Genomic DNA, 288,358 nt, shown 5'->3' on the forward strand with positions numbered 1-288,358 from the left:
CTACAGTGCATGATCGCAAATTAATCAAGGCGCGTAAACCTGTGATTTATCATCACTGGAAGGCAAATAAGAAAGCATTCTCAACAAATAGATGATCATCTTCTCCTGTCGCCCACTAAAAGAAATGGGGAATGAATTCTCGTCTCAGTCGCCAGCTCCTGCCGATTTCAGTTCCCTCTTGGTCACCCAACTAAATCATAGCGACAACAATGGAGCGCTTTCTGGTGATAGTTTGTAACCTCCCCACCGAAATTTAAAAGGAATGACAATACTTAATAGAAATGGGAGCCAAGTGTAACCTCCCTAGCAATTAAATTTAATGACAATAAAAGTGAGAAACGCGATCTGACTCAAATATAAATTTTTCACACAAAAAATTAAAGTCTACTCAGTGATAATGATAATTCAACTAAACCGAAATATCGGTCTTTGGACCTTGTGCAAAAATCAGAATTAAATTCTTACCTTATTGTAACTGCTAGTCAAATTTCTGCTCTTATTCTTGCGCACGGCTTGGAGGAACTGCATTGCAAATAATAATATTCTTTTTTTTTATTATTTAACTGAAAACTGAAACTTTTCTTTAAGGGAAGTGGAACGAAATAGTTACTTCAATTAAATAAAATTTTTATGTAAAATTGCTTTTGAAATCAAAATTATTGTTGGGGGCACTTGTTGAAAATTAATTACAATAAATAAACTTTACATTATCCGATGATTATCTTAAGTAACAGTATACCTCATTCAGCATCTTGACCAGTGTTGCCGACAGACTACATCACACAACCGCACTGGGCTGCTACTACTGACCGTCCGCTCTGCATGACGACCACCAGCGTACCGCTCGCAACTGTACTGCACGACTACTACTCACAGACTGCTCGTAACACTCGCGCGGTCAAGCGCATACTAACCACGATAATAGGCTCTCTGGTCAAAGATTTTAACGTGCCTCACCATCGCTGCTATGTTACATACGTGTTTCATAACCCTCCACTGGGGGGGCAAAAATTTGGCAGCGATGGTGAGTCATTTGGACTTGCCAAGCGCGGCAAAATTTTTCTTTAATTAGTCAACTTGTACAATTTACAGAATATTTAGATACATGAATTAAATGTAGGGCATATGTACCGAGTAAAAAACATTTCAGACAAAGACAAGATATGAGTACAAAACATAGTAGCAAATCAGAAAACTGTATGTACAAATTATTTGACAGAAAACAAAGTGCACAGGCACTGAAAAAATTCTTTAGCATAAACAGAATGGCAAAAAAATCATACACACTGAAGTATTGAACATACAGAATGAGTACAAATCATTTTGAAAAATGAGAAAAATGCACAGGCACTGAAGTTCAGTAGAAAACATATTAACACACAACATAAGTGCACATGCACTGTAGTTCAGAACATATCATCAAAAAAATAAAAATGTATATACAATATAAAAGACAAGAGTGCACATACTGTACTTGAGAACAAATCGAAAAAAAATGTCTTTAGCATTTTCGCAATAAATAAACATAATAGCAAAAAATCATGTCGACCAGTGACATAGGTGTATTCGCACTAGAGTTCAGCAAACCGAAAAAAAAAAAAATGTATAACCCATGAACATAAATAATGTTAGCAAAAAAATGATTTTCACAATTTGACAAGAATTAGGATAGGAAAGGGAAGGATTGCATCATGGTTGTAGCACTTTAGATTGCACACAGCTGTTTTGAAAGTCCATATCTTTCCACAGAAGTACAACACCAAGTGACACAACTTGAAGTTCTTTTTCCATCAGAATTTATCAGTGTAGCCAAAACACTGAACTGTCGTAGTAATGTTCCATGTTTTCATTTTGGCAGTACATTAGGTACACCAAACAGTGGGACCATAATAACGTCTTCATCGCTCACGGTGGTGGACAGCATGTCGTGTCAACACCACGCTCTTACAAGGCACACCAACGTAGAATTAGTGCAAAACCAAATATAGTGCTCCATGATCACTAGGATAAACAGGACAAATGGACATTGCAGTAATTCAGGGTAGTTAGCTCATGAGGTGAAGGACATTAAGTCACATAATATTGACAATTACAGTCTTCATTAGTAGTTTGCGGCATTCATAGCCCAGTTATTGAACATTTCTGTACCAAGTATGCAGTATTACAGAAAAATGTTCATTAATTGTTTTACAAAGAATCAGTAGCCTTCTTCTCCTAATTACAAAGCATTATTAAACAGTCGCATTCTTTTCCAGTTACAAAGCATAATTAAGAATCATTAGCCTTCTTCTAATTACAGTTAATTAATCATTTGTCATTCTAATATAGTAAGAATCATTAGCCTTCTCCTAATTACAAAGCATTATCGTTAATTAATCATTTGTCATTTCAATATAGTAAGAATCATTAGCTTTTTCCTAATTACAAAGCATTATTAAACAATCACATTCTTTTCCAGTTACAAAGCATGGCATCGTCAATTAATCATTTGTCATTTCAATATAGTAAGAATCATTAGCCTTCTCCTAATTACAAAGCATTATGAAACAGTTGCATTCTTTTCCAGTTACAAAGCATAATTAAGAATCATTAGCCTTCTTCTAATTACAAAGTATTCTTAAACAATCACATTCTTTCCCAATTATAAAGTATAGCATAGTTAATTAATTATGTGTCATTCCAATCTAGTAAGAATCATTAGCCTTCTCCTAATTACAAAGCATTATTAAACAGTCGCATTCTTTTCCAGTTACAAAGCATAATTAAGAATCATTAGCCTTCTTCTAATTACAAAGCATTATTAAACAGTCGCATTCTTTTCCAGTTACAAAGTATGGCATAGTTAATTAATTATTTGTCATTCCAATAGTATTAATCATTAGCCTTCTCCTAATTACAAAGCATTATTAAACAATCACATTCTTTCCCAATTATAAAGCATAGCATAATTAATTAATCATTTGTCATTCCAATATAGTAAGAATCATTAGCCTTCTCCTAATTACAAAGCATTATTAAACAGTCGCATTCTTTTCCAGTTACAAAGCATAATTAAGAATCATTAGCCTTCTTCTAATTACAAAGCATTATGAAACAATCGCATTCTTTTCCAGTTACAAAGCATAGCATAATTAATTAATCATTTTCCAGGTGACATATTATTCATTGCTGTTCAGCATTACTCAGAACTTTCTCGAACTGGTATCATTACTTGGGACTGGTAATACATTTTTTTGTTAGCCATGCATTTTGTTGGGATTGATAATTAATTGCTGAGGCATAACACTATTTGCTTTTGACCTATTGCTGCAAATGAGGATAGGTAACGTCATTCGTCATGAGTCAGCTGTAGCAAGGTTATGTAACAAGGCAGTATATGTGATCACATTTATAAATGATAAACACAAATGGGTAAAAAATAAAAATGCAAGTACTAGAACAGGTATAATAGGTAACAGGTTTAGTAAGTATCATGACAAGCATCTCCTGGAAAAAATACAAAATGGATTATTGACCTGAAAGAAGAAACGCACACTATGCTGAAAAGTAGTGAACTTCGAATTAACAGGTAGTGAAATGTGTATAAAAATGTGTTCCATAGCTGTCCTTTCCAAAACTTTCCGTCATCCTACTATGCAATATAACACCTGCTGTCAAAACAAACTGCAACAAATACTTAAATAACTACGTAGCATAAATACATCACTTCAACATTATCATCATCTGTAAAGAAAAAACTTCATTATCCATCACTTCCTTATCCATATTATCATAACTCCATTATTATCATCACCTGTAAAGAAAAACTTCATTATTCATAATACCATATCCTTCATCATTATTCATCAGCATTCATTATCATCTGCAAAAAAATCACTTCATTACTCATTACACAACTATTCCTTATCTCTAGCATATTTCATCACTAAAACTAAGATGTGTAGTTCTGTCTGACAGCCTGCATCAATCACCTTGTATTCTGAAAGAAAAAATTAGTTAAGACTGCTATTCTACGATGAGTATAGTATATTCTTGTTAATGTTTGTTAATCCTGATCCATTTACTCTTCCTCATAAAGTTATCGCATCTTCTTTCGTTTATTCCGTAGGTGAAATTCCCATTTCTGTTGAAAAATGGTTCAAATGGCTCTGAGCACTATGGGACTCAACTGCTGTGGTCATTAGTCCCCTAGAACTTAGAACTAGTTAAACCTAACTAACCTAAGGACATCACAAACATCCATGCCCGAGGCAGGATTCGAACCTGCGACCGTAGCGGTCTTGCGGTTCCAGACTGCAGCGCCTTTAACCGCACGGCCACTTCGGCCGGCCATTTCTGTTGAATTTATTTCTTACACGCATCATTTCTTTCTAAAATTGATGAACAAAGATTAATGTCCTGCATTTAAATCATATACCCACTAGATAATGACTGGTTTATGGTGACATAATTAACCATACAGCATAACATGACAGAAAACGTAATATGTCAAAGACATTGAGAGTGTTCAGATGCAAAAATGTACACAGAATAATACAATGCAGCAGCAAAAAATGTAAAACAGTCACGATGTTGAGATGTCATAAGGCAAAAAAATGTCAAAGTCAACTGGTGTGTTATATCTTAACTATTTCACAGTGCATATAAACAAAACTGGAGTACAATCATATACACAAAAAAAAAAATGGAAAATGTGCACGGTCTGATGTGTAACGACAAGAAAAGCGACCTGCTAACCTTACCTTGCCGGGCACTTGCCAAGAAAAAATACGATAATCATCAGTAATTAGTCATGTGAATATAATTGCATTAGTAAATGGCATCATAGTGTGTTGAATCATACAGTGTCTTCATTCAATAAACGGTTTAATATTTGAGATATGGTGGTTGCCTTTCGATTTTCTGGTTCTCAAAGTTTCGACGTGTACAACATTGGGGTGAGGGATGCTGCGAATCCGATATGGACCTGCGTATAGAAGTTCAAATTTACTGCACTTACCTTTTATTCTGGTGGATAAATAGTGTGTACGTACTAATATTTTCTGTCCAACGTGAAAGTCGCGGCGTCTACAAACCTGTTTTTGCTGTTTTCTCCGGCGCTCTGCGGCACGTTTGATGTTGTTCAGCGCAATGTCAATTATTTCGTGGTGTCTTAGTCAACGACATTTAGGGAAGTTTACCAATTCTTTAATTTTGTTTGGTGGTTCAACGTTTTTCAATATAACAGACGGAGATAGCATAGTGGATTCATTTGGAATGGAATTAACTACATCTTGGAATGAGAGTATGTGTGTATCCCAATCAATATGTCTTTTGTGGCAGTATATTCGGCACAGCTTACCAATTTCTTTCATTAACCGTTCACAAGGGTTCGAAGAAGCGTGGTACTTGGATATATAGATCGGAGAAATGTTTCTGGCTCGTAACACGCGTGTCCATACGCTACTACGAAATTGAGATCCATTGTCAGAAATTACTTTCATCACATGCCCTACATGAAATAGAAAATGTTTTACAAATGCTTTCGAAACAGTTTTAGCAGTAGCTTTGCGTAATGGAGTGAAAGTAACAAATTTTGAAGTGAGCTCAACAGCGACAAAGATGTAGCAAAAACCTCTGTTAGTTCTCGGAATCGGACCAAAAATATCTACTGCGGCCATGTGTCTTAATTTAACAGGTATAATGGGATATAATGGAGGAATATGTGAAGTGGTGTCTGATTTAGCTTTCTGGCAAATTTTACAAGACGCTAAAACTCGTCGTATACGTTTCTCCATATTGGTAAAATAACAGTTCTGTCTCAGTATAAGAAAACATTTTCGTGCTCCGTAATGTGCGTAACTTAAATGAGTGTACCAGATTAGTTTGTTAACCAGTTCGTCAGGAATGCATAATAACCAATTGTTGCTGTCAGGATGAGAGCGGCGAAACAGAATGTCATTGCGCACAGTGTAATGGTTTCTAATCGTAACATTATTCTTATCTTGCCAAAGGTGTTTAATTTCTTTCCACACATTGTCTTTATTTTGCTCCTTTGATATGTCCTGTAATGACGATGAAATAAAGTTTTCAAATGCAATTTGCTGAATGTACATGACACTGAAATTTGTTTTGCAGAAGTTGGTTGCTACGTCTTGCTGATTGTTGCCGAGAGAACGCGATAGTGCGTCTGCTATATCATTTTGTGTGCCGGGAATGTGGACAATCGTAAAATTAAATTCTTGTAAATATAGTTTCCATCTACTTAACCTGTCGTGAGTAAATTTAGCTGAAAGCAAAAATTGTATAGCTCTATGGTCTGTGTAAATGGTGGTATGTCTGCCATAAAGAAAGTGCCTAAATCTCGTAAAAGCCCATACAACACATAATGTTTCCAATTCTGTAACGGAGTAATTTCGTTCAGCAGGTGACTAAATGCGGATTGCAAATGCGATGTTTTTAATTACTATTGAACCATCTTCTTCAATTTCCTGGAAAATGTGTACGCCTAAAGCGGTGTTAGAACTGTCGGTGGCAATGGAAAAATTTCTGGTAAGATCTGGGTGCGATAAAAGTGGAGCATTCAACAAAGCATGTTTCAGGTTCATAAATTCAGAATGTGCTTGCTTATCCCAAGACCAAATACTGTTTTTACCTGTTAATTGACATAATCTGGGTGTGTCTAAGGCAGAGTGATGAATAAATTTACGAAAAAAGTTAATTAAGCCCAAAAAACTGCGTAATTGCTTCTTTGTCGTAGGAACAGTAATGTCACGTAGGGCTTGAAGTTTTTCCGGATCAGGTGCAATGCCTTCTGCTGAAATTACGTGTCCAAGAAATTTTATAGAAGTTTTGCCAAAGTGCGATTTACTAAGATTAACTGTAAGTCCTTGTGCATGAAAAGTTTGTAACAGTTGTTCAAGAATCATATTGTGTTCCGACCAGTTAGCTTCTGCAATAAGAATATCGTCTACGTACGTCGTAATTCTGTCTTTAAGCTCTGTCGGAAGTATCGTGTTCAAACCGCGAATAAAAGCTGCAGAAGAAATAGTTAAGCCGAACGGTAATTTGCGAAATTGATAACAGTCGCCAAAACAAAGAAATGCTGTGTATTTTCTGCAATTCGGATGAAGTTGAATTTGCCAAAATCCCGATTTCAAATCTAGTGTAGAATAAATAGCAGTACCATGAAATTTCTGTAAAAGTTCCTCTAGTGTCTGTGGTCGATCTGTTTCATTAATAATAATGTCATTAATGTGACGTGAATCAAGTACAAGGCGAAGTGACCCATCTTTTTTCTTAACAATATGCAGCGGGTTTATGTACGGACTAACTGCCGGTTCTATAATTCCTTGGTCAAGCATATCCTGCAGTTCTTTTTTAACTTGTTCTCTGTGAATATATGGAATGGGATAATGTTTAGCTTTAAATGTATCGTGCTGTTTTACTTGAAATTCATACATAAAGCCGGACATAGTACCAGGAATGTTGTCAAAAACTGGAGCTTGCTGTAAAAGAATTTTGTGTAATTGCGTTCGTTCGTCGTCTGTATCTGCACTGCTCTCTTTAACCTTATCAGAAATCATCTGTATTACGTCGTAGTCATCTTCGTCTGGAATGTTGCAGCTGTGTACGTACGTATCCGTGAACAATGTGGGATTACAGTCTATGTTATGTGACGCGGAAATGACCTCTGTGCGATTAATTGTTTGCTCTTCCGCAGATAGTGAGTGCTGAAATTCTATGGCAAATTGTATATTTTCATCCTTTAACATTAAATAAGAATTCTGAAAATCAATAACTGCGTCGTGTTGCACCAGAAAATTCGTACCTAAAATAACGTCTGTTGTCAATAAAGGAACAATTCAAAAATTTGAGTGGAAAGTATGACCTCCAATACAAAATGATAAATGCGTCTGTAATTTAACGTCTACACCTTTACTCGATACTGCTCCTTTCACTTTGGTTTTGCCTAAAGGTAATGTCGGATAAGTATTCTCTTTGTTGCACTCGTTGAAAGTCTCCTCATTTATTACAGATATAGGTGAGCCGGAATCAATTACTGCTGAGAATTTCGATGAACCAATTTTAATTTCGATAGCAGGATGTGAAATAGATTTCTGAACAAATGGTCTTTCCTGCAAGAGAGTGTCTCTGATGTCGTCAAAAGTAATTACATTTTCGTGAACAACATTTTGCGTGTCAAAGGTAGTACTTGTATTATTGGAAGGTGCGTCCTCTGCAGTATCTAGTCAGATTCTATCTGACGTGTTATTATTATTAGGAGGATTCTGTGGCATTTCTACTATTTGAACTGTTCTATTACTTCTTCCAGACGTATTACGCTCTGGATGATACCTACTGTCGGGTTCGTTCATGAGAATAGGTTCTCGTGCATAATTTTGCATTTGGTGTGACCGACTGTTGTTAGATGTACGCTGAAAATTGTTCTCATTATATTTACGTCTGTCGTAATAGTCATTCCTATACGGTGTATTGCGATAGGAATTGAAATACTGTCTTCTTTGTACGTAATTGTTTCCTTGCTGCCGTACGTTACTATTTGTTGGATCTTGAACTATACGTGCACGCGGCGGAACATTAAAGCCTGGTTGACCTTGTGCATTCCATTGTTGGTTAGGTATGCTAACCGGCTGGTTTTGATGTTATTGTTGTGAAACACCTCTATTGTTACTAAAGTGTGATTCCTGTTGCTGAAAATTTTGACGATATTGATAATTAGAATTTTGGCTGTTATTAGAGTTTTGGTAGTTGTCGTTCCTAAAGCGTCTGTTATCTTTCCTATTGAAATTACGTGTCTGATCATAATTGCTGTACTTTTGTTGACCTTGGTTATTATAAGAAAAATTTTTGTTTACAAAAGAATAATCAGATTGTTGTACTTCCAAGAGCTGTAAAAGATCTCTGAATGCTGAAATGTTTTCTTTTTGCTGGCCCGTTAGAAGTGACACTCGTAATGACCGTGGTAATTTAGAGATGCATAATTGTATAAGTGCGGATTCACTGTACGGTTCACTTAGGTACTGGTTTTGTTGCACCATGTGCTCAAAAAATTGCGTGACACTGGGAAAATTTGTGTTCTCGTAATTTGGCAAACTAATTAACTGATCTTTAATTCCGCGCTGTGTCGTCTTCGACCAATACGCTGACAGAAAAGCATTCTGAAATTCCTCTACTGAGTAGCATTGCCTCGCGATCGGTCTCATACGAGTTGCCGGTTCGCCTTCCAAAAAACTGCAAATAAATTCAAGTTTGTGTGTTACAGGCCAAGTCGGTGGAAGAGCAAAGCTAAATTGTTGAATCCAATCCAGTGGGTGAATCTGCGTTCTATCGTTTTTAAAAACTTTAAACTTTCTCACTGACAGAAAATGTTTGTAGTCGAAATTATCATCTCTGTGTGATGGAACATGTTCACGATCGTAAGAGAATCTATTGAACTGTGGTTGATGGGAATCTAAGTCCCGTACTCTCTGTAGATTACCCAAATTATACGCGCTGCGTGTATCTGACAAATGTTCATAAAGTGGCGTCTGTTGTATGTTATTAACTGAAGTGTTTTTCATTTCTGTTACTTCTTGTTGTAAACTTGACAACTTCCTACGTAACGTGTTGTTAGATGAATCGATCTCATTAATTGTCTGCTGTAAATTTTGAAATTCAGGTGTTTGGTTAAATGAAACCGGTGCAGTATCGTCTGATTTATTGTCATTAGTATTTTCGATAACATCAATACGACTGGCCAATGCATCACATTTTTCAGTCAGTATTTTAACCTGATCATCGGTTTTAGAATCAGACGCATTAATCTGTTTTTGCAACTTACGCGTAGTTTCGCTCAGTTTTTTAACATCAGCTTTGATGACATCGCAATCCTGTGTTAGTTCTAATTGTTCGAATCTGTCTGTCACTATTTGAATATTTACTGTGTGTGTATCTGTTTTTGATTTAAGATCAGAAATTTCATCCCGTAATTCCGCGTTCAACTGTTCTATGGCATTAATTTTGTCGGACACTGTAGTAATATTATTGTCTACATACGTCTTCGCTTTCGCGAACATTTTACGTTTGTCTTCTTGTCTTTGTGCAGTGATTGTTTCCATGACTTGTCGTTTTACTTTGTTTTGATCTTGAATAAATTTGCGGAAACGCGTATCACTGTTTTGTATGTGCTGATTAAAGCGCTCGTTTATCTGAGTGTTCTGCTGTTCGAATTTCGCGTCTATCTTTGCGTCCATTGTGCGCGAAAGTTCTACTGTCATTGCTTTAAACTCGTCACGTAATTGTGTAGCTTTTTCAGAGCATTGTTTAGCGACTCCGCTAATTTCGTCTCTGAGTGTTTCTGTTGCGGCTGTTTGCATTTCCCTTAATTCTTGCGCAACAGACTTAATTTCTTCGCTATTTTTTTGTGAACAAGCCTCAATTTCCACGCGCAACTGTTCCTTAGTGTCATGACACTGCGCGGCAACGGCTCTAATTTGTTCACTAAGCTGTCTGGAATTGTCGTCTAATTTTTCATTCTGTTGTCTGACCTGTTCACTAAGTTGTTTGAGATTTTCGTCATTATTGTCAAGTTTCTCATTTAAGTGTTTGTTATCTTCCCTAAGTTGTTTGACCTGTTCATTAAGTTTGTCTTGTTTTTCATCCGACCGTTTTGAAGTGCTGTCTATTTTTTTATTCAACTGTTCGTTCTGTTCATTAAGTTGTTTGAAATTGTGTATCAAAAATGCCATAATTGGATCCGATGTAACATCATCTACTCCATTCTCTGTACTATTTGACGGTGTATTTGCAATTGTCGCGTTTTGTGTGACCATTTGGTCATTCTTTGGTTCACAAAAGGCTTTCCCTGTCAAATGTACACTCTCATTCACTATTTCGGAATTAAATAACTCCGGCGTACTTTGTGTAGCTTGTTCATTTTCATTAAAAATATTTGTCTGTACGTTACTTGAATTTTCTAAATCGGGTGTGTTAAGCTCGGCAGCGCTCATTACTATAGAGCGTCCCGCGTCATCAATTGTCGTCAAATTAGCAGACGAGACAATTGAGTTCGTTTGTTCATCATTAAGGTAAAAGTCATCATTAGTGGTTGGAATGCACCGATTGTTAGTGAACGCAGGATTGTCATCATTATACTGCGTGTCACAATTACTATCGGTCACGCTGTTTAAGTCGGTAGTTTCATTCAAAATACCTCGCGATACACTATTCACAGTCTTTCGCGGCATTTTTGCTAGTCACAAATATTCACAAAACAATAAGCACAATGCAAAAGCAACACACAAATACAATAGAGCAACGAATTGCCGTTGACCTGTAGAAAGAAAGTCACAAGATAATAAAAGCGTTGCGCCAAATCCTAATTATATTTAAGCAAATAAGAGCAGATATCTGACTGTTGTTCAAAAGACTCTCAACGAAATACGATCCTGGCAGGGTCGCCAAGTGTAACCTCCCCACCGAAATTTAAAAGGAATGACAATACTTAATAGAAATGGGAGCCAAGTGTAACCTCCCTAGCAATTAAATTTAATGACAATAAAAGTGAGAAACGCGATCTGACTCAAATATAAATTCTTCACACAAAAAATTAAAGTCTACTCAGTGATAATGATAATTCAACTAAACCGAAATATCGGTCTTTGGCCCTTGTGCAAAAATCAGAATTAAATTCTTACCTCATTGTAACTGCTAGTCAAATTTCTGCTCTTATTCTTGCGCACGGCTTGGAGGAACTGCATTGCAAATAATAATATTCTTTTTTTTTATTATTTAACTGAAAACTGAAACTTTTCTTTAAGGGAAGTGGAACGATATAGTTACTTCAACTAAATAAAGTTTTTATGTAAAATTGCTTTTGAAATCAAAATTATTGTTGGGGGCACTTGTTGAAAATTAATTACAATAAATAAACTTTACATTATCCGATGATTATCTTAAGTAACAGTATACCTCATTCAGCATCTTGACCAGTGTTGCCGACAGACTACATCACACAACCGCACTGGGCTGCTACTACTGACCGTCCGCTCTGCATGACGACCACCAGCGTACCGCTCGCAACTGTACTGCACGACTACTACTCACAGACTGCTCGTAACACTCGCGCGGTCAAGCGCATACTAACCACGATAATAGGCTCTCTGGTCAAAGATTTTAACGTGCCTCACCATCGCTGCTATGTTACATACGTGTTTCAAGTTAAAGGGACATGCTCGTGAAAATGACCAAAAGTTTTAAAAAATTTCTTGGTCTATAGAAAAGAGCATGTCATGCTGATTTCAAAAATGTATAGTTTATGGGCATTATAATTTTCCGTTCATTCTAAAATTGAGGTTGAACTTGATGTTGCACAGGGGCCACTCCCATCTGTCAGTATGAAGTGAGTCAGAATACGTGATGCAGTATTTTTTTCTTCCGTTTTTTTCCGTCGTTAGTTACGGATCGTTAACACAGGTGTATTCTAGAACGCACTGTCTCCCAGAACCGAAGTACAGGCATGTCTAGAAGGCTATAGTTCGAATGTAAACAAAGATCTGAGAATATATGATTTCGGAGTTTCATATGCGTGTGGTTTTGTAGTTATTGTGTGTTGTTTGTTTCTTTGAGTCTGTTTCCTGTGCTACAAATGCCGACAGTAAAGAAAATTAAAACCCAAACGAAGTTTAGTGGCGACCAGTTCCTAACACAACCGAATAATACACATCAGATGCTTCAAAAGTCGCCCGTGGAAACTATGTCTACGGGCAGTGCTTCTAGACGTAAACTTTCGCTTTCTGAATGTAATAAGAACAAGCCTAGTAGTATTGTGAGCAGCAATAACGACGGAAATGTTATTGTGAACCTAAATGTGCTGTGAAGACTTTTGAAGAGTACTGTGAAATGTGATTCTTGCAATTGTGAAGTTAGTATTGATGTTTCTGAGGACATTTCAGCAAGGAAGGGTCTTTCATGTCGGTTGGTGTTTGCTTGTAACTCTTGCAAGATGCACAGTCATACTATGACATCGCCAGTAACTGGTAGTCGACATTACAGTGTAAATATTCAGCTTGCTTATGCAATGCGATGTGTTGGAAGGAGAAGGAGAACTGCCCAGACTTTTTGTGCAGTGATGGATTTGCCTCCACCTCACTGAGGTTTGACAGATAGAATAAATTAATACATAATACTTTATGTGGTGTAAGTGAACATTCAATGAAAAGAGCAGCAGAAGTAGAGAATACAGACATTGTAGCAGCATTTGATGGATCTTGGTAGAAGAGAGGTCATAGTTCTCTGAATGGGATTGTAACTGCCACATTTATTGAAGCTGGTAAGATATTAGATTATGAACGTCTAACAAAGCACGGCCAGGGTTGTACAAGTAAATTTATTGGCACCCATGTTCGTTTTAAGAACTTTGATGGCCCAAGTGGAAACATGGAAACGGAAGGAGTTCTAATCATTTTTAGAAGATCAGAGGTCAGTCATGGTGTGAGGTATGTAGGCTACCGTGGGGATGGAGACTGTAAAGGACACACTTCTGTTGTTAATGACAGACCATATGGGGACACACTGATAGAAAAGATTGAATGTCTTGGGCACGTACAAAAACGACTAGGAGCTCAGCTGAGAAAATTATGTAAAGACTTCAGTGGAAAAAACTGTCAGACGGAAAACACATAGGTGGGCCAGGTCGTCTTACAGAAAGTGAAATTGTTCTTTGACTTAATATTATGGACTAACAATAAGGAGAAATGTAGGAGTTTGGAGAACATGAGACGAGCTGTTTGGGCAACATGGTTTCACAGAGTGTCAACAGATGAAACCCCACAGCATGGTTTGTGCCCAAAAGGGGACGATTCGTGGCGCAAGTACTGGTTGAGAAATGCTACAGGCATACAATATACCCACAAGAATACCTTACCACTTGCTGTAATTGAGGCAGTTAGGCCTATATATAGGGATCAGTAGGAGACGAGGTACTGGCAGAAGTAAAGCTGTGAGGAGGGGGCGTGAGTCGTGCTTGGGTAGCTCAGGTGGTAGAGCACTTGCCTGCGAAAGGCAAAGGTCCCGAGTGCGAGTCTCAGTCCGGCACACAGTTTTAATCTTCCAGGAAGTTTCAATTCATACCTTAGTTCGTGTAATTTTGCCATGGCGACGGCAGACATATGCAGGCGTGCATTGTCTTGATGGAAGATGACTTTCTTCTTTGATAAACCTGGCCTTTTTTGGCGTATCTTTTGTTGCATTTTGTTCAAGAGGTTAGCATAGTATTCTCAAATAATTGTTCGCCCAGTGGGGAGATAATCTACAAACAGAATCCCCTTCACATCCCAGAACACTGATGCCATGACCTTTCCCGCCGAAGGAATTGTCTTTGCTTTTTTTGGTGGCGGAGAATCAGCATGTTTCCACTGCTTTGACTGCTGTTTTGTCTCTGGGGTATAGTAGTGCACCCAAGTTTCATCTGTGGTCACAAACCGGCGCAAATATCTTGTTCGTTTCTCCTAAAACGAGCCAAACATTGTTCCGTTATGTCCATTCTCGTCCTTTTTTGATCCAGCGTTAAGAGTCGCGGCACCTAACTTGCAGATAATTTTTTCATTTCTAATTTTTCAGTTAAAATGTGAAGTAACCTTTCATGTGACATCTGGCAAGCTTGAGCAATTTCACGCACTTTCAATCGACGATCCTCCATGACCATTTTGTGCACTTTTGCAACGATTTCTGGAGTAGTGACACATCTTGGCCGACCACTGCGCGGATCATCATCTAAGCTCTCACGGCCAAATTGAAATTCATTTGTCGACTTAGCAACAGTTGAATATGAAGGAGCAGAGTTCCCCAGTGTATTCTGGAAATCGGCATGAATGTCCTTTGCTTTCATACCTTTCTTTACGAGGTACTTAATCACTACTCGAATCTCGATTTTTACCATCTTCGCAAATGGACTATGCGGGAACAACAACAGAACCACGTCACCGCTACAGCTCTCTTCCAAGAGCACTGACGTGGCACTTGTTTATAGGCAACAGTCCAATGAATATCACGCGAACAACTCGTTGCGCTAGCGCTGACCTCTCGTGGTGATTCCGAGAACTTTTCAAACAACACTCGTATATTATTCTTTGAAATCAAAGTTTTTAAATTCCATAAAAACGTAAATATACATAATCCAAGGAACTTAATAGTAAATATGTTAATTTCATGTAAAACATGATACAAAATCTCATTGCCGTATCTTCAGAATCGTGTATTTGGTGTAGCTTTTAAATAGTGCGTGTTTTTCATAAACGTCCTCACCTTACGGCACAAGTGATACAGGCCGGCTTTTAGTGTGCGAAAGGCGCCACAATTACACGTTCATGACAGTCACAATCAGAAGCGATTTGTATACAGTGCGTATCACAATCCCCCGTGTCGACGGGGAAAGATGTACACAGAAAAGGGGGAGGGGGGGTCAAATGAAAAGTCGCTCGTGTGGAAAAATATCCTCGAAACGGTTCTGCAGTCTAAACTGTTTGGACAGACACGAACACTTGACTGAAACAAACTTAACTGTTAAAAGTAGTACACACAGAATGTAAAATATAAACAACTCCATAAAATGTGTCAGCTGAATCGGTCGAAATCTTTCTGGTAACATTAGAACTGTAGTACAATAATATTTCACAACGTAAAGTATTTTCAGTAGTTTATATGTAAATAAACAACGCCCGTAACTTCCTTCAAAACCCCACACGTCCGTTTCTATAAATTAGTGGACTGAGAGCACCGTAATGCAAAGTACACTACTGGCCATTAAAATTGCTACACCAAGAAGAAATGCAGATGATAAACGGGTATTCATAGGACAAATATATTTTAATAGAACTGACATGTGATTATATTTTCACGCACTTTGGGTGCAGAAATCCTGAGAAATCAGTACCCAGAACAATCACCTCTGGCCGTAATAACGGCCTTGATATGCTTGGGCATTGAGTCAGACAGAGCTTGGATGGAGTGTACAGGTACAGCTGCCCATGCAGCTTCAACACGATACCACAGTTCATCAAGAGTAGTGACTGGCGTATTCTGACGAGCCAGTTGCTCGGACACGATTGACCAAACGTTTTCAATTGGTGAGAGATCTGGAGAATGTGCTGGCCAGGGCAGCAGTGGAACATTTTCTGTATCCAGAAAGGCCCTGTGGCTGAGCGGTTATAGGCACTACAGTCTGGAATCGCGCGACCATTACGGTCGCGGGTTCGAATCCTGCCTCGGGCATGGATGTGTGTGACGTACTTAGGTTAGTTAGGTTTAAGTAGTTCTAAGTTCTAGGGGACTGATGACCTCAGAAGTTAAGTCCCATAGGCTCAGAGCCATTTGAACCATTTTGAACCAGAAAGGCCCGTACAGGACCTGCAACATGCGGTCGTGCGTTATCCTGATGAAATGTAGGAATTCACTGGGATCGATTGAAGGGTAGAGCCACGGGTCATAACACATCTGAAATGTAACGTACACTGTTCAAAATGCCGTCAATGCGAACAAGAGGTGACCGAGACGTGTAGCCAATGGCACCCCATTCCATCACGCCGGGTGATACGCCAGTATGGCGATGACGAATACACGCTTCCAATGTGCGTTCACCGCGTTGTCGCCAAACACGGATGCTACCATCATTATGCTGTAGACAGTATCTGGATTCATCCGAAAAAATGACGTTTAACCATTCGTGCCTCCAGGTTCGTCGTTGAGTACACCATCGCAGGCGCTCCTGTCTGTGATGCTGCGTCAAGGGTAACCGCAGCCATGGTTTCCGAGCTGATAGTCCATGCTGCTGCAAACGGGGTCGAACTGTTCGTGCAGATGGTTGTTGTCTTGCAAACGTCCCCATCTGTTGATTCAGGGATCGAGATGTGGCTGCACGATCCGTTACAGCCATGCGGATAAGATGCCTGTCATCTCGACTGCTAGTGATACGAGGCCGTTGGGATCTAGCACGGCGTTCCGTATTACCTTCCTGAAGCTACAGATTCGACATTCTGCTAACAGTCATTGGATCTCGACCAACGCGAGCAGCAATGTCGCGATACGATAAACCGCAATCGCGATAGGCTACAATCCGACCCTTATCAAAGTCGGAAACGTGATCGTACTCATTTCTGCTCCTTACACGAGGCATCACAACAACGTTTCACCAGGCAAAGACGGTCAACTGCTGTTTGCGTATGAGAAATCGGTTGGAAACTTTCCTCATGTCAGCACGTTGTAGGTGTCACCACCGGCGCTAACCTTGTGTTAATGCTCTGAAAAGCTAATCATTTGCATATCACAGCGTCTTCTTCCTGTCGGTTAAATTTCGCACCCATAGCACGTCATCTTCGTGGTGTAGCAATTTTAATGGCCAGTAGTATAAAATCTTCAGCTGACCAGATACGTCGTCTAAAGCCCGAAAACCTTCAGTGAGACTGTGCTGTTCACTCATACGAATGCAGATTGAAAGCAGTACCCTTGCAGTCGCCGAGCACGTGAAAACAGTCCTTGGCAGGCAGGTCGTCTTTCCTCTCCCCCCTCCACAATACACCTTGCTCGTTAGGAAGCTGGACTGTGGCTTAAACGCGAGCCAGCCGGCACCCGAGCACACTAGCCGCTCTGCGCGAAGTTGCCCGAGGTCACCAGAGCGGCAGCGGCAGCTGAGCACCGCGCACCACCAGTTGCTGCTGTCGACACGTTGCGAGGAGGCGGGCCAAGTGAGTAGTAGTATACAGCTCAGCAGAGGCGCCAAAAATAACTTAACTGGATTAATCAGCCGGTTACTGAGTATTCAAATAACCGGTTATCAATATCAGGTAGTTAGTTCAATAAAAAAAATGTATTCGCAATTGCGAATACGATTAGACTTCAGCTGTACTAATTGTTAGAGACATGAAAATTTGTGCCGAACCGGGACTCGAACCTGGATTTTTCTCATAACGTGTGTGGTCGCCCTAACCACTTCGACTGTTCGAGTGCACCTCCCAGACTGACTCAAATCTCCATGTGTCAGCGTGTGTACACGCCCTGCAGTCGCACGTTTATTGTGATCCCCGCACGTGGAGAAATGTGTTACTTTCGCTGTCCGTCTAGGCATATAATATAATAATACTGTATAATACTAAGCAAGCATGTCTTAAGAAAATTGCATGGTGCACCGTAAAACACAGACTCTGAAAAACAAGTCATTTCGGTAACTGCCAATATCGCGCGCGCATCATTGCCAACACACATACGTCGTATTTCCCTAGTACGCTTCAGTCTCGCTCATTCTTCCCACGAATAATGAATACACTAACCACGTGATGTTCGTGAGCGCCATCTGTTTAACTAACTAATTCGGTGTCGTTCTATCTGGCCATGGATAAATCACAGTGACATTAACGATATTCTTCCGTGGAAGTGACTGATGGAATAACCGATTATTTCCGAGGTTACTGATAATCCGGATAATGGATAATGGAAGTCAATTCCAGATTCATTTGTCGAAGACGCTACAAGGATGCACTTTTACTAACGACGGCGTACTGAGATGATGAAATCCAGAACCAGACAAGTGTGGAAATACTTCACTATTTTAGACGAGTTCGCGTAAACCTTGCGCAGGAATATACGACTCTACCGTCTTATTAGCACTGTTACTTGTGTAGTACTTCACTACGCCAAACAGCAGAAATTAAGCTTCGAATTTTGTCTACATGACACATTGATCAAACTTTAAATAGCGCTTATTAAGAATTTCACTTCTAATATCGCATTCAAATTTTTCGTGGGCTGTACTTTTGAAACTAACTTCGTGAGGCTCTTTACATGAATACACATTACATTAGATCACAAAACCCATCTTGTACGAAACACCGATAACTTGAGAAACATCCTTAACTGAAAAGTTCTGGTAACATAGCTCAAGATCGCTACATGTATGTAGGCTGCAGAACTTGACACTATGGCACAGTTTAGCAGGTATTTCTCCTAGTTACCAATAACCGCATTAACTACTATTTGTTCTGTGACTGCTACACTGATAAATGAACTCATCCGCAATAACTTATACCAACTGTGGAGGTATGCTATTGGAAGATTTGGTAGTACAAACAAGTTATTTTTGTCAGTTATTAATAACACTGTTATAAAAACCGTTACCGAAAAATAAATGCGATAATTGATATCTGGCACTAACTGTTTAGACCATCTCTGCAGTTGAGTCAGCGAAGAAGATCCCTGATAGCTCCCATGGCTGGTAGCTTTTAACCGCCAAGCACAAATTGTTTCAGGCAAAACAGTAGTCACCTATAGAGCTGCGACAATACTGCAGTTTTGCTGTAGTGAATGGTTGAGATAGGCCCGCGAAAAGACCGCGTCTAGACCACTTGTAGCAGGCTCTAATAAAAAATGTAATTAGATTCTAAAAAATGAGTAGTAAAGAGATGTTACTTAATTGCCTAAATGATGGTACATTTCTGTATTTAAATGTGTTGAATTGGAAGTTGTGATACCTATGGATACAGCTCTCCAATACCACCATTTGGTCTCCAATTGCAGCGTAATTAAACAAGCTACCTACATAGTATTTTTTTAATTCAGAACTGTACTCTATTGTTATAATTTTTGTTAATCAGTTATGACGGTACCTTGTATTTCTTAGTTTGTCTAAGAGGAGATGACTTTTGAATTCTTCGTCAGATCCAGCGCAGAAATTTTGTCGCCGTGCAATTATATATACTTTATTTTCCCGTTGCGGAATTCATTTTCTGTAAGGCTCTTCTGGACACAACTTGAAATAATCTCTGATACGCATTTTTCTCTTTCGTAACTCACTTATTATGTCACTTCATGGAAGTTCAAACTTCAGAACAGAGCGCACAATTGTAATTATATATTCACGATCGACAGTACCTTACATCGCCATAGTTCTCCTCTAAAGGCCTCCACACGCGCTACTGCATGCTTCACAATCACGCTTGCGCAAGCGTGCTTGCTCAAGCATGCACAAAGTCTTCGCGCCTCCACACGACTCAAGCACGCATCTACAAGCATCAGTTTGTTTACCACTGAACAGGTTCGTAAACTTCGTCTGCTGCAGCCCCTGATTTGTAAGTGCTGTCACGTTTCATTCTTTCTCGCCTCCAATTCGTTCGTAATATATTTAATTTTTTAATAACAGTATCTTTAGTTGCTGATGCCTCTATTTTTTTGTACTTTGTGAGAAGCACCTCATATGCCGCGTCTCTTTTCAAAATGGCTCTGAGCACTATGGGACTTAACATCTATGGTCATCAGTCCCCTAGAACTTAGAACTACTTAAACCTAACTAACCTAAGGACATCACACAAAACCCAGCCATCACGAGGCAGAGAAAATCCCTGACCCCGTCGGGAATCGAACCCGGGAACCCGGGCGTGGGAAGCGAGAACGCTACCGCACGACCACGAGATGCGGGCTCTTTTCATTTTACCGTGATATTCTTTACTTTTAATATTCCATAAACATGGGTGTCTTTCGTAGCACCTAATAAATTCCTCCAACACCGGTCCTACGTCAGAACGAAGAAGGAAACGACACAAAATTTAAATAAACACGTGCTCTCCACAGTTTGTGTCCGAATGACAGATGTGTACTTGTTCAAGCGTCCCTATTCTAGGCACACGCGAGCAAGCATGGACACGTTTGGAGGCTTGCACAAGCACGCATAATCGAAATTCGGTTAAGCGTCAAGCTGCCTGTGAAAGCCTGATGCTTGCGCTAATTTACCCTAAACACGGTCAAGCAAGCTTGCAGAAGCACGCTTGCGCAAGCGTGATTGTCAAGCATGCAGTAGCATGTGTGCGGGCCTTAACTAGCAGCTACTGACTGCAAGTCCGTGACGTCTGCCTGGGCTCAACAGCCACAACAAGAGCTCAGCTCAGAGATATACCTACCTTATTCAAAGACGGCTTGTAACTCGTTCTTAAACCGTGACAGCACGGTTTTCTCTGGCGTCCTCACGCTCAAGTTGAATGTATCTATATACTATTTCTGATTATTTAGTAGTATTTCAATGAGAAAATAAAATAATTACAGGGAGAATCGCGTAGATAATTTGTCCTTCAGGTCCAGATAATTATTTCTTGGCATTGCGACCTAAAGTCCCACTTCACATTGCCACTATCAGGGACATGTTTCACTTGGTTGTATGTCAGGAACTGCACCTTTCTTCTCTTTCCGATGGTCGATTGGAGAGTTTAGTGTCTATGTCAAGAGACTGAATTTACAACATCAATATCACGCAATAACACGTCAGAGCACTAAAAAGTTCTGCTTGAACCGAAAGACTGTTTATCATTCTAAAAACATTATTCAAGAAATAACAACGATTGGTTATAAAAAAACTCATCTTAAAACAGTTAAGCTCACACGGTTGTTGATAAGCTGTTTCGCTTTTACGAAGATCTCCATACCTGCTTCCATTAAAAAAGAATAAAATGAAAATAACAATTTGTGCTGTTATGTCTAGACTTGAAATGAGAGCGTGCATTACGAAAGTGTGTGTTTGTGTGTGAGTTAGTACCTTTGTCACCCATTCTCACTGAAACTCCAGGACAGATTTGGATGAAATTTACCCTGAATTAACACAAAGGCTATCTTATGATAGGTAGGTCATAACGCGAGAATACCCACACTTTATTCATCCTCTATTTGAGAATGACAGCACATTGTGACTTGCAGCAAACTGCACACAATACAAAGCTTTATAAAACTTTTTCTCTCTGACAACCCCACAAAATGATGAAAGGAAAACAGTTTAGTGCTTACTACATTTTCGCTGTCCACGCGTGAAGAATGACATTTCAATTTGTTACTTCTTTGCTACTAACTGTACTCTAGAGACTTTTTGCAGACAGCATTCACATATACCCCTGAAAGCACCAGCAAAATTATATTGTACGACACGTAGTTCTGGAGATAGGCTGTCTTAAAAACAGAGATGCCTAAAAAACTACCGCACCATGTGTGCCATTTGAATTTATTACTTGTTTGACACCAACTCTATTCGCAACACATTCCGCAGCTAGTATCCACATATGTCACTAAATGTACCTACAGAAACATATTATTTAACGACACATAGTTCAGGAGATATGAGGCCAAATACTGAGATGGGTGGAAAACTGTCGTATTGTGTATGACGATTTAATTTATTCTTCTTTACTACCAGCTCTATTCAGAACACATTTCACAGACAGTAGGCACATTTATATCTTTGTACGACTGGTACTTCACGAGATACGAAGTCACAGACATTGAGTTGCGTGAAAGTGATACTGCAGGGCGAAATTGTTAGTAACACAAGTGAAATACGTGCACTAATACGTGATAAATGTCCAAATGTGTGTGAAATCTTATGGGACTTAACTGCTAAGGTCATCAGCCCCTAAGCTTACACGCTACTTAACCTAAATCATCCTAAGGACAAACACACACACACCCATGCCCGAGGGAGGATTCGAACCTCCACCGGGACCAGCTGCACAGTCCATGATTGCAGCGCCCAAGACTGCTCGGATAATCCCGCGCGGCGAATACGTGATAAACATTAGAAACACTTGAAATGTATTTGACATGTATGTATGCGGGCAAAGCCGCGAGTAAAAGGCTCATTCTAAGCCCCTGGAGGGATTTCAACCAGATTTGGTTCAAAAGACAGACAGTGAGAGGGTAGAGGTGGACAGAGGGAGGGGGCGATGGAAGTGGATAGGGAAAGGGGGCTAGAGGAAGTGGACAGGAAGAGGGGGGGGGGGGGTGAAGGAGGTAGGCAGGGAGGGGGTTGGAGAAGGTGGATAGGGAGAGGCTGGTGGAGGAGATGGGCGAGTGGAAGACTGGAGTAAATACATGGCTGGTAACTTTTTCTTTAGAAGCACCTGCTCAATTGCAGGTAACACAGCAGGATGGAGATAATTCTTTTACATAGAAGTAAGACATCAACCAGTCACCGTTACTAACTATTTAGCAGGAACACATTGCACCATTGCAGGTTACGGTTTACACTTCGCCCAGGTTGTTGGCTCCTTTTCGTTGTGACGGAAGTTTTTCGGGCTGGTGATTCCCTGCAGCAAAAAATGATGTAATTGTAATTGGCCCTAATAACACTGTTTTAACTGGCTGTCAGCTTCATTTTCACAAAATTACCACCCCAAAAAACTTGTGCCACAACAAAAATAGCTAATATCACATGTAAAGTATAAGCTAAACGTGATTTGAAAGTGAAGAGCCATCTGAAGATGCGTTTTTAACGGTGGATTGATGCTGTATTTATTTTTCTGTAAGACTTTCGTTTATAGCACATGAATGAAAGAATCTGTTCTTTATCTACTGACTGACTAGTTTCGGTCTTTGCCCATTTTCGCAAGCCACGTATTTCTGTTTAAGATATCTTTGGTGTGGACAGTTTTTTTTATCATCATACTTAAATGTACCTCATATCTTCATAATCCAGTATGGTGTTCTCTACGTGACAACGATATTTTATATACAACGGAGAATTTGTTGTTACTGGATTTCACTGCGTGGCATGCAGGATTACTTACCATAAATCTTAAGAAAAAAATATACGCATCTACGATATACAACCCAGCGCGAAAGAGAGTGTAATTCAATAAGAACAAATGCTCCGTTATACATTATAAGAGAGTAAAAGCGACGCACCATGAAGGAGTTATTCAAACTGATCACAAATTGATATTCACACAGGTATCGACGGAGAATAGAAAATTGTAAGCTTCGGCGAGCGATGGATGAATGTGTGACACTGCAGCGTAGTTTCACCGCGCAGCTAGTAGGAATAGTAAAAAGGGGACACGTCGATACTAGGGCGTAAAGCCTTTCCGAATTTCGTTCCTTGTGCTCGGACAGTAAATTTATTCAATTTGTTTAATCGTACGGCTAGGGGCGTCCGTCCGGCAGATCGTTCGCCGGGTGCGGGTCTTTCAATCTGATGCCACTTCGGCGACCTGCAGTCGATGAGGATAGTGGGATGAGGACAGCACAACACCCAGTCCCCGGGCGGAAAAAATTCCCCGACCCAGCCGGGAATCGAGCTCGGGCCCAGAGGATTGACAATCCGTCACGATGACCATTCAGCTACCGGGGACGGACATAGACAGTAACTGGGCTTCACAGACAGGTTTGTGAGCAATATACGCAGATATCAGCACTTGAGAAAGGACGTGAGTTGGAGCAAAGAAGCGCGTTGGAGTAATGGGCGAATCGCTCGACATTCGACTAGGAGCAGTGACGCTATTTGACGTCGTTGGCAGGAGTGGGTGAACCATGGGGAACACACTGTCAAGAAGGATGCGGTCGACCTAGAGAGACGAAAGAACGAGAAGACCGGGCAATCGCGATAGAGGCACGCAGCGACCGGATTCATTATTACTGCCGCGCGGGGTGACCGCGCGGTCTTGGGCACCTGGTCACGGTCCGTGCGTCTCCCCCCGTCGGACGTTCAAGTCCTCCCTCAGGCATGGATGTGTGTGTTGTCCATAGCGTAAGTTGGTGTAAGTTAGCTTAAGTAGTGTGTAGGCTTAGGGAACGATGACCTAAGTAGTTTGGCCCCATAAGACCTTACCACAAATTTCCAATTTCATCAGTACTGGCGCTTCAAGAGCTATTACAGTCAGCTCACGGAAAGGGCTGTCAGCTCACGGCACCCCTTGTGCCGACTGCTATCGACCTCTGTACGCCAACGGTGTCGGAAACATTCGGCCTCGAATCTTCTTGATTGGAATAGTCTTCAGTGATGAGTTTCACTTCGAACAGAGCCCCCGTGACGAGTGAAGACGTGTCTGGAGACACCCGGGACAACTGTGGGTCCTGATTGTCTCCCTCTACACGGCCCAACAACCGGGCGTGATGGCTGGGGTACCATTGCATTTCATAGCAGGACCCCTTCGGTTGTGATGCGCAGCACACTCAGAGCACAGCGGTACGTCTACGATATCCTAGGCCTCGTTTTGTTGTCCTCGGGATTTTGATGACATAACGAGCCGATTGGACAGAATTTGACTTGACAATACTCAGGAGGACATCCAATAACAGTGTCAATCAATGGCAAGTCAAATAATAGCGTGCATGAGGGCCAGAGGTGGACCAGTGCGTTGTTGGCTTCCTCAGTTTGTGAAGCTCTGCTGACCGGTGTGGCCAAGCGGTTCTAGGCGCTTCAGTCCGGAACCGAGCTGCAGCTACGGTCTCAGGTTCGAATCCTGCCTCGGGCATGGATGTGTGTGATGTCCATAGGTTAGTTAGGTTTAAGTAGTTCTAAGTCTAGGGGACTGATGACCTCAGATGTTAAGTCCCATAGTGCTCAGAGCCATTTGAACCATTTGTGAAGCTCTTTCTTTCGAATAAGTCATTCAATTTTTCTGAAATTGTAATAATTTTTTTGATTGTACATGTACGTCTCGTTTACCGATTCCCGTCCCATTCGGATAATTCCTTCACGATGCAACGCTTTTTTTCTTTTTTGTCTTAGAGTGTACATAAAATTTGCTTGTCACGTCGATCACTCCATGTTGGATAACGACGATAAGAGATATATTTCAGTGTGATGATATAAATAGAACTCTCCACACCAAACATATACTAAATACAAAAATTGGACTTGTGATAAAAGACAAAGCTCGAAACTCAGTAAATGGACAGCAGTTGTCAAACATTTAAAATCGTCTTTTGTTCAGTACTCCCTAAGTTACTCTCACATCACATAAGACTAATCACCCAGCCCCTTCCCGTTGACCGCCTTAGGTCGCTCACGTCGACGGTTTGTAACAGGTAAAGATAAGGATAACACGGATTTGCTAGTAAGGTTCAAAAAATAGTTCAAATGGCTCTGAGCACTATGGGACTTAACTTCTAAGGTCATCAGTCCCATAGAACTTAGAACTACTTAAACCTAACTAACCTAAGGACATCACACACATCCATACCCGAGGCAGGATTCGAACCTGCGAACGTAGCGGTCGCGCGATTCCAGACTGTACCGCCTTTTTTTTTTAAATCTCATTTTGCTCCATATTGGTCGATGAATTTGTTCGTGGTGGGCGTCCGATGACAGCCGTTCAGGTTCTTTGTTGATCCACTCAGTTTTTTTATTACAGAGGTTAGCTAGCCCTCTGACCGAACACGCTGAGCTACCGTGCCGGCTCAGAACCGCTCGTGCTAGTAAGGTCTCCCGATTTGAATCCTATAATGCAGGGCCGTTCAAGCCAGTGGTTCTTATATCGATTTCGACGCCGCTAAAGTCTCTTATTGAAACTTCATCACGAAATTACTTTCATTGCGGAATTATATCTCTGAATTACAACCACAAGTTGTAACGACACACGCATTAGGAGTGCATCATTAGTGCCAATCCGTGCCATGGCGGTTGTTTTAACTTCATTATTCCGTTATTATCAGTCGCATGGATGATCTAAGGAGCGCGGTAGGAATTCTGGTTTCCACTCCTGAAAGTGGTATTTTATTGCATGAAGGATATCATAGACGGCTGTTAGAATTAAGCTTTCGCTATTTGAGCCAGTGTAGACGGAAAATTATTTACCGTATGGGTACGCAACTTTATAGGAATGATGTTCAGACGGGATTTGCGTTGTTAGTAGTGTTAGTGTCATAACTTACCGTTAGGCGTCGCTACTGGTACGCTGACGTAGGGTTGAAACACAAGCGTCAATGTACGTTCCAGCTGCAGTCAGTAAACATCGGTCTGAAGAGAGCCAGCAGGGGTTTACTCGTAAGGCTGTTTTATCAAATCAACAACAACAGTGCTGCTGCTCTTCCCGAGTATCGATGTATTAAAGACCTGCAGAGAGCTCCTCTTTCCGCAACGCGGTTGAAGAGCATGATTTGGAGGTCTGAATGAACTGGTGATTTGGGAATTTCTCACGAGGGAGACCGACGACCAAGTGCACTACAAATTGTTGGAGAACTTACCCTAGCCATGGCTGAGAATCCTGGAGGCAATGTATGATCTACAAGCCGCACACGAGCCGTGTAACGACAGCTAAAGGTTCGCTGGTCTACCGTTCGGAAAAGTTATGAACTATTGTGGAATGGTATCTCTAGCGCGGTTCGAGGCAGTCGTGGATACTTATGGTCGTCACAATGAGCTGCATTCGTAACCTGTAACGTAAACATGATTTGCAGTTAACCAACATCATCCTGTCGCGTGGATATTAAAATGTGTTTCTTTCAATGGTTTATACGTTATTTCTCTTCCACATGTTCTAACAAATGTTTCCACAGATTTTAATTGTCCTACGATCATTCATTTTCCTTGGAGGCCCACTAAAGTAACGAAAGTTTAACAACCCTGTAAATTGGATCGTTGACTCAGTACGTGACCTTTCAAACACATTTAATCTACAACTTCAAGCTACTAAAATTAAACAAATGTAAAAGATTAATCGTGTCATTAATTTATTGTTCAGTCAATCGTGTTCTGTGTTTTAGAGCGTACGATGTCTTCACATTAAGCGATGAGGCCGCTACTGCTGCAGCGAGAGAAGTATTATGTATTCATCCTCACGTGCAAACAAACAGATTGCGGATCTGCGTCAGTACTAGATGAATCACATCGTAAGAGAATTCACAGACAACGCATATGATTTGTTCATTTCTTGTTGCGCTTCTAGTTCCACTTAGTTTATTGTTGTTGTTGTGGGCTTCAGTCCTGAGACTGGTTTGATGCAGCTCTCCATGCTACTCTATTCTGTGCAAGCTTCTTCATCTCCCAGTACCTACTGCAGCTTACAGCCTTCTGAATCTGCTTAGTGTATTCATCTCTTGGTCTCCCTCTACGACTTTTACCCTCCACGCTGCCCTCCAATACTAAATTGGTGATCCCTCATTGTCTCAGAACATGTCCTACCAACCGATCCCTCCTTCCAGTCAAGTTGTGGCAGAAGCTCCTCTTCTTCCCAATTCTATTCAATACCTCCTCATTAGTTATGTGATCTACCCATGTAATCTTCAGCATTCTTCTGTAGCACCACATTTCGAAAGCTTCTATTCTCTTCTTGTCTAAACTATTTATTGTCCACGTTTCACTTCCATACATGGCTACACTCCATACAAATACTTTCAGAAACGGCTTCCTGACATTTAAATCTATACTAGATGTTAAATTTTTCTTCTTCAGAAACGCTTTCCTTGCCATTGCCAGTCTACTTTTTATATCCTCTCTACTTCGACCATCAGTTATTTTGCTCCCCAAATAGCAAAACTCCTTTACTACTTTAAGTATCTCATTTCCTAATCTAATTCCCTCAGCATCACCCGACTTAATTCGACTACATTCCATTATCCTCGTTTTGCTTTTGCTGATGTTCATCGTATACCCTTCTTTCAAGACACTATCCATTCCGTTCAACTGCTCTTCCAAGTCCTTTGCTGTCTCTGACAGAATTACAATGTCATCGGCGAACCTCAAAGTTTTTATTTGTTCTCCATGGATTTTAATACCTACTCCGAACTTTTCTTTTGTTTCCTTTATTGCTTGCTCAATATACAAATTGAATAACATCGGGGATAGGCTACAGTCCTGTATCACTCCCTTCCCAACCACTGCTTCCCTTTCATACCCCTCGACTCGTATGACTGCCATCTGGTTTCTGTACAAATTGTAAATAGCCTTTCGCTCCCCGTATTTTACCCCTGCCACCTTCAGAATTTGAAAGAGAGTATTCCCTTCAACATTGTCAAACGCTTTCTCTAAATCTACAAATGCTAGAAACGTAGGTTTGCCTTTTTTATTTAATATTTTTAAAATTTAAATTTAAATTTAATTTATTAGCATGTCTATTTTCATTGCAGAGGTCACATGCTCTATAGAAACATGCAGAGTTGCGTGTACGCACACAAAGACATGCGTTTAGTTTTTGTCTGGCAAGGTAACATCAGCGACTTGACGTCATATTTTACGGAGAAAAAAGCACACTAACAAGATATCTGAACAATAAATCGATCCCTAGGGAAAATGTGGGCCATAATTCTGATACTATCTTCCCAGGCCTTCAACATCCCGCCGTTGTGAGGACTCTGGTTGTCACTCCACTCGGGCATTTGGCTGCAGAAGCGGGACGGAGCGACTGATAAATGACTGGTGCGTGCAAAAGTTTAAATTCTGTACTTTCAGACGATCAGAACTACGTAGTAGCAGAATTATGGGGCAAATTTTCCCACGCGATCGATTGTTGGTGCTGATAACTTGTTACTGTGCTGTTTTCCTCCTTGAAATATGGGGTCAAATTGGTGACGTTTCTTTGACAGGCAACATTGTGTCAGATACCAAAGTACAACAGGCTGCTTAAAAAAGCTACATACCACCTGCATATCTGCGAACGTCTTTGGAATTAGGTTCAAGAGGAACGGCGAATAAACGAAAAAAACCCTTGTGAAAACAAAAACGTAACTTTAGAGTAAAATCAAAATCAGAACAACAACCAAACAAAAGGCAGTATTTTATGAGAAAGTGTACACGTGTGAAACAAAATATCCCGCTGGGGAACACTCAGCAACGCGTTGCTCCACCGCTTGTAACACGCTCGAATCCTCATTGGCACGTTGTTGAGGCCTGTTCTGCTCTTTGACGGCGACTCTCCAGTGGTTATGCAACGTTCGAGCAGCCTTCACGCGATGACACATTGCGAGTTTCAAGTAGTCTCAAGTATTCTCAACAGAGCTTATGCCAACGGACGCTGTAGAATTTTATCTGTGCTTGCTGAAGGATGGTGATCGCGAGGTTGACCGTAGAGCTGTCTACGTAGGCCATAGATCCAAACACTTCTAAACGAGATATTCTGAACACCTCAGACCTTTATAAAGAGACAGTACAGACTCTGCTTTTGTAGATCATCTCGCACAAGAAAACTGTGGTGTCACCGCCAGACACCACACTTGCTAGGTGGTAGCCTTTAAATCGGCCGCGGTCCGTTAGTATACGTCGGACCCGCGTGTCGCCACTATCAGTGATTGCAGACCGAGCGCCGCCACACGGCAGGTCTAGTCTAGAGAGACTCCTAGCACTCGTTCCAGTTGTACAGCCAACTTTGCTAGCGATGGTTCATTGTCTACATACGCTCTCATACGCCAGTTTAGCATAGCCTTCAGCTACGTCATTTGCCACGACCTAGCAAGGCGCCATATTCTTCAGGAATGTATTCTGAACAGACAATATTGTGAATCATGTACCGTCAAGAGCGACGTTCATCATTAATGGATTAAAGTTAAATATGAAACTAACTACGTCCGCTTTCTGAATTCTCATTCCTTGTCATGTTCCAGGCCTCACGTCAGTATAGTCCTTCCCTCCTCACGCCAGCCTGCGTGAGCTAAAACGCGGGCATTTCGGCCTCCTCTCGTAACACGGTGTTGGCTCTTCAGCCAACACAACAAAAACCACCACTCAAGCAACACTGATGATGAGACTGATCTTAAGATCATCAGAGAAAGTACTAGTCTCTATCAAATCTTCACAGTAGATGAGAACTATTAATTACTATAAGCAATGATATAAGGAAATAAAGTATTGAATGAAAATACAACACTGTGAAACAGAACACTGGAACACTCAATGATCTATAGACACTTCCCTTCATAAAACATAATAATAGGTGTGTCTCCAGTGGTCACAACAGTAATTCGTAGACTAGGAGGCAGGAGATATATCAGGGTATCATGACACACTAGAGAATATCTATAGACGGTGCTATAATAGACTAATCAAACACATTTACTTATATTTTGAGAAGCAGTCATGTACGGCATAAAAAGCATTTCCAATCTCTGAATAAAGCCTTTCGTCAACTCAATAGCAAACTTATATTCCTAGCTACGCTGGTTCTTGCTGTTGTAACTACTATGTCGTAGGTAGCTGCTGTCCCCTGGAGCTGAGCTGCCGAACTGAGGGGACGATCTGCGCTGACGAACTGACCCCCGAGCGCTGTCGTCGGCGTCCCTTAACGCCAGCGTCGGAGACGGCGCTGGTTTTGTGTAGTCTTCCCAGACAGGGGAGGTGCCGCGCCCCATTTGCGTATACTGTTACACTGGCGCCACCCTTCGGGGTCCAAAGATGCGGATTTTTTGACGGCGAGCGCACGAGTGGTGTCTTTGACAGCACATCAATACCAACAAATACTCAAAAACCTCTCTTTCCTCAATTCCCTCTCTCCCCTCAACAACCCTCTTTCCACCTCTCTCTCTCTCCTTCTCTTTCTTTCTCTCTCCCACATTTCACACACACATACACACAAAGTCACATCTCATTGCATAATGGAAGCTCTCCCACAGCAGAGACACCACAATACTTCTCACGAAACATTCAAAATTTTCGCCACACTAAACGTAAGGCACACGATGAACAAGTGAGCAGCGACAATAACATAGCACGAATATGGAAACGTAACTGTCTGCTCAAATTGTATTCTGTGTAAAATAAGAGTGAAATAAAAGTGAGAGTGAAATTATATTAAAAAGCGGTGCGAAAACAGCAGTAGGAAGAGATGTCCACACTAGCAGTAGGAAGAGATATCCAACAGAGAAGCACAACAGGACAAAAAATGTAAGTACTCTAACACACATAACGACTACCCACGGAAAAGTTCTGGAAAAATAAACACATTTTCTTCATGTCTACTTTGCAAATGACATGCTGTCAGGACGACAAAATAGGGTACAACAACCGAACAGTAATATGCACTTTCACCAGCGATGTAATTTTCAGCGATCGAGACAAACCAAACAAAATTCCCAGGTTATAATTTTTAGGTCTACGGTAGTTAATCATGAAATTAGCATTATACTTTATAGAAATAAAACAGAGCCATAAAAGAAGACACAGAGGTATCGAAACATGTCTCAGTGAATAGAAAGAAATAGTGTTTTGTATAATGCGGTGTTAAAAAAAGGAAAGAAATATTAAACCGCAAACTCGGAAAAATCTCAAAAGGAGCTTCCAAACTGAGCAAGATGATTCTGGATAATAGATTCGATGAGTCTGTCCTGATGCTGCACGGACCTCAGACTACCATCGACAGCGACGAGGGGCACCCACCGTCCACAGACAATACCGGCCCGAAATGTGACTAACCCATCTCCCCGCTAAACCCGTGAGAGTGTATACGTGAGACATGCACTGGTACCTGTGCCGCCTGCACACTCATCTGCGACAATCATCAGGCACCAGACAAATGCCGCACTCGTCAGTGCTGAGACACCAACATCACTGAACCTACAGCCGAAATGTTGAGTATGGGTCTAGTTGATAAGTTAAACTAGTCTACCCCATGCTGCAAAGTCTTCAAATTACCCCTCTTTTGTGATGAAGCCGTTCTACATCCGTTGATGATACCAGCCCAAAACATGACTCAGCCATCTCGGAATTACATTTCGCTGCCGCGTTTCATCTCTCATCCATGATTAGCCGTTGAACTTTGCCTGATATCCTTCACAACGTTGTCAGTTTTCGACCGCATTTTGAGAATCTGTTTGTGATAGAGAGTAACCTGTTCTCAAAACAGTGCTTATTCGCCCCCTGTTAATGCGTAATTAACGTAATCTTATCTTCACGCGAGATATTGAGAGCCATTCTTAGAGTATCTGCCAGTTAACATTGTTGTATTTCTTGACACCATCACGAGCGGTAACCACGTATGTCTACCTGTGTTGTTCTTCCCATCGGCTTGGTATCATCTGTTAATCTAGTCTGATACTGATGCCACAAACTTTAGTTTGTCGGTTTCTTGGTATAAAATGTCCATTGGTAGTCTCTTCCATATACGGTATCTCACATTTCCAAGAGCTGTTTTAAACAGACGCTGCATGAAGGTAATTAATTTACATCGACAAATACCTGGCAGTTATTGACGGACAAAACTATTTTCCGATGAAGCAGTAAACTATTTGTCAAAACTTGCGTTTGTGGCATCACTATTGCACAGTTCCAGGTTTTCGAGCCATTTTCAGTTAGTACGTAATATCATGCTCAAAAGTATCCGAACTCCCAGAATTGCGTTCCGCCTGATTTTCGTACAGCCCATATAAGGTAACTGCCTTGCAGATCCTGTAACCACTTTTCGGTACAGTCGCTTGACTAAACAAAGTAGTTACCACAAGTGACCACTACAGAACAATGTTCTGTGTGGCAATAACGTCTGATGTAAACGAATAACATAACGCTACAAATATCAGGAAGCTTCTTATTAGAGATGAGACAGTTGGTAATGCTTGTAAACTTAAATTTTAACAATAAATGACGTTTCTAACATGTATTACTCTCAGTAGTATTAAAGACAACTAATGCCATTAACCCTACCACACAAATCGTTCCGTAACCCCTACTCAAAACTAATTTCATTTGCGAATAACACATTTTTTTAAAGAATGACGAACAAAAATTCTATGAATGTTCAAAGTATTCTTGCTCTCTAAAAGGTTTTCAAAATAACTATCAACCGTCATTCACTTCGTGAATGGTTTTCTATAGGCAAGTTAATAAACATACCAGTTAGAAAAAAATCAAGGTTAATAGCGTCAAGTGATCGATCATCAACATCAATAACATATCACTTGTAATGTCACTGTATTCACGATGGCACGTGGATCTATGTGGAGTTCAAAAGAACTATCACCCTTTTTATCTAACATTAAATCACATAAAAAATCTAAGTTATTCGTGAGGGACTATGTTCTGGTTAGGGATTAAAACTCTGCACCTGTAAGCAATGCAACTAACCCAAACTACTGGCATGACGGAGACGTAGCACAGGATTGATTTTCATTGCTGACAAGGCATAAAGAGACGTGACATACCTCATTTTTAAATAGTAACAATTAGTAAATGCCGGCCGGTGTGGCCGTGCGGTTCTAAGCGCGTCAGTTTGGAACCGCGTGACCGCTACGGTCGCAGGTTCGAATCCTGCCTCAGGCATGGATGTGTGTGATGTCCTTAGGTTAGTTAGGTTTAAGTAGTTCTAAGTTCTAGGGGACTGATGACCTCAGTAGTTAAGTTCCATAGTGCTCAGAGCCATTTGAACCAATTAGTAAATATGATCCTAAAATTACATGCCGCAATTCTCGGTACTGGGGTAGGACTCCTATCCACCAACTATTGTCCTTCTTAACTAGCCACGAAAGATGTTAAATATGGTTGCACTCACAAGTAACAAATTTGAAATGACATGACGTAAAGTTTTGTGTGGACGGGATTTTAACACAGAACCTAATAGAATTATTAAATGCACAATTAAACGCCAGGAATCGAATTTTCTCACCAGTTGCGAGAAGTTTGAAAGTGACATGACGAAAAAAATGAATAATTTCTGTTTTACCAGGCACCTATCGCCGTTATTTCCTAGCCACGAATGGAAATTAAATATAGGTTTACTTCACCAGTCGCGAGATGGGCGCTTGTTTGAACCAGAAATCACGTGACACAGTACAGTGCTGTCTGGGAATCGAAATTTTGTCTCCGACTACACGTGAAGAGACATTAACTATCGAATTCTTTTTAATCGATATTTCGAACTGGACTGATTGAACCTGAAACGGTGTGAAGAAAAGTTCTGTGTCTCATTGGATGTCGTAATTGCTGACAAGGAATGGAGAGAAGTTAAAAATCAATATTATTTTCCACCAGTAGTTTGGTGTGCTAATGCCAGACCTTGAAAAGACGTGATGAAAACTTTTGTGTCGGACCAGAACTCGAACACACACACACTCAACATAAGCGGTGACGTTGAGGATTTTGAAATCTTGAGCTGTATTGTCACGAAGATATCATTTCCCGCGAATGGGAAGATCAGTGTTCGAATTCCAGTCCAAACCATTACATTCAACATGTCAATCTCAAACACAGGATGAAACAAGTATGCTTCATTAACTAAAGCAAAGTTACTGGGGTAAGAAAGGTTGCATGCGACGGACTTTAGACTTGCCGTCACCTAACTTCTAGTCAGTAGCGAATGGAGATCATGTTTACCGTGAATTTGGAACCAAGGTGAAGTTGTACGTTCTGCACTTTCAGAAAAGAAGTAAATAGGATTTATTTGCACCTATAAAAACCGTCGTCTAAAGTCCGAACGAACCCAGACCACACGTGTATCAACCTAACATCAATCAAACAGACTACCGAAATCCACATGTAGCTAGGTCATGATTTTGTCGTAAAGCAGCTATGGCACACATAATTAGAATTCTTCCACTCAGATGCCCTGGAGTGGATTACAGCCTGTTCCCTGCATGAATCTGCTTGTTCGAATGAATCGCCATTAACCAACTGCCTTGACTATGCAATATGTACACTCGACTTGAGTTTGCAATCACTGACATAAAATCACGTAACGGCCATCTACACAGACCGTAAGATGCGGAAGTACGCACATGAAGTGTTATCTTTCTTTTGAACTACTCTGCTGCGCTCGTTGATCATGGTAAACGTCTTGCATTGCAAAAGGAAAGCTGAGTTACTGAACGTGACTTTATTGTAATTTAATAAACCACACCTCGTCTGCCAGCTAACAGTGTCAGTCCGTTGGAAGTACAGAGCTAATTTACTTCATTTCCTAACCTTCAAGTAATAAAAAAAACTTAAGAAGACTTGTCTGTGAAAGAGCTCGTCCTGATCTGGGCAATTTCTGTTCGAATGGCTTACGACCACCTGACGCTAGGCGGCATCAACCCAGGTGATCGCGACGCTTTGCGCATTGAGCCTATTATACACAGTGAATGTTTATGTACTCACAGTGGCAAACGTAAGATTATTTACTATTGTCGTTTGACTTTCAGTATGAAATACTATCGGTAAACTGAGTGTACGATGCTGTAACAACCACCTTGTAACCAGTGCTCAGGCAGTATCTGACGTGGGGAATACTAAGTGGCGATTTTGTTTGGCGTATTGGAACACAGGTTGATGGCGAGTAACAAGAGGGCTGAAAACTCATAAAGACCTCTGCTGCTTCGGGTCACGTTCAAATTTCGTCGAACGGTTTTGTTCGATCCCTAGTGGTTCCATCCTGTACACCAAAGCAAAAAATCAGATCGCACTTTACTCCAAAGCGGTGCGTTCACGTACAATGGGGATGAAAACCCACGATGCTTATAGAAAACCACAGAATCTTTCGGGGGTGTCTCCGGTGTCAAATGTGTGAAGAACGTCGTCCTGTTGGACATCGAACTGCGCACTTTCGATTTCGACAGCGAAATGTCTGGTAAGCAACGCCCTACGGAAAGGGATGGTTTCATTGACGCCCTTTATGCCACACCTGAATCCTTTTCGTGTCGATGCCGAGCGGCGGTTGTCTTCGAAATATTTTCCTCTACCACCAGTAACGAACCCGCTTGATTTGATCGCTAGGCGTCATGGTTCTCACCTCCATCGCAGAGGCGTCAAAAGGAGTGAAATGTGGGTAAAAGAGGGTGTGAAGGCCCTCAGATCGCGTGACACGCCCACAGTGGCGCCGGACAGAATTGTGATGAGCTCTGGTGCACATGTGACACTACTAACCCACCTCACATCTCATATGTACCTCTGAATCTGGCCTTTTTTTCGCATCACTCTACTTATGCTCGTTACTACTATAACATTTAAGTTTTGTATCTACGTGCTACATGATGTTTCAGGATATCTGCTGATGGAAACGTCCAAAACACATAATACTGAAATAATGAAGTCAGTTTGCATCCAGCCAAAGACTTTTTCCTCAACGACCTATTCAGCATTTTACAGACCGCACATATTTTTCGACATGGTCGCATACCTCCTTCGTGACTTCATGTGAAAGCTATGAAACCTTGCTGTTTGAAGCGTTTCCGAGCCCGAAGGTGACGTCACAGGGCGCCAAGCTTTTACGCCATTCCAGGGTAAGGTGGTAGGCCCCTCTGTCCTAAATGTCAAACATCTGAGTCGTTGAAATTACCGGGTTTCGAAATAGTAGTCAAATCAAATGGTTCAAATGGCTCTGAGCACTATGGGACTTAACCTCTGTGGTCATCAGTCTCCTAGAACTTAGAACTACTTAAACCTAACTAACCTAAGGACATCACACACATCCATGCCCGAAGCAGGATTCGAACCTGCGACCGTAGTGGTCACGCGGTTCCAGACTGAAGCGCCTTTAACCGCACGGCCACACCGGCCGGCCCGAAACAGTAGTCCTGCTCATTGTAAACATATTGATTAGGATTGTCATCCTACATTATACTGCCAGAGAAAATAAAGCTAAGAAATATATAATTAACTTTCCAATTAAATTTAGTTCTTTGCTGGAACTAGAAAAAAAATATCCCCGTTTATATTTATCAACGGCTGTAAGCAGCTAATGGTCTGGATTTCACTGTAATTTCAAAACTGAAGTTAGCGATCCATGAGAACTAGAACCCAATTTGATGAAACGTCTGACGTATACGTACTGCAGGTAGCACAGGATAAGAAACGAAAAGCTATTAGAAGGGAGATAATTCTCGTCATAGTTGGGCAAGGGGCTTACCTATACAATTTTCTACACAGAATTATTCTACAAGATCTGGCAGGCGGCATTCACTTGAAAAATATAGACTTATGATAAGTATTTCCTTTGAGATACAAAATTTGAGGTGTTCCTAGTACATAAAGATACCCACAGAGGTATCAACTGTAAAAGATTAGATTCAAAATCAAGGGGAAGTTGAAAAGTTTCGCATTTACAGCAAAAATGCTTAAACCGTATAGCCTATAATTAATAATCATGGAATATGAGAGTTAAAAAATGTACGAATTTCTTTCAACGATAAGTAATACTGGATTACAGTATATAGGTATAGAGACTAGCACCCATACTTATCACAAAAGCTGTGGTCAATTATATCTGTCGGTCTCTTTTATTCCCAAGCTTCTGGCGACAGTACCTTGTTTTTCATCATAATCGCTGTTCATTGCGAGGGCCTTACGCCTCCTTACGTGGTACCACTCTGCCGGTCGACGTCTGAGCCAACGCTTTGCTGCGTCAGTGACCTCCGCATCATCCACATACTGGTTCACGCAGAGTGCATCCTTCACTGGGCCAAACAGAGGGAAGTCGGAAGGTGCGAGGATCCAGGCTGTAGGGGGTTGATGGGAAAGAACAGTCCAATGCGGTTTGGCGAGCTCTTCTCGGGTGTCCAGACTTGTGTGAGGCCTTGCGTTGTCACGAAGAAGGAGAAGTTTGTATGCATTTTTGTGGCGACGAACACGCTGAATCCGTTTTTCCAGTTTCCTAAGAGCCGACAGGAACTCTGGAGATCGGATGGGTCTGCGCGACCTTGTCGCGATGATGCCAGTCTCCTCACCCAACGACTCACAGTGCTTTTTTCACTGCTAGGTTTCTGTAAACATTCTGCAAGTGCCCATGAATATCTATGATGTTCTGTTTTCCCGCCAAAAGAATAAAATCACACCTTTCTGCCTGGAGCGCACCAACTTCTTGACAATATAGAGGCTGATGAGGGAATATTGCATCATGTCCCTCAACAAATTCCGCATTTTTTTTCGATTGAAACCGGGCGAGAAAAAATGTGTTGCATTATTTATTCGACGACCCTAGCACTTTTTGACGATCATTTCTACGGTACTCTTAATTCTGAAGATAGCCACAGTCATGAACCTTTTCTCCAAAAGCCTTAGCCCCACAGAAGCATCAGTCGTTTCAAAAGACCTTACCTTTTGCCCCATTCCCAAATTCAACCATGCTGTACTTGCTGTAGACTTTCTATCCTTCAACCGCTCCCTACAAAGGAAACACTTTCTCGCCATCAACTCTACCAATCAGACTCAACCTAAGGTCAATGTTGAATCCTGCTTGACTGAGTTCACTCCTTCTTCCAACCGTGATCCATTCCAAAGCCGCCCCCCCTCCCCCCCCCCCCCCACTCACTCCCTGTTAAAATCACCCCCTGATAACTTTCCAGTATTTATTAACCAGGAACAGCAACGAATTGTATTGTAGTCGTTCAGAGGGCATTGTAATGTCCCTTTCTGAAACGTTTATTTTTTGTATCGATAGAAATGTCAACAATTTTGTATGTACATACCTCAGCAATAACATAAGGCGGAGCCTTCAATTTTTTTTTTTAGAGAGCAGCTAGGAGAAGCCTGGCTGTTTGCACTTGTCTTTCTGCATTCATTCGCTACAATGTAAGCATCAAGGTTAGAAGCTGTAAAAGATTTCATAATATTTTAAATTATTTGAGCTATTACTCTGTTGCTTATTTTATTAATCCAAGATATCACACGTTTAAATGAATATTCGTTGTCTTTTGAATTGCATTTTTCAGTATTTCTAGCAAGAAAGACGCAACACTTCGATCTGAACCGACCCGCCATTGGTTGATTTCATTAGTGACTTACACTGTTCATTTTTACGTACTGTGTGGCGGAGCTTGCAGTCACACAGAGAAGAAGTCGAAGTTTTTCAAATCTAACAACAACGTAGAGCGATTACCAAATCGCAATATGCGGAGAACATTTTTTAAAAATTCAGTCGGTCCACATCCTTCGTTGTGCCATTCCCAACAACAGTGTGGGATTACAATCTTCATTCTGGTAAATACTTCCTGAAAAACTTGATTTGGTAGAGATGGAAGTCAGTTCACAACACAGACCTGCATGCTCCAACATGACATTTTTGTAGGTAGTCTCTAAACTTAGTACCTCAGTGAGAGTCATCTCAGTGACAGACCATGAAAAGAGCAATAAAGGATCAGTGCACTGGAAATGATTCTGCAATTAGAGGGACCTGTGAAAAATTCCTGGGAATAACAATACAGGATACATTTCTCTCTTGCAAGCACATTGGCTAAAGCTGTATTTGTAATAAATTCACTCAATAAAAACTGCAATGATGCTGATGTGCAACAATCCATTTATCATGCATTGGTGTCGTGTAATATAAACTATGGAATCAAAGTGTGGGAGCGAAAACACAAGCAAGACGTTACAAGCCTTTACTGTCACAGAAAAAAATTATTGCTATAATTTATGGTGCAAAACCAAGGATTTCGTATCGTGATTTTTTCCTTAAGACTAGGATACTAACCATTACAACAATGTATATTTGTAAATCGATCATAAGGGTATAAAACTCAAAGTGTCAATTCTGACCTGCCCAAACGAGACGGGAAACTAAGATCAGTTTCATCACGTAAGCCATAGAAAACATATAAACCAACCATAAACAGGACAGATGCTGAATATTACACTGCAAAGTTCAATCACATCTCTTCCCACTGCAAAATTTTAAGCCAGAAAAGCTACTGATTACCAGCCGGCAGTAACATTTCATATAGGCTACATATGTGTGCAGTAGAGTTACTTACTGTAACTACTTAACATTCAGTTTGGTTCTCAATCACTTTTAAAATGAATAATCTTGAATGTCTCAGTTGTAAAGGGGAAATGTTTATCCTTTCAAATCGAGTCTATCATATAAAAAGTTAATAAAATAACGATTTCAGAGAAATTAGCTTTGTATCATCCGATGTTGCGTTAATTTAACAACGGGTTCGTTTACAAAATAACTTCCTGCTGCCCGTCGCGATTTGCTCATTATTACTGGGAAATGAGTCCCTTCTTGTAATTTTTTATCGTGTGTGCCATTTATTTGAGATGGTATGTGTGTGAGCTGCTGCATCATTCAGTTGCTTTTACTGTAATATATAAACTGGTTAAATAAATAAATTGGCGGATTACAATGGAATTTGGCATTACCTATCTAAAGAGCTATCACTAATTACAATATTCCATATTTATAGGCCACAGAAAAGATAACAAAAGAATGCGGCACCTCACATGGAAAACATAACTAATAAATATCATAATATACAAAAAAGCACTTAAAAATGAGAATAAAATCCCGGAAACCGACGTAAAAATTACACAGAAAAATGAAATCGCAGTTGGCAGCGTAAAAAAGTTAAACTTAGGTTATTTTTATTGGCTTGCTAACAGAGCACCAAGTTTGATACATGGATAATATGGACACGGAGAAGTCAAGAAGATGGCAACCAACTTCTACCTAACTCGATTCGACCACGAAACTCGACAGCAGTTGACAAGAGTGCTAGGTTAACATGGCCGACTTGTATAAGTCATTTTGACATTACTTCCGGGGATACGGGCGTGTGAGTGAAGCTAGTATTACGCGACACACACAACTCGTGCAAGTCTGGTGTAGATGACTTGCCGTCCGGCGGCAGAGAGGGTGAAGCTGCAGTTTCAGCAGGCGGTTCATCCGCTGGGGAGAAATAGGAACAGTTCTATTCTGCCGTGGATCCAGGCACGTGCAGTAGACGATGTATATGCGTGCATCCGCAGAACGCAACGTTTGGAGACAGCTTTCTGCTTGTTGTTTTCACTTGTGGTCAGCAGAGGAGAAATACGTGAGCTATTGAGGACGTTTCTGGCTATTGAGCGAGATGTTCTACACATTTTTTCAATGAGTACTTTTTTTACAAATACAGTAATAAAACAATTGAAAATGCTGTTTTGTTTGTATTACCGTTAAGAAAACCTGTATATCTAATAATATTTTCTTACCGTCGAAATGGAATGAAACAAAGAAAGTATAAGCACACTTGTCGAGGCATACAGCGAGGAAAGGTGCCGATCGGCCTCTTAACATGAGACTTCTGAAACCGGATTTCGTAAACAGATTTCCCAATACCGCTTGTAGTTGGCCTTGTAAACACTCCGAAATCGGTTCCGGAAATCCGGTTCTAGCTGCTGGTTTTCCACTTCAAAAAATGGTTCACATGGCTCTGAGGACTATGGGATTTAACTTCTGAGGTCATCCGTTCCCTAGAACTTAGAACTACTTAAACCTAACTAACCTAAGGGCATCACACACATCCATGCCCGAGGCAGGATTCGAACCTGCGACCGTAGCAGGCGCGTGATTCCCGACTGAAACGCCTAGAACCGCTCGTCCACTCCGGCCGGCTATTCCACTTCCACAAGCGATTTTTGCTCCCATGTAAATCCACAACTGGTTTTGAAACCTGCGTGCGTTGTCGTGTTGCGTCTAGTTAAAAATATTCGGCTGATATGGACGCAGTGACTTCTTGTGCAGTGAAGGAGAAATAGGAATATTAGACTGAGCGTGAATCTGTCTACCTCTAATGTTTAGCTGAGGAGAAAAGGCGATTGTGCTGGATAAATCAGAAACTGGAACAGCTGCTTTCAGACACCATATTCAACTGGGCTGGAAAATCCGCTTCAAGCCTTAACACGTAAACACAACAGCCAGAAACAGTTTCTGAAATTCGGTTTCCGTCTTTCGGAAGATGTGTCACATGTAAACGTAGTGCTTATGATTCCCTGTGTACGCTTACCATATAGTAAGGTACGTCTACAAATGTTTAATGCTGAGATTATATGGCTCTGAGCACTATGGGACTCAACTGCTGTGGTCATAAGTCCCCTAGAACTTAAAACTACTTAAACCTAACTAACCTAAGGACAGCACACAACACCCAGCCATCACGAGGCAGAGAAAATCCCTGACCCCGCCGGGAATCGAACCCGGGAACCCGAGCGTGGGAAGCGAGAACGCTACCGCACGACCACGAGATGCGGGCTGCTGAGATTATATGTTTTACGTAAATGTGGATTTAGTGTTAGATTAGATATGTCACGTATCACCTTGTGACAGTATCGCATCTGTTTGATTTGATTGCATCTTTTGTATTATTTCAGCATGTGAGGAACGACAGAGCAGGGAGAATAGCCGCAAAGAGTCAGTGCAGCTGTGTCGGCCGCGACCAGTGAGGACCGTAAAAGCCGTTTTGCATCTTTACGGTCGCACTATTGTCAAATAGAGCTTCCGTCATTACTGTGTCACTTGTTCGAACCATGTCATGTACGATCGACAAGTCATATCCATTCCAACAAAGTTCATAAATTCCTGTGGATCTTTGGGCCTCAGTTCCTTCATTACAGTAAACACTTAGTATATGTCCCTGCCTTCTCCCCTCTTTCTCACTCCTGGCATTACGTCGTCGTCCTGCTCTTCTCCCAACGACTGAAGCGGATACTGTCACGGCAAATGCTACTCAGATAACTGCCTCCTCTGTCTCTAAAATGCACTAAAACGTAAACATAGACAATTATTTGCTTGTACCAGCATCTCGTAAAACAATTTGGTCTATGATTCTGTATAATAAAAGCATAATTTCATTATAGCTGCACAAGATAACAATATGTAATTGCTTTACAAACACGAAGCTAAAACTCTCAGAAGTTTCAGTATGAATAAATACCACATTTACAGAAGTATCAAATTTCACACCCCACATTATAACCGACGTAAACAGGTTTGTGGTTCAGAAGATGTACTGTTGAGGCACTGGCGCACACTTAACGTGTTATGTGTGTTGTGTAATAGGGCCAACAGAAAGATACCAGTGCGGACTTGTTCGCCTGGTGCTGGTGCAGACTTGTGTACGATAGGTGTGTGGTGTAAAATCGGCTTAGCGCTACCCGTGGCTAGGTCGTGATCGCTGTTTATCTGACTTGTCACGCAATCATATCTCCTCTCGCCTTGCTGAGAGGTATGGGTCACCTCTTTGTCAATAGAACATTGGCTCAGAATGCACGGTGACTTTAAGGTAATATGTCTGTATGATTATATGAAATCTGTCTCTTATTGTTGTGTGAGGTAACAGATTTCTTATTAACCTGTAAGTTATTAAAGCTGTGTTCTTCGCTACTGATAAGGTTCATTGTTCTATATAGCTCTATTTGGATGTCAGGTAATTCTTGTAATCTTCGAATGCTGTTCTGTTCTTTAGAAAGCACTTCTTTATGCCCTTAGACTCCCTGTTTCCTTCACAGTCGACGCTGTCTACACAGATATCTCTGCCCGTAATTTCGTGAATACCGTGGTCACTTTACTCGGACATGTTTCATTATCTTTAGTACTCTCGTAGTTTATATGTTTTAACCTGAAGGCATTTATACAGACTCTTTGAACCATATCTTTCACACTATTGTAGATACAAATTGTTCATAATGATCTGCGTAGTTAATTTATTTGTACACAGATCGCTTGTTGTTGTTGTCGTTATGCCTGGTTTGATGCAACTCTCCACGCTAATCGTCTTCTGCACGCCTCTTCATCTCTGCATAGCTGCAGTAACTTACACTAAAGTGATAAGTCATGTGATACCTCCTAATATAGTGTCGGACCTTCTTTTGTCCGGCGTAGTGCAGGAGCTCGATGTGGCGTGGACACAATAAGTCGTTGGGAGTCCCCTGCAGAAATATTGAGACATGCTGCCTCCGTAGCCGTTCATAATTGCAAAAGAGTTGCCGGTGCAGTATTTTGTGCACGAACTGTTCTCTCGATTATGCCCCATAAATGTTCGATGGAATTCATGTAGGACCATCTGGGTGGCCAGATCATTTAGCTCGAATTGTCCAAAATGTTCTTCAGACCAATCGCGAACAACTGCGGCCCGATTACATGGTGCATTGTCATCCGTAAAAATTCCATCGTGGTTGGGGAGGTGAAGTCCATGAATGGCTGCAAATGGTTCCCAGGAGCTGGACATAACCGTTTCCAGTTAAAGACCGGTTCAGCTTAACCACCCAGTCCATTCCACGTAAACACAGTCCACACCATTATGGAGCCACCACCAGCTTGGATAGGGCATTGTTGACAGGTACATGGCTTCATGGCGTCTGCCCCACACTCCAACACTGCCATCAGCTCTTAACAACTAAAATCTGGCTCATCTGACCAGGAGACTCGTCTAGGGTCCAACAGATATGACCATGAGTCCAGGAGAAGCGCTGAGGCGATCTCGTGCTGTTAGCAAAGGCACTCGGGTCGGTCGTCTGTTGCCCGCATTAACGCCAAATTTCGCTGCGCTGTTTTAATGGATATCTTCATCGTACTTCCCACATTGATTTCTGCTGTCATTTCACTCAGTGTTGCTTGTCAGTTCTTGGCACTGTGGATCTCAGTATATTGAATTTACCAAGAATACACGAAATAGAATATCTTGCTCGAACTACCATTATGCGTTCAAGCTCTATTAATCCCCCGTCGTGTGGCCATGGTAACGTCGGAAACTTTTGCAGGCAGCAGTAGCCGGCCGACAAACAAGCAGCAACAGGGAAGTAACCGATATTGTTACTTTTACGAGTTCCTAATCGGGAGTGAGTTTTATAATAGCATCTTTCTGCTCTAATAGTTTAGTTTCTTGAGTTTCTGCGTGTTAATGAAATATCTTATAGCCACAGTTCTCGAGTTTTCGTTTGCGTCGGAAAGTAAACTGATTTTGTGACATATTACAAGTTCCTAATCAATGCGAGATGCTTACAACAGTTTCCACAACGAAACTTTGTCTTGAAACTTGACAGAAAACACAAAGAGATTTTGGTCGTATGTGAAGTATGTTAGCGGCAAGAAACAATCAATGCCTTCTCTGCGCAATAGCAATGGAGATACTATCGAAGACAGTGCTGCCAAAGCAGAGTTACGAAACACTGCCTTCCGAAATGCCTTCACAAACGAAAATGAAGTAAGTATTCCAGAATTTGAATCAAGAACAGCTGCCAATATGAGTAACGTAGAAGTAAATACCCTCGGAGTAGTGAAGCAACTTAAATCACTTAATAAAAGCAAATCTTCTGGTCCAGATTGTATACAAATTAGGTTCCTTTCAGAGAATGCTGATGCATTAGCTCCATACAATCATATACAACCATTCGCTCGACGATAGATCCATACCTAAAGACTGGAAATTTTCACAGGTCACACCATTATTCAAGAAAGGTGGTAGGAGTAATCCACTAAATTATAGGCCCATATTATTAACGTCGATATACACCAGGATTTTGGAACAAATATTGTGTTCGAACATTATGAATTACCTCGAAGAAAACCGTCTATTGACACACAGTCAACATGGGTTTAGAAAACATCGTTCTTGTGAAGCACAACTAGCTCTTCATTCGCAAGAAGTGTTGAGTGCTATTGGCAAGGGATTTCAGATCGATTCCGTATATCTGGGTTTCCGGAAGGCTTTTGACGCTGTACCACAGAAGCGCCTTGTAATGAAATTGCGTGCTTGTGGAATATCGTCTCATTTATGTGATTGGATTTGTGATTTCCTGTCAGAGAGGTCACAATTCTTAGTAATTGACGGAAAGTCATCGAGTAAAACAGAAGTGATTTCTGACGTTCCCCAAGGTAGTGTTATAGGCCCTTTGCTGTTCCTTATCTATATAAACGATTTGGGAGACAATCTAAGCAGCCGTCTTAGGTTGTTTGCAGATGACGCTGTGGTTTATCGACTAATAAAGTCATCAGAAAATCAGAACAAACTGCAAAACGACTTAGAAAAGATATCTGAATGGTGCGAAAAGTGGCAGTTGACCCTAAATAACGAAAAGTGTGAGGTCATCCACATGAGTGCTAAAAGGAATCCGTTAAACTTCGGCTACACGATAAATCAGTCAAATCTGAAGGCAATAAATTCAACTAAATACCTAGTATTTACAATTACTAACAACTTTAATTGGAAGGAACATAGAAAATATTATGGGGAAGGCTAACCAAAGACCCCGTTTTATTGTCAGGACACTTAGAAAATTTAACAGCTCTACTAAGGCCTAAACTACCCTTGTCCGTCCTCTTTTAGAATACTGCTGCGCAATGTCGGATCCTTACCAGATTGGATTGACGGAGTACACCGAAAAAGTTCAAAGAAGGGCAGCACGTTTCGTATTATCGCGAAATATGGGAGAGAGTTTCACTGAAATGATACAGGATTTGGGTTCAAATGGTTCAAATGGCTCTGAGCACTATGGGACTTAACATCTGTGGTCATCAGTCCCCTAGAACTTAGAACTACTTTAACCTAACTAACCTAAGGACATCACACACATCCATGCCCGAGGCAGGATTCGAACCTGCGACCGTAGCGGTCACGCGGTTCCAGACTGAAGCGCCTAGAACCGCACGGCCACGCCGGCCGGGCCGGGATGGTTCCTCTGAAAGGGCACGGCCGATTTCCTTCCCCATCCTTCCCTCACCCAAGCTTGCGCTCCGTCTCTAATGACCTCGTTGTCGACGGGACGTTAAACACTAATCTCCTCCTCCTCTTCCACGCCGGCCGGCTCAGGATTTGGGCTGGACATCATTAAAAGAAAGGCGTTTTTCGTTGCGACGGAACCTTCTCACGAAATTCCAATTACTAACTTTCTGCTCCGAATGCGAAAATATTTTGTTGACACCGATCTACATAGCGAGAAACGATCAGAACGATAAAATAAGGGAAATCAGAGCTCGTACGGAAAGATATAGGTGTTCGTTCTTTCCGCGCGCTGTACGAGATTGGAATAATAGAAACTGTGAAGGTGGTTTGATGAAACCTCTACCAGGCACTTAAATGTGATTTGTAGAGTATCCATGTGGATGTAGATGTAGATATGAATCATCTGAGTTCAAACAACTGCTCCGCCAATGCACTGCCCTTGTATACCTCGTGTGCGCGCTGCTACCGCCATGTGTATATGTGCACATCGCAATCCCACGTCTTTTATCACCTCAGCGTACATCCATGTGCGCCTGCGAACGGTAGTCAAGCCTAGATCTCCCTCTACAAATTTTAACCAGCGGCCTTCCTTCCATTAACAAACTGACGATTTCCTGGTGCCTCAGGATTTTTCCTATCAAGTGATCCATTCTATTAGTCAAGCGAAGCCATATTTTTTTCCCTCTCGGTTAGATTCCTCTCTATAGGAGGCCAGAGTTCAGACAAAAATCTCTAGATAGGCATCCTAATACTTAAGTTTATATTCGATATTAGCAAATTTCTCTGTTTCAGTAATGTTTTTGACCCTTATTGGCGCTCTGCATTTCATTTTCTCTCTACTTCGGCCATAGTCACTTACCATGCTATCTAAACAACAAAATTTATCTATTATTTTTACTGTCTTCTTTCCTATTGTGGTTCCCTCAGCAAAACTTGATTTATTTGAGCCATTCCATTACCGTTGTTTTATCTTTGTTCGTGTTCATTTCACTGTCCATTTCGTTCAGCTGCTCTTCCAAGCCTTTTCCATCTCTGACTGTATTATAATATAAACTTCAAACGATAGAGCTCCAATTTTTTCCCCGACCTTTAATCCTAATGTAAATATATCCTTAATTTCCTTCACAGACTCTTCAAGGTACAGACTAGTATTGTAACAAGGCCAGTCCCATTCCAAAATACCGTTATCCATGGTGGCGGCCATGACGTCAGAGTCATTATGAAATGTTTTCATAACACCGTCACCATTCCAAAGCATCGTTAGTCGACAACAACAAGGTCGCACGCAGTGTATCCGGCACGTGTTGCCTCTCTAGTCTTTATTACCGCCACCAGAGTAATCTGTCATCAAGTCAGCTGATGGTTTTGTGGGGTGGTGGAAATGGCTGTATCCAATACGATCCCTTAATTGAGTCACATGTTCGACTTCTACCAATAGGATTCAACTATCCTATGACCTCATTGTAGGACATATATAGTTTAAGTTCTGGGACCTCAGTCTTGGTCACTCAGTCAGCGGGAGACTAAGAAGAACAATCATGAAGCACCAGTCAACCTCCAGTGCAGTCACTCAGAACAGGATCAAACGGAAAAGTAAGTATCATATTTCACATTATTCTATCTCGTTCATTATCCTTATTATTCAATGTTTTCACTTATTCGCTAATATCTAATCATTCATCTTCTTTTTTCAACAGATTCAAGCGCCACCATGCTTAGCTCCGCAGACGCGTCCGAACCTGCATCATCATTAGCTTCGTTAACCATCTCATCCGGACCTACACCAGCGACAGCCGACTCATTTGATCCAGTAGCGACCACGTGGGATCCTGTACCCCACCTAGCTCACATGTTGGAGCAGGACAAGGAGTTGCTGCTCTCCGTCCCACTCAGCAACTTGTGTGATGAAGACGCTCGATCTGCTCACCACACAACGAATTCAACCACTGGTGGTGTTAAAGATCAATTAAATGGTGGTCAGTACTGGATGCCTACATGTAACTCATCACAATCGAACACTCCCGTGATAGTGCAACCACCGAGTTTAGATACTGTAAATAAAAAGAATACGTCTAGTGCGGCTACGCTATTCACCACGACATATAATTTAACCTCCAGTGGTTCCAAACGTGTGAACATTGCTATAGACGTCCATCATGTTTGGGGGATCCAAGCTATAATGGAGATTGAAAATATTTCCAAAAGTGTTAAAGTCCCGATTTCCGAGTTCGACTGGGCCGGGATCTGTCATGCAGGGCGCTACATCAATCAACAAATGACCACCGAATATGATCCAACTCATCCCCCACCAGAAATTCGTCTTGCCGATGTCACACTTTCCATTACTACTGTATATGATGACTGCGCCTTATGCATTAAATCAGGTGTCGACAGCGTCTATCTAAGGCATCCGTCAGTTATCAAATTATTCAACCTAGACTCCTCTATACGGTTTGCTCTCGAGAGACTGAATCGTTGGGTTCCTAGCATAGAGGCAGCATATAGTGATGTTAAAAACTCTCTTCGTGTTAATAATATACATATTGACGATTTTGAGCAGCATCTTCGTTCGCATATGGCCATTAAAACTACAGACATCCAATTGAAATGCGTGTGTCAAAAACCAGAGTACTCAGAGTCACCTATCGGATTGCGTGAGATACGTGCAGAATTTATTGCCAACCAAAGAGAATTATTTGGTATATATTGTACAGGTTCTAAGAAGAAACGTGCAGATTATGATAACACCTCAGAAATAGTACATCCAATGTATGATTTTTAAATAAATAATTTATGTTTAATCTTATCTCCTGTTTCTCTTTTATTTCAGACCACCACTCCTATTATAATCAAATTGATCCAATAATTTTTTAATTCTACTCAAATTATGACCATCTTACTCTTCATACATGTGTTCCTCGTGTAGGCAGTATAGCTCAATCGGTTAATTGATCGAACTATACTGGCTACACACAAATATTATTATTATCCTCTCAGTTATATTTTCTATATATGTCAAGTACTTGTTTGTACATGGCTCATTTACTATCATAGCTGGCTGGGTGAAGCACCCTCACCACAAGGACTTTGTTGTCGGTGACTGGTCATGTGAAGATTCAAGTGAAGAGCAGAAGAAGAAGAAGAACAAGAAAAACGGAATTCTCCTTCCCGATAATATAAGAGCAATTATTGTAGGCCCATCCAACTGCGGCAAGACTAATGTCCTCATGACTCTGCTAACTCATGTACAAGGTGTCCGATTTGAACATGTCTGTCTATTCTCAAACACACTCTTTCAACCCAAGTATCAGCTATTGCATGAGATATTTCGAGGTGTAGATGGCGTTACATACACAACATTCAGTGAAAGCTCTGATATCCCCCCACCTGAAGAAACAAAACCAAACACAGTATTCATATTTGACGATGTTGCAGTAGAAAACCAAGACCAAATTCGCAAATATTTCTCTTTCGGTCGCCATATGGGAGCTGACTTATTTTATCTAAGTCAAACGTATTCCAGAATCCCCAAACAACTTGTTAGGGATAACGCAAATCTCATTATAGCCTTCAAGCAAGACAATCTTAATTTAAGACACATTTACCAAGCACATGTGGGGACGGATATGTCGTTCAATGATTTCTTAAAGATATGTGCAGACTGTTGGAACCATTCACAGTATGGGTTTCTCGTTATTGATAAAACAAGGAAACTGTATGATGGTAGATACAGACGAAACTTTCAAGAATTTTTGCATATATAACAAGGTAATAGACGTTAGCACATCAGTCTACGTCATACCATGGACAAATTCGCGCGTATGTCCACCTCTCAACCTGAGATGATTGGTGTACACAGACAGAACATTCGCTTGTACATGGATGCGAAAATTCAAGCTATGACTCTTAAAGTTGCAAGTATGCGCAGGGAACTAGAGACCTATTACCAAACCCTTCTGAGAATGGTGAATGAGTTAAATGAGCTAGTTAATCAAGTCAGTAAGAAAGTAACCGACTTAACTGAAAAGGTCGATCATATTCAGGGAAAAATAGATGTAGACCTGATTGTTGTCGATAAGGGCGATCGTGATCATACTAAGAAGCTGAAGAAAATGAATGCATATATAAAGCCTCATGTCGCAGAGACGTCTGATTAGTATACGTTGAGATGTCGACGACCAAACAGAAAGTCATTCAAGCCCGTAAAGCAGTCCGAGAGAAATTACGGTTGCCTTAGGTTAGGGTATATTGATCGTCAGCAAACACTAAGAGAGACCTTTAAGCCCGTTACTGAGTCTCTCCGACAGCTCTCACCAAAAACAAAAACGACCCAAAACGACAGTCAAGCCATTGATGAATTCATTATTAGTCACGCACCAGGCCAGATAGATAGAACATTCGGCGTTAGCCCGGGAAGACCATACATGTTGGGCACGCATCCCATAACTGTAACAGAAGACAAAATACAAATAGCTGATAGACAGTTTGACCGAACACCAGGCTTAATGAATCTTATTTTCCTAAGACCAACTAAAAAACCTATAAATTATTCAGTTAGTGATAAGGACACGTACCGTCAAATACTACACATGACTGGTGTACACAAGATCACCAAAAGCCTAACTAACAGGAAGTATAAAACCATTATAACACCAATACTTGAAGACCAAAACAACAACAACTGTGCCAGCTGCGGAGATGGTATTGACATTGGTCTTAATCGAGTCCCTCAGTATATATATTATGACGACCCCAACGAACTAATAGATCGACTACGTCTGCTCATGGCATCAGCTGCTGCAGGTAATACAGCTCATTCGAATGAAGTTATCTCCATAATCTCTGAGCTTCGAGAGAGAGGTATCATCGAATAAGTATGGAGACCGTAGTTCGAGAACTACACAAACCAGCACGCAAAACATACCCGCGCAGGCATGTCATGATTAAAGGGATGGATGACTTGTGGCAAGCTGATCTTGTAGATATGCGACAATATTCACATGAGAATAATGGCTTCAAATACATTTTAATTGTTATTGATACATACTCCAAATTTGCATGGGCAGTACCAGTCAAGACAAAAACCGGACCAAATGTCGCTGATGCTTTTGAACGCTTGCTACAGATAGGAACCAATCGATGCCCGGACAATCTCCAAACCGATCATGGTGGTGAGTTCTACAATAGGTACTTCAAGACAGTGATGCAGCGGTATGGAATACATCACTACTCGACATTCACTCACCTGAAGGCAAGTATCGTAGAGCGCTTGAACAGAACAATAAAAGGCAGAATGTGGATGCGGTTTAACCTTCGTGGCTCATACAAATGGACAGATATCCTCCCAGAAATAATTGCTAAATATAATAGAACCAAACATAGCACAATAAAAATGCGACCAATTGATGTTCGTGATAACACACTCATGGATACGGTATACTTTCACATTAAGATACTGGATCCACGCAAACAGAAATTTAATGTAGGTGATTTGGTGCGTATCTCAAAACACAAGACCGCATTTGAGAAATCATACCTACCGAACTGGTCAACTGAGATATTTACAGTTTCAAATGTGCAGCGAACGAATCCTAGAACTTATTTATTGAAAGACAGTAAAGGTGAAGAAATTGCAGGCTCCTTCTACACTGAGGAGATGCAGAAGAGCTCACAACCAGATCTTTTTCTCGTGGAGAGAGTCATAAGACGACTTGGAAATAAAGCCCTAGTCAAATGGCTTGGTTTTCCTGCTACACAAAACAGTTCGATTGATGCCAGGGATTTGCTATATAATGAACATTCATCGTCCACAACCACCACAGTAGCCTGACATGCGCGATCGAGGGCACATTAGAGGAGGCGGTGGTGTTCTGGACAAACTACCTTTGGAATTACACATCCCGGGGTATAACTACTGCGGACCTGGGACAAAGCTTCAGAAACGCTTGGCGCGAGGTGATAAGGGAGTGAATCTGCTTGACGAAGTGTGCATGGAACACGACATAGCATACGAAGCAAATAAAGATCTACCAAGTCGTCACATTGCAGATAGGATTTTAGCTGATAAAGCTAAGGCGATACGGAAAAGAAAAGATATTGGTATAGGTCAACGCATCGCGGCATTCGCAGTTGATAAAACCATGCGCGGAAAAATCAAGTTAGGATTAGGAGTGATGAATTTCAAGCGCGTTATGAACGCTGCTCGTCGCGCACTAAACATGAAGAACAAGAAGGGTTGTTTGAAGAAATGTATCCTGACAGCGATGTATGCAGCTAAAAACGCAATGAAGGACAAAGAATCACCGACGAGAAGATCCGTTAAAGCACCTCGCATTCTACCAATATCCAAGACATCCGGCGGTTTTATTCCTTTTCTCATCCCAGCCCTCTCCGCGCTCTCAGCGGTAGGTTCGCTCGCCGGTGGGGCTGCAGCTATCGCTCGAACAGTCAAGAATGCGCAAAACTCGCAAACCCAGTTAGAAGAGGCGAGAAGACATAACCGCATGATGGAAGCAGCAGTCATTGGAAAAGGCCTATACTTGAAACCGTACAAGAAGGGTCTTGGTCTATTCATAAATAAAAAAAAGCCCAATAGCGGTCCTACCAGATCGACCACTCACAAATACAGACCTTCTTAAGTTTGTTAGACATAAATTCAAGATACCAAGATTCCGTGGTGTGTTTATGAGGGATACATTACCTAAGACTATGTGGAAAACTGGTGAATGCGGTATTGTGAATTTAGATGTCGGAGGTCCTGGCACCCACTGGGTGGCGTACGTTATGAAAGACGCTGGGGTAGTCTACTATTTCGACTCCTTTCGTGACCTGCAACCACCCGAAGAATTACAGCAATACTTCACTCACAGAAGACATGTGCTATACAATTATCAACGGTATCAGGACTTTAATACATACCTCTGCGGGCATCTTTGCATCATCTTTCTCTTGACGTTCACAAAGAAGAAGAATAAGAACAAGAACTAACGTATATAAGCAGGATGTTTAAACCTTCATTCATCAGTTGACGTTCAGATGCAATGTCGTACACTTTGACGTTGAAAGGACGGTCATCTGTATTGCGTGCAAATTACTTCCCACCAATTGATTTGAGTGCAGGTCAATGGAGTGTTGCATTGATTGGACTGGAGACGTACAACAGCATCCCGAATATCACCAACACTAACAATAAACTGCATCTCGATATTAATGGTGAAAAAGATATTCTTGAAATAGAATCTGGTGCATACGATATTGACGATTTAAACGAACTCTTAAAACAGTCTGGAAAAGGTATTGAACTACGTGCAAACATCAATACACTTAAATCTGAAATAAGGACTCTAAATGCAACGATTGACTTTAGCCAGAAACATTCAATAGGACCCCTGCTTGGATTCACAAAAGGGCAGATTTTGAAGAAAGATCCAACTAAATTTTACAAGTCCAATCAGTCTGTGGATATACTCCCAGTCAGCACAATACGTGTCGAGTGTAACATTGCTACGAATTCCTATCTCAACGATACTCTCATTCACACTATTTACGGATTCTTCCCCTCAGTTGCAGCGGGGTATAAGATTGTTGAGACACCTGCCAATGCAATATACCTTCCAGTGACTGCTCAGACATTGGGCTATTTGGAGCTGCGTATTGTGGATCAGAATAATAAACTTGTCGACTTTCGCGGTGAGGAAATCATTATACGATTACATCTAAAACAAGATGGGCTTGCGATATAAAACAAGTGCACGCAATACACAGCGCGCCACTTCGCTACTGAACAGCAAACTGATAACACCTGTGAACTACGAATTTCTTAAATCAGTTGGTCTCAAACCCTGCAATGACGTCATCACTCAATATAACCAATCCAGTAGAGTATGATGACAGAATTATACGTCAAGAATACTTCTCTCATAAATCTTACGCTTCAACCACGTTTAACAAGAATGATGAAATCAGGATTGTCATACAGCACCAGGACACACTCACTGTTCCGTGCAAGAGTTTCATATATCTCGAAGGGTCATTCAAGAAAACTGATGGCACCGATACAGTGGGGTCAAAGCTGACACGCAACGCATTGGCATTCCTCTTCCAAGAGATTCGCTATGAACTGAATGGTTCTGAGATTGATCGTACATGCAATGTTGGTCTAACATCGACCCTTAAAACATACGTCTCGGCATCACCAGCAGATCTGCACAGTTTAGAAAATGCTGGATGGTTCATAGACGATGCGGAGGGTAGAACACCCCAGGAGTACAAGCGATTTACTGCATGCATACCTCTAAAAATACTTATGGGATATTTTGAGGATATGAGACAGATTATTATGAACGCTAAACAGGAACTTATTCTCGTGCGGAGTGCGACAGACAATAACTCGTACATTCAAGGAGCTCAAGAAGAGAATACGATCACAATCAACAAATTAATATGGAAAATGCCTCACGTCAGTGTATCCGACGAGGAACGATTGAAGCTTTTGAAAGTGTTGAATTCAGGTACATTTCTGTCACTGACCTTCCGCTCATGGGAGATCTTTGAGTATCCAGTGTTACCGACCGCGAGCAGACAAACATGGGCTATTAAGACCTCCAGTCATATCGAGAAACCCAGATTCATTATACTTGCGTTTCAGACTGATAGAAGAGCAAATACATCAAACGATTCCATCGTGTTCGATAACTGCAAGTTAACTAATGCCAAAGTCTACCTCAATTCAGAATTCTACCCATATGACAATCTACATCTGCAATGGAATGAAAATGTATACAGCCTCGCGTATGACATTGTTGCAAGGTTTCGTCCTTCTTACTATGAAATTGCTGAAGGAGAGGGAGGGGGGTGTCTACTGAGTCCTCGTAAGTTCAAAGAGCTTTCACCGATCATTGTAATAGACTGCTGTAAACAGAATGAGATAATTAAGTCTGGACCTATAGACGTTCGAATTGAATTTGAATCATCGACAAATTTCCCAGAACACACCGCTGCATATGCATTAGTCTTACACGACAGAATAATCAATTACTCTCCGCTCACAGGTGTTGTGCAACGAGCTGTATAAATGAAAATATGCTGTCCTGTGCATTGATCATTTGACGATGGCAACTCAGCCTGTGAAGATCATTGCAGATGTTCAAGGATTCCATGATGGAGAGCGAAGACAGTTCGTATTTAAACAAGTTGCTTTTGTGGCCTACACACAAGACGCAGGAATAATTGAAACCTTCTCCACAAATATTCGATCACCAAGACCGTTCACGCAAGTGAAATCTTGTAAAACACGGACCAGTGCATTGTGGTTAACTAATTTTTATCATGGAATTCACTGGGATGATCCCGGCATACCCTATAAAGATGTGGTGATCGCACTTAAATTATTCGATCACAAGGACACCATCGTTTACGTGAAGGGAAAGGACAAAACCTCCTGGATGCGTCAAATATTTAAATTTGCATCTATTCAAGACCTTGAATGGTACGGATGTCCATCCATCCATCGACTGAAGAACGATTACCAAAAAAGTGCTTTTGTATCTGCATATGAGAATGTAAAATTACTTTTCACTTTTATTAGAAATAAATAATAATTTATTAGATTGAGTGTTTTTTCTTTCTATGACATCCAACGTCCCTAGTATTGTAAGTTTATTCTTTTTATATTGTATATGAAGGGAACTGTCCGAGAGAGACACATACCCCGGCCTTTGACGTGGAATGAGCCTACTGTCATAGTTAGGCGCGGATGCGTCAGATGCCGATCTCGCGGCCTCCATCGAAATCGACAGACACGCGCAGCCGCTGACGCTTGGTAGGGGGTTGCACCAGTTGCCGGCCTCGCGGCCGCTGTGGAAAGCGATGCGTCAGATTACGATCTCTAAAGTATCTGTTGACGTAGGACTGTAAGAGATAGCGCTGCAGTGGGCTGTGTGTGTTCGTGACAACTAGCAGAAGTCCGGCACTTGTGATTAAAAGCAGGAAACCTTATAACTTTATGCAGTGCGATGTGGCTGTATGTACGTATTCTGCATACACACATAAATAAATTTATAATATTTTTAATAAAAAGAATAATCATTATTAGGGTATCAAATAATAACAACATTTTTTTAGAAGGAAATAACTGAGTTTATTATTGAATTCAGAATTTAACATTTTTCACATTATATATAAATATGAGTTTACAGATATAAGATTGGTTTTTAACCAAAAATCCGCTAGAACAAGCAATTGCACATATAGAAAGAATTTAATTAGTGGAACTCATACACTTAAAAACTAGTTCTGACTGGGTGGCTAGCGGTAGGTGAAACTTACAAACTAAAATCTAAGCTGTATAATGACTAGAAGTGATGCATATATTACGTGAGAAAATTTTATTATTATTTTTTTTGTTCATACAGAAGTTAATTGGCTAAATTTATAGCCTTTTCATATATATATATATATATATATATATATATATATATATATATATATATATATATATATATATGTATATAAAAATGGTCAGCAATATGTAGATATAAAGACTATTTTATTTATTATGATTTTCTTTGAAAAAATAATGATTATATTTACATACACACACACTTAACAGAAGTTCGCGCTCATTCGCACTATCAGACATGCATGGAAGCACGCAAACTGATACACGCAACAAAACACTCTCATCAACTATTTACACTATGATAAAAGAGCCATACTATTTCCACGCATAGCCCACATTCGTAACATTCACACGCTCATTCCCTCTCTATCACTCAACCAGAGTACACCACCCCTACTTTCGTTTCAAGTAAATAGTGTGAATATGGGAGGGTTCCCACCTCATCCTCACAAATGACTCTTTTATCGTCATGAGGAGACAGTCCGACTTTAGACTGCAGCACAGTGTACACCTCGTGAGCTCGTGATCGAATGCTAGTTTGTTGAACCATGTGTGGATGAGCGCCTTCAACGCTACGACCGTACAGGCACTGCAAATAGTCCTCGACCGTAAGCGCACGAGACGCGATCCGTCCAACACCCTTTGCCCGTCTCAGAGTGCTCCCGTCTACTGTGCGATATGCATACATTTTCGATATCAGTCCCACAAACTCTACAATTGGTAAACCATTCGACTCGTCTTTCATGAGACCGATAACCTTCTTGTTCTGTGGAACAATACCATAAGGATTATTGACCTCATAAGAAGAGGTGTCGAATTCTTTAACATTGCACCTAATTACTTCATATGGATCACAGTTCTTGATCCAGTAGATAAAGCTGTCTGTATCCATATAAAGTAATTTTGGATCTACGAAATGAGGTTTCGCAAACTCATAGTGGAATCGGTACATGTAGAATTTGGAGATATCGAGTGTACACATCCCCAAATAGATGGGTTTCATAAACTCTACTGCAGTCTTCGACATCTCCACAGCAACAAAGTTTTCATTGAAGATGGTGGCACGCTTAAAATTTGGCATGGCTATACATTTTCTCACGCCGTAACGCCCTTCCCATGCGGTTCTAATAACAATATCGCGTTCATTTCTTACATTTTGCATAGTTTTCCCGAAAATGGAATTATTCATTAATTTATAAAAGTCTTTTTCAAAATCATTACTCGCGACCGCCTTCTTTTCGGTATTTAGTTCAAATATACTCCTTCAACCAGGACGATTGCTTGAAGGAGATTGCCCGGGTGATTTTAATGAGCTCCATTCCTAATCTGAGACACTGCTGGAGGTTACGATAATGAATAATATACCTCTGCTTATCCCCAACAGTGGCCATCAGTTTAGGGATGGTGCTTCCTCGTGGAATTTGTTGCTCTGGACATAACGGCAAGTCGCTTGTCTCTCCATGCAAATTATTAGGGTACGCGATGTCTGCCTCAAGCACATACCCTACATCAGAATCGGCCGCAAGACCCATTATCTGTCCACCTAATCCCTTCAATTCGTCTTCAGGCACCCATTGGAACCCGGCAACCGGCAGCGGTTGCTTCATAGCATGCCCATATAAATTGTTAACATCTAAGTACAAAATGTAACGAGAATCAAGGGATGCGTTGTACTCGACACCCATCCGCGGATTATTTGCCCTGGCGTGTCTGTGAACACATTGACAAAGTCCACCGCGGATCCCTCGCTCAAAAAATAGAAGCATTGAAGCATCAGTCAAAAGTTCAATGTTGCAATCCGTTTTTTTGAGCATAGCGTCCCAGGACAACCCAGGTGCCGTGAAATAAAAGGCAGGGTCCAGAGAGTACGTGGTCATACATACACTCCGGAACTTTTCGAAAACATCTGCAAGCAAACGAACGTCCGTGTCCATGTATAACCTTGCATATTCTCCCAAATTGGGGATGTTGAATTCCTGCCAGACATTAACGGCATGCTCATAATCAGTGATAGTTATGGTATCGCCAGTGAGAGTACTGGTAAAAGAAGTTATGTCGGGAAGCCTGGTTTCATTGAGTTTTGCCATACTATCAAGATACTCGTACGGGAAAACTCTTTTCCTCGTCGCAAGTTGAAACTTTTCCTCATCGGTAAATGCAGATCGAGTGATATGCATATCATTCCGAGGTAAAGTCTCAACCAGTTTCTGAAGCGAAGTTTGCATAAATCGTAGAGAGTAAAGAAAGCGGAGCGTAATTTTCGGCGTCGTTCGTTTTGAAAAAGAAATGTACTTTTCAACACTTTCGGGCAGGATATTGACCTGATCATTCTTCATACCGAACTTAGCCAAGTGCTCAACGAGAAAATGAGCGTCATACCCGCTCAGATTATGAAAAAAGACGGGTATGTGTGTAGGTAACTGATACTTCAAGTTGCATGCATTGTGGGCTGCACCACGGAACTTACCCGTAAGATGACAATGGTCTCTACGAGGAGTCTCCGCTTTTCTATCTAAGACCAGCCCGCAAATATGACAATTAACAGCCTTTTCATACAAGTCATCATTTTCCTTTGATTTGGTCATGGGAATATTGATGCTGTAGAGCTTGTGAACTTGCCAAGAAAGTTTTTCAAGCTCTGTGAGAAGCCAAACCGCCGGGTCGTTCCCTACATAAGACTGATAGCTATTGTTGTTGTTGTTGTGGTCTTCAGTCCTGAGACTGGTTTTATGCAGCTCTCCATGCTACTCTATCCTGTGCAAGCTTCTTCATCTCCCAGTACCTACTGACCTACTGCAACCTACATCCTTCTGAATCTGCTTAGAGTATTGATCTCTTGGTCTCCCTCTACGATTTTTACCCTCCACGCTGCCCTCCAATGCTAAATTTGTGATCCCTTGATGCCTCAAAACATGTCCTACCAACCGATCCCTTCTTCTAGTTAAGTTGTGCCACAAACTTCTCTTCTCCCCAATCCTATTCAATACCTCCTCATTAGTTATGTGATCTACCCACCTTATCTTCAGCATTCTTCTGTAGCACCACATTTCGAAAGCTTCTATTCTCTTCTTGTCCAAACTGGTTATCGTCCATGTTTCACTTCCATACATGGCTACACTCCATACAAATACCTTCAGAAACGACTTCCTGACACTTAAATCTATACTCGATGTTAACAAATTTCTCTTCTTCAGAAACGATTTCCTTGCCATTGCCAGTCCACATTTTATATCCTCTCTACTTCGACCATCATCAGTTATTTTACTCCCTAAATAGCAAAACTCCTTTACTACTTTAAGTGTCTCATTTCCTAATCTAATTCCCTCAGCATCCCCCGATTTAATTTGACTACATTCCATTATCTTCGTTTTGCTTTTGTTGATGTTCATCTTATATCCCCCTTTCAAGACGCTGTCCATTCCGTTCAACTGCTCTTCCAAGTCCTTTGCTGTCTCTGACAGAATTACAATGTCATCGGCGAACCTCAAAGTTTTTACTTCTTCTCCATGGATTTTAATACCTACTCCGAATTTTTCTTTTGTTTCTTTTACTGCTTGCTCAATATACAGATTGAATAACATCGGGGAGAGGCTACAACCCTGTCTCACTCCTTTCCCAACCACTGCTTCCCTTTGATGCCCCTCGACTCTTATAACTGCCATCTGGTTTCTGTACAAATTGTAAATAGCCTTTCGCTCCCTGTATTTTACCCCTGCCACCTTCAGAATTTGAAAGAGTGTATTCCAGTTAACGTTGTCAAAAGCTTTCTCTAAGTCTACAAATGCTAGAAACGTAGGTTTGCCTTTTCTTAATCTTTCTTCTAAGATAAGTCGTAAGGTTAGTATTGCCTCACGTGTTCCAATATTTCTACGGAATCCAAACTGATCTTCCCCGAGGTCCACTTCTACCAGTTTTCCAATTCGTCTGTAAAGAATTCGCGTTAGTATTTTGCAGCTGTGACTTATTAAACTGATAGTTCGGTAATTTTCACATCTGTCAACACCTGCTTTCTTTGGGATTGGAATTATTATATTCTTCTTGAAGTCTGTGGGTATTTCGCCTGTCTCATACATCTTGCTCACCAGATGGTAGAGTTTTGTCATGACTGGCTCTCCCAAGGCCATCAGTAGTTCTAATGGAATGTTGTCTACTCCCGGGGCCTTGTTTCGACTCAGGGCTTTCAGTGCTCTGTCAAACTCTTCACGCAGTATCTTATCTCCCATTTCATCTTCATCTACATCCTCTTCCATTTCCATAATATTGTCCTCAAGTACATCGCCCTTATATAAACCCTCTATATACTCCTTCCACCTTTCTGCCTTCCCTTCTTTGCTTAGAACTGGGTTGCCATCTGAGCTCTTGATATTCATACAAGTGGTTCTCTTCTCTCCAAAGGTCTCTTTAATTTTCCTGTAGGCAGTATCTATCTTACCCCTAGTGAGACAAGCCTCTACATCCTTACATTTGTCCTCTAGCCATCCCTGCTTAGCCATTTTGCACTTCCTGTCGATCTCATTTTTGAGACGTTTGTATTCCTTTTTGCCTGCTTCATTTACTGCATTTTTAAATTTTTTCCTTTCATCAATTAAATTCTATATTTCTTCTGTTACCCAAGGATTTCTATTAGCCCTCGTCTTTTTACCTACTTGATCCTCTGCTGCCTTCACTACTTCATCCCTCAGAGCTACCCATTCTTCTTCTACTGTATTTCTTTCCCCCATTCCTGTCAATTGTTCCCTTATGCTTTCCCTGAAACTCTGTACAACCTCTGGTTTAGTCAGTTTATCCAGGTCCCATCTCCTTAAATTCCTGCCTTTTTGCAGTTTCTTCAGTTTCAATCTGCAGTTCATAACCAATATATTGTGGTCAGAATCCACATCTGCCCCTGGAAATGTCTTACAATTTAAAACCTGGTTCCTAAATCTCTGTCTTACCATTATGTAATCTATCTGATACCTTTTAGTATCTCCAGGATTCTTCCAGGTATACAACCTTCTTTCATGATTCTTGAACCAAGTGTTAGCTATGATTAAGTTATGCTCTGTGCAAAATTCTACAAGGCGGCTTCCTCTTTCATTTCTTCCCCCCAATCCATATTCACCTACTATGTTTCCTTCTCTCCCTTTTCCTACTGACGAATTCCTGTCACCCATGACTATTAAATTTTCGTCTCCCTTCACTACCTGAATAATTTCTTTTATCTCGTCGTACATTTCATCAATTTCTTCATCATCTGCAGAGCTAGTTGGCATATAAACTTGTACTACTGTAGTAGGCATGGGCTTTGTGTCTATCTTGGCCACAATAATGCGTTCACTATGCTGTTTGTAGTAGCTAACCCGCACTCCTATTTTTTATTCATTATTAAACCTACTCCTGCATTACCCCTATTTGATTTTGTATTTATAACCCTGTAATCACCTGACCAAAAGTCTTGTTCCTCCTGCCACCGAACTTCACTAATTCCCACTATATCTAACTGCAACCTATCCATTTCCCTTTTTAAATTTTCTAACCTACCTGCCCGATTAAGGGATCTGACATTCCACGCTCCGATCCATAGAATGCCAGTTTTCTTTCTCCTGATAACGACGCCCTCTTGAGTAGTCCCCGCCCGGAGATCCGAATGGGGGACTATTTTACCTCCGGAATATTTTACCCAAGAGGACGCCATCATCATTTAATCATACAGTAAAGCTGCATGCCCTCGGGAAAAATTAGCTATTAAGTTTACAATCATATGCGCATACAACTTGGAACGCAGCCGCATAAGGTACGTGTTTTTGTGTGAAGGTTGTGTGTGAGGCTAAGGGGTTCCCTTCACAACGAGTAATAGGAGCCAGCAAGCATTCAAAATCAGCGTACACAACAAAAGGACAACGCTGCTGGTGGTGAGCATTTTTAAATTTAATGAAGTTATTTTCCTCAGTGGGCATAACAACACGTACCAGGTCCTTGCATGCACAATCTAATAGATGTGTTGCTAATAACTCTTGAGATGAAAAATAATTCAAACACCTTATACAAATATGTTGTTTATGATCATTTTTACTTAACTGGGAGGAAATGAGTCGGGACATGTCTTTGATCCAGACGTAGTGATAATTATCACGTTCGGAGAAGAGCAGCATGTTGACATGCAACTCTCGCTCACCTGCAAATTTTGAGAAATGGAGGGGGCCTACTACTGTATGCTTGTTCTGCTCATCTGACTTGCTTTTCTTCTCCAGGCCATAAACGTGGACCGATATTGCGGTATTCTGAGCCTCAAACTTAGGTATGTCATGGATTCTTAAAGGGAACTCTATTCCGTCAAAGTTATACTGTCTCTTAATATCTTTGACTTTGTAACTGCTGGGACGCTCGGGATGATGTTTGTAATTGTAATTTCTCTCGCAAGCCAGGACTGACCATGCAAAACACGTATTATCATACTTACTTTGAACATTAATGCATGCTTGCTTTTTCTCAATATCTATAGGGAGTTTAATATAACTGGACCCTCCATTCATTGGATCATAGACATGTATATGGATGTCGAGGTGTGGTATACTGCTGAGCGCTTTAGCGGATCCTCGTACTTCCATCTCGGAAAATCGGGCCATAATAGCGCTCAAGGTGGATTCTCGATACCACTCAGCAATCGATGTGCTCCGAGAAATAACGCCATTGTCACCCCATATATAATGCAGAGTAGCCGTCTCCGCGTCACCTTGATGTTTAGGGGGGTGACTCAGTTCACAGCATAACACAGCACTGCATTTAAAGGCGTTAAATTCCGGATCTTCTAAGAGTTTGAGGAGCTCGGTCTCCAAGACGGGGAGGCACGCCTCCAAAAATCTTACAGGATCGCGATACCTCCCGCCTGGATTCTCAATTCTGGTGAAAGAGATTCGCCCCTCAAACGCTCTAGCAACTGCTGAGTATTCTAAGGGAGTCATTACGCCGTTATTCTGATCGAATTCGTTATCGATAGGACGGGGGAGAGAACTACCGCTAGCCATAAGGAAATTACTATTATTACTGTTGCTACAACTAGGAGTCCACCCGATAGATGAATGGGCTGGTGATGGGTGATCGTAATCATCATCATTTGCGGGGAGAGGTATACGTCTCGGAACGCATACCTTGCGTGGGCGGCGGCGGCGAGCTGCTGCTTCTAGAGGAGGAGGGGGTGACAGCCGGTTTGAAGGGCCAGGCTGTGGCGACGGCGGACGGGCTGCGCAGCCAAACGGTTGCGACAGCGCTGGGGGAGGAGCTGGCGCGTGTTCTGCATCCGTCTCCCGCGAAGCCCTTATAGGGGCTACGCAAGGCGCGGCGTGTTTTTGCGGTTCGGTGCGCCCGAGTCCCGCCCCCGCAACCACCGCTCTAGGAACACGGCCTACGCCGTGTAATATACCTGTAAGATAAATAAGGGAAAAATTAAATTAGTGATTTATATTTAAAAGAGCGATAAATAATAACAATAAGAGTAGATAATGGTGGTTATGTGAAGGAATGTTAATGTTCAAAATTATTCACCTTCTCCGCTCTAACTCCATGGTTTGTGCAACTCATTGCCAAAATCAAGTAGATCCTCAAACCACTCAGGTAGGTTGATCTCCTCCTCAAACAGGTCAGGCAGGTTGGTCTCCTCCTCCTCTAAAGACTGAGTGTCCTGTGTGGCGGGCACCGTTTGAACGCTACCGCCGCCTCCTTGAACGTTTTGGGTGGTTGAACCGAATGCTGAATTAGGCGCATCTACAAAGAAAAGACCGGCTTATGAGGACTAAATGTATACAATCAGGAAACGGGTATATATTAGATGAAATTATTTAAGTTTAAGAAGTATGATTGTATTATAAATGTACTTACATTCGAGCTGCGCTTGAGCCCTTTCCATCTCGATCTGATTGTCTAGATCAGCCGTGATTTGCTGGAAGAAATCTAGAAAGATGGAGAAGACTGAATATAATATCGCATATGGAAAGGGAAGTGTGCTTTCAGTTAAGTGATAGAGAAATAAGCGGACCAGCAAATTTAAAAAAAAAAGGAAAGAAATGAAATATTTACAAAGAGCACTGCACAACGAATATAACAGATACACAACACGTGGAAGCTCTATCTTTATAGCGGATACGGTAAATTAATTATAACACATACAACATGTGGAAAGTCATTCTTTACATAGAGATGTCCAAAACGGATATAAGACTTAACACATACACAAACATAGAATCCGTTAAAAGACTTAGTAAACTTTACAGAGAGATATCGAAAACGGGTATAACACGTAAAATACAACACGTGGATGAACAATATTTATAGAGAGCAGTACAAAACAAATGTAACACTTAAAATAAAAGATTCAGACACCCAAGTTAGAGGTAAAAAAAAAGGCGTGGATAAGCAATTTTTATAGAGAGAGAGATTCAAAAGGGTAAAAAACGTAAACCGGAACACACACAGAACAAGTGGAGGAGCGATCTTTATAGAGAGCATTATAAAAGATATGTAGCACTCATACACAGAGTTAAAGGGTGTAGATATCAGAATACTGAAAATGTACTTACCAGGGAATGGAACTTCATCCACATGAGCACGTTTGCTGCTGCTGCTGTCACTGGCAGTTCGTGATCGTTTCATTTTTACACGTTTAATTACGAAGACGTGACAAGTATTGGATGAATGAAGTATACGAGCAGTGTGAGAGTGAGATAGGTCGTGCATTGATTTATATAGGTCCTGCCTAGCGCGTGTATGTATGCGCGGGGTTGCGACATAGAGAGAGATGGCGCTAACTCTCTCTATGTCACAACCCGCTACGGTAATAAAGACTAGAGAGTCAACACGTGCCGGATACACTGCGTGCGACCTTATTGTTGTCGACTAACGATGCTTTGGAATGGTGACGGTGTTATGAAAACATTTCATAATGACTCTGACGTCATGGCCGCCATCATGGATAACGGTATTTTGGAATGGGACTGGCCTTGTTACAATACTCAGACTGAATAACATTTGGTGTAGGCTACAACACTGCCTCACTCCTTTCTCAACTACATTACCCCTTTCACGCCCTTCGACTCTTGTAACTGCAGTGTGGTTTCTATATAAGTTATAGATAATTTTTTGCTTCATATATTTCCCCTTCGGTACCTTCAAAATTACGAAGAGTCTACCGAGTCAGCATCGTTAGAAGCGTTCTCTGAATCTGCAGATACGAGGAGAGTTCAATAAATAATGTCTACAGAGAACTGACAATGAACAAAAGCACGGTGAGTCGGGCGAGGGGGTGTGTCGTCATTGCAACGAGGTCGCGCAAATCTCTCCGGTCTACCGTATGACGGCCTGCCGCACACAAGTGTGACTCTTGCAATGTTGGAATGTGCCACGAAAATGCAAGCGAACTTCTCCTTCTACATGACAACGCAAGGCCTCACACAAGTCTGCGCACCCGAGAGGTACTCAAAAAACTTCACTGGACGGTTCTCCCTCATCCACCCTATAGCCGATCTCGTACCTACCGCCTTCCATCTGTTTGGCCCAATGAAGGATACACTCCGCGGGAAGCAGTACGTGGATAGTGGGGAGGTTATTGATGCAGCGAGACGTTGGCTCCGACGTCGACCAGTAGAGTGGTACCATGAGGGCATAACAGCCTCCACCCCCCCCCCACCCCCCACCCTCCAGTAAGGTGGCGTAAGGCCGGCGCATGGAACGGAGGTGACGTTGAAATTAGGGTTTTGTAGCCAAAAGAGTGGGGGAATAACGTGGTGTTATTGGAATACTGAATTAAACCAATCTGTATTCAGAAAAAAAGTGTTACGCCACTCATTGAACGCCTCTTGTTCTAAAAACGTAGATTAACCTTTCTTCGATAAATCTAAGATAAGTCGCAGGATAAGTATAGCTTTATGTGTTCCTACACTTCTTCCGAGCCCAAACCGTTCTTCCCTCTTGTCGGCTTCTACAAGTTTTTCAATACTTCTGCCAATAACTCGAGTCGGTATTTTGCAGCCACACTTATCGAAGTAACGGCTCGGTAATATTCACACATGTGAGCACCCACCCTGTTTGCAATCGGAATTATTACATTCCTCTTGAATTTTAAGGGCATTGCGCCTGTCTTACATATATGTAGCGCACCGTGTGGAAAACTTTTTTCATGGCTCGCTTTCCCAAGGGTCTCAATATTTCTGACACAATATCGTCTATTCCAGGGGTCTGATTTCAGCTTATGCCTTTCAGCACTATTCACACTAATTGCAGTATCGCATCTCTCATCTCGTCTTCATTTATTCCCACTTTCCTTTCTATAAAATTGTCTGTAAGTTCAGTCCCCTTCTACAGCTTTTGGTATTCATACTTGTGTGTCTCTTTTCTCTAAAGGTCTCTAATAGTCCTATAAGCGAAATCTATGATCCCTTGCCACTCTCGCCCCCCTCTCCCTCCCCCCCCCCCCCAAAAAGTAAGGAAGATTAGAGTTAAATCTCGATGAGATCGAGGCCATTAGATACAGGCACAAGCTCGGACAGGTAAAGGATGGGGGAGGACATCGTCCACGCTCTTTCAAAGGAACCATCACAGCATTTGCCTGGAGCGATTAAGGGGAATCACGGAAAACCGATATCTCGATCGTCGGTCGCGGATTCTAACCGTCTTCTTGCCGAATGCGAATTCAGTGTGCCAACCAGTGTGCCAACTCACTCAGTCTATCATTGCCATAGCCATACGTACTTCTTTAGCTTTGCATATAGCCATTTCAGTTCTGTCATTTTGTACCCCCCATTAATATCGGTTTTTAGGCACCTATATTTACTTTTGCCTGTATTTCCTTTTCTGTTATCAAAGAATATCTAATGAAACTTGCCTTTTGACTACTGGCATCTGTTCTACCTTCACATTTTCATGTCTCAAAGCAATCCAATCACCCTGCATTGTATTCCCTTCTCCTGTTTCAGTTAATCGTAAGTTACTACTCCCTTTGAAACACGTAACAACTTTTTTTCAATAACAAGGTCTTCTTAATTTTCTTTCTTCTTAATTATACGTTCATAACCAATAACTTAGGGTAAGACTACATCCGCACCTGGAAAAGTTTTGTAGTTTGAAATTTGGTTTTTAATCTGTGTTTTACCATTCTATAATCTATTTGCAACCTTCCAATGTCTCTATGCCATTTTCACGTAGACTTACTTCTTTCATGGTTCTTTAACTAAGTATATAATATGATTAAGTTGTGCTCTTTGCAAAATTTTATCAGGCAGCTTCTCCTTTGAGTCCTTTTCCCCACTTCACGTTCTCCCACCAGTTCTGCTTCAATTAAAATTCCATCTCCCATAACTATACGACTCATTTCTTTTTCTCTTAATCCACCCCCCCCCCCCTCCCCCATCTGCGGAGCCAGTACTCCTAAGTTTACCAACTTACACTACTGTGCTGGGCGTTGAGTTTGTACGAGGGCTATCCACAAAGTACATTACGTTTTGGAATTAAAAATAAATAATTTATTGGAAATTTTTTTTATTATATACAGATGAAAGCCACACTTAAATACTACTTTTCTAAATAGTTGCCATTTAAATTAAGGCACTTATCGTAGCGATGGACGAGCTTTGAAATTCCTTCGTCGTAAAATTCGGCCGCCTGCGCCTTCAACCACGTGGTTACCTCTTCTTTTGGGACAGAAAAGTTGTGATTTTTGTGGATTTCCTGGAAAGAGGCACTATAATAAACTCTCAAAGGTATTGCCAAACTCTGCACAACCTCAGAAGAGCAATACAAAACAAGCGCAGGGGGAAGTTGGGTTCAAAGATCTTGCTAATTCACGACAACGCCCGGGCCCACACGGCAAATGCCACTCGTGAAGTTCTCGAATCTTTTAAGTGGGAGTTGTTTCCTCATCCGCCGTACAGTCCCGACCTGGCACCGAGCGACTTCCACTTATTCCCAGCAATGAAGAAGTGGTTGGCTATGCAGCGTTTTGATCACGACGCACAGCTTCAAGAAGAGGTAACCAACGTGGTTGAAGGCGCAGGCAGCCGAATTTTACGACGAAGGAATTTCAAAGCTCGTCCATCGCTACGGTAAGTGCCTTAATTTAAATGGCAACTATGTAGAAAAGTAGTATTTAAGTGTGGCTTTCATCTGCATATAACAAAAAAATTTTCCAATACTTTATTTATTTTTAATTCCAAAACGTAATGTACTTTGTGGATAGCCCTCGTATATAGGATGTTCCCATAAAAGTGTGAAAAAATGTAAAAGGACATGCAGAATGCTCCATGGAACAATCTGAGGTGGGAAGCCTGGGTTCGGAGAAGCCAGCTAAAGGATATATGGAAGTAAGTTTTGCCTACTGCTTTGTCTAGCATTACTGTTTTCCAGCTTATTTACAACTAACATGTGTAAAAATTTATACGTATTGTGCCGTTTATTTACGTGTCATTCTTTGTTTCCTGCAAGGAAACAAAGAAGACGAACCTAAGTACTAGGAAGTCACGATGCAGGTTCTGTTTACTTTACTTGTCTGTAAGGTGGCTTTGTTGTGTCGTATTTACATTGTCCTATGACAGAACGTGTTGTGAATCAACGACAGATCCATTCATTACTCAGAGCTGTTCAGAGATGTACAGTACAGTAATGGAGCAGTACCAGTACAGTTTCGGAGAACTCACTTGTGTATGGGGAAATATGAGGTTGCATTGCTCACGCTGCCGAAAAGTTATAGAGGGAGCGATTTCCTAATAGGAACCATCCCTCACGACGAGTGTATTTCTCACAATCAACGAATGCAGGAGCTGATTCATTGGAAAGGAGAAACGTGGGACCCGGTTTAGAAGAGGAGGTGATGGAATGTGTTACAGCGGACACCACTACAAGTACTCCTCGTATTGAACGTGAACTCCACGAACAACAATTACATCCATATCACCCACAACGAGTTCATGCAATGCTTGTGACTGACTTTGTACCAAGGGTCGCATTGTGTCAGTGACTGCTTCAACAATGGATTGAGTGACCAGAGGGACTTGGCAACATGACGACCACTCGCACCCCCGGTTTTGAAGAGGAGGTGATGGAATGTGTTACAGCGGACCCCACTACACGTACTCGTCGTATTGCACGTGAAATGGATAATGGCGTGTGGCGAGAACTCCATGAACAACAATTACATACATATCACCCACAACAAGTCCATGCAATGCTTGTGACTGAATCTGCACCAAGGATCGCATTGTGTCAGCGATTGCTTCAACAATGGATTGATCGACCAGATTTCCCTTGATAGTGCTGTGTACTGACGAGGCCTCACTTGATCTTGATGGTATTTCAAACAGCAGGAATGGCCATGTGCGGGATGATGAAAACCCTCACGCTATAGTAGAGACATACCATCAAGCACCTTTTCTGTGAATATCTGGGCCTGCACTGTAGGCGACAAACTCATTGGGCCATATCTTCTACGGCCGTCTGAATGGCCACCTGTACTTGAGGTTCGTGCAAAGAGTTCTACTTCAGTTGTTGGAGAACGTACCCTTGGCTTTTCGTGAGAGGATAACTATACAGCATGATGGTGCAGCGCCTCATTTCAGTGTGGATATCCGCAACCATTTCAGTACTGTATTTCCTGGTCTCTGGATTGGAAGGAGAGGTCCTACTCCATGGCCTGCGAGGTCCCCTGACCCGAATCCCCTTGATTATTTCCTATGGGGATATGTAAAGTCATTGACATACCAGATGCCAGTGGATATGGAGATGGAATTAGTTACTAGAGTTGTAGCTGCCTGTGATATTATTCGAAGCAAACCAGGGATATCTCCCAGAGTGCTTCAGACTCTTATTCGCCGATGTCATGCTTGCATTGAGGTTGATGGCCGTCAGTTTCAGCACATTTTGTAAGATACAGTACACATGCTACGTTCATAGTGTCAGTGATGGTATTTGCAGGTAACTGTAACTAATGTAAATAAAAAAGTACACTGTAATATCATTTTATTCCTATTATCTCTTTAAGCTGGCTTCTCCGACCCCAAGTCCCCTCCCTCAAATTATTCTGTGGAGGGTCCTTTATGTTCTGTTAAATTTTTGCACTCTCTTACGGAAACAACCTGTATATCTTGGCCAAAATCTGATCCCGTACATTTCATAGCAGCTTACTCACTTTGCTATTTTCTTACTCATTACTGCATCTACAACTGCATTGCCAATATTTTATTTTGTGTTGACAACTCCATACTTACATGCTCAGTAGTTCCAGTCCTTCTGTCACCGAACTACACTAATTCCCACAACATCTAAATTCAACCTATCCATGTCTCTTTTTATGCTTTCTAATCTACGTACCCGATGAAGTAATGTAACATCCCACGATCCGACCGGTAGAATCCCAGTTTTGTTTTTTCTGATGACGACGTCTTTCTAAGTAGTCATCACCATGGGATACGGATGGGGGACTATTTCACATCCAGAACATTTTACCGACGAGGATGTCGTCGTCATTAACCCACACTGTAAAACTGGAAGATCTCAGGAAACATAACGGCTCTAGTTTCATATAGTTGACATTGCGTCAGTTTAGTGAGACCTATACATATTTAGTCAGCAATTTGACCCAGTTCGCCGAAGAAAAAGGAAAGATCTGGAAGTTTCGTCAATAGTATGTCGTACTTACGGACAAGGTCTCAATGTATATGTGTGTCTATGTTTTCGTTGACTTGTCACTGGTGACAGTTATGTTAAGTATATAATATATAAATTAATTATAGACATGCCACCATTTAACGATTGATTGACCTTTCCCGCTGTATGTAATCTTTCTCGGTCGACTTGAATGCTTCGACAGGGGTTTGTTTTCAATTTCCACGCTTGGCTTTCACATACGCGTAGGTAATCAAAGGTCGAAATTTTGTGCCTCTTTCGTTAAGAGAACAAATATAGGCTCTGTGAGCAGTGACAATGTGTGTCTAAACACTTCCAACTACAACAACGAGATGTGTTGCTCGTTTAGGCGCGCAGCGCGGCAGTTGTGGTTGTAGTTGAGAGTCAGCCGGTCGTTAAGATAAACTGATGTGACAAAAGTAATGGGATACGATATGCACATATACAGATGGCGGTATAATCGCGTACACTAAGTATAAAAGGGCGGTACTTTGGTGCAGCTGCCATTTGTACTCAGGTGATCCATGTGAAAAGATTTCTAACTTGATTATGGACGCATGACGGGAATTAACATATTTTGAACGCGGAAAGGTAGTTGTACGAGGTGCATTCAAGTTCTAAGGCCTCCGATTTTTTTTCTAATTAACTACTCACCCGAAATCGATGAAACTGGCGTTACTTCTCGACGTAATCGCCCTGCAGACGTACACATTTTTCACAACGCTGACGCCATGATTCCATAGCAGCGGCGAAGGCTTCTTTAGGAGTCTGTTTTGACCACTGGAAAATCGCTGAGGCAATAGCAGCACGGCTGGTGAATGTGCGGCCACGGAGAGTGTCTTTCATTGTTGGAAAAAGCCAAAAGTCACTAGGAGCCAGGTCAGGTGAGTAGGGAGCATGAGGAATCACTTCAAAGTTGTTATCACGAAGAAACTGTTGCGTAACGTTAGCTCGATGTGCGGGTGCGTTTTCTTGGTGAAACAGCACACTAGCAGCCCTTTCCGGACGTTTTTGTTGCAGTGCAGGAAGGAATTTGTTCTTCAAAACATTTTCGTCGGATGCACCTGTTACCGTAGTGCCCTTTGGAACGCAATGGGTAAGGATTACGGCCTCGCTGTCCCAGAACATGGACACCATCATTTTTTCAGCACTGGCGGTTACCCGAAATCTTTTTGGTGGCGGTGAATCTGTGTGCTTCCATTGAGCTGACTGGCGCTTTGTTTCTGGATTGGAAAATGGCATCCACGTCTCATCCATTGCCACAACCGACGAAAAGAAAGTCCCATTCATGCTGTCGTTGTGCGTCAACATTGCTTGGCAACGTGCCACACGGGCAGCCATGTGGTCGTCTGTCAGCATTCGTGGCACCCACCTGGATGACACTTTTCGCATTTTCAGGTCGTCATGCAGGATTGTGTGCACAGAACCCACAGAAATGCCAACTCTGGAGGCGATCTGTTCAACAGTCATTAGGCGATCCCCCAAAAGAATTCTCTCCACTTTCTCGATCATGTCGTCAGACTGGCTTGTGTGAGCCCGAGGTTGTTTCGGTTTGTTGTCACACAATGTTCTGCCTTCATTAAATTGTTGCACCCACAAACGCACTTTCGACACATCCATAACTCCATCACCACATGTCTCCTTCAACTGTCGATGAACTTCAATTGGTTTCACACCACGCAAATTCAGAAAACGAATGATTGCACGTTGTTCAAGTAAGGAAAACGTCGCCATTTTAAGTATTTAAAACAGTTCTCATTCTCGCCGCTGGCGGTAAAATTCCATCTGGCGTATGGTGCTGCCATCTCTGGGACGTATTGACAATGAACACGGCCGCATTTTAAAACAATGCGCATGTTTCTATCTCTTTCCAGTCCGGAGAAAAAAAGATCGGAGGCCTTAGAACCCGAATGCACCTCGTAGGTAGACGCATGGGACACTCCCTTGCGGAAATCGTTGGGAATTCAGTATTTCGAGATCCACAGTGTCAAGACGGTGCCGAGAACATAAAATTTCAGGAATTACCTCTCACTATGGACAACGCAGTGGCCAACGGCCATAATTTAACGACCAGCAGTAGCTGCGTTTGCTTATAGTTGTCAGTGCTAACAGACAAGCAACACTGCGTGAAATAACTGCAGAAATCAATGTGGGGCGTACGATGAACGTATCCGAGTGAAATCTGGCGTTAATAGGTTACGGCAACAGACAACCGACGCAACTGCCTTTGCTAACAGCTCAACATGATGTACATAGCCTCTCCTGGGGTCGTGACAATATCAGTTGGATCATAGACTACTCGAAAACCCGCTGGTCTGATGAGTCCCGATTTCAGTTGATAAGAGCTGATGGAATGTTCGAGTGTGGCGCAAGTGTCAACGAGGCACTGTGTAAGGTGGTGATGGATCCATAATGGTGTGGGCTGTGTTTACGTGGAATGGACTAGGTACTCTGGTCCAACTGAACCGATCATTAAGTGGAAACGGTTATGTTCGGATCTTTGGGAACCATTTGCAGCCATTCATCAGTTCATGTTCCCAAACATAGATGTCATGTATCCGGGAAAGCGTTGTTCGTAGCTCGTTTGAAAGAACGTTCTGGACAATTCGGGCGAAAGATTTTACCATCCAGATCGCCTGATACGATTTCCATCGAACATTTATGGGTCATAATTGAGAGGACATTTCGTGCACAAAATCATGAATCGGCAACACTTTCGAAATTACGGACGGCTATAGGGACAGCATGGCTCAATATTTCTTCAGGGGACTTCCAACGACTTGTCTATGCCACGTGGACCTGTTGTACTAAGCCAGGCAAAAGTAGGTCCAGTGTAAAGTTGCCGTGATATGTGTTTAGCTGCGTGCCCGAATAATGTTTACGTTGTTGCTAGTGTATGAAATGTCGTCGCAGAACGAACCATTTCAAAACGCAATGTGTTATTAGAATCTCGTGCCACGAATTCATTAATTTAATTTCGTAACTGTCAGTTACAAAATCATTAATAAATCAATAGTTTGAGTCTTTGTCTGTTGTACTTATTAACAGAGACGAAGAAGGAGAAAGTGGGGATCCCACAATATTGTGATGCTGATCCTCTTTCTATCGCTTCCCATGTATTTTAACACATCAGTAACTCCTATTCAGTAAACATACTCTCAGTGACGAAAATTAGTTCCAATACCGCGAGGCAGACCTCTGTGGTACTGGATTACAGCTGATACTATGATACACATTTGTGAGTTCCTTTGGTGCAAATACTAATAAAGTATTTTCGTGTTTGTAGTACTTTTTAAATGTGGTCTTAGAGGTTTACACTCTCTGTGCACGGGTAAAAATGTAATAAACTGTATTCTGTTCAACTAACACTTGTTTATTACTAACTAACTTTCATTTTACCAGTAACAAATGGCTCTGAGCACTATGGGACTCAACTGCTGAGGTCATTACTCCCCTAGAACTTAGAACTAGTTAAACCTAACTAACCTAAGGACATCACAAACATCCATGCCCGAGGCAGGATTCGAACCTGCGTTACCAGTAACAGGTCTAAGCCAGAGACCAGTAACAATAAACAACTATTAGTGTGACAAACTGTTGTTTAGTTTTGATACTTAAATGTCAAGTTATTGTAGCAAGTAGCGACAGAGGACTCCAATACGATTCCTTTTCCGTCACTTGCTGTTGTGTCTCGGTCACATAATCTGGATGAGTTGGAGCGCTGTGTTCCATTTGTGTATTCAGGTACGCAGCTGCCATGAGACTGTGCACAGTGCTGGCAGTTGTTCTGGTGCTGGCAGCTGGTGCATCGCAAGCGGCCAGGATTCTGGGCATCATCCCGACGCCTTCCATCAGCCACCAAACGCCCTTCCGCCTCATTGCGCTCGAACTTGCCAGGCGGGGACACCAAGTTACAGTCGTCACTACAGATCCGATAAGGGTGAGTACTGGAAGTAACCTGTTAATACCCTCTCAATTAGTCTGGAAACGTAGTCCAGTGGAAAGTGCTGTGACTCGCAGAGGTTTGTTGCTACATTTCCGAGAGTTATATCGCTAGAGGTTCGAGTCCTCCCGAGGGCATGTGCGTGTGTGTGTGTGTGTGTGTGTGTGTATGTGTGTGTGATGTTCTCAGCATTAGTTAGTTTAAGTAGTGCGTAAGTCTAGGGACCGATGACCTCAGTTTGGTCCCTTAGAATTTCACACACATTTGAACATTTGGATGATGACGATGATTATGATGATGATTGGTTTGTGGGGCGCTCAACTGCGCGGTCATCAGAGCCCGTACAAATTTCCAATCTATACACAGTCCAATCTAGACACGTTCATAAATGGTAATGAAATGATGAAGACAACACAAACACACAGTCCCCGGGCAGAGAAAATCCCCAAACCGGCCGGGAATCGAACCCGGGACCCCATGATCCAGATGTAGCAATGCTAGCCACTAAACCACGAGCTGCGGACTAAACATTTGGAGTTATCTCACGAGGATCGAGGGTACGGTGGTATAACGACAGTCGTTTTTCTCGTACAACATTCGCAAATGGAAATAAAAGTGGGGTGTGACGGTACGAGTAGTCGTCTCGGGGAGCCAGAGCTGGTGGAGGTTGCATAACTGTGTCAGTGGTCAGCGCTAGGGCCAAGCAGGGCTGCCCGCATGTAAGCAGAGTGACCGGTGGGCACGATGTTTTCCTCGACGAGTTCATGCAGGCATGGATGACGTAGTTGAAGAATAGACAGTAACGACTACAGTGAACGAAAAATAAAATGGATATTGTTTTTTCAAATAAACTGCGTTACAAATCTTACAAGCATGACACAATAAAACTAAATGCGTCATAAAAATACAGGGTTCAGACGAGCTCAGTGTAACTTCAAGTATGGTTCTACGATATGATTAATAACAGCTAGGGATTATGAATATTAGTATAGTACGGAAAATAGAAATTGTTAACAATTAAATCATTGAAGCGATCACATCACATGTAGTGTCAAATGAAAGCTGATGGTGTTTCGGAACACTACAATAAGCTATATTTCAAAAGATACAGACGCTTTTATAAAATATACACTCCTGGAAATTGAAATAAGAACACCGTGAATTCATTGTCCCAGGAAGGGGAAACTTTATTGACACATTCCTGGGGTCAGATACATCACATGATCACACTGACAGAACCACAGGCACATAGACACAGGCAACAGAGCATGCACAATGTCGGCACTAGTACAGTGTATATCCACCTTTCGCAGCAATGCAGGCTGCTATTCTCCCATGGAGACGATCGTAGAGATGCTGGATGTAGTCCTGTGGAACGGCTTGCCATGTCATTTCCACCTGGCGCCTCAGTTGGACCAGCGTTCGTGCTGGACGTGCAGACCGCGTGAGACGACGCTTCATCCAGTCCCAAACATGCTCAATGGGGGACAGATCCTGAGATCTTGCTGGCCAGGGTAGTTGACTTACACCTTCTAGAGCACGTTGGGTGGCACGGGATACATGCGGACGTGCATTGTCCTGTTGGAACAGCAAGTTCCCTTGCCGGTCTAGGAATGGTAGAACGATGGGTTCGATGACGGTTTGGATGTACCGTGCACTATTCAGTGTCCCCTCGACGATCACCAGCGGTGTACGGCCAGTGTAGGAGATCGCTCCCCACACCATGATGCCGGGTGTTGGCCCTGTGTTCCTCGGTCGTATGCAGTCCTGATTGTGGCGCTCACCTGGGCGGCGCCAAACACGCATACGACCATCATTGGCACCAAGGCAGAAGCGACTCTCATCGCTGAAGACGACACGTCTCCATTCGTCCCTCCATTCACGCCTGTCGCGACACCACTGGAGGCGGGCTGCACGATGTTGGGGCGTGAGCGGAAGACGGCCTAACGGTGTGCGGGACTGTAGCCCAGCTTCATGGAGACGGTTGCGAATGGTCCTCGCCGATACCCCAGGAGCAACAGTGTCCCTAATTTGCTGGGAAGTGGCGGTGCGGTCCCCTACGGCACTGCGTGGGATCCTACGGTCTTGGCGTGCATCCGTGCGTCGCTGCGGTCCGGTCCCAGGTCGACGGGCACGTGCACCTTCCGCCGACCACTGGCGACAACATCGATGTACTGTGGAGACCTCACGCCCCACGTGTTGAGCAATTCGGCGGTACGTCCACCCGGCCTCCCGCATGCCCACTATACGCCCTCGCTCAAAGTCCGTCAACTGCACATACGGTTCACGTCCACGCTGTCGCGGCATGCTACCAGTGTTAAAGACTGCGATGGAGCTCCGTATGCCACGGCAAACTGGCTGACACTGACGGCGGCGGTGCACAAATGCTGCGCAGCTAGCGCCATTCGACGGCCAACACCGCGGTTCCTGGTGTGTCCGCTGTGCCGTGCGTGTGATCATTGCTTGTACAGCCCTCTCGCAGTGTCCGGAGCAAGTATGGTGGGTCTGACACATCGGTGTCAATGTGTTCTTTTTTCTATTTCCAGGAGTGTAGATATCCAAATGTGCCATAGTCAGTGTGAATGCCGTATGAGTTACCTATTTCCTCTCCTAATCAAATGTTCAAAAATGTGGATGAAATCTTATGGGACTTAACTGCTAAGGCCATCAGTCCCTAGTCCGCAGCTCGTGGTCGTGCGGTAGCGTTCTCGCTTCCCACGCCCGGGTTCCCGGGTTCGATTCCCGGCGTGGTTTGTGATTTTCTCTGCCTCGTGATGACTGGGTGTTGTGTGTCCTTAGGTTAGTTAGGTTTACGTAGCTCTAAGTTCTAGGGGACTGATGACCATAGATGTTAACTCCCATAGTGCTCAGAGCCATTTGAACCATTTTTTCATCAGTCCCTAAGCATACACACTACTTAACCTAAATTATCCTAAGAACAAACACACACACACCCATGCCCGAGGGAGGACTCGAACCTCCGCCGGGATCAGCTGAACAGTCCATGACTGCAGCGCCTTAGACCGCTCGGCTAATTCCGCGCGGCCCTCTCCTAATCCTCCCAGATAATGACTATAAATGATTATACATGTTAATGGCCCTAACTATAGTTTGTATTAAACTGTTAAAGTAAAATATTTGCATGAAAGAACAGTGGTAAATGGAGGGATGCTCTTTTCTCTACATGGTCAAGTGTCTTTCGTAATTTTAACGTAACTGTTTCGTATTGTAAAACAGATTGTGAGCATGTTTAGATATTTTGCTAGTAACTTATGTAATACTGTGAGGGTAATAATGCTGCGTTTATTCTAATAGTATGTCGACATATATGTGCAGACAGTGTTAATTATGAATTTTCATCATTGTTTTAACAATGTTGTGCCTCAAATACTTTACTAGGCACGGCTGAGTAAAATTGAGACACCTTGCACGGATACTGCAAGAGGCTGCAGAAACAGATAAGTTTGGGGTAGCCTTGCAAATTTACAAGTGCTGATGTGGAAGTGCTGCGCCAAAGGCATCGTGTAATTATCCTATAGTCCAGCACAGTATAGGGACTACAGTAGTGATATTGTTAATACAATGGAAAAGATGAGCTACTGTGGCATAGGTGACTTGGTTTGCACCAAGTCTGGTCCAAGCTCCGGTTATGGCCAGTGCAGGTAAATTTCTTGCTGACTATGTCTGCTCCTGCAGGCAGACACTGCTGCTGTCGTGAGCCATCTCATCCAAGCTAGGTTCGTGACGTTATTCTGCACACCCTGTCGTGTGCGCCAAGCAGTCTCTAGTCTGCATCGCAAAGTGTCACCTTATGTTGCAGTCAGCACATTAGCAGAATCGCTGCTGACTTTGCTCCTCAGCTGCATGATGCTAGTAGAGGGAGAGAGCTGAAACTACGACACTCTAAACTGCTGCAAAATTTATTCAAGATGGCGTCAGTTGATGTGGCAACATCGCGCTGATGGCACCACCAGATGATGTGGGTTTTTCAGCTCCCCTCAGCCCTCTCCCCACTTATCCACCCCCTGAACTCTCACATCCCCACCTCCCATCTTCCCCTCCCCTCCCCCACCTATGACTTGGCAAGAAAAGCTCAGTCCATCCAGAACCGTTAGCGTCGAAGGACATAGTGTGGTTCTTCCTTAATTCGTGGAATTACGAGAGTTATGTAGGAAGAATTTTCCGCTAGCACCTGAAACTGCCGAGAAAAGCTCAGGAAGGTGCAAGTATCACCCTGACCAGAAACTAAATGTCTTAGTTACATAATTACACTGTTACAGATGATCGATCTAAAAAATCATAAGTACAGCTACAGATCCAATAACAAGTGGCAAAAAATGGTAAAACAATCCTCGTCTACAAAAATCTAAATATATTGCAAAAAACGGCTCTGTCTATAAAGATCTAAACATACTGCGAAAAACGACACCAAAGATATCGCCTGAACTTCACCTATAAAGAACTTGAAGACAGTACACCAACACAGCTAACGTGCACAACTAATGGCGTCTACAGTAATACTTGCACTATCCTGTAACAGCTCCAATCAGATTCGTGGTGCTACAAAACACCGCTACTGCACTACGGCGAGCGCCGGGACCGCTGACAGTTCTGAACAGAAACACCGTTACTGGACTGTGCCGAGACCACTAACAGGTTACTGCAGGGACGCCCACCGCCTGCAAGGCCGCCAGAGGTCTGGTGGCCAAAGAGGCGATTACCACTGTCCTGGCAGGAAGGTAATATTATTCTTAGGTGCTGCATTTTGTGGTAGACAGCACACTGTTATTAGTAATACGAGGTGTGGCTAGAAAAAAACCGGACTAGTACTGGTGAAACAATAAAACGAATGCAATAAGGCTGAAAGTCGCATGGCCTGTCACGTGACTCTCGCTCCGCCTACTGCTCGAGTTTCATCTGCCTCCTGCACTCAGTCTGCCCGTGGCGTCTGTTTTAAGTAGTTGACGTTTTGTCTGTGCGTCGGAAAATGTTGAGTGTACAGAAAGAACAGCGTGTTAACATCAAATTTTGTTTCAAACTAGGAAAATCTGCAAGTGAAACGTTTGTAATGTTACAACAAGTGTACGGCGATGATTGTTTATCGCGAACACAAGTGTTTGAGTGGTTTAAACGATTTAAAGATGGCCGCGAAGACACCAGTGATGACACTCGCACTGGCAGACCATTGTCAGCCAAAACTGATGCAAACATTGAAAAAATCGGTAAACTGCCTAACACTTTCCTTGTCAACTCCTGTTAACTCAGACACTGCTCTGATTGTTAAACGGCGATCTTGTCGAACAAGTTTACCGATTTTTTCAATGTTTGCATCAGTTTTTGCTGACAATGGTCTGCCAGTGCGAGTGTCATCACTGGTGTCTTCGCGGCCATCTTTAAATCGTTTAAACCACTCAAACACTTGTGTTCGCGATAAACAATCATCGCCGTACACTTGTTGTAACATTACAAACGTTTCACTTGCAGATTTTCCTAGTTTGAAACAAAATTTGATGTTAACACGCTATTCTTTCTGTACACTCAACATTTTCCGACGCACAGACAAAACGTCAACTACTTAAAACAGACGCCACGGGCAGACTGAGTGCAGGAGGCAGATGAAACTCGAGCAGTAGGCGGAGCGAGAGTCACGTGACAGGCCACGCGACTTTCAGCCTTATTGCATTCGTTTTATTGTTTCACCAGTAGTAGTCAGGTTTTTTTCTAGCCACACCTCGTAGGCTGAAATAATAATGGTTCTCCTTGCAGCCAAACAGACAGGATTGCAGCAACCTGTCCTCATCCACAATCCAGACTGACTGAGCTAGTTCACAATACCATCTCCAGAATGTGCTCGAAATTGTGATGTCATTGGTTTTCCCCTCCCCCTGACCAAGGCCAGTTGCCAGTTCAAACCTGTCGGGCTATATATATGTCATTGCGGAATTTTGGCTGAGACTGAGTGTGAGGCGACTGGCGTAGTTCACAGTATGACCCCCTGCCCCCACTTTCTACGGCCTCCAACTGGAAATTGGTGAAAACGTCCGGTCGGTGCTGTGGAGGGACATAGGGTACTTTTTTCTCCTTATTTGGGGGAAGGGCAAGTGTTATCCCTTTGGAAGAATTGACAATGCCACATCCTGCCACCTGGTCGCAAGTAGACGTGTGTTGGAGGGGACTCTCTTTCACAGTACTGGTACCTGAGGGGATCCAAAAATGTGATGTCACACGTTGTTCTTCCCTCGAAAATTATCAGGAAAATCTGAGCTGTTAGCGTGGAAAGTGGAACTGTTATCGGTGGATGCCCTAATCACATGCAGATAACAAAAACATGATATGCATCTAAATGCACAGCTTATGATGCAAAAATACTGCAAATATCGAGAAATATTTCGTCTAAACTTCACTTAGAGATCATAGACACGCACCCTGTATACGGCAACCAGCACACTACAGGCCGTCTGGCTCAGAATTGTCCTTGAAGTACTGATATGGAACAGCTCATTGTGTCAGGTACATGTGGCTACTGTGTCGATCGAATTGCCGCTGGAGGCTGCTTCACAATCTCTGCTGATAGCTTCGAAGAGATATATTGTTACTGCACAGATCCAGGACCGCTGACAGGTTACCACACGTATTTTTTACGACGCATTTCTCTCGCGCGCTGGCCGTTGAGGGCAGATCTGTCGCATGAACTACAGCAGCAGTTCCACACAATACTACTCAGCCTCTCCTTCGCGCATCACTGTCGCAAGACAGAAGAGTCTGCGGGAAACATTTGTGCAGGAGGTATAGATCTACGCCCTGGGGAGCTACCTGCGAAGCCTTTAAGCCGGAAGGTGGCGCGGAAATCCCGAGTGCTGCAAGTTCTGGGGGGAGCGTCTGACAGGAGCCACGGCATCACTAGTCGATAGCTGCGCCGTACCGCCCAGCTGAAGTTTCTTGCGGACCTAGTGCATGTCCTCTCGTATGTCTGTCGTGAATTGAGGTCATATCTGATGCAAGTGTCGTTGAATATCATTCCACGTTGACCATCGTCCCGCATCGAACATTAACCGCTGCAAACCACCACACAGCATCATTCACTGCCGACCATCATTCAATTTTCACTCCATCTCTCTGACGTCACATTTTAAACAATATTCGCCCTAAGTTTGTCCGTGAATATACTTTCATACATCGGTAATTTATATACTCATCCCGATTGTTCTTTATTTTTTGCAGTAGTACATATAATCAGTGTTATTTCTTTGCAACAGCGAGTTTAATCAATGTCTGGAAGGCTGTATTTATTTTCGTTATTCTTTCTCTCTCTCTCTCTACAGGTGGCGAGTCGACTGTGCCTGAAGTATTTGTATTACATGCCTGTGAGCTGTTGCATAAAGTCTTATTAACAAATAGAGCACTATTCAGTAGCAAAAACACCTCGCACTTATACTCGTTACAGTAATATTAGCAGACACTATACGATAAGATTCTACCACGAATCCGCCTCTCATATATTGTTAGAGCTCCGACAAAAATTCGGTATGAAATCTCGATACTATATGGTCACATACGATATCTGGATTTAGAGTGTAGTCGAGATGTGACATAGCAGTAAGCGTCTGGAGGAGAACTCTTGGACGCTTCCCTAAAAAACTATGAGTAGGAGTGATATATTAGAGTCAATCACTACGCAATATGCCTCTTAACTGACATCTGTGCTCTAGATAGAAGCGATATACGGCGCCATGCCTCACTATGATCTCTATTTTTACGCTTATTGTCTTTATTTCTTCAAACCGTTCAAATACCCTTCTACTTAGGGAAGTTTTTTTAAGTTGCTCAATGGAGATTCTTATTGAAACTTTTTCCTATATTTAATTAAATTGTTCTGGAACTTAATATAATTACGACAAATAACTTAACTTGTTTTATTACCTCTGACACTACTGAAAAAGACTTATCCTTGCGATTGTCACTTTAGAATACCTTTCCTTGTAAAACCACTCGTGTAAATAACTTTAGTAGGGATTCTATCCTTTCCACTAAATGAGTGTTCGTAACGAAAAATTTTATTTTTACTTCTTTCTTTATTTACTTTTAGTTCAATAGATTCAATACAAGCTTGAATTTTATCATAAACGAGTGACTCAAAATTAAACACACATGAAACGGAAATAGGAAGGACAAAAAACTGAAAACAAGAAACCATTATGCTACCACCACTCGTAACCTGAATTAAATTATTAGGCAAAACTCAGCCTCTTCAGTTGTTGGCCCACAGATTCCCACTAACAGTCTCCATTTGAAATGTCATTCATCGTTCTAACAAACAATGGGAAGTGATCAGAATTCCCAACGACACATAAATCTAAATCTCAAATGAAACCAGCTCATCGACGACATTCCCAACAAATTAACTGTTCACGATATCAGTTAGATTACCAATCATCAATCTTTCCCCGACGACTGTTACACACGATATCTAAATGGTGACTTTCCAACACACCATCTCAAATAGAGCTGTCCATAGGGGAAGAAATTTTTTGACACACACTACGATTCCATTGCTGTTAACAATTACTCTTTCTTCTGCGGCGTTCGTTGCGTCGTGTAGTGGCCAGCTAGGTGGGATGGAATTTCCGGCGCAGTGAGCGCATGGTGAGTCTTTGCTGCAACTTGCTTCTACTTTCAAGAGCGGACGTTTGCTCGCTTTTTAACAACCTAACGACATACAACGGCGTAAGGCACATAGCAGTAATAAATTTACGCCAATCTTCACGGTTTTAACGTCTTTCCAACCTCTAAATTAATATGTTGAAACGATCAAGAATTCGTGGCGGCACGCCAACTCTTTTGTCCCGTTACAAACCCTTGGAAAAAATATGTGGGATTTATTGGTGCTTATACATAGGAAGTGACTGACATGTGTTCAGATGTACGGTACTTACAAAAACAATTACTATGCAGATAGGGTGATCGGTCTAGTGGAGCTGTAAAGAGTAGGCATTTGTGACACCACATATGCCGATTACGTAACATCAAAGCACAACTTCTGCCGAAGAAACAGCTACGTAATTGTGGACACCGATAAGGCAATTTGAACAGACTATTGTAAGTGGATGACCTCGTATTGTAAAGAGATATAATAAATTTCTATGTCAAATCACAAGCCCAAGCGGGAACAAAGTTATCGGTACAGACCTCATAGATTTTATAAAGTCTCTAGACACGTGACTATGAGGAGCTTTTAAATACTCCTTGGCTAAAGACCACTGCGTTACCAGACTGGAGGCAGCAATATACAACTACAATATACAACTATAGAATGTATCGTGTCATAATATGAAGACTTTCACGACCGGATGACATATCTTCTGGTAAACCTTCCGGGATGTAAGGTCGTGGTCCATGAAACTCTTCAGCTCCTAACGTTTCGTCCAGAGCTGCGCTGGACATCTTCAGAGGGGTGTTTCTCCTCCGGTGAGTCTTGCCGACTCATCGGAGGAGAAACACCCCTCTGAAGATGTCCAGCGCAGCTCTGGACGAAACGTTAGGAGCTGAAGAGTTTCATGGACCACGACCTTACATCCCGGAAGGTTTACCAGAAAATGTATCGTGTGTTTGACCCAGTTGAAGAATGCCATGTGGTGTTAACTAACGGATAACTTCCAAGATGGCAGCAGGTTGTCTACTGGAGCTAGTAAGAATACTCGAAAAATGCCTCAAACAGTCCTGAGACTCAAGACTGATGAGAGTTTATTAATGATATTCTTTCTGCATATAGTTTTAATTATCTTTTAAATGAAGGTTATTGACACTGACTCCAACAAAGACGGCGTAAGTGTTACTCAGAAGTGTTAAATTAAAGCATGAGAAGCATACTTCTCTCAATGCCTGACGCTGTTCTCCACGATACCGTCAGATGAAGACATAGCCGAATTCAGATTGGTACTCAAAAACTATATTTCACACAACAGAAGATCAGTATGGTAGATCACGGTTACTGTTGTAATCGAATCATTAGGGGTTGCCGAAATCGCGCCCACCCACCAGTCCATATCTCATCGCTAGTGGGTGTAGTTGGTCATGTCCATCACTGCTGAATCGTCTAGGGACGATGACAGCTCTATTTGACATCCAGCGAGTTTCTCTCGTCATAGTGCACTGGTTTTAAAAATATTTGAAACATTATTGCTTATAAACCAGATTTCTCTTTTCCAGGCACTGCTGGCTATTGCCGGCCGGAGTGACCGAGCGGTTCTAGATGCTACGGTCTGGAGCCGCGCAACCGTTACGGTCGCAGGTTCGAATCCTGCCTCGGGCATGGATGTGTGTGATGTCCTTAGGTTAGTTTCGTTTAAGTAGTTCTAAGTCTAGGGGACTGATGACCTCAGAAGTTAAGTCCCATAGTGCTCAGAGCCATTTTTGAACTGCTGGATATTGCTCTTAAGTAAATTAGTGTGTTGTAGAACCCTATTTTTTCCCCTCTCTTAGTCCGAAATGGATGGGGTGGTAGCTTGTTCGTCAGACATTTTACTGCCGGGGGTCTGATGCACGATGTTGAATCAAGACTGGGAGACATGCTTGTTATTTACGGTTTCTAACATCGTAAAATGCCTAGCCTTTCTCAGAGATTTTCACTGGTGTGTTAAGAATACTGGGAAAAAGCCTCGTGGGAGTAATTACGACAACGCAAAGGAGAGACCTAACTGGTGGTTGTACAGATGTCTAAAGGCTGTAATGTATCGAGCAGGCGTATGTTAGGTGTTTGATGGGTAGTTATCCTATATGACCGAAAGTGCTTCCATCTTTACCCAGATGTTGTTTTGTGTCATCAGTACGAGTAAATGCCATCCTATGTATAGCACACGTATACAAAACATGACACATGTGAGAGAGAAGTAGTAAATGCTAAGACAGGTAGATATGAGATCTAAAACACAACATGCAGGGGAGATGTGGATGATGCGTAAAGAGTCACACATACTCCTGACAATCAGGTCGGATAATCGGTTATGGAACTATATCCCTATAGTTTATCATTATTTGTTGAGCAGACTTAGACTATTAACTATGAAAGTTTTTCGTATATGTATCCTTAAAATCATTCTGGAACTTGTCTACTGGGGAGTGAATATTGATACCATCATATGGTACTGGTTATGACTCCTAAAATTGTAATACATTTTTAGCTGGATGTGTACATGACGTGGAAGACTGTAGTTTTAATGAGTTATTTGGTAGTGGCAGGATGTAACATATCGATACTCTACTTTTAAAAAAAAAAGACAATCAAGAACTGTAATGGTTTATAAAACCATGCGCCAGACATGTGGTATTCCATGCTGCACATTCAGATGGCTGTCTATTCGTCATAAGCAAACCAGTATGGGAAATTCTAGTGGAAGTAAACCTGAGAATGCAAAGAACAACTACACATCTGCTCAGGAAGGTCTGGTTGGTTGCAATATAAAATAAATTATGCCTTCCTCGTATCTACCGGAGCCGTTGTTTGTCGAGCAGGCGTATTAAAATTACTGAATATGTAAGCATAAGACCGTTCCGCAGTTTGTCTGGAATAGATCGTGATGTCTTTTCTGATTGTGACTTTTAAAATTCGAACAGATCTTATGCTTTTGACTGGATGTCTGCATGTTGTGTAACACTGTAGTTTTAATGGATTAGTCGGTAATGGTAAGATGCAATACTTTGATACTCTACTTTAAAAAAGGCGATCAGGACCTATAACGATTTACAAAAAAAATGTTGTGTACCTTTCGTTTTAACGTAAGAATCATTTACACAAAGCATCTTACTGATAGCCGAACTTACGGTGGAATTCGGAGCTACACAGCAGGATGATTGAAATGATCACATCTGCCCAGGTTACTTCTTATAGGATCAAGACTAAGAGCCCAGCTTTCTTATGATCTCGTAGCTACTGTTGACAGAAGCGTCATCTTTCAAGATCCGTCATGACTTCACTACATAGTGCTAACGTCAGAATGGTGATACCTACGTTTCGTCTTTGAATCAGTAATTATTTAGCGCGTACGTAAATTGTTCCATGGCGTGTTACAACAAAATATGAAATTTCATCAACAATCTGAGACCCCTACTAGTTGTTTTAATGGCTGTAGGCTACAGTTATAACAAGAGCTGCTTCCATAAAAGTCTATTTTTTACTGATCCAGTGCTTACATACGTATAATTCTGAAGAAATATTAGACATAGGAGAAGTCATTCGCTTAGTAAGGAGTGTGTTACAACGAAAAACGAATCACTGCCACGAAGTCGGTCAGTGACCTTTTAGAACCCATTGGTTGGTGATAAGTCTTGATCTTCTTCGTAGGAATCAGAGTCTGGGGCTGTCTTGTGATACATCGATTGTAATGTAACACTACATACGTTGCCAGAAAGCTTTTCTTTAATGAGTCCCATTACGACTGTATACATGACCAAAGATACTGCGTATGGGTCTCACAACGTTTTTTTATCTTCTAGTACAATCGACTTTATAAAATATCATTGTGAACACAGACTCTGCAACCGTTCTTCTCAGAAGTATTAAGCTTCGATATTACCGGATTTGTGATTCTGTCATCGACAATATTGTGATGTCGGAGCTCTAACGATATATGAGGGGCAGATTCATGGTGGAATCTTAATGTGCAAAATATGCTGATGTTATTATAACGAGTACAAGTATGGAGTGGTTTTGCTACTAGACAATGCTCTCTTTATTAAGGAGACTGTATGCAACAGCTCACAAGTTGTAACATAAACGCTCCACGCGCTCGTGGCTCATCAGCTGTGGTGAGAAAGAATAACGAAAATAAGTACAACGTACCAGACATTGATTAAAGTCGCCTGCTGAAGTGAGAGAAACATATTATATGTACTATAAAATATTATTGTATGTACTATAAAAATAAAGAACAAGCTGGATTTGTATATAAAATAGCTATGTCGCACTGCCTCCACAATGAAACCATATCCCTGAGGTCGTCGGGGATCGCTTCCACCCACTCTGGCAACGCCGACTCTAAAGACGGGGATTCACGGCTCGAATTAGGGTGACAATTGTTTAAAGTGTGTCCGCAGCTCGCGGTCGTGCGGTAGCGTTCTCGCTTCCCGCGCCCGGGTTCCCGGGTTCGATTCCCGGCGGGGTCAGGGATTTTCTCTGCCTCGTGATGACTGGGTGTTGTGTGACGTCCTTAAGTTAGTTAGGTTTAAGTAGTTCTAATTTCTAGGTGACTGATGACCATAGATGTTAAGTCGCATAGTGCTCAGAGCCATTTGAACCATTTTGTTCAAATTGTGACGTCAGAGGGGGTGGAGTGAAAACTGAATGATGGTCAGCAGTGAATGACGCCATGTGGTGGTTTGTGGCAGATGATGTTCTATGTGGAATGATGGTCAATTTGGAATGATGGTCTTTGACAGTTGTACTAAGTACATCAGACGCCGCCCTGAACTTGTAGCACTCGGCATTTTCGCGCGTTCATCGGGATTACGCTTCGCAGGTAGCTCCACTGGGCATATAGCCCATGCACAAGTGTTTCTTATGTCTTGCGGCAGTGATGCGAGCCGGAAAAATTGTGTGGAATTTGGCAGAGTTGTCACTGCAGCGCACGCGTAAGACCTGGCAGCCATTACCAGCGCGCAAGAGAAATACGTCGGAAATACACTCTTGGAAATGGAAAAAAGAACACATTGACACCGGTGTGTCAGACCCACCATACTTGCTCCGGACACTGCGAGAGGGCTGTACAAGCAATGATCACACGCACGGCACAGCGGACACACCAGGAACCGCGGTGTTGGCCGTCGAATGGCGCTAGCTGCGCAGCATTTGTGCACCGCCGCCGTCAGTGTCAGCCAGTTTACCGTGGCATACGGAACTCCATCGCAGTCTTTATCACTGGTAGCATGCCGCGACAGCGTGGACGTGAACCGTATGTGCAGTTGACGGACTTTGAGCGAGGGCGTATAGTGGGCATGCGGGAGGCCGGGTGGACGTACCGCCGAATTGCTCAACACGTGGGGCGTGAGGTCTCCACAGTACATCGATGTTGTCGCCAGTGGTCGGCGGAAGGTGCACGTGCCCGTCGACCTGGGACCGGACCGCAGCGACGCACGGATGCACGCCAAGACCGTAGGATCCTACGCAGTGCCGTAGGGGACCGCACCGCCACTTCCCAGCAAATTAGGGACACTGTTGCTCCTGGGGTATTGGCGAGGACCATTCGCAACCGTCTCCATGAAGCTGGGCTACGGTCCCGCACACCGTTAGGCCGTCTTCCGCTCACGCCCCAACATCGTGCAGCCCGCCTCCAGTGGTGTCGCGACAGGCGTGAATGGAGGGACGAATGGAGACGTGTCGTCTTCAGCGATGAGAGTCGCTTCTGCCTTGGTGCCAATGATGGTCGTATGCGTGTTTGGCGCCGTGCAGGTGAGCGCCACAATCAGGACTGCATACGACCGAGGCACACCGAGCCAACACCCGGCATCATGGTGTGGGGAGCGATCTCCTACACTGGCTGTACACCACTGGTGATCGTCGAGGGGACACTGAATAGTGCACGGTACATCCAAACCGTCATCGAACCCATCGTTCTACCATTCCTAGACCGGCAAGGGAACTTGCTGTTCCAACAGGACAATACACGTCTGCATGTATCCCGTGCCACCCAACGTGCTCTAGATGGTGTAAGTCAACTACCCTGGCGAGCAAGATTCCGGATCTGTCCCCCATTGAGCATGTTTGGGACTGGATGAAGCGGCGTCTCACGCGGTCTGCACGTCCAGCACGAACGCTGGTCCAACTGAGTCGCCAGGTGGAAATGGTATGGCAAGCCGTTCCACAGGACTACATCCAGCATCTCTACGATCGTCTCCATGGGAGAATAGCAGCCTGCATTGCTGCGAAAGGTGGATATACACTGTACTAGTGCCGACATTGTGCATGCTCTGTTGCCTGTGTCTATGTGCCTGTGGTTCTGTCAGTGTGATCATGTGATGTATCTGACCCCAGGAATGTGTCAATAAAGTTTCCCCTTCCTGGGACAATGAATTCACGGTGTTCTTATTTCAATTTCCAGGAGTGTAAGTACAAGACAGCAGGTTTAGGCTTATCACACGACAATCCGTTTGCAGTGAAAAGAATAAACTGGATAAATTTAAAGATATTTTCGAATGATGTGAAATGAAACACTTCATAAAAGATGTTTATGTTGATGATCTATTGGTATTCCAAGATCTATTTGCATTGCGTGCTTGCAAAATGTGGCAACCTGATAGCAGTCCCTGCGCAGTGCGGTATCGGTGTTTCTGCTCGGAGCTGTCAGTGGACGGCATCTGTACAATACCCCGAGATCGTGGAGCAGCCTCCAGCGGCAATGTAAATACCTGACATAACGAACTGTTAAAAATCGATTACTTCGAGGACAGCAGTGGGCCAGACGTCCTGTAGCGTGCCATTTGCAGTACATAGGGTGTGTGTTTATGATATCTAGATGAAGTTCAGACGAAGTTTCTCACGATATTTGCAATGTGTTTGGATTTTTAGCTGTGCTTATAGGTGTATGTGATTTCTATTTATGATTTGTATATAATTAGGGCATCCCCCAACAGGATAACACTTGGATCTTCCACACCACCAGCTCAGCTTTTCCCAGCAATTTTCTAGGGGCGGAAAATCCATGAATTCACAATTTCGAGACCCCTTAGGCGGCGGCATTGTGAAAGACAGGTACTTCCACACACACACACACACACACACACACACACACACACACACACATGATTGCAATCGCAAAAAAGTGGATGTGGGGCACGGTGGAAAGTGGAAGATGTGGGATGATTTGTGAATTCATCTTCTAACAGGATAACACCGTAGCTTCCCCAAAAATGATGAAATAAATAAAATTCCAACCTATGTCGTTTCACACCAGTTCCCAGGTGGTGGGGAGCTGGGAAGGGGATGGTGTTTTGGAAAATTGGAAATTTGTGGTAAGTTCCTATGGGACCAAACTGCTGAGGTCATCGGTCCTTAGGCTTGCACACTACTTAATCTAACTTAAACCAACTTATACTAAGGACAACACACACACCCATGCCCAAGGGAGGACTCGAACCTCCGACGGGAGGAACCGTGTGAACCGTGGCAAGGTCCCTAGACCGTGCGGCTACACCGCGCGGTGGTGATGTTCTGGTATGGGGAAGAGGAGGGGGCGGTATTGTGAAGTAGGCCAGTCAGTCTAGAGATGTGGGAAAGGACAGATTTCTGCAACCCCATCTGGAGGGAGAATCATTATTAGTTCAGCATATTACTACTATCCGTGTGCTGTCCATCACACACTGTAGCACCTAAGAATAATATTGACCAGCTAAGTCGGCGACAATCGTCTTTTGCACCGCCATGGCCCCGGCGATAATCGCAGGCCGCGGGCAGCCGTGCAGTGACTTGGTAGTGGTCCCGGCTCAGTGCAGTAACGGTGTTTCTAATCGAGTGTACTAACGGTGTTCTATAGCATCACGCATCTGCACAGAACTGTTAGCGGAGGGCGCAAGTGTACAGACTTCATTTTTGGTCCGCCTTAGCCGTTTTGGCTTACTGTTTTCAAGGTCTTTGTAGGTGGAATTTAGGCGAAGTTTTTAGTCTCGTTTTTCACAATATGTTTGGATCTTTATAGACGATGTTTGCGGCACCTTTTTTTGCAGTATGTTTGGATCTTTATAGGCGAGGATTGTTTTACTGTTTCTTGAATATTGGATCTGTAGCTGTGCTTTTGATTTTTTTGTAGATTGATGAACTGTAGCAGTGTAATTACGTAATTAGGGAGTGTAGTTGCTGGTCATTGTGATACTTGCACCTTCCTGAGCTTTTCATGGTAATTGTTGGCAGTGTTGAGAAATTGGAATTTGTGGTAAGGTCTTATGGGACCAAACTGCTGAGGTCATAGGTCCCTAAGCTTACATACTACTTAATCTAACTTAAACTAACTTACGCTAAGGACTACACTCACACCCATGCCCGAAGGAGGACTCAAACCTCCGACGGGGGAAGCAGTGCGGACCTTGACAAGACGCCCTATATGGCGCGGCTACCCCGCGCGGCCGGTGGTGTTGGAAAACTCTTCCTACATAACAACCCAAATAAAGAAAGAACCTCCTCCCCCACCCCACTACATCCTTTCACACCAACAGCTTAGCTCAGACTGAGTTTTTCCTGCCAATTTGTAGATGGAGGATGGGAGGGGTGCGGAGGAGGGAGGGGTGGGAATGGAAATGGGAGAGGTGTGGGGGCAAATGGAAGGAGAGGAGAGGGGAAAACGCCTGAGATCATCCAGTGGCGTTTTATGTGCGACGTTGCCATATCTTGAAAAAATTTGGCGACGATGGAGACTGTCCTTGCTTCGGCTCTCGCCTCTATTTGATGCTTCAAGCTGTTAGGCCATCTCCTTGCAGGCCATGTACAGCTTACACCCTGACAGCATTGACTTCTTCAAGTATCATAATGACATCTGCAGCTGACGAACAATAAATGAATATTTTAACAATGATATTTTCTTGTCAACACGTCGGATGCCTGCCAGGCCTCCACCCAATGCTCTACTGTATTCCCACTTCACTGTTCCACCATATCCCGGTGCAGTAGGTGTCGCACACCTGTCCCCCCCCCCCTCCCCCCTCCCATCCCACCGAATTTTCAGTGGCTAATGTGGATTTAGTAGTGTGTGGTGCGTGGAAAACAGTTAAGGGCAAGCAGCGGTGCATCATCGTTGGAAGTTTTGTCTTCTATGAGTGCATTGCTGGATGAACTTGGTGGCAGTCAAGATAGTCCAGGTCGCAAAGCAACCATCCTAGTTAAATATTTGGGCTTTTTATGGTGCGTCCAGAGAAATTTGTTAACAGCGAGTATAGATTTAAGTGTCAGGAAGTCGTTTCTGAAAGTATTTGTATGGAGTGTAGCCATTTATGGAAGTGAAACATGGACGATAAGTAGTTTGGACAAGACGAGAATAGAAGCATTTGAAAAGTGGTGCTACAGAAGAATGCTGAAGATTAGATGGGTAGATCACATAACTAATGAGGAGGTATTGAATAAAATTGGGGAGAAGAGGAGTTTGTGGCACAACTTGACAAGAAGAAGGGACCGATTGATAGGACATGTTCTGAGGCATCAAGGGATCACAAATTTAGCATTGGAGGGCAGCGTGGAGGGTAAAAATCGTAGAGGGAGACCATGAGATGAATACACTAAACAGATACAGAAGGATGTAGGTTGCAGTAGGTAATGGGAGATGAAGAAGCTTGCACAGGATAGAGTATCATGGACAGCTGCATCAAACTGAAGACCACAACAACAACAACATGGTTCTTCCAAGGAAGTGATCCAATCCGACATGTCGAAACCTAACCTGAAATTTTTCATACAGGAAGAATACACCAAAAGAAGTACACTGGCAAAATTTTAGCTGCTAAGTCGCACAGGAAGTATTTAAAAAAATGTTGAAGTTACTCATACTTGCAGCAGGGAGAGGTCTCTTATAAAAGCGGTTTGTACTGGTCTTCCTGCGTAGTGAACAATTTGACGATGCAGCCGTGACAAGAGCGTGAAGTCCAAAGTGTACACACATGAATTTTAAGCGTTTAAACGTACCAAACGTACCTCGATTCATTAACTTTTTTTAAATAACTTGCATTTCATATCAACAGCTAAACTATTGCAGATATAGTTTTAACTGAGGTGACTAGTACAAGAAACAAAATCAAGGCAATGTATGATCTTCTATTACAGACGACTTCCATTAATAGGGACTTTAATTTGTTTACACGAAATCTTGTCTAGCAATACCTGTAGCACAGTTCTTATATAACCTTTGAATAATGTATAGTTTGCTAACGACGGACCAGTTCCTCCTTTATTCCCTGTAGTCCTAATAAAAATGCGAAGTGTCTATTGGACGACGAAAACAAACATTTTCCTTACATCAGGCACATATGATAAAAGGAGAAAGTAGTGCATTCAGGAACTTCATAGTAATTGCTAGTTTAATTTAGACACAATTGGGATAGAGGAAAACTATGGTCATGTACGAGGCATTCTTGATCAAATTCATAAAATGTAGTGATGCAAACTGACAAGGCACAAATATCTGAAGTTTAACAATACTGTTCCGTTTTTAAACCTAAAATGACGAAAAGATATCGGTAATTGTATTGCACTGTAGAATAATTCTCTATTGAAAGGCATAATCTCACTATTGGTTCCGGTTGGTATCCGAATTATATTAACGGTCTTTTCGTCGTCCTCCTGAGGACGGGGATATTGTTATGTTCCAGGCTACGAGTCCCACAACAGCACTGAAGTATTTTCTGCTTCTGGTAAGCAGACGTTTCAGCTGTAATATCAAAACTATTTTCTCCCACTTTTTCAGATTTTCCTCTGTCGATTAAAAGTTTTTCTTCTAATTTGCCTTGAGGTCCTGAGAAATATATAAATCTGCGGAAACAGTAATCCACTGACCTTATCACTGGCATTGTTGTATACAGATGTGTCATAGCTTTCATGAACTACAAGCGCTTCGTCTTTTTTCGCTCGAAATAATAAAGTATGTTTATCGCCCAGTCCAAGCACGAAGCCTGACGGTTTTTTTACATAGCATTTTTAGGAGCAACACGAAGCTTCGTCTTACATCTGCTTCGAATTTCTCTGTTGTACGAATATTAACCATTAATGACATCTCCTCTATATGTTTACTTGAATTAAAGAAGTTCACTTAAATCTTTCATCCATTTACACAATTCAATTTCGGATTTTACGAAACGAAACCAGCTTAGTAGATTGCTTAACTATAAGCGTTTTCTCCCTCCTTCATTTGGCTAAAACATTTACAGCCTTTTTCTTTGTCGTTTCAAACTATAACGGTAATATTTTACTTGGACGAGCGAGGTACTATAGTTTTGTTCTGGACCTTAATTAGCACAACAATCATGGTTCAAACCACAGTTCACAGAATCGTCAGAACTATTTCCTGTTTCTTCTAATGTTTCCACACCTTCTAACGAAATGCTGGCATCGTTAGAATGAATGTTTAAGGAATTAATTAATAAATAACACATATCTAGGTCTTCAAAAGAAGTAGGTGGCTTAGATTGAGTATCATGTTCTTCATATTTCATCTTTGGATGGCTGGAAACATTAATCGAATTACACATCACTGTGAAACTCTAGAACCTGCACAAAGACAGACGCTATTAGTAAACATATACAGATAAAACAAAAAAAATTAATTCCGTTTTATCTCCATTGGTTACTCTTACCGACATCGCACAGGCAACTGATAATTATTATGGATATTATAAGGGCTGCAAATACGAGCGGATAGTAACTGCGGCAATTGGGTCAGAGGAACTATCTACGGACACTAACATTCTATCTATCTATCTATCACTTGCGCCTTGTCCCCTCAGTGACGCAGAGTCGGTCATGGTTAACCGGATTTGGCATGTTAATGTTAAGGGATGGCCGGACGCCCTTCCTGCCGCCACCCCATACCCTGCGGGACGGAATTAATGTACTCCAGCTGTCTGCATCTAGTGTACATCGTGAAATAGTGTGAATGTGTTTCAAACGTCTGCGAGTCGTGTAACTGAGGCGGGACGTTGGGACCAGCCCTGTATTCACCAAGTAGGCTGTGGAAAACCGCCTAAAAACCACATCCAGGTTGGCCAGCACACCGGCCGTCGTCGTTAATCCGCCGGGAGGATTCGATCCGGGGCCGGCGCGCCTACCCGGGTTCAGGAAGCACCGCGTTAGCGCTCTCGGCTACCCTGGCGGGTCTATGGATACTAACATTCGTCTTGAAAATTACAATTGCATTCTGCCATGTAATCAGTTTACCGATCTCCCGTCAGCCAAGGCTATGAACCTGTCGTGTTACCCATGCGCTGTCTGCTACAGCTATAGTAGTGATGAACATTTCTCCACATGTCTGGCGAAGTATGAATTTGGTAATTTTCAACATTTTTTTAAAAATAATTGCAGTTTGTCTGGGCAGTTAAAATTTCAACATAGTGTTTCTTTTGGCGTAGTCGTCGTATATAAAATATTTCAGAGAGCGTTTCGACATGTCGGATTGAACTGTTCCCTTGTTAGATCTGTTTTCTGTAAGTGTAAGCTCATATTTTACCCTTTCACTAGACACAGAATATTTGACAGTGGTTTTTGGTGACTGAGCTTGAGCGCCTATGTGAACTTTAATTTTGTTTGTGGGACTAGAGGTATTTGAAAACTTGAACTGTTTTGCTGCAGTTCATATTGAGAGTCGTATGTAATAGAGTTGTTTCCTGATTTTCGCAATGAATATTTAGAATAATCAACTTTAATATTAGGTCACCATTAATAGTGAGGAACTGTATTTCCAGGCTCTGAGTGTTTGTTTTAGAATGTCATCATTAATGAGCTGCTAAACAAAATTTGCCCATATGTGTTTAATTTTCGTTCTTGTGCTCGTTATGTTTGTTGTAATTTGAATCCATATTTGTGTAAGACCATCAGTCTCAAATGTGTGGGTTATTTTCAACAAACCTTTGTTTGACTTATACAATAATTATTTAGTTTAGACACCGTCATTATTATGCCATATACTCAATCTGCTCCACTGTAGGGGGATCTGTACATATGTAACCGTGAGTGAGAAATACACCATTGCATTTTACATCTATGGCGTCATCATGGTGGCTTTCCGGGTGACCAATAGCTGTACAGATGTGTCAAAACAGAAAGACCGGTACTTTACTACCCACTGTATTCAAATATACATTCCATTGCAACTTGCTTTCAAGTGCCTGGTGACACGCTAAATTGCGAAGTACAAGTACCAGCCAACTGAAATGAACATTCCATAACTGGGCATTAAGGGCCACTGTCAGGTGTATAATTTCATCTATCGATAGAAGGAGGGCCTCTGACACCCATATATAACATAATTACGGAATGTTTACTTCTCTCAGCTAGTACTTGTACGTCACTGCAGCAAGTTGCAGTAGGATAGATACTTGTGTACAGCGAGTACCAAAGTTGCAAATCCACCTGCTATAGAGCAGATTGTTTAAATGGCATAAGATAACTATTCTGTGTATTAAAAAGTGGTTACTTGTGATTGTAGTAACTACACTCCTGGAAATTGAAATAAGAACACCGTGAATTCATTGTCCCAGGAAGGGGAAACTTTATTGACACATTCCTGGGATCAGATACATCACATGATCACACTGACAGAACCACAGGCACATAGACACAGGCAACAGAGCATGCACAATGTCGGCACTAGTACAGTGTATATCCACCTTTCGCAGCAATGCAGGCTGCTATTCTCCCATGGAGACGATCGTAGAGATGCTGGATGTAGTCCTGTGGAACGGCTTGCCATGCCATTTCCACCTGGCGCCTCAGTTGGACCAGCGTTCGTGCTGGACGTGCAGACCGCGTGAGACGACGCTTCATCCAGTCCCAAACATGCTCAATGGGGGACAGATCCGGAGATCTTGCTGGCCAGGGTAGTTGACTTACACCTTCTAGAGCACGTTGGGTGGCACGGGATACATGCGGACGTGCATTGTCCTGTTGGAACAGCAAGTTCCCTTGCCGGTCTAGGAATGGTAGAACGATGGGTTCGATGACGGTTTGGATGTACCGTGCACTATTCAGTGTCCCCTCGACGATCACCAGTGGTGTACGGCCAGTGTAGGAGATCGCTCCCCACACCATGATGCCGGGTGTTGGCCCTGTGTGCCTCGGTCGTATGCAGTCCTGATTGTGGCGCTCACCTGCACGGCGCCAAACACGCATACGACCATCATTGGCACCAAGGCAGAAGCGACTCTCATCGCTGAAGACGACACGTCTCCATTCGTCCCTCCATTCACGCCTGTCGCGACACCACTGGAGGCGGGCTGCACGATGTTGGGGCGTGAGCGGAAGATGGCCTAACGGTGTGCGGGACCGTAGCCCAGCTTCATGGAGACGGTTGCGAATGGTCCTCGCCGATACCCCAGGAGCAACAGTGTCCCTAATTTGCTGGGAAGTGGCGGTGCGGTCCCCTACGGCACTGCGTAGGATCCTACGGTCTTGGCGTGCATCCGTGCGTCGCTGCGGTCCGGTCCCAGGTCGACGGGCACGTGCACCTTCTGCCGACCACTGGCGACAACATCGATGTACTGTGGAGACCTCACGCCCCACGTGTTGAGCAATTCGGCGGTACGTCCACCCGGCCTCCCGCATGCCCACTATACGCCCTCGCTCAAAGTCCGTCAACTGCACATACGGTTCACATCCACGCTGTCGCGGCATGCTACCAGTGTTAAAGACTGCGATGGAGCTCCGTATGCCACGGCAAACTGGCTGACACTGACGGCGGCGGTGCACAAATGCTGCGCAGCTAGCGCCATTCGACGGCCAACACCGCGGTTCCTGGTGTGTCCGCTGTGCCGTGCGTGTGATCATTGCTTGTACAGCCCTCTCGCAGTGTCCGGAGCAAGTATGGTGGGTCTGACACACCGGTGTCAATGTGTTCTTTTTTCCATTTCCAGGAGCGTATAAGTCTATCTTTGATGTTGTCACGGTGTCCTCCCAGAATAATGTTCACTCAGTTTTATAGTACTGGCTTTTACTTATATAAGTACAATAGTTTACGTTTTGATAGGTGTTTTGCCCATCGTAAACATTCCTTGATTCCAAACGAAAAGTTAGTTTCAGAACTAGGTGATGGTGGTTAACATGTAAGGTAGAGGTAACTGCAGCATTGACATTTTCTTCTTTAACTATGCATACACCATTGGTAAAACAAGATAATTCTGGTGATTTTAGCCATTTTTACTTTATTATATGACATTATTATAGGAGAAAATTCACATACTTTCACAGTTTCATTATGTAGCTCCTGGGGCATAAAACAGTTTTTCAATATATGTCAGTATCCTTTGAGATTAATATTCACTCGTGTTCTGCTTAGGGATTTGTTATCAATGCTATAAATTTTCATTGCTTGTAGAGAGTAGTTACAGACATCCACTACAACTGGTTATAATTCAACTGGAAACTGGTTACAGATAATATGTACTGTAATGACATTAACATTATGGAAACAGAAAATACGAGGGTGAGTCAAACGAAAACCTTAAATATTTTTTAAAATATTATTTATTGTGCAGAAGTGGTATAAAGCGGTATCACTTTTCAACATAATCTCCCCCGTGCTCAATGCAAATCCTCCAGCGCTTACAAAGTGCATAAATTCCTTTAGAAAAATATTCTTTTGGTAGTCCGCTCAACCACTTATGAACCGCCTGTCGTACCTCTTCATCAGAACGGAACTTCTTTCCTCCCACTGCGTCTTTGAGTGGTCCAAACATATGGAAATCACTTGGGGCAAGGTCTGGGTTGCTCGCTCTCTTCGTTTCCGGTTGGTGGAAGTGAACTCAGGTTTCGTTCCTAGTAACGATTCGTGGAAGGAAGCCATCACCTTCTCGTTCAAAGCGCCGAAGAAGTTCTTCACAAGCATCAGCACGTCGTTCTCTCATTTCAGGAGTCAGCTGCCGTGGCACCCATCTTGCAGACACTTTGTGAAACTGGAACACATCATGCCCAGTGTGGTGTGCTGACCCATGACTAATCTGTAAACATGCTGCAATGGAATTCAGTGTCAGTCGGCGGTTTTCCTTCACTATGGCTTCAACTGCTGCAGTGTTCTGTGGAGTCACAACTTGTTGTGCCTGACCTGGACGAGTAGCATCTTCCACTGAAGTCACACTATTTGCGAACTTCCTACTCCATTCGTAGACTTGCTGTTGTGACAAAAATGCATCACCGTACTGAACCTTCATTCGTCGATGAATTTCAATAGGTTTCACACCTTCACTACGCAAAAACCGAATAAAAGAACGCTGTTCTTCCCTGGTACAAGTCGCAAGTGGGGCGGCCATCTTTATACTGATACTGCGACGGTATGCGTGCATCTGCACTACGCTCTCACCTACAGGCCATTCTGCACGCTGTTTGCAGCACGCTTACCAACTTACAGGATATCGAAATTTCGATTCGTTATTACAAATTTAAGGTTTTCATTTGACTCACCCTCGTATTATTGGCTTAATATTTTGCTTGGTTTACGATATTTGTAATTCCATTTATACTGTGTCATAAGCACAAGAATTTAAACCTGATCAGATGCCCGGTATGAAATTACAATGAAATCCAGACCATCAGGTGCTTACAGGCGTTGATAAATATCAACAGGGACACAGAGGATAAAGCGACTGCAGGGTCTTATCTCTGGCACGCTCCCCGTGAGACCCACATTTCCAACTTACCGTCCACAGACTACATTCGTAATGCCCCTGTTCACTATACTCATTACTCGCGGCAGGCAATCTGCCGATTCCCGTAAGAGTTCGAGCAATGTGACTGTATCCGCACTGAAGAAGATCATTGTCCGGTAAGCCTTATCTGTATGAAAATGGTGTATGAAGATACCATCTTCATGTAGATGCCCGATAGGTTTGACACCTTGTAACATATACGTTGCCAGAACTGCTGTTATGTTGTCTATGCATTGATGTAAAGTAATTTCTGGAATTTTTTTGCCATGTGCACAGGTGTATCTAGAGATGTTATTTATGTAACCATGCTGCACCCACAGGTTATTTTATTTGCAACTGCTGATCGTATATAGGGCGGCGCACGAAATGTGTTATCAATTGTTTCTTTCACAATTTACGACGCACATTAGATATCCCGCTGGGATCTGGAGCACTACCAGCAGAGCTTGGAAAAACAAATGAGTTACGAAATGACGTGTAATCCACGATACTGCCGCTAGGAGACTAGTAAGCAGCAATGGCTGACAATGGAAGGCTGACGACACAGCAACGATCGGCAATTGTGTTACTTTTTCATGAAACGAAAAGCCTTGTTGTGACTCGAGGCGTTTTCGACAACAGTTTAACGCACGATGAGTCCCTTGCAAGAAGACCATCCACAGGTTGTACGATAAATTTGTACAGGAAGGAACAGTATTAGAAGCGAAGCGACCTCGGCCTAAGCCTGTTTGTTCGCCGGAGAATATTGAGGCGGTACGAGTTGCTGTACAGAGAAGTCCCGGGAAATCGTGTAGATAGGCGGCAGTGCAACTGAGAATATCCAAACGCTCCTTCCAACGCATTCTTAAAAGTGACCTCCATATGTACCCATACAAGATGACCTATGCACAGAAGTTCACTGAAGAACACAAGCAGCAGAGACTACCGTTTGCTCAGTGGGCGGAGGATAGGGAAGAAACTCTCAACAACGTTTGGTTTTCAGACGAGGCGCATTTTCATTTAGACGGTGTGATTAACAAACAAAATGTACACTTTCGGGGCACTGAAAACCCACAAGTGCTTCATGAACGATAACATTATGCTCCGAGGATTACAGCGTGGGCAGCAATTTCCAGTCACGGACTTACTGGACCCTTTTTATTTGAAGAAACTGTGAACAGCGAGCGTTATTTGGGCATGCTTCGCAATAGCTTCATTCCACAGCTTCTTGCTACTGCCTTGCCCTTCAACACGCAGTGGTTCATGCAAGATGGAGCAAGGCCACATATGCAAACACTGTGTTGGAGTTTTTACACGAGCATTTCGACATGCGGATCATTTCATTCAGGTTTCCAGGTCGCTTCAATGACGGACAATATTGCCCCCCCCCCCCCCCCCAATAGTCCAGACCTCAATCCTTGTGACTTTTTTCGGGGGTACCTAAAGGAAAAAATTTTCGCGTAACGTCCACGTGATTTAATGAAGCTCAGAAGACTTATTCTTCAAGCTTGCAGTGAAATTACGGAAGACATGTGCCGTAGGGTAATCACTAACTTTAGTGTTCGCTTGATGGAGGTTAGGAAACGAAATGGTGGACATATTGAGCATGTGCTGAGTTAGAACAGATCTCCATGGACGGCTCTTCTTTATAGTATATGTTCAAAAATGGTTCAAATGGCTCTGAGCACTATGGGACTTAACATCTGTGGTCATCAGTCCCCTAGAACTTAGAACTACTTAAACCTAACTAACCTAAGGACATCACACACATCCATGCGCGAGGCAGGATTCGAACCTGCGACGTAGCAGTCGCGCTGTTCCGGACTGAGCGCCTAGAACCGCTAGACCACTGCGGCCGGCTATAGTATATGTTCCTTTCAGATTGTATTGACAATAAAGTTTATATTCAAAAACAAAATGGTAACACATTTCGTGCGCCATCCTGTACAAAGATGTGATAGTATTATGAATTTTCATTTCTTTCCTTATCTTATTTTTTAAAATTGCAACAAATGTATTGAAATTTTACATGTTTTTTAATCTATATCTTGTTCTTATAGAAAAAACAACCGCTATCCGAACAGGCCTTGAAGGTACAACGGTACTGACCGGCCGTCGTGTTAGCCTTAGTCAGGTGTCACCGGGTGCGGATATGAAGGGTCATGTGGTCAGCACCGGCCGTTGTCTGTTTTCGTGACCGGTGCCGCTACTTCTCAGTCAAGTAGCTCCTCAATTGACCTCACAGGGGCTGAGTGCACCCGGCTTGCCAACAGTACTCGACAGACCTGTACACTGACTCAGCCAAGTGTTGGCCAAGCCTGACTGCGCTTAACTTCAGTGATCGGTGTTACCACTGTCGCAAGGCCGTTGGCGCTGATCTTATAGATAGCGTGGTTAATTTCCAAGACAGTCTGCTCTACTGTATTATCATAAACGACAATTTTTCATCTTATGTGTTGCTTTTGGGTTGGGTTGTTTGGGGGAAGAGACCAAACAGCGAGGTCATCGGTCTCATCGGATTAGGGAAGGTTGGGGAAGGAAGTCGGCCGTGCCCTTTCAAAGGAACCATCCAAGCATTTGCCTGGAGTGATTTATGAAAATCACGGAAAACCTAAATCAGGATGGCCGGACGCGGGATTGAACCGTCGTCCTCCCGAATGCGAGTCCAGTGTGCTACCACTGCACCACGTCGCTCGGTTGTTGCTTTTGGCTTAGCAGTACAGAGCTTCATGTTATGTTCTTAAAAAAAGCAAACTCAGCCTCTGTGCAACGATTTACACTTCATCTTCATCGTAATTTGGTTTAAGAATATCATATGAAACACAAATGAACACTTGTTCAAAACTACCTCATAGATTAAAACAGTTGCTGGACTGGACCTGAGCCCTGGGACAAAGACAGTAACTTGAAAACCATTATTTTGAGATTGTGATAAATAGGTACATGAAATTGCCGATCAGTACACAATAGGGACTGCTAGAGTTAGATATGTTGAAGCTAGTGGTGACACTGTACGATACACAGGCAGTTGAGAAAGTCTGAAAGTGTCTGAAAAAATGAAAATTACAAGATAAAATGTGTTTTTCAGTGGGGTTCTGTATGTCATTGACATAGTAGTGAGGTTTGCATACGAGAATATTGCTCCTCATTGCATTATTAAGAATTATTGTTCACTTTTGAGAGCCTTTGGTATGATTTTGGTATGGCGTAATTTTTACAGTTTTAATTTTTTCCTGTTTAATTTTGCTCTATAGATACTTCAAATAAGATCTCTGATGGTGGTATCATAGCACGAAGATAAGCGCCAACGTTACAATGTTCCCATAGAACAATTTTGCATTATCTTGCTCTTTATTTTGCAGGAAAAAATAGTAAATTATACTGAAATAGATGTATCCGTGACGTACGATTTCTGGAGAGCGACGTATGACTTCAATTCACTGTCGGATTCCGTTCCACACGATATGCTGCGCCTTTTACCTCACATGGGGCAAAGGATATGTGAAATCCAACTGGACTCCCCAGAGATGAAAGATTTTATCCGGTAAGTGTGACTCTGCTCAACTATCATTACCTGTCAAACATGACATCAGTAACTCGTACTGCTAGACAGGTTATACAAAGTCTTTATTTTCGATTTCAGGTCGGCGCCTAGTTTTGACGTCGTTATTGTCGAGCGACTAATGTACCAGTGCTACTACGGCCTCGTACACAAGGTGGGATCACCACCACTCATAGGCTTTGTCTCGCTTACTGCGCCCAGTCCGCTGCACGTAATGCAAGGAAATCCCAACAACCCCGCCTATTGTCCTGATATGTCACTCCCCTACAACGACCACATGTCATTCTGGGAAAGAATGTACAACGCATACATAATGGGCCTCTTTCTACACTTATGGAACTATGTAATTATGCCAGATCAAGAGCGGATAATGAGGAAATATTTTGGCCCTGACGCTCCATCTGTGTACGAAATGGAACGAAACTGCAGCCTCCTTCTTATAAATAATCATTACAGCATGAATTACCCACGGCCGCTGCTTCCCAACATCGTAGAGCTGACAGGACTACATCTTGAGAAACAGCGACGGCCTCTGCCCAAGGTTAGTGCTTAATATTGTGACCTATAGGCTAGAAAATTTTGTATTCCGCAAATCGCGCTTAACAACTAAACCCCGTTAAAGATGAATTGTTTGGGCGCGCCTACCGCGTACAACTACAGTGTTGCCAACGTAGCGTTACTTTTGTTGTCGCTTCAACAATGAGGTGACAGATTGGCTCAAATGGCTCTGAGCACTATGGGACTTAACTTCTGAGGTCATCCGTCCCCTAGAACTTAGAACTACTTAAACCTAACTAACCTAAGGACATCACACACATCCATGCCCGAGGCAGGATTCGAACCTGCGACAAACTGTAGCGCCTAGAGCCGCTCGGCCACCCCGGTCGGCAGGTGAGAGAAGTCACGGGATAGCAATATACACATATCACGTACACAAGGTATAAAAGAGCAGGGCATTATTGTAGCTGTCATTTGTACCTAGTTGATTCACGTGAAAACGTTTCCTACGTGATTAGGGCCGCAGAATTGTAGTTAGAGTTAAGACGCATGGAACATTCCATTTCGGAAGTTGTTAGGGCATTCAATATTCCGAGATCCATAGTGTCAAATTTCAGGCATTACCTCTCACCACGGAGAACGCAGTGGCCGAAGGCCTGCACTTAACGAGCGGGAGAAACAGCGTTTGTGTAGTGTTGTACTAACAGACAAGCAGCATTGCGCGAAATAACAGCAAAGGTCAATGTGGAAGATACAACGGACGTGTCCGTTAGGACAGTGCAACGAAATTTGGCTTTACTGGGCTATGGCAGCAGACGACCGACACGAGTGCCTTTGCTAACAGTACATCTACATCTACATCTACATGACTACTCTGCAATTCACATTTAAGTGCTTGGCAGAGGGTTCATCGAACCACAATCATACTATCTCTCTACCGTTCCACTCCCGAACAGCGCGAGGGAAAAACGAACACCTAAACCTTTCTGTTCGAGCTCTGATTTCTCTTATTTTATTTTGATGATCATTCCTACCTATGTAGGTTGGGCTCAACAAAATAATTTCGCATTCGGAAGAGAAAGTTGGTGACTGAAATTTCGTAAATAGATCTCGCCGCGACGAAAAACATCTTTGCTTTAAAGACTTCCATCCCAACTCGCGTATCATATCTGCCACACTCTCTCCCCTATTACGTGATAATACAAAACGAGCTGCCCATTTTTGCACCCTTTCGATGTCCTCCGTCAATCCCACCTGGTAAGGATCCCACACCGCGCAGCAATATTCTAACAGAGGACGAACGATTGTAGTGTAAGCTGTCTCTTTAGTGGACTTGTTGCATCTTCTAAGTGTCCTGCCAATGAAATGCAACCTTTGGCTCGCCTTCCCCACAATATTATCTGTGTGGTCTTTCCAACTGAAGTTGTTCGTAATTTTAACACCCAGGTACTTAGTTGAATTGACAGCCTTGAGAATTGTACTATTTATCGAGTAATCGAATTCCAGCGGATTTCTTTTGGAACTCATGTGGATCACCTCACACTTTTCGTTATTTAGCGTCAGCTGCCACCTGCCACACCATACAGCAATTTTTCTAAATCGCTTTGCAACTGATACTGGTCTTCGGATGACCTTACTAGACGGTAAATTGCAGCAACATCTGCGAACAATCTAAGAGAACTGCTCAGATTGTCACCCAGGTCATTTATATAGATCAGGAACAACAGAGGTCCCAGGACGCTTCCCTGGGGAACACCTGATATCACTTCAGTTTTACTCGATGATTTGCCGTCTATTACTACGAACTGCGACCTTCCTGACAGGAAATCACGAATCCAGTCGCACAACTGAGACGATACCCCATAGGCCCGCAGCTTGATTAGAAGTCGCTTGTGAGGAACGGTGTCGAAACCTTTCCGGAAATCTAGAAATACGGAATCAACCTGAGATCCCCTGTCGATAGCGGCCATTACTTCGTGCGTTGCACAAGAACGATGTTTTCTGAAACCATGCTGATTACGTATCAATAGATCGTTCCCTTCGAGGTGATTCATAATGTTTGAATACAGTATATGCTCCAAAACCCTACTGCAAACCGACGTCAATGATATAGGTCTGTAGTTAGATGGATTACTCCTACTACCCTTCTTAAACACTGGTGCGACCTGCGCAATTTTCCAATCTGTAGGTACAGATCTATCGGTGAGCGAGCGGTTGTATATGAGTGCTAAGTAGGGAGCTATTGTATCAGCGTAATCTGAAAGGAACCTAATCGGTATACAATCTGGACCAGAAGACTTGCCCGTATCAATCGATTTGAGTTGCTTCGCAACCCCTAAGGTATCTACTTCTAAGAAACTCATGCTAGCAGCTGTTCGTGTTTCAAATTCTGGAATATTCCATTCGTCTTCCCTGGTGAAGGAATTTCGGAAAACTGCGTTCAATAACTCCGCTTTAGCGGCACAGTCGTCGGTAACAGTACCATCGGCACTGCGCAGCGAAGGTATTGACTGCGTCTTGCCGCTTGTGTACTTTACATACGACAAGAATTTCTTCGGATTTTCTACCAAATTTCGAGACAATGTTTCGTTGTGGAACCTATCAAAGGCATCTCGTATTGAAGTCCGTGCCAAATTTCGCGCGTCTGTAAATTTTAGCCAATCTTCGGGATTTCGCGTTCTTCTGAACTTCGCATGCTTTTTCCGTTGCGTCTACAACAGCGTTCGGACCTGTTTTGTGTACCAGGGGGGATCAGTTCCCTCTCTTACCAATTTATGAGGTATGAATCTCTCAATTGCTGTTCCTACTACATCTCTGAATTTGAGCCACATCTCGTCTACATTTGCATAGTCAGTTCGGAAGGAATGGAGATTGTCTCTTAGGAAGGCTTCTAGTGACACTTTATCCGCTTTTTTAAATCAACTGCAGCTCCTCTCCCGAGCTCGTGACCGTATCGGTTGGACACTAGACCGCTGGAAAACCGTGGCCGGGTCAGATGAGGCTCGATTTCAGATGTTAAGAGCTGGTGGTAGGGTTCGAATGTGGAGCGGACTTCACGAAGCCATGGACCCAAGTTGTCAACAACGCACTGTGGTGGTATCGGCTTCATAATGGTGTGGGCTGTGTTTACGTGGAATGGACTGAGTGGTTCAACTGAACCGATCATTAACAGGAAATACTTATGTTCGGCTACTGGGAGACCATTTCATGACTTCATATACCCAAACAATGACGGAATTTTTATGGACGACAATGCGCCATGTCACCGATCTACCACTGTTCGAGATAGGTTTGAAGAACATCCCGGACAGTTTATCACGGTATAAGTGTATATTTTTATTTTTATAATTATATATTTTATGATTTTGGTTGGGGTGGATTTAAATATTGTGGGCTAACATGAGACTTTTAATTAACTTATACCGCGATAACACTCGTACGGACATCGGCTGCCCCGAAGTACGTACGATATAATATTTTTTTAAACACAGCGCGCGACTCAACGCCTTCTAATAAATATTTTGCGTGAGCGCTGCTATTTAGAAAAGAAAATATGCGTATTCTTACGCAAACTGTAATTATTAATATGGGTCTCAGGGGCTACTGGTTATTTATGTACCAAATTACATAAAGATTAACTGAGATACTGCGGAATGTAATGATTTTCAATGCTTCTTGTTCATTATTTGCAAGGCAAAACTGGAGAGAATCTCGTCTGCCGTTAGGCGGCCAAAATAAAACATACTGAACTCATTCAGTGCTGTGAATTTTGGTAACTGAAATTAATTTTAACTTCGAAATTAATGAAAGATCTAAATTGGGAATCTCTCGCATTTACATTTAATAAAATGCGTAATGGCTGACCAAGTCCTGCTAGGGGAGATGAGCTCCCTGCGCTACGAAGTCCTGTAAAACCTTTGTTAATTATAATTAAAGGTTGCGATCATGAGAGGTGACAACTAAGTGAGTCACACACACTATCTAATAACAATTCCTATTATATGTTTCAAAAATACAGATAAAACTTACGTTAATTATCAGACAGCATTACAATGGCGGCCTACCGCTAGACGAAACAAAACAGGAGAGATAGTTCAATCAAAGCATTGTCTCTGATCTTCATGGCCTATGTTACACAGAGATTATACCAAAAAAACTGTGTTTTGTTAATTACATCGATATTTGTGTCTTGATAATAATAACTTACGTTCTTTACTATTTGTCATACATCGCGCACAAGTACACAGTCTTGAAATAATTTATAATTCACAAGTCTCATAACAAAAACTTCCTTTCCCTTTCTCCAAATGTCTATTTATGTGACGTACCGTCACAAGTTCGAGCGATTGGTTTGGCCACCCAGATCACCCCACATGAATCCCGTCGAGCGTATATGGGATATAATCGAGAGGTTGCAAAAAAAAGCCTGCACCGGCAACACTTTAGTAAGTATGAACGGCCATAGAGGCAGCAGGGTTCAGTATTTTTGCAGGGGACTTAACAACGACTTGTTAAATCCATGCAACGTCGAGTTGCTGCATTACGTTGGGCAAACGGAGATCCGACTCGATATTGGGAGGTATCCCATGATTATTGTCTCCTCGGTGAAAGGACGCAAGCAAGACCACCGCCGCGCGGGGTAGCCGCGCGGTCTCAGGCGTCTTGTCGCGGTCTGCGCGGCTTTCCCGTCGGAGGTTCGAGTCCTCCCTCGGGCATGGATGTGTGTGTTGTCCATAGCGTAAGTTAGTTTAAGTTGGATTAAGTAGTGTGTAACCTTAGGGACTGGTGACGTAAGCAGTTTGGTCCCATAAGATCTTGCCGCAAATTTTGCAAGATCATCAGGGGGAAGAAGATACAAAGGGAGGAAATGGCGACTGTCTTCTTACTAGCTGTATACACAAAATGTTTGCTACGATTGTCTTCATAGCAGTTGTGTACACAAAATGTTTGCTGCATTGTCTTGAACGGGTGAGAACGGCTATACTCATAATCACGCGAAACTTCTTTAGTAGACGAGGAGCTTGCAAGGATGACGTTTCCTGTTCGACGCATCAACAGTTACGCCCCTCTTGTGCGTCACAGTATCCTGCAGACAATTTCTGGAGAGCTTTTTCAGGCCTGACCTGGTCAGTTTCTCAACTTCACTGACAGTAAATTCTTTACTTTCGAGGGCGTCAAACTACGACGAGAGCGAAAATTTACTAGCGTCGCACACACATGTCGCTATCAACGAATTTCGATTTTGCTTGTCTATTTAACGTTCACCAATAACTTTAGACTATTGTAGTCGTAATGTGTGAATTATTTTGTTTTGCAACGGTTTCTAAAGCAATCGTGTGGTGTTTGTTTTAATCAGCTTGTGTGGCGTAAAAGTATGTTTGCATGGGCCATAAAAATTGTATATTCAGACAATGTTATCTGGCAACATCGCGGCCAAACGAATTGCAGTCACATGTAACACAACACAAACGGCGACTATTCCCCAGCAATGTTTCCTGCAATAAATTTACGAGCCGGAAATGCTTTCAAGGAAGTACAAAGCCGCGCGCGAAAATGGGAGTTTTCATGGGGTCATATGTCACATATTATTGATCACAGACAAAAGGTAGTACGGCCTAGCGACCTTTTGTATACCTATCAGGAAACTAGGCACACTGTAGCTTTCATACTGTACAAGGTTAAAATTTAAACATTAGACACTTCCTCTAGTCCAGGTTCAAAAATGGTTCAAATAGCTCTGAGCACTATGGGACTTAACTTCTGAGGTCATCAGACCCCTAGAACTTAAAATTACTTAACCCTAACTAACCTACGGACATCACACACATCCATGCCCGAGGCAGGATGCGAACCTGCGACCGTAGCGGTCGCGCGGCTCCAGACTGTAGCGCCTAGAACCGCTCGGCCACTCCGGCCGGCCTCTAGTCCAGGCAAATTGAGCAACTCGATTGGTTGTTTTGCGTTATATGTGGTGTAGAGTGGACCTTAGGCAGCTTATAAAAGCAACATTTGCTCAAGGGTGATTCCTGAGAAAACTCAGAAAAACCATAGTTTTTGAATACGAAAAGTACCAGTTGTGGAGACGATCTGTTGTATAATGTCTATTCATGGAAGATTGTTGAAATTTTTTCCGTATTTTCTGAAGATGATATTCTCTGGGACTCAGATACTTTTTTCGATAACATTATCTGTGACCGAGAACCAGAAGTTCTAAGTTTCCGTACTCATGCAGAAAAACACAAAGACCGGTTTTTAGTCAGTTTTGGACAGTGGTCTACACTTATCTAAATAACTAAGCGTAGTAAATGGCTCAATTTTTATCTGTACGTTCTTGAGACATTCATCTAGAAACGTGTTTTCCCATTTTCTAGAATCTATGTCCGTTCTCAATGTACAGCCTAAAAACCAGGATTTTCGGGTTTCAAAAGTACCAGTTGTGGGAATAGCCACCCCTATAATTTATTTTCATGGAAAATCGTCAAAATTGTTACCATTTCTTATTATGATCCTTTTCTCGCGGAACAATGAAATTTTTTTCGAAATCATTATCCGTTAGTGAGATCCAGACGTTGGAAGTTACTGTACATTTGCACGTAAAATGCGGTCTAAGGAGTAAATGTATTTTAACTGACGAAGTGAACACGTGGCAAGGGTTCTAGGTCATCACAAGGGTTCTGAGAGCACCAAACTATGGTTTTAGTCTACATTTTTACACAGAATAAACTTAATGACACCCTGTCTCTGTATAACGGGCAGTGTACGTCTATATGAATATGCTCAAAGTCATACATCAGTGATAAAAAGTGGCCTAAAAAGGGTGTTACGATGTCTGAAAAGAACTTAAAATGAATGCAAAAAATTATGTAACACTGGAAAGTCTGCGAATTCAATAAAGCATTTCTAATAAAAATTTTCCTCTTTTAAGCTGCAAATCATAAGCCGGGCATTTCTGATGAACTGCGATCGATGAGCAAAGTATCCAGAAAAAATGTAAGGCGAATGAGTTAGTGTTATATTATGCATGCTTATTTGCTCTTTTTATGTCAAAGTATATAAACGAACCGTCAAAACTTTACTGACCTATAGAATCCGTTTTACATAAGCGGCACATCCTTCTGTAGCAGGGAGAAGAAGAGAACCAGCGAAAAAAGGCGAATATCCTCTTTAAAAACCCTGACAGAGAAGTTCTCATACCGCCTTCCTCAACAAAAACTGTGGCATGCAAACATATTCGCAATTTTTTGTGCCGAAACAGAGTAGCAGAGAAGCAGTGGCGATGAAGGAGAGCCGGCCGCTGTGGCCGAGCGGTTCTAGGCACTTCAGTCTGGAACCGCGCGACCGCTAGGTCGCAGGTTCGAATCCTGCCTCGGGCATGGATGTGTGTGATGTCCTTAGGTTAGTTAGGTTCAAGTAGTTCTGATGACGTCAGATGTTAAGAACCATTTGAACCATTTGATGAAGGAGAGAGTGTTGGTGGAAGAGAAAGAAAGAGGAAAGAGTGATGGTGGGAGAGAGAAAGTGGCAGAGAAAGAGAGATGGATGAAGACAATAATATTGAAAACCAAAGGGAGAGGAGATATTGATGGTCAGTGAGAGACAGAAGGAGTAAAAGAGGAAGAGAGATGGGTGTAGGTAGAAGAAATGGGAGCTAAAGAAAGAGGAGACAGTGAAAAATAGAGATGAGTGGAGACCATATGTAGGCATCGTGGTCTGAATTCTCCCACACCGACGAAATTTAACGTGTGGGTATAATGGAGAGCGCATTTTGAACAGAAATTTTAAAAAGTGGTTGTAGGGGAAAAATATGTTTGACGCCCCCCCCCCCCCCCAGAATTTTTGACCTGCTATGATACGGTGGAGGAACGGGAAAGACACGCAAAAGGAGACAGTGCAAGTGAGAGAGGAGACAGTGGCAATGGGATGTGAAATGGGCACATTACGCTCAAGAGATTTCTAGGAAAAAATTCTCACGGAAGGACTCGACCCCAAAATTGTTCAACAGCATTCAGCGTTTAATTTTAAGCACGAATATATATGTATCATAATCATTCAGAAACAACAATTTAAATAAACAATTAATCAATTAAAAGAAGGTGATATTGGAATGCAGGCTTTCTCGGCGAATCTTGGTGATAAAATATTCTCGGGTTGACAGCCGAGTCAATGCGTTGTTCTCCGGCAACGTTTCAGCAAGTTTCTTACTTGTTATCTTCAGGCAAGTAAAAAACTTGCTGAAACGTTGCTGGAGAACAACGCATTGACTCGGCTGTCAACCCAAGAAGATTGTATCATCAAGATTCACCGAGAAAGTCTGCATTCTCAGATAACGCACCTCTACGGGCAGGGCATACATTGCAGCGTCAAGTCGACGTAAAAGCTTCGTATCAAGAAGGAAAGTTTGCTCAGCAGACTCGCGTTCTTGCAACGTTGTCGGGACAAGGACGTACTGCTTCAGTTCACACATCTGTGACATCCTATCCATACGGCAAGAACCAAACGCAGCCTGCAACGTGCCAGCTCACTGGTGAGGAAGCGCATACACGTCACACGGTCTGAACTTAACAAAATTGGACGCGTCTTACTCGCATGCCACCTGAAATTGGCCTCGACACTCTCGTCTTTCACGTGGGAATGTGTAGATGGCAATACCTTCGCCTCCAGTGAACTGTGCAAACGGAAGGCCGCCACGAAACAACAAAAGAAATTCCAACGGCTACCAGGGTCGCTGCAGGAGGCCGACACCGAGAATTCGAGGACCATTGTCAACCTAACCAGCAAGGAACTGGGTGAGGCGACAACGTCAGTACTATCCAAAGAATTAAACTTTGCAGTTCCGAGCACATTAGCAAAACTAGAGATCATCAGCAGCGTCGAACAGGCCATACGCAGGCTGGCGACCTGAAGAATCCTAGACAAAGCGAGAATGCCTAAAACCAACATCTCGGAGGCTGAACGTAGAGCGATACGCAGCCTCAGAGAAGATGAGGATACTGTCAACAGACAGAGGGAACGCAACGGCGCTGCTAAGAGCAGCTGACAAGATAAGATTAATTTTCTGCTGCAGGACCAGACCCATAAACAAGTGGCGAAGGACCCTACAACAGCTGTGACTAGAAAGAGCATCGGTCTTCTCAACAACTCAAGTCTGGACCAGGACCTGGTAAAAAGGCCAGAGCTCCGGTTCCACCACGGTTATATGGCCTCCCCAAGATACACAAGAGGGAGGCAGCGCTACGCCTGATAGTAGACATGATCAATTCTCTTAACTGTGGTATAGCCAAACGCCTGACACAACCACTCAAGCCTCCTGTGAGTAAATGTCCCTACCACATCAAGAATTCCACGAAGTTTGTCAAGGCACTCAAGGAGTGGCGTCTTGACAAAAAAGGTATTATGATCAGCTTTGATGTTACTTTTTTTTCTAGTTCAAATGACTCTGAGCACTATGGGACTTAACTTCTGAGGTCATCAGTCCTGTAGAACTTAGAACTACTTAAACCTAGCTAAGGACATCACACACATCCATGCTCGAGGCAGGATTCGAACCTGCGACCGTAGCGCTCGCACGCTTCCAGACTGAAACGCCTAGAACCGCTCGGCCTCTCCGGACGGCTGATGTTACATCCTTTTTCGCGAGGGTACCGCTAGAGGACTCTTTGAAACTACTGGAGAATCATTTCGACGAAGACACAGTGGAATTATTCTGCCAAGCACTCACGACCATTTGCACCTTTTCAGAAAATTAACTGCGTCAAAATTACAAGAATAATTAACATTTTATCGATTATATTGCGTTAGAGAAATGAGTCAGAACAATACACAATTAAGGGATGACTAGGCACGGAAAACTGTTAATAAACACAGTAACAGACCAGATGCAAGAATATCAAATACTACAGTAACTAACTTCTTGAAATATATACAAAAAAATAAGTTTCAGTTATTTTATGAAATATTAAAGGTCCAAGGCCAGTTTCCAACCACAATGAACAACATCTTAACTTCGCTAATTAGTGTGTGTGGAGTAGTTGCAAGAGGCACAATATATAGACGAAGCCCCTGTGGAATGGTTGCTCGCAACAAGGTCAACAAGGTGTGTCGCCCAATGTATAGGTGTCCCTTCCGGATCGAAATGTGTGGACTGGCCAGAACAACACTCTCAGCAACCCAAGCGTGGACGATCAACGCAAGCAAGGTAGCTCCACTTCTGCTCGTCGGCCGGTGTGCAACCAAAATAAAGTACGACCACCAGGACAGCGACCATTGCAAAATGCTGCCAGCCGCTATAGCCCAGCACGCAGCACGCCCAGTAGGGCACATTTCCTCGTAAACGGTCTCGTTAGCTTTGGCGGACTCACCTCATCCTGCCTCGGGCATGTATGTGTCTCATGTCCTTAGGTTAGTTAGGTTTAAGTGGTTGTAAGTTCTAGAGGACTGATGACCTCAGATGTTGAGTCCCATAGTGCGCAGAGCCATTTTTTTAAACTCACCTCTCTGTCGCTACTCCAACTCTCCCTCGCTTAGCTACCCACTGGTCCCCGGAACGCCACCTAGCCACGCGGTGCGGCAGCGAACCAAAGGTACGCAATCAGCGATGATCGGGGCCAACGTGATATTCGAGCCTTACGATGAACTTGTCGCACTAGTCGGCTTGTCCGCCACGCTTCACGAACGCTCGGCTCTCTCCAGCGCCTACGGGAAATCAATATTTAATTTGGAAAGGTACCCACTAAAGGTCTTAATTTCGTCGTGTGCTACCGAGAACAGGCACGCATTTAAACACGCAATCAAGAGTTACTAAACTCGTCCGAAATAAGTTTCTCGCTCACCGCCGGAGACAGCTGCTGGCACTCGTAAGACCTGTAGTGTCACGTGCTGTGACGCACGCTCCATGGCCCGTCTTCCTCGTGGGCCTCGAAACGAGCCGCCACCGCCCAGGAAACGCTGTTTCTTAATGAAAGGCAAAGGATACGGTGGAAGAGATAATACAGACAGAGGCAGTGGCTCGGAAATGCTCAGTAAGAAGGTTAACTACAAAGAGAGGCTGGGTAAAAGGATTTATCATGTTATATGTTAAAATAACGCGAATGTGTTCGCATACCAAATTTTTTGGTGAGGAAGACGGAATGAGGATTTAGGCAGGTGGCTCCCGATTTTTCTGTCAAAGTATTTCAAAGAGAAACGTTTCCGCCTATTTATTATGCTATTGGGAGCTCTTTTCCGCTGGTTGTCAGACAATGGCGAATGCGAGCTAATGGAAGTGAGTGCGTCTCTACTGTTCTCACATCACACAATGAATCTAATTAGAACAACAGAAATTGGGCTTTCTGGATGCGTTCCTTTTCAAGTAAACGGAATGCTTCGAAAAATTTTCTAACTACTGGTAACTGATTCTAGACACATACCTGTTCTGGAATTTTACGAGAATGCTGAAAGGCAGTAAAATCAAAGGGGACAGAGTTCGCAAGACGGAAGTTCGCAAGCCGTTGACCCTGCAGCTGGGACAACGCTGAATGATTCCCAGCCGGCCGAAGTGGCCGTGCAGTTCTAGACGCTACAGTCTGGAACCGAGCGACCGCTACGGTCGCAGGTTCGAGTCCTGCCTCGGGCATGGATGTATGTGATGTCCTTAGGTTAGTTAGGTTTAATTAGTTCTAAGTTCTAGGCGACTGATGACCTCAGAAGTTAAGTCGCATAATGCTCGCCGGCCGAAGTGGCCGTGCGGTTAAAGGCGCTGCAGTCTGGAACCGCAAGGCCGCTACGGTCGCAGGTTCGAATCCTGCCTCGGGCATGGATGTTTGTGATGTCGTTAGGTTAGTTAGGTTTAACTAGTTCTAAGTTCTAGGGGACTAATGACCTCAGCAGTTGAGTCCCATAGTGCTCAGAGCCATTTTTGAGCATAATGCTCAGAACCATTTGAACCATTTTTGAACCAATTATTCCCAAATAAATAAAAAAAGTTACGTCCGTCTAACTGAAATGAAATCGTACCGAGCCTTCTTCCAGAGAACAAGGGCATAATCATAGCTAGGCAGCCAGTCCCAGAGCGACTTGGAAAATCTTTTCTAACGGTCGTTGCCACGAGGACCCATTTTATTTTCAGCAGGAAAGATGAGAATCTAAAGGTAAATACTTTACCAATATCTTTGGAGGAACTCTAAAAAGTTGAAAAATCTACGTGATAGAAAAGAAACCTTTCATCCACCACCAACATATTTCAAACTCACGCACTCGTGCATTCACACTTACAGATACGATTTAGGATGGAAAGAGATTACTGGTTTTCAAACTGAAGAAAACATGCTGATCCATATGTATTCCCTTTCGAAAAACTTTATTATCACAGAAGAAGCCTATATTATTCATAATCGTAAAAATAAGGAAATATGAGTGCTGGTTAATGAAAGATGGCCAAAGTAGACCCCTTTCAAGCTTAATGCCATCTTTGGGACTTTGAGAAAGGTTGAATCACTGGGATGATGTCGGACAGGTACCAGCTAGTTACAATTAAAGTGCAGCTACTGACGGAGGTCCAGTGTGTGAGGAGGTCCAGTGTGTGCTGCAATTATAATTATGGGAGCGGGACTTGGTAGATATGCAGAACCGATGTACACTGGAAAGAAATTTATTCCAATTTTCGCCACAGGAACAAATCTGGTGCAAAATAACAAAATCAACATTATGCCTTTCTCATCTGTTTGACCTTTCCTGCCAGTTCCTAATCCATTACATATGGAAACTCCATCTTTTTTGTATTCACAGCGCCAGATTTGCACCTTGTGGCCAAAATGGAAATTATTCTTTTTCCAGCGTAAATCGTTTCGACATTAGAATATTTACCAAGATAACTAAAGCCCACACTGAGTAGCTGCACTTTAATTATAACCAGCCAGTAGCCGAATGTGGTGCAATGACTGCAGAAAGATTGGTGACGAGATGGCCTCTGCCAACAGTATGACCAGAAGAGACGGCAGAGGTACCTTTCAGAAAGACAACACCGTGAGAATATCGTAGGAGCATTTGTCTGCGTTTGACAAATAGATGGATGACAACAAATGAAAACTGGTAAGAGGTTACAAACAGATTGTCTCCACGAACAGTCTGGAGTAGATTGCGGGAAGTTGGGTTACCATGCGACGTTTATGATTTGCATTATACGAGGGTCAGCCAAAAAGTAGTGCCTCCTTACTCGTTCTAATTTGCCTAGTGTTTCAAATAAAACTACATAGGTTGAAAACTGCGTTATTTGAGATTAATTTATGACTTTTCAATATTCCCACAGTTTTGGTCCATTTCTTAACAACGGCATTATTCCGTTGTTGGTAAAATTCACAGTCCTGCTTCCCAAGCTACTGACTCGTGGACGTTTTCACGACCTCCTCATCTTCAAAGTAAATCCCACGAAGAATTTCTTTTAGTGGCCCGAAAGGAAAGATGTCTGATGGGGCCAAGTCAGAGCTCTATGGGGGATGAAACAACACTTCCTATCCAGTTATCACAATCTCTCCCGTGGTGTGTCGACTCGTGGGGTCTTGCATTGTTAAGCAGAAGAACATCCGCCATAGCTTTTGTTTTGCTGACACGCTGAAGACGTACTTCAAGCTGTTTGAGGGTTCTGACGTATTGGGGAGGATTTATTATGCATCCCCGCCCCAAAAACTCAACCACAATAATGCACTCTGCATCCCAGAATACTATAGCCATAACTTTCCTTGTTGATCACACTGTTTTGAACTTTTTGTTCTTCGGTGAGTTTCTATGACGACATTCCACTGTCTGCCTCTTTGATTCTGGTTCAAGAAAATCAATCCACGTTTTGTTTCTGCTCACATTTTTTTCCACAAACTCCTCTCCCTGGAAGAGTTGGGAGGCAATTGTTTTTCTTGTCTCTTTATTCTGGTTGGTTAACATTCTTGGAATCCAAGTTGCTGAAACCTTTGAGTATCGCTGTTGTTGAATAATCGTCATCACACTGCCTTTAATGAGGGAGGTAATGCGGCACAAATCATCTCCAGTCACCCGGTGGTCGCCACGAATGATTTCATCGACCTGCAGAATGTTGTTTGCTGTTAATGCAGTCACCGGCCTGCCGCTCTGCGTTTCGTCAGCCAACAGTTATTGTCATTAAGCTTCATTACAGCCATGAACCTGTCGCCTAACAGTGCTGACATCCAATATTGTGAATGGGCCTTCAAAAATTCTATCACAAAACGCTTTCTAATAAGAACATCGATGTCCGTAATTTTGTAAACGACTGCAGTACTGGCATCAGTTGATGCAGAAAGTAATTATGCAGTAGTTTGGATAAGAAGCTTTGCGGAATTGCGCCAAATTCAAATTTCTGACTTAACAAACCCTGTTTAAGGAGAAACAAAGAGGGCAATACGTTTTAACTGACCCACGTATCACAAACAACAGAGAGTTGCATGATTACAGCGATCATCAACTGGAAAAATTGAGTGACCTTCTGTGGTGTTCAGCGAAGAGTTTCGCTTCTGGCTGTGGCGGTCAGACCGACCTCAGCGTGCCTGTAGAAGACCTGGTGAAAGGTCACAGCGAGCAAATATTCCTGAGACGCAACCCTTTCGAACTCTTGGGCTAATGTAGTGGAGAGCTCTTGGACATGACAACAGGACTGATTTGGTAATAGCTGAAAAGGGAGATCGAACGGTCGCCATTATATGTCAAGAATATTCTTCGTGGTTCAAATGGCTCTGCATACTATGGGACTTAACATCTGAGGTCATCAGTCCCCTAGAACTTAGAACTACTTAAACCTAACTAACCTAAGGGTATCACACACATACATCCCCGAGGCAGGATTCGAACTTGCGACCGTAGCGGTCGCGCGGTTCCGGACTGAAGCGCCTAGAACCGCTCGGTCACAGCGGCCGGCTATTCTTCGTGACCAGTGAACCAAAAAGCATTGTACAGCGGGATAATGCAATGTCTACAAACGTCCTCAAGGATGCGCAGTTCCTTGACGGGCCAGTTCTGCCCCTTATTTGTGAGCCACACAGAATGTCTAGAATGTTACTGGAAGACGCGTACTTTCATACCAACCTACAACCAGCAACATTCATGAACAGGCAGAGGGTAACATGTTTCGGTCGTGGCTGAAACATTGACATTCGGGAGCTTCTGGTTACACGCAACAAGGAATAAAAGAGTGTATTTGTACCCATGTAGCGTCACACATTATACTGGCGTTGATGATAAGCATCAGTTCTAAATGGAATGGAAGTCAAGTCATTTAATCCTGTTTGTGTGATGAATATTCTAGTGTAATACTTTCCACTTCTGTCAGTACGTATAAAATCTTTTAACGTAATTAAAAGGGGCGATAAAGTCTCCGTTCGAAGGCCGTACAGTCCAGAATCGGTATACCAATTAGGAGAAACTGCTGTGAGCATTGAAGCAATCATTCCCCAGACGCACCAGGGTGAAGCTACCCGTTTGGTAAAACAGCGTGTCCTGCTGCGTGAAGTCCGTGACTGCTAGCCGAAAATCTTCATCCGACAAGAATCGTCGATCATTCAATACTTTTTTTAAGTGATCGAAGGCGCGATAATCGCATGGGGAGAAATCGGGATAGTTGGGCAGCTGCTCGGGTGTCTTCCACTTGAATTGGCGTTGGCGTACCTTCTGCGTTACGCCATTTGCGATATGGTGATGAGCGTCATCACGGAGCAGCGGTAGCTCTTGTCACAGGGAACTTGGCGCACCATTCCACGACAGTGGTTTTCGACACACATGCTGCCCCATACATATTATTCATTCTCTGATAGATGTACACCAGGGTTTTTACTTGGACAGACAAGAAAGAGTAACAGTACGTTTGTCCTGCTTGGACGCATTTGGTAATAACGTCACCATAGTTCACGTTACCGCATTTACAGCATGCTGAAATCTGCTTTTGCAGGACATAGCGGATCAGGTTGTGGAAAGGGGCCAAGGTCAATTACTGTTAGTTATACAAAAACACACACAACTTTATTGCTCAAACCCATGCACAGTTTTCTCTTTAAAACAACAAAGATCAATTCACGGCTGAGGGCTCAAGTAACTTCGCCAGAATAAGTTTGAATGATTGCTTTTAAAACACCAGCATTTAAAATAACGGCTGAAGGCCTTAATTAAGCAAAATTACAATATCTTTTCGCCTAAAGGCCGAAATAATATTTCAGATCAGCTAAGGAAATTCTTTAAAAGCTAAGAATATACCAATTCCGGCTGAAAGCCATATTAAGGAAAATTCAAATTAATTCTTTGGCTGAAGGCCGAATAAAAAAAATTTTCTTTACATAATAAAAGAGGCGATTTGAACATAAGCTTTTACACAGTACAACAGAAAAACATCTTAATAAAACTTGAAGTATCTTGTCGGCTGATGGCCCAAACAATAACTCAAGAATAATTAAAGACAACCTTAAGATAAACATTTACAGAACACAACCGAAGGCCGTTTCAAGAATTCAAGATAAGTAAAGAGAAACCTTACAGACAAGGATTAAGTTATTAAAGCCACAGATTCTGAAACAAACGCGCTGAAGGTTTAAATACAGAGCAACAAGAGTTTTAAATAAAATACGGCTAAAGGCCTAATCTTAAAATTGTTATTAAGTCCGGCTGAAGGCCACATACTAAACATAAAACAGACAGTATTAATACAAGGCTGAAGGCCTGGCACAGTAAATGTGACCAAATAAAATGACAATCACAAACAACAAACAGTGGTGCTCAGAAGTGTTCCAAGGGTCGGCCTGGGGAGGAAACTCTAACCACAGTTTTAGGTAAGACAGGGAGCCAAGCGTTACACTAAGCAATCGGGTTGCAGCTCGACCTATGGACGGCTGACGAATCAACCAACCGCCTGATCAATTCCTTTCCAACCGACCAACAGCACCTCAACCAAAGGTATCAGCGAGGACGAGGTTCGCGGAAGGATTATGTCTTAATAATTGGCATATGAACGTAATCGAGGCACAATAAACACTCGAAGAGGAAAAGAGAACAACACCAAGCTGTCGTAATACACAACGTGCCGGACAGCATCAACATGGCGAGGAAAACACACTGCCGCGAAACTACGCTAATTACCAGGGCAGGTAACCGGAACGTTAACGGTCACAAGGCAGAATATACCGCTGGTGCACTTCACTAATAAATTATAATCATTTCAAAGGTTAAACACCATGTCGTTGCTTATACACCATCTTCGGAGTCGCGTATGCGCTGCAACTCCCTCAAACGGAAACTTTTTTTATCACCCCGTATATAACTTATTTACATCAGTACTTCCTACAATGGATTACAATAATTGCCATGAAATTGTAATACAGACAAGCCTTTTATTTCAAAAGTATTTGTCTAAATATTTGAGAATTACATGTGTCATGCAACTGATTTAATAGCAACAAACTCGAACTGCTTCGAGGACATCACAGTTTACGCGATGGATAATGGAGGTATGCACTCACAATTTTCAATATGTGGCTTAGAACTATGAGTGTGAAGACAGATGTGGAGACCATGGCTGAACGAGCTCGTAAGTAGTGCAGAGGGCTGAACCTCGCCAACTTTCACGCATATGTTCGGGTATGTCAACGGTTCTGTTACTTTTCTTCTTGCCGTCCTGCATCATACTTGCGGGGTGGTGGTTCTTTTCCTTTCTGTCCTGCCTTACACCCCCTCCTTCGGTTTGCCGGTTCTATCTGTGAACTTACAAACTGTGTCACATTTATGGTTGACAGCAAGTGTGGTCAGGCTTTGAATGGGCATCTTTTTCTATCTGGGACATGTCCCGCAGTCGACCAGGTAGGAAACCCATCCAGACAAGAAACTGGAAAACTTCCTCATTTAAACATAGCTTGTAATTTTCCAGGGCTTCTTTTCGTTTTAAAGACTCCCAATTTTCATGCTACTTTGTTCTCTGAAATTCAGCTGATAAACTTGAAGTAACTTTTATTGCTAGTGTTCAGATACTATATGCGCCATTTACATCTCAGATTTAATGTGGCGCCTTTTTGTGGTATATCTCTTTTTTATCGACTCACAACTTCTCTGACTGGTTTGATGCAGGGCGCCTCTGATTTCTCACCTTTGCGAACTTTGTCATCTTGGAGTAGCTCCCTCTAGTACCATGGAAGTTATTCCACTCTGTCTTAACAGATGCCATATTAACCTGTTCCTTCTTCTTGATTGTGTTTCCAATGTGTTTCTTCCTTCGCCAATTCTGCAGAGAACCTCCTGATTCAATAACAGGCCACCAAATTTTCAACATTCTTCTGTAGCAACTCATATGAAACGCTTCGATTCTTCTTTGTTCTGGTTTTCCCATAGTCAGTGATTCACCACCATGCAACGCTGTGCTCCAAACCTACATTCTCGGAAATTTTTTCCTCAATTTGAGGCTTATGTTTGATACGAATAGACTTCTTTTTGCCAGGAAGACCTCTTTGCCTGTGCTAGTCTGCTTTTGATGTCCTCCTTGCACCGTCCGTCATTGGTTATTTTGTTGCCTAGGTAGCAGAATTTCTTAACTTCATCTACTTCGTGACCATCAATCTTGATGTTAAGTTTCTCGCTATTCTCACTTCTGTCACTTCTCGTTACTTCCGTCTTCCTTCGGTTTAGTCTCAATTCATATTATGTACTCATTAGTGTGCTCATTCCATACGACAGTTTCTATAATTCATCCTTACTGCCAGTGAGGATAGCTATGTCATCGGCCAGTCTTATCATTGATATCCTTTCACCCTGAATATTAATCTCACTCTTGAACCTTTATTTCCGGCGCAGATTCTTCCATGTAAAAATCGAAAAGTAGGGGAAAAACAGCATCCTTATATTACAATCTTTTTAATCTGAGAATGTCGTTCTTGGAATCATGTCATATTATCCGCAAAGTAGCTGTTCATTTATTAACTGATAGTAAAAGTACACTGCAGAGAAGCCTATGCGCGAACATTCTACACTCCTGGAAATGGAAAAAAGAACACATTGACACCGGTGTGTCAGACCCACCATACTTGCTCCGGACACTGCGAGAGGGCTGTACAAGCAATGATCACACGCACGGCACAGCGGACACACCAGGAACCGCGGTGTTGGCCGTCGAATGGCGCTAGCTGCGCAGCATTTGTGCACCGCCGCCGTCAGTGTCAGCCAGTTTGCCGTGGCATACGGAGCTCCATCGCAGTCTTTAACACTGGTAGCATGCCGCGACAGCGTGGACGTGAACCGTATGTGCAGTTGACGGACTTTGAGCGAGGGCGTGTAGTGGGCATGCGGGAAGCCGCGTGGACGTACCGCCGAATTGCTCAACACGTGGGGCGTGAGGTCTCCACAGTACATCGATGTTGTCGCCAGTGGTCGGCGGAAGGTGCACTTGCCCGTCGACCTGGGACCGGACCGCAGCGACGCACGGATGCACGCCAAGACCGTAGGATCCTACGCAGTGCCGTAGGGGACCGCACCGCCACTTCCCAGCAAATTAGAGACACTGTTGCTCCTGGGGTATCGGCGAGGACTATTCGCAACCGTCTCCATGAAGCTGGGCTACGGTCCCGCACACCGTTAGGCCGTCTTCCGCTCACGCCCCAACATCGTGCAGCCCGCTTCTAGTGGTGTCGCGACAGGCGTGAATGGAGGGACGAATGGAGACGTGTCGTCTTCAGCGATGAGAGTCGCTTCTGTCTTGGTGCCAATGATGGTCGTATGCGTGTTTGGCGCCGTGCAGGTGAGCGCCACAATCAGGACTGCATACGACCGAGGCACACAGGGCCAACACCCGGCATCATGGTGTGGGGAGCGATCTCCTACACTGGCCGTACACCACTGGTGATCGTCGAGGGGACACTGAATAGTGCACGGTACATCCAAACCGTCATCGAACCCATCGTTCTACCATTCCTAGACCGGCAAGGGAACTTACTGTTCCAACAGGACAATGCACGTCCGCATGTATCCCGTGCCACCCAACGTGCTCTAGAAGGTGTAAGTCAACTACCCTGGCCAGCAAGATCTCCGGATCTGTCCCCCGTTGAGCATGTTTGGGACTGGATGAAGCGTCGTCTCACGCGGTCTGCACGTCCAGCACGAACGCTGGTCCAACTGAGGCGCCAGGTGGAAATGGCATGGCAAGCCGTTCCACAGGACTACATCCAGCATCTCTACGATCGTCTCCATGGGAGAATAGCAGCCTGCATTGCTGCGAAAGGTGGATATACACTGTACTAGTGCCGACATTGTGCATGCTCTGTTGCCTGTGTCTATGTGCCTGTGGTTCTGTCAGTGTGATCATGTGATGTATCTGACCCCAGGAATGTGTCAATAAAGTTTCCCCTTCCTGGGACAACGAATTCACGGTGTTCTTATTTCAATTTCCAGGAGTGTATATACATTCGAGAGTCCATTCAGTTTGGTGTTTGTCGGAGGTAATTGTGCAACTGATTAGTGCGACATGCCGTGTAGTGCGGCAATATGTCTGCAAAATACATGAGAGCTTACGATCGTGGACGAGCTGTTAGACGGCTGGAAACTGGTCAAAGTGTGACTACTGTGGTCACAGTAATGGTAGTGTCCAAAAGTGGTAGCTCTCGATTAAAAAAGGCCGCTGGAAGTGGAAATGCTATGCGAAAGCATGTCGGTGGTCGTAGACCACCACATCGCAAGAGGGTCGATACGTAGCTAGTGGCGAAAAGGATCGGATGTCACACTCCTGGGCACGTGACTGCAGGCCTTGCAGCCGATACTGGTGCGCGTGTCTCTGCCAGAAACACACCTCGGCGATTGAATCAGACCGCTTTGTATACTCCGAAGCCTGGACTGCTTCTTCCCATTTCAACCACGCCCTCTTCAAGAATGAGTTCGTCAGTATGGACCACGTTGGTTGGGGTCAGCAACAGTGGTCCAGAGCGATGGTCTCTGACGAATCCCACTTCACTGTGGCAAGTGATTTTGGCCATCAGTTAGTGTGGAGAAAGAGGGGAACACGTTACAGACCACATAATGTTCATGGACGTCATCGATATGGCCTAGGCGTTATGGTGTGCCGGGCAGGCATAGTACAGAATGGCCGAACACCGCTGCATATATCTGTGTGAGGTACCGTTACAGCACAGAGGTATTACGGAGGAGATTATTCTGGATGATGTAAATCTGTTTAGATGTGCGATAGGACTCGACAATGCCCGCCCACACAAGACCACTCAAGCGCCGGATGCACTAGAAAGAGAAGATACTGAACGTATCGAACGTCCTGCGAACTCCGCAGACGTAACCCTGTAGAGAATGCCTTAGATTCTCTTGGAAGATGTTTTTCTCAACGAATACACCTTCCCCGAACGGTAAAAGAACTGAAAACCACCTAAAGAGAGGAATGGTATAATATTCCCCAAGGATACCTGAACAGTTCGGTAGCCAGCATGAATAACAGCTACAAAATGTGGAATAGTGCCCGAGAAGCGCTGAGGGTCCGATATCGACCATTCTATTGTGAGTCTGACATAACGTTATTTATGTCTATTGTCCTCTTTCCCCATATGGTGAAATCTGTACCATTTTTCGTTATAATTTATCACTCGACTTCCGCTGCGTATCTACAGCGTGACAATTATTGAACTACATGAAAAAAAACGTATATTAGTCACTACACTTTACTCAACATGTAAACGTCACTACAGATATTCGGATTTAGGTTGTGACAAGTTCAATATGCCTGCCATCGTTGGCGATGATGTGGCGCAAACGAATAGCGAAATTCTACATGATCCGCTGAAGTGTCGGAACATCAATCGTGTCGATGACCTCCTGAATGGCTGTTTTCAGCTCAGCTGTTGTTTTGGGATTATTAATGTACACCATGTCTTTAATACAGTTCCACAAAAAGGAGTCACATGTGTTCAGATCCGGAGAACACGCCGGCCAATCGAGGTCCATGTCAGTGGCCTCTGGGTACTTCTAACAATACCACTGATGTGTCGACAGAAGTGCCGACACAGTGTTATTTTGAGGGGGCCGATAGGCACGCTATCTAACGCAGACGGGCGTGAATTCTGGAACAGGATAACTATTGAATGGTAGCAAGAATAGTACGTAGCTGCTTTATACTTAACTTTAATGACTCCTTGTGATACATCTCTCTTGACTATACAAATGCGACTCGTAAGATACATGCACTGTTACAATTGGCGCCTTGCTAGGTCGTAGCCATGGACTTAGCAGAAGCCTATTCTAACTGACTCTCGGCAAATGAGAGGAAGGCTTCGTCCGTATTGTCGCTAGCAATGTCGTCGTACAACTGGGGCGAGTGCTCTCTCGTATATCGAGACCTGCCTTGTGGTGGCGCTAGGTCTGCGATCACACAGTGGCGACACGCGGGTCCGACATGTACTAACTGGACCGCGGCCGATTTAAGCTACCACCTAGCAAGTGTGGTGTCTGGCGGTGACACCACAACCACCACTTGCAAAGTAGTTTAGAAATCATATTAATAATGTTGATCACGCAGCATATGTTTGCTTTATAGGGCAACAACAAAGTTATTGACCGTGGATGGTATCGTCAGAATGGAAATAATGAAGTGACTGTATAAAAGTCATTAATTTTGGCACTTATCTTGAATGGATTCCCACATAGATTTCGTCGAAGTTGTTATGGCTCATCTTGGTTGATTCTAGTGTGATTCCACTTTGACTGCTAGAAGGTCCAGATCTGTATTTTAGCAATATTTGAAGACCTAACAAATCCGTTTTTCAGGAAATTCTTAATGATCAAACAATCCCAGATCAGAACAATGGTATGGTGGAAATGATTTTTGACTTGGTGTTCACGATCCACATTTTTATTAAACTTCTTGTAAATTCACATATACTTCTTCTTAATTGTCACATCATTAAGAAAACAGTTTTGTTTCAATCTTCATATATTTCATTTCCACTTTAACCAAAAACAAGACTTGACTGTTTTTTTACAAAGCGAAATAACAACTTCTGCAAAGTGAAACAAAGCCTGCTCTGTGCGCATTCGCGCCAAAACTGTTACAAGTAAGTCAAAGATTATGACAGTCTCACAAAAATGAATACACACAAAAATCATATCACTGTAATATATCGATACATCGGAGTATCTATACATTAATAAAACTAAATGTGAATATTGTCACAAAAATATGTCTGTTACTTCGCAGAAAAGTTGTACGATATTACTGGTATCGAGAACTGGGGTTGGAGTGCCGTAATGGCCACGTAAATAAAGAACCATTACAGTACTCTAGAGCCAGAATGCCTCTCCAGTACATCAAACGCTCTCTTGCTTCGATGGGGTCGAGCTCCGTCTTACACGAACCACACATTGTTGAAATCATGGTCAATTTGGATAATGGGGATGAAATCATCTTCCTAAACCTTCATGTACCATTTGATAGTCACTGTGCCATCAAGGAATATCGCACCGAGTATTCCTTGGCTGGACATGGCACATCTCACCATCACCTGTTGAGGGTGAAGAGATTTCTCGATTACTAGCTGCGGATTCTCAGTCCCCCAGATGCGCCAATTTTGCTTACTGACGAATCCATCCAAATGAAAGTGGGCTTCGTCACTAAATCAAACCATGCAGCGTACACTAATTCCATCATGTCCCGCAGCCAATCGTTCAGTTTGAACGTCATGATGCAAACCATTCAGAAGTCATGACGATTTTGTTTCATGCAGTTCAATAATTGTCACCCTGTACTATATTTCATGTTGTCCATCGTTGGCTGTGATTATTGCTGTCCAAAAACGTCTCTCTTCCGCGGCCGCTGTAGCCGAACAGTTCTAGGCGCTTCAGTCTGGAACCGCCCGACCGCTACGGTCGCAGGTTCGAATCCTGCCTCGGGCGTGGATGTGTGTGATGTCTTTAGGTTAGTTAGGTTTAAGTAGTTCTAAGTCTACAGGACTGATGACGTCAGATGTTAAGTCCCACAGTGTTAGAGCCATTTGAACCATTTGATGAAGGAGAGAGTGTTGGTGGAAGAGAAAGAAAGAGGAAACAGTGATGGTGGGAGAGAGAAAGTGGCAAAGAAAGAGAGTTGGATGAAGACAATAATAGTGAAAACCAAAGGGAGAGGAGATATTGATGGTCAGTGAGAGACAGTAGCAGTAAAAGAGGAAGAGAGGTGGGCGGAGGTAGAAGAAATGGGAGCTAAAGGAAGAGGAGACAGTGAAAATGAAAAACAGACATGAGTGGAGACCATACGTAGGCTTCGGGGGTCTGAACTCTCCCAGACCGACGAAATTTAACGCTTCGTCGCTAAACCATAGTGTCACGTGGCCAATCGTGCAGTTTGAACGTCCTGACGCAAACCATTCAGAAGTCATGTTGATTTTATTTCATGTAGTTCAGTAATTGTCACACTGCACTATATTTCATGTTGTCCATCGTTGGCTGTGATTATTGCTGTCCAAAAATGTCTCTCTTCGCCGGCCGCTGTAGCTGAGCGGTTCTAGGCGCTTCAATCGGGAACCGTGCGACCGCTATGGTCGCAGGTTCGAATCCTGCCTCGGGCATGGATGTGTGTGATGTCCTTAGGTTAGTTAGGTTTAAGTAGTTCTAAGTTCTAGAGGACTGATGACCTCATGTGTTAAGTCCCATAGTGCTCAGAGCCATTTGAACCATTTGTCTCTCTTCCTCAGCAATTGTCAGGTAGTGTATTTACCGTCGTGTGCTTCAGGATATCCAGAAGTTTCTCGACGAAGCGGAGGACGGCGTGATATACTTCAGCCTGGGCAGCAACGTAAGAGGGAGCGCGATACCGGAGGAGAAGCGACTGGCGTTCCTGGAGGCTTTCGCACAGCTGCCGCAGCGCGTCCTCTGGAAGTGGGAGGCGGGCAGCATGCCCGGTCAGCCGGACAACGTCATGACGGCCAAGTGGTGGCCCCAACAGGACGTCCTGGGTAAGCTGTCCTCCGCAACGTCTTCTAATGCATACTTCAGTAACTGATGAGCCACTGGCCGCTGGAATTGTACCATATGCCTCTGCGATGTTTGTAAGGTGTCAGCCAAATCCAACACCTTCCATGAAAACCCTGACATGATAGCAAATCCGGCAGTATGTCACATAGCTCCGAATAAATCCTGACATTGAATTAACCAAAGTAATACGATCAACGAGTGAGCAAATGGAATACCACAGACTAACACAAGAACGCCTAAATGCATGTCATACCTTCCCACCGTGGAACAGACGCAGTTCTGAGGGGAGAAACGAGAACAGAAGCCGAGAGCAGAACCGTGTTAAGCTAGAAGGCCCTACGATAAGGGACGGACACCCACGTCGCCAGCCGACCGTCAAGACCACCCCCAGCCCATGTTAAAAGATAGAGCCCTCCAGAAGAATATAGATCTTACGACAACACTAAAAGGGCCACACCAGTTGCAAGTTTTAGCGTGAGACTATACGCGTCTCTGTTACGTTGCAAACGTTAAAAACATTGTCCCACCACGAAAAGTATAACGTTTCTCATTGGACAGACAGAATTTTTGTAGGCGGAGCTTAAGGTTAACATTGAGACCCTGATTGGTCAGTTGAAAACACAGCCAGATAGCTTTTCTTAAACCAACTTCGGTAAATTGTAGTGAGGAGAAGTTAGAAAGAGTTGCTTCCGAAACGGCGAGGTGTGTGGAGCTGCGCCGCAGCCCCCCCTGACGACAAGGTAATGAACGCACGCGATGCCGCATAACAAAGCATAAAGCTTCACTCACAACTGCAGAAGTCTCATCTGTTACACCCCTTTTTACGTAATACTAGTGTCGATCGTCAATTAAACTTCGTGGTATTCACATTTGCTATTAGAAGTTAAAATCTGAAACGCGATGATTTTTCTGTTATATAATTATTGAGAAGCCACGTCAGCCACTGTAATTTACAACAAGTTAAATAAGTAATTAAAGATAATTTGATGGTCACTGTAGACCATTTTGATAGTTTTCTCTTTTATGAAACTTAACTTAAACCTAGATTATAGATGTGATATGGCATAGGTCATCCTTCGATCCATTATATAACTTGGAAACCCATTCAGGGAATATTCGTTCACATTTTTGTTGAACGCAGTTGGTTTTTATCATCCTGTATTAAAATATTTCCTTTTATCAATAGTGCAATTTATAAACAATGTTTTGTGAGTAGAATAAAAATTCCAATGGTAAACTTAACTTCTTTTTCGACGTTATTTTACCAGCTAACTAAAAATAGGAAAGCCTTGAACCCCTTCCACTAAGTTTAGTTAGTATTAAGATTCTTTTACAGGGAGTGCAGTGGAGCTGACGCTGAAATCATTAAGTATTTGATTATATCATCGCTAGTCTCACTGAACTCTTCCGAACTCTACATGTCATGTGTGGTCTGGCGTTTCCTTACCAGCAACAGGTCCCAGGTTAAAACTAGTCAATTCCCTAAAAAACACGCTCAGAGCGTCGTTGCGCGAAAGTGGTAGGGACACACGACTTACAACAAGCAGAAACCACGCAGAATGTTAGATGTTTTCAGATCGCAAGAAGGGGCAGAGGGTAGTGAATAAGGAAGCAAGGAATATTATGAAAACATGTGATTAAGAAGCAAGGCAGTAACAAAAAAAAAAAAAAAAAAAAAAAAAGGATGTTATCTTCTCGCTGCTTAGTATGCTGGCGTAACTGTACGATCTGTTACAAAAATTTAGGAAGGGATAATCTCCACAGGTGTTCTCACAGCAGCTATTGCGACAGAATTCCGAAACCGAGTGCCTCATTAAACAAGTAATTGGCAATCACAAGGCTCAATAGCTTACGGAAAACCTCATAGTGTCGGTTTGCAGTAACATAAAAGAAGAAATTTCATGTTTGTTTTCATACTAGTAAGCTCTTGTTTCGCTAGCTGTCGATAGCTCTTAAAAAACTACAGTCTCTGTAGTGAAATAAATAAAAAGGGAAGTATAAGTATTGATATATGCGTAAGTATTGATATATAGAAAAGGAAGTTCTGTGTGTTTAAGAACTGGCAAAACACTCTCCTCCTTGTGTGCTATCATTCGCCAAACTTTCGTTTCGATGTTTCGAGCAGTTTAGGAGACATGAAAGATGTTGCGAGTGTTTCATTCCCGCGCGCTACATGGGATCCATTTTCTAGAGATCGGAGGCACATAGAGACCGCCTCCCAAGTCTAAACAAAAATTCAACATGTTAGCTAAATTTCATACGCTGCAACATATGGTGCAATACGCACCAACCGCAAAATCATAGCCACCCCTAATTTTCGTTGCAAACTTTTGAGCTTTGCGTAGTGCCTTACTAAAATGTGTACATCACAATAAGAATGGTCAAGAGCGAGATCATGGGCACTTCGCCTCGGAGCTGACATATAACGCTACAAGTAAGGCAAAAATCAAATATTTTCAGTGAATAGTTCCTGTAAAATAAAGCCCAAACGCCATGGTCATGTTGTGTCCCTGACCAGATCTTCCACTTTCACAGGCGTCTCTTCCAACCGACCCATCCGAGCGCCCTATTTGACCCGTTCACAGCTTCTATCTGCGAACGTTGAGTCACGCTCAGGTACGTCGATTGGCAGGGCGTTAACCACGAAAGTTAATGATCAATGTCGGAGCACCAGTCAGCAGCTCAGTATTGTTATACCTGTTGCGCCATCTTCAGTGGACGCTCTGTAGCCAATTACGTTTTCAATCTGCGTAACTAAAATTTTGTCTCAACGACTGATCTTACCTTTCATTACCTTCACAGCACATAAGAATATGCGGCTGTTCATCACGCAAGGCGGACTGCAGAGCGTGAACGAAGCAGGCTACTTTGGTGTGCCAATGATCGCAATTCCGTTCATGGGAGACCAGAAGCACAATGTGGCCAAGATTGTGCAAGCTGGCATAGGATACCGCCTGATGTTCAAGGATGTCTCCGTAGAATCGGTACTGAAGGCCGTGCGCACCGTTCTTGGCGATAAAAGGTGAGAAAATGATTTCTTACTACAAGAAATGTATCTAATTATTTATTATTTTACTTGTTCAGTTCAGTCATTAAGCAGCATGTTATGTCATTGTAGCGCAGCCTGCACAAGTTTCTTCCGCTTCGACGTTAACAATTCGATTTCTTTTTAGTGGTGCCGTTCTATATTTTTCCACGTGTTTATTTCAAGTCATACGAATTTTGTGTGAAGAATTTGTCCCCAGCTCCAGAATTTTTTTTATGAAGCACATCTCTTATCAGTATAACTATTTTGAATCTAAATATATGTTTACAGCATCTATTAGAAATTGTCCAATAAATGAAATAAGTGATTTAGTGAAGCAGGTTTGAACAATTAGACTTCTCTTTATGCAGTCGTTCTAATTTCTTCTAACAGAAAAGATTAACGGTAAGGCACCACATTTCAGTTCTGGAATAGGTATGCTCATGCCCAGTGCTTTTTTTTCTAAAAAAAAAATTGAGGTTAATCCGACATTGGATATAATGCAGCGAAAATTACTTATAACTGAAGCATGGGATACCACTCGTCTGCTTTTAGCCATGATATAATTAACATGTCGAACTGAAAAAAAAGTGGTATCGGACTCTTCATTTGACCTCCAGCTCAAAGGAAGCAGGCAATACCGAGAAACCTAAACATACAAGAGAATGTGGTATCGAACAATTCAGCTTATATCACCTCAAATAATGCAAGTGATTCCCACCAACCCCTGAACAATAAAAGAAAATGATATCGTACACTTCAATTGACCTATAAAACACCTCAAATGAAACAGGTGAGTCCACTCAACCCTCCGACATACAAAACAATACAAGGAAATATTACTGAACACATATTTTAACCTATAAAACACCACTAAAAGACACAATACAACAAAAACCATTCACACCTATCATCAACAACAATAGAAACTACACTACAAAAATCTTTAGTAACCTTGTTTGGGTCCCGAAATGGCACAGGTGATAGGTGGTATCCCGTGCTTCAACTGACCAAATTTTTAATACAGCTGAAAATTTATTTAACTATAAAACTACAGTGTAACTTACATTAATAGCATGCCAATGACATCGCTTTTCCCACCAAAAACTACACTGGTATCGTTCGTATTGCAATTACCAACACGAAAAAATGAAATAAAAAATTGAAGTCCGTGAAATAAATCTCTGGCACTCTTCCAAGTTCTCAACATCGTAAAAAAATTACTATGTTGACGAAAAAGTTTAGGGGTACGCATCCCCCAGCGTTCCCCCAGAAAAACAGCACTGCTCATTCCTGTGCACACTATTTTGTCAGAAGTGACTGCGCACCTTTATGTAATGCAGAATTGGCCACTAGATGTCATAAGAGGCGAACCTGCCAACATAAAAGGAGGTAGGCAGTGGTGTCTGTAGAGAAGCTGCAACAGCGGCGTGGGTCGGTTACGAGAGGTTAGTGATTTTGTACGTTCACTAGTCGTTCGAGGTCACCCGAGTAACAAATCAATGAGGGACATTTCAGCCGTTGTTTATCCTCCAGAGATGACCGTCGACGACGTGATTGTGAAGTAGAAATGCGAAGGAGACGATGATTGAATTACTCTGACAAAGTACTCTGTCATAAAGCAGCGACTGTGAGGGAGTGGTTTGTGGACAATAACATTTCTTTAATGACTGACCTGCTCATAGTCCCAACCTGAACCCAATGGAACATCTGAGTTCTAGAAGTCCGCCATGAGACCAAACCGTGCTCCACATGGATGGCGGGCAGTAACTAGTGCCATCCGTGTGGAGCACGTATTGGTCTCACCGCGGACTTCTAGTACTCAGCCACACACAATTGATATCATCTAAGTGTAAGGGCCTGAAGATGGCGTTGACGCAACGTCGAAACTAATAGCCAAATAAATATGAAATTTTAAGTACAGCTGGAGGAGTATCATTTTTAATAAGAATAACAAAGTGGTTGACAGATAGTCGTTTACACGACAGTTACCACAGCAACAACCAATCGGGGCACGGGTGTGGTTACACCTTCTATTCAGTGCACAGTTGTCATACCTCCCTGTCAGCTGCGGAGGAGGAAGAGATTAGTGTTTAACGTCCCGAGAACATTAAAGACGGAGGAGAAGCTCGGATTTCGGAAGGATGGGGAACGAAATCAGCCGTGCTCTTTTCAAAGGAACCATCACGGCGTTTGCCTCGAGCGATATAGGAAAACCACGGTAAAACTAAGTTTGGAGGGCTGGACGGGGGTTAGAAAGCTCGTCCTCCCGAATTCGAATCCAATGTGATAACCACTGCTTCACCTTGCTCCCTGGGAGCGGTGGCTAGAGGGATAATGGTATATTCTTAAATATCTCGTTTAAAGCTGGCTCTTGAAACTTTGTAAGTTGGCTTTCGCAAGACAGATGTCTGCCAGTTCACGTTTGTCAGTCTCTTCGTGACCATTTTCGCTACACCCTTTTGTACACTTTCAGTATTCCCTATTACACTTCTGGCCATTAAAATTGCCACACCAAGAAGATGACGTGCTACAGACGCGAAATTTAACCGACAGGAAGAGGATGCTGTGATATGCAAATGATTAGCTTTTCAGAGCATTCACACAAGGTTGGCGCCGGTGGCGACACCTACAACGTGCTGACATGATGAAAGTTTCCAACCGATTTCCATACATGAACAGCACCTGACCGGCGTTGACTGGTGAAACGTTGTTGTGGTGCCTCGTGTAAGAAGGAGAAATGCGTATCATCACGTTTCCGATTTTGATAAAGGTCGGATCGTATCCTGTCGCGATTGCGGTTTATCGTATCGCAACAGGGCTGCTCGCGTTGGTCGAGATCCAATGACTATTAGCAGAATATGGAATCGGTGGGTTCAGGAGGGTAATACGGAACGCCGTGCTGGATCCCAACGACCTCGTATCACTAGCATTCGAGATGACAGGTATCTTATCCGCATGGCTGTAACGGATCGTGCAGACACGTCTGGATCTCTGAGTCAACAGATGGGGACGATTGCAAGACAAGTTCGACGACGTTTGCAGCAGCATGGACTATCAGCTCGGAGACCATGGCTGCGGTTACCCTTGACGCTGCATCACAGACAGGAGCGCCTGCGATGGTGTACTCAACGACGAACCTGGAGGTACGAATGGCTAAACATCATTTTTTCGGATGAATCCAGGTTCTGTTTACAGGATCATGATGGTCGCATCCGTGCTTGGAGACATCGCGCTGAACGCACGTTGGAAGCGTGTATTCGTCTTCGCCATACTGGCGTATCACCCGGCATGATGGTATGGGATGCCATTGGTTACACGTCTCGGTCACCTCTTGTTCGCATTGACGGCACTTTGAACAATGGACGTTACATTTCAGATGTGTTACGACCCCTGGCTCTACCCGTCATTCAATCCCTGCGAAACCCTACATTTTAGCAGGATAATGCACGACCGCATGTTGCAGGTCCTGTACTGGCCTTTCTGGATACAGAAAATGTTCGACTGCTGCCCTGGCCAGCACGTTCTCCAGATCTCTCACCAATTGAAAACGTCTGGTCAATGATGGCCGAGCAACTGGCTCGTCACAATATGCCAGTCACTACTCTTGATGAACTGTGGTATCGTGTTGAAGCTGCATGGGCAGCTGTACCTGTACACGGCATCCAAGATCTGTTTGACTCAATGCCCAGGCGTATAAAGGCCGTTATTACGGCCAGAGGTGGTTGTCCAGGGTACTGATTTCTCAGGATCTATGCACCCAAACTGCGTGAAAATGTAATCACATGTCAGTTCTAGTATAATATATTTGTCCAAATAATACCCGTTTATCATCTGCATTTCTTCTTGGTGTAGCAATTTTAATGGCCAGTAGTGTAGTCATATTTGGTAGGGGTTCCACACGTCTGAGAAATATTCTAAGATGGAATACCTCTCTGTCCATCTCCTTTGTCCCCTCTCTCTGTCAAACTGCTCCACCCACCCCCACCCCCCCTCTCTATCCATATCACCTCCTACCACTCTGTCCATTTCATCCTACGACTCTCTCTGTCCGTCGTCTGCTCCTGCCCGCCTCTCTCTGGCAGAAAACGCCCCCCCCCCCCTCCCCCAATCTGTCCATCAGCTCCTTCCCCCTCTGTCGACCTCCTCTTTCGCCTCTAATTCCTTCTCCTTTCCCTCCCTTTGACCATCTCCTCCTTCCCCTCTCAGTCCATCTCTTCCTCCCTTCCTCTCTCTCCACGTTATCACTCTTACTCCAAGGGTGGTAGTTCGTAGCCCCACACTTTCAAGATCGTCATTAATGCATGTACCAAATTTGGCTGAAATCGTTCCAGGGGTTTAGGATGAGCTTTTTATCCGTGGATTTGTCCACTTCTACATCTACATTTATACTCCGCAAGCCACCCGACAGTGTGTGGCGGAGGGCACTTTACGTGCCACTGTCATTACCTCCCTTTTCTGTTCCAGTCGCGTATGGTTCGCGGGAAGAACGACTGTCTGAAAGCCTCCGTGCGCGCTCGAATCTCTCTAATTTTACATTCGTGATCTCCTCGGGAGGTATAAGTAGGGGGAAGCAATATATTCGATACCTCATCCAGAAACGCACCCTCTCGAAACCTGGCGAGCAAGCTACACCGCAATACAGAGCGCCTCTCTTGCAGAGTCTGCCACTTGAGTTTGCTAAACATCTCCGTAACGCTATCACGGTTACCAAATAACTCTGTGACGAAACGCGCCGCTCTTCTTTGGATCTTCTCTATCTTCTCCGTCAATCCGATCTGGTACGGATCCCACACTGATGAGCAATACTCAAGTATAGGTCGAACGAGTGTTTTGTAAGCCACCTCCTTTGTTGATGGACTACATTTTCTAAGGACTCTCCCAATGAATCTCAACCTGGTACCCGCCTTACCAACAATTAATTTTATGTGATCATTCCACTTCAAATCGTTCCTCACGCATACTCCCAGATATTTTACAGAAGTAACTGCTACCAGTGTTTGTTCCGCTATTATATAATCATACAATAAAGGATCCTTCTTTCTATGTATTCGCAATACATTACATTTATCTATGTTAAGGGTCAGTTGCCACTCCCTGCACCAATTGCCTATCCGCTGCAGATCTTCCTGCATTTCGCTACAATTTTCTAATGCTGTAACTTCTCTGTATACTACAGCATCATCCGCGAAAAGCCGCATGGAACTTCCGACACTATGTACTAGGTCATTTATATATATATTGTGAAAAGCAATGGTCCCATAACATTCCCCTGTGGCACGCCAGAGGTTACTTTAACGTCTGTAGACGTCTCTCCATTGATAACAACATGCTGTGTTCTGTTTGCTAAAAACTCTTCAATCCAGCCACACAGCTGATCTGATATTCCGTAGGCTCTTACTTTGTTTATCAGGCGACAGTGCGGAACTGTATTGAATGCCTTCCGGAAGTCAAGGAAAATAGCATCTACCTGGGAGCCTGTAACTAATATTTTCTGGGTCTCATGAACAAATAAAGCGAGTTGGGTCTCACACGATCGCTGTTTCCGGAATCCATGTTGATTCCTACAGAGTAGATTCTGGGTTTCCAAAAACGACATGATACGCGAGCAAAAAACATGTTCTAAAATTCTACAACAGATCGACGTCAGAGATATAGGTCTACAGTTTTGCGCATCTGCTCGACGACCCTTCTTGAAGACTGGGACTACCTGTGCTCTTTTCCAATCATTTGGAACCTTCCGTTCCTCTAGAGACTTGTGGTACACGGCTGTTAGAAGGGGGGGGGGCAAGTTCTTTTGCGAACTCTGTGTAGAATGCACACGTCAAAGATATCTCGCATATATTTAATATATTTTAAACGTGTTTGTACACATATCTCACCTACACATCTAGCGAACTTTGCGTCGCAGTTTCGTTTTGACGCAGCTAAATATTTGTAACATTCGTATCTTCTGAGCTATAGTGATATAATTTGCAGGCACACCAAGTTGTGGTTTTCTTTGGGAGAAGGGGAGTTTGCTGAAAGAGAGAGGGCGGGCAGGAGCAGACGACGGACAGAGAGAGTGGTAGGGTGAAATGGACAGAGGGGTAGGAGGTGATAGACATAGATTGGGGGGGGGGGGGGGGGGGAGAGGTGGGGCTGGAGGAGTTTGCCCACGGCTATTGCCTGCAGAATGTGTTGTGAATAGAATTAGTAGGACTAAGTACTAAATCCAAACGTCATGCATGATGCGGCAGTTTTTTACGCATCTCAGTGTTTGACATCATATCAACTGAATTGTGTGTCGTACAATGATATATTTTTCTAAGTACATTCAGCGACATGTGTGGAAACGGTCTGCGAGATGCAAATAGCATTAGTAATAAAAAAGTAATACATTAAAACGTCAGCCATGGCGCGACAGCTCTTTCACGCGCCTTAGTGTTTATGGCGTACATCTTCTGAACTACGAGTAGTACAACAATACGGTTTTGCTGGTACACGCAGTGGAATATGTCTGCAAAATGTATCGGGAATACAGCTAGTAGTAAAGAAGCTATAAACTAAAACGTCACGCTTCATGCGGCCGTTTCACTGCATGATCTTCGAAAATGTAGCAAATGATAAACTTTTGTCCTTTCACCATTTTGCGGGGGTCGTCAGAGAGAAAAAGTTTCCTAACGGTTTATGTTAGTGTAAAGTTTGATGCAACTCACTAAGTGCTCTCATTCTCAAATACTGGAAGACTAAAGTAACGGTATTTGCGCGTCATGGGCTGCGCAGCTTTTTAACTCATGCACCCGCACCTTTTAGATAGGCATGTGGTTCTTACTCCCACAAATATTCCTTCCAGACGGGAAATGATATGTATATCAAGTTTGGTGGAAATCGGTCCACTGGTTAAGGAGGAAATGTGGAATCTACATATACAGATACATTCATTTTTTAACATATGCGGATTTAAGCTGCAGAAAGCGCCGATCCTGTAGCATATGCTACATATAGTATGCAGCATGGATAAAGCGCCAGTATGGGTTTGTGTGTCTACCTTAATGCAAAACAATTTTGTATTTTCCATTTTTTTTCTAAAATTAGTTTCAGCAACAATATCGCCATCAACAATTGGTTTTGCTTCATTCTAAAACCTGCAAAATTAGCATCGTATGATTATTACAATACATTATTGGTCCGAGTATTGTATTCTGTGAGTAGTTTTATGATGTCTTATGTACTTGAAGTCAGAGCATGGTTTCTGCGTTTGTTGCCATTATTTCCGGCATATTTTCTGTGTTTTGTTGCCATTTATTCGGCATACAGCATGTCATCTACAAATGTATGGACGGCTCTTGCTAATAAACACGAAAAAATGAACTTATGCATCAGCCTTATACTATTGGGAATTGCGGTAATGTTGTGCATACAATTTGGATGTGCACTAGGTTGTTTCGTAACTTGTCATGTACTCATATTCGTTGATCGAATTGCAGTTTTTTTTAAAACACAGAGAAACATAACTCTTACCCCTTGGACAAAGTCAAAACATTATGCAACCTTGCAGTTCGCATGTGTCGTGAGAATTTATCGCATATTGCGAGAAGGTTTTGAAAATTGTAGCAGGAGTTCTGACTACTTCTGTTCCATGTTTATGTCTCTGTAAGTGATGGGAGAGTGCTTTTGTGTGTGTGTGTGTCTGTGTGTGTGTGTGTGTGTGTGTGTGTGTGTTCTTCCTGTCCTGTGTCTTGTGTCAGTTCTCTAAGAGCTGTAAAGATTGTGTTGTGAAAAGTGTTATGTTTTCATTTATTACGTTTTTCTGCTGCTATAGCCTTTTGTATGGGTCTGAGCACTATGGGACTCAACTGTTGAGGTCATTAGTCCCCCAGAACTTAGAACTAGTTAAACCTAACTAACCTAAGGACATCACAAACATCCATGCCCGAGGCAGGATTCGAACCTGCGACCGTAGCGGACTTGCGGTTCCAGACTGCAGCGCCTTTAACCGCACGGCCACTTCGGCCGGCTAGCCTTTTGTATGTAATAATTTTCTTACCATGTAAACTGAAGGCAACCGGGGAAGAAATGAAAGGAAGGGAAGGAACTAATTATATCAGTTTATATTAGTTTCTAATTATATTATAACTAATTATATTAGTTATATTAGTTAGGGACTTTGTGCGGAATCAGCGGTGACGAGTGAAAATTTGTGTCGGAGCAAGATTTGAACCCGGGATTTCCAGTGACGTTAAACACTGCGCCAGTCGGACACAGTGTTATCACTAATGCGCAGACTATCACGCCACAGTCCGCAGCCGACCCATATTCCCACCAGCGCCACCTGTTCGCAGTCCCCATCCATATGCTCCCAGTTAGCTAGCCGCGCGGGGTAGTAGTGCAGTCAAGGCGTCTTGCCACAGTTCGCGCGGCTTCCCTCGTCGGAAGTTCGAGTCCTCCCTCGGGCATGGGTGTGTGTTTGTTCTTAGCGTAAGTTAGTTTACGTTAGATTAAGTAGTGCGTAAGCCTAGGGACCGATGACCTCTGCAGTTTCGTCCCATAGTCCTTACCTCAAATTTCAAATTTCCTGTTAGCTACTCGTAATTTTTAGATTCCCATTGGAGGTCGAACGTAAATGTGCATCTGCACTGAAGGTTTCGATTCGTTGGTCATCGAGACGAATCAATTATATGAAGCGTGATGGCTATTCTTTTGGGGATGTCCAAAGAACAGACACCATGCTGGGTTCCAACTGTGATACACATTGCATAAGTTGAAGGGGGGGGGGACAAAGGAAAGAAAAGGGGAGGAAGTAATGATATCAGCTGCATCGAGACTTTGTGCAGGTATCACATAACAATTTTCTTCTATTTTTAGTTTTTGGTGTAAACTGTTTCTATGTTTTAGGTTGTGCAGATCAGTTTCGATATTAGTGAGGTAGTGGTTTTTATTTATTACGCGTTCCGCAAACACTCTTCTACATCTACATCTACATTGATACTCCGCAAGCCACCCAACGGTGTGTGGCGGAGGGCACTTTACGTGCCACTGTCATTACCTCCCTTTCCTGTTCCAGTCGCGTATGGTTCGCGGGAAGAACGACTGTCTGAAAGCCTCCGTGCGCGCTCTAATCTCTCTAATTTTACATTCGTGATCTCCTCGGGAGGTATAAGTAGGGGGAAGCAATATATTCGATACCTCATCCAGAAACGCACCCTCTCGAAACCTGGCGAGCAAGCTACACCGCGATGCAGAGCGCCTCTCTTGTGCAGATCAGTTTCGATATTAGTGAGGTAGTGGTTTTTACTTATTACGTGTTCCGCAAACACTCTTCTACATCTACATCTACATTGATACTCCGCAAGCCACCCAACGGTGTGTGGCGGAGGGCACTTTACGTGTCACTGTCATTACCTCCCTTTCCTATTCCAGTCGCGTATGGTTCGCGGGAAGAACGAGTCTGCCACTTGAGTTTATTAAACATCTCCGTAACGCTATCACGGTTACCAGATAACCCTGTGACGAAACGCGCCGCTCTTCTTTGGATCTTCTCTATCTCCTCCGTCAGACCGATCTGGTACGGATCCCACACTGATGAGCAATACTCAAGTATAGGTCGAACGAGTGTTTTGTAAGCCACCTCCTTTGTTGATGGACTACATTTTCTAAGCACTCTCCCAATGAATCTCAACCTGGTACCCGCCTTACCAACAATTAATTTTATATGATCATTCCACTTCAAATCGTTCCGCACGCATACTCCCAGATATTTTACAGAAGTAGCTGCTACCAGTGTTTGTTCCGCTATCATATAATCATACAATAAAGGATTTCTTCTTTCTATGTATTCGCAATACATTACATTTGTCTATGTTAAGGGTCAGTTGCCACTCCCTGCACCAAGTGCCTATCCGCTGCAGATCTTCCTGCATTTCGCTACAATTTTCTAATGCTGCAACTTCTCTGTATACTACAGCATCATCCGCGAAAAGCCGCATGGAACTTCCGACACTATCTACTAAGTCATTTATATATATTGTGAAAAGCAATGGTCCCATAACACTCCCCTGTGGCACGCCAGAGGTTACTTTAACGTATGTAGACGTCTCTCCATTGATAACAACATGCTGTGTTCTGTTTGCTAAAAACTCTTCAATCCAGCCACACAGCTGGTCTGATATTCCGTAGGCTCTTACTTTGTTTATCAGGCGACAGTGCGGAACTGTATCGAACGCCTTCCGGAAGTCAAGAAAAATAGCATCTACCTGGGAGCCTGTATCTAATATTTTCTGGGTCTCATGAACAAATAAGGCGAGTTGGGTCTCACACGATCGCTGTTTCCGGAATCCATGTTGATTCCTACATAGTAGATTCTGGGTTTCCAGAAATGACATGATACGCGAGCAAAAAACATGTTCTAAAATTTTACAACAGATCGACGTCAGAGATATAGGTCTATAGTTTTGCGCATCTGCTCGACGACCCTTCTTGAAGACTGGGACTATCTGTGCTCTTTTCCAATCATTTGGAACCCTCCGTTCCTCTAGAGACTTGCGGTACACGGCTATTAGAAGGGGGGCAAGTTCTTTCGCGTACTCTGTGTAGAATCGAATTGGTATCCCGTCAGGTCCAGTGGACTTTCCTCTATTGAGTGATTCCAGTTGCTTTTCTATTCCTTGGACACTTATTTCGATGTCAGCCATTTTTTCGTTTGTGCGAGGATTTAGAGAAGGAACTGCAGTGCGGTCTTCCTCTGTGAAACAGCTTTGGAAAAAGGTGTTTAGTATTTCAGCTTTACGCGTGTCATCCTCTGTTTCAATGCCATCATCATCCCGTAGTGTCTGGATATGCTGTCTCGAGCCACTTACTGATTTAACGTAAGACCAGAACTTCCTAGGATTTTCTGTCAAGTCGGTACATAGAATTTCACTTTCGAAATCAATGAACGCTTCACGCATAGCCCTCCTTACGCTAACTTTGACATCGTTTAGCTTCTGTTTGTCTGAGAGGTTTTGGCTGCGTTTAAACTTGGAGTGGAGCTCTCTTTGCTTTCGCAGTAGTTTCCTAACTTTGTTGTTGTACCACGGTGGGTTTTTCCCGTCACTCACAGATTTACTCGGCACGTACCTGTCTAAAACGCATTTTACGATTGCCTTGAACTTTTTCCATAAACACTCAACATTGTCAGTGTCGGAACAGAAATTTTCGTTTTGATCTGTTAGGTAGTCTGAAATCTGCCTTCTATTACTCTTGCTAAACAGATAAACCTTCCTCCCTTTTTTTATATTCCTATTAACTTCCATATTCAGGGATGCTGCAACGGCCTTATGATCACTGATTCCCTGTTCTGTACATACAGAGTCGAAAAGTTCGGGTCTGTTTGTTATCAGTAGGTCCAAGATGTTATCTCCACGAGTCGGTTCTCTGTTTAATTGCTAGAGGTAATTTTCGGATAGTGCACTCAGTATAATGTCACTCGATGCTCTGTCCCTACCACCCGTCCTAAACATCTGAGTGTCCCAGTCTATATCTGGTAAATTGAAATCTCCACCTAAGACTATAACATGCTGAGAAAATTTATGTGAAATGTATTCCAAATTTTCTCTCAGTTGTTCTGCCACTAATGCTGCTGAGTCGGGAGGTCGGTAAAAGGAGCCAATTATTAACCTAGTTCGGTTGTTTAGTGTAACCTCCACCCATAATAATTCACAGGAACTATCCACTTCTACTTCACTACAGGATAAACTACTACTAACAGCGACGAACACTCCACCACCGGTTGCATGCAATCTATCCTTTCTAAACACCGTCTGTACCTTTGTAAAAATTTCGGCAGAATTTATCTCTGGCTTAAGCCAGCTTTCTGTACCTATAACGATTTCAGCTTCGGTGCTTTCTATCAGCGCTTGAAGTTCCGGTACTTTACCAACGCAGCTTCGACAGTTGACAATTACAATACCGATTGCTGCTTGGTCCCCGCATGTCCTGACTTTGCCCTGCACCCGTTAAGGCTGTTGCCCTTTCTGTACTTGCCCAAGGCCATCTAACCTAAAAAACCGCCCAGCCCACGCCACACAACCCCTGCTACCCGTGTAGCCGCATGTTGCGTGTAGTGGACTCCTGACCTATCCAGCGGAACCCGAAACCCCACCACCCTATGGCGCAAGTCGAGGAATCTGCAGCCCACACGGTCGCAGAACCGTCTCAGCCTCTGATTCAGACCCTCCACTCGGTTCTGTACCAAAGGTCCGCAGTCAGTCCTGTCGACGATGCTGCAGATGGTGAGCTCTGCTTTCATCCCGCTAGCGAGACTGGCAGTCTTCACCAAATCAGATAGCCGCCGGAAGCCAGAGAGGATTTCCTCCGATCCATAGCGACACACATCATTGGTGCCGACATGAGCGACCACCTGCAAATGGGTGCACCCTGTACCCTTCATGGCATCCGGAAGGACCCTTTCCACATCTGGAATGACTCCCCCCGGTATGCACATGGAGCGCACATTGGTTTTCTTCCCCTCTCTTGCTGCCATTTCCCTAAGGGGCCCCATTAACCGCCTGACGTTGGAGCTCCCAACTACCAGTAAGCCCACCCTCTGCAACTGCCCGGATCTTGCAGACTGAGGGGCAACCTCTGGAACAGGACAAGCAGCCATGTCAGGCCGAAGATCAGTATCAGCCTGAGACAGAGCCTGAAACCGGTTCGTCAGACAAACTGGAGAGGCTTTCCGTTCAGCCCTCCGGAATGTCTTTCGCCCCCTGCCACAGCTCTCACGTGCTTGTTCTGTGTAGGTTTCTCGGACGTTTCTGCTCGTTTCTCCTATGTATTGCGCTTGACAAGAGTTAAATGTGAGTTGCTATATTCCTGCGTTGCTCTGGTTTCATCCCCTCCAATAACCAAGTTTATACATCACAGAAAGGATGCGCTCTCGGACCCCTGTTTATTGGGTTCGCTTTTCTTGTTTTTGTGAGTACTTTCGCCTCTCAAAATACGAGGGTCACTCCAAAAGAAATGCACAGTTTCTTTTTTTTTTTAATCCATCTTTTATCCTACATATTTGAAAGTTTTACAGTGTGTGGATACATCCTTTGGGAACAATATTTTCATTTCTCCCCATAATTCCCATCCCTCTCAACTGCCTTACTCCATCTTGGAACCAGCGCTCGTATACCCGCACGTGAAATTCTGGACCAACCTGTTGGAGCCAATGTTTGGCAGCGTGCACAAGGGAGTCATCATCTTCAAACCTTGTTCCACGAAGAAGTCTTTCAGATTTCCAAAGAGATGATAGTGACATGAAGCCAGGTCAGGACTGTAAGGCGGGTGTTTCAGTGTTGTCCGTCCGAGTTTTGTGATCGCGTCCATGATTTTTTGACTGACATGTGGCCGTGCATTGTCGTGCAACAGCAAAACATCCTGCTTTTGCCGATGTGATTGAACACGACTCAGTCGAGCTTGAAGTTTCTTCAGTGTCGTCACATATGCATTAGAATTGATGGTGGTTCCACTTGGCATGATGTCCACAAGCAAGAGTCCTTCGGAATCGAAAAACACCGTAGCCATAACTTTTCCAGCAGAAAGTGTGGTTTCGAATTTTTTTTTCTTGGGTGAATTTGCATGATGCCACTCCATTGATTGCCTCTTCGTCTCTGGTAAAAAATGATGGAGCCATGTTTCATCACCTGTCACAATTCTTCCAATAAATTCATCTCCACCATTCTCGTACTGTTCCAAAAGTTCGCTGTATACCGTTTTTCTTGTTTCTTTGCGAGCCACTGTCAACATCCTGGGAACCCACCTGGCACAAACCTTTTTTAACGCCAACACTTTCAGTATTCTGCATACACTTCCTCCTCCTATCCCAAAGTAGCGTGACAATTCGTTCACTGTGATGCGTCTGTCAGCAGTCACCAATTCGTTAACTCTCTGCACATTGTCTGGAGTGTGTGCAGTACGAGGCCTGCCGCTGCGAGGACAATCCCGCTTTCATCACGTAACCTGCTTACCCACCGACTAACTGTACTGTGATCGATAGCAGCATCTCCATACACCTTTTTCGACCTGTTGTGGATGTTGCCCACTGTCTCGTTTTCACAGCACAGGAATTCTATGACAGCAAGTTGCTTCTGACGAACGTGAAGTGTAGCAGCCATCTTGAAGACATGCTGTGACGGCGCCACTCACGGGAACAGGTTGAACTAAGTTTGATAACAAGCAGGAAGGAGGTATCTACACACAGTAAAACTTTCACACATGCAGAATGAAAACTGTGTTTTTACAAAAGTAGTGTGCATTTCTTTTGGAGTGACCCTCCTATTAGCCACATTTTTTATCGCCTTGTTTTAAAATCGCGGGCGACAGTTTCAACTGATGTCACGATTGGTGACGGCAGGTGAGGCGGCCATACCATGTCGCGGTTTCGCTGTCTTTCCACGTCATGGCTGTTGTCTCGTCGTGCTCGGTTGATGATTCTTTTCCGACGGGACTTTCTTCTGACCAGTATGTTGTTGTTGTGGTCTTCAGTCCTGAGACTGGTTTGATGGAGCTCTCCACGCTACTCTATCCTGTGCAAGTTTCTTCATCTCCCAGTACCTACTGCAGCCTACATCCTTCTGAATCTGCTTAGTGTATTCATCTCTTGGTCTCCATCTACGATTTTTACTCTCCACGCTGCCCTCCAATGCTAAATTGGTGATCCCTCGATGTCTCAGAACGTGTCCTACCAACCGAGCCCTTCTTCTAGTCAAGTTGTGCCACAAGTTCCTCTTCTCCTCAATTCTATTCAATACCCCCTCAGTTATGTGGTCTACCCATCTAATCTTCAGCATTCTTCTGTAGCACCACATTTTGAAAGCTTCTATTCTCTTCTTGTCTAAACTATTTATCGTCCACGCTTCTCTTCCATACATGGCTACACTCCGTACAAATACTTTCAGAAACGACTTCCTGACACTTAAATGTATACTCGATGTTGACAAATTTCTCTTCTTCAGAAACGCTTTCCTTGCCATTGCCAGCCAACATTTTATATCCTCTCTACTTCGACCATCATCAGTTATTTTGCTCCCCAAATAGCAAAACTCCTTAACTACTTTAAGAGTCTCATTTCCTAATCTAATTCCCTCAGCATTACCCTACTTAATTCGACCACATTCCATTATTCTCGTTTTGCTTTTGTTGGTGTTCATCTTACATCCTCCTTTCAAGACACTGTCAATTCCGTTCAGCCCCTCTTCCAAGTCCTTTGCTGTCTCTGACAGAATTAGAAATTCCTCAAAGTATTTATTTCTTCTCCATGGATTTTAATACCTACTCTGAACGTTTCTTTTGTTTCCTTTACTGCTTGCTCAATATACAGATTGAATAACATCAGAGATAGGCTATAACCGTGTCTCACTCCCTTCCCAACCACTGCTTCCCTTTCATACCCCTCGACTCTTATAACTGCCATCTGCTTTCTGTACAAATTGTAAATAGCCGGGCCGGCCGGAGTGGCTGAGCGGTTCTAGGCGCTTCAGTCTGGAACCGCGCTACCGCTACGGTCGCAGGTTCGAATCCTGCCTCGGGCATGGATGTGTGTGATGTCCTTAGGTTAGTTAAGTTTAAGTAGTTCTAAGTTCTAGGGGACTGATGACCACAGCAGTTAAGTCACATAGTGCTCAGAGCCATTTGAACCATTTTTGTCAACGACTGCACTGCTCTCCGCATGCCCACGACAAACCTAATATTTGAACCATTTTTTGTAAATAGCCTTTCGCTCCCTGTATTTTACCCCTGCCACCTTCTGAATTTGAAAGAGCGTATTCCAATCAAAATTGTCAAAAGCTTTCTCTGAGTTTACAAACTCTAAAAACGTAGGTTTGCCTTTCCTTAATCTTTCTTCTAAGATAAGTCGTAGGGTCAGTATTGCCTCACGTGTTCCAACATTTCTGCGGAATCCAAACTGATCTTCCCCGAGGTCGGCTTCTATCAGTTTTTCCATTCGTCTGTAAAGAATTCGCGTTAGTATTTTGCAGCTGTGACTTGTTAAACTGATAGTTCGGTAATTTTCACATCTGTCAACACCTGCTTTCTTTGGTATTGGAATTATTGTATTCTTCTTGAAGTCTGAGGGCATTTCGCCTGTCTCATACATCTTGCTCACCAGATGGTAGAATTTTGTCAGGACTGGCTCTCGCAAGGCTGTCAGTAGTTCTAATGGAATGTTGTCTACCCCGGGGACCTTGTTTCGAACCAGGTCTTTCAGTGCTCAGGAGTGAAAAAGTTGTCTTACGTGTTAATTTGCAGGTACCAGGAGAACATGAGACAGTTCTCGGCGGTGTTCCGCGAGCACCAGGAGACGTCACTGGACCGCGCCGTGTGGTGGGTGGAGTACGTTCTGCGCCACCGGGGCGCGCCGCACCTGCGCAGCGCGGCTCTGGACCTCCACTGGTGGCAGCTCTGGCTGCTCGACGTCATCGCATTTGCTGTCATTGTGCCGACTGCTGGGCCCTACCTGCTGTACAGGGCCGCCCGCTACGTCACCACAAGACGTGCCACTCTGAAGAAGAAACCACACTGACACTCCGGACTACTGCCTGACCACGGTGGTAACTGCACTCGGCCTCCAGTGGCCGTTATCGGAAACACGCGGTAACGGTGCAAAAGACAAATACAGTGACGACTGAGGAAAGAGCATAGGACTGTGAACGATTTCAAAATAGCTGTGCACATAGTAAGGTCCCCGCAGGATACGGTGGTCGATGCGCATTGTGCAGTTTCTCCCCAAATCTGCGGGCAGGTTCACTCGTATATTCGGAAGAGGAGGCCAACAGTGTCTGCCGCCTTTTCGGCATGTCGGCGATGAGAGAATCGAGACGCATGCCCTCCAATCTTTCTCAAACGATTTTACAGCAACCATTCGATAAAAAAAAAAAAAAAGCATTACTCACAGCGTTATACGCGAGCTTCATGATGACGTGCCGGCCGGAGTGGCCGACCGGTTCTAGGCGTTACAGTCTGGAACCGCGCGACCGCTACGGTCGCAGGTTCGAATCCTGCCTCGGGCATGGATGTGTGTGATGTCCTTAGGTTAATTAGGGTTAAGTAGTTCTAAGTTCTAGGAGACTGATGACCTCAGATGTTAAGTCCCATAGTGCTCAGAGCCATTTGAACCATTTTGAACCATAATGACGTGCCCATGATTTCCTTGATAGTCATAAATGGCTCTGAGCACTATGGGACTTAACATCTATGGTCATCAGTCCCTTAGAACTTAGAACCTAAGGACAGCGCACAACACCCAGGCATCACGAGGCAGAGAAAATCCCTGACCCCGCCGGGAATCGAAACCGGGAACCCGGGCGCGTGAAGCGAGAACGCTACCGCACGACCACGAGCTGCGGACTTATCAGTCATAGTTATTATGATACATGCAGGGAAGTAAAAAATGGTTCAAATGGCTCTGAGCACTATGGGACTCAACTGCTGAGGTCATTAGTCCCCTAGAACTTAGAACTAGTTAAACCTAACTAACCTAAGGACATCACAAACATCCATGCCCGAGGCAGGATTCGAACCTGCGACCGTAGCGATCTTGCGGTTCCAGACTGCAGCGCCTTTAACCGCACGGCCACTTCGGCCGGCCGCATGGAAGTAAGACTGAGCACGAAATTCGAAAACGTTTGCAATGAAAAATAGGGGTCGCTATGGCTTTACGTTTGGTGCATATGCGTAATATGACGCTGTGTATGAAATTTATTTGTTTACTAAATTTTTCTTTAGCTGGGTGCAGGTCTCTATTTATCACCAATCTCGAGAAAATTGTTCTGATGTAGCACAGTTATTTGCGATCTTGAGCGCCGGCAGTAAAGACAGAGGGAAATACCCGCAACATTCCTCATGTTCCATGAACGGTTTGAGATATCGACATGAGATTTTGGAAAACGATAGCACACGAAGAGGAGAGTGTTCGTCATATGGTTATTACGCAGAACTTCATTATCAGTCGTGTTATTCCCCTAACTACAGACTTTTCGATGAAATAATGTAATTTTTAAGGTCTTTCGATAGATCGTGAAATGATAAATGCTGTGAGTTTTGGAGCAACATAAATGAAGACTTTACTCGATTATTTTTGCGCCGAGTATGTGCTTTTTCGTAAGCTACTGACCTTGCTTTTATCAGTTCCTCACTTAATAAACCCCTGTTTCGGAATTCTCTCGCAGTTAAGTCTGCACAACCTGTTAGTGAGGTGACACTGTGTAAACGCCGGCCGTTGTGACCGAGCGATTCTAGGCGTGTCAGTCTGGAACTGTGCGACCGCTACGGTCGCAGGTTCGAATCCTGCCTCGGGCATGGATGTGTGTGATGTCCGTAGGTTATTTACATTTAAGTAGTTGTAAGTTCTAGGGGACTAACGACCTCAGAAGTTAATCCCATAGTGCTCAGAGACACTTGAACCATTTTTGAACTGTGTAAACTTCGCTGTGTTTTGACAAAGGAAACAAGAGATGTGTGTATGTTTCGCTCAAAATTCGCCAGTCATAACGCTTCTGTGAAAGTTACAAATGATCAACAAGCCAACCGAAAATAAATCGCTGCTTTTGTTGCATATTTTCAGCGGAATTCCTTTTAGATACTAAAAAATCAGAGGTGACAGATCTTTTTGAGTGTCACCATGCAAGTGTGGGTGTGTAGGGTCTTCACTTAACATTTACAAAAAATTTCAGCGTAGGCTTCAGTTTAGAACGGCACTTCCCCTCCAGCACTCAGCACTTCCCCTGCAGCGCCTGCCTGAAACCCCCACACTACTGCTCTCCCCACATATGCCCTGGCGATTGCGCATCTACCGGCCACGTTTGTGCGCACGCACTCAATCAAGTGTTTCAGCGTTTCGTGAAATATCACGATAAATACTCGCGATAGGAGAAGCCGACTGAAGCTCCCTCACTGCCAAGTGCCGGCTAACATACATAGCTGTCGAGCGGTATTTCCCTGTAGAAAACAACATCGATTATGTATATTCCGAACACTAGAAGTTGTTATTGTCATGACCGCTTGTTTGTATCTGCCGTTCAGGACTGTGCCAACTGTTGAACAAAAGCACTGAACGTGAAAGGAAGCGAACATAAAATTTGAACATCCAGTCATATGCAACGAACCTTAGTCAGTCATTTGTATTGATGAACAAGGAAATAAATACATCCATAGTGATAACAAATTTGACAAAATGGAGAATTTGTTCAAGGGCTACTTCAAAAAGTGTTCGTCCACTGATATTTTTTTAAATTTACAAACTGAAAATATCATTTCAATTACAAAAATTATTATTTAGTGGGGTTTCCCTTTGCAGCTATTACTCCTTGTAATCGTCTGGGCACCGACTTGGCCAAGTTTGCCATCAGAGAGGGCGGAATTTTGTCCCATTCGTCTTGAAGTGCTTCTTTTAGGTCTCTCTTGTTAGAAATGTGTCTTCTCCTGATGCTATCTGCTGGTACTTTCCAAAGGTGTTCAATAGGATTAATGTCTGGGCTCTGAGTGGGTTCGTTGTTTTGGGGTATTGTACAGGAGCCACAGCCTTGTATTTAGAGGCGTATGCTTTGGGTCGTTATCTTGTTGAAAAATGTAATTTCCTTGCAGATCTAATTTTTCGGCGCTAGGACTCAGATTGTCCTTTAAAATGTTGATATACATATGGTGATCCATTGTATCTTCTATGAAATATAATTTTGCAACACCTGCAGCCCCCATATAGCCCCACACCATCAGGGAGCCAGCACTGTGTTTAACCGTTGCCACAAGATTGCGTGGCAGTATCTCCGCATTCTTATTACGCCACACCATTCGCCTGCCATCCGACCCGAATACGTTATATTTACTCTCATCAGAAAATATTATTCTATTCCATCTATGTTCCGACGCAAAATGAAGACGTTTCTTTCGATTCCGTTCACTGACCCAAAATATCTTGCGCGCTACCCCGCCATGTTACCCGTACGTTTTGAAGGTATTTCTGTCTGTGTTAAAACATACCTTCTTTCCTTTAAATTCTAACTCCCCAGCCAACTTAGGAGCGTTGATTTTAGGTTCCTTCTTCAATTCCCTCATGATAAATCTCACGTCTGCATCAGTCAAAGTGTGAGGGCGACCGGTACTTGTTTGGTTTCTTAGTGTTTTAGTTGCGCAAAATCGATCTATTATCGACTGAACCGTCGATCTAGGTCTACCGATTACTTTAGCAATCTAGTAAGAAGATTTGCACCCATTATGTAAGCGCAGAATAAGTTTCCTTTCGATCAGTGTCGTCTCACTACCCTTACGGCCCATGGCGCTAATTGCACTGTATCGGCGCCGTATTGAAACACAACAGGTGAATGACTGGGGCCGCGCACGGTTGACTCTAGTGTGTGTCGTGGGTCAGCGTTATAGTTTAATCACTGAATTTCGGCATGTTCATATGGCGAACGAATACATTATGAACTATCTGTTGTATTACATTTTCTAATTTGTTAACCTTACTGTCGATTTGGATGTATTTCTTTCCTTGCTTTTCAACAAAAATGACTTACCGAGGTACTTCTTACATGACTGGCTCTTTAAATTTGTGTACATTTCTTTTCATGTTGCACAGACTTTGTTTTCTAAAAGATATGCAGCTAGACGAATACTTTTTGGACTCACTGTACACACTTCTCAGTCCACCATATGGCGTGTCGTGAAAGGTACCTTGTGCCTTAGTCTTTATCTTTACTTTTACAGTAGATACACCAAATAGCTGCTTATAATGAGGAATCTTTATTTACAATTACAACAGAGTGTTTCGGCTTTATTGCCATTTTCAGGTACCTGCAATTACAATTTTGGTGAGAATAGGTATGGATGTCATTGTCATTCATATTAAAGTAGCTGTCTTGTACTCACGTCTAGATTGATGTGACGTTAGTGGATTGCTTTGTAACTGTCACTGCTTTAATAAGATCGTAAATGTTGTTGTCAAGATATTAAAATTAAATGTTAATTACGACGTGACAGCAGTTTGACAGTTCCACTATTACGACGTTATATGTCTACAAAGATTGTGCAGATGAACAGCGATATTATTTTACTAATTAAATTTTTAAAGCCACAAGTATTCCACTAGCCTTTCGAACTAATAGCAACCATTCAATAAAATTACCTCCCGCCACCACTAAAACATCGAAATATGATAACCCAGTCGGCCGGAGTGGCCGTGCGGTTCTAGGCGCTACAGTCTGGAGCCGAGCGACCTCTACGGTCGCAGGTTTGAATCCTGCCTCGGGCATGGATGTGTGTGATGTCCTTAGTTAGTAATTAGTTCTACGCTCTAGGGGGATTGCTGACCTCAGAAGTTAAGTCCCATAGTGCCCAGAACCATCTGAACCATTTTTTATGATAACCCAGGCATATATAAAATCACATGTGGCAGCTGTAATAGCTTTTAGATTGGCCAAACAGAAAGAAATTTTAACGTGAGATATAAAGAACATACTAGAGAGAGCGCATATAATCAGTCGAGCTTCTTTCTACACTTCAAAAATCAAAATCACACTGCTGACACGATCGAAAATGCACTACAGATTCTGCACAGAATACCGAAAGGTTTTGCAATGAACATTCTTGAGGAATTAGAAATTTATATGTCCACGAGAAAATACCAATAGGAAATATTAAACGAACATACAGAATGTAGACACAAATACTGTACTACCTTAAAAACGTATTGAACTTTTAGAACACGAAACTGGATAAATCGGAAGTAACATATGCAACGACCAAAGATATACGTAACAAATTTTATTTAGTAAAATAATATCGCTGTTCAAATACACAATCTTTGTAAACGTATAACGTCGTAATAGTGGAACTGTCAAACTGCTGTCACGTCTAAATTAACATTCAATTTTATCATCTTGACTACAACATTTACTATCTTATTAAAGCAGTGACAGTCCACTAACGACGCTATACGGACGTCACATCAACCTAGACTTGAGTACAAGACAGATGTTTTAATATGAATGACACTGACATCCATACCTATTCTCAACAAAATTGTAATTGCAGGTACTTGAAAATGGCGATAAAGCCGAAACAGTCTGTCGTAATTGTAAATATAAATTTCTCATTACAAGCAGCTATTTGGTATATCTACTCTAACGATCATGTCGTTATCAGACATATATTACGACGCTAGCCCTAAAGAAGAAATAATTTGTCTTTACTGTTCCACTTGCAAGCGGAGTGTATGAAAAATAATTGTCTGTATGGCTCTGCACTAGCCTTGATTTATCTCGCAATCCTCACACAATGTGTATGACTGTGGCAGTGCGATAGTTATGCAGTCTGTCGCAAGTGCCAATTCTCTAAAGTTTCCCACTAGTGTTTCGAAAAAGTCTCCTTCCCTTCAGCGATTCCCATTTGAGTTCAAGGAGCAGTTCCGTAGCACTCAAATGTTGTCCTAGCCTACCAGTAACAAATCTATGAGCTGTATGCGTCTGAACTGCTTTGGCGTCTTACTTTAATCTGACCTTGTGGAGATCCCAGATACTCGGCCAGTACTCAAGAGTGGGTTGCACAGGTGTGTTCAGTACAGACGAGCTGAGCTACACTTTCTTAGAATTTTTCCAATAAACCCAAGTGGACCACTGGCCTTCACTACCGTCAACCTTACGTGCTCACTCCATTTACTGATACTTCGCAAGGTACACTTCGATATTTAACAGAGGTGACTATGTCAAGCAGCACACCACTAATACAGTAGTCGACCATTATAGAATTGTTTTTCCTACTCATGTTCATTAATTTATATTTTTCCAGGGATGGAGCAAGTTGCCGTTCACCAGAGCAAATAGATATTCCATCTAAGTCTCTCTGTATACTTCTACAGTCTCTCAAAGACGACTCTTCCTCGTGCACAGCAGCGTCATCAACGAACAGTCGCAGATTACTGCTCACCTATCCATCAGATCGTTTGTGTAATAGAGAACAAGGGCGACTCTAAGATACTTCCCAGTGGTATTCCTCACGAGACCTTTATCTCAGATGAACACACGCCGTCCGAGACGATGTACTGGACTCAGAGTCTTTGGGCAACTCACATATCTGAGAACCCATTCCGTAGTCCTTATGCTCGAATCCTTATGCTCGAACCTCCATTAACAGTATGCAGTGTGACACTGTGCCAAATTCTTTCGCGATATCTAGGAATATGGAATTTGTCTGTCGCACTTCGTCCACGGTTTGCAGCAAATCCAGCATGTTAGTCGACAATGGATTCATTATAAGTGAACAGCAGTGATGTGCACGTCGCATCATACGGTCCTCTGGCGAAAAATCTCTTGAATAATATGCCAAGTATGTTCTGTTACACTAAAATGTTCATCTATAACTATCCAGAATTGTAACTCTACTATCTACATCTACATCTTTATTCCGCATACTAACTTACTGTGTGTTGTTGAGGGTACTTCTGGCATCACTATTTCTCCCCTTCCCCCCTCCCCCCTCCTTTCGCAGTTCCATTCGCGAATGGCGTGAGGGAAAAATGATCGTCGGTAAGTCTCGACATGTGCTATAATTTCTGTGATTTGCTTGTGGTGGTCATTTCACGAGACATACGTGGAACATGCCTACCAAGACTTTCGGCCACTCAGTTTAGTATGTAGCCCAACATAGATTAGAATGCACACACTTGGAATTGCAGCAGTAAATCTCTAAGCGATGCACAACACCTGTCCTGTAACGTCTGCCATACAAGCTTGTTGAGCAACTGTAAGCGTTTCGCGCCGACCAAACAATTCTGTGACGATATAGACAGCTCATCGTTGAATCTTCTATGTCTCTTCTATTAATACAACTTGTTAAAGAGTCCGAGACTGATGAGCAACAATATCGGTTGAAAAAGCGTTTTGTACGCCACTTATTTCGTGGATGAATTGTTTCCTCAAAGAGTCTTCCTCTTTATCTCAGTCCAGCAACTTCTATTCCTACATTCCACATTAAGTCTCTTCGAATACTTACACTTAGATATTATATGGCAGCTACTGTGTAAAGCTCCTTGCGTGTAAAAATGTTTATCTTGACACAGAAAATTAACGCCTTTAAGACCCAAGCTCTAATTGTTGTGCACAATGGAATGGATAACACGGATAATTTAGAAGCCTAGCTACGTATGCTAAAGTTGAGAATTACAAAGAAATAAATGTAATACGAATGGAAGCTAACAGAAACAAGCTTTGGATTAATATATTAAGTTGTTCATTTAAAGCACACATGAAACGGATCTGGCTCTGAAAGAATATCAGCTGACGTTACCATGTTCCCCATGTGGAAGTGAACTTACAGTTTTTTTAGCGTTTCTTGCACGAACAAGGAAACATGCTCCTTAGACACGCCTGACATTCCGAAAACTAGTTATTTAGAAACTCATGCATCTGCTAAAGCAGTGCTAGACTTGAGACAGATTGTCGCAATGACGTGAGCAAATCTGAACCAAGAGTTGTCCTATGATGCCGATGTCGCCAATTATACTCACCATAATTTATCAGCATGAGACCTGCAGAACGTCGCTGTCGTGGGTGTGGCTCTGCGGTACAGGAAAAGGGCCGAGCTTCCTTCAACACCAAATATGGACTCTTCTCATCTGCTGAGATGCGCGCCAAAAGCGCACTGCTCTCTGTCTCCGAACAAACGCTACACATGTGCACAAGATGCGCACACTTTCCTGTCTTCTAGGTATTTAGCTCAACAGTACAGCCTACTGTTCCTGCCCTCAAAACAGGACATGCCCGCCAGTCGCAAAATAAGAAAACTCAGCTGGCCGATGCCGAGGTTCCTTCATGCACAAAAATACCGCCAGGAAAAACACGCCACGATACCACTCCGATGCCAAAAGCTGCTGCTCCATGATGTCGCAAGCATATTTATCAGTTGTACATTTTCGCATTCAGCAACTAGCCTCGCATCAGAGATGCTCTGAAGGTAAAAAACTTCACCCCTGGCTAGGATCTTATATTCCTGCAAGTTGTGTTTCTTTAGGAAAGCATGATATCGTTATCTCCTGTAGGCACTCTTCAGAATATGAGGAAGCACCAGCCTCCAGCTGATAGAGTTCCTTTCCTGGCTCCTCGCTTCATTTCGGCCACAGGGCAGAGCTCGGTCATAAACGCACAATAGTTGTACCCCCCTCCCCCTTTCCTACCGTCCGCTGTGGCAGACCCGGCGTGGCGACGATCATGCAGTCTGTGCCGTTACTCCAGTCACTATATTGCCTGCCCCAGCTGCAGCGTGCTTCCTGTTCGCATGTACTCACAGAAAAAAAAACAGAGAAAAACGAGGGAAACCTGCACCATATTAAAAGTAACTGATATGAGGTAGTTGGAAGTCAGTACCTGCAGCCACTGTAACCCAATTCACCTTAACAAGCCATTACTAGCGTTTTCTGCTCCATCATTCTCCTATAACAAGTGTGTTATTCTCTAATGAAAAGAGGACTACAAAATGGCTTCCTGCTTTTCAGCTATAACCAGTCATTTGTCACTCCATTTGCCGTTTATGCTTAATGTTACATTTACAGTACTTTTGTTGAGCGTCTACGGCTAATCCCTGCACCAATTGCCAATCCGCTGAAAGCCTTCCTGTAAGTTGCTACAGTTTTCTGGTGTTGCACCCTTTATATATCCGTCGTCTGTGAACATCCTCTTGCAACTTCTCGCATTATCTATTAGATCACTTACATAACCATAAACAAAGCTGCTCTATCTTAACTTCTTGAGGTATTTCCGAAATTACCTTTACATTTGTCGCGCTTGTTCTGTTTAGTGTGTCATTTTGAATTCTATCTGCAAGAAAGTCCTGAATTATGCGGAAGGAAAAGTCTGGTTTTACTCAATGAATGACAGTGCAGAACCGTATCAAATGACTTACAGAGTGACAGTGCAGAACGGTATCAAATGGCTTACTGAAATTAAGGAACGTAATCTCAATACGGGTGGCCCTGTGTACCGAGCTCTGGATTTCGTGGACGAACAGAGCGAGTTAAGTTACACAAGACATCCGTTCGCAGAATCATTGTCGACTTTTCCCTCACAGCATCTAGTGTTGAAATCTGAATAATTCACTGACGCTTATAGAAGAATGTTCACTACAATAGTTAATCACATTGATTTATGAAATTGTCAGTATTTGCACTAGATAGTGGTGATACAACCTCAGAGATGCCAATATATATGACCTTGAGTTCTTAGTGTGAGTCAACTTCATTGCCAATTTGCTAAATTGGGTAAATATTAAGAAAGTGTTACTACTTATTAAAAAGTTTGTAATTGCATTTCACAAGACTTTAATTATCCCAACGTGTCTCTCAAAGTTAGGGGAACTAAAAATATTATTATTTGGTGCATTTGAAAAATATCAACACTTCGTGGTGCAAAGTGAAACGTTATGATTAGAGAAACGCATGACGCATCCTATTTCTCACTTCCACGATCAGTGAAGGAGTAAAGTCCTTTTTCTGTGTCCAGCCAGTATTCTTCACCTCGTCGAGATACGTGAAAGCGAGACGACACAACACTATCTGTGAAAAAATGGTTCAAATGGCTCTGAACACTATGGGACTTAACATCTGAGGTCATCAGTCCCCTAGAGGTAAGAACTACTTAAACCTAACTAACCTAAGGACATCACACACATCCATGCCCGAGCCAGGATTCGAACCTGCGACCGTAGTGGTCGTGCGTTTCCAGACTGAAGCGCCTAGAACCACTCGGTCACACCGGCCGGCCACTATTTGTCATTGCAGTCAATATTTGTTGATCAATTAGATTAAATTCAAATTATTGACATCAGCAAGCTACGTTGTTTAGCGGCTGTCGCTAAAGATACTCATTAACAGTTACTAGGCGGCCGATTCGTGTTTCAAAGTCAAATGATATATTTGATTTTGCGTTGCACATGTACACCAAATTAATTCCTTCAAAAGTCACAGAGTTCGTGTAACACAGTTTATTTGATATGATTCATTACGATGGCTAGTCATACTTAAGATAAGAAATGTCCAAACAGTGTCTATATTCTAAAGTCAAAGAAATTTACTTTTAAGTAGCCCAGCTTCCAATGAGGTTAACTATTTCGCGTTGCGGCGCATAAACTTAAGAGTTGCGAATATACAGAACTACAACGCTAAAAGCTCGGACACTATAATCTCGAACACAAAGACTCCCAGACGCTAAAGACTCACAGACGCTAGAGACTAACAGACGCGAAAGATGTTAACAATAAGTGCGTAGAGTTTATATAATAGTTATGAAACGAAAGGGGCGTCCGTTGGAAACTCTTTGAATAAAGCTCCTTGCTACTTTGCACATACTATTCTATTCCATTGTCTCTTATTATTCTTTTATTTAATTTTTCTGTTTTAAAACAAGAATTCGTGATTTTATATGACATATGGGAATTGTTCATGATCAGTTCGAATAACTTTTAGTTTAAAAAAAGACCAGATATATGACAAGGTGTTACAAACACACACAATATACAACCTCTCTAAATGAACTGTTACAGATTAAATTATTAAGTATTTGACCCAAGTCATTTTCAAATGTATATAGTCTTGTATGAAGCAGCGTTATCAACTTATTGTTATAAGCATTAGAAGCCACCCACTTGTTACTTATTTGTGACTATTCTTTCACATCAATAGTTGGTTTCCACTGAGTACCATACTGATAGATCTTAGAGAACTTTTGTTGATGGTATTTTATATGTTCATATGCATCCATTCAATATTCTCATATTCATTGATAACCATTCTGACCATAATAGATCCTATTACTTAATTTTACAACAAATTATCAATTATAATGTTCTACTGTTGTCCTTACAAAGCATTGAAGGATATATCTAAAAGACCTTTCATTATGAGTTAGTACAACTCAATACTATGAAATTACAGTATTTCTGTATATTGTGTATTTTTTGTCATTGAGTTTAAATTCTGCTCATTACCTACCATTCTTACAGCTAATTTAATCATAGTATTTGAAATGCCATACTAGTATGCAAACACATACAAAATTTATTTAACATTATCAATATTTGTAGCTATTCATCTTCATTTTCAGATTCAATGTTGTTTAGTTTGTTATTGAGAATAAGGTTTACTCATCTTTTAAAATAGCGTTTTATATTTGAATTATTGGTAATTTCACTGAACATGTCAGTTTTAGACAAAGTAGCATAAAAGATTCCAATGATATTTGTCATTACTAGTTAGTGTGAGTTGAACTCAAGAGCCTTCCACAAATTCTGTGGCTTGGTTCTAGTCTAGTCTAGGACTGCATCAATTTGCTCAAAAAGCAAGGGTAAAATGACTGTTTCTTTGAGATATGAAAAAATCTTTGTGTAGATTGTAATGAGCAATAAAATAAAAATGGCCCAAGTCACTTTCAAATGTATATAGTCTTGTATGGAGTAACATTGTGTTTGCTGTTGCTGAAGATCAAAGAACAGATTAAATATGGGCTCAGTGAAGGAAATTATATTTCTTGAATAAAATTTCAAAACTGTACCTTACTTAGAATTTTGTGACTCTATTTCAAAGCAAGCAAAGCTATTGATTAATGTTAGTTCTTCAGTGAAATAAAAGTACAAATGCAAGAAGATAATTAATGTCTACATGTACCACTCATGTGATACTTACTATTTAACATGATCAAACAATGTCTTTGAAAATTTAGTTGTCATTATTAAATTCTCTGCCCTATCTCATTGCCCCATATTACGTCCTGCATTTTGAACCTTTATGTCCTCCGCTTGCGTGTAACCTCCTATGTTTTTCACATTTCATTAAAACAATCTGGTAACCCTAGGGTTTGTAGATATTTTGGGTCAGCAGTGGAGCACAGTAACAGTTGTGAGCTTGTGGAAGCAGGACATGGTAGCTTCACACGCTACTGAATTTTCAGATAGATACCATGTACAGTTCTGTTATCGTCTTATTGTAAAATTTGTTATTTTCTAGTTAAAGTTCATTTGAGGCACAGGTGCCTTTCCTAGTCGCACGATTTCTATGAAAGTTAATATGTAACTTGTTTTTTGTCACCTCTGAACTTCAAGTTACAGCGTCTTTTAATCCTGTGTTCGTTAACGATCAGAACTGCATCTAGTTTCGCATAATCAGCATAAGATTAGTCAAATGTCACATTACTAACATTTTGCCGCCTTATTTTGAGGCGTTGTCAAAGATTTAAAAATCTAGCAACTCAAGTATAAAAAATTAAGTAAACAACAGCCTGCAAGCGCTCAGTTTGATAGCCTCACGCTTGGTATGTTAAGGTGCTGCTGGAATGAAGGAGGTATTTGTGAGTTGCGAAAAAGCTGTAAATGGAAAGAAAGCAGTAAAAAATTCTCTGCGATGGATGTGACTGCAGAAAGTTGGTTCTAATCTCTGTCTCCATACTTTGTTTCTCTTCGTTTTAACCCTTCCGTTATTTCCTCTTTACTGTTCCCTCGAGTTTAAAATTAAGAATTCCTAGATGTTTTAGTATATACGTCTTTAATGCGTCTGTTCCTATAATTATATTATTACTATAAACTTGTTTTATCGTCTGATGTCTCTACTGTGTCTTTATTGTTTAGTTTTTAACATCTTTTAGTAACTTAGGGCAGTTGGAAAGTATGAATTAGTTTACATTCACATTTCTTCGTGGTTCATGTTTCACTTCTATGTATTGTTTAGCTGGTCTTAAAAAAGTGTCGGGACATCAGTGCTTTTATTATGAGGTATGCCAGTAGAGATGGGAGGATAGACACAAATCGATACGTCTTTTACATCGAAATGTATGTCGGAAGCAATGACGTATCACAAGCAACTTGACGAAGACGGGACCAGAGTGAAATTAGAAAAATTCCTTTAGACGGTTCTTCTGATCCTTCCAGAAACTAATTAAGTAAAACATTATTTCTTGAAGGTTATTAGTGTCACAATCTGAGTTATTTACCACCAATACTTACCACGCTTTTAAGACTGTTACTGACTACAATTATAGAAGTTTTGTTATATGGGGTGTTTCAAAATTACTAATACAAGCTTCTAACGGTTTCGGAGGGGATTTATACATAAAGTTTTATAATGAACGCATGTACGGAAATGTACCCTCTGGATGTAAAATAAGTTTGAAGATTGGATCACTTTCGAATTTCCCGCTACACGGAAAACACACAAACCGACAAGATGGTGCCGTCGTCAGTTGCTGTTGTAATTAAATTGTAAACCATTTTCGTCCGAATACAAATTTACCTGCGAGAAACAGATACATTCGCGACAAGGCGAGTTGACTGGTGGTCCGCATTCTCGACTTTGGAGACGGCATCCTTGGTCAAGTAAAGGAGAACATAACGGCGAGTATTGAAAACAAAGCATATACCATGGCCTCCTGTAGAGCACACAGGTCAGAGGTCATAGCCGCCGCAGTGTGCGTACAGTGACGCCGGGATTCGAAAGCGATCCGACCTTCAAACTTATTTTATCCAAACGGTACATAATCTATTAAGTTTTCAACCATAGAAGCCTGTACTAGCAATTGAGGAACACACTGTATAATGGTTTAAGAATGGTCTTGTTCGCTTATAGCTGCTAAGTTTATCCATTTAATTTGCTACTAACCAATCTCAATTTAAGGGTAATTTTAAAGAAGCTTAAAACGGACCGTGCTGAATTTCTCCCAGTAGCAGATTTTGATTTCACAAATCTGCAAAGATAGCATTTTCTAACTGACTGCCTTTATTGTCGCTGATGTTTCGTTGTGAACTTAACAATAAAATTATTTTTCGGTTTAATAGGCTTACTCGTTCAATCCCTGCTTCCGATGTGACTAAGTCCACACACGTTTGTAGATTAGCAGGTGCTGTAAGTTTTTTTTGAGGAGTTAATGTTGCTGCTGGTCGTTTCATACGCATGTCTGTAGGTCCGAAGAGGCAGTTGACCATGAAGCAAGCAGCACAAACGAGTTTCGCTCCTACATCTCGTTTCGTAGCATATTTATTCCCAGCACACGTGCGACCGTGAGCCCGGACGATTTGCATGACGCTGCAGATTTTCTTATATATCCAGTGAGAGACTTCCTCGTACGAAAACAACGGATACTCCCACTAGGCACTGACAATGCCTGTCATAATCCATTCAGTATGATCTTCCATCGAAAGAGCCGTCTGGTAACATACAGCTGTGATCACGTACAATCTCGTAACGGAAACTGTCCGCTGTTGGTTGCATATGAAAAGTTGGTTGAAAATCGACACTAGTGAGAGTTCCAAACACACGTGGAACGTTTATAGAAGGTACGTTGTAAATATAGATTAGGCTCTACTTGACGTGTAGCGATAAAAAGAAGGAACACTTCTAGTGAGGTCCAAAAACAATACGACTGTGAAGCTAAATGGACAAGAATCACTGGCGTTGTTAGACTTAAGACTTAGACTTAACAGTATGTTTGTGCAGGTCGACAGATACAGAAAAATGATGCCGTCGAATAATTCGAAGATAGCATAATTTCAACAGCATGGAATTAGTTTAATGATACAGTAGTAGTAAGGGGGTTACCTTAATTTGCCTAGTATCGACTGATAAAAGTAAGCGGACGTTCTCAAGTGCTCAGGGAAGACAGTTTGTGAAATCATACTAAACAAAGACTTTTTTTATAGAAGTACATCAAAGAGACGGCGATTAGTGAGCACTACGCTATCAGTTCGGGCTACGAGAAACTACTCGTGTGATACACAGCTTGATATTTCAAACACCATATCTTTTAAATAGTAGACGCAGGTGGAAAGTATGTTCTGTCTTCCGAGAGTTCCTAGGGGCAATGGATTCTATACCACACTATAGACTGACCATCGACATAGATCGATGCAGAGTATATTTATAGATTTTGGATTGCTTCGATGAATTTTTGAGTGATAGAGGACTCTGTACGGCGAATGTTCTACAGACGCGAAAGTAACATCTGGTGTGCCTCAAATGTGCCCTACATAGGCTGCCTGACAAAAAAGTGAAACGTCCAAAAGACACGGTCAGATGTCAATGTAAGTTCATAGACGTACACACCATCGGGGATCACGTAAATGATTAGAGCTTCAATTTTCTACAGTCGCTGGTTCGAATCCCGCCTCGGGCGTGGATGTGTGTGATGTCCTTAGGTTAGTTAGGTTTAAGTAGTTCTAATTTCTAGGGGACTGATGACCTCAGAAGTTAAGTTCCATAGCGCTCAGAGCCATTTGAACCATTTTTTTTTCAATTTTCTGTGACAGGAAGAAAGGCCACCAGAGTGTTTTAGTGTTATCTGTGTTTATTGTTGTTACCAGCCCTCGTAGGATACATAAGGGACCTGAACAGCGTCACATGCTGAATGATCACTGCGAATGACACGGAGATTCCGAGTACTCGTCTGAGACAGCGTTATCAGCAGCTGATACAGTTTGAAAGGGGCGTAACTGTGAGTCTCTATTTGACCAGCTGGTCAAATCGCGAAGTGAAATAACCAGGTCTGTGGGGCATTCATATGTGACACTGGCCCAGTGTTGGACTGCATGGGAAAGTGTGGACAGGCGTCCTCGTCATCAAAGATCCAGTCAAAGGGCTCTGGGTAGGTTCTGGACCAAACATTGTTCTTCTGATGTAAATAAACCAGCACTTAGCCAAGCACCCTTATGTAAACAAACTGGTGTCATTACGACCTTAATGAAAACAAATTGCGCACTTGTGCTCTTAGTTTTGTTGATTTAAGATCTAATTAATGACCCACAACCGTCATTGTAATTAATGTAATTTATGCTACAAGGCACTTGCAATGTTTTTCGCATGTCTAGTTTATGACAAAATGGCTTCAGTCTAATCTTAACTGGGATAAGTTATGATCCAAAATGGCCGCCTCCCCACACCACTGCTGTAGAACATTCCTATAGGTGCTCCACCGCCAGTCCCCCCCCCCCCCCTCCCTCCTCCACACACATACACACCACCCATCTTCGGGGTTCTCATCTTCATAAGGTGGATCTACCATTCGAGCTCTGTATGTTGGTCGATCACTATGAAGAGTCTGCACCAAATTCAGATGATACCTGCAGTTTGCAGCCGAATATTGTGCCCAACGGCATTTTCTGCAGTGTATGATGCTATTTACAATTTTGGAGCTATTTGTTACAATTTCACCGATTTTCTCCCAATATTGCAGAGACACACGTTAATGCGACATGAATATTTAAACAAATACACTGATATCCCAATAATTTAATGTTTAACAATTAGCTTAGAGCAACAAAGACACCCTTGCCATGTAGCAAGTCTATGTTTCAGTAAGGAATTCGCCCCTTTATTATTAGTGTGTTTAAAACAATGACGTCACTATCAACTCGTCTAAGAGTGACGCCATAAGATCACTGTGGACCTGTAAACATCAGCGGGAAATGCAAGTAGGAATATTCCTGTAGACACACACACACACACACACACACACACACACACACACACACACACACACACAATATCTTCTGTGCAGTATATTCCTATCGTGCCATCCAGTGCTGACTGAGGGCTTAACTTGTCTTAACTAGAACCACGACCGTTGTCGTCTTAAGGCCTGCCACTGCAGCTCGTGTCAAGCCTGTTGCTTGCTCCATACGCACATAAACACATTAAGGGCATTAAGAGGCTAGATCTCACACTGGTTTGATCGAAGGCTCAGCTCTCCCCCCTCCCAAACTTTGAGGTGCCAGAAACAATAATTGGGATTAAGGGACAAACTTCATGTTAGACGTGATGAAGAAATTGTGTCAACAACTGAAAATATTAAGAACGACCACTTCATCCACAATCAAATGGAAGTATAGAGGAGGTTGATCAGACGATTGGAAGGATGCTTAGTTGTTACGTTAATTCCCAAGCAGTTGCCAATGAAATAAAAAATTGTATATGTCGGATATTTATGTCGTCCATTCAAGGGTGCACCAGAAGCAATCCAAGTGGGAGTGTTAGTGATACCAAGGAAGGAAGCAAAAAAGTAGGAGTGGAAGAATGGGCAACAGGAAAAGGACGTCCATGTATCGTGTACTCTGTATACATTAAGGCCAAGAAGGTATCAGTACGTTTTGTGTTTCGTTATGATTCTTGTTTTTTCTGTTCCCTTCTTTTTGTGTGTTGCGTAGATTATTAAATTAATTTTGTGTTCGATCGTATATGTATGTTACGGTAAGGATTATCTTTAATTATTCGGTAAGAGGTGATGTTCAGAGGCTGCAGACTTCTGGGGGAGGGGGAGGGGGGGAATGTGTAATGGTCTTTGTTCTCAGGCTGCCTTTTGGAGACTCCGAGGGAAGAGGAATGCTAGTTTTGGCAGTGCTGCACCTCTTCGCCTAGGAAGAGTGGGGGCGCTGGAACATCCTCATCTGGACGGAGGAGTTTGTTTTTCAGGAAGAAGGAAGTGGTATTATCTGGTCACAAACGGTCGTTAAGTTTGGTATTCAGTGTATAGTAACTGTGGAACAAGATAAGGAGGTAGGAGAGGTATTTTCGAGTTTGCAACAGTTAGCAAGTAGTAATGGAGTATTCAGGAAGATGGAGGGAGAAGACTGAGCGTGTGGCTCGATCAGCGATATTCCCGCCGCCGGTATGGGTCATCTTTCCGGCGGTGTGCGCAGAGCGCGCGCTGGCGCCACCTACCGGGCCGATCGGGAGCGAGAGGAAAAGCTCACAAAGAGGGAGTTATTTTTGCTTTGGACGCCGAGCAGTAACGGCGTTTTGGGAGCTATGGCGGACAGCTAAGGTTCGGCGTCAGCCAGCAAGCAGGGCACGTCTAAATGGGGCTGTTACCCGGGTGACGGTGCCGTGGCAAATATCGTCGGCGTGGAAAGAGAGGTTACTGGAAAGCCGTGGGTGTTTTTTCCGCTTGCTTCATGTCTCATGGCATCGGGATCTGCGGCGGCTGGCAAGAGGGTAAGGGCCTTGCTTGTCCTGTAATTTGTGGGCGGAATACGGTTGACTATTTTCTGGGGCGGCCGACGCTGCTCCTACTAAGTCTGGCCTTCAATGTGTTGATTTTAATTGGTTTCATACGTAAAGTTTTAAGGTACGTGTGGTGTGATCATTAACAATTACGAGGGCCTGGAGTGCTGAGACATCCGTTGTACATCCCTAGTGTCAAGGTTTAACCACCATTGAAAGCGGTTTGCTGGCCCTTGTTTAAGCACCGCCTGGTTATTGTATTTATATCACACCACGAGTTGAGATTGTCAGTCGTGATTGATATATATAAAGATAAAATATTTCTCTGGATATATTTATCTCTAAATTGTAATAACATTACTGCTACGTTTCTGTTTGAACTAATAGTGTGTCTGACAGACACGTGTTTAATTTTGAAATCAGTAGTTTCCTAAATTCTTACCAGTTAATAGAGGCCAGATGTTATTGTGTGTTTAATAGCCTGAAACGGATTCTATTGATGGTGGTACTAGAATTCCTTCCATGACAGTAGATCGATATTGTAATTAATTTCATGTATTAATTTTACTGATTATGTGTTGTAATGAGTTATTGTGTTTCTAGTTATTTAAGGCATATGTCAGTCTGTTGTAGATACCCACTACGTTTGGGATTTTCCTGTGCCCATTCGTGACCGTTGCTGCTCCGGTCTGGGGTCCATGTCGAGCCTGTATTGGAAACAGCTAAAAGGCAGACGTCCGTTTTCTGAGCGTGGTTGTCGAATCTCACGAGCTTGTTTGCTCACATGAAATTTTATATTTTGTATGCTAAATTATGTGGTGCCTACCATTTAAGTAACCTGTTGTGTGCCATGGTATCTGATTGTTGCCTGAACTCGGAATTATTTTGGTAATAACAATCACTGTCGTACTGAAAGAATACATTAGTTAAATTTTAGTAAATTGTTCTTCAGCTTGATTACAATTTAGAGCATATAAAATTTAACTCATTTCAGTAAATGTGTAATAGGCCATTAGTGTCGCGTTTTTATGTATGTTTAAAACTGAAGTAATTTATTTTAACCCGAATGGTAATTTCTAAAGATGTGTGGTAGTTTTAAACATGTGATGGTTTTATTTGTCAAGTTCTCTTTTTTAAAGGTACCAAGTAAAATGTTCGGTGCAACTGTCGATGGTGATTGCCTGATATGTCCTACCACCCTACAGACTATTATGCTGATTTTGTGTCGTTGCGTAAAAGGTGGAATTACATGTTGTCTCGACACTTCAAAGACGAGAAGTTGCCCTTGGTTGCGTAAAAGGTGGAATTACATGTTGTCTCGACACTTCAAAGACGAGAAGTTGCCCTTGGCATATGCACGACTGAAGGAGCAGATGCAGAAAGTAGTGGGAGTAGCGCCACACGAGCCACAGATGGCAATAAAGGTAATGGATAGATCCTGGATGCAGGATACTCGAGACAATATGCGGGACAGCAGATATAAACGACATAAGCGAGCTGGATAGGACAAAAGAAGCTGGGACAGAATTGGCAGAAGGATACAGGGCGACTGTGGAATGGCAATCCACGCAGATTGTTGGTATGGAGAATGTTTCGTTGAGCAGTACATGCATGCTTTGAAAGGTAACTAAAAATGTAATGGGTTATTCCACAGCATCAGGTAAGACTCAGAACTGGGATCTAGGGGCATTTCAAGCAAGTATTAGATGCAGGAATAACTCTGACGAGACAGTTGCAGTCACTTGGAGATAGTATCTGGGATGCAAGAGGAGTTGACAAGCTTGCAGGAAGTCATTCGTCAGCCACTGTATGGGCAACTGTGTCCAGTCTTATCGTCACTCGAGCACTATCTGAAGAAGTTGAGAAAGTTGCGGAGAGAATTTTCGCTAGAAGTGCAGCTAGTAACAGAACCGCAGCCATAACCTGCCTTTCTATTACCGTTGGGAAACTGTGGAACTGAAAACAGATGGCCACTCTTGTATATGTCAGTGAAGGTACTAGTGACGAACAAGCACGCATCGATTGTGTTACGCAGCGCACACCTACGAGGTGCGGCTAGAAAAAAACCGGACTGATGCTGGAAAAAACATTTATTTACAATTATTTACAATTTCATGTTATCTCCTTCAATGTACTCTCCTCCTCGGTCTCTACACCGCTCCATACGAATTTTCCACTGTTCACAGCAATGCTGCAGATCATTTTCGGTAAGTCCATACATTACTTCCGTCGCTTTTTCTTTTACTGCTTCAACAGTCTCAAATCTAGTTCCTTTCAAAGCTGACTTGACTTTAGGGAAAAGAAAAAAGTCACAGGGGCTCAAATCAGGTGAGTAGGGTGGATGATCTAAGATGGGAATGTTGTGTTTTGCCAAAAACGTCTTCGCTGACAACGCACTGTGAGCTGGGGCATTGTCTTGGTGAAGGATCCATGACTTTTTTCTCCACAAATCGTTCCGTTTTCTCCGTACTCGCTCACGTAGGGTAGCCAGGACGCTAATGTAGTAATGCTGATTCACTGTTTGTCCCTCTGGTACCCAATCAATGTGCACAATCCCTTTGATGTCAAAAAAAACAATCATCATTGCCTTGAATTTCGATTTTGACATTCGTGCTTTTTTTTGTCGTGGAGAACCAGGAGTTTTCCAATGCATCGATTTTGTAAGAAGGTGGGATCACTTTCAATGTTTTCCAGTATGTCAGAACAAATCATTCTTCGGCGTTCCTTCTGTTCAATTGTGAGACACTTTGGAACCATTTTTGAACACACTTTGTTCATGTTGAAACTTTCATGAAGAATCTGCCTAACACTTTCCTTGTCAACTCCTGTTAACTCAGACGCTGCTCTGATTGTTAAACGGCGATCTTGTCGAACAAGTTTACCGATTTTTTCAATGTTTGCATCAGTTTTTGCTGACAATGGTCTGCCAGTGCGAGTGTCATCACTGGTGTCTTCGCGGCCATCTTTAAATCGTTTAAACCACTCAAACACTTGTGTTCGCGATAAACAATCATCGCCTTACACTTGTTGTAACATTACAAACGTTTCACTTGCAGATTTTCCTAGTTTGAAACAAAATTTGATGTTAACACGCTGTTCTTTCTGTACACTCAACATTTTCCGACGCACAGACAAAACGTCAACTACTTAAAACAGACGCCACGGGCAGACTGAGTGCAGGAGGCAGATGAAACTCGAGCAGTAGGCGGAGCGAGAGTCACGTGACAGGCCACGCGACTTTCAGCCTTATTGCATTCGTTTTATTGTTTCACCAGTACTAGTCCGGTTTTTTTCTAGCCACACCCCGTATCTGGTAAGGCTAGAAACAATGGATAAGTCTGTGCAAGAAAAACTGATCAAAGAACTGGGGATCGACATGTGGTAATGATTGAAGTGAGCTATTGCAATCCCAAAGCGGGGTGGTCATCATACGTACTGCTTGTCCTACTAAAGAGATCCATATGGAAGGAAGCACATGCATCATGCAGTTGTTCAAGGACAAAACCTGTCAATGCGGAAAGTAGGTAGCGGATCCAAAGCCATACTTATACCGCGTAGGTCGACGTTGGATGAACTCGGTGTACAATGACATAATAGTGGTGGCAAGCTGCTAGGAACAAGGGAAGCTCATGTGAGCAAGATGCTTGGAGTTAAGGGGCGGTGGCTTGTTAATTAATGAAACTATGTGTGACATTACGGGACCAACATTTCATTTACAAGCTACAAAGACAGTTACTATTTTAAATATAACAAAACCATAGCTGTAACGTCTTCGTGAGTCCTTACAGATGTTGCCTAAACATAACCTTACTTTATGAAATGACACCTGGGAACTAAGCCTAGTTAATGCACTAAGCCATATGATAATCGCACAGGAGGGGCAGATCATTGTGGAGCGACTAACGTGGCTCATTGAACAGTATCATGACGGCAGATGACAGATAACCATGACAATGAGTGTTGCAATTCCTAGCACCATAGTGACTTTCATTTTACTCTGGATAGCTTTTATTTACCTGAGACTATGAGCCGTTCAGGAACCCAATCTCTGGTATTCCATGTACTAGAGGACTTGACCTCCTGAGTGAGAGATGGAGCAAGGATTTGTCGAGCTTAAGGAAGAGGGAAAACAGCCATAAAATTTAGTGCAGTAAGTGTATAACGTTTAAATTTGCCAGGTTTGTATAATCTTGGGAGTGTTTACTTATTTTATAGACCAAGAGTGGAAAAAGTCACACTGGAGAACCAGCCCTGAGCAAGACCAAATGGGCCAGGTCTTCCCTTTGGAGGGGGGCACTATAGTGGCACCAGCCAGTTTTAGTGGTAGTTGTTAGAAAGCCACGGTGAAGCACTGCAGTAGCTACCTTGGGATGGAAAGCACAGTGTGGCCAAGAAGAGTCGTAATAACACATATGCAAATGACTGCAAAATCGGCTATCTGTGCTCAGTAAAACCTGCACTCTGTAGTGCTCACAGCTGGAGCAGACAGGGTGATGTCACCACACCATGGGAAGACCCTTATTGTGAGCTACTTGACTGAGAACCAGGTAGTAGTGCGACAAATGCGCCACAAGCCGTATAAAAAGATGTGAATTTTGAGGCAGATTCATTTAGAGTCCAGTAGCACCACCATGACGCCAGATCCATGCTGGACAACTGGGCACCGCCAGCTGTAGCCATGAGTTCAAGACTGGGTCAGGCCAACCGTCTCCTACCCTACGTCTCCTTGCAGAACTTAGTGTCACAGCGCCTCTGACCTGCCACCTGTGCTTGCCATTTCCAGGCTCCTGCCAGGGAGCAGAGTCGACACCCCCGGAGGTGTTGGCAGAATGCCACGTTCCATGCACGGCAGTCTCCACTCGCCTCCACGCTAGACGCGTGTGGGGCCCCAGTCGCCTGGTACGGCCATTCTGCAACGGAACGCTGTTGCATCAGAAGGAGGAGAGCGTCAGTGACGTCGAGGCCATGGTCTACTGCCAGGCTGCCAGCCGTTGCTCGGCCCGACATCAGCAACGCAGGCCGCCTACGCCTGCATCTCCTCACCAGGGTGAAGCCAGCCACCTGTGAGCCGATGCCGGCCAGTATCACTGGAGCTGAACGTGTCTGCCTGATATTGCTGGCGATGTGATTTGTATTTGGAGCTGAATAAAACATTTCTCTCGACCATCAGTGTGTTACTGGGTCCACCAACCCTTCAAAATGGTTCAAATGGCTCTGAGCACTATGGGACTCAACGGCTGAGGTCATTAGTCCCCTAGAACTTAGAACTAGTTAAACCTAACTAACCTAAGGACATCACAAACATCCATGCCCGAGGCAGGATTCGAACCTGCGACCGTAGCGGTCTTGCAGTTCCAGACTGCAGCGCCTTTAACCGCACGGCCACTTCGGCCGGCTCCAACCCTTCACTCCGCACACTCACCTCCTGGGCTCTTCACACTATTTTCAGTGATGAATCGCAGTTTTGGGCTACGCCGAATGACCATTGTCAGTGAGTATGGATGCTTCTGGGAAGAGGTCCCATTCTCACAATATTTTGGAGGGGCACAGTGATAATATTCGTGAAGCCATCAGATATAACCATCTGGTAGTGATTTAGAGAACTCTTATAGCACAACAGTATGTTGTGAACATCCTACATCCTCTTGTGTCAAGTCTCATGTAACAATATCGTGGCACCATTTATCAAGAGGAAAATGCTCATCCACACATTGCACATGCATCTATGAACTGCCTCTGTGATGTTGCGGTACTTCTAGGTGGGAACATCTTCAGGTCTGTCTGCAATAAAATATGTATGGGACGATGCTGGATGTCAACCCTATCCCAATGACAGGATTTCAAGGACCAGTTACAACAGTTTTGGGCCAGCGTGCCTCAGGAGAATATATAACGTCCGTATGACACCCTTCCCAACGAGAGTCAGCGAATATGAGGCCTATCAGAAAAGTATCCAACCTTTGCCCAGGAAAAAAAACTGGCTTACCCGGAGCGTTGGGCACCTAATCACCATCAAAGTAGTTCCCCTCGGAGTCCATACACTGCATCCAGCAGTTCTGCCGTAGTTGGAAGCGTGCCGAAAAAGCCTCTTTCGGAATATAGTTTAGCTCTGCTGTCATTGCTGCCATAATGTCCTCTCCTGTTTGAAATCGCGTTCCTTTCAATGGCTTCTTGAGTTTGGCGAACAGCCAGAAGTGTCAGGGGGCTATATCAGGAGAATAAGGCATCTGTTGAAGCACAGGAATGTGGTTCTACGCTACAAAGGTCTTCTGAATGGTTTTCACGTGGTTGCCGTCTCGCTTCTGGCAAAATTTGATGCAGTAGCGCTGCGCCAACCGTTCCATATTTTCCTTGCAATGGGTAAGCGACTCGAGCACTACACGCTACCTCACTGACTCACTAACTCTCCTAGTCAAGTTGTGCCACAAATTTCTCTTCTCCCCAATTCTGTTCAACACCTCCTCATTAGTGATCTACCAATCTAATCTTCATCAATCTTCTGTAGCACCACATTTCAAAAGCTTCTATTCTCCTCTTGTCCAAACTATTTATCGTCCACGTTTCATTCCACTCCATAAAAATACTTTCAGAAACGACTTCCTGACACTTAACTCTATACTCGATGTTAACAAATTTCTCTTCTTCAGAAACGCTTTGTTTGCCATTGCCAGTCTACATTTTATATCCTCTCTACTTCGACCATCATCAGTTATTTTGCTCCCCAAATAGCAAAACTCATTTACTACTTTAAGCGTCTCATTTCCTAATCTAATTCCCTCAGCATCACCCGATTTAATTAGACTACATTCAATTATCCTCATTTTGCTTTTGTTGATGTTCATCTTATATCCTCCTTTCAAGACACTATCCATTCCGTTCAACTGCTCTTCCAGGTCCTTTGCTGTCTCTGACAGACTTACAATGTCATCGGCGAACTTCGAAGTTATTATTTCTTCTCCATGGATTTTAATTCCTACTCCGATTTTTTTCTTTTGCTTCCTTTACTGCTTGCTGAGTATACAGATTGAGTAACATTGGGGATAGGCTACAACCCTGTCTTACTCCCTTCCCAACCGCTGCTTCCCTTTCATGTCCCTCGACTCTTATAACTGCCATCTGGTTTCTGTACAAATTGTAAATAGCCTTTCGCACTCTGTATTTTACCCCTGCCACCTTCAGAATTTGAAAGAGAGTATTCCAGTCAACACTGTCAAAAGCTTTCTCTAAGTCTACAAATGCTAGAAACGTAGGTTTGCCTTTCCTTAATCTATTTTCTAAGATAAGTCGTAAGGACAATATTGCCTCACGTGTTCCAACATTTCTACGGAATCAAAACTGATCTTCTCCGAGGGCAGCTTCTACCAATTTTTCCATTCGTCTGTAAAGGATTCGTGTTGGTATTATGCAGCCGTGGCTTATTAAGCTGATAGTTCGGTAATTTTCACACCTGTCAACACCTGCTTTCTTTGGGACTGGAATTATTATATTCTTCTTGAAGTCTGAGCGTATTTCGCCTGTCTCATATATCTTGCTCACCAGATTGTAGAGTTTTTCAGGGCTAGCTCTCCCAAGGCCATCAGTAGTTCTAATGGAATGTTGTCGACTCCCGGGGCCTTGTTTCGACTTAGGTCTTTCAGTGCTCTGTGAAACTCTTCACGCAGTATCATATCTCCCATTCTATCTTCATCTACATCCTCTTCCATTTCCATAATATTGTCTACAAGAACATCGCCTTTGTATAGACCCTCTATATACTCCTTCCACCTTTCTGCTTTCCCTTCATTGCTTAGAACTGGGTTTCCATCTGAGCTCTTGATATTCATGCAAGTTGTTCTCTTTTCTCCAAAGGTCTCTTTAATTTTCCTGTAGGCAATATCTATCTTGCCCCTAGTGATACACTCCTCCACATCCTTACATTTGTCCTCTAGCCATCCCTGCTTAGCCATTTTGCACTTCCTGTCGATCTCATTTTTGAGGCGTTTGTATTCCTTTTTGCCTGCGTCATTTACTGCATTTTTATATTTTCTCCTTTCATCAATTAAATTCAATATTTCTTCTGTTACCCTAGAATTTCTATTAGCACTCGTCTTTTTACTTACTTGAGCCTTCACTATTTCATCTCTCAGAGCTACCCATTCTTCTTCTATTGTATTTCTTTCCCCCATTCCTGTCAATGGTTCCGTAATGCTCTCCCTGACACTCTCTAAAACCTCTGGTGCTGTCAGTTTATCCAGGTCCCATCTCCTTAAATTCCCACATTTTTGCAGTTTCTTCAGTTTTAATCTACAGATCATAACCAACAGATTGTGGACAGAGTCCACATCTGTCCCTGGAAATGTCTTACAATTTAAAATCTGGTTCCTAAATCTCTGTCTTACCATTATATAATCTATCTGACACCTTCCAGTATCTAAAGGCTTCTTCTATGTATACAACCTTCTTTCATGATTCTTGAACCAAGTGTTAGCTATGATTAAGTTATGCTCTGTGCAAAATTCTACCAGGCGGCTTCCTCTTTCATTCCTTACCCACATTCCATATTCACCTACTACGTTTCCTTCTCTTCCTTTTCCTACTATCGAATTCCAGTCGCCCATGACTATTAAATTTTCGTCTCCCTTCACTATCTGAATAATTTCTTTTATATCATCACACATTTCATCAAACTATTCGTCATCTGCGGAGCTAGTTGGCGTATAAACTTGTACTACTGTAGTAGGCGTGGCCTCCGTGTCAATCTTGGCCGCAATAATGCGTTCACTGTGCTGTTTGTAGTAGCTTATCCGCATTCCTTTTCTTTATTCATTATTAAAGCTGCTCCTGCATTACCCCTATTTGATTTTGTATTTATAACCCTGTATTCACCTGACTAGAAGTCTTGTTTCTCCTGTCACTGAACTTCACTAATTCCCACTATATCTAACTTCAACATATCCATTTCCCTTTTTAAATTTTCTAATCTACCTGCCCGATTAAGGGATCTGACATTCCACACTCCGATCCGTAGAACGCCAGTTTTCTTTCTCCTGATAACGACGTCCTCTTGATAGTCCCCGCCTGGAGATCCGAATGGGAGACTACTTTACCTCCGGAATATTTTACCCAAGAGCACGCCATCATCATTTAACCATACAGTAAAGCTGCATGCCCTCGGGCAAAATTACGGCTGTAGTTTCCCCTTGCTTTCAGCCGTTCGCAGTACCAGCACAGCGAGGCCGTTTTGGTTAGTGTTACAAGGCCAGATCAGTCAATCATCCAGACTGTTGCCCCTACAACTGCTGAAAAGGCTGCTGCCCCTCTTCAGGAACCACACGTTTGTCTGGCCTCTCAACAGATACCCCTCCGTTGTGGTTGCACCTGCGGTACGGCTATCTGTATCGCTGAGGCACGCAAGCCTCCCCACCAACGACAAGGTCCGTGGCTCATGGGGGGGGGGGGGGGGGTTTCAAGCATTTTATGGAAAAATAAGAATTGCGATATATTGAAGATTGTGGTTTATTTTCAGTGTAAATAATGTAAAATTTGAAAAAATTGTCCGCACTGGGTTCCATCCCACGACCCTTTGATTAGTATTCTGTACTCTTTCCGTTGCGCCAACCGCTGTCGGGAATCAACACTAACATAAATGTCTCGTGCCTCGCTCGACACCCGCCAGGAAATTTATGTAACTGGCTGAGCACCTATAAAATTTCCCTTTTTTTTACATTTTACATTTCCCTATGCTTTTTTAACTCTTTTATGGGTTTGCATATGTTTTAATCCCATGTGCAGGACCTTCCACCATTTTTCAGTTGTCTCCAGGAATCTGAAGTAGAGTGCTTGTGTGGTTCAACGTGAGTGAGGTGGGAGTGAGTGAATGATAGCTGATAACCTTGCCGTTGAGCGCCCACTCACAAACACACACAGACACACGCACACACACACACACACACACACACACACACACACACACGCACACACACACACACACGCACGCACACACACGCGCGCACACACACACACACACACACACACACACACACACACACACACACACACACACACACGCACGCACGCACGCACCAGAAATTGATGATGATGATGATGACGAGCAGATGCGGTCCCCTTACCTTACAAGATTCGGGTTTCATGTCACGTCGGCTGTATGCCCATCATAGACGGAGCGATAGTGCATGTTGGAAAACGACGAAACATACCTTCCTCGACTTTTTTCGAAGGAATCAGCCTGCCATTCGCTTTCAGCGCTTCAGGGATAGCATGGGAAATTAAAAAGTGCAAGACTTAGCACAGGTTTGATATCGGCTCGTCCCGATATGAGCCCAGAGGCTTAACCACTTAAATAATTTGGCTTCAAAGGCTGAATTAATTATTATAATAATTGTTTAATAATATACAAGCATATGACATACAAATGTCTCGCGTGTTTAACGCCCTTGCTGAAATCTAAAAATTATGTAACTTCTCTGCTCAAAAAAGGTATATGGAACAAAATAAAAATTAATACTTGCTATAAGCGAGCTCGATGTTATCAAGTGAGTCGTAGAAACGTGATGAACTTCCTTTTTGTATCTGACAGAACATGTGACAGTTTCTGCGGTAGATGATAACTTGTGAAAATTATTATTGCTTTTTGATATAGGGCGATCACACAATCTTCTCAAGTTATCGCACCCGTCTGCGAAACAGTCGTATGCATATTTCATGCAGGTTCCGCTGCATTAAATAACACCCGTACCCATCGGCTGCTCTCTTTCGGCGACAGCGTTCCAGAACTCTCAGGTGGGTATACAGCTGCGCCTCCATATTCTGGTAAAGGCAAATCTAAAGTAATTATTCGATTTCTATATACCATCCCTTCGAAAAAAATTGAAGAACTGCTATGCTGCAGTACTGATCATTTTATACGTCGTAATAATTTCAATGAGAGTTATTAGTGGACAAGAATATAGCGTCTGCTCCCAATTTTTCAAGTTAATGCGTAGCGCAGGTCTCATAAGATTTTTGTGTATTTATTTGTGTATTTATTTGTCATTTGTGTTCTGTCGCTGTGTAAGGCACTAGTAACGTACACCGCAGCCAATGACTATCGAATTCAATACACTCACACAATGCGTTTCAAACCCTGATACTCTAACCTTATCGTTAGTCATCTACAATTTCTGGTTCGATGTTTTAACTTACGAAATATATCAAAGAAAAACCATCACTGCTTAGTGTTTCTGGTCGCAGCACTACGATAACGCTGCTGTAGCAACTGAAGGCATTCAATACAAAACATGATGGTATAATCACAACATACGATGACACAAAGTGTACGGTAGCCACCCTCTTGGAGCGGGTAAGGATAGAAAATTATATATATTGCGAGGTGCCGGGGCTAGTAGTGTATTTAACACTAAATTTTTCTAGAATCTTCATATGGAAATGATGCTCTAACCCCCCCCCCCCCCCCCCCGCCTTTTATAACTCCGACTTTTGCTGTTGCACATGGATTAAGAATAAACGAACTGACTGTAATCGACCCTTCAAGTGGAGAAGAAAAGAGTTTGGCACCTGCAATAATTTAATTTGATAGAAATAAATTTGATAAAGGAAAGATTCATTAACGTAGCGATAAATGAAAGGGTTGCTCTACCGGTCTACAGAATGAAAGTTCTGTCCAAAATAACAATTTGATTTATTATGACTAAACTCAAAATAATAAAAAAACACATGAAACATTTCAATACGTCAAATTGGATACTCAAATAAATGCTGTGAAGGTGAAGTTGTCCATAAACTAGCTTGTGACATTTATGACCAAGTGGCATGAGGAGCCAATTCCTTGCAACTCAAATTTTAAGAGAAACACCCAGCCAACCCAACATTAACTGCTGCTACGAAGTGAGAACTCAGACAATCAACACCTAAGACAGAACCACGTTAGAAAAGATGGGAACAGGCGCGCTCTGCCGAGCTCTGATTATCACATAGCAAAATTCTCTAATCTGCCGGTGCTGCGGACATACATTACCAAGCTGTCTTCTTAACTGCAAGGACACGATCTGGCGTACTGGAGGCGATGGCTGGTTGCTTCGACGTCCCATTGTGGTGATGATAATGTCGCGAGTATAGCCAAAAACAAATTATCCTGGTATGGTCGTTCCAGACTAAAGACTCTCTAGCAACACAAATGCGCCTCTGAGGAAGACGAATAAGGCTCGCCACACAATCACTGGCGGTACAGTGATTGATTTTAACAAGGGAAGTCACACAGTAGCTCCGGTACAGTCAACTTTAGCCAAAACTGCTCAAGACGGACAACCTAGGTTGTTTGTACGCAGAACACTCGAAGTCGAAACTTCAGCAATTTCGTCAAACAGTTACAATTAAATGGAAGTATATTAGACAGCCAACGGAAGGCAGGCTGTCCAGAGCGGTGGTGGCCGTGGTTAAACGTGCCAATCAGCAACTCGAAAACCGGTGGACAATTCCACTCTATAGGCGGAGCACTACTATTCCACAAATGGAGATACCTGGCGCCAGTTTCTCCGCCGATTTTGCTATTCACGGAGCTATCTTCTGGGCAAGCCAATCATAGTTATGACTTTGCAGAAAACGCGGGAATTTGCCCGCCAAGACTGCCTGGGAACCCAAGTCATTCCCACGCCTCACTGGTAGCTCGTCAGAAAGTGTTTTCACTAAGTTTCTGCGAAGTAACGGAATTTCTAACACCAGCCGCTCCTTCAGTCCCCTGTGGGCGTGTCGCCCCCGCTCTTATGACAATGTCGGCGTCTGGACAGCATCCACTCGACTCCCTCACACCCGTTGGCATAACCCTTTCAAGATCAGCAGAACCCGCCTGTCACCGGACCACCCGGGTGTGAGTGGGAAGTCCGCTTATGAAGGAATGGCAACTTTTCACTGCATGCAATTAGAGAGGAAAATATTCATATCTTCTGAGTTCTCAATACTAGCGTTGTAATGACCACACTTGGCTATACTTCCCCAAATCAAATTACTCAGAGTAAGATGTAAATATGAGAGGGAGCAAGTCACTGTGTGCATCATAAAAGCATGCCACCTCTCAATATATATATATTATTGACAGCATCCATTCCTTTATTTCGAGTTGAGATACTGTGTAGGCATTCACAGCCCAGTCACGGCTTCAGCACGTGCTGCTGACCTATTGTCATTCAGACGGTAAGGACTACTGATCATGGGACACTTTAGGTGGACTTTGTTTGCAGTCCCAGGCCAATAGGGGTGTGAGGGAGAGTGAAGTGGTGCACCGGACGTGGACAGCCAGGGGACGGAGCTTTGCTTTGCTATCCTGCTTGCTATCCCTGACCCCCTAACATAGTCCTCTTCCACATTTCCATGCCATCTCCAGTACTCTGGTTGTAGTGGCCACTGTTCCAAGCAACTGAGTGCCTCTCCAGATACCTCAGTTGCACCCTTTTTATCAGCCCGCCCAGCTAGCCGCGCGGTCTAACGTGCTGCTTCCCGAGTGGGCAGGTGTGCCATGGACTGGCACGAATCCGCCCGGCGATGTCCGGTGTGCCGGCCAGCCTGTAGATGGCTTTTAAGGCGGTTTTCCATCAGCCTCAGGGAATGCGGGCTGGTTCCCCTTCTCCGCCTCAATTACACTATGTCAGCGATTGCTGTACAAACACTGTCTTCACGTATGCAAACACCATAATTACTCAACCACGCAAACATTTGGGGTCACAATCGTCTGGTATGAGACGCTCCCGGGTGGGGGGGGTTGTCCACTGGGGGCCGAACCGTACAATAACTCTGGGTTCAGTGTGCGGTGGCTGTGGGGTGGGTGGACTGCTGTGGCCTGTTGTGGGGTTGTGAACCACTGAGGGCTACGGCGGGACGAAGCATCTCCGTCGTTTCTAGGTCCCCGGTTCAATACTCAATACACACCCTTTTTATCGTTAATAAACCATTCGGTGTTCTTTTTCGAATCTGATATTTCATTATTTCAAGAAACCCAACTGATTCGGATGACCAATTCTAATCCACTGTTGCTGTCCTGTACGGAAGAAAACAAGCACATTAAAAAAGTTTAAGATACCTTTAACTTGAATATTTAGTTCATTTCACTTATGCAAGGTGATTCAGCTGCTCCTAGCGATGTCGTTTTATACAAACCATGATTCTATATCTGGCCTTCAAACACCAGACGCGAGACTTTTATATTCTCCCGTTCGCTACTCGCAAATTAATAGTCTACATCTACATCTACATGGATACTCTGCAAATCACATTTAAGTGCCTGGCAGAGGGTTCATCGAACCACCTTCACAATTCTCTATTATTCCAATCTCGTACAGCGCGCTGAAAGAATGAACACCTATATCTTTCCGTACGAGCTCTGTTTCCCTTATTTTATCGTGGTGATCGTTCCGCCCTATGTAGGTCGGTGTCAACAAAATATTTTCGCGTTCGGAGGAGAAAGTTGGTGATTGGAAGTTCGTGAGAAGATTCCGTCGCAACGAAAAACGCCTTTCTTTTATTGATTTCCAGTCAGAATCCTGTATCATTTCTCTGACACTCCTCCAATATTTCGCGATGATGCAAAACGTGCTGCCTTTCTTTGAACTTTTTCGATGTACTCAGTCAGTCTTACCTGGTAAGGATCCCACACCGCGCAGCAGTATTCTAAAAGAGGACGAACGTTTTCGAGTTATTCAAGAAAAATTTACAAAAGTACCTTCAAACGCTCCTCTACCGCTACCTCATCCCTAACCAGTCAGGATTTCTAGAATGTTGTTCGTGGCACTTCCTCCTACCACCGTACAAAAATTTCCGACAGCACGAACTATTCCCGATATTCGACCCTTCTTGGCCTCTATTCATTGTGCTATTATGCCAGTAGCATTGTCGTCTATTTCTTTAATATTACTAATACAAACGTATCCTTTAGAATAGTGAAGCGAAGACGTAAACGTTATGCTGAAAGTAATTACGTTGACAATTCGATCCGAACTCAAAATCATACAAGCACAGCAGTTAGATAGTCAGAAAACCTGACGAACAGCTGTTTATTTGATGCTGTTAAAATTCACAAATGTGTTTGGCAAAATTTGCATCAACGCCAGTTTTACAACTGGAAGGTGCTCGACTAAGTCGGTGGCTTAATAATAGTCAGTGAAGACCAAAAAAGGTCGAAAGTGGGAAACGATTCGTGCAAGCCATAAAATTTTGCACAGTGGCAGGAGGGAGGGCCACAAACAACACACTAGAAATTATGACCGGTGGGAATGGGAATTGGTGGTCACTTTTGTAAGTTTTTCTTAAATAACTAGAAAACCAAGCATTAGGATAAACGGTAGAAACTCTCCTCGCATGCGGAGGGGCATTATCTTGCTGAAATGTAAATCAGGATGGCTTCCAATGAACGGCAACAAAACATTACGTAGAATATCGACGACGTACTGCTGTGGTGACTGGGCTTCGAATGATAACCAAAGTGCTATGAAAAGAAACGGTACCCCAGTACATCTCTCCTGGAATGTCATTGCCTGGAGGTGAACTGTCTCCAGTTACGAGGCCCGCTTCGTACTAAGCCCGAAAACCAGCGAAGACGCTTCTGGAGACACCCCAGACAGCTGTGGGATACCAGTCTGACACACCGAGCGAGGTGGCGCCGTGGTTAGCACACTGGGCTCGCATTCGGGAGGACGACGGTTCAATTCCGTGTAAGGCCATCCTGATTTAGGTTTTCCGTGATGTCCCTAGACCTCTCCAGGCAAATTCCGGGATGGTTCCTTTGAAAGGGCAAGGCCGACGTCCTTCCCTGTCCTTCCCTAATCCCATGAGACCGATGACCTCGCTGTCTGGTCTGCTCCCCCAAAACAACCCAACCCCAATCCCAACTCAACCAGTCTGACTGCGCCTGCTGTATGGCCAGCTGGCCAGGAGTGATGGTGTAGGGTGCCATTTCCTTCCATTGCAAGCCATCTTGTGTCGGTTTCCGTTCCTTTTTTTTTTTTAGAGTTTATCTTAACACTTATCGAAATTGAAGTTGAGATTCTGAATCTTCAGCAGCATCTTTTGAAAAAGGGTACAATTTTGTAATGTTTTTCTGTTTTTAGGCTCTTCTTACCTCATAGTACTCGTTTTATGTATGCTTATATACGAGAAACAACATCGCCGAGAATCTCTTACATGAATTCCAATCTTTTTCTGGCCTAAAGTCTCCCTTTGACGGACCTTACAGGTTTACTTATATTTGGCTGACTGAACAGATGCCTGTTCCTCTCTTTTCCTGGTAAGGTTTCGTAACAGATTTCTTTCCTTTCTATTCTGTCTCATTTATTAATTTAGTTATTTTCTTGTTTATTTGACTTTTAACATCGTTCTAAGGCGTCACAGATTTTTTTTTTGTTTATACATGCGGCTTGATTTCATTTCTATACAATCTTGTACCTATATCTATTATTCTAGAAAATTTCTCTCTCTTCTGCCTTAATATTTGCTACCAACAATGTCCTCCTATTCAAGAAACTTTCGTCACTAGCACCAGTTCTTTCCAAAATTTATTTTAATAAACAGTATTTTATAATTTTGTTTACCGCTGTCAGACTGGACTAGCACTTGGATGCGTGACCATCCGGTCTGCCGAGCGCTGTTGGGAAGCGGGGAGCACTCAGCCCTTAAGAGACAAACCGAGGAGCTACTTGATTGAAAAGTAGCGGCTCCGGTCTCGTATACTGATATACGGCCGGGAAAGCAATGTGCTGACCACATGCCCCTCCCTCTATATCCGCATCCAGTGACCTCTGTGGGCTGAGTATGACACGGCGGCCGGTCGGTACCGTTGGGCCTTAATGGCCTGTTCGGGCGAACTCCTCATTAGCGCAATCATTACTCTTTTGTACTGCTCTCGCCCAGTTTTTTAAAAAGTAACTGCCGGCCGGAGTGGCCAAGCGGTTCTAGGCGCTACAGTCTGGAGCCGTGCGACCGCTACGGTCGCAGGTTTGAATCCTGCCTCGGGCATAGATGTTGGTGATTTCCTTAGGTTAGTTAGGTTTAAGTAGTTCTAAGTTCTAGGGGACTGATGACCGGAGAAGTTAAGTCCCATAGTGCTCAGAGCCATTTGAACCATTTTTTTTTAAGTAGCTAATCTCCATTCTACCACTTATCGTTTTCGTCTTTGCTTTCTGTATCTTTCATTCCAGTTCACTGCTACATTGACTTTCTGTACTATTCAGAAATTGTTATAGATTTTCAAAAACTATAAAAAAACAAGACAAGAGGTTAGCATATAACATTTCGTTAACTTTAGCGTTACAAAGACGGAGCAGGACTTCTGTTTGCCGTCGCCTTATTTAAGGAACCATCTCAGCATTCGTCTCACGTGACTTAGCGAAACAAAGGACAATCTAAATTAAGATGACAGGAAGGGCTGCGCTCCTGGTTGACACGAATACGAGATAATTGTTGTATGCACTCCAATAACGATCGCGGTTAAGACATTGTGTCGAGACTTGGGCTCTGAGTCCGATGACCATTTTCTCGACGTGATGTTAAGCCCTAAGATACCTACATTCCTTCTACATCTACATCTACATCCATACTCCGCATGCCACCTGACGGTGTGTGGCGGAGGGTACCCTGAGTACCTCTATCGGTTCTCCCTTCTATTCCAGTCTCGTATTGTTCGTGGAAAGAAGGATTGTCGGTATGCTTCTGTGTGGGCTCTAATCTGTCTGATTTTATCCTCATGGTCTCTTCGCGAGATATACGTAGGAGGGAGCAATATACTGCTTGACTCTTCGGTGAAGGTATGTTCTCGAAATTTTAACAAAAGCCCGTACCGAGCTACTGAGCGTCTCTCCTGCAGAGTCTTCCACTGGAGTTTATCTATCATCTCCGTAACGCTTTCGCAATTACTAAATGATACTGTAACGAAGCGCGCTGCTCTCCGTTGAATCTTCTCTCTCTCTTCTATCAACCCTATCTGGTACGGATCCCACACTGTTGAGCAGTATTCAAGCAGTGGGCGAACAAGCGTACTGTAACCTACTTCCTTTGTTTTCGGATTGCATTTCCTTAGGATTCTTCCAATGAATCTCAGTCTGGCATCTGCTTTACCGACGATCAACTTTATTTACTGCAATACCTCGCTCGTTCGAGAAAAAAAAATTCAGATTTTGAATTAACTGTGCTTGTCTCTACCCTGAAAGGCAATGGATAATATCCTTCACACTAGTTTAGGTGAGCCCAATATGTCCTGGATTTGTGGAGAAGTCTAGATCTACATCTGTACCTACATCTACATCTATACTCCACAAACAACCGTACGGTGCATGGCACAGGGTATCCTGAACTACTATTAACCGTTTCCTTTCCTGTTCCACTCGCAAATAGGGCGAAGGAAAAACGACTGTCTGTATACCTCCATAAGAGCTGTAATTTCACGTATCCTATCTTCGTGCTCCTTACGCGAAATGTATGTTGGTGGCAGTGGCATCGCTCTGCAGTCAGATTCAAATGCCAATTCTCTAAATTTTCTCAACAGTGTTCCTCGAAAACAACGTCACCTTCCCTCCAGGGATTCTCATTTGAGTTCCCGAAGCATCTCTGTAGCACTTGCGTGTTATTAGAACCTACCAGTAACAAATATAGCAGCCCGCCTATTAATTGTTGCGATACCTTCCTTTGATCCGATCTGGTGCGGATCCAAAGACTCGAGCAGGTCGCACTAGCGTCCTATATGTGGTCTCCTTTACAGATGAACCACATATTCCTAAGTCATAACAAAAAGTGCTTTATCTCATCGATCGAGGAGGTAAGTCACTGGACTCGTATTCAATTATACGTCGGTCGTACAGATTAGATTTCGTGATTTTCTTAAGTCGCTTAACGGAAACGCCAATATAGGTTTCCTTCTCCAATCTGATCTCGCGCTCCGTTTCTAATGACATCGCCATCGACTCGATGTTAAACGCTATCTCTTTCCTTTCTTCCCTCTTTTTTTTTTTTGTCGTACCTCAGACGTTGTATGACTCAAAATTTTGAAAACCACAGCCCTCAGTCTCGAACACAATTAATTTGTAACCTAGGTTTCGGTGTCACAAGGGACACCTTCTTCGGACAAAATTAAAACTAAATGTTACAGCATAACGTACCAAAAAGTACGAAAGCTTCGGTCATACCTGACAGCGTCAGATAGTCAAAATTAAAATAAAATGCAACAGAAGTGCAAGCCACTAGGGGCTGCCATATGTCCTCTGCTACAGTCAACACAAAACTGAAACATCATGTGACTTGTGCGTCACGGCAACTTCAAGACAATACCGCCATTGGTGGCTAATTCGTAAAACAATCTATTTTGTAAACATCTCTCGTAACTGCAGAGAGGGAAATAAACAAACACCCGAAAGGTGTACATGAAGTAATTACAATAGCGGGATACTACATGATATAAAATACAACTAATGAATGACTGACTGTAGTACAAAACTTCCAGAATAAATGCATAAAGAAGACATGTACGAAATAATCCATTAAATTACATTGCTGCTTACTATAACAGATATGTTATAAAACCAAAAAAGTTTTTTTTTAATTTGCGTATATGAGCCGTAAAAAGTAGAAAGAAAAGGTATCTCTGAATCCGCAAGAAGTAGTTGGTACATCAGAATGTTAGATCTCGTCAAGCAGCGGCTTTATATCATTGAAATAACTTCTTCCGCGCAACTGGACCTACTCGTTGAGAAAAAGTCCGTCATTCGAAAGTAAATGTTTGAAAATTTCCAGCTCCTCCAAAATATCAAGTTTATGCCCTTTTTTTTCAATATGCAAAATTTCCAACTTCTCAACCCCTTTAGGAGAGTGCCCTGTGATTAACAGGTGATTGGCAAAAGAAGAAGTAGGGGTACACGAATCGTTTTCCCCCAGAAAATGTTCTTTAGAGCGAATTGAAAAGGCACGTCCTGTTTGACCAATATAATAGGCACCGCAAGTGTCACGTGAAATCTTGTAGACGCCAGAATTCTGCAGAGGGCTAGTAGTTGACTTTAAATTATGGATGACATTTTTTCTCAAGTTGTTATTTGTAGACAAGGCAAAATTACATTTGTATTTAATTGGAAGCAACCTTTGAATCTGGTATGACTGAGGGCTGTGTTTTTCAAAATTTTGTATTAGCCGGCCGCGGTGGCCGAGCGGTTCTAAGCGCTTCAGTCCGGAACCGCGCGACTGCTACGGTCGCAGGTTCGAATCCTGCCTCGGGCATGGATGTGTGTGATGTCCTTAGGTTAGTTAGCTTTAATTAGTTCTATGTTCTAGGGGACTGATGACCTCAGATGTTAAGTCCCATAGTGCTCAGAGCCATTTGAACCATTTGTATTATACAACAGTCGCTGATTGACAGCCATGTTAAAAACCTTAACATTGTATGATTGGCTCGTCCATGGTAACTTAATCCCACGATATGACTATTCACTTTTTGTTTACTAGACTAGCCACTTTTTGATTACTGTAAGTCAAATGTATTCTGTGTTACAGACTTGAACGGTCTCCATTGTGGGGAAGAATATCTCGAAACCATGAACAGACGTGGTCTGCTACGAACTGCTGCTCTATATCACGCCGTCTACAGGATTATCGGCCTCACCCCCTTTACAGTGGACGCTACAGATTGCTGTCTGCGGCGATCACCTTGCACTGTAGCGTACGCCGCAATCGTTCTTGTCCTGTGTTTGGCTGCATCAGTAAATGTGGTACACTTCTTGACCGTCGGTCAAGAGCACATTTCTGCCCTTAGGTTCCTGTGGCTAACAGGGACAGCGATAGCAGCTTGTCTGATGGCCGTTGTACCTGTAGCTACAGATCTCCTCGTTAATACCAGCAGATACCAGAGAATACTCAGCCTGTTGTCTTACCGAGACACTGAAATTTTGGAATTAAAGCACACGTCTAATAAACGCTTGACATTTGGCTGCAAACCTCTATACGTAACTTCGTTTGTTCCCTTTCTGTGCATTGTAGTGCGGAATGTATTGCAGAAAAGAGGTCTTTACATTACAGCTTCTATGTTTCTTATGCAAGGTGTCATGCTGGCTGCAGTCTCAAAGTACATTATACTAGTTATGCTGGTGACGAATGACCTGCGATGCCTGGAGGGGACGCTGAGGGCAGTGAAGCGGCCGCTCCCAGGCGCGGCTCACTTCCGCGCTCTGCGCAGAGTCTACAGGGCGGTGTGCGGCGCCTCCCAAGAGGTGCTGGCGGCCCACGAGTGCTTCCTGGCGGTGTTCACAGGCACGCTGCTCGTCTCCACGTCGTGGCACACCGTCTGCTTCCTGCTGTGCTCTGGCCACCAGCTGCAGCAGGTCGTTTTCCTCGTGTGGCACACATCGCTGTTGCTCTCGGTGTTGGTGTCTTCACACGCGCTCTACGAGGCGCAGGCGTCGATCGCCGCCACGGTGTGCAGGCGTCTGCAAGACGTCCGCACCGCCAGCACGGATGCAAAGGAGCTTCGCCACTTCTTGTTACTGGTACGGAGTCTCCGTCCGGCGCACCGCATCTTCGGAGTGATCCCTCTGGACTTAAGGCTGGTAGCCGCCTTCCTGTCAACGTACACAACATACACAGTTATTCTAATGACTTTTTAACATTGTTTCAGTTTCACCAACTGTACTGTTACGGCCCAGAGAAGAAACAGTGAAGTACTTTGACCACAGTATAGTCTACAAACGTATGGCCCCAGAGTTAGAGGCATAAATAAAACCTTCTTGTATTTCAAGCCACATCAAGAATTAAAGAGCTCTACGAAATTAAAACCGAATTTTTTTCTTTACTGGTTGTTACTTTCCCCCTGTCTCCTCTACTCCCCCGACCTATATACACTCCTGGAAATTGAAATAAGAACACCGTGAATTCATTGTCCCAGGAAGGGGAAACTTTATTGACACATACCTGGGGTCAGATACATCACATGATCACACTGACAGAACCACAGGCACATAGACACAGGCAACAGAGCATGCACAATGTCGGCACTAGTACAGTGTATATCCACCTTTCGCAGCAATGCAGGCTGCTATTCTCCCATGGAGACGATCGTAGAGATGCTGGATGTAGTCCTGTGGAACGGCTTGCCATGCCATTTCCACCTGGCGCCTCAGTTGGACCAGCGTTCGTGCTGGACGTGCAGACCGCGTGAGACGACGCTTCATCCAGTCCCAAACATACTCAATGGGGGACAGATCCGGAGATCTTGCTGGCCAGGGTAGTTGACTTACACCTTCTAGAGCACGTTGGGTGGCACGGGATACATGCGGACGTGCATTGTCCTGTTGGAACAGCAAGTTCCCTTGCCAGTCTAGGAATGGTAGAACGATGGGTTCGATGACGGTTTGGATGTACCGTGCACTATTCAGTGTCCCCTCGACGATCACCAGTGGTGTACGGCCAGTGTAGGAGATCGCTCCCCACACCATGATGTCGGGTGTTGGCCCTGTGTGCACGGCGCCAAACACGCATAAGACCATGATTGGCACCAAGGCAGAAGCGACTCTCATCGCTGAAGACGACACGTCTCCATTCGTCCCTCCATTCACGCCTGTCGCGACACCACTGGAGGCGGGCTGCACGATGTTGGGGCGTGAGCGGAAGACAGCCTAACGGTGTGCGGGACCGTAGCCCAGCTTCATGGAGACGGTTGCGAATGGTCCTCGCCGATACCCCAGGAGCAACAGTGTCCCTAATTTGCTGGGAAGTGGCGGTGCGGTCCCCTATGGCACTGCGTAGGATCCTACGGTCTTGGCGTGCATCCGTGCGTCGCTGCGGTCCGGTCCCAGGTCGAAGGGCACGTGCACCTTCCGCCGACCACTGGCGACAACATCGATGTACTGTGGAGACCTCACGCCCCACGTGTTGAGCAATTCGGCGGTACGTCCACCCGGCCTCCCGCATGCCCACTATACGCCCTCGCTCAAAGTCCGTCAACTGCACATACGGTTCACGTCCACGGTGTCGCGGCATGCTACCAGTGTTAAAGACTGCGATGGAGCTCCGTATGCCACGGCAAACTGGCTGACACTGACGGCGGCGGTGCACAAATGCTGCGCAGCTAGCGCCATTCGACGGCCAACACCGCGGTTCCTGGTGTGTCCGCTGTGCCGTGCGTGTGATCATTGCTTGTACAGCCCTCTCGCAGTGTCAGGAGCAAGTATGGTGGGTCTGACACACCGTTGTCAATGTGTTCTTTTTTCCATTTCCAGGAGTGTATTTTTTGTGGGATCTGAAATTTAAAAACCTCTCTCACACCGGCCTGATTTAGCTTCACTGATCAGGATAGTAAAAAACATGCGTATATTAAGGGAATTTTCATTCACAAAGCACGCTTATCACATTCACACAGTTCAATACTGTTCTATCCTGATTAAATTGAGCTTAATTTAAATTCCATAATGCAGTGAAGCAATTTCGAAGTCTCGGTGCGACGAAAATTGTCAGTCGATCTCCTGAAAACATTTGTAATCATTGTTAATTTTCGGTGATCACATGGGGAAGACCGGAGATCTGTTGGTAAGACCGTGTTAGCCCATTTATTGAAAGTAATAAACCGGATATCTTGAGCGTACAAAACGGCAGGTTCGTCCAGTGTAAATCAGACGTTCCCCACTGATCCCGTGCAAAACAGCGTAGTAAGCAGACACTGTAAGTAATAATCAGTTAAATAATATGCGAACACACTTACTTTAGTTTAGTTCTTGAATTAAATTCCTTCTCATACAGAATCTCATCAAGACGGCGACTAGCTCAACAATACATACATATACATCTTCGTTCTTTCACGGCTAATCCGCACGATCTCTATCATTCTTTTCATAAGAGAAAACATAGATAGCAGAGAAGCTATTCCATGGAGTAAATGCACGCTCCAAGGAATAATAGGGCTTGAAACTACTTTGCATTGATAATCATCGTATATTAAAGTTTAGGAATCGGTAATATAAGAAGAGATATTTCGAGATATGTACTGAGTTACATAATTTATAAAAAAATTTCTGAAAATATCGCGGAGAGACCGCTGCAAGAGACATTACAAGCTCTACCAAATTAAAACAGACTTTTTTTCTTTACTGGTTGTTACTTTCCCCCTGTCTCCTCTACTCCCCCAACCTATACAAAACACTATCTGTGTTGTGACCTGACGGGACTAGAATCGTCATGGTGTGTGGCTCATTTTTTACTGTAACAGATAAAATATAAGTGGGTTCAAAAAGAAACGAGCCGGAGGCATAATTACAGAAACCGCTATCTTCTATGTTAGAAGTATTGACCCTGGCTGTTCACACACTTGTCCCACTGTGAAACAAGGCGGTGAATGGTTGTCTCATAAAATTCCCAGGGCTGCGATCTTAACCAGTTCCGCACGTACAGTTGGACGTCGTCGTCCGAGGTGAATCGTTTTCTCCTCAGAGCCTTTTTAAGGGGACCAAAAATGGCGTAATTACAGGGAGAGAGGTCCGCACTGTATGGAGGGTGCCCGAGAACTTCCCATTTGAATTTCTGCAGGACTGTGTTGGCCATAAGAGGCTTTGCACTGTCGTGGAGCAGAATGACCCCAAGGGTGAGATTGCCTATTCGTTTTGATTTGATCGCTTGGTGAAGGGTGGTCAAGGTTTGCGAGTAATGCTGGGCATTCACTGTTGTCCTGTGCTGCAAGAAGTGAATCAGAAGGGGGCCATCTTGGTCAAAGAAGAACGTCAGCATAACCTTTCCTGCACTCGTGTGGATGGCCTTGGCTTTTTTTGATGGTGGTGACCCTGGATGCTTAAACTGGAGACTTTGTAGTTTTGATTCTGGTTAGAAGTGATGACACCATGACTCATCTACAGCCATCACTCGTGTCAGGAACGCATTCCCTTCCCGATCACAGCGCTGCAGATGAGCAAGACAGTGGGCCATTCGACATGCTTCCTGGTGTGGTTGAAGACTGTGGGGCACCCATTTGGCACACACTGCGCATGTTCAGTCGTTCCTTCTTGATGGTGTGAACACTTCCGATGCTCAATCCGACCACTGTCACTCTGTGGTTCTGGGTAATGAACGCATCCACCAGATGGACGATGTCATCGGTAATTCAGTGTGGTGCTCCAGAGCGTGCATCATCGGCTAACGACACCTGCCCTTCTCTGAAGCGCGTGTGCCACGCCTTGACCCTTGCAAGGGACATGCAGTGTTCGCTGTACACCTGTTACATTCTTCGATGAATGTCCGTTCCTCCTACTCCCTCCACTATCAGAAAACGAACAACGCCTCTTTGCTCTTCTTTTGAAGCCTCCATGTCACTGTTTACAATGCGACTGGCAGTGTTGGACGATTGATGCATGCTGCTGCTAGCTCTGTATAGTCACGTGACGTGAACGTGTGCCATCTAGCGAGGGGCTGTGAACTTCCACGCTCTCATCGGAACCACGCCTTGTTACAAACGCAATTGTATTACCCTCCTGTCACCCGTTTGCGCATTCCAGACTCTGGCTCCTTTCTTTTTGAACTCCCCTTATATTAGTTCAATTTATTAGATAAGTTAATAAAAGTTTTACTTAACAGGGAAACACTTCTTTGTCACAGGAGAGAGTAGAATATTTTCAACTGTCATTGAGCCTGAAAGCATTACTTGATGCGTACAGCCACAGATTGTTCTCTTGCAGTACGAAATGCAACATTTATGGAAGTACATCAGAAACTTTTAACTGTCACTGTCCTACAAGATGACGCTGACTGCTGTAGCTGAGGTCTCGAATGGGAGTGAACTCTTGCATGTTAGACACTGTAATGACCTCAGTGTGAGGTTGCTGCTATGCTGAAAGGGGAGGTGTGGGCTCCAGGAGCAAATTCGATTCGTCGTTGTGGCTGCAGCGAGTCCTCACTGATGTCTGTGGTATCGATTCACGTTGCCCACTTTGATGTGGTATCGCGGTCTCTGAACAATACCACAATCTGTATATTTTTTAATCTTGTGTCAGAAGAGTAGGCCGCCAAACGTTAAAATATATACAGTTGGTAGTTTTTACACTTAAAAGAGTAAAATAACAGCTTTAAAATACATTTCTTGCAAAAGCAGTGAATTACCCAGAGTGGAAGAGAGGAAAAAGAAACGAAACTTCACAGATTGAGAGGTATCTGATGTAATTTTAGTGATTACGAAGAACTTGATAGCATGAGGCCCCTTATCTGCAAGACTTTCCACTCCCTCTGGCCTTAACGCATGCGGTGATTAGGTTCAGTAGAGTGTCACAAAGACGTTGTATCCCAGCCCACATCTGTTGCAGTAAACGAAGGCATTTACTAGATACTGACACTGGGATGGAGTACACGTCTGCACTGGTCCCACACATGTTCTATCAGGAACTGGCCTGCTAATCTCACTGGCCACAGGAGTACTTCTGTATCACTCAGGCAATTCTTAGAGACACCTGTCGTGTGTGGATGAACACTGTCCTGTTCAAAGGTGGAACCACAATACTGTCACATGGAAGGTAACACATGAGAAAGCAGGATGTTCGTGAGGTACCCCTGTGCCGTCAGAGCTCCATCAGTCACTATATGCCGTGGCCGGAAATCACACCTCACAGTTCCTGCATTGTGACGACCTGCCTCTTTGTAACATTGGAAGAATAGTAATCTGGGATAGCGTAGAACCGTAATTCATCACTTAACACATCACCAGTTCATGTTTCACAGTGTGGGCAACAGATAACTGCAAACGTAGCAATTTATGTTGTGAAGTTAACAGAAGTCTATGCATGGGGTGGTGATTCCATGGTACAGCTGCTCCTAGTCTCCGACGAATAGTGCAGGGTGACACAGAATGTTGGAGGGAGTCCGATACTTCTTCTCGGATGACAGGTCCGCACGTGAAGGGTTGCAATGTGCTTGGGAACAAATCAGTGTGGTCGACCTAAACCTTGACTACGAATATGCCTGCCCTCACAATCCCCGTCAGTTCAACGTCGGGCAGCTACCACATCTGGAAGCCCTAAAAATCTGGATAATGAACTATTCTACCAGTAGCCAAATGGAGACCCACAATGAGGTCCCTTTCAAAGTGTGTCAGTTGCTGATAATGCTGTCTCACACAATTGCCTGGCAGCACATGATATCTCCACGACCCTCACAGACATCATTCAACACCTGACGCTGTTCACACCCATTATACACTCTACCAGGCCGGGTAACACTAAACTTGAGCGATACTAACGCAGTGTACTGCCGTTCTACCTTCCACAGAGAACTGCAACTCTGATCATTTACATATGTACTGATACACGTGTGTACATGTACGAAGTTATACTGATGTCTGACCATGTCCTCTGGATGCTTCACAATTTTTAGCTGGCATTGTACAATAAAAAATTATATGTGTAGACGATTTTCTAAAAAATTCAAATAGCGATAGTGACGAGACTTGTTCAGCAGGTCCCTCAAGGTCAGCTCTCACTAAATTCTTTGGGTGTACGAAGGAAGGAAGGAAAGAAGGAAGGATGGAGGGATCCTACAGGCAAATGGGTTGCCATGTCTGGGAGTTGAGGGGTGATTTCGGGCTGGGAAGTGAGATGGAGGCCGGAACAGAAAGAAGAGAGGGTGGGTATGGAGGCTGGGTAGGTACTGGATCCTTGATCTAAGAAGAGGTTATGGGTACAAGAGCTATAGCTGGTAGAAAAGGTAGATGTCACGGTGGATTTCTGTGTCAACAGGCTGGCGTCTACTTTCGGATAGGATATGGAGGGTGTGGAGGTGGAGGCAGGGTGGCAGAAGCCCCGGATTGGCAATGTTCAAACAGTCTATGCAAACAGCTTGGTTACGGCTGCCGAGTTTCCCCGAGGTTCATTACCAGTGACTTCTGTGTAAATATTGTCGATGAATCGCCAGAATGGGTGAACGTCGTAGAAAATTCGTTAAACGTCGTAGAAAATTCGTTAAGAGGTATGGCAACAGTGTGCAATGACTTGGTAATCTCGGATGTTCTTGTTGAGGCTGTGAAATACATTGCATTCCAATTCTAATCCACTGATAACTCACTGGAGTTTTCAGAAGCAAAGAATGAAGTAGGAGCATGCATTGCACACTGGATATCGATTATATTTGGTGGGGATTTTTCCTTTCTAATGCCGACATGGACATACAAAGTAGCTGGAATTTATGGAAACAGATTATGCAAACAAAAAAGTCGCTGAACTTCTGTGCACAATTTTGAAACAAAAATTCCCCGAGATTCGTGACAGTTAGTGCTGTGTGTGTGTAAGAACAAGAATATTTTGTAAGAATTAGGCATCTAAAGCAAGAAGCTTAGTTGGAATCCGTGAAGAAGTGTAACGCAAGAACGAAGCAACTAATGACTGCGTCCTAATTTCGTAAACGTGAATGGAAATCTAGAACCGGCTACATTAACGTCTGCTTGTGTATCAGAGGAGTGAGTTATTTCTCATACTAATCTTAACTACAGTGTCTAGTCGCATTAATGTAACCACCGCCTATGTTCGATGACAACGTGCAATAACCACTCCCTTCAGGCAGGTGGTACCACTAACAATGTGGAATATATTAGGCTTGTCGTGAGGACGCGGAGAGCAGTGCAGTCGTTGTCAAAAATTGTTCAAATGGCTCTGAGCACTATGGGACTTAACATCTGAGGACATCAGTCCTGCCGGCCGGTGTGGCCATGCGGTTCTAGGCACTTCAGTCTGGAACCGCGCCACTGCTATGGTCGCAGGTTCGAATCCTGCCTCGGGCATGGATGTGTGTGATGTCCTTAGGTTAGTTAGGATTAAGTAGTTCTAAGTTCTAGCGGACTGATGACCACAGATGTTTAGTCCCACAGTGCTCAGAGCCATTTGAACCATTTCATCAGTCCCCTAGAACTTAGAACTACTTAAATCTAACTAACCTAAGGACATCACACACATCCATGCCCGAGGCAAGATTCGAACCTGCGACCGTAGCAGTCGCGCGGTTCAGGATTGAAGCGCCTAGAACCGTTCGGCCACAGCGGCCGGCGCAGTCGTTGTCTTAATGCGGAAATGAAGCAATTTATCTGACGTCCAAAAGGGCATCATCTTTGGTTTTCGGGCCAAGGGTGTTAGCATTTTCTAAATGGCTAAATTTGTAAACTGTTCGCATGCCGCCATGGTCAGAGTACACCGTGCACCTCAAAATGGCGGTGTCCAAAACTGGTGCCGAGGCAGCTGTGGTGTACCACGGGCTATACATGATATCGGCGAACGACGGTTGCAGAGATGCGTACAAGCGAATATACTGCAACTGTTGAGCAACTGACCGCCCAGATTAATCAAGGGGCTGTTAATAATGTCTCCCTAACGACCGTTCAACGAATATTGTCACATATGAGCCTCAGCAGTAGGCACCTGGCTCATGTACTCACGCTGACTGCTTTTCATCGGCGATGAAGACTGGAATTTCCACAGTACCAAACTGGATGTCCACTGAGTTGCAGCAGGCGGCCTCTTCAGATGAACCACATTTTATGCTCCATTGGACGGACGGCCGTTGGCGTGTACAGCTCGAGGAGGGAGCGTTAAGGTGTGAGGAATGTTTTTGGTGGCATTCCCTGGGTGATCTCGTCGTCCTGGAAGGAACAACGGATCAACAATCAGTATGCATCTTTTCTTTATGAGCATGTCCACCCCTAAATTGAGTTTGTTTCTACCTCAACATGATGGCATCTACCAGCAGGATAATGCAATGTGTCTTAGAGCTCTTGGTGTACTTGCGTGTTTACTGCACTTCCTTGGTCACCAAACTTTCCAGAGTTAAAGCCAGTCCAGAATCTGTGGGACCAGCTCGATCACGCTGTTCGTGGCATGGATTCTAGCGCAGAGGGTCGCGGCACTGGAGTCAGGATGGCTTCACATCCCTGTCGGTACCTCCCATAACTTTACTGACTGTCTTTCGCAAGTCTCGTAGCGGTCAGCGTTGCAAAAGGTGATTATTCGGGCTTTTGACAGCTGATCACAATAATGTGACTGGCTGGACAGTGTACTACACTCATGCGCATAAATTAAAGATAATGCCGATACATGGTGAAACAACCCCCTGGTAGGCGGTTTGCGGGTTTAAATCACCTCGGGGTATGACCATGCGGTGCATTTGACCTGTGGTCGTCGCACGGTGGCGCTGGAGCAGTCCACATAAGAAGAGGTGTGTTGGTGCATGTCAGAGTACGGGGCAGTGAGTAAGTGTGAAGACGTTTTCAGAGGTGGTAATGGTGAATGTGTGTTGAAAATGGATCAAAAAACACATATTGATGATGTTATGAGGGGTAGAATAGTAGGGCGACTGGAGGCTGGTCAAACATAGCAGGTCGTTGCATGGGCCCTCCGTGTGCCACAAAGTGTGATCTCAAGATTATGGCAACGATTCCAGCAGACAGAAAACGTGTCCAGACGCTACAGTACGGGACGTCCACAGTGTACAACACCACAAGAAGACCGATATCTCACCATCAGTGGCCACAGACGGCCACGGAGTACTGCAGGTTGTCTTGCTCGGGACCTTCCTGCAGCCACAGGAACAGATGTCTCCAGACATACAGTCTACAGACGACTGAACAGACACGGTTTATTCGCCCAGAGACTTGCAAGGTGCATTCCACTGACCCCTGGTCACTGGAGAGCCCGTAAAGCCTGATGTCGAGAACACAGTACATGGTCATTGGAACAGTGGTCCCAGGTTATGTTCACAGACGTGTCCAGGTATAGTCTGAACAGTGATTCTCGCCGGGTTTTCATCTAGCGTGAACTAGGGACTAGGTATCAACCCCTTAATGTCCTTGAAAGGGACATGTATGGACGTCGTGGTTTGATGGTGTGGGGTGGGATTATGATTGGTGCACTTACAGCCTTGCATGTCTTTGACAGAGGAACTGTAACAGGTCAGGTGTATCAGGACGTCATTTTGCACCAGTATGTCCGCCTTTTCAGGGGTGCAGTGGGTCCCACCTTCCTCCTGATGGATGATAATGCACGGCACAATCGAGCTGCCGTCGTGGAGGAGTACATTGAAACAGAAGATATCAGGCGAATGGAGTGGCCTGCCTATTCTCCAGACCTAAACCCCATCGAGCACGTCTGGCATACTCTCGGTCGACGTATCGCTGCACTTCTTCAAACCCCTAAGACACATCAGGAGCTCCGATAGGCACTGGTGCAAAATTGCAGGCTGTACCCCAGCAGCTGCTCGACCACCTGATCCAGAGTATGCCAACCCGTTGTGCGGCCTGTGTACGTGTGCGTGATGATCATACCCCATATTGATGTCGGGGTCCATGCGCAGGAAACAGTGGCGTTTGGCAGCACATGTGTTTCGGGACGGTTTTCTCAAGTTATCACCATACCGTGTATTTACAGATCCGTGTCGTGTGTGTGTTCCCTATGTGCCTATGCTATTAGCGCCAGTTATGTGTAGTGCCACGTTGTGTGGCACCACATTCTGCAATTATTCTTAGTTTATGAGCATGAGTGTATTTATTTAGTCCTAGGGTTTAATATGCACAGCTATTATGCCTCTTGATTTAATTTGGCTTGTTATGTAGTGAACCTAACCAAAAGTAAAGTGAGTGGGTAATATATCACAGAGTTTGTGGTGCGGCGTATTTGCCGAATAACCACAGTCCCGAGCCTCCATGCTACAACGTAAGTGAGTCACCTGAGGGACAGTCGGTAGCAAAAGTTTTCGCCGGAATCATCCTGCCTGAAGGTATTGCATCTACCATATGGAGATTAATCATATTAAAATCCAAAAGCAAGAGAGACACGCATTAGAGAACTCGACTTTGTACCCTCCGGAGGTGATCGAAATGCATATCTGTTGATTTCTCCCGACAACTGCCACAGATTTAAAAGTTGGTGGCTGCATTGTGTCGTACAGAACCACTCTGAAGTCATGAGAGGGGGCTAGTGTCAGGTTTACCTGCACATCGGTCTGGCGCAAAGTTCTCGTCGCTTTGTCTCGTTCTCGGCTCAGCTGTCTGACATATTGACGGCAAGTTAGGCCACTTCGATAGCGGCACCTAGGTAGCGGTTGGAAGAAACCTATTCGCATTCCGAATATGGAGAACCATCAGCTGTATAATAGAATGACGACAATGAAAATTTGTGCCGGTCCGGTACTCGAACCCGGGTTACCCGCTTATCACGAGCGGTCGCCTTACCTTTTGGTTATCGGAGCATGACTTGCGGCCAACCCAAACTTCCACGTCTGTTTACAACTGTACTCGTACATCCACTATGTACATTACCATGCATGGGGGACATATTACCTGAACGTCGCTTGTCCGGTATCGGCGGATAAATACGATATTGAAGTGCCTGTGTTATTCCGTATTACAACGCAAAGTTCCTTCGGACATGCTGTTGCTCCTGTTTCCCATTGTATATCGCCACCCAAACTGCCTGTCTGCAGCAAGTCTACCCTGACTGGGTCTGTTGTTACCAAGAGTTATTGACTTTTCACTGCAGAGCCGAACTGACAAATAGGTTGGTGAAATGTCTGGGCTAACAGGACAGAGCGGATTAGGTTGTGGAAAGAGGCCAAAATAAGTTGCTATTAGTTGCACTCGACATACAAACTTTATTCATCAACACACAATATTACAACAAGGATGCAAAACACTCGAAATTTTAATCGACCTCCTTTGATTAACTTTAAATTGGCTGAGGACTACACTCAAAATCCAAGACACAAGGACTAAGCAAGAAATTGAAGTACAAGGTTCTTCTGGAGGTTTCACCCAAGAATATTTTCTAAATCTTCAATCTAAACAGGCTGAAGGCCTTAGCAATTTAATTGTAATGGAACTTGGCTGGAGGCCGCATATTAAGCAATAAGAAGAGTTTCAATCAAAAGGCAGAAGTTCTTATCTTTCATGCAAAATTCGGCTGAAGGCCCCATACAAAAGCATAACAATCTTATGCCTTAAGGGTAAGGCAAGGATATTAATTTAAGAGATATTAAAACTCGGCTGAAGGCCGCACATCAACAAATAATTTAACGGCTTAAGCCCTAGAAAGAAGAGTTTCAATTTTAAAAGGCAGAAGGTCATATCTTAAAACATTTCGTATAAAATTCTGCTGAAGGGTCCTATAAGAATAACAATCTCATGCCTTAAGGGCAAAACAAGAATAATTACTTTAAGAAATATTGATACTCGACTGAAGGCCACACTTCAATCACATAACTAAAACCCAAACAGGAAAATTACTATGTAACACACAAGGAACGGCGCTCAGAAGTTTCCAAGGGTCGGCCTGGAATTATGACACTAATACCCCTTTAGGCGAGACTGGCAGCATGTTCAACGACTTCTTAATCTGGAGGCAACCCAACGGACAGACAGATAATCAACCAATCAACAAGATCAGTTCCACTCCACGCAACCAGCAAAACGACTACAAGATTTCAATACAACGACACAGAATATTGGCGCCCACAACGACCAACAACACCTGAACTGTCGAACTACACGCCGCGCTGGACAGCAACAACACAACAAGGAAAATACACTGCCGAAAATTACGTCAACGACCAGGGCAGGTAACCGGAACGTCAACGGCCACAAGGCAGAAGATACCGCTGGTCAACTTCAATAACAGAGAATAAATTAAGTTAAACTCCACAGGAAGACGGCTGGAATCTTGGCCGACTTGAATACACAGATGTTGTTGCTCGCGGGAATGTCCCAAAAGTGACAACCAGGATCAAACGAAGAAATGTAAACAGTTGAGGCTCGATAGTAGATTATGCGAGGACTCAACTTTCAGGTCCAAGATCGGTCGGTGACGAACTTCGTAGCACCTGCAAGCAGCACCTCACACGCCAAACAGCGCATGCACACCGCCAGCGGCCTCGGCCAGAGTACACGCCACGGAGACTTCCTTGCTGCTCCACGCCAACCGACCGACTGCCGAGGCCCATAAGCGGTGAAAGGATCGAATATACGTCGGCCGATGAGACGACCAACCGAACGACCAACCAACGGTGGTCCCGCTCCAATCTCCCTCCGTCGGACAGTTCATGTGTGTCACCAGCGGTCGGCGAGCACTGGCTGTCGGCGCCTCACCGGCGCTCCGTCCCCGACTTCACTGCTGCTGCGTCCCGACTGCACTGCTGGTCCGTCTTCAACTCACTGCCAGACACACGACGACCCGGAAATACTATCGGTCGCTCCAGAAGTGGTACGACAGTGCACTTATCGATACGCGCTGCTGCTGCCGCTCACGGGCACGTAAGGCAGGAAGTTAGTGATGCCAGTAAGTGGAATAAGAAAACGAGGCGGCAGTAACGTAATAGAAGATGACAAACCATAAATGGTATGAACACGAGCCGTGCACGGCTTAGTTGGGTATGGAAAAAGATTCATAACAAGCTGCATGTAATTACAAAAGGAAAAGGAGGTAGGCACACCAGCAACCAGCAGCACTATCGGTTGTGAATCGTTTTGTTCATTGCTCAGCTCATTTAAAGGGAGAGTGTTAATGTCTTCGCCCCTCAACTGTTGTATATTTGTGTTTTGCATCAGCTGGTGTACGTGTGTGAGCTATTATTTATACACTCTTGGAAATGGAAAAAAGAACACATTGACACCGGTGTGTCAGACCCACCATACTTGCTCCGGACACTGCGAGAGGGCTGTACAAGCAATGATCACACGCACGGCACAGCGGACACACCAGGAACCGCGGTGTTGGCCGTCGAATGGCGCTAGCTGCGCAGCATTTGTGCACCGCCGCCGTCAGTGTCAGCCAGTTTGCCGTGGCATACGGAGCTCCATCGCAGTCTTTAACACTGGTAGCATGCCGCGACACCGTGGACGTGAACCGTATGTGCAGTTGACGGACTTTGAGCGAGGGCGTATAGTGGGCATGCGGGAGGCCGGGTGGACGTACCGCCGAATTGCTCAACACGTGGGGCAGTGAGGTCTCCACAGTACATCGATGTTGTCGCCAGTGGTCGGCGGAAGGTGCACGTGCCCGTCGACCTGGGACCGGACCGCAGCGACGCACGGATGCACGCCAAGACCGTAGGATCCTACGCAGTGCCGTAGGGGACCGCACCGCCACTTCCCAGCAAATTAGGGACACTGTTGCTCCTGGGGTATCGGCGAGGACCATTCGCAACCGTCTCCATGAAGCTGGGCTACGGTCCCGCACACCGTTAGGCCGTCTTCCGCTCACGCCCCAACATCGTGCAGCCCGCCTCCAGTGGTGTCGCGACAGGCGTGAATGGAGGGACGAATGGAGACGTGTCGTCTTCAGCGATGAGAGTCGCTTCTGCCTTGGTGCCAATGATGGTCGTATGCGTGTTTGGCGCCGTGCAGGTGAGCGCCACAATCAGGACTGCATACGACCGAGGCACACAGGGCCAACACCCGGCATCATGGTGTGGGGAGCGATCTCCTACACTGGCCGTACACCACTGGTGATCGTCGAGGGGACACTGAATAGTGCACGGTACATCCAAACCGTCATCGAACCCATCGTTCTACCATTCCTAGAACGGCAAGAGAACTTGCTGTTCCAACAGGACAATGCACGTCCGCATGTATCCCGTGCCACCCAACGTGCTCTAGAAGGTGTAAGTCAACTACCCTGGCCAGCAAGATCTCCGGATCTGTCCCCGATTGAGCATGTTTGGGACTGGATGAAGCGTCGTCTCATGCGGTCTGCACGTCCAGCACGAACGCTGGTCCAACTGAGGCGCCCGGTGGAAATGGCATGGCAAGCCGTTCCACAGGACTACATCCAGCATCTCTACGATCGTCTCTATGGGAGAATAGCAGCCTGCATTGCTGCGAAAGGTGGATATACACTGTACTAGTGCCGACATTGTGCATGCTCTGTTGCCTGTGTCTATGTGCCTGTGGTTCTGTCAGTGTGATCATGTGATGTATCTGACCCCAGGAATGTGTCAATAAAGTTTCCCCTTCCTGGGACAATGAATTCACGGTGTTCTTATTTCAATTTCCAGGAGTGTAGTTTGATTTTTATATTCATGTTTTCATCTTAAGATACACTTCTTTCGTTTCTTACAGTGGATAATCCGGTCCACTGTGCAAGGTTGCTGAATAGTCTCTAATCTAAGTCGGCTTCATCTGTAAATCCGGCCCTGCATCGCCTCATTTTGCCGTCCACGACACCAGGTAGTCGCACCCGGGCCCGCTTCAGCTTCGCAATGGCCTGATCCCAGGCTGTGCTAGTGAGTTCGCGACAGGCTCAAGGCCCACGTGACACGAGATGCCGCTAGAGCGTCCAAGTTAAGAGGGGCGCTGCAGGTGTCCAAGAGCGATTTGCATATACGGGGTGAATCATAACTAGTAGCAGGATCTGATGCGAGTGGAAGTGTACTGGGGTATGAATTACAGGAACTGGTCTGTGAAATCTGACGATAACTACAACCTTTTTCTCGGAAGGATTTTCTAACGACGCAAACTTTCATTTCTTGATATTGTAGCCATCTGTCACAGCTTGAAGCTCGAGAAAATATTACGTTTTGAGGCTGATAGGCTTCTGAACATGGATGTGTATTGTTTTCCGCGAAAAAAGTCACGTATCATATTTGTGACTGACTATAAGAACGGTCGAGATTAGGTACAACAAGTATGAATTTTACCTCCAACAGAAACAACCAAGCAAATCACTTATCTCTCTATGTTGACTAGGGTATCTAATTGTTCGAAATTCTGATAAAAATGGGAGTAAGCTATAGGCCAAGACAGATGCTACGCAATATGTACACAAACCAAGAGGAATGATGATAATAAAAGACCAGGAATGCAGGGCTCGGATTAAAAAGATTGCGAGACAGAGATGTAGTCTTTCTCCTCTACTGTTCAATCTCTACATCGGAGAAGTCATGACGGAAATAAAACTTAGGTTTAGTAATTCATTGAGGGAAAATATCAACTATAACATTCGTTGATAGCACTACTATCCTCACTGAAAACGAGAATGTGTTACTAGACATACCGAATGGAATAAACAAAATACTGAAAACAGACTATGGACTGAGAGTAAACTAAAGAAAGGCGAAAATAATGAGGAGTAGCAGAAACGAAATCTGTGTCCCCAGTAGAACGGGGAGTCATGAAGTAGACAAAGTGAAGGTGTTTCGCTACCTTGGAAGCAAAATAATGTGTGACGGACGAAGTAAGGATGAAATAAAAAGCAAACTAGGTCAATTAAAGAGAGCATTCCTGCTCAAGAGAAGTCTACTAGTACTAAACATTGGCCTTAACATGAGGAAGAAATTTCTGAGGATATGCATCTGGGGCATAAAATTGTTTCGAAGAACAGAAACCGAAAAAGAAGAGAATCGAAGCATTTGGTATGCGCTGCTATAGACGGATGTTTAAAGTTATATGGACTGACAAGAAATGAGGAGATTCGACACAGAATAGAAGACGAAAAGAATAAACTGAAGACACTGACAGCGGCAGGATGATAAAACACCTGTTAAAATGTCGGGGAATAACATCCACCGTACTAGAGGCAGCTGTAGAGGGTAAAAACTGCAGTGGTAGTCAGAGATTGTAACATACACAACAAATAATTAAGGACATTGTGTATGAGTGCTACTCTGAGATGAAGAGTGTGGCACACAAGATGACGTAGTGGAAGAGGGTGGCACACGAGATGACGTAGTGATAGGTCTCATGAAACCACTTAGAAGACTAGTGACCCAAAAACAAATCAGCAGAGTTTCCTAAAGTTTTCACTTGTTACAAAAAAAGTTCTATATTTTCTCTTTCATTACAAAATTATTAGTGTTTTCATTAATTACAAAGTTTCAAATGTTTTCCATTGTTGTAAAATCACTTAGTTTTCATTAGCTTCAAAAATATTAACAGTATCTATAAACTCTTCACTTATTACAAAAGCCTATGTTAAATTTAGCGATCTGTGCAAAATAATTTTACCGCTGAAAGTCTCGTCTGCAGAAAGAAAGAAAAGGTGGATGGTGCTTCGATACTGGCGGCATCAGTAATTCAGAGGGTAAATTCGATAAGAGCCAATCATAATGCTCAGTTCATTCACAAGACATCCGTTGTGCTGGGATATAGGAGTCTGCACATAGTGGTGCGAACGTTTGTGTTTGTTGAAAGCAGGAAGGGTAACAAGTGATGGATGGGGTATCCAGTTAGGACTGCTGGGAAGAGTGCATTCGATGTTATTCTGCGCTATTTTTGTAAACAGATTCTGTTAGTACAAGAATTTCCGTGCACACAATCTGAGACATCACGAAAACTCCTACAAAAGTGCACGTTAAGTATTTCTGGGACACTATGCAATTTTGCTAGAGTTCGACTTTGTTATTATTTTAGATAGCCATGTGGCTTCAGTATAACATTGAGGACATTGCTAAAAGCACTTGCGATGGTAAGTAGCTATGTGCGGCGATGCGTCAGCCACACGTCATGCATGATCCATTAGAATCGCTAGGGTGAAAGCAGCTTGTGCTATTCTGGTACGGATTTCTGCAGCATCTTCGCCAGACCACAGGTAAAGGGAGGGTAGTGGCAAACCCATGCACACTCGTCCCAGCTTGGAGTGTCTGCGCTCTGTAAATAAATCTTCGCTCCAGTTTGGTCACATTAGCAACGATGCATAGGTGAACATGTATTTCGAGAGGAATTTTTCAGGTACCAAGTATGAAAGGGAAGTCGCCGCCTCATGCATGCGGAACTCGAATGGGCACCTGTGTGTGGTTTGACAGCTGACGGCTGCGTCACTTTGAGGGGCTGTTGTTATCTTCCTGTGCGGTCTAGTGGACAGGGGGCAGTGGGTGGTGTCTGTGTACGTTGTTTGGGTGTCTGTTCCATTATTTTGCGAGCGAGTCTGTGGGCTGTGCTATGCTTTATTTGGATAGTTTACTAGTTGATTTCGTGTCTGCACATATGTGTACTGCAATATTTAGGAGGAGTTGCATGTCTGTACTGAAATTATTTCGGTAATTTAGGAGCTGTTTGCGTGCCTGCAGAGCGTTATTTAGGAGTAATTTACAGGTCTGTGGGCTGTGTGGCGTGACCCCAAGCATGTCAGAGTGTATGTTCTGTATCAGTGTGATAAATATACTCCATCCCTAAATAAATTGTTCCAAAATAAATAGAGTACACTCCTTCCTAACTGCCCCCAGCAGCCCAGCACAGGCTGAGTCATTTTCATGCCATTTTCCCCCTCCAGACCACCATCTTGGATTACATCACAGGAGAGTTGACAGTACCCTCTAGTAGCAGTACTGTGTGTTAGGTCAGTTGGACTCTAGATCTCATGATGGAGAGACTACCTGCAAAATAAAGACTCATGTCCAGTAAAGGCAAAGTCCTTTTCCCACCATTTTCCCCCACCCCAGACTGCCATCTTGGGTTATGTCACAGAACAGACGACAGCGCCCTCTTGTGGCAGCACCGTGTACTAGGTCAGTTAGACTCTAGATCTCTTGGTGCCACAGTCTGCCGCCATTTTCCACCGCCATCTTGGATTACATCATGGATGACAACACCCTCTGGTGGCAGTACCGTGTACTAGGTCATTCGGACTGGAGATCTCTTGGTGGAGACACTGTCTGTCACCATTCTCCGTAGCCATCTTGGATTATGTCATGCATGAGAGTGCCCTCTGGCTGCAGTACTGTCTACTATGTCAGTTGGAGTCTGGACCTTGTGGCAAACACACTGGATGGCTGTACAGCATGAAATTGTTTAAATAAAGACTTATGTCCAGCACTGGTAGAGTCCTTTTCCCACGAATCCCTAGGAGGAGGTGGCAGTTGGGTGACTTAGGTTAGTGGAGGTAACCTTTCTTTCCAGGCATTTTCTTAGCTTAGTAGAGATATGTGAATTGACCTTTCTTTACCACCAAAATTAAAACTTGGTGCCAGTTCCTAGGAAGAGGTGGCAGTCGGGTGACTTAGGTTAGTGGTGGTGGACCAAGTGACCTATCTTCCTGCGATTTTCTTAGGTTAGTAGAGGTGTGATGCTTTATCCTTTTGGAATTTGAACTTCGCGCCATTTTTCTGGGGGAGGGCGGGGGGTTAGTGGAGGTAGCCAAATTGACCTATCTTCCCACCAAATTCGAACTTCCCATCAAAAGCCGCCATCTTGGATGACTTCATGGCCGCCATTTGGATGACATCGTCGTCGCCATCTTGGATAACGGTACTTTGGGGCGGTGGCACCCTTGCCCCAATACTGAAGCAAAGGATGGAGGAAACAAGCCTAAGGGAAGGGGAAAATGAGGGGTTAGTATTGGTAGGAGGGGTAGATGTCAGAGCGAAGTTCATCATCTGGGTGTGGTAAGGGCTGGAAGTGCTTTGGTAAAGGAGGTGGAGGGTGTGGAGATGAAGAGAGGATGGGGGAAAACAGTAAAGATGTGCAAACAGGTTGGGGTAGAGAGGATAGGAAACACCAGGGGATGAGGGGTTTGGATGTATCTGAGGGAAAGGAGATGATGCCAAAAGGGGATGAGGTCATACAGGACCCTTGTGGGAGACTGGAAGCAGGTACAGAAAGCAAGGCAGAGTGCATGGTGTTTGAGGATTTGTAGAGCATTATAGAATCTAGGTGGCGTGGAAATCTAGGTGATGCTGGCATAGTAAAGGACGGGACAGATCAAGGACCTGTAGATGTGAAAAATGGTGTAAGAATGCAGTCCACATGTCCGAAATGTCCGACTGGAGAGGAGTTTCATGAGACAGGGTCTACTGTGGGCTTTCTGTTTTACTGTAGGGAGATAGGGAGTCCAGGTGAGGAGACGGTTGAGGGTGAGGCCAAATTATTTCACGGTAGGAGTGCCATGGATAGGATGACCGTGGTAAGGTAAAAATCGTGGAGCCAGAAGGAAGGGGTGGTATGTTCTATGATGATTGCCAGGGTCTTGGAAGGGTTCATGAAAAGGAGGCACTGGTTGTACCAAGTGGTGAACTGGTTGAGGTGGGTTTGAAGAGTGTGTTGGGACTGTGAGAGGGTAGGACAGAGGGCCAGGAAGACAGTGTCAACAGCAAAATGGAGGAGGTGAACAGGCAGGGAAAGTTTGGGCATATCTGCAGTATACAGGAGATAGAGGAGAGGTGAAAGGAGAGAGCCTTGGGGGACATCCTTGGTACTATAAAACATATAGGAGTTGGTATTGTGGATATGACATACAAAGGACGATGGGAGAGGAAGGAAGCAACAAGAAAAACGAAATTGATAGGAAGGGCCTAGGACTGAAGTTTAGAGAGGAGCCCAGGATGCCATACATGGTCATAGGTGTTCTGAAGATTGAGGGAAACAAAGATAGTGGAACAATGGGAATTCAGTTGGAGGGTAAGAAGAGTAGTAAGGTTAAGCAGCTGGTCGTCAATTGAGACAGAGGGCCGAAAGCCACACTGGGTAAGGGGAAGGAGGTGGTGCTGGTTCATGTGGTGACAAATAAATTGGGAGAAGATGGACTCGAAAACCTTACTGAACATGGAGATGAGGCAGATGGGATGATAGGAAGAGGTGTCAGAGGAGTGGGATTGTTGGGTTTAAGGAACAAGAGGATGTGGGAAGTCTTCCTTAGGGTGGGGTAAAAGTTGGTGGAGAGGATGACATTATACAAGGTGGCCAAGACAGCCAGGAAGGAAGGGGGAGGGATTCATTGAGGTGAGACTGTCATGACCAGGACTGGTGTGCATTTAGAGTGTGTTGTAATGGGAATGTTTATGCATGAGGGGGGTAACTTATCCAAGTACTGGAAATTGGAGGCGAGTGGAGGGATGGAGGTATCAGTGCATCCAAGGACGGTGGGGAAGAGGGAGTAATCAAAGTTGGGATCATCAGGAATGGAGAACACTCCAGAGAGGTGGGAAGCAAAATTGTTAGCCTTACTGAGGTTGTAAGGGAAGGAGCTGTTGACATGGAGTAGGGAGCAGGATGGCTACCAGTAATGCAGTGGAAAGCAAGCCAGAACTTTGAGGAGTTGACAGGGAGGGTGGCTCTGATTCATGTACATGTCTGGCACCAGTTCCAGCGTTTCTTTGTTGTTAAGAGGTTGCATAGGTGTTGTTGTAATTGCCGTCAGAGAAGTGTATCCCATTCATGGGTGCAGGGAAAGGAGTAGTAGAGTCTGTGGGAATCGTAGGAAAGAAGGACAGCCTGTGGAGGAAGAGTAAATTGGTGAGGATGTATAATTTTGGTGGGAAGATGAGCCTCCACAGTGTCACTGATGGTCTTCTGGAGAAAGGATGAGGCATGGGTGATGTCAGTGGCATGTTGGAAGGTAAGTTGGTGGCTGTCAGTCTGAGTGGAAATGGGATTGCAGTAGACACCCCAGTCAGCTCAGTGGCCAGTAGTGACCCCACATCACACTAGGGGTGGGGCATGTCAATGCAGTGAGGAGGTTTGGGGAAGTGAGGATGACATTGGGGTGTAGTCAGTTTTGGGATGGGTGTGCCATAGCAGGAAACAAGATTGCCTTGGAGAGTGGCGAGGAACTGATGCCACTGCTGAAGGTTGGCAGAGTAGCAGTGGTGGATGTTGAGGTCTGCAGCAATCACATACATGGGTAAGGTGCAGTCAACATGGGAGATGAAGTTGTAGGGGAAAGGAACTACTGGACAGACATAGACTGTGGCACAGGTGACATTGAGGGAGGGAAAAAAGATGCTGAGGTTGAGGTGTTCAGTTGGGTCCTTAAGAAGGGGCTGTGACCAGACAGGGATATGCTTGAAGTGACCATTAGTGACCCCACATCACGCTAGGGAAAGGGGCATGTCATGCAGCGAGGAAGATAGGGGGAGATGTGGATAACATTTTGAGGTTGTAAGAAGGTTATATTAAGGACAAAGAAGTTGACTTGGCGCTAGGACAGGCGATCGATGAAGAGAAATTTGTTGGCAGGGAAGAAGAGGAGGTTTTGGTAGAGGAGGCAATACTGTTGGTACCCCATGGTTGGGAGGGGGAAAGGGAGTGGAGGGAGGAGGAGAGAGGCTTAAATGAGGGTGTCAAGGCTGGTAAAGGTGAGTTGAGCCAGGTTGTGGGAGTAGGTGACGTAGGTGTTCCAATGAAAGATGGAGCAGGTGGCAAAGGAGATCTGCCTGAGGGGCATTGGAAGGGGTGTATGTTCTGGATAATGATGGTGAGGAAACAGATGATATCTTCTGCTGAGGAGTATGGGCAGAGGGAACTGTAAGGGTGGGAGGACTGATTGATGGGCTGAATGGGGATGGTAAGCTTAGGATTTGTGGGACAGGGTTTGGCCTCACATTTGTAGAAGTAGGTGGGATGGGATACATTGTAGATGTTGCAGGAAGGAGAAGAAGCGATGTTAGGACATTGTTTTAGGAAGTGGGAGGCCTTACAGTGGGGGGCAGGTGTAGCAGTTTTTGCAGTTTCGGGTGAGGTGATCATTGTATAGGAGGCGTCATTCGCAGTGGCAGAATTAAGGAGGAGAATGACACAGGTCAATTGGGTGGTGAAGATGAAAAATCAGGGCCCCTTAGTGAGGAGGAGATCAGTAGAGGAGGCAGACTTGGTAGATACACACATCAGGAAGGTAGGGCCAGAGTCGTCATAGATTTGTCGGGCTGAGCGAATTTCTAGGGCGGGATGGACATTCAATTCCACCAACACCTCTGCCTCTGTGACTACAGTGCTGAACCTTGTAGTCATGGAGGTGATGATTGGAGGATGAAGAGGGGATTGGGGCTGATAGGGAGAGGAGGTGGAAAGAAAGGGTGTGACAGACATCTTGGGGCCAAAGGTGACATGGGTAAGTTTCTGGAGTAGATCAGTGTGGAATTAGAGAGAGGGGGATTTGATAAGGATGCTCTCTGCAGGGGTAAGCTGAGCAGTGGGGACAATAGGGACATACTTGCATATTTCTTGTGTCAGGGTGTTGGCTTCAAGGAATCTGCGATCGGGGTTGGAAAGGATGGATATGTGCAGAGTGGGGGCTAGGGATGTGGGAGGAGGAGTTGTGTCCATGGGGGGGATCAGAAAGGAGAGGGATGGGCAGTGGTTTCTTGGTGGCAGTGGTGCAGATGAGAACAGCAGTTGCACACTTTGGTTTTTTTGGCAGGAGTGGCCTGGGAGGAGGGAAGTGGGAGGTGAGAAGTGGCAGGCCCTCATGTTAGGCAGAGGCATTTGGAAGTGAAGGTGTGTGTTCCATGTTGGCAACTGTGGTGTGGCAGGCAATGACATAGGTGGGGAGAAACAGGAGTGAGCGTAGTGGAATGTGTGAGGAGTGGAGGAAAGCAGTCCCAACAGGTGATGGCAGTGGGAGCAGGAACATAAGCATGAGCAGGAGTGGGAGGAGGATGACCAAGAGCCAGTGCAGGAACAGGAGCAGTATATAGGTGGGGATATAGAGCAGCAGAGGAGATGGAAGGGGAGGAGACTGTGAGGTGGAAAGGTGGAGCACAGGGGGAATTCTGGAGGAGGCACTCCAGGATGGAGTGGTGAGTGCAGGTGAAAGAGAGGTGCAAATGATTTTGGTGGTGGGGTTGTCTATGGTGGACTGTGTGGAGGCCCACTGGCGACAGGTGTCACCAATGTAGGGAGTGAAAACTAAAACAGGGCTAACCAGCAGTCAGAGACAGGAGGAGAGGACATGATGGTGACATAAATGGCGATGACAGTGGTGACAGCAGTAGTAGGGCAAAGTTTGTATGAACCCAGTTTGTTAGTGTGAGTTCCCTACATCAGGGGCAGGAATGCACTCAGGGGCAAATCTATTGTTCTCCTTAGATTGACAGGTAAATAACCTATTATTCTGCCAAAAGGATCCTTCCTTTTGATTGACAGGCACTTAACATATTGTTCCCATGCCCTCTCCCACTCCCCTCCATCCTCAGGAAACGCCCGCCATCTCGCTGCTACTGGTACACTTTCATGTCTGAGTTACTGGAATAGCCCCTCTCACTCTTATCAATTTCATTGACAGGTACTTAACCTACTGTTCTCCTTTGATTGACAGGTGCTTAACCTATTGTCCACTCCCCCCCCTCCCCCCCCCCCCCCAGGAAACCTCCAACCCACCCTCTCCCTCTCGCTGTTACAGGTACACTTTTGATATCAATTTAATTAACTATTTAATTAAAACTAACCCCCATCCTCCACCTCCTCCAGAAAATGGCGGAAGTTCAAATTCCAGCAGGACACTGAAATACACTATGGCTACATCCACTAACCTAAGAACAGCCGGCAAAAGGTCACTTGGGCTACCTCCACTAACCTAAGTAATCCGACCACCACCTTCTCCTAGAAATTGGTGGGAAAAGGACTGAGCCTGTGCTGTGTTTATTTTGCAGACAGACTTTATTTAAACAATTTGAGGCAGTACCGCCACCCATTGTGTCCACCATGTATTTGACGATATGTAGGGCACTTTGCAAGATTTAATTGTCGGTGCAATATGGTGATCTGTGTAAAATAGTTTTTTGCCGCTGAAAGTCTCATCCTAAGAAAGAAAAATAAAGGGGAACGGTGCATCAGTAATCCAGGGGGTAAATTCGATAACAGCCAATCATAATGCTCCATTCATTCACAAGACGTCCTTTGTGCTCGGATATAGGAGTCTCTACATAGCGGTGAGAACTTTTGTGTATGTTGAAAGCAGGAGGGGTAACATGGGACGCACGAGATGCTATATTAGGACTGCGAGGAAGACATTATTCTGTGTTATTTTCGTAAACAGGTTCTGTTAGGGCAGGAATTTCCATGTAGACAAGCTGAGACATCACAAAAGCTCCTACAAAAGTGTGCGTTAACTATTTCTGGGGCACTATACAATTTCCGAGAGGTCGACTTGGTTCTTATTTTACACAGCAAATTTCTTCAGATGCACTTGCGATGGTGTGTAGCTACACGCGCACACTACACAGCAATGTGTCAGGCACGCTGGGCAGGTAAGCACAGCTAGACACAGCTCGAATGTCCCGTTAGGACTGCGAGAAAGTGAAAGCAGCCTGTGATATTCTGTGAAGCAATGGAATAGAGTTCTATAGCGCTGGACCTGCAGCTCCGCGTCATTGCGCCAGCAGTGGTGCCTAGGTGAACACGTAATTCGACAGGAATTGCTTGGGTGTCAAGTATGAAAGAGATGCTGCTGCCTCATCCTTGCGGGGGCCTGGACTGACACCTGTGCGTGGTTCAGCAGCTGATGGCCATGTCGTTACTTCATGGGGACTCCAGTGCACCCTGACTCACGTGAATATGTGCAGTAGCGTCCTGTGCAGTCCAGTGGACAGGGGACAGCAGGATGTGTTTTTTACTAGCGATCTTTTGTTTAAACTATATTCCATCGATATCACCAACCAATAGGATGCTGTGAATTAAAAAAAAACTACCCATACATGTGAAGAACATCGATTTAATTAACGTGCATAAATTTTTTATATCAATGTGATGTTAGCAGTACGATAGTTAAGGGGAAGGTGTGCGTGAGTGAGTGACATGGAGCAGAACAGCAGGTTAAGTGCAGAACACTAGGTTAATTTGCATAATTTCTATGTAAAATGCAGTACAATAGTTTAAGTGGGAGGGTGACAAAGAAGAATGCCCCAGAAATAGCGTTCAAAAGCATTTGAAATTCGAAAAGTGTACCAGAAAAGGGTGGCAGTACATAACTAATTACTTAATTTGGTATAAAAGGCTCTACAATAGCTTAAGGAAATGGGGGTGACATGGAAAACCACTTAACAGAACAATAGGTTATGTGCTGACAAAGGGCCGAACATTATGTTAAGACACCCAGAGTACAGTGCTGAACATTGGGTTATGCAACATGTTTGCCCCAGAGTTGTTTGCGTCTCTGCATATCAGTGTACTGCATTATTTACAAGTAGTTTGCAAGCCTGCAGAGTTTTTACTGCGACCTCAAGCATGTCAGGGTGAGTGTTTTGTATCACTGTAATAAATATACTACGTCAAATCTGTCCATAAATAAATTGTTCCAAAATAAATAAAGTACACTCCTTCCTCTCTTCAGCAGCCCAGCACAGGCTGAGTCTTTTCCCTGCCATTTTCCCCTCCAGACCGCCATCTCGGATTACGTCACGGGAGGGGCGATGGTGCCCTCTGGTGGCAGTACTGTGTACAAGGTCAGTTAGACGCTGGAAGTCATGGTGGGCACACTGGGTGGCAGTACTGCCTCAAATTGTTTAAATAAAGACTGCCTGTAAAATAAAGACTTATGTCCCTCCTATCCAGCACGGGCTGAGTCCTTTTCCTGCCAATTCCTAGGAATAGTAGCAGTCAGATGACTTAGGTTAGTGGAGGTAGCCCAAGTGACCTGTTTTTCCGCCGTTTTCTTAGATTAGTGGATGTAGCCTTGGTGTGTTGCATTGTCCTGCTGGAATTTGAACTTCCACCATTTTCTGGGGGAGGTTGGGGTTGGGGTTAGGTTCAATTAAACAGTTAATCAAATTGATATCAAAAGTGTACCTGTAACAGTGTAGGGGAGGTTTCTTTGGGGGAATGGTGTGGGAGGGGGTGAGGGCGCAATAGGTTAAGGACATGTCAATCAAAGGACAACAATAGGTTAAGTACCTGTCAATCAAACTGATAAGAGTGAGAGGGGCTATTCCAATAACTCATACCTGAAAGTGTGCCTGTGGCAGCGAAGGGGAGGAGGGTTTCTGAGGGGGGAAGGAAGTGGAAGGGGGCATGGGATCAATAGGTTAAGTACCCTTCAATCAGAAGAAAGGATCCTTTTAGCTGAACAATAGGTTAAGGACCTGTCAATCAAAGAAGAACAGTCGGTTAAGTACCTGTCGATCAAAGGAGAACAATAGGTTAGCCCCTCAGTGCACACCTGCTCCTGATGTAGGCAGCCTGCACTAACAAACTGGGTTCATACAAACTTTGCCCTACTACTGACTGCGATGGCTACAGCGATGAAGGACAATGGTGGCAGCATCGGCAGCGGCGGCGACGGTCACCATTGGGCACCAACAGCAGGCGGCAATGGGCAGCAGCAACAGGTGGCAAGGGGTAGTGGCAGGCAATGACAGGCACCAGCAGCAGCCAGTGATGGGTAACAGTAGTGGGCCGCAACACGCAGCAGCAGGCGCCGACGGGCGGCAGCAGCAGTCGTGGGGGGGAGCTTCCAAAACGCCGATTTTGCACTTGCGAGTAGCCCAGGCAGCGAAAATCCTCCAGCTTGGAAGTCATGGGAATCCACCCCACAGGATGTCCGGGGCTGGCACTATTTATCACTTATATATCTACGATTAAGGCTGATGGCATCAATCAGAGAATGCCGAAATCCCGAGCCCACAGATGGTGAGTTGGGCAGCCCATAGCAGCTGTGGCCCGCCATGTGACCGAGTGACGTTAGGTGACATAACAGGCCAGCAGCACGTCTGAAACTGCCGCGCCCACCTCCCAACAAGCGTTAAGCACCCATTGTTGCTTCCTTTTGGCATCCAGAGCCTGTCCCACGCCCTACTCAGTGTGTACCCGTGGTCTCTGTTGAAATTGTTGCTGTGCATTCTAATCTCGGCTGCCTCTTTTATAACAGAGTCCTAGTGTGACACATGAGCCAAGACACTCGTGTTCTCAAACTATTTCGTGACCGTTTTCGAGACAATGCCCACCTGTGGCCGACTTGGCGAGCTCCCTTTACTTAATACGTCTCTCGTGCTCGGTACAATGGTTTGCAACTGTGTGAATTGTCTGGCCTATATGCAGGGTGTTACAAAAAGGTACGGCCAAACTTTCAGGAAACATTCCCCACACACAAATAAAGAAAAGATGTTATGTGGACATATGTCCGGAAACGCTTAATTCCATGTTAGAGCTCATTTTAGTTTCGTCAGTGTGCACTGTACTTCCTCGATTCACCTCCAGTTGGACCAATTGAAGGAAGGTAATGTTGACTTCGGTGCTTGTGTTGACATGCGACTCATTGCTCTACAGTACTAGCATCAAGCACATCAGTACGTAGCATCAACAGGTTAGTGTTCATCACGAACGTGGTTTTGCAGTCAGTGCAATGCTTACAAATGCGGAGTTGGCAAATGCCCATTTGATGTATGGATTAGCACGGGGCAATAGCCGTGGCGTAGTACGTTTGTATCGAGACAGATTTCCAGAACGAAGGTGTCCCGACAGGAAGACGTTCGAAGCAACTGATCGGCGTCTTAGGGAGCATGGAACATTCCAGCCTATGACTCGCGACTGGGGTAGACCTAGAACGACGAGGACACCTGCAATGGACGAGGCAATTCTTCGTGCAGTTGACGATAACCCTAATGTCAGCGTCAGAGAAGTTGCTGCTGTACAAGGTAACGTTGACCACACCACTGCATGGAGAGTGCTACGGGAGAACCAATTGTTTCCGTACCATGTACAGCGTGTGCAGGCACTATCAGCAGCTGATTGGCCTCCACAGGTACACTTCTGCGAATGGTTCATCCAACAATGTGTCACTCCTCATTTCAGCGCAAATGTTCTCTTTACGGTTGAGGCTTCATTCCAACGTGATCAAATTGTAAATTTTCACAATCAACATGCATGGGCTGACGAGAATCCGCACGCAATTGTGCAATCACGTCATCAAAACAGATTTTCTGTGAACGTATGGGTAGGTATTGTTGGTGATGTCTTGATTGGGCCCCATGTTCTTCCACCTACGCTCAATGGAGCACGTTATCATGATTTCATACGGGATACTATACCTGTGCTGCTAGAACATGTGCCTTTACAAGTACGACACAACATATGGTTCATGCACGATGGAGCTCCTGCACATTTCAGTCGAAGTGTTCGTACGCTTCTCAACAACAGATTCGGTGACCAATGGATTGGTAGAGGCGGACCAATTCCATGGCCTCCACGCTCTCCTGACCTCAACCCTCTTGACTTTCATTTATGGGGGCATTTGAAAGCTCTTGTCTACGCAACCCTGGTACCAAATGTAGAGACTCTTCGCGCTCGTATTGTGGACGGCTGTGATACAATGCGCCATTCTCCAGGGCTGCATCAGCGCATCAACGATTCCATGCGACGGAGGGTGGATGCATGTGTCCTCGCTAACGGAGGACATTTTGAACACTTTCTGTAACAAATTGTTTGAAGTCACGCTGGTACGTTCTGTTGCTGTGTGTTTCCATTCATGATTAATGTGATTTGAAGAGAAGTAATAAAATGAGCTCTAACATGGAAAGTAAGCGTTTCCGGACACATGTCCACATAACATATTTTCTTTCTTTGTGTGTGAGGAATGTTTCCTGAAAGTTTGGCCGTACCTTTTTGTAACACCCTGTAGATGCTGCCGCACTCGCAAGAGACACCACATACACGAAGCACACAAAGAGCTGTGTCGTCTTTAATTGGGCACAGCACATGTCGTATCTTGAGGCAGGCCAGAACACTGGTCTCAGTTCATGTCTCTGCAGTACACGTTCTGCATTGGTGCTCAATGCTCCACAGTGTGGCAGGAAAGCGGCCGGCTTAACTTCTTCTGCTGATTCACAAGGCGTCCTTCTTCGGTGACACCTGAAAGCATTTGAAATGTCTCTTCTGATGTAGCCATTCTCCCTAAACGTGTGCCACAGGTGCTGCAATTCAGACTGTAGGTGGTCGTCATCAGAAATAATTTTGGCTATGTGTATTAACGCGTTCAGGATCGCGTTCTTGTGTACAGAGTAGTTAAAACTACCAGCGTTCAAATACTGATATGTGTGGTTGGGTTTCATGTACACTGAATGGCCAAGCAGCGTCCTGCCACCTGCTCAGTTAAAACATCTGAGAACCGTTTTGCTTCCTTATGTATGTCGATGCAACCTCGTGGCGAAATACACTGTAGCAGTTCGTGGATCACATGAACGGTGTCCGTCCCAATATTAAATTTACCATCGAGATGGAGAAGGATGGCAAGCTACCGTTCGTAAATATTTTAGTTGAGCGTTGTACCGAGCATTAGAGAGATATTAAGCAAAGGAAGCTCAGCAAGTCGGCCACAGCTGAGCATTGTCTCGAAAACGGTCACAAAATACAGTTCGAGATCACCAGAGACTTGGCTCATGCGTCAACATACAGGGACTCCATTATAAAGGAGGCGGATAAGATGAGAACGAGCAGCAACAGTGTCAACAGAGACCAGTGGTACACACTAAGCAGGGAGTAGGGAGGGCTCCGGATGTCTAAAGGAAGCAACGACGGTTGCTTAACGCTTGTAGGGAGGCATGAGCGGCAGTTTCAGATGTGGCGCCAGCCCCTCGCGCCACCTGATGTAACTCAGTCCCGGGGCGGACCGGAGCTCCTATGAGCTGCCCAACTCACCTTCCGCACACGCGTGATTCCGGCCCTCTCCGATTGCTGCCAGTGGCCGCAATTGTAGCCGTACAAGCAGGAAATAGTGCCAACCCCGGCAGTTAGTAGTTTTACTCCTGACCACAATGGCGGAGCTAGCCATCGAAAGCTCGAGAATTTTATTCGAATTGATGCAACTTGAAAACCGAGAAGAGGTTATTCAGAAATGCCGCCTCGAAAGACTGCCAAGAGACATATGTTTCCCCTACAGTGAGGATGTAATGCTGAAAAAACTGCGCAAAAAAGTCACATCTGCTGAGTTTATCATTTAAATACCTACGCCACCTACTCCCAAAACCAGGCCTACTTTACCTTCACATGCCTAGACACCCTCATTTAAGCCTCTCTCTCCTCGCCTCGCTTCCTTCCCCCCTGCCATCTCTTGGCGCATCACCAGTATCGTCTCCTCTATCTCAACATTTGCTACCACCCTGCCAACAAATACCTCCTCATGCACACCCTTTCCCAGCACCAGGTCGACTCCTTCATCCTTAATGAAACCCTCCAACCTCACCATGTTGTCTGTTCCTCTCCCTATCTCCTTCACCACACCAACAATCCCCTTCCCCTCGCCTGAGGTGGGGTCGATATTGGCCACCTCAAGCACCTCCCTGTCTGACCACAACCCTGCTCAGTGACTCGACTGAACACCTTCTCCTCAGCATCATTTTTCCCTCCCTCACCATTACCTGTGCTGCTATCTATATCCGTCCTGCAGCTCCTCTGCCATGCGACTTCATTTTCCATGTTGACCATACCTTCTCCACCTATGTGATTGCCACTGACCTCAACATCCAAATCTGCAACCCTGCAACTCTTTGGCAGTGGCATCAGTTCCTTGCCACCCTCTGTGGTGACCTTATTCCTCTCACACAACACACCCGTCCTGGAAAGTAACTCCACCCCAGATGTTATCCATGCTTCCCCAACCAACTTGGTCGTATCACTGTGGACATTCTCGATCCTATTGGTAGTGATGACCTCCCCATCCTTCTCACCATCTCCTCTGCCCGTAGCCCCCCTACAGCCCCCCGCCCAACTGCCTCTCCGAAGTCCTTCCATGACTACCACCACACCAACTGGGATGCCTACCGGGAATCCATTGCCTCACAGGTCGCAAGCCATCCCCTCCCCTATCACCGTCCCGCTGACATCACCCATGCCTCTTCTTTCCTTCAGAAGACCATCAGTGATGCTGTGGATGCTTAACCACCCTACGCTTCCTCCACAGGCCGTCCTTCTTCTTTGTGCATCCAGAGGTTCTACCACTCCTTCCCCTGCACCCATGACTGGGATACACTCATCTGCCACTGGAAATTACAGCAACACATCTGGAACCTCCTTTTTGCAAAGAAACACAGGCACTGGCGCCAGACATGCACACACCTCAACTCCACCCTCCCTGTCAACTCCTATAAGTACTGGTCAGGCTTTCACCACCTTACTGGTAGCCATCCCACCCCACATTACCCTATTCTCCACGACAATCGCCCCTTCCCTGACAACCTCAGTAAGGCTACCCATTTTGCTTCCCACCTCTCTGGGGTCTTCTTCATTCCTGATGATCCCTCTTCCCCACTGTCCTTGACTACACTGATAGCTCTGTCCCACCACTCGCCCCTAGTTTCCAGTACTTGGATCAGTTACCCCTCTCAGCCATCAACACTCCCATCACCACACACAACATCACATCTGTCCTCTGCTCCAAACGCAATGCCACCACTGGTCATGATGGCGACACCTAGCACCACCTCAAGGAATCTCCGCCCCCCCCCCCCCCCCTGTCCTTCCTGGCTGTCCTTACTACCCTGTACAATGTTCTCCTCTCCACTGGCCTTTACCTCAAGCTGTGGAAGGCTTCCCATGTCCTGCTGTTCCCTAAAACCAAAAACCCCCCCTTGATACCTTTTCCTATCGTCCCATCTGCCTCACCTCCATGTTCAGTAAGGTCTTCAAAACCATCCTCTCCCACCGTATTCATCACCATCTCCTTCCCATTACCCAGTGTGGCTTCCGGCCTCATTTGACAACTAGCTCCTTAACCTTACCAGTCTTCTCTCCCTTCAACTTAACTCCCATCATTCCACTATCTTTGTTTCCCTTGACCTTCAGAATGCCTACAACTGTGTCTGGCATCCCTGACTCCTCTTCAAACTCCAGACCTATGCTCTCCCTCTCCCTCTCTCTTGTTGCTTCCTTCCTCTCCTGTCGTCACTCTTATGTCACTATCCACAATTCCAACTCTCATACTTTCTATCCCTCCACCGGCGCGCCCCAAGACCCCATCCTTTCCCCTCTCCTCTATGTTCTGTACACTGCTGATATTCCCAAACCTCCGCAGCCTATTTATCTCCTCCAATTTGCTGATGACACTGCCTTCCTAGCCCTTTATCCTACCCTTCAATGGTCCCAACGTACTCTCCAAACTCACATTGACCTGTTCACTATTTGGTGCAACCAGTGGCTCCTTCATATCAAACCCTCCAAGACCCAGGCGATCATCATAGGCCGCACCACCTGCTCCTTCTGCCTCCACGATTTCTACCTAACCATTTATGGCCATCCTATCCACCTAATTCCTACTCACAAATACCTTGACCTCACCATCGACCGCCACCTCACCTAGACTCCCCATCTCTCTTCAAGCCAACACAAAGCCCACAACAGACTCCACCTCTTGAAACTCCTGTCCAGCTGGACATTGAGACTGCATCTTTCCACCATCCTTCACACCTAAAAATCCTTGATCCGACCCATCCTTTGTTATGCCAGTGTATCGTGGATTTCCGCCCCCTCAGGTTCTAAAAAGCCCTCCAAATCCTAGAACACTATGCACTCTGCCTCACCTCCCATAACCACCTTCCGTCCTCCACGTGCATCCTCTACAACCTCATCCCCTTCCCCCACCTTCTCCTTTTCCTTGAACACATCTATACCCTGTATATTGTCCACTGACTCGATCCCCCTCACTCCCTGGTGTCCCCCTTCTCTCGACCCCCAGCTCATTGTCACACCTTTACCATTGTGTCTCACCCTCTCTCCATCACTACACCCTCCACCTCCTTTGCCAACGCAACTTCCAGCACCTACTCCTCCCAGATGATGAGCTTTGCCCTGACATCTACCCCTCCTACCAACTCTAACCCCACCTTCCTTCTGCCTCCTCGTCAGGGCTCCCTCTCCTAACCAGCTTTCCCCCTCCTACACCTCCTCCCTCTCCCATGCTCCGCTTCAGTGTCTCTGCACTCCCTCCTTCCTTGTCTTTCTTCTTTGTCTCCCGCCCTGCCCGTCTCCTGCCTCTTAGTCCACCTCCTGCCCCCTTCTTTTTCTTTTCCTCCCGCCCCCCCCAGCCCCCCACCGCACTTTCCTCCCCTCTTTTTCCTTCCTCTCTAGCCTCCAGTCCCTCTGCAGGTCCCTACCAACAGTTTTTTTTATTCTTCATGAGTGCTCTGTCATTTCCAGTGGTTTTTTTAAAGTGTCTTGCTCTGTGTGATTTTTATCCTGTGCCCAACTTTTAACTTGTGTTTGTTTCCAGTGGTATTTAAGTGCACTTTGATTTGCCAGCTGTGTTCTTTTAACTTTATATCGACTTTTTAACTGTCTACCAGTGCCTGTCCCCATCTTAGTGTATATTTTAACTCTCATCATCTCCATTTACTGTGTTTTCTTATGTCCCCCTTTTGAGGTAATTGCCCTTCTGTATTTTTGTAAAGCCAACTGGCTGAAGAGCAGTGGACTGTGCCACTGCCAGCCCTCTCCTGCCCATATGGGGCAGGGGAATGAAATTACAATAAAGAAAAAAAACAACCCTGACAGCCAATAGTTTTACTGCTGACGACGATGACCGAGCTAGCCATCAAAAGCTCGAGAATTTTATTGGAAATGATGCGGCTTGAAAACCGAGAAGATTTTAATCACACATGCCACTGTGAAAGACTGCGAGGACACAACTATATCAGCAGTTTTCCAGGCGCTATATTTAACTACGCTGGCAAATTTGCTTCAGATCTTAACACATAAACATCACAGTGAAAAACCGGTTTTCGTCTTCTGGAAGATGTATCACATGTAAACATTATCACTGTTGCTGTTTACTGCTTCCCTAATTTTTTCTTCAGATCTTAACAACTAAACACCATAGGGAAAAACCGGTTTTCGTCTTCTGGAAGATGTGTCACATGTAAACATCGTGATTGTTGTTGTTTACTGGTCCCCTAACTTTATCTTCAGAGTATTTCTGCTCAAGCTAAAGATGAGTCTTGGTTCACTTTATAGGAAGTACCAAAAATTAGTTGTATGTGGTGACTTCAATATTAATTTATATTCATTCTTCATTACTAGATGGGCATGCAGTTAGTACAAGGGTGAATGGCTATTCAGACCATGATGCACGAATTTTAACACCAAAAGTTTCTTGTACTCGAACAAATGTGATACATAATAACAAACTATGTAGAACAGCTAATCTGCCAATGGCATTATAGAATTTCTTAAACCTCACTAAGGAACAAGAGGGTCGGATGTTTATAGTGCTGATGACGTAGATGAAAAATATAATGCTTTCCTTAACACATTTCTCACGCTCTTTGCTTTCCATTAGAACGTTCTAAGCAAGGTACTAGCAGTAAAAACCAGCGGGATGGCTGACTAGTGGAATAACGATATTATGTAGAAAAATGCTGGAATTATATAAAAATGATCGAAGTAGTCGCAATCGAGCCGCAGTAGCCCATTACAAACAGTACTATAAGGTGATTAAAAATGTTGTTAGGAATGCGAAGGGTATGTGGGTGCAAATAGAACAGCTAATTCACAGGATAAAATTAAAGTCATCTGGTCAGCTGTGAAGAAAGTGTCTGGTCACCAACACAAAGTCAAGGATATAAAGTCAGTACACAGTAAACATGTTTGTGTTACTAAGATGCCAGATATATGTAAAATACTTAACAGTCGCTTTCTGAACATAACTGTTGAATTAAACTGAAACTTAGTTTCTACAAGGAAACATGTAACTCTCTTGGAAAGTGCCTTGCCAAGACTGATATCTGAAGTACTTTTCTGTGATACTGACAAGGGGGAGACTGAGTCAATAATTAAAACACTGAAAACTAAGGACGCTCATGGACTTGATGGAGTATCTACCAGAATACTAAAGTACTGTGCTGCATATGTTAGTCCTGTACTTCCTTCAGGATTGGTCAGTTTCCTGAAAAATTAGAGTACTCTGTAGTAAAGCCACATTATAAAAAGGGAGAAAGGGATAATGTAGGCAATTTTAGACCTACTTCTATGCCATCAGTGTTTGTTAAAGTTAATCAAAGGGCTGTGCATGTAAGGATAATTGATCATTTCATTTCATGTAATTTGCTGGCAAATGTACAGTTTGGTTTTATAAGTGGTTTATCAACAGAAAATGTTATCTTCTCTTTTCTCTGTGGGGTATCTTATGGGTTAAGAAGAGGTTTCGAATGCTAGGCTTCTTTTCTGACTTAACTAATGCGTTTGACTGTGTTGATTACAAAATATAGCTCCAGAAGTTGGACCATTATGGAATATGGGGAGTAACTCATAATTGCTTCACCTCTTACTTTAACAACAGACAGTAGAAGGTCATTCTTCACAGTACTGAGAATGCCTATGATGTGAGGTCGGAATGGGTGCCCCAGCGATCAGTGCTGGAGCCACTCCTGTTCTTTATTTATGTACATGATATGCCTTCTAGCACTACAAGTGATTCTAAAACATTTCTGTTTGCTGATCACACTAGCTTGGTAGCGAAGTATGCTGTGTGCAATGTTGGCACTGATTCAAATAGTACAGTTCAAGACATAAGTTCATGGCTTGTAGAGAGGAGACTAACGCTAAATCACAGTAAGACTCAGTTTTTACAGTTTCGAACACACAATTCAGCAAAATCTGATGTTCTATTTGCATAGGATGGGTATATGATTACTGAGACTGAGCACCTTAGATTTATAGGTTTTCAGACGGGTAGTGAATTGTAATGGGAAGCCCATATTCAGGATTTTGTTCAAAGTCTTAATTCTGACATTTTTACTGTTAGAACAGTATCTGAAATAAGTGATAGATAGTTCGGCACAAAAAGTAGTCTACTTTACTTATGTTCATTCGCTCATGATATGGTATTATATTCTGGGGTAACTCTTTACATGCTCAAACGGTATTTTGGTTCAGAAACGGGCAGTTCAAGCAATAAGAGATGTAAGTTTGCGAAACTGTTGTCGATTCATGTTCATTAGTCTGAATACCCTGACACTGACCTCTCAATATATACATTCATTACTGTCGTTTCTTGTTAACAATATCAGCTTATCTCTAAAAATCAGCAGCTGTCACTTAGTTAATATTGGGCAGACATACAACCTGAATTTGGATCAGAGTTCATTGGCTCTTGTGCAGAAAGGCGTGCAGTATTCTGCCACATCCATTTTCCATAAGCTACCACAAGAATTCGAAAATTTTGCAAGTAATCCGTGTGCTTTCAAATCGAATCTAAAAAGTTTCCTCATGGGTCACTTGTTCTATTCTGCTGAGGAAGTCCTTGAAACATTAAGCTGATTCCTAAGTTATATTTTTAATCGCGTTTATGTGAACAGCTCGATGTGTTTTTAGGATTCATAAACATTTTATTTTATCTGTTATTACTTTTCTTTGCAATTTCATGTACTAACAAAGTCTGTGACCATGTAAATTTGCTCCTAAATTTCGTCCTACAGAACTAGATGCCTAAAATAAAAAATTACTAAATACCTTCTCTGAAAACTACCTAGAAAAGATAGTTCTGAAAACCGCTCATGATGGAAATACAATATAATGGCAACAAATAGACCTCGCCTGTGTGAGGATGTCCACATCGAAACTCGTATCAGTGACTACTACACAGTTGTGGCAACAATGTTTACAAAAGTACAAAGGACTAAAACAAGCAGGAAGATATATATGTTCAGTAAACTAGAAAAGAAATCAGTAGTAGTGTCTTTCAGCACAGAGTATGAGCATGTACAGGAACTATGGCTTACGTTTAAAAGAATAATTTACCATGCACTGGATAGGTAAGTACCCGGCAGAACAGTTCATAAGGGGAGGGACCCTCCATGGTCTACAGTCACTGTAAAGAAACTTCTACAGAAACAGAGATTACTGCATAATAGGAACAAAACAAAGCATAGGGCTACAGGTAGAGAGATTCTGAATGAATCACATTTGGCTGTCAAGCCAGCAATGCATGAAGCCTTCAGTGACTACTGTAGCAGAATATTGGCAAACAATCTTTCACCAAAGAAATTCTGGTTATATGTAATGGCTATTAGTGTCACCAAAGTTAGTGTCTAGACCCTAGCGAATGAGACAGGAATTGAAACTGAGTGTAGCAAAGCAAAAACTGATGTGCTGAACTGTTTTCAAATGTTTCTTTACATAGGAAACCCAGGAGAATTGCCCCAATTTAATCCTCATACCGTTGAAAAGACAAGTGAAACAAGTATTAGTGGCAATGGGGTTCAGAAACAGCTGAAATTGTTAAAACTGAACAAAGCTCCATGGCCTGATGGAACCCCTATCTGATTCTATTCTGAATTTGCGGCCGAGTTAGTCCCATTTCTAACTATAATGAATCGTATATCCCTCCAACAAAAAACCACGCCCAGTTCTTGGAATAAAGCACAGGTAACGCCCATCTACAAGAAGGTTAGTAGACGTAATAGGGTAGTAGAAGTAATACACAGAACGTCTGCCCAATATCGTTGAAATCTATTTGTTCTTAAATCTTAGAACGGATTCTGATCTCAAACATAATGAGATATCTCAAACAGGCTGACCTGCTCGATGTCAACCAACATGGATTCCAAAACCATCGATCATGTGAAACCCAACTCACATGCTTTTCACATAACTGAAAGCTTTGGATCAAGGTATGTAGGTAGATGCAGTATTTCTTGATTTCCAAAATAAATTTGACTCAGGACTGCACCTATGTTCACTGCCAAAAGTATGATCATTTGGGGTATCAACTGACGTTTGTGACTGGATTGAGGACGTTTTGATCGAATGGATGCAGCTTCTCATCTTGGATGGAGAGTCATCATCAGATGTATAAGTAACTTCAGATGTGCCCCAAGGAAGACTGTTGGGACCCTTATGATTAATGTTGTATATTAACAGCTTTGCAGACAATATTAATTGTGACCTCAAGCTTTTCATAGATGATGCAGTTATCTAGAAAGAAGCTCCATGAATATTCAATCAGATCTTAATAAGATTTCAAAATGGTGCAAAGATTGGCAACTTGGTTTAGTGGGTGTGCTGCAGTATTGACTGCCCCATTGCCGAATATCACTGCCTTGTGATGTGGCAGCTCTAGGTATTTGTTTATCTGACCCTCTTTCCCCCCTCCTTCACTCTACCCTCTCTCTGTGACTCAGAGCGCTCAATACTACATTGTCTCACAAGGAAAACGCTAGTGGGGCACTCCATATTGTGAACGCCTGTTTGTGTTATACTCGTTTCTTTCTGACAATTTTGAATGTCTGTACCATTCAATTCAGAACCTGGGGTTTTCTTCAGAAAAGACAAATGTTCAAACTGGAGTAAAAAACCAGCCTCTAAAGCAAAACAAAAAATAAGCACAGTAAATTATAAAAGTTTCACCCAGTCTCACAAGCTATTCAAACATTATTTCTGCTGGTCGCTGTGGCCGATCGGTTCTAGGCGCTTCAGTCTGGAACTGCGTTGCTGCTATGGTCGCGGGTTCGAATCCTGCCTCAGGCATGGATGTGTGTGATGTCCTTAGGTTTGTTAGGTTTAAGTAGTTCTAAGTCTAGGGGACTGATGACCCCTGATGTTAAGTCCCATAGTGCTTAGAGCCATTTTGAAACAATATTTCTGACAAAATTGATGCATTTTTCAAGTTTTTTGAAACTGATATGAAAGATATGATAGCATCCAATACCAACAAACGTACTGACAACCTTAGAATAAACTACGAGGATACTAGAGGTTTTAAAGTTACAGACAAATATGAAATCATGCACTAGATGGTGTTTTATGTTTGATGTGTATAACAGAAGGTCAAGATGTAAATGTAGAAGAACTGTGGGAGTCAATGATACATGTATGGATATCCTGAGGGCCACAATGAACATAAATATTTAACTGATTCCTAAAGAAACTATACCTTATCATAGAAGATGGGGTAGTGAATATCACACATGCCTACTCACGGACACCAGTGTCCGCTCGTAGTTTAAATGTTCAAAAAATGTAAAACTAAGCACTTCACAAAACAAAAAAAAACAAAAAAAACATATTATTCTATGACTAATATCAACCAGTCACTGATGGAATTGGCCAACTCATACCAGTACCTGGGTGTAGCACTCTGTGGGGATATGAACTGGAATGTCCAGTCGTGGGTAAAATGGGTGATATAATACAGGGAAAGTGCAACCACCTTACAAAAGAGATTGCTTAAACATAACTTACGCAACTGGTTCTCAAGCATGTGGGACTCATACCAAACAGGACTATGGGCCAATTTATACTGTCCATCACAGCATTATCACGTCACGGCACCATCATGTTGAGGTGTATTCACACTGTCTGTCATGTCATGGCACATCAAGTCAATTCAAGTCATATCATCTCTTCTCGCATTGCTGGCCTCAACTGTTCTTCTTGTGGGAACTGCGATCTTTGAAAGATGATTTTCAACTGATTTTGTGGACTAAGCTCACATACACAATGTGGTAGCTTATATCTGGAGTCAAAATTTGTATGAAAATGAGATTTATTTTACTTAAATGGTTTACAACTTGCTTATAGAGAAGGGAGACAGAAGTGCATAACGACACAAAGAAAGTGAGTGGGTCTGGAAAAATGTCATTATATGGTACAGAACGGGAATTTCACACCTTATACAAGGACCTTGAAGAAAAGGATTCTGCATTTTACATTTTAGAAATTTGGAAGCATCAGTTTTTTATTTCTTACATCAAATTGCAATAAATAAAAGGAACATGGTATCATGAGCTGCCATCACATTCTGTGGACATTTCGTTTAATGTTAATTTTGGTTGCCAGTCCAATACAAATTTTTGTACAGTAGTCATGTCTTCCTCAATCCCTTCCCTTGAAGGTATATAGGTTTTCTTTATATGTTGCATTTGGCTTGTAGCAGTTCAAGTGCCTTATTTGTACTGGAGTTAGCTAGTGAAACCACATAAATATTGATGAATGCTGCTTGCAAAACCGTTACACACAAAAATTCAGAGAGCTGCTTAACAATTAATAGCTACAAATACATATTGATGCAAACAATTTGCAGTGTCTAAATGTTTTCAGAGCATTTCTTTACGTAAAAATGCAGTTCCACATTTTTCACTGTGAGTTGCAGCCATGTTCTAATTCTTTTCATAGTGAAATGCTAAATACGGTAACACTATTCATAAAAATCCACTTTATAAATGTAGAAGTGGGCAAGTAATTTAGTACACTCGTGTCGTATAATCCAGACTGCTTTTTCACTGCTTCAATTGATCTGTAATCATTTATAATGAATTTCAACAAAAAAATAACGAAACAAAACAATTTAAAGCAAATAACGAACGACAAATAACTGATATCAAGCGCGAAAACCAGGACAAAACGAAATATGGAGATCATCCCGAGGCAGTGTATCAGGAGGAAATGTGCTTGTGGGTAACATGATCAGAAATGGACGGATGACGTCAAACGTCAAAACTTTCCTCCTCAGAAAACCTGATGGTGCCATGATGTGATGCGACAAGATAGCCAGTGTGGATGCTCCCATTTGAAATGCATTGCAGAATGTTTTGGTGGGACAGGATGTGACGTGACATGATGTGTGAACTGGCCTTAACAGAGGTTACTGAACATGTACAGAGGACAGCATGAATGGTCACAAGTTTGTCTGATCTGTGAAAAAGTGTCTCAGAAATACTGAAAAAAGGAACTGTAAGACTCCTGAAGATAGACATTAACTATGCGGAGAAAGTCTACTAACAAAATTTGAAGAACAACCTTTAAATGATGACTTGGAATATACTACAACCTCATATGTATTGCTCACATAGGTATCGCGAGGAGAAGATTAGAATAATTGCTGTGCACACGGAGGCATGCAAACACATCAACGGGAGGGGAGGTACCCACTTCCAGGTGCTTCACAGTGTTTTGCAGAGTAGAAGTGGCAAAAAATAACGTAACTGATAGAAATAACCAGTTACTGAGAAGTAGTGGTTAACTGTGATAACTGCTCATCTGATACTACCAGTTATTCCAATAACTGCCAACAGTGCTTCGCACCATCTCTTGAGCAAAGATTGTACTACACTTTTGTGTCAACTCATCAGAGATATAACTACAAAGGAGAGGGATAGACCATTTGGAGGGTATTCTATAGGTTGTGAAAATGACTGTGAGACTGCATGCCATCTGTTGATAGAATGTGTACTCTTTCGTGTGCCCTCGCTACTTTGAGCACAAACAATTAAATAAAGTTACTGTCAGAGCAGTGGCTGATAGGAGTGGCCATACAGGCTTTGCACATATCTGGTCGTTCCCTTGAGCCATTGCACTATTTGTCAGTTTAGTTTGGGCAGGTAGTACAAATACAGTTACTATAAGGAATTCGAGTGACGGTGGAAATAACTCTCAGAGATCTGTATTTTCTCTGGCAGTTATTATATTTGCTCACAGTTCTCGTTCTCTGGTAGTTAACATACTACCACTACAGGTAATCTGGAAGTTGATAACTGAGTAACTCCTTTGCTGTCTCCAGTTAAAGGTCGTAGACCCTGGTGATATTTCCAGAGACAATAGTTACAGAGGTGAACAAATGTTTTAGTACTGCTACGGAACTAGCTGCTGGCCATCGAGGGCTGGGGTTTCGAGAGAGAGGACAAATAATGGGATTCTATTCTGTCCATTTCTTGTAGTTCTGGAATAGATGTATGTTACATTTTAGTTTTGACAGTACTTGGTCACAACAGTCAAGATCAGGTTTCTGTAAATTCGTATTCCTCACACAATGCTATTAATTCAGACTCACAATTTGGCTATCCAAACAAGAATTAGAAAAAAGAGTTAAAAGGTATTGTAATGACGTTTGAGGCGTTTAAATCTCTTACCCTTATGGGGTTAAGGCAACCAATTATACAATAGAATTCTGTGTACAATAATGCCAAACGTAAGAGATACACAACAAACGGAAGGCTTGGAGAAATGTAATTACTCCCCCACAAAAAAAACCAAGACCCTCACTGTAGATTAGATTCAGTTTTCGTTCCTCAGACCGAAAAATGAGATGATTCTCGTGCATGTGGAATATGTCAGAAAGTATAATATAAAACATTTGGATATAATTCTTATTATCCTCATCATTTGCCAGGAATATATTACAGTAAACTGGAACTGCTAATATTTACAGAATTAATATGCTATCAGAAAGAAACACTTATGCACTTTTAATAAATTTATCATACACAAAATACCTGATCTTGACTGTTCGTGACCAAGTGGTGTCAAACCTGAAATATAACAGAATTTTTACATAAGCTGGTCTAACAATCCCTGTTAAGATATTTATCTATAAAGTGGAAGGAGTTGTCTATCAAAAAGTCTTTCAAATCTGTTCAAACCACGCTTTATTTGAAACCAAGTATTTAATGATGACTTGCTGGCAATTTACTGAAAATGTGTGTTCCTGAATATTGGACCCCTTTTTGGAACAAGGTAAGGGATTTTAGGTCTTCATATAGATTGTTCTTATTCCTGGTATTGATACTATTCATTGAGTTATTTGGCTGGAAATACTTTCGAGAAATTTCATTAAGAAATAGATAACTGAGAAGCAGTGGTCAGAATACCAAGTCCTTGAATATGTTTCTACACAATGTACTTGAATTTACACCACAAATGATTCTTATCACATACTTTTGCAGGCTAAAAACTTTTGCTCAGTTTGATGAATTGCCACAGAATATGATCCCATTATGACATAATAGAATGAAGTATGCAAGGTTTTTTTTTTTTAATACTCTCACTGCAAATACAGATTTGTTTAGGCGCTTCAGCAATTCTGTCCCAACTGAATTTGTTATTGAGTTGTAATCCCAAAAATTTAACACTGTCAACCTTTTCAATCTGCATATTGTTATATGTTATACCCATGCTGTAGCTGAAGACATCGAGCAGTTTTCCAAATCTCACATAAAACTTGGCTTATCGTACTCACACTTTCCTAAATAGGACTATCTTGTACAGGAGTAAACGAATCTGTCACGCTATGTATACGTTCGTGTTGTATTACAGTAGTTCCATCGTACGTCTCCTGATAGGTACTGTTTGGAGGAGCGTAAAAGCCTGGATGTTGTTCCATCAAAAAATTATGCAATGCACAAGTTGCCATCACCACTTTCATTATGTTCTCTGGTTCCAAATTGATTTGAGTATGGAATATACGAAATCTGGATGCGAGTATTCCAAAATAATTTTCGACAACGTGTCTTGCTCTTGAACCGCAGTAGTTGTCAATTTCTTTACTAGCTGTATCTAGTTGCATTTGTCGAAAAGGCTTCATAATATTAAGTGTAAGAGGAAAGGTGTCATCAGCTACAAAAACATAAGGGTTATTTTCGAAATTTTCTGTAATGTTGCATGGCTCTGGAAGTTTGAGCTCATTACTCTCTAACTTTTCATAAAATTTAGTATTCTGAAGAAGGCCTCCATCAAAAACACGTCCATTAGTTCCAAAATTCACGAGAAGGATCCGATTGTTAGCATCCAGTATTGCAAGGAGTACCATACTGTGTCTGCCTTTGTAGTTGAAGTAAAAAGATCCGGAATTCGGTGGGGGAACTATGTCTATATGTTTACCGTCCATGGCACCAAGACAATGTGGGAAATTCCATCTGTCTTCAAATGTCTTAGCAATAATTTTCCATTTCTCAGCCGAGTCAGGAAACTGAAACAACAGCAAATTAATAACATTTTTTTACAATGTGGATGTATATCGGTGTTGATTGCAACAGGCTTCATAAATTTACTGTTATGAGCAAAATGAAAATAACATTTAAAATAACACAAAACCAATGCTTGTTTAAAAAGTTTGGTTATAAAGAAAAAAGAAACAGAATTTTAAAATACTACAGTGAAACTATCTGTTTAATAGTTTTTAAGAAGGTTTGTGTTGCTTTTATCTTATTGTTTTGTCTTATTTTAAATTATATTCCTGATATAAAAAATAAAACCAGAGTAAATGACTTTTAGGGTCTAATAATATGCTTCTTTCAGGATAGAATCGATGATGTCGCTCCACAGACACCCAGCAGTGAAGAACCTTCAGAGACAAACGAGAGTCCTCAAAATTCCAAAGAACTCCCGATACCACCACCAAATTTGGTAAAAAAGTGGAACTGACCAATGACGTTCTGCTATCAGTGAAATCGATCATTTTAAAAAGCCTTCGCCCCAAGATGACAGGTATGATCTACTGGGAAAATCTATTGCAATGAGAATGAGGACACTGGAAAAACGCCAGGGTCTGATTGTTAAAAAAAGAATCAATGATCTCCTATACAAAGCTGAAATGGGAATGCTTAACATGCCAACGAGTTCATACAGCTCCAAATATCTAACCAGTCCCAGCTCAAGTACGTTCTCACCAAATCCCAGCGCAGCTATTTCATATGATCAGTTTATGCAACGAACAGCACCTGCAGATTTCGTAACCAATCAAGAGCTTCCACTTCCAGACTCATCAGCTACTTACTTAACTACCTATAATAATATTTGATTTTTGGGCATTTTTAATTTTTCTATGGTTTTAATTGACGAATAATAGCAAATTTTCAATTGTTTTTGAACTTCATGTATTATTCACAACTATGCTTCAGTTGAAATTTTGTCTTTGAATTGTAAAAAGAATTGCTAAGAATAAAAGAATTTAAAAAATGTGTGTATTTATTATACATACCTGAAGGCATACTCCTTTCAGCACATTGCATATGGCATCACAAGTCTCTGGAATTATTTTGCCAAGAGTTTGGGGTGATATTATAGTAGAATATTTGAGACATTCATACGATCGACCCGTTGCAAGAAACCTCAGAGAAGCTGTCAATCTTTGATGAGCAGAAATAGAAGTTCTCATAACTGTATTTTACCTTTGTATTAAAGGAGTCACAAGCGACAATAGTTTTTGGTAGACGTCTTCAATCATCCGCAAATAATTACGATAATCTGAAGGTTCTGAACATAACTCTTTTACTAATTTCGTATGAGTGTATTCATTTCTCTTTGTAAACAACTCTTTACACCACGTTTTTTGTTTTTGCTTCCTTTTACACTTCGTGGCCACTAACAAACCGACTAACCCGATCGCGTCGTCTTCTTGCCTGCTCGCCATTTCTCGACTGACTGAGTTAAAATCTTCCGGTTTACCGCAGCGTGTGTGTGTGCTCCAGCCTGAACAGGTATACCTTTGGTATACCTGTGCAGGTTTACCTGACAAGTATACCGGAACGTGTGTGGCGGGCTTTAATGAAGAGGGTACAGAGGTAGATGTATATATCGATGTCTCATATTTCGCGATACTATCGTTTATGGAATTGTGCTTTCTTTCCTGTTTTTTCCTTTTCCTCTCTCGTTCTCCTTGGATGTGGAGTGGTACTTTTGTTAGCTTACTGAAAAGAGTTTTTTGTGATTTATTTGTTGTGTGAGTAAGTGACTGATTTTTCATTTTTTCTGTGTTTTAACCAACAATATTTTGAACGTCCCTCGTTTCTGTTGTGATTGACTTCTTGTAAATACTTCGAACATAAGTATTGTAAGGTAGCTAGTATAAAAAGCGGTTTAGTTGGAACACGTTTTATCTTCCATAGCTAAATATCAGTTATAACGATTTTAAAAGAATGATGGCTTCTTACGGTGTTCCTGTATTTTGAAATAATACTTCATTTAAATAATTGTGATACCTGATTGTAGGCCAACATGCTGCGTGAATGATGTATCTTAATAAACCTGCAGCACAGACTGTCACAGTGCAGGGAGAAAAGTTGTAAGAAATTCAGATTGGAGCTTTTGTGTCATTGAGGCTACCTACGAAATTTTTGCTCCGAGCTAATGCATTAGGAATGCTGAAATCGCGTAGTCTAATGTTTTAGTTTTGGCAACGGAATAAATTCAACAGTAGTTTAATAAATTGATGCACCCTCTCCCCCCCCCCCCCCCCCACACCCTCAGATGCTTGGTAAGACGGATCTGTAGCATATTTCGTGGTGTTTGTCACATAATTTGCAATGAAATACTCGTCGCCGACATCGCTGTTAGCCAAATGTGTTAGAAAATTTACCGAGCTGGTTTGGTTACTGTCACTAAAAAGGCTAGCACGTGAACACCGAGCTACTAGTTATTCTATAGGTCAGTTTGTTACTGCAACATTTTATTTACATTCCTTGCTTCGCCAACTTAAACTAAGTAATGCGTGTCTTCTTCCTTCTTTTTAATTAAACACATTCTTAGTGCTCGGTGTTTAATACTTTTTTTTCCAGAAGTCTTATTTAACAAAGACAGTCAGCTTTGGTAAATGGATACAAAAGTTTTGGTCATGTTTTAAATAGTTCTCACTTTGTAGTGTCTCAGTCAGTAGCAGACATACATCCTTTAGTGTTGAGATGTTAGTTCAGTAGTTTGGGTGGTACAAGGTGTCACAGGCAGCCTGCAAGAGCGCTACCTTGGTATCTAGGGCATAGACTTCTTACTCATTCAATGATTTTGAAACATTTGGTACCTAAATGATTATGTGATTCTTTAAAGTGGTGGGTTTAGCATTGCCAAGTACAATGGAAAATACTGTGGATTTAGCTCTCATTGCGCACATTAATTTGGGTGGCGGTCCTTGTGTGGCTGGTCCCGGCGGACGTTCAAGTCCTCCCTCGGGCATGGATGTGAGTGTTTGTCCTTAGGATAATTTAGGTTAAGTAGTGTGTAAACTTAGGGACTGATGACCTTAGCAGTTAAGTCCCATAAGATTTCACACACATTTGATTTTTTTTGCTCTTCGTGGGAAACTGTGCTGCTGCTTTAGTGCAGTGGCAGTTTTGGTGTTCCACTGAATCAAGGAAGGCGTAAACCTACACAGAATGTGGCAGAAATAGGTTCAAATCTCTCCTTTGTTCTCTCATACAGATGCTGCACAATATACTCATGATAGTTTATCTTTGATCCAAGGAAGAAGAATGCCTGTGGTGGATTGCTGGAGCTACATACAATTTTATATTGCCGAGAAATTGTAAATCCTTAAAAAAGGGATGTAATATTTAGGTCTGTTCATCTAGGCTTCATCAGTGGACACAAATGAAAGTTGAAGAGAGAATCTGTACCATGCAGTAGAAAGGAGAGCAAATGGAAAGTTACAAGGTGAAAAAGATGTGTAGAAGCTGGCACCTTCTAGATCCCTGTTTAGATTATATTAATACTAGTTCCATGGATCATGAATACGATATATCATAATGATGTGGAACGAGTCACATTTTCCAATACATGACATAATTAAGTTAATGTAACAACTTTTTTATTTATTTTTTTTGTTTTTTAAATTTTTTTTATAATTTTTTTGTTTGGTTTTTTCTTTTTTTCTTAATTTATATCTAAAAATTCCTCTATGGAGTAGAAGGAGTTGTCATTCAGAAATCTTTTAATTTCTTCTAATATACTTGTTGGTTATCTGTCAGACTTTTGATAGTATTTGGTAAGTGACCAAAGACTTTAGTGGCAGTATAATTCACCCCTTTCTGTGTGGAAGTTAGATTTAATCTTGAATAGTGTAGATCATCCTTTCTCCTAATATTGTAGTTATGCACACTATTACTTTGAATTGGGTTTGTTTGTTAATAACAAATTTCATAACAGTGTATATACTGAGAAGCTACTGTGAATCTCCCTAGATCCTTAAATAAATGTCTGCAGGATGATCTTAGGTGGACTCCAGCTATTATTCTGATTACACGCTTTTGTGCAATAAATATGTTATCCCTCAGTGATGAATTACCCCAAAATATGATGCCATATGCAAGCAATGAGTGAAAATAGGCATAATGAGCTAATTTACTAAGATGTTTATCACCATAATTTGCAATGACCCTTATTGCATAAGTAGCTGAACTCAAACGTTTCAGCAGATCATCAATGTGTTTCTTCCAATTTAATCTCTCATCAGTGGACACACCTAAAATTTTTGAATATTCTACCTTAGCTATATGCTTCTGATTAAGGTCTATATTTATTAATGGCGTCATACCATTTACTGTACGGAACTGTATTTATTGTCTTATCAAAATTCAGTGAGAGTCCATTTACAAGGAACCACTTAGTAATTTTCTGAAAGACATTATTGACAATTTCATCAGTTAATTCTTGTTTGTCAGGTGTGATTACTATACTTGTATCATCAGCAAAGAGAACTAACTTTGCCTCTTCATGAATATAGAATGGCAAGTCATTAATATATATTAAGAACAACAAAGGACCCAAGACCGACCCTTGTGGAACCCCATTCTTGATAGTTCCCCAGTTTGAGGAATGTGCTGATCTTTGCATATTATGAGAACTGCTTATTTCAAACTATATGCAACATAGTCTGAGCTATAAATTTATCTGTGAAGTTGGTATGGCTGCATAACATGTTAAGCTGGGAAGCCAAAGATGATATTGTTTTACTCATAGTGTGTTAGTTCTGCAGGCCAATTTGAAAGTACCCTTATAAGTTGTTTTGTATATCAAACAAAAATTTTTGGGAGTAAAATTGCCTTAAATTCTCATAAAGGATCCACACTTCGAAGTAGATTTCACAAAGAAACTAATGAAAGACAAGAGCAGAGGTTTCTTTGAAAATTAGGAAATAATCCTATCCCAGCTTTGAAAGACTTGGGAGACAAGACATGTAGCTTAACTGTTCAATAAAGAATGTTACTGTAGCTAAGAATCTCAAACTTCATCATCTTCATCACAAATTTTGGCACACCCATGACTTATGGGGCTGCTAAAGGTCATTACTACATACCTAAAGCTAAGAATTTGTGAAATTACCTCTAACATACATAGGATTCTACATATGAAATTTGAACAGAATCAATGATAGAGTGGGGATTATGTAGTAGTGTGTGTGTCCTATTTGAAAGAGACATATTTTTCAACCATCGTATGTATCAACCTCCATAAAGTGCTGGCAGCCGATGAAAAGTAATCTCTTGCTTTGAGTAACAGATGACCATTCATAATGTGCTTTCCTCAAGATTGCATCATTGCTTATACAATGGCAATAGACTATTGACAGATGAACCAGATGTCCTATCATTGGCAACATATTGAAACACAGAAATGTCAAAAATGTTGCCCACTCTGTATGATCTTCCTTCAGACGTGATGCATGTTGCAGCTGTCAACACTTGAATTGTTTGTTGTTGAAGTTTGAAGACATACCAACACATGCCTATTATAGGTAGCCTTTTCTTTCAGTCTTTCTCAGTGTAGGCTAAACATCCAATTTGATGGAGAAAAAGGAACATTTCAGAATCTGTACTGTTTACTTTTACTAGTTAACTTACAGTGAACCATCTAATGATGCATTTTTAATGTAGGCATCTTCACAAACTATATGTTTAGTAGTATCATGAAGTGCAACATTCAGAGCATACATTTTAGCTCTCTGTTGTAACTGGTGTGTTCAATGAAAATTGTGTGCATTTTTGAGGTTCACGTGCTTATAACAAAGAATTTTTTGATTTGTGGTATTGGATTCCCCCCTCCCACTGCCACCCAACTGAAATCTTGGGTCTGGTGATAGACTGATCTTTAGTGCAGCCTAGGTCTAGGTTAAGTTGAAAGGTGACGATTTGGTTGAGAGTCAGAGAAGCTAATGAATGTGAAAGACAAATAATGGCAGGGGGGGGGGGGGGGATTCAACATGTAACTTTTCCCCTGTGTATGCAATAAATACGTTTAATGTGAGACAAATAATGGCAGGGGGGGGGGGGATTCAACATGTAACTTTTCCCCTGTGTATGCAATAAATATGTTTAATGTGAATGATAACAAAAGCAAACACACTATCTTACCTTGGATGTAGAGTTGTAGACAGGAACACTGTAGAAGTAACTGCAGGTGTGCCCCAGATAGGTGGATTGATACACTTCTTATTCATATTCTATATTACTGTATCCTGGCAGACAGTGTTCTTTGTAATCTCAGTCTTTTTACCGGTGACGGTGTTAGTTGTAGTGAAGTACAGTCTGAAAAAAGATGAAATAAATACCGTGTCAGAATGTGATAAGATTACAAAATTGTTCTAAGATTGGCAAATAGTTTCAAATGTTCAGAATGGTGAAATTGTTCAATTCACAAAATGAAAACAAGAAATATCCTTTGATTACATCAGGATACGAATTTGTAATATCCACTTAGGCTCAGTTGTAGGTAAACCAGTTCAGTTCATTGGTGGGACAAAATGCAGATAGGCTGCAAAGGAGACTACTTACAAATCACTTGTGCATCCCATGATAGAATATTGTTAAAGTGTGTGGGAAGCATACCGAACAGGACTAACAGGGGACATTGAATGTGTGAATGTATACAAAGCAAGGTGGTACAGATGGTCACAGGTTTGTTTCACTCTAGGAGGCTGTCAGAGAAATGTTGAAATATATGATTTGGCAGCCACTTGAAATAAATACCGTGTCAGAATACGATAAGATTACAAAATTGGTTGATAGACGCCAATTATCCTGGGAAAACCAACTGAAAAAGTTTCTAGAACCAGTATTATGGGAAAAAATCTAGAGATAGGTTTCATTTCCCTACATATCACTCCTATTGGGACTGTGAAAATGAGATTAGACTAATTCAGGTACCTCTAGAGGTATTTACATAGTCACTCTTTTCCACGCCTTGTCCGTGATGTGACTGAGAAGAAACCCTAACATTTTGTACCATGTTAAGTATTTGACAGATGGTCTAAAAGAAAACACATTTGTGGAATAGTGCCTGATTGAATTATGCTATTTAGTGTTGATAATGGACAGTTCTCATCTAAAGCAACTTTAAGGATAAAAGACAACAGATATTCTGGTATGAGAATAGATTTTAGTGCTATTTATATTCAGGATTTCAATTGTTAATTTTCTTTTTGTGTAATTTCTAAGCCGTGTTTACACTTAATTCTGAAATATGTTTTTGGTCATAACATTGTTTCAAGCCAAGTTGTAACGTGTTTCTAACCAAGTTTCTTGTTTGCGCCCTGTCAACATTAAGTAACACACATTTTTACATATCTGGTCACATTGTCTGCTATACTGAACTGAAGCAAACCTTTCCCATTGTGTGTTCATGTTGAGAGGTATGCTATGACAAATGAAGAGGATAAAGTTTGATATTTGGTGCTGCATTGATAATACTCAGTGGTGTATGGAAAAGATGTAGCAATAGCGGTCAAAAGCATAAGATGTGGCAGGAATGACATGCTGTGTGAGCTGAATTTAGAAGACTTACATTTTTCGTAACTCCACTACAATGCTAGGTGGTGACCTGAATTTGAGTGTGTAGTGAATACACTAGGGACACAAATATGGGGAGAGCAATTCCTGTGAAACAGACTGCTGTTACTCTTCAGTTTTTGGCAAATGAGAGATTCCTGTAAAAGCTTTCTAGGTCCTATATTTATTTCATATTTCAAAACCACAGTTTGTGAAGCTTTGTCTGAAGGTTTGAGAGATTATGTTGTCATTCAGTTATGTTACTGACTGAAACATATCCTATTGATCAGAGTTTTATATGTAGATTAACATTGCAGTCACTTCCATTTGACTGATAAAGTTGTCTATTTGTAAGGAATGCAACCATCTAGACTTGGACCTACTACATGCCGCCGATTACAGTAACTCACCATGATTTGCCAAACCCAATTTCTTTCTCTGCAATGTCACTGGTGGTTCATGCAAATGTGGCAGGATCTGCAGTTTGTATGGTTGTAAGTGGTCTGATAGTAGTGGCAGGAAATTTTACAATTGAAAAGGGTCATTTAGAATTAGCTGCTTTCCGTTTCCACTTGACAGCCTGTCGTATGCTGATATTGGGTGCCAAGGAAGGAATTTGGATGGAGATGTTTTTAAGTATGCTTCTGTAAGATATCTCAAAAAATATTGGACTTGTGACATCATGGGTGCTGACCTGGAGGGAAAAATTTCCTGGCAGATCCGTTTCCATCTCAGGAAACATCATAAAGCCATATCTGGGAAGACACAAGATGCAAAAGAAAGAATTTTTAACTATGATTGTCAGCAGACCACTCCTGCCAAAAATCAGCTATTTGCCATCAGACTGTCTAGGGCAAGAACGGTTGTAGAAGATACATCTGTATTATGGCCTCATTATATCATGTCTTCTGAAAATGAATGTTGTTGCAGCCTCAGAAGGTAAAAACTATCTCAGCAGTGTGTGTCTGCGGATGCAGCTGTGGAACACTGTTTTTTCTTAACAGCATATTACAAACATAGATAGTCCCATGGTAACTGAAAAATGTGTCAATCATTGTTGTAAAAGGTGTTTCAAACTAAGTGTGATCATTATGTTACAAGGAAATATGAAACTGTTAACAATATTTGCTGTAGCTTACCAGCTGAGAATAGAAATATAATTTGTCTTAAATAAATGTGCTCATTTTGTGGCATAAGTGCAATTACTCTTAGACAATGTCTTTTAATTGGCTTTTCTGTTACAGGTGGCTTGTGCAGCACAATCTCTCAGCATGGCAGTGAATACACAATGTCCCAGGAGGAATGGTAAATATTCATGAATATTACAGGCATATTCATTTGAAGCACAAAATAAAAAGGAAACTTCGTATGTGCATATTCTTCAGTGTGGATGGTTTCAGAGATATCACACATTTAATGCCCAGGGTGGTTATAATTAAAATTCTCTTTACTTGGCCCATTATAGATGGAAAAAGATTTGTTGTTTGGGTACCAACTTTATGTAAATGGCATTAAGGTTCTGCACTGTAGGAGTTACGGTGTTAGTTGTTTTAGTGTCATGACTTGCTGTTAGGGCCAGTATTAAGGTATGTGGCAGTTTAGCAAATTACCCCTTTTTACACAGTCGTACAATTTCCTGTAGATTCAACCAGAATCCTTTCTCAGGATCCTTCTCTAATTACGCACAAGCTACAGTTTCTATTGGAGTTCAGTGCTCAGTCCCTTACTCTGTGAATACGGAGAGATCCTCCTCCTGCCAAAGGATTTAAGAACAGGTTTTGGAAATTTGAATTGACTGGCTTTTTGGGAATTGCTCCATGGGGAGGCCGATGGTCAGTTGTGCCACAAATGATTGAAGAAGTTAATGTTGTCATGGCTGAGAATGCTGGACCTGAAGTGTGTGATCTTAAATCAGTGCATGAGATGTGTCAAGACAGCTGAAGGTTTCGTGTGCCACCATTCAGAAACTACTTTGAACAATTGTGAAATGGTATCTATACAAAACGAACTTCATATTACCCACAAACTTCTGCTACATGATGCTGACATTAGAGTAAAAGTTGCTTTTATGTTTCTTGCAGGGATTGAAGATGACAATGGAATGTTTTGTGGAGTGATGTGCACTTTATGCTCTTTGAACAATCATAGTTATCGCGTTTGGGGATCGTCGCTGCCAATGAACATTCATGAAGTTTACCTCCATAGTGCATGTGTCACTGTGTGCAGTGGCTTCACACAACAGTTCTTTGAAGAACTTGGACCCCAAGGACCAAGCAGCATGAACAGCACACATTACTGTGATATGCTTCGCCAGCATGTGATCCCTGCTCTATGGAAGAGAGGATGTGGACTAGACTGGTTGGATACATGATGTTCCACCTCGCATTGCTTGGAAGGTCGCTCGGTCACTCCGTGTTTGGAGAAAATTAAATCATTGCCTAATCATTCCAAACTTCATGGCTGTCAAGGTCACCAGATTTGAACCTGTGTGATTTCTGGCTGCAGGGTTACCTGAAGGACAGCGTTTATCAATGGAATACTTGAGTATCGGATCTTCCACCTGGGATGCACTGTACAATCAATCAAGTAAGTTTTTTTTTTTACCTTTATTTCAGACACCACTCATTTTGATATGATGAAAATTGTGGGACACAATCTGAAAAGAGTGATAGAAATAATGTTTTCTGACTGAGAAACATGAATTAACGAGTAGTTATATTAATTGCCAATGGTTTGTAAGCAACTTATTCATTGCAGGGTAAACCCAGTTGACGAATGGCCATGATAACTGTATTCAAAACTGTATTCAAACATGTGAAGCATCTTGGTGATTGGAGGGCAAAATCAGAGGAAGAATGGCTATGACATTTACATAGTTAAACAAGTAAGTTTTCTTCAGTGTGTAACGAGTAGCACAAAATTTTGTGTAGACTATGATGAAAAGCTTACATACACAACTGGGAAATAATGACAGGAATATTTCTTAGATGAGTGAATAATAGGGTGGTCACAAGAAATTATTATTCAAATGTTTATTGTGGAACCACAAAAACTTTCCAGTTGCATAGAAAATGTTGACAGTTTCACCACAGCTTTATGAAATCGTCTATGCCTTGAAAGGGACAGGTTTTGTAAAATTGGTATTTCTAGCAAAAAGTCTGCTTTTCTGTCGTGAAACAAGAAATTCTTCCTAGAACCTGATGAACGTTACTGATCTTGCAGGAAATTTCAGTGTATTGAAACTTTATTTTCATCACTTTTCTGTTAAATATTTTAAATTTAGCAGCTTTCATGTCGGGTCATGCTACATTCTGGCACTAAAGTGAATTAGGAAATCCAGTATTACGACGGCCAGAACATAGACATCAGATCCTCCCAAATCTGATACAAGTGTACTGACAAATGCTCTACCATATTAGATTTAAACCTAATGTAAAATACTTGTTTGCTCGTTCATACATACATGGTACAAGTTAGCTTCGTAAATGAAAAATATTTAAACGTTGTTGATGGCAGCTCTTAACACTTAACCGTTGCACACACCACACACAACTGCAGATGTGCCAGGCACTTAAATGTTTTTTGCAGAGTATCCATATAGATGCATGTAGATGTAGACCACAACTGTGATCCCACAGTTCTATTACATCTCAATGCTTGACTCTGCTCGGTTGAGACTTAGCACCCATATGATGCATGAGTTACTGAACTCAGGGATATAAGATATTAGTACTACGTACTACAGATATTGTGCGTACTGTAGTGTTACAAGTATTCTGCCATAATATTTTTTGTCCTGAATTGATCTCTACTGAGAATTCTGTAACTAATCTCTAATTTTATATTGTGCAATATTTTTAACTGTCTTTTTAAAAATATATACTTTAGTTACCTATTTTGTCTTTGAGGCATTCTGTTACACAGTTTTAGGTGATTATGGAAAATTCTGTGGCTCCATAAACTTTCCCAGTGTAGTAATTGTTTGTATTCATATCGGGTCTCCAGCTGGAACATCTCGTAATCTGGACACACTATTTTGGCTGTCCACCTGGCCTCCATCTTCAGGTGAGTAGGTTGTAGCACTATCTTGCCGGAACTGAAATCAGACACGGTGGCGGCTCCTTTACACACAAACCGTGGGTCTTCCACATGTGCGCAGACATAACTGCCCTCTAGTGACAGGCACAACAGCGGACCAGCGGTGAGAGTTCGTGGAAACGATAAACCCATATCAAACACTATTGACAGTTTTTGAAGACCAAGACAAGGCCCGTAGTTTCTTAATGTCAAACAGAACAGGGTTCCAACTCTTACATAAAGGGTACCCCTTATCTCTGTTTATTATTGTCAGAGCCAGATATCAATGGCTTCTTTCACTGCACAGTCCCAATACTGTGACGCAGGGACAGCCACTTGTCTCATCATACATTTTATATCCTTCACTGGAACATCCGCCAGTGCAGATTTTTCTGGCTGAAATAAACTTATGTAGCGATGAAGCTCCATGCAGTGATTTGTGGAAAAAAAGTGGTTCAAATGGCTCTGAGCACTATGGGATTTAACATCTCAGGTCATCAGTCCCCTAGAACTTAGAACTCCTTAAACCTAACTAACCTAAGGACATCACACACATCCATGCCCGAGGCAGGATTCGAACCTGTGACCGTAGTGGTCGCGTGGTTCCAGACTGAAGCGCCTAGAACCGCTTGGCCATCAGCGGACGGCAATGATTGTGGACCTTACAAATTGTTTGTCAAGAATCTTGTAGACTCCAGGCTTTCTCAAACCCTAATTGTCCTTCACTGAGCCCAATAGGGCTCTGATCTCGGCTGGTGGTTGGAATACACTTTTAACATTAAATTTCTTGAAAATTCTGCTTATTTTTGAAGATATGCTCCCCGCAAAAGGTAGGAATGCCACCGATTTTGCTTGTATCTTCTGTTGGTTCCGGCGAAGGTCCTAGATTGTTTCCTAGATTATTTTAATTTTTCTGCATCCCAATATTAAGTTCATTGTGGAAGCTGAAAAGATGGAAAACTGATGTTTTTAGATGTTTTGGCCTACAGCAGGGATGATGGGACATTAGGACATAGTGTTTATAGTAAGCCCGCACATACGGACTGGTATCTTCGTGGATCATGTCATCCATTGTACCAGCACAATGGGGTCCTATGTACATTGGCAAAAAGAGCTTACACCATCACAGGTGCAGATAGTTTTGACACAACAACTGGACCTTTTAAAGGCTGTGTTTAAGCAGAATGGTTATACTGACAGTCAGATCCGTTGTGGTCTACAGAGTGGACCTTCGCAGGAACCAACAGAAGAAGCAAGCGATTCCTATCTTTTGCGGGGAGCATATGTTCATAAAGGGGTAGAATTTGAAAGAAATTTAATATTAAAAGTGTGTTCCATCCCGCTGCTAAGAAGGATCATTTTGGTTTGAGAAAGCCTGGAATTACAAGATTCACTGCCATTGCAGGAAAGACTATATTGGACAAATGATTCATACAGTCCAGGATTGTTGCATGGAGCGTCATCGCCACATAAGTTTATTTCAGACTGAAAAATCTACAATGGCGGAACATCATCTTACTGAAGGACGTAAAATGTTGTACGCTGAGACACAAGTGGTTGTCCATGTGTCGCGGTATTGGGATTGTGTAGTGAAAGAAGCCATTGAAATCCGGCTATGTGACAATTATATAAACAGAGATAAGGGATATCCTTTAAGTAAGGGGTGGAACCCTGTTCTGTTTGACATTAAGAAACGTGTCAATAGTGTTTGATATAGATTTGTTTCCATGAGCTTTGACCACCGGTGCACTGTTGTACCTGTTGCTAGAGAGCGTTATGTTTACGTATGCATAGTGGACCCACAGCCGGTGTATAAAGGAGCTGCAATGGTGTTTTTTATTTCAGTTCTGGTGAGATAGTGCGACAGCCTACTCAACTGAAGATGGCAGCCAGGTGGACTGCTGAAATGTTGTGTCCTGATCACAAGATGATCTGACTAGAGACGTGACATATATACAATAGAAAATGTTATTTGAGGTTTTAAATTTAAGTCCAAACTGGCTATTGTTCTGTTACTATGTGGATAACTATATATATATATATATATATATATATATATATATATATATATATATATATATATATATATAACAGAGGGAAACATTCCACGTGGGAAAAATATATCTAAAAACTAAGATGATGTGACTTACCAAACGAAAGCGCTGGCACGTCGATAGACACACAAACATACACACAAAATTCAAGCTTTCGCAACCAACAGTTGCTTTGTCAGGAAAGAGGGAAGGACAGGGAAAGACGAAAGGATGTGGGTTTTAAGTGAGAGAGTAAGGAGTCATTCCAATCCCGGGAGCGGAAAGACTTACCTTAGGGGGAAAAAAAGGACAAGTATGTCTACAATGTGTGTGTGTGTGTGTGTGTGTGTGTGTGTGTGTGTGTGTGTGGGCGCACGCGTGTGTGTGTGCGTTGTGTGCGCTTATACCTGTCCTTTTCCCCCCCTAAGGTAAGTTTTTTCGCTCCTGGGATTGGAATGACTCCTTACCAGCTCCCTTAAAAGCCACATCCTTTCTTCTTTCCCTCTCCTTCCCGGCTGCGAAAGCTTGACTTTTGTGTGTATGTTTGTGTGTCTATCAACATGCCAGCACTTTCGTTTGGTAAGTTACATCATCTTCAGTAGATGTACACAGTTGGTGTTGTTAAGCCGCATACACACTGAGCCTGAAACATGTTTACAAAACATGTTTCCAGCAGCTTGATGTGGACACCATTGGGAAACATGTTTCGAAACACAGAAACATCTATCCGTAGCAGTGTCGGTACAGATCAAAGGAAACAGTGTTTCAGGCTAACTACCACTTGTCACCGCTGCACTGCGCTAGCATGCGTGCGTGTCGTCAACTGTTAAGTGGTGTTGTGTTTACTGTAGTGTCGTTTTCGCTTTATTTTTCTAAAATAATGGAGTGTTCAAGGCAGCAAATTGTTGATTTAATTGCCATGTACCAGGGAGAAGATTGCTTATGGAATGTCCGGAGCAAGGAATATAAAAACACTGTTAAAAAACACGATGCACTTGCGACAATTGCAGCAGCTTTTGGCACGGGCAAGGGAAGTGTAGAGAAAAGATACGATCGCTTGTGGTTGCTCATAGGCGCGAGAAAAGAAAATTTATTTCCAGCAGACCATCTGGTAGTGGTACAGACACTGCATATGACTTGAACTGGTTCGGCTGTTGGCTGCTGCAGTTCTTGGACGATGTAGACGAGCCGAAGGAGACAACAGATACTGTGGAAAATGAGGTACAAGAATTATGCTTTTTTTGTCTTTATTTGTATTTTATAGTACACAGTCACATACACCCATAGTTATTTTGTCACGGTACACTTCCTTGTGGGCTTAAAAAATAATTAGCAAATTCATCTCGAATTTGTTTATTCATGGAAGCAGCTTTCCTTGGTATATTCTGTGCTGAAATGAAAACTGATGCAGTGTCATCTTGTCTCCACATGCCTGGAATCATCTCACCGGTTTGTAAATCGTAGGAATCGAAGCTTCCATTTGGGGTGTACTGGTTCCTCACCTCAGCATTTCGCCTTAAAAAATTGTGGAGACATACAGCTGTAAGTGTGACAGCTTTTGCCTTTTCCAGTTGTAGCAACATAGGTTTTCTAAACACGAAAAACTGAAGCCATAATGCTGAAAGTGTTCTCAATAGCCATTCTGGCCCTTGAAAGTCTGTAATTAAAAACTCTCTCTTTTGAACCTTTAACATGTTTCCCCGGGTAGGGTTTCATAATGTTTTCCTGTAAGGGAAAAGCATCGTCTGCTACAAAATGTATGGTAGGGCCTTGGAGCCACCTGGTAAGCATTCAGCTTGTGGTGAGTTAAGTTTCTTTTTGTTAATTAACTCATTTATGCTCGCGTTTTTGAACACACCACCATCTGATATTCTGCCTTGGTAGCTGATATCTGCGTACAAAAAGTTGTAGCTGGCATCGATGACAGCAGACAGCACAGTGCTGAATGAACCTTATAATTACAATATTTGCTTCCACTACCAACAGGGCACTGTAGCACAATATGTTTCCCATCAATTGCTCTGACACAATGGGGGAACTGAAGAATCTGTGAGAATAAACATGCTGTTTCACTCCAGTCGTTTTCAGTCGCAGGTATCTGAAAGAAAGAAATTTGATTTCAGGTTTTCGTACATTCGCCAGAGGGCACAAACGAAGATTAAGAGGTTGTGGCTGGACCTTCCAGTCCTCCTCCACGCAAAATTAGAAGGTTGGGCGAGAAAAAAGATATGCAGCAACCCTACAAGATTGTGTCTCAATTATTAACTAAAGTGCTGCAAAAACAAGAAGAGAACAAGAACAATGAATGTAGTACGTATGGGCAGTATGTGGCATCAGTTTTACGGAAATTGCCAGAGTTAGAAAGAGCAAAAACAATGACTTTGCTTAATGATGTGTTAATGAAACAACATGTAGCGTGTTAGGAAAATGAGCAGTCGACAAGGGGTATGAATGTGGCAGAGCCATCATCATCATCAAGTAATAATTCCCCTGTTACATTTACGAGTTATGAAGACAGTGACAACGCAATTGAAGAAGTTGTGTTTGATGAGATATGTAGTGTAATTGAGAAATAACAACACTTCGAAAATGTGCTTATTTAACGATGTTTTTCATTCACTTATCTTTACATAATACTTCAGTACTTCCACCAGAGCTCCACATACTTCAGGCACTACTTGAGATATTGCTTGTTTCGAAATGCGAAATAAATACACAAGGCTCTGAAATCAATCTCCTGTTGCCAGGAAACGAAGAGTAACTGCAAGCCTTTGGTTGACTGAAATAGCTTTCCTGAAATTCGTGTTTTAACAAATGGTGATATCATATTTGCCAGATATTCAAAATCAGTAGGTGAGATCCGAGTGAAGTTGCGGAAGCCGGAGCCGTCTTCCATACTCAGCTCACGTAGCCGGTTATTTCCGCCAGTTCTTCTATAGAATGTTTTTCTCCACCAACGACGAGGACGCCTTTCATTTTGTTTGTGTAAACCTTCTAGTATTAATAATGCAGCACCACATATCATTATTGTTTCTTTGACATCAGACATAACGCAGCAGCAGACGATACGAACACAATAACACAAGGAGCACTGCAGACGGCGTGAACACACAACGAGAAATGTTTGCCGCCAGTGTGGACGGAAACAGAGACCAGAAACAAAGTCGGAAACATTTGCGAAACATCACAGAAAACGTTTCCAACAGAAACATGTTTCCAGTGGCAGTGTGTACGCAGCTTTAGATAAAGATACCCAGTTTTTTAAACAGTTTCTTATGATGTACCTGAGTACTTCTAAATGTTATACTTATGGCCCTATTCTGCAGTTTGTTCATGTTTCATGCATTTAGTCCTGTGAAAAGAATTCAGGAAGTATGTATTGAGTACACTATAAGGCATTGCATGTTTTACACACTGTGTTTTGTACCTTAAAAACAGTTTAAATGGGGATGTTTTCATAAGTAAATACAACAACATTTAAACCAAAAGAGAAGCAATAAGAGGAAAAATAGACAAAGGTAAGTGTAAAAATAAGTTTATAGATATAGGTTAATGCTAACATTTATTACATTAATATTATTTAAATTTTTGAGCTGAGGTTGGTAATAGCTTTTACAATAATGGCATATGTTTAGCAGGAGAGTATCCATTGAAACACAACTTGTAAGAGGAGCAGCCCTGGTTATTCATCTACCTTCTCTTGCTATTTGGTCTTAATTTTACCTCCATTTTAGCCATTTCATTCACTGTTTTTTATCTTTCAAATAATGTTCTCACACCACTCTGGACTACTATTGAAAGTCCTGTATCTTTTTAAATCTCTCCCAAACTTAAATGTTGAGAAGAATAAACTACTTTGTCCAAAAAACATATTTACTTGTTTAGCATTGTGTTCCTTTCACTTACATAGCATCAGTCATTATTATTTTCTATGTCAGCCTGAAACTTGTTGACTTTGACAATGACTTGTCTTCAGTGTACCTGTATTTAACAATTATTTTTCAAAATTATAAGTCTTGATTCAGAGCTGAAGTGGGTTTGGAGTTGTTGAACCATATTTTCACATAAATATTGATTACAAATAAACGAACACATTCAGTACTTCTTGTCTGGATAACTTAATGAATACTGTTAATTGAAAAGTTTGTGCCGTAGATGCTTTTACTGTGTCTTGATTGGTTATATTCTTACTTCACCTATCTTAATGTAGATATTGTTTCAGTAATCATGCCTTCAGCACTGTGACTTATTTCGAGACCTGTTTTCTCTGGAAAAGTAGTTTTCCTATTTTACTGCATTGCTTCTGCTCCCTTTGATGTACTGCTGTAGTCAGATTCAGGCAGTTTGCACAGGTTGAGGCTTGGATGAGGATTGCATTCTTGCTGGTTCCAAGTGACAGTTGTGGTAGATGCATACATGTGATTTGCACTTGAAGAAAGCCTGTATCCTACAAGTTACGGTATAGAACCTTTCATTGATCAACGCCATCACTGATGGCAGCTTTCAACAAATGGAATAAAAATTTGGCAAATAAGTCGCTACAATCAAGTTTTTGCTTATATTGTCTGAGAGATTCACAGCAGAACACTCAAAACACTACTGACAACTCATTGGCTGCCTAAGATGTGTGATGTAGGTGCGCAGAACAAGCCAAAACTCAATGGCCATAGTTCGTGGCTCCAACTTAGTGCTTGGTATAGGCTTCACTTCTAAAAATAAAATTTAAGTTTTAATTAATGTAAAACTATCTGCCTACTTACAAGGGAACCTCCCCATCGCACCCCCCTCAGATTTAGTTATAAGTTGGCACAGTGGATAGGCCTTGATAAACCAAACACAGATCAATTGAGAAAACAGGAAGAAGTTGTGTGGAACTGTGAAAAAATAAGCAAAATATACAAACTGAGTAGTCCATGGGGCATATAGGCAACATCAAGGAATACGTGAGTTGAGGAGCGCCGTGGTCTCGTGGTAGCGTGACCAGCTGCAGTTAAAGAAGTCAGAGGTCCTTGGTTCAAGTCTTCCCACAAGTGAAAATTTTACTTTCTTTATTTTTGCATAGTTATTATCTGTCCGTTCGTTCATTGACGTCTGTTCACTGTAATAAGTTTAGTGTCTGTGTTTTGCGACCGCATCGCAAAACCGTGCGATTAGTAGACGAAAGGACATGCCTCTCCAATGGGAACGGAAAACATTTGATCGCAAGGTCATAGGTCATCTGATTCCTCCACAGGAAAACACATCTGATATATTCTATACGACACTGGTGACGGCATGTGCGTCACATGACAGGAATATGTTGTCGACCAACCTAACTTGTACACTTGGCGAATGGGTAAAAAGACTCTTCTACCTTGCCCGATTTAGGTTTTCTAGTGGATGTCATAATTATTCCCAAAAAAGTGATGAAAACATAAGAGTTTGTCACATAAACTGAAAACAAAAAATTAAAGTTTTCACTCGATTGAAGATATGAACCAAGGACCTTTCGTTCCGCAGCTGCTCACGTTACCACGAGACCACGGAGCTCCTGCGGTCCCAGTGTCCTTGATGTTACATATCTTACCCATGAACTACTCAGTTTGTATATTTTGCTTATTTTTTCTCAGTTCCACACAACTTCTTCCTGTTTTCTCAATTGATCTGTGTTCAGTTTTTCAAGGCCTATCCACTGTGCCAACTTATAACTAAATCTGAGGGGGATGCGATGGGGAGGTTCCCTTGTTAGTACCCAAAAACATGAAAGATATGAATGAAACATCCCCCCTTGATTGTAGCAATCTGAACTTTCCTTTTTGTTGTTCATTTACTATAAATTTCCTGCCATTGCTTACCATCTACATCTATACTCTGCAAGCCACTGTGTGGTGTGTGGCAGAGGGTACTTTTTGAATAACTATCACTTCTTACCTTTCCTGATAGTCACAAATGGTTCACAGGAGAAACAATTCCTGGTAAGCAGTGTGAGTTTGAACCAATCTGTTATTACATTCATGGTCTGTTCTTGAGAGAAAATTACTGGGAAGCAATAGTTTGACTCATTTAGGAATGTACACTTCCAGAATTTTAACAGTAAAAATCACTTTGTGGTGCAGAATTCCTCTCTTGTAGCATCCATCACTAGTGTTGAATGAGAGTTTCTGTGATGTTTTTGCACTCACTAAATGAACATATATCAAAACCTGCTGCTCTCCTTTGGATCTTCTCTATCTATCCTATTGGGTATGGATTTCGAACTGATGAGCGAGGTGCAAATGTTGGTCAAACTAATGTTATGTAACGTAATTCCTTTGTGGTTGAGATACACTTCCTGAGAAGTCTTCCAATGAATAGGGCATTTGCCTTACTTAATAATTAGTTTTATGTTATTGTTAAACTTCAAATCGCTCTCTATGCCTACTCATTGATATTCTAAGAATTCGGTTGCTTCTGGTAATTTTTCTTCAACTGAGTAATCGTACAATACTGTCCACCCACGGTAGCTGAGTGGTCAGCACGACGGAATGTCATTCCTGCGGGCTCGGATTCGATTCCCGGCTGTGTCGGACATTTTCTCCACTCAGGAATTGGGTGTTGTGTTGTCCTAATAATCATTATTTCGTCCCATCAACGCACAAGTCGCTGAAGTGACTTCTTTTAGTTCAATAGACTCAGGATATGTATGTTATTACTCCCTGAAAATTTGAATACTCAAAGTGGTTTCTGACATTTAAGGAAAAACGCAATGGAAAATATAAATTTTCAGGAATGGCTTCTAAAGTTTCAAAAGACTGTAACTCACTTAATATATATGCTTAATTTTATTTTTAGTCACTCAGAAGCACCCTGCACCATACTGTATATCATTCTCTCGACCTTTTCTTCTTTCTGGACTCCTTAGTGGCCAAATGTGCTGCATATTCTGCTTTATCAATGTGAACCTTGTCCATCTGTTCAAGTTCTCTGATGCAGTTTTGTCCAGGATTAATTCCCATAGGCTGTAGCACTTTCACCCAACCAACATTGCCATCATTAAAAGCAATAACAGCATCACTGACCCCCGCTTTAGTGTCTTCATACCAACAAAAACATATTTGGGTAAGCAAGTCCATGTAAGATTATTGAATGACTCATTGGGATTTTGAGTTTGACCATGCAGACACTTCTTCAGTAATTCAGGATTTGCCAGGTCTCTGTAAATAGGTTTTCTGACATCCATCACTGCTGCTGGGATGGAATGTTTATGGCTGTATGAACTGTTTGAGTACCGGGCATTGCGGTAATTGCACCATGAAACAGGTCCAGGAGGTCAGAGGTGGTGTACCGGTTTTTCATCAGTTGACAGCCTGTGGAAGAAGGTAGCCCATACTGCCTGCTTCATTTTCAACAGATCTTCAGTATTATTTCTAAAGGATATCCCATAATACTGCTGTACTTCATCAGTCATTTTGTCTGTCAGTCTGCCTCTTACGGTTTTACCATCAGAAAGCTTCCTGTCTCTCAAACTTCGTTTCAACTTCCTGAACCTGGTTCCCACCCTCTTCTGGGAATGACGAATACACACACTTAATTTAATCTTTATAACACAGCAATCCACAGCCTGAGACACACAAACAAACACTAACATACACACAAAATTCAAGCTTTCGCAACAAACTGTTGCCTCATCAGGAAAGAGGGAAGGAGAGGGAAAGACGAAAGGATGTGGGTTTTAAGGGAGAGGGTAAGGAGTCATTCCAATCTCGGGTGTGGAAAGACTTACCTTAGGGGGAAAAAAGCACGGGTATACACTCGCGCACACACACACATATCCATCCACACATATACAGACACAAGCAGACATATTTAAAGACAAAGAGTTTGGGCAGAGATGTCAGTCGAGGCGGAAGTGCAGAGGCAAAGATGTTGTTGAATGACAGGTGTCTGTATATGTGTGGATGGATATGTGTGTGTGTGCGAGTGTATACCTGTCCTTTTTTCCCCCTAAGGTAAGTCTTTCCGCTCCCGGGATTGGAATGACTCCTTACCCTCTCCCTTAAAACCCTCTTCCTTTCGTCTTCCCCTCTCCTTCCCTCTTTCCTGATGAGGCAACTGTTTGTTGCGAAAGCTTGAATTTTGTGTGTATGTTTGTGTTTGTTTGTGTGTCTATCGACCTGCCAGCGCTTTTGTTCGGTAAGTCACCTCATCTTTGTTTTTATATATAATTTTTCCCACGTGGAATGTTTCCTTCTATTATATATATATATATATATATATATATATATATATATATATATATATATATATATATATATATATATATATAAAAAAATGACGATTTTATTAGATCTTGTAGAAATTTTCAACCAGTGCATATTATATTTAAAACAATAAAATAAAATACTTCCCATGTGAGTGTATAAGTGATTTATTGGTTTATTCGGAAAATTGCAAATCTTATAAAGTGATAAAAATCCAAAAATGTGAAAGAAGGTGTTTTTTTTCCATTCCAACTCCCCTTAGTATTATAAGTTGAGCTGAGGCTTTTCCATTTTATGTTCTGGGTGACCAGTGGAAATTTTTTAGTAGGCAAAGTTCACTAAAGGTGAAGTGAAAAGCGTATTTTCCCCTATACCTTATACCTAGTTAACACGCTTACTTTAATGATTATAAATATTGATTTTTCCTTGGTTTTGTGTGTTGCTTGCAGGGCAAAACCAATGGATGAATGGCCTTGATGATTGTAATTTGAAACATGTTGTCCATCTTACGAGGCAAAATGAGTTGCGGTAATGAGTAAGTTTTCTTCTGCCTTAAATAAGCACCATGTATTTGTGTATAAACTGATGAAAACTGTGGGACACAATCTGAAAAGAATGATAGAAATATTATTTTCTGAATGAATAATTTTAATTAAAAAGTAATAATATTGATTTTCCATGTTTTAAAACATATTTTTTGTTGTTGCCCAAAACAGATACACACGGCCCTGACAACTATATGCGAACATGTAAATCATTGTACTTACCGCAAGACAGAACTGTGGACAAATTGTAGTTATCGTTCAACTGAACAAGTAAGTTAATTTTTGTTTTACGGGCATCAGACATTTCTGTAGAGATTGTGATGAAAACTGTGGGACACAATCAGAAAAAAATGATAGAAATACTATATTCTGAGAAAACAGTTCTACTTAATGATCATTACTGTTTATTTTCAATGGTTTTCAAAGTTCATTTCTTTACAGAGAAAAACCTTTGGACAAATGGACATAATGACTAAATTCACACATTATCTGATTTGTTGGAGCACATGACATAATTGTGATGAATGTGTGATTAAAAAAAGTAAGTTCTTTTTTGTAAAAGGCACCAGGTAATTATATACGACTGTGATGAAAACTGTGGGACACAGTATTATGTGGAGCACTTCCGGTGTACAAACATCAAAAAAAGTTTAGCATCACCCCAGTTCCCAAACTCCTGAAGATGGATGTTGACTGTGGATACTATATCACAGACACAGTCCCTTTGTGTTCAAAAATGGCACTAAACCCGCCCAATGTGAACAACTATGCATGAACAGTGCCTATTAGGCAGAGGGGGTCCGACAGCCAATCAGTTCCAGTGATTCCACTAGGAAGGATGTACAAGGCACATGTTGTCTGTAATTCAACCATGCCTGGATGGTCAATACCACAGTTCGATCGTGTCCGCATTATTAGTTTGTGCCACGAAGGGCTCTCAGCAAGGGAAGTGTCCAGGTGTCTCGGAATGAACCGAAGTGATGTTGTTCGCACATGGAGGAGATACAGAGAGACAGGAACTGTTAATGACACGCCTTGCTGAGGCTGCCCAAGGGCTACTACTGCGGTGGATGACCACTACCTATGGATTATGGCTCAGCCTGACTGCAATGCAACCATGTTGAATAATGCTTTTCGTGTAGCCACAGGACGTCATGTTACGACTCAAACTGTCCATAATAGGCTGCAAGATGCACGACTGCACTCCCGACGTCCATGACAAGGTCCATCTTTGCAACCATGACACCATGCAGCGTGGTACAGATGGGCCCAATAACATGCTGAATGGACAGCTTAGGATTGGCATCACATACTCTTCACTGATGAGTGTCGCATATGCCTTCAATCAGACATTCATCGGAGACGTGTTTGGACGCAACCTGGTCAGGCCAAACGCCTTAGACACACTGTCCAGCGAGTGCAGCAAGGTGGAAGTTCCCTGCTGCTTTGGGGTGGCATTATGTGGGACCTGCTTTGGGGTGGCATTATGTGGGACCGACGTATGCCACTTGTGGTCATGGAACGTGCCATAACGGCTGTATGATACGTGAATGCCATCCTCCAGCCGATAGTGCAATCATATTGGCAGCAAATTGGTGAGGCACTCGTCTTCATGGATGACAATTCGTGCCCCCATTGTGTACATCTTGTGAATGACTCCTTTCAGGATAACAACATCGCTTGACTAGAGCGGCCAGCATGTTCTCCGGACATGAACCCTATCGAACATGCCTGGGATAGGTTGCATAGAGCTACTTGTGGACGATGTGACCCACCAACCACTCTTAGGCGTCTATGCCGAATCGCTGTTGAGGAATGGGACAATGTGGATCAACAGTGCCTCGCTGAACTTGTGGGTAGTATACCACAACAAATACAAGCATGATTCAATGGAAGAGGACATGCTACTGGGTAAAATTTTATGTACAGGTTCTGGAACTGAGGTGATGCAAAACTTTTTTGATGTGTGTATTGTAAAAAGCCCATTAAATAAGGCTTGTGCTGCACACAATGCTACATGTTCATAGAATTAAACTTGATTCAACACTTGATGAGATGAAATAAAACTGATGACTTAAGGTAACAGTTTACCCTTTCTGTACTTAATGTCTGTCTGTTTAAGTAACTCATCCTGTCTACATTAAAAAAATAAGAAAAGTATGCTTTTGTAGTTATTTTAATATGAGATTTAGGACTCTTGACACAATTTCTTTCAAGCTAAAACATCATGAAATGCTTCCAGACAGCAATTTTGAGATCTGTTGCTATAGAATTGGTAACTCTTAAATGTGCAACACTGTTCTTGCCCAGTACACAGTTCATTTTGTTTCTCAGAGAACTAAAATACTTGTGCCGCCAGTCTCTGAAAGACTTTCGGACTAACAGCATGTTCGGAATATTCAGTATTAAATATTTCTTCCTTCCACATGAATATAAAGGATACATTATTCCTGAGATACATCTTCCAACAAATTTCCTATTACCCCAGATCATGTAATACTAAGATTACCTGCCCTTAAGGCAGAACGGGCAACTGCATAGTTTTTCATATGGGCAACAGATGTTACAGGTGATACTATGGTGTTCATTGAGCTTGGGTTTGTTGCTGGTTAGTGGAAGTCAGTGTGTTACATACTGAATACATTCATCCACAACCAGTTGTAGGTGCAACTTCAGTTTCTCTTGTGCAATTTTTCCCTGGTTTCCAGTCAATGAATGCATATTTGTTCCTGTAATTCTACAAACTAAGATTATTAGTACTGTAGGGACACTGCATAAAATTACATTTGGAATAAATAAATCAAATTTGTGAAGAGTAATATTGTTTAACGATTCTCACAAGTTAGTGCTTATAAGCAAAGAGTATTGCAATAAAAGCTTTCTGATAATTAGTTAGATGTATGCAGTCGCATAATGTACATACTCGTTGCCCTCCATGCCCTTTTTTCTGATAATGCAAACCTACATGGATTAGAGGAAAATGAACTCTTCTTAAATTCTTTAAAACTAGCTGTGTTGTCTGCTATATCATTATGCAATTCTTAATTGCTATAAAAGTTTTGACAGCAGTGGCTGAAGTTGTGAACCACCAGTTTCACATTCATTTGCTGGAACTAACCTGGTTGCAACTGACTGTAAATTATCAGTTGCCTTGTTTCATTCCTATCAGTGTCATACATCACCCAGATGTCCTAAAGACAGAATAAAAAAACCAACAGCACTGTTGAAAGTGAGATCACAACTAAGAAGATTGTTCTGTGTACTTTTCAATAAATGTGGAATATCGTAAATAGCAAATACTGCACATCCATTTTCATGGAAATAAGATCTTTTAGGAATAACCTGTAAATGCTTGACCATACTTATAATACTAGGTCCCTTTTTATGTTAAAGATAAGTGTTCTGCATTTTTTTTCCAGTCTTCAGTTTCTAGGAGTGTGGTCTCTACTGCAAGGGTATTCTAAGTGTGGATACAATTGAGTGAATGAACATCAGTGAAAACAGCATTCTGTCAGCTGTAAATGGTAGGCAGATTTGAGCAAATATGATTCGTGAAAGTTCATTTCCTATCCACTGTACCTCTTGTTATTCCTGAAAAAGTTTTGAAACATGTTCTAGTTTCTTCTTCTATGCAACATTTGCTTTGTAAATGAAATAAATACTGTCTATAATGTCATCTTCCATTTAATGCTGAGCTTTTTCACAGCGAGAAAAAATTTAGTTGTAAACGCAAAAAACCGAGTAAGTGGTGTGTTGCAGCATCAATTGATTGTCAGATTTTGGAATAATAGTGAAGATTGCTGGAGCTCCAATTCAGTGTTATAAGCATGCCGTCTCCATATGTTTCATGCTTAGGCACACATTCAGATGCCTACATACTTACTTCCGTACTCAGTTTTGCTTGCTTCGTGAAAAACAGCAAGCAAGATAATCCTATCTCAGTAACGAAGATTTATGCTGTAGCTGTAACTAGTGTTGTCATAGTGTATGACAATTATTACTGCAAAAATAAAAATAAAGTAAACAAAAGTAGCATTTATAGAATTGACACAGTATGTTTGTTGTTTCCTCAGTGTTTGTCGTTTCTCTGCAGTGTGAAAGCTCCTTCCCAGGCACAAATGTAATGAACACTGACAAATTGTCTGCAAGTGCTCATTTGCTTAGGTTTGCGTGTACTTGCCGCTCTGAAAACTAGGCCCTATGATCCTTCTCTCATGTTCGTTTCTGTTTGCTATGCAACAGGCTGTATAAAACAATACTGATTTCATATGACAATATTTCAGTCGTTGGTGGCCGGTCATAACATACTTTTTAATTGAAATTATTGCTACCATTTGACTGTAAGTTTCTATTGTTATCTGTGAAATTGTCTTCAAGGAAAACACGAAAACTTAATGTTCTTTAAATTGTGTTGATCAAATGTTTTCACTTAATGTCTTGCACTTCATTATCCATGTGTTTTATTGGTTTTGTTTTCACCTTGCAATTAAAAATGACCCTACAGTCGACATTTTGATAATGAAATAAGTAAATAATAAAAACTTAGTCAAATGGCAGCAATGATTTAATTTAAAATATTACACTTCCTGTGGAGGAAGTGCAGTTACTGCCTCATATTGACATTTAAAACGACAAAATTTAGAGAGGATAGAGTGATTATGGACCTTTATTGGTACTTACTCATAGGTAGTATATTCAGTTTCCCAAATACAGACTCCCAATTGCATATATTATTTTTGACAGGAAGTCTATACCATATCATTTAAGAGAGTATTCAGATAACTGTTTTATGCAACAAACTAATATCCACATAACATCCATTTAAGAGGAGTTAGAACGTAAAAAAAAATTTCACATTTTCGGATTTCTATCACATTATAAAATATGCAATTTTTCGAATAAAATGATAAATCCCGTACAAACTCACATGGGAAGTATTTTATTTTATTGTTTTAAATATAATATACAACAGTTGAAAATGTTAAAATTTTTACATGCATTGCTTAAAGATCTAATAAAATGGGTATTTTATATATGGTTATAATAGAGGGAAACATTCCACGTAGGAAATATATATCTAAAAACAAAGATGATGTGACTTACCAAATGAAAGTGCTGGCAGGTCGACAGACACACAAACAAACACAAACATACACACAAAATTCAAGCTTTCGCAACAAACTGTTGCCTCATCAGGAAAGAGGGAAGGAGAGGGAAAGACGAAAGGATGTGGGTTTTAAGGGAGAGGGTAAGGAGTCATTCCAATCCCAGGAGCGGAAAGACTTACCTTAGGGGGAAAAAAGGACGGGTATACACTCGCGCGCACACACACACACACACACACACACACACACACACACACACACCCATCCACACATATACAGACACAAGCAGACATATTTAAAGACCAAATATATGTCTGCTTAAATATGTCTGCTTGTGTCTGTATATGTGTGGATGGATATGTGTGTGTGTGCGCGCGAGTGTATACCTGTCCTTTTTTCCCCCTAAGGTAAGTCTTTCTGCTCCCGGGATTGGAATGACTCCTTACCCTCTCCCTTAAAACCCACATCCTTTCGTCTTTCTCTCTCCTTCCCTCTTTCCTGATGAGGCAACAGTTTGTTGCGAAAGCTTGAATTTTGTGTGTATGTTTGTGTTTGTTTGTGTGTCTGTCGACCTGCCAGCACTTTCATTTGGTAAGTCACATCATCTTTGTTTTTTTATATATATAGAAGGGTGTGGGTTGCTGTGTTATAAAGTTTAAATTACGTGTGTGTATTCGTCATGCCCAGAAGAGGGTGGGAACCAGGTTGAGGAAGTTGAGACGAAGTTGAGACGAAGTTTGAGAGACAGGAAACTTTCTGTTGGTTATACCATAAGAGGCAGTCTGACAGACAAAATGATTGATGAAGTACAGCAGTATTATGGGATATGCTTTAGAAATAATACTGAAGATTTGTTGAAAATGAAGCAGGCAGTATGGGCTACCTCTGACCACCTGGACCTGTTTCATGGTGCAATTACCGCAATGCCCAGTACTCAAACAGTTCATACAGCCATAAACATTCCATCCCAGCAGCAGTGATGGATGTCAGAAAACCTATTTACAGAGACCTGGCAAATCCTGAATTACTGAGGAAGTGTCTGCATGGTCAAACTCAAAATCCCAATGAGTCATTCAATAATCTTACATGGACTTGCTTACCCAAATATGTTTTTGTTGGTATGAAGACACTAAAGCGGGGGTCAGTGATGCTGTTATTGCTCTTAATGATGGCAATGTTGGTTGGGTGAAAGTGCTACAGCCTATGGGAATTAATCCTGGACAAAACTGCATCAGAGAACTTGAACAGACGGACAAGGTTCGCATTGAAGAGGATGATATACAGTATGGTACAGGGTGCTTCTGAGTGACTAAAAATAAAATTAAGCATATATATTGAGTGAGTTACAGTCTTTTGAAACTTTAATAGCCATTGCTGAAAATTTACATTTTCCGTTGCATTTTTCCTTAAATGTCAGAAACCACTTTTGAGTAGAGTATTCAAATTTTCAGGGAGTAATAACATACATATCCTGAGTCTACTGAACTAAAAGAAGAACATAATGTTTTGTATAATTAAAATTATTTAGGATAATGTACAAAAAAGTACACAAAACTTTAATCCTGTGATTAAAAAATTGTATTTCTGAAAGCAGTGGCTGAAATGCAATTGTTGTGGGTCAGTAGACTCAGATCATACAATTGAACGTCCTGTGAAAGTTTCCTGTCAATGGCTACAGTGGTTCTGAAATACAGATAAGCCAAGTCACTAAATTTATCATTGTCAGGATAGGGCATTCCAACTCCCCTTAATCTAGTTTTCTTGGCCTGGTATTTTGTTCCAAACAACCGTCATCGAATCTATCATCAGGTTATTTTATCCATTCCTTTTTGACATCTAAAGATAAGTCCTGCAGACAGTTTTTCTTCTGGTGTCATTTTACTGGAAAGACCCACCCATGCGGAGAGAGAGCTTCCTTCTATTTGCTAGTGCATACAGCACTACATTTACGCTGAACTTTTCATTCCCAGAACTTCCAATGGGAACACTTTAACGCCCTTCGTAGTGACAATAATATTTGACAGCATATCAAAGTAACCTGGTCTCAGATTTTCATTGCCCATATGGCCTAACAAATAGTCCTGCTGTTTTCTGTGATGGGTTATACAATGCTGACACTCGAGTAGTTTTTGTCAAAAACTGTCGGAAGTTGCTTCGCAAGACTTGCTCTGCTTTTTGACATAAACCCCACCCTCATCATCTTGATGCACCACCCAGCACTTGTTTTGATTTCCACGGCGAATGTGGTATGAAAATTCATATTTATTGCTCATGCCTTCATTTGGGTAATATATTGAATTACCAGGAAGCCTTGATTGTCTTTCTTTTGTGTCAACAACATGCTGATCCAACTTCTGAAACGTTGCAGCTTCGCTCCCCAGGAAGATTGGCACGTAGAACTCACATTCTTTATTATTTATCTGATGTTGTTGTTGTTGTTGTTGTTGTTGTTGTCTTCAGTCCTGAGACTGGTTTGATGCAGCGCTCCATGCTACTCTATCCTGTGCAAGCTTCATCATCTCCCAGTACTAACTGCAACCTACATCCTTCTGAATCTGCTTAGTGTATTCATCTCTTGGTCCCCCTCTACAATTTTTACCCTCCACGCTGCCCTCCAACGCTAAATTTGTGATCCCTTGATGCCTCAGAACATGTCCTACCAACCTGTCCCTTCTTCTTGTCAAGTTGTGCCACAAACTCCTCCTCTCCCCAATTCTATTCAATACCTCGTCATTAGTTATGTGATCTACCCATCTAATCTTCAGCATCTAATCTTCAGCATTCTTCTGTAACACCACATTTCGAAAGCTTCTATTCTCTTCTTGTCCAAATTATTTATCGTCTATGTTTCACTTCCATACATGGCTACACTCCATACAAATACTTTCAGAAAGAACTTCCTGACACTTAAATCTGTACTCGATGTTAACAAATTTCTCTTCTTCAGAAACGCTTTCCTTGCCATTGCCAGTCTACATTTGATATCCTCTCTACTTCGACCGTCATCAGTTATTTTGCTCCCCAAATAGCAAAACTCCTTTACTACTTTAAGTGTCTCATTTCCTAATTTAATTCCCTCAGCATCACCCGACTTCATTAGACTACATTCCATTATCCTCATTTTGATTTTGTTGATGTTCATCTTATATCCTCCCTTCAAGACAATGTCCATTCCGTTCAACTGCTCTTCCAAGTCCTTTGCTGTCTCTGTCAGAATTACAATGTCATCGGCGAACCTCAAAGTTTTTATTTCTTCTCCATGGACTTTAATACCTACTCCGAATTTTTCTTTTGTTTCCTTTACTGCTTGCTCAATATACAGATTGAATAACATCGGGGACAGGCTACAACCCTGTCTCACTCCCTTCCCAACCACTGCTTCCCTTTCATGCCCCTCGACTCTTATAAGTGCCATCTGGTTTCTGTACAAATTGTAAATAGCCTTTCACTCTCTATATTTTACCCCTGCCACCTTTAGAATTTGAAAGAGAGTATTCCAGTCAACATTGTCAAAAACTTTCTCTAAGTCTACAAATGCTAGAAACGTAGGTTTGCCTTTCTATAATCTTCCTTCTAACAAGGGAACCTCCCCATCGCACCCCCTCAGATTTATGTGTAAGTTGGCACAGTGGATAGGCCTTGATAAACTGAACACAGATCAATTGAGAAAACAGGAAGAAGTTGTGTGGAACTGTGAAAATATACAAACTGAGTAGTCCATGGGCCACATAGGCAACATCATGCACAATGTGAGCTCAGGAGCGTCGTGGTAGCGTGAGCAGCTGCGGAACGAGAGGTCCTTGGTTCAAGTCTTTCCTGGAGTGAAAATTTTACTTTATTTATTTTTGCATAGTTATTATCTGTCCGTTCGTTCATTGACGTCTCTGTTCACTGTAATAAGTTTAGTGTCTGTGTTTTGTGACCGCATCGCAAAACCGTGCGATTAGTAGACGAAAGCACGTGCCTCTCCAATGGGAACCGAAAACATTTGATCGCAAGGTCATAGGTCAACCGATTCCTCCACAGGAAAACACATCTGATATATTCTATACGACACTGGTGACGGCATGTGCACCACATGACAGGAATATGTTGTCGACCCACCTAACTTGTACACTTGGCGATTCTTCTACCTTGCCCGATTTAGGTTTTCTTGTGGATGTGATAATCACTCCCAAAAAAGTGATGAAAACATAAGAGTTTGTCACATAAACTGAAAATAAAAAATAAAAATTTTCACTCAATGGAAGATTTGAACCAAGGACCTTTCGTTCCGCAGCTGCTCACGTTACCACGAGACCATGGCGCTGCTGCGATCCTATTATCCTTGATGTTGCATATGTTGCCATGAACTACTCAGTTTGTATATTTTGCTTATTTTTTCACAGTTCCACACAACTTCTTCTTGTTTTCTCAATTGATCTGTGTTCAGTTTTTCAAGGCCTATCCACTGTGCCAACTTATAACTAAATCTGAGGGGGGTGCGATGGGGAGGTTCCCTTGTAAGATAAGTCGTAAGGTCAAGTATTGCCTCACGTGTTCCAACATTTCTGCGGAATCCAAACTGATCTTCGCCGAGGTTGGCTTCTACCAGTTTTTCCATTCGTCTGTAAAGAATTCTCGTTAGTATTTTGCAGCTGTGACTTATTAAACTGATTTATCTGATACCCTTTCCGAATATTGCTTCTCTGACACCAAATTCTTTTTCTACTGCGTGTGTGGCCTCTGCTTTATAAATCACCATTACCTTCAAATTAGCATCATATTGTCTGCGGGAATCGTGAACCCATATATGTATGTCTCTCAACACAGTCACGGCTGTAATATGCATCAACTGTGACTGCTACAATTTGCAGTCCTTTTAGTGCTTGTTTAGGCAACTGAATGACAACAATGTATTTTCCTCTTTGCTCCCTACAGCTGAATGTGCAGAAATTGTATCACTTTGGATTAACGCTATAGCCAACCATAAAAATAAAGTTCTGTGGAGCAGTAGCAGCTTCACCACTTGTAGATACACACATTACATTTATTGTGCCTCATTTAAAGTATTCTGTGTGACTATTATTTTGTTAGTATTAAATTTTCTTCTGTAGAAATGTATACTATTGTTGTTTGTTCAGTTCCAAAGCATTCCTCCCCCCCCCCCCCCCCCTGTCCAATGATCAATTTGGAATAAAGTATCGTCTTATAGGCAGGTAAATGCAGTATTCTGTGGCTCCATCAAATTATCTAGGTAATCTAAAATTTGCTTCACTAGGTGATCAGGTATGTTAAATCCCAGTGGAAGCTCTGTCAGACACTTCTGAATGGCAGTTTCAGTCAATACTTCAAGATGCCTGTCACATTGTGCAAGTAGAATGAAATTTTCACTCTGCAGCGGAGTGTGCGCTGATATGAAACTGCAAGAGCACTTGCCTGCGAAAGGCAAAGGTCCCGAGCTCAAGTCTCGGTCGGGCACACAGTTTTAATCTGCCAGGAAGTTTCATTGTGCAACTAGTATTTACAAAAACTTTTTATATTATCTCTTCTTTCCCAATAATATAATCCATTCAAAAATTGATTGGTTCTTACCTGTTTGGCCTTGGATTACAAAGCACCAAGATGATTTTTGTGAGGCTCCTCATGTTTTCCTCAGTTCACTATTTCTCTCCAAAAGCTTTATAGAAAATTTAATTTTCTGCATTTCGTTGCAGTTACCTTTACAATGTTGAATAAAACTGCTGGATGGTGTTTTCTTTTCTCATAAAAATATTTCACTAATAGGTTGGTCCACAAAACATTACAGAGATTATGTCTTTCTAAAACCAACTTCTGACAGATTCATAAGTATTATTTGCCAGTTACAGGTAGGTTTCAGGTTCAGTTTTATTTGATTTACTTGTATTCTGTTCCACATCATCAGCACAGTTAAATACATCACCCACTTGGGTGTTCGTACTACTACTGGCTCATGCTGTGTGACAAGCTCTGATTTTAGTTAGTGGTGTGTTGACGTAATATGAGTTCATCAACTTTTAAACTTCTGTTCATTGCCAAATTGTACAAAAAGTAGTTCCTTTCTCACAGCATCAATAGCAGATGTCAAAGTTAAAACTACGCTGTTCTGTTCGCCAACTTTACCAAATATTTGCTACAGTGCCATCTTTTTCACAAATTTATTTAAAACTTGTCTCTGCAGCTACTAAAAATGGGTATTTATTTTACCATATACATTTTGTTCAATTCATTTTGGTTTGCTTTTAGATCTAAAATAGTTTCTGAAAATACTTGTTATAGCATTTAGCATTGGAGCGACTAGACAGGCATTTTACAATAGTATACATGACTGTCTTACTTTTATTAATATGTTGGTTCAATTTGTAATGTTCATTTCTTAATGCATTTATAAACTGAGTAACTTCTGAAAGTGCTTGCCATGATGAAAATAGTGGGACACAATATGACAGATAATGATTCCATGTTAGTAGAACTGAGCAAGTGCTTTAAAATTTATAGAATAATGGTTGTTATACAAAGCTGCTCTTAGGTGACTTCTAATCACCGTTCACCTTGTTCCAGGTTACTGATGTGCCCTAATCATCAGTATGTAATTGCACAAATGTTTATGGAGATTCCATCAAGAAAAGAGCCTGAAGTGAATGTGCAAAATGACCATGGAAAAATATATGGTCCGGTCACATTAACGTGACCACTGCCTATGTTTAGCATCAATGTGCAAGAACCACTCAGATGACAGGTGGCAGCACTAGCAGAGGAGGGTGTACAAAGCATGTCAGAGGCACGCAGAAAGCAGTGCAGTCATTTTCATAATGTGAAACCGGGGCAATGTATCTGACGTCCAAAGAGGCGTGATAATTGACTTTCTGTCCGAGGATGGAAGCATTTCTGTAACGGCTAAGTTCGTAAACTGTTTGCAAGTCACTGCTGTTAATGTATACCGGCATTGTAAATATGGTGCTCCACGGGCCTTAAATGGCAGGGGTGAATGACAGTTTCGGGGATGTGTGTGGACAAATAGGTGTGCAAGTATTGAGCAACTGACTGCCCAGATGAACTGAGGCAAGCTAACACTGCATTATCAATGAATTTTCAGTGAATGTTGCTGCATATGAACCTCTGTAGCAGGTGTCTCACTCATGCTGACTGCTATTCGTCGGGATGAAGGCAAAATTTTGCACTACAGTACCAGAACTGGATGTGCACTGATTGGTGCCAGGTGGTTTTTTCAGATGAATTGCGTTTTGTGCTCCATTGGACAGATGGCTGTTGGTGTGAACAGCACAGCACTAGAGTTGGCAAGGCTCCATATCTGTATCAAGAGCTTCCAGAACCTCATTGACCGTCTTTCTGCATGTCTCTCAGCAATCCTTACTACAGAAGGTGGTTATTTAGACTTTTGACTTTGGTCACATTGATATAACTGGAATTGAATATTTGACATTTATCTATGAGGGTTGTTTTTTTAAGTAAGGGCCGTTTGGGTGTATAGTCCCGTAGTTCACATGGACGCCGCAATAAGCCACCGCGCCACTTGCCAGCATCCTTCCCATTCACACTGATGCAAGTTGCAGCTCTGTAGCTGACGTGTACGCATCGCTGTGCTACTTTATAATGTTTACGATTATTGAATCGCCTGCCGCGTGAGAGATACGGTCAGTGATACGTTTTTTGACTGCGAGAAGCCTATCAGCTGCAGAAATTCATCGTCAATTAACTTAAGTTTATGGCTTGAATGCAATGAGTGAAGGTAAAGTGCGTCAATGAGTTAGAGAGTTTAAAAATGGCCGTCAAAACGTCCATGACGAAGAACGCTCAGGCCGGCCCTCTGTGATCACTGATGATTTGGTGGCTGCAGTCGAAACAAAGATTCGTGAGGACAGAAGATTCACAATTTCCACTCTTTCTTTGGAATTTCCACAAGTTTCAAGATCGGTTTTGTACAAAATTGTGTCTGAAAACCTAAACTTTAAGAACCTTCTCGGTGGGTACCCAGACTCCTCACAGAGGACCACAAAGGGAAGAGATTTGCCACTTCATCGGACTTTTTGATTTGTTACGAGGAAGAAGGGGATGACATGTTGAGTCACATTGTCACTGGAGATGAAACGTGAGTATCCCATATCACTCCCGAAAGCAAGCGACAATCGATGGAATGGCGAGACACAACCTCACCTGTCAAGGTCAAAGCCAAACAGACGCTGTCAAAGCGCAAGATAATGGCAACTGTGTTCTGGGACTGGCGCAGTGTTTTGCTAGTGGACTTTATGCCACGAGGAACGACAATCAACTCAGATGCCTACTGGGCAACTCTAAAGAAGCTCCGCAGAGCAATTCAAAACAAAAGGCGCGGCATGCTGACAAAAGGAGTTTTGCTCCTGCACGATAACGCTATGCGTCACACCTCTCAAAAGACTCGGGATTTGATTGATTCTTTTGGCTGGGAAGTTTTGGACCATGCACCATACAGCCCCAACCTTGCTCCTAGCGATTTTCACCTTTTCCGGTACCTGAAACACCATCTTGGCGGGCGTCGCTTCAACGACGACGATGAAGTGAAAGTGGCCGTGAACTCTTGGCTGTCGGAGCAGGTGGCCGAATTCTTTGAAGAGGGAATTAAAAACTTAGTTGTACGGTATGACAAGTGCTTAAATAAACAAGGCAACTATGTAGAAAAATAGGTAAAAGTGTGTAGAATCAGAAAATAAGTTTTTTTACAAAAGTATTTGTATCTTTTTTAAACATCCTGCAGAACACAGTTACTCAGAATTACCATTAATTTCTAGACTCTAATATGGCAGATTAGTGCAGTAGATTTAAGCTCTACAAATAAAGGTTTTGACCTTTTATTAGAAAAATTCATTAATGGCAACATGATCAAATTTATCCCTTCAAGATGGAGCTTCACCATTAATGGAGCAACTATCATTCTTCCATGATCATACTATGGTCGTATTATTATTAATTACAGTAATTGTAGGTTATGCCCTAAACGGCCCTTACTTAAAAAACAACCCTCGTATTTAAATGCTGGTGGAGGAAAACACAGGGTCGAGAAAAATATATATTCTTATATTTTGTGTACACTGCCACTTCAATTTACAAACCATAATAAATATTTCATGTGTTTGTTTTATTTTTATGTACAATTTAGTGTCAACCTATTTTTCTACATGTGTATACCTGTCCCAGTAAACTAAGTTAATTATTCAACAGTAAAATTTTATTGGAGTCTGACACTTAACAAACTGACAGAAAAATAAAAAAGGAAATCAACACAAAGAAGGCATAAACGAAAGTTGGTAGGCATGTTTCTACATCTGAAAGATTTCCTGACGGAATGCCCTTTTTTAACCACTTACTTTGTCAGTTGTGTTTGTCATCTGAGTTATCAGCAGTTTCAGCAAATGATGTATGGGCTCCTGACCGTGTTTTTCTTTCTATCCATCTTTCCAATGTGGCAAAGGCCATTTAATTTTTTAGTTCATGACCTCTGTTTATGGCGTATTTTATAGACCTCCCTGTTTTTAGCTGTCTTCTCTTCCGTCAGTTGCGATTAACGTGTAGTCGTTATTAACTCCTCCCCTGTCTTCATGTTCTACGGTTCTGATGTGTGTGTGTATGATCCTAGTTGTTTTTGTGTCCTAAAATAAGCAAACAAACATCTGAATGACTACGTCCATTCAAATTTAGTGCCAGGGGCACAAATGTGGTGCTGGTAGTGCCACTGTAAGATTGCAGTTCAGGTTGGCTTTAAATTCATGCAGTAACAGTTTTGAGCGTTTGTGACCTTTCAAATTGGATGTGGTGAGTTGATGTTAGCCAAGAATGCCTTTAAAGCATCAAAGATGCCATTATCAACACTTCACTGAGTTTGATATGGTTGTGTAACAAGCCTACGAGAAGGCAGAATGTCCCTTCTGTGACATTGCTGAAAGACTCAGCGGGAGCATAGCCACTGTACATGATTGCTAGCAGCTGTAGTCACAAGATCATATGGTCGCAAGAAGACCCAGATCTGAACAGCCATGTGGTACAACTGGGGAGAAGATAACCATGATTGGCATATGGGTCTGCTGTATCGCACTGCTTCTGCAGCAGCAAATGGAGGAGCAGTGACACAACGAATTGTTACAAATCGGTTAGTTCAAGGACAGCTCCAAACCACAAGTCCTGTAGTGTGCATTCTGCTGACACCAAACCACCACCATTTGTGACTTCAGTGGTGTTAAGTGAGAGCTCATTGGAGAGCGAGGTGGAGGTCTGTTGTGTTTTCTGATGAAAACTGATTCTGCCTCAATGCCAGAGATGGTTTGTATTGGTTAGAAGTCGTGCAGATTGGGGTTGCAACCTGACCTTTATTGTGTGCTACACACACACAACCTACAGCTGGAGCTCTGCTGTGTGGTGCAATTTCATGACAGCAGGAGCACTCTCACAGTTATCCCATGGAACCTGACTAAATTTGCATGTCAGTCTGGTGATTTGACCTGATGTTCTGCGATTTGTGATTAGAATTCCAAGGGGTGTTTGCCAATGTTATAATGCTTCTCCACATACCGCTGTTGTAACCCAGCATGCTCTACAGTGTGTGTACCTGTTGCCTTGGCCTGCTTGGTCACCCTGTGTGTCTCCAATGTAGCACATATGGGACATCATCAGATGACAACTCCTGCGTCATCCACACATAGCATTAATCATTCTTGTATTGACCAACCAAGTGCAGCAGGCATGGACCTCCATACCACAGGTGCCATTCGACACCTATACAACCCATTGCATACACATTTGCATGCTTGCGTTTAGCATTCAGTGCACCAGTGCCTCACATTTAGGCGAACTGGTGATTTTGCAATGTTAATAACTCGGATATGTAATGTAGACAAATGTGTTCCCAAAATTTCATTACTCCACATTAATTACTTTTTGGTGGTGTGATTATGTTCAGTCAATGTATATAAGCACACCAGAGGAGAATGGGAAATAATTCTGGTGATGACAGAGGCTACAAAGGGTAATTCCACTGACAAAAATTACTTTTGACAGTCGGCGCCTGTGAATGAGGAATTTGAAAACAGCAAAAGTGGTTTCACTGTTAGCTACTATCATTAGCATCTGTGGAAAGTGGTTGAAGAACAGTGAAACAACAAGTAAGCGACAAGGTGTTGGATGTCCACCTCATCACAGGATATGCAGGTCGGAGGTTAGCTCACTCTGTGGAATAAGGTTTGTTGAATTCTGAAGCAAATCTGATGTCGGCATGAAGCGGGTGCCGGCACAAGTTTTTCAGGGCACACCATTCAACACACATTGTTCAAAATGAGCACTGCAGCAGATGACACCTGTGTGTTCCCTTATGACCCAATGACATTGTTAACTAAGATTGCAATGAGCACGGAATCATTGAGAGTGCAATGGAAACGTGTCCCCGGTCAGATGACTCGGGTTTCTTGTTGCAGTAGATCAGTGGTCTTGTGTGGATACGCCATCGCCCTATGGGCACAGGCTGGATGGAGGACATTTACTTGGCTTCCATCGGACCTGTAGAGGTCACCATAGTGACTGGCTTGTGTGAATACAATTCCATACCACCTAAATGCAAGAATTTTTAGCATATTGCAGCCCCTTCAGCAACTGTGATAAGACTAATATTTTGAAGAATCGGCCTTAGTTGCACAAATTTTCTGGTCTTTACCAGGTTTCAGTTAAATTAATCTAGCCTTCTTCAGAAGCATAAAATTATTGTAACATGCCAGAGTAAGGCGCAGTCAACATTAAAATTAAAACCTATTTTACTGTGGTACCATGTTGAATTAAACCTACTTAACTGAAGTACAGCCCCACCCCAGTAGTTGAGATTTGGTGACATTCACCTGGAGTGCCTGATCATTGAAGTATTTTGTTACTTCTGTTACACCACTAGTAGGAAGAGATTCTAGCTCATTAGATTCACTCCCATAGTATAAGATTGACATGTCATATGCATAGCTTACGATATGGGAGTTATTGGGTTGTGCAATGTCGTTAATATATATATATATAAGGAAGAGAGAGGGTCCAATGATTGAGCCCTGTGGTACACCTTGTAATACAGGTTCACTGGTGGACTGGGTGTTCATGATTTTATTATCTAGTTTGTATGACAATTTAGTGCTTTGCTTACGATTCAGCAGGTATGTGGTTAGAAGATTCATGCCTTGATCCCCAATACCATAAGATTTTAGCTTTTTAAGAAGTACCCTGTGGTATACAGTATCAAATGCTCTTGTCAGATCCAAAAATATACCTGCAGTCTGCATCTTCTGGTCCACCTGTGGCTTAGAATCGAGTGCAAAGCAAGCAGAAGTTCTGAAAAATGTTGGTAAGTCCCGCCACAACTAACTTCTGCCATCGAATATATGTAGCACTACACAGACATGCTTTGCAGGCACAAAGATAAATACTGGTGGCAAAACCTTTGCATCAGTAAATAAACTGCAAGAAAAGGTAGAAGAATGTAGTAATTATGCCATGTATTCTTTTGTTTTTGCTGCTATCTCATTTAAATCCTGTCTGCCTAATAAAATATGAAAGTAGAGACAGTTACAATAATGCATTTTCAGCTTAGAATGATGTAAACACCTATAACAAAGAGAATGGCACTTATCAGATCAAAGCACAATAAGCAATTGATTCAAACCATACGAAGCACGTGAAAAAGGAAGGGTACCTGTATAAATACGGACGGAGCGCCTGACACACAGCAATGGCTACTTGGTAATGCTTAACTGTTAAGCTTAAGGCTCGAACCAAACTACTGTAGCTGTATCTTCATCCATTTGATCTAAATTGTGTCTCATGTTACAATGGACCAACTTCGTTTCGATTTGGAGGTGTGGTCTAAAACTTTTCTCTCCCTTGAATTTTGAGTCTCAAATTTCAGGTGCTGCTTAGATTCGGGAACATTTTTTTCCTTGATTTAGAGTCTCATTTTTCAGGTGCGACTTGGATTCGAGTAAATACGGTAGTTCTGAAGCCAAGCTGCAAATCTACAAGCAGTTTGTTTTGTGAAAAAAGGCACTTAGCTGAGAAAGGATATGCTTTCGAATATCTTACTACAAGTGGGAATTAATTATATGGGTCTATAGTTGGAGACATCTTCCTTATGCCCTTTTTTATACACTGGTTTCACTACACTCATATTTAGAATTGTTGGATACAAGTTTTCTCTAATGCTGCAGTTAATCAGGTGAGTAAGAGGTTTAGAAATTTATTTTAAGCACACTTTAGTAATAGCACTGGATACGCCATCCCATCCAGATGAAAATTTCACTTCCACAAATTCAAATTCGGTACACTGGGTGAGATGGCATCGGGTCTCTACCTGTGAACCTATAATATGGGTTGATTGTTCACCAGAAATGTAGTAGTTATTAAAAATATTACATATAGTACCTGGGTTTTTTATAGTGTTACCATCATGTCTTATGCTGAGTGGTTCCATGTTCATCTTGTTGGGACCTTCTCAGTATTTGTGTCAGCTTCCAAGATGCTTTGCTTATGTTGCTGTTAATCTGCTTCCTTAGGTTAACAATTTCAGTTTTAAAGTTTGCTTGGCCCTATTGTATTGTTCCTTGAAAACCTGCATAGTGGTAGCTTTATAAAGCTGGTATAGATCATGTACTTGTTGCCTGAGCCTAATCAGATTTGTTGGGAGTTTTAGTCTAGGATTACTTCCATTTTGACAGTGTTTAATTTCTCTGACTGAACAACTACATTCTTAATGATGCAGTAGGGTTGAGTAGAATTCATTCAATTTCTCATCCGACCCTTTTACCTTGTACACAGAATCCCATTTCTCATTCGCTAGTCAGCATTAATATTTGAGGTATTCAGCCTTCTATCACCTGACAAGTGGTCAGCATAAAGAAAATCTAAGTTATTGTAATGTACCTTATCTATAACATCTTTGTTGATTATAGCATTATCTATTCTAGTGGAACATGTCTGTCACTCTGGTGTCAGAGTTCACAATATTTACAAGATTGTATGAGGTCAGTACATCACTGAGTTTCAAGTCTACTATACTATTTCAGTTTGCATCTATATTAAAGTCACCTAATATAGTAAGGTCATTAGAACCGGCCTGACCAACAACACTACTAAGTTTATGGATAAACAGCATTACGTCAGCATTTGGTGGCCTATATACTCCAACCAGTTTTATGCTTTGGTAACTTAAGATCATTACTGGAGTACAATACCTGTTATTTCAATTGATCCTTCATTGGTGTGGTGTTCAAGAAACGAAATTTTTTTAGCTTCTATATCCTTATTAACATGAACTGCCACACCACCAATTTTATAGTTTTGCGTACAATAACTATTTGCTAGTATGTAACCTTCTAATCTGCATTTTAGTCCATGTTCCATTATTACTAGTACATCTGGCAAGTGTTCCTCTATGAATATTTGTAGAATGTCTAGTTTGTTTCTGAGATTTGCACATTTAAGTGCATTAACTTTAAGGGTGTTATCCCTTCTTGTTTATTTATCATCTTGCACAAATAAAAATTGTTTGATTTACACTTTTTACGACATTTTGCATACACTGATTTTTTTAGAACTGACCTGCAATTACTGATCACTTATTTCACAGCCTGGCTTTTCTTTGTGCGAATGGGACTCAGTCATATCCGACTGAGCCTGCCAATCCTAGCCCTCGCCAACATAGTCCTGCAAAACCATATCATTCAGGCCCAAACGACCTTACAGTAACTTTTCTTAATCTGTAAAATTCTCTTGCGATGCAATCTCAAATTCCTGGATCCCATATCACACACTGAAACTCTCGCCCTCTAGATACTAGAGCAACATGCACACCACCACCTCAAAAAAACTCTCCACCCTGTTCACTTCCTACTCCCACCGTCGACTACCAGTATCCACCACCTCTGCAACAAGCTCCAAACTCCCCCCACATCCTCTCATAGCTGACAAACCCTCACAGACCTACTACATTTATGCTACCCTCATACCGAGAACCTAAACAGACCCAAAACACAATTGTGAACCGTTCCTCCAAAAGCTTTAGCCCAACAGAAGTATCAGTCCTATACAAAGGCCTCACCTGTCCACCCCTAAATTCACTTATGCAGGACTTGGTAAGACCATCTTCTGGTCTCTACAGTGGAAACTTTCTTGCCCTCAGTCCCCCTGTCAGACTCAACCAAAGACCACTGTTTAACCCTGCTTACTCAGTTCACTCCTTCATCAAACCATGATTCACCCCAAATAACCCTGTTAACTTTTCAGACTTTCTTAACCTCAAACCTTGTCTCACCATCAATTCCCATGTCCCTCAACACGCAGACTAACCTCACATCAGCAGGAAGCACCGCAAACTACCACTTAAAGACTGATCCTGACCTTATAATCCTACCTGCTGACAAAGTCTCCACCACTGCCTGGCAAAAGGACTCCCACAGCTGTCAGATTTGTCAGCCTACAAACCCTGTCATAGTGATCCCAATCCTGAAATCCTTAGGCTCATCCCAGAACCCCTTGCCGGAGTACCTCTCTCTCCTCACCCCTACCACTTCTTGCACTCCTTCCTTCTACATGTTTCCTAAAGTCCACGAACCCTACCACCCAGGAAATCCCATTGTGGCTGGTTATTGTGCCCCCACTCAGAGAATCTCTGCTCTTGTAGGCCTATTACTCACAACCTACCCTTATCTATAGAAGATAAAATTTCTCCCAACTCTCCACAGTTCCTGTTCCTTTATCACATGGTGGCCTGCTCATCACTATTGATGACAGCTCCCTTTACACTGATATCTCTTACACCCACAGCTTCACAACTATTGAACACTACCTTTTCCAATGCCCAATGGATTACAAACCTACAACCTCCTTCCTAGCCGCCACAACTATAGCCTCACTTACAATTACTTCTCCTTTGAAGGCATCACCTACAAACAAATCCAAGGTATGGCTGTGTCCACCTGCATGACACCATCCTATGTCAACCTATTCTTTGGCGATCTAGAGGAATCCTTCCTAAACACCCAGAATCTCAAACCCATTACCTGGTTCTGATTCATTGATGACATCCTTGTTATCTGAATCAAGGGTCAGGACACCCTATTAACTTTCTTGTACAATCTCAACACCTTTCCCCCCATTCACTTCGCCTGGTCCTACTCAACCCAACAAGAGATGTTGACCTCCACTTCAAAGATGGCTACCTAAGTACCTCCATCTGTATCAAACCTAACGTATTAATTCTTTCTGACAGTCATGGTCGTCACTGTGCAAAAATTATGATCAGTTCTCAAAATCTAAAACACTACATATCTTCTGTAATAAAACCTAACACACAGTTAAAGGACGTGGTTTGTAACATAGACGGGAAGGCGAAATAATATACGAAAAATAAGTGTCATCGTTCTAGGTGGGACAAACAACATCCTAAAGAAATTTCAGGGATTCAAATGTGCCTTAACAGATTCTCTTCATAAGACAATCCACTCAAAAGTTATCTTGTGCACAATTCCGTACAGATACGATGTACCAAAACTGAACAACAGAATCTGTGCTGCAAACGAATTCTCAATGCGGACTGCAAAAAATTATGAGCATGTAATGGTAATGGACGTCAATACATTCCTCAGTAGAAGCGATTATACAAAGCATGGACTTCACTTGCGAATGGAAGGCAAAGAGAAATTATGTAGACATTTACAACTAGCAGTAAGTGCCAATCTGCAAATACCGGCTCTTAACATACATACGATGTGAAGACCTTTCAGCTAATATGACAGTGAAAACCCAAGAAAAATCAGAGCAGAAACGGACTTATCCAACTCGATAGCTATGAAAGATAAACGAGGAGGCGCAAAAAAGAACTGTACTACACCTTCATCACCCAAAGAAAACAAAACGACCATCGACTAAACCAGGCTGTGGTACCGGCAAAAGCATCTAACCACAAAAAAAGGGCAGCAGAACCAAGTTCCACAACCAAAGATATTCAAGGTACAACCAGAAGAACTGGGTACTGGAAACCAGAAGCAGTACCTACAGGAGACCCAGTCTCAAAAGTATCACCAAGGACATCTAATTTTACATGTATCAGTGAACACAATCAGCTACTACCACCCCAGCAACAGGAGGAAGTTCAGCAATTCCAGTGAGAAGAAATATAAGGTGACCATGTCATCTACAAGATTTTTTATTCCCAAAAAGCCTCAAGACCAAATTAGGATAACTAGTGCACCTATCAACACCACCTTCAGTAGCAGTCCTTGCAGCAAAAACAGAAACCACCTCAACATTGACCACACAATTAAAATGACCAGAGAGATGGAGAACTGCCCCTTTTCACCACTGGGACATTTTCTTATGACCAAGGGAAAAATCCAACTCACGCTTCTAGATGAGAATGAAGATTTCCCACACAATTTAAATTCAGGAATAAAGGTAAGTGGTCAACCAAGTACAATCAGAACAAACCTAAAATCTCACCATGTCACTCTTCATCAGAATATACAGTCACTTAGGAATAAAGTAAGGGAGCTTGATATCTTGCTATCAAGTGAACTCAGATATGTTAATATACTGTGCTTAACTGAACACTGGCTGAAAGAAAATGAGTTAAAGACACTGAAAATAACAGATAAACTGTTAGCAAGAAATCAGTTTACATGTGGAGGGAACTGCATATACATAAAGAAAGATATTGAATTCAATAACTTAGACAATATTGAATCCTTAAACAATGAGAAAGATTTTGAAATATCAGGCATAGAAATTCCAGCATTCAAGTTAACTGTAATATGTTTATATGGATCTCCAGATACCCACCTAAAAAAATTCAACACTGCTTGATACTTTACTAAATAAAGTAGTAACAAATCGGAAAACAGTTCTTCTATGTGGAGACTTAAATGTAGACTTTAATAAGCGAAGCAATTCAAAATCTGAGCTGATGAACATATTAGCAGCCAATAATTTGGAGATTACAATCCACTCCCCTACACGTGTAATGAGTCATTCTAGCACTACCATAGACCAAATAATAATTAGCTCCAAAACAAAATATAAATCATTTGTAATTAAAGCTGGACTGGTAGACCATCATGCACAGGCTATAAGCTTTTGTGTAAACACTAATCCATCCTATAATTATAGGAGGAAGACTACACACATGGGTAGAACTTTCAGTAATACTGCAGTACAAGCATTCCAGAATTACCTCCAACAAGAATCATGGGAGATAGTGTATAGTACAGAAAATATTTCTGATAATTTTCAGACATTCATGAATATTTTTAAATATTATTTTGATCTTGCTTTTCCATCGAAAGCCAAACCACTAAAAGCAACAAGTGGATTACTAGTGGTATAAGGAAATCTTGTGCTAGAAAACGGTACCTTCACAATATTGCAAGAAGCTACAACACAACTCAGGAGTTTGATAATTACTTTAAAATATATAAATCTATCTTAAATAAAATAATAAAGGATGTAAAGAAATGAGACAATGACAAATACATAGGTGCTTCAAACAGAACCAAAGCAATTGGCAAGTAGTAAAGAAAGAAACCAAATATCACAAAAATAGAGTTTATAATATAGTATTAAGTGCTTGCTTGGGAAACATTAATAACCCACAGGAAGTAGCTAATATGTTTAATAACTATTTTATAAATGTAACAGAGAAACTACTAAAACAGACTTCTAATAGAAAATAGCATACAGAAACAGGGAAAAAAGTCTCAAGCAGATCAATGTTTCTGCATCCAACAAATGTAGAAAAAGTACAGGTTACAATAAAAAGTCTCAAAGTGAAAGACTCTGCAGGTGTAGATGATATACCTGATTTCATTATAGAGAAGTGTGGGGAATTGATTACTGAGCCCTTAATGCACCTATGTAACCTATCTTTTGCTACAGGAAGTTTTCCTTCGTGTTTGAAAATAGCAAAAGTAAAGCCATTATACAAGAAAGGAAACAAAGATGATATTTCCAACTACAGACCACTGGCACTTCTGTCAGTTTTCTCAAAAATATTAGAAAGGCTTTACAATAAGAAGCTAACAGACTTCTTAGAGCAGGGGCGGGCAGGAATCCTGCACGTGTGCGGTGCACTTGCACGCGTGCAGTGTTCCGCGTGCACACAGGGGCAAGCTGGCCACCCGCTTATCTCCCCTCCCCACCATACCTTCTGTCCGCTCCTTCCTGTGCAATGCATTTTGTTTCCTAGCTTGCTTTATTGAATGAAAGGAAAAGGTTAGTAGCAGTGCTTGAAAGATATCGTGGTTTGAAAGAGTACCTATTACCCACAATACTTTTTATTTAATTATCACAGGTGGAGTGGAACAAAATTTCTACATACAGACAAACGCAAACGGTTACTTAAATTTTCATCTCTGATGTTTGCTCTTAACCGACACTTACTAATTCAGCAAATGGTTTTCCAGCTCTCGCTATATTAAGCGCAATCTTATAACTGTACGTACCGCTGGGCTATTATTGTTGTCGTCCTAAAAAACTGAAAACAGTGCTCCATAAAATGTTAAATCAGTTAGATGAGAGACATAGGGAAAGAAAGTCGCAGAGCTCTCGTGACAACAGCGACTACGACAGATCATCTGGTATCGTCAGATCGCTCTTCTTAAGCTCAGTCAATTTTCCCATCTGCTCAGAATCCGACAATAAATTGTACTCGTCCTTCTGAAAATTGTTATAATGGCCTTCAGTACCAAACTTCTGCTGAGCAGCGAGAATACTGCCACATATTAAACATCTCGAATTTTCACATTTTTGCACAAAGAAAAAATGATTCTCCCATTACTTTTTAAAAGATAGCAAATCTCCACTTCTCCGTTTCCTTGTTTCACTCTGCATTTTCCGGTTCTTGAAATACAACGTTCACTACGTAGTGGTCACTGCGCATCAACGTCCGCAGCTTAGCCTGGCACTACACTGCCGCAACCTGCCGGCTGTCGCCACTCCCCCAGTCGACGATTGCACGCGAGCAGCACACGTGCAGCGCTGTGCGCTCATGAGCCGCGTGCAACGTTTGCCCGCCCCTGTCTTAGAGGATAATGGCATTCTGTCAGAATCTCAACATGGATTTAGAGCAAACTTCTCAACCGAATCAGCAGTTCACTCCTTTCTATTAGAGGCACTGATAGCATTAGACAACAAAAAACTTACCATGGTCATATTTTTAGATTTTTCAAAGCCATATGACACCATAAATCATGACAAATTGCTACACAAGCTAGAAAATCTTGGCATTAGGGGAACAGCTAACAACTGGCTCAGCTCTTGTATTAAGAACAGATCAAGAAAGGGACAATGCCATTAGGAAATATAATTCAAGCTACTGACTGTTAAATATGGAGTGCCACAAGGATCAGTAATGGGTCCTGTTCTGTTCTTACTCTATGTAAATGACCTAAACATAAGCAGTGACAGTAGTAAAATATTTCAATTTGCTGATGATATGAGTGTTCTAATCACAGGAAACTCAGAAGAAACTCTTGTAAAAAAAAAAAAAAAAAAAAAAAAAAAAAAAAAAAAAAAAAAAAAAAAACCACTGACAGGATAACATGTTACTTTGATGACAATGACTTAATAATAAACACTGAAAAAACTGTAGCTATGGACATACACACAGCAGAAACAAAAAAGCTGATATCACCCAATCTAGAGCTATATGGACAGACAATTGCCAAAACCGCCTGTATCAAATTTTTTGGACTTCATCTACTAGACAACTTGAAGTGGAAAGCACATATTGAGTAAATGAACAAAAAATTAAGTACTTCTTGTTTTGTTTTGTTTTACATACATTAAAAAATTGTACCAGCTACAACACCCTTCAGTGTGTATATTATGCAGTTGTACGCTCTCACCTCCAGTATGGGATAATATTCTGGGGAAATTCTGGAGATGCCATCAAAACAAAAAAATTTGTGAGAATAATGGATAATTGCAAATCATGTAGACCATTGTTTCAAAAAAGGATGATCCTGCCACTTCCTTGCATATATATATACTTGAAAATATAATGTATTTAAAGCAAAACTTACATACAAAAAGACCACTCATCACTCAAAATCACACAATAAACAGCTGTGATACAAGACAAAAATTGGATGTACTTGTTCAAAGCGCCAACACAAAGTTATTTCAAAACTGCCTTATTCATCCTAGTATCAAACTATACAATGCCTTACTAGATACCATTAAACACATACAAAACATTGGTCACTTCAAATCTAAACTGAAGTCATACTTGGTTGATCACTGCATTTACACAGTAAATGAATACCTACAAAACTAAATTTTTCTGTGTTAATCCAATGTAGTCTCATTCAGAAGAACATTTGCATTTTATATCTCTGTATATAGCGTAACAACATTTATTAAGTATTCGTCATTAATTGATGTAATAGTATGTGTTATTATGTACAAAGGTATATTATATGTAAAACTGTTAATATTAACATAAAAATCCAAATATCTCATGCACATTGTGCAGCTGTAGATGAAAATGGATTAATAAATCAATCAATAAATCAAACTATTCAAATGGTTTTCTTATCCATAACAGGTCATCAGGAATTTCTGGAAAGTAACATCTAAAACAAGAAGTCAATATTAAGTAGCACTCTTTCACTATGTGGGGACGGCCTAACTACCATTTTGAAACTGGTGGTGGTTGAACGTAATTGTTACCTTTCTATATTGGGTGAAAAACAATAACATGAAAATTATATTATTTGATTCCATATCTTCAAAGAAATCATTGATGAGTGCGAATGCATCAAGACAGCTCTCTTTCGCTTTACTGGACCATCTTCCAAGTTTTTTAATAGTTGTTTGTATTTTGTCTTGAACATAGAACTTTTGGACATCCTTCACTTGCAGCGATAAATTGATGCTATTAAGAGCACTGATTATGTCACCGAAATATGAAATACGAATTAGCCAGTTTTCGTCATTTAAAATGCCCAAGAAACTGCTCACAGATTTTACATGTGCTCCAACCGGAATATTCGCAGCTCATCTCGAAGCTCAAATAATCTTGATAGCACTTTTCCTCGTGACAACCAGTGTACTTCACAGTGCAGGAGAAGTGTTTGGTGCTCACTGCCCATCTCATCACAAAGTGTGGCAAACAATCTAGAATTTTTAGGTCTATATTTAATGAAATTCATAATTTTCACTGTGTCATTAATGATTTTCTTTAGACTTTCAGATAGACCTTCACATACAAGGGCCTCTCGGCATAGGTTACAGTGAGTCCACTGCAAAGAAGGGGCAACTGCCCTAACTTTGGTAATCAAACCTGAGTAAATGCCAAACATAGCATGGGCACCATCAGGTGTGAGTGCAACATGTTTTGTCCACTCTATTTCATTTTCTACCATAAGTTCATCAAGATATTAAAAAATTTTCCCCTGTTGTTGTCATGGGCAAACATTTACAAAAGAGTGTTTCTTCTTCTATACTTCCATCAAATTCAAACCTAACAAAAGCTAAAAGAATAGCCTTGCTAACTATATCTGTGCTTTCATCAAGCTGAAGTGAAAAGTAGTCACTTTCCTTGAAAACTGTGATCATGGACTGTTTCACAAACTCTGGCATTTCATTGATCTTTCTCTTTTCCGTTTTGTTTGACAGGGGTATTAACGTCAATTAGTCTTTGTGTGCTTATATTATTTTGGCCGCTGGTAAAATAATATCCTCTCCTTTGGTGTGAGCTAGCTGCCCCCTTTTTGACTATCAGTAATGACAGTTGATATGAAGTGATTGTAGCTTGCTTATTTTGTTCCCCCAAAGTTGATATTGTCATAACTGATTTTGACTTTAAAAATTCACATTTTTTGTTTTGGAAAAAATCGATTGATCTACTTACGTGTTCTGAATGTTCCGTTGATAAATATCTTTTCAGTTTTGAGGGTTTCATTCTGTCGTTAGGAAGTATTTTGGAGGTTCTTGATCTGTGCCATTAAACACAAACCCATATTTCAAATAATCATCACTGTATTTATGAAAGAAAAATTTTGCCTTCTTCTGGAAGGAGTTCAGTTCACAATCACAGTCACCTTTAGGTATATTACATGATGCACTGGTACCGGATGTGGAAGGTTCGTCACAGTTATATGAAGTCTATCTTTTATGGCACGATCTTGTTTTAATCCACGTGCCCATTGTGAAATAAAATGAAACAAGCCACCACAACAAACATGCACACACACACTGTACCAACAAACCAACCAACAAACAAACAAAGCACGCTTTCATAGTCATGAGTCACATTGTCGCAAATGGAAGGGAAAGCAGTGCTGCATTAACACAATTTCTCATTTCGCCCAGAACATGTTACAAAGCCACAATAGTTTCTTGCGTCAAATGCTTTTGTATATAACTGTTCAGATTATAAAACTTTCCTTTTTAAATTAGATTTCATATTTTCAGTCGGTAAAATATTTTACTTAGTTATTTTAAAAAATCGTTCGGTGACCCACTTGAATAGGTATCGTGAACCACTCGTGTGTCATGACCCACAGTTCGGGAAGCAATGGTTTATACTAACTCTCAGAGTGCCCTGAAATGAGGAATATCCTACTATCCTTCCCACAGTGGTATTCCTCTGGCTACTGAATCTACACAATACCCTTGTCCATCCCTACACAGCCTCTGCTCCCAACCCCTTGCCTCACAGCTCATATCCCTGTACTAGACCTAGATGCAAGATCTGTCCCACCACCACCACCACCTACATCAGCCAGTCGCAAGCATCCCATCAAAGGCAGGACTACCTGTGGAACCCAGTCATGTGATGTACAAACTAAGGTGCAATGACTGTGCTGCATTCTATGTGGGCATGACAACAATCAGTCTTTGTCCGCATGAATGGCGGCCACCTACACCCTGCGAACAGCTGGACCACCCAGTAGCTGACCACCCAACACAACATTTTTCATTTTGCTGATTGCCTCACACCTTGTGCCATCTGGACCCTTTCCACAAACATCAGATTTTCTGAGTTGTGCAGGTGCGAACTCTCTCTGCAATATATCGTACATTCCCTTAACTCTCCTTGCCTCAACCTTCGTTAGCACTACACAGCCCTTTATTTCACCAATGCACCCACAGTCTCTCCTTGTCTACTAAGACCCCCCACCCCACCCTCCGTCTAACCTCCTGACTGCACCTAGCTGGCCTGCCTTCTCTCCATCTTGTTTCTATGGTTCAAATGGCTCTGAGCACTATGGGACTTAACATCTTAGGTCATCAGTCCCCTAGAACTTAGAACTACTTAAACCTAACTAATCTAAGGACATCACACAACACCCAGCCATCACGAGGCAGAGAAAATCCCTGACCCCACCGGGAATCGAACCTGGGAACCCAGGCGTGGAAAGCGAGAACGCTACCGCACGACCACGAGATGCGGGCTTGTTTCTATGTCCCCCTACTAACAGCACTTAACCATTCCCCACCCTTACCCTGCTGTTCCTCCCTCTCCTCACCCTGGCCTCGTCCTTACTCTCACATCCCAGTAGCTTCTCCCTGTTTGCAGTCTGGCCTCAACAGCCAGAGACTGTGGTCACAGTTGTGTCTGTTTCTGATAAAGCTTACTTTCTGACTTGTCTTTTTCTTGTGCATATTTACGGCTTAGCATCTCCACTGTATGGTGAGTAGCAACTATTATTTTCATAATATTGGCATATTCTGTCCTGGATTTTCCTTTTTTTATATACAAAATTAATTTTAAAATGCCCAGTGTTTGATTTAAAATTTCTGTCAGTCTTAAAAATGGCCACATAATCGACGCAACAGGAAACCTCTCTCTCTGGCAAAATTGGATTCAACTAGCAGCAGCAATGCACTGATGCGACGAACATGAGTTGTTGAGGGTTCACGAACTTCCTAACACTGTCTCCCTCCCTCCCAGCCATGACAAAACCTCTGGCCCAGCCACCACAAACCCAGAACACTGTCTAGCCTGTGTTGCATCATTGTAGTCTATACAGTGCCAGTGAACAAGAACTGAAAGTGATTTGTGTTATCAGTAAGGGTACAATATTTTTGTGAGTAGCTAGTTTCATAATGGAAAAATATGAAAGGTATTCATATGATGCGGACTATAAATTGAAAATCACAGAGCAGCTAAGTGGCATTTTGGCCCTCCGCCAACAGAAAAAAAAAAAAAACATTCGTGATTGGCTGACTAGTAAAGAACAACTGAAAAAATGAGGAAGGTAAAATTTGCAAATAGAGGACTCAATGCAAAATGGCCAAAACTAGGAAAATGGATTCAAGGACACAATCAAAATGACATTGGAATTAATACAAAAATGATTCAAATACACACTCGTAAGTTAACGCCACAGTGGAACTTAACAGACTTGAAGGGTGGAGGTAGTTTATGCTACAGGCTTATGAAGCATCATGGGCTTAGCATGCAAACCAAAACCTCAGAAAATGCCACAAGAGTATCAAGAGAAAGTTCAGCATTGAAAGAAAACCTGTGTGGAACTGAGCCAAGTAGTGAATACGAATGAAACTCCGGTGACAGAACTGTTGCCATGAACGGTGCTCAAACTATAATTATAAAAAGAAGTAGACGTGGAAAAAAATGTAGTGCTGATGTTACTAAATCCAATGATCATTTTCAAGTGCAAAACAATGCCAAATCTTTGTGAAATATTGCCAGGCGGTGGTGTTAATGTACATGACAAGGGTTTGATGGCTCAGGCTGCTATGAAATTATGGATTAACAGTTGTGGGAGAGAAGGAAATGTAGTTTATTGAAAGATCTTTTCTTGTGTTAGATGACTTTAGTAGACATTTGAAAAAATCTGTGAAAGGGAAATTGAGATAGAAAAATACAGAACTTATTGTTATTCTGGGAGGATTTACTTCACAATTGCAGCCTCTCGATGTCTTGATCAGTAAACCATTTAAAATGTGTATGATAGAGTAATGGAACAAATGGGTGATGGATGAAACCCAACATGAATTCATGCTGAAGGGAGCCCTAAAACAGAGTACAATCAAACAAGTGTGTCAGTGGATAAAACAGTCATGGTCTAGTGTGAGAGAAGACATTATTGTTAAATCATTCAAGAACTGTGGTATGAAAACACTCTTGATGGCATTGAAGACCATCTTACGTATGAAGAGGACAACGGGATTAAGAGGAAGGGGCTAAAGAAAATAGTTCAGATGATGATATTTTAGAGATTTTGAAGGTTTGATTTTATAAACTTAGAATTTTTTTAGTGTGGCTTTGCAATATAATGATAAAAAGGATAACAATGTTAATCTGTGAAATACATCATGGTAAAGGCTGCGAAAATTTTAGCCCTTTAGGTGAACTGTGTATGTAACAGGGTGCTATCCCATCTGAAAATGGTATCCTGTTTACTGCCTTCAAGTTTCATGTCTTAACACAGTTAGCAGCAAAGTATTCTGAATTACATGTAATGATTACATATTAAAAAAGTGGGTGCATGTTTCACATCTCCTAAACCATTTAATCAATTTCAACCAAACTTGGTACACTTATGACATTTTCTCCGGAAAGAACCACTGTAGGGGTAGGAAACACCTACCTCTCAAAGGAGTGGAGGTGAAAATAAAACGCTAATAGCCAGACTGTGTGTGTCCAATATTTGAGAATGAGTGATCTTAGTGACTTGAAACAAACTTTACACATAATTTCAAATCTTAATGAGGCTTTTTCCTAGTCCCTACAAAATGATAAAAGGAGAAAAGTTTATAGCTCGCTACAGTTTCTCTGTTTATACAGTAAAACTTCTGCATCAGGCATAACCTTTTAAGTTTTTACTAACAACATATTTTGCAAGTCGTTTTAACATATACTATTGAATGTACTTCCAAAAATATGTCATTATAAGACACACACAATTCAGGACATGTGACACCATAAACAATGAGCTCTGTAAAAATGAAATTGAGAGTGAAATTCACTAGAGATACATAGGAAATATTTGTGAAATATGTTAAATAATGTGACATGCCTGTATGGGC

General features: G+C 42.5%; 1 protein-coding gene and 1 long non-coding RNA gene across 8 annotated transcripts; both read left to right on the forward strand.

Moving 5' to 3' along the window:
• Positions 1-17,594: 17,594 nt before the first annotated feature.
• Positions 17,595-189,214, forward strand: LOC126466082 (UDP-glycosyltransferase UGT5-like). Of its 6 annotated transcripts, XR_007585981.1 has the most exons (8): positions 17,595-17,720; positions 75,875-76,070; positions 104,789-104,970; positions 105,070-105,529; positions 130,205-130,427; positions 133,249-133,468; positions 169,071-169,676; positions 169,738-173,601. XR_007585981.1 is itself a non-coding variant. In XM_050096357.1 (7 exons), exons 2-7 carry the CDS (start codon positions 75,888-75,890, stop codon positions 189,205-189,207), a joined length of 1,527 nt encoding a protein of 508 aa, XP_049952314.1. In that variant the 5' UTR covers positions 17,595-17,720; positions 75,875-75,887; the 3' UTR covers positions 189,208-189,214. The 6 variants fall into 6 exon arrangements, 5 of the variants coding, with proteins under 5 accessions (XP_049952314.1, XP_049952318.1, XP_049952316.1 ...); XM_050096357.1 differs by lacking the exons at positions 169,071-169,676; positions 169,738-173,601 and adding an exon at positions 188,949-189,214; XM_050096361.1 differs by having other exon boundaries at positions 169,061-173,601.
• A 46,207-nt stretch (positions 189,215-235,421) lies between these two features.
• LOC126466143 (uncharacterized) lies at positions 235,422-270,428 on the forward strand. 2 transcript variants are annotated; one of them, XR_007585983.1, is made up of 9 exons: positions 235,422-235,505; positions 242,558-242,618; positions 243,395-243,899; positions 244,071-244,197; positions 248,352-248,644; positions 256,092-256,177; positions 256,359-256,457; positions 256,629-256,728; positions 267,854-270,428. It is a non-coding gene; the product is annotated as an uncharacterized LOC126466143 (long non-coding RNA). The 2 variants fall into 2 exon arrangements; XR_007585982.1 differs by lacking the exon at positions 248,352-248,644.
• Positions 270,429-288,358: the final 17,930 nt, after the last annotated feature.

The sequence above is a fragment of the Schistocerca serialis genome, chromosome 1, assembly GCF_023864345.2.
Source record: "Schistocerca serialis cubense isolate TAMUIC-IGC-003099 chromosome 1, iqSchSeri2.2, whole genome shotgun sequence".
NCBI lineage: Eukaryota > Metazoa > Arthropoda > Insecta > Orthoptera > Acrididae > Schistocerca > Schistocerca serialis.

Bases quoted from the DNA above. Each gene is read 5' to 3' on its own strand.
- LOC126466082 (XM_050096356.1), top strand. From the start codon at position 75,888: ATGAGACTGTGCACAGTGCTGGCAGTTGTTCTGGTGCTGGCAGCTGGT. The intron at 76,071-104,788 runs GTGAGTACTGGA...TTTATTTTGCAG, and splicing joins TCACTACAGATCCGATAAGG to GAAAAAATAGTAAATTATAC. The intron at 133,469-149,728 runs GTGAGAAAATGA...GTTAATTTGCAG, and splicing joins ACCGTTCTTGGCGATAAAAG to GTACCAGGAGAACATGAGAC.